The following is a 288358-nucleotide window of genomic DNA, read 5'->3' on the forward strand; positions in this document are numbered from 1 at the left end:
CGAATGCAGCAGAAAAAAAAATCGACCATCTGAAGAAGATCATTGATGAAGCTGCGAAAGACATGGAAAAGGATCCTTCTAAACCAACTGATGATCAACCCACAATTGACCCTCCAAATAACAACTTAGTATTCAAGGGGGAGGGTTCATCTGTATCTAATACAACCGAGGGGGAGACTCCAACTCCAGCCGAGGGGGAGACTCCAACTCTAAACGAGGGGGAGAATCCAACTCCGACCGAGGGGGAGGATCCTACTTACGATCGATCAGAATTTGAAGAAGAGGTAAATGCAGAGATGGATCCTACTTACGACCCGAGTTACCCACCTCTAACAAAATGGACTATGGATCATCCCAAAACACAAATTATTGGTGAATAATCTTAGCGGGTTCTCACACGCTATCAATTGAAAGCGAAACAAACTGCCTTATTCTCACACGTTGAATTCTACATGTTTAATTCGTTCGTATCCAAAATCGAACCAAAGAAGGTTAATGTGGCACTTAATCATGCTGATTGGGTACAAGCTATGCAAGATGAACTCCATGAGTTTGAACGTAATCGAGTTTAGAGAGTGATTCCCACTCCAAAGGATGCTTCTGTGGTCGGGTTAAAATGGGTCTTCAGGAACAAATTGGACAAAGAGGGAAACGTCATTCGCAATAAGGCTCAGCTAGTGGTGAAGGGATACTGTCAGGAAGAAGGAATAGATTATGAGGAAACCTTCGCTCCGGTGGCAAGGTTGGAATCGGTCATAATCTTTCTGGCATATGATGCACATAAAAACTTTGAAGTTTTCCAGATGGATATAAAATATGCTTTCTTAAATGGAGAACTAGAAGAAACTGTGTACGTTGAACAACCTCCAGGGTTCGTGAACGAAAAATTCCCTGATCACTACTATGTGTTGGATAAAGCTGTATATGGTCTGACGCAAGCACCGAGGGCCTGGTATGAAACATTAACTCGTTTTCTTAAAATATCGAAATTCAAGCAAGGTTCGGTTGACCCAACCTTCTTTCGAAAGAAAGAAGGCGAACATTTAATGATAGTTTAAATTTATGTCGATGATATCAACTTCGGCTCCACGAATCCTAGCTTAACAGCTGAATTCAAGAAGCTGATGGAGACTAAATTTGAAATAAGCGCAATGGGTCCAATTAATTTTTTCCTTGGATTGAATATAAGACAGGGACTAGAAGGCATTTTTATTAACCAGGAAGCTTACATGAAGAATTTGCTAGTGAAATTCAGTATGACGGGAGATTCGAAGGTGAAGGTTCCCTTGGCGTTTAGCACAAAGTTAACTTCATCTCTGGAGAAACCTGCTGTTGACGTAACACTCTATCGTCAAATGATAGGGTCTCTTATGTATCTAACGACTAGTAGACAAAAATTATGTTCTATGTTTGTTATTGTGCCAGGTTTCAAGCAAATCCAAGAGATCCTCACATGGTAGCAGTGAAAAACATTTTTTGTTATCTGAAGCGAACCTTGTCTCTCGGTCATTGGTACCCTGCTAGATCTGGATTCTCTATTCAAGCCTTCTCTGACGCTGATCTTGGAGGATGCGGTCTGGACCGAAAGAGCACAACTGGGGGATGCCAATTCCTTGATGGCAAACTCGTTAGTTGGCAGTCTAGGAAGCAAACTTGCGTGTCTCTTTAAACAGCCGAAGCTGAGTACATAGCTGCATCATCCTGTACCTCACAAGTAATCTGGATACATATCCAATTAAGTCACTACGGATTAAGTATGAAGAAAATACCTCTCTACTATGACTCTGAAAGTGCAATAAGAATATGTCACAATCCGGTGCAACATTCAAAGACAAGGCATATTGCACTAAGATACCATTTCATCAAGGACCATGTTGAAGATTGAAACGTGGAAGTTCATTTCGTTCGGTCCTCCGATCAACTTACTGACATATTCACTAAAGCCTTACCAGAAACAACCTTCAATAAAATTTTACAAGTTTTGGGGATGATGGAAGCAGAGTCGGTACTGAACCCTCAAACCTCTTTCTAAAAATTAGACAAGCGAAATAGAATGAACGCTCGGCTTATTTCGGCTTCGGAATTTTCAGGGACCGAAATGAACCAAACGCTCGTCTTATTTCGGGTCCAAAATTTTTAGGGACCGAAATGAACCGAACGCTCGACCTGTTTCGCTTCATCTCTTTAAAGGTTTGGTTTCGGTTGTATTCTTTATAAACTCTTTTATTTGATTTCTCTTCTCTTTTGTTTTTTTTAAGTCTCTAAAATTAAATTTATCTTTTATTTTTTTCTTTTTATTGTTTCTCAGAAAATTAAAATTACCAAAAATATTTTATCTTTTATTTGTCGTTTTTATATTTGTTTTGTTTGTATGTTGTTTGCTTGTCTTTGTTCATACCTTTACTAGGTACCAAGGATATTGATGCAACATGATTTGGAGCTAGGGAATGTATGACAAATCTAATTTGAACTAGTTAAGTGTCCCTAGAAGCATGTTGCTGCATGTAGACCAAAGTCTTAAAGACTATGAGTGAGGCCTTAATGATTCGATCTATACCTATCGTTTCTTCCCAATCAGGGTGTTGCATTCGCTCAAGTCATGAGCTGCCCTACTCTTCTCAAATGAGTTACGAGTTTTTTGCTTTGTCACTTTTGTATAGCAGGGGTACTTTTGGTTCTTTAACCACCTCCTCTACATTCTCCATCAAATTTTGTTTCGCCAATGTAACCCTCGAGACTCTCAGCTATTACCACTGAGGTTTATGGTTACACAAAATCTGTGTCTAGGATCTTAGATGCGTACACCACGTTCTAAGTGAGACCCAAAATCCAACACCTATAAGAATTGACAGTGAATTTTAAAATTCAAGATCTCACTTGTTACCTATCAAAATCTCCTTTTATTTTTGCTTGATCTTTATGACACTGCCTAACACCAAGGCATTTCTTCCTAAAAGATCCAGATTAGTTTTTGTTTTTGAGATTTCAATTACATACTCCATCAAATCAAATGATATCCAACCCACTTGTTCAACAGACCACATCGGTCTCACAAGTGCTTCACTCAACTTTCGGTCTTATATCAAGTATCGAAGTTCGGTTGAAGATAAGCCACCTCTTAAAACCAATATATAAAAAGAAGCATTTCGGTGTTTCTTAACAAACACTCGATCGTATTTTTCGGGGAACCATACAAGCACTTCAAATCTCTCTTGACTTTGAAGGAAGAGATTCTTGCCCGGAATCATCTGCTTTATGTCATACTTGACATCACTCACATCCGATACACATTTTGCTTTATTTCTTTATCTTTGGCACACTCTCGCACGAAAATTCTTTGTAATTTTCCAAAATTCTAGTTCATGTTACTAATGGCTTGTTGTGTTGTCAAATGGAGCGAAAGTGGTCACTTTGAAGCGAATGAATGAGTTATGTTTTGCTTGGGCCGCTAGTTAAAGATTGTTTTGAAGCAACAATATGTGGATAAGAATTTGCATCGAGTCATCATATATGTATTACATTTGCGCGCATGAATTTGAAACGGTTCCTATACCCACGCGTGATGACATCTATCTAGGGAATCGAAGCTGTCACATCGCGCTTTTTCAGGCGACATTTCAGCGATTGTATACTCATTGCAGACGAATTTTTCTCTCTCCTTGCAATCGGATAAAAGAGGATTCTCACACCTCTTGTACATCACTACCTTCTTAGATACAATAGGTGATAGTTACTGTTCATCTTCTTCTCAACATCAACAATGGCGGAATCATCATCTCTTCAAGATCAAACTGCTTCCTCGTCACTACTTGCAATCAAACCTAATCAGAACATGATCATTCACCTAAATCCATTCTTATATGATTCCTATATGTTACATGTCGTTGAATGTCTCAAGTACTCCCCATTGGTAATCGCTCTTACGCAGGTGGAATTAGTTCCGTTGTCCCTGCTGTCTCAAGTATATTCTACTACGACGTACGACAAGAACAAGGAGAGGGTCTACTTTCAAATTTTTAATCACAAGGCATCAATCTCAAAAGGCCGATTCTGCTCTCTATTAGGGCTTGCTGTAGATGCTTCAGTTATCTCTCCGGATTTCATCACCACGACTCAGTTGTTTACAATGTTCTATGAAATGGGTTATACTGAGGTTCTTACCACTTTCACAAAGTTCAAGAAATCATGTTTACCTCCACAATGGAATGGGTTACTTACTATTCTTCACAAAGGGTTATCTGAACGTGTCGATAGGTCTGATGGATCGAACAAGTGTTTCATGACTATTCTGTATGGTCTCTACAATGGACTCAACTTGGATTATGGTTCCTTGATCTGGTCTCAACTGGTGCAGAGTTTGACCTCCTCGACCAAACACTCTGAAATTTCTTGTGGTCATTTTTGGACCCTTGTCACTCACCGGGCAATTAACTCTCTCCAGATCCCTCTCATGAAGGATGTTGTGCTTTCTTCTATAGCAACCTTTCACACCAAGAAAATTATTGTTGCTGATCCAACAAAATTTCCTCACATTGGTTCAATTCCTGAAACAATGTATCGATGTGTTTCTATAGAAAGTAATGTGATGGCTGAGTACCGATTGCTTCCTCCTAAGAATCCACGACAATTGACTCCTGAAATTCAAGCTGCTCTGGATGATGTTGTGAAGCCAGCTAAGCGAGGAAAGAAAGAAGATTCCAAGACGGTGGAAACCGAAGGACCTTCTTCCAAGCCTGTTAAATCCAAGAAGCGCAAAGCTGAAAAAGCTGCTTCCTCTTGTTCTAAGAAAGTTAAGAAGATAACTCGGAGACCAAAGACTCTTTCACCTTCAAACTATGATAATGAAAAGGAGCAGTATGTTGATGAGGAAGAGAATGATCAACGTGAAGGTTCTCCTAGGGGTAATACACCACCTCGGTCTCCAACTCCAGAAGGCACTCTTAATGATTCTGTTCCCACTCTTCCTCCATCACCACCAAAGACTACTGTTCCAGTTTCAGTTGCCCCATTTCCTCCATCTCTTACAACTCAAACTACTACCAACGTTCCACCACCACCACCTGCCAGCTCAATAACCTTATCAACAACCCCATTACCACCTCCCATTATTTCCCAAACAACTATCACTACTACACCGATCATCACAACCACAACCGACTCTCCAGTACAAGTTAACACATCTGATGTGGGGGCGAACACTGAAGATAATCCTAAAGTTACAACCGAGCCTCTTTCCCCAACTCATTCCAGTGAGTCTGGTACTGTTCTTGGAGGAGATGATTTTGAGTTCGATTCCACCTACTACAGTGCATACCGTATTCCAAGTGATGATGATGAAGTTGCTCCGGTGACCAAACAACAGCTGAATAGGGTTCATGAAAAGCTAGATACGCTGATCGACTCCACAAAGAAGTATAATGATGTCGTTTTGAAAGCATTCATGGATACAACCCTGCAACAATATCATGAGTCCATCGATAAATCCACGGCTGTTGTGGATGACTCTACTTCTTTATGCAAAAGAGAAACATCCAATATAAAAGACCTTATTCATGATTCCAAAATCTTCTTAGCAACTCTCAAAGGTCATTCCGATACAAGTGCTGCCAAGGTGAATGCCTTAATTGATTCTCTTTCTCAGTCTCTACAAGGGGAGCAACTCAAGCTTGAGACGGTTCGTTCTGATATTCTAATCAATAATAAGTCTTTTCTGTCGATAGTTGATTCTTGGTTAAAGAAACTTCAAGCTGATTTGGCATTGGAATGCAAACTACGAGAAGATCTTGCTTAACAGACTACTAGCGTTGAAGTACAGAAGGTTCAACTTTCTAAAACAGAAGAGGAGAGTGCTTTGTTGAAAACCGAGTGTGCGGTTTTTCGAAGTTGTGCTGGTGATGTTCTCAATATGCTGAACAATGTGGTTCATGCTCATGATCCGATTCTTACTCTTACCATCAGGAACCACTTAACCTCCAAGCTCCTTCCAGCGATTGAACTTTTACGTTAGATGAAGGGTGTTTCGAAGAGGATTGTTCTTCCGCAACAAGGGGAGAAGGTAGGTCACAAGCTCCTCTTGTTCAATCTATTGTTAAACCGCAGGTGATTGTCAAAACCGAACCGGAGGATAATGTAGCTTCGGTTTCTGGTAATCAAGAGAAGAAGAAAGGTGTCACTAATGAAAATGATGGCAGTGATGAAGACAAAGAGAATATTGCTAATACCCTAAAATGCAAGAAAAGGGATAAGGAGATAAATGAAAATCTTCGGGTTGCAAGGGAAGAAGAAGAAAGGGAAAGAAAGAAGAAAGAAGAGCATGATACTCTTGTCTGCAAACAAGCTCTTTTCCCTCCTTAGACTAGGGAAACACTGATCAAAGAAGCAATAGAGTTTCCTAGCATGTACTGGCTGGAACCTGTTACTTCGTTTGATTGTGAGAATACGAGGGACTCACAGTTTGATATGCCTATAACATGAAAGGAATTTACTTTTCACTGCTTTGTTTCAACTATTGAAGTTCCTTTCCCACATCCTCAGGTTGATCGTGAACTCATTGATTTCTATCTCAAGTTTGGCTAGCCTCAGTATCTAACCTGGAGCGCATAGAAGATTACAATGGTTCAGGTGATGAAACCTAGGCCTGCAGGGAAATTTGTTAATGTTCATTTCAACATAACCCGAGGTTCAAACAACTCGGTTTCTGTGATTTCCCTGGCAGATCTTCCTAACTTAAATCCTCATGATTGGATTCTGTTGTTCAATATTTTGTTCACCAATGCGAAAGGAGTATGGGTCGATCCTAGAACATATAAAGAGGATGTTGGTGTGACATCCCCAAAATCTCGGCCAGAAAAAACCGATTTCATTTATGCTTTTTAAAATAGTTTCAGAGTAAATCCTTTTGATTTAAAAGAGTTGCGGAATTTGTTCCCAAAACAAAATATGATAAAATAAAATTTATCAAAGCATTTCATCAAGAGATGCATTTTCATTATATAATCAAAACTCGGGATGTCATGTTCCGATACAGACCATAAAGCATAAACGATAACATTACAAGTCATTCAGCAAATATATACATATACAGACTTGTAAACAAAACAACTCGATGATTCATCCATCTTATGCCCTTGCGCCACTTCCTGTAATACAAATAAAACTGAGTGGGTCAGGCTTGGGAGCCTGGTGAGCATATAGAGTTTTCAACCCACAATAAATAATTATATTTCATTTCACCAACCAACAATATCCCGATTACCCATTCCCATTATCCTCACTTTACGTCCCTAAAACAACATCTATCTCAAGGGACCTAATCTAGGATTTTCATCGGGACGGACATTACTGCTAAGGGGTTTCCTCAACAATAGATATCCTAAAGGCAACCATGAGGGAGATAGAGTATACCGGTGAACACATCGTTCACAACACCTACAGGTTATGAACCTGCTACTGTTCCACATGACTGTCTAGAAAGAGTCTGTGGTCGTTATCCATACTCCGCTGAATAACTAGATCAACAACAACAACATCGAGGCCTCTCATCTGTTTATCACACACCAACTATCTACCCAGGTTCTACCCAACATATTAGTAGATAAAAATATATATTTTTATACATAGTTTAAACCTTGTATAGCTTGTTCAATCAATACATATTCCACATAATAGATGAGGCACACCCACATAACACGTATTTCATAGAGAATAAATCAGATCTATGAGATAGAAGAAAGTGAATATACATTCACACACATAACAACAAAATTATACACATAACACGTTTTTCGTATATAATACTTCGGCTCGGGAATCGCACTTCTCGGGATCCTCGGGGCTTCGGGGCTCGGGATTGATACTGGGTCTTTGGGATACTTCTGGCACGCAAAACGATGCAAAATGGGAGAAAGAGGAGAGAATTTGGCAATTGGAGTCGGCTGCCCTCGCAACCCTTTTATAGGAGGCTGAGGCCTCGCAGTACGCGGGGCGTACTCCTCCGAAATCGTCATTGCATGCGTCATCCGAAGAACTCGAGTGCGAGGGTCGTCATGCTTCGTTGTACGCTGGGCGTACTTCGGATAAGTCCGGTGACTCCCCTCCGGATAATATCGGATTTAATATATATATATATATATATATATATATATATATATATATATATATATATATATATATATATATATATATATATATATATATATATATTAATTATTTAATAAACTTCAAAAATTCATATCTTCTTCATACGAACTCCATTTTCGACGTTCTTTATATCCACGCGTAGGTGAGACTACGCTCTACAACTTTCATTTAGACTCCGTCGGCTAGTTTTGATTTTATTTTTATTATTTATTTTTAGTAGGCCGGGACAGGAAAACCCCGTTATAAATTCATAACTTCTTCATCTGACGTCCGTTTTTGCCTATCTTTTTATCGCTTTACTACTATTAACGAGATCCTCGATTCTCGTTTAGATTGTTTAGATCAACAATCACTCGATCTCGAATCGAGTATTCGGGCTGCATACTGTTAAGTCAAAACTTCGAAAAATCATAACTTCCTCATACGAATTCAGATTTGGGCATTCTTTTTATGCACGCTCTCGGTTTAATGAACTCTACGACATTCGTTTAGATCACTAAGGCTAAATATTTCTCTAATGTAAATTTCACTTTTTTTACGTCATTCAGCATTGCCGGTTTTGTCGCGAAACTTCGACAGGTCATAACTTCTTCGTTATAACTCGGATTTCGGCATTCTCTATATATTCGAAAATCTCATTTCAACTACTAAAACATTTTCCATAGATATAAGCTTTATCTAACATTTTATTTTGATGCTTATTTTTATTCTTAATTACATTAAGACACACAATTAAGCACAAAACACATAATACTCAAATAATACACTTTTATTATTTCAAAACGGGTTACAAAGGTTAACCTAGACTATTATATCAACATTAATGACAAGCCCAGAAACACAGGTGTTACAATTCTCCCCACCTTAGAATGATTCCGTCCCTGGAATCACACATTAACAAACAAATGCGGATAGCGACCCATCATGTCACTCTCCGTCTCCCAGGTGAGATTCGGCCCATTCGTGTGTTTCCATCGGACAAGCACTAACTCGACCATCTTGCGTCGCAACTTTTTAGTCTTTCGGCCAACGATTGCCTCTGGTTCTTCAATCAACCTTTTTTTCTCATCGAATCTCAACTCCGAAAGTGGAATCATGTCGGGAACTTCTCCCGTGAACTTCCTCAAATAACACACATGAAAAGTGTTATGAATTCCATTCAGTTCTTCTGGTAGTTCGAGCTTGTAAGCTTGGTTCCCAATCCTCTGAAGAACTTTAAACGGTCTAATAAACCTTGGACTTAATTTTCCCCTTTTGCCATATCTTATAAGTCCCTTCCACTGCGAGACTTTAAGCAAAACCGAATCTCCAACCTCAAAAGTCATCGGTCTTCGCTTGTTGTCAGCATAACTCTTTTGACGATCCTGAGCTGCTAACATTCTTTCCCTAATTATTTTCAACTTTTCAGCAGTTAGGTGGACTATCTTCGGTCCCATAAACTGCCTTTCCCCAACCTCAAGCCAACAAGACGGCGTATGACACTTCTGTCCATACAAAGCTTGATAAGGTGCCATCTTTATGCTCGAGTGGAAACTATTATTGTAGGAAAATTCTACCAAAGGCAAATGTTCATCCCAGTTGCCTTGGAATTCCAGGGTACATGCTCTCAGCATATCTTCAAGTGTTTGTATCATTCGTTCGCTCTGACCATCAGTCTGCGGATGGTAAGTTGTACCTAAACACAACTTGGTACCCAATTCCTCTTGTAGACTTTTCCAAAATCATGAGGTGAAACGGCTATCACGATCCGACACAATCGTTAACGGAACACCGTGAAGCCTCACAATTTCCTTCACATAAGAATTCGCAATCTTTTCCATAGACCATTTCTCCTTGGCTGCTATGAAATGCGCACTCTTAGTGAATCGATCAACGACCACCCAAATCATGTCGTGACCACTTTTTGTTCTGGGTAGTTTAGTGACAAAATCCATAGCAATGTCTTCCCACTTACCCATAGGCACAGACAATGGTTCTAAACTCCCATATGGTTTCTGATGTTGTGTCTTGACTCTAGCACAAGTCACACACTCGGTGATATGTGCATATTTAGTTCATATTAAGTATAGATTTTTATTCATTTACTAGCTAAATTATTGCATTTTATGGACAAAAGGTACTTAAAAGTGTTTGAATTATATTTTTAGTCCAAAAATCAAGCTCGGAAGCAAAAGGAAGCAGGAGAAGCGGATGAGAGATCAAGAATGGAACAAAGAAGAAAAACACCAAAAATAACACCTACTCGACGAGTAGGGTCGACTACTCGGCGAGTCCAATCGAAGAATCGAGAAGATAATGACTCGGGATCCCAAAGACTTATCACAATACGGGGACTGAGAGATGGACTCGACGAGTCGCCACCTGACTCGATGAGTCGATTCGTATATATAAAGATAACTCCTCAGAACGATGGAGGGGAATTCTGGAACGATTCAGAAGAGTTTAGATGCGATTAAGAAGGCAGAAAAACCCTAGAAGACAACGAGAGAAGCTAGAATTCAATACCGAAGAAGAATTGATGCAAAATTTCATCATTCCACTTAATCTTTTATTTTATCATTATGGTTAAAAAATTTGACTCTGTTTGTTTGCTGTTATTTACTTCAATTATGAGCTAAAACCTTTAGACTTCTGTTTGGGGATACAAAGTTGACAATATGGTTTGATTGATTGGTAGGATTAATTCTAAGTTGGTGAATTTTTGTTATTTTAGCTTGCTAAAGAACCTTGTGTGTGAGTAATAATTAATTTTCTGTTAATAGGAAGATAATTGATTAGCATGAACATCTATTGATTATTAAACTCATATGATATGTGATCACTGTGCCATATGTCTAGGAATAATGAATATGAAACTAGAGTTAATAAGAGAATTGAGTAAATTCATGTGCAAGCTTGTGTGATGACCATCAACAAAAAGTTAATTAAAAGATTAAATTGGTTAACTATTGCAAGTCTAAATTAACCCGAATAATTGATCTAGTAAATCTAATTAAATCAGACAACTGGGCACTGTTTAAGTTAGTTTATTTGCTAAGGATTAGTGTAGTGAATACGAATCTAATCATTTGAATCGGTAACAAACAAAAGAATTAATCCATTGCACCATTACCTTAAAATCAACCATAGGATCAATTGAGTTGAACTAAACAAAAGTTCCTTCCTAATTATTGAATCTAGTTAAGTCTTTATTTTCTAGTTCTTAAATTAGTAATAGTTAGCAAGTTTCTAGTCTTGAAAAACTAGAGAAACCCTATTCTTATTAATTAATTTAGATAAAATTAGTTTTTAATTTTAATTTGTCGTTCCCTGTGTTCGATACCCTACTTATCCAACTATACCACAATTGATAGGTTCACTGGCTTTGTGTGTTGTTTTACAATTAAAAGTAGGTTTAAAACTAAGTGAGTTTGCACACATCAAGTTTTTGGCGACGTTGCCGGGGAACGGTTCTAAAAATTAACATTAAATTCTAATTTAATCGATCCTTTGTGTGGGATTTATCTCACACAAAGTTATTTAAAAGGCAATTCAGTAAGTAGAATTAGTTTTAATAAAATTCTGTTTTTAGAGTAACTAGAATTTTTTTTTTCTGTTTTTGCCTTGAACTCGCCGAGTGCACTCGTGCCGACTCGGCGAGTACATCGCTGTTTCAGTTTTAATTTTTTATTTTATTTTTGTTCTTTTTACGTGTTTTCTGTTTTGGTTATAGTTGTTTCATGACCCGAGGATCTGATACACCTCTGGTCCCCCCTCTTAAAGACCCGGAATCCGCACTAAGGAAGAGCAAAGGCAAAGCCGTTGGAGAATCCGCTTCTTTAAAGAACTCGCCACTCAAAAACCTCAAGTCCGTTTTCAGCAAGAAGAGGAGCAGCAAATCCGGAGCATCCAGTGCCTCTTTGACTATCGAAGACCCAATTCAAGAAGATACCGAATACGAGACCGAGGAAGAAGAAGAACCCACATTCGAGCATGACTCCGAGTTTGAAGACGATTTAGTCATCACTATGGCTAATATCGATGAAGTCCCCATGGGGGAATGGAAGAAGAGGATGCGCGATGACACCGGCCCAGGACTTGTGCAGCCTGCAATTCCCGTGACCGCCACTTTCGAACTAAAAGGCCATATTCTCTCTCAACTCAAGGAGATTCTTTTTTATGGGAAGGATCACGAAGACGCCTACAAGCACTTGGACGAAGTGAATGATGTGGCCAACTACTTCAATGTACCGAATGTCCCCCGCGAGACCCAGCTTCTTCGCATGCTCCCAGTCACGTTCAAAGGAGCTGCAAAGGATTGGCTAAAGTCACTTCCTCCCGGATCAGTCACCACATGGGCCAAGATGAAAGAGGAGTTCATAGATCACTTTTGTCCGCCCTCCAAGATAGCCAAGCTAAAGAAAGAAATTGCCAACTTCGAGCAATAGCCCGGAGAATCTCTTTATGAAGCATGGGAAAGGTACAAGAGTTTGCTTAGAAATTGCCCACATCACGACCTTAATAGCCAACAAGAGGTCTCCATTTTCTACGATCGAGTCAATGTCACCACAAGGCAATTGCTCGATTCTCAAGGTCCGCTCACGAAGAAGGTGCCCTCGGTAATCAAGGAGCTAATTGAAGAATTCTCTAAGCACTCTAGAGAATACCACAATCCAAGAAACGAAGTAAGTCGGGGAGTAGTGAATACGGCAAATGATAGCATGGCGGCGGTGATAGCTAAGCTTTATAGTCTTGATAGAAGAATGACAAAAATGGATCAAACAATCCATGCTATGAGGGTGGGATGTGAAAATTGTAGAGGGCCCCATCTCACAAAGGATTATGATTTGGATGAGAATGGAAATAAGAAAGCTCAAGTCTTCTATTCAAGTGGCGATCGATACGATGAAAATTGGCGAAAACCTAAGAAGGAATGGCTCCCATATGAAGAGTATAAGAAGGCTAAGGAGGAAAAATACAAGCAGAAGGAGAGGGGACTATATCAAAGGGAAGAACAGGTAGAAAAGAAAGCTGATTTGGAAGAAATGTTCACTAGATTCATAGCCGCGTCCGAAAAGAGACACAATGATCACGATGCTGCAATACATGAGACCAGAAACATGCTAAGGAATAAGCAGGCATCCATTCTCAACATTGAGAAACAGCTGGGACAGCTTGCGCATCAAGTGAATGATAGAAGACCGGGTCAACTTCCAAGAAAAGAAAAGATCGCATTTATCCATTTGGAGGATGAGATACTACAAAAAGAACTTGCACTTTTGCAAAAAGAAGATCCAAGCAAGTTTCTGCTACATTCTGGAGAGGATGGAGATGTTAACAAGGACTTGGAGGAGTTGGAAAAGCTACTGGAAGGAGCCGACTCAGAAAACACCCAAGAAATGATGGAATACGATCAGACTCGCCGAGTCACTTTACTGGACTCGACGAGTCCAGTCGAATTTGATAACAACTTGGACGATTTGGATCTGCTTGTTGCTAGTCCTCTGTATAATCAGGATTTGGATATTTTCATGATTCTTTAGAAGAACAAACAACAGGAGGAGAAATGGAAACGGAAGTTCAACACGCCTATATAACATGTCTTAATGCAATTCCGCTTGAAGATGGGGTGAGCACAGAAAAAGAGGAGGGGGCAAAAGAAAGGAGGGTGGAAGCTGATCAACCATTCATTACCAAACCTAGAGAACGCACCTTCACAAAATACGAAGTAATTCAGTTTGAAGGAAAAAAGGTGCAAAAGAAAGTGAAAACGAATGGGGTGAAGAAGAAAAAGAGGAGAATGGAAGCCCAAGCAGCTGAGAATGATGTTGTGAAAAAGAAGAGAGAGGAATCAAAACGGGCTTCCAAAAAGAAGATTCACGCTTACAAAACGAAGTACAAACCACAGAAAACTAGGCGTGCATTCCCGATGCTGGAAAATGACGAGACATAGACGGGAAGGAGTCCAGCTAACGACTCCTTAAAAAGAAGCGCTTGGCGGGAGGCAACCCGTTATTTAGAGTTTGCTTTCTTTTATTTTTTTTTTAAGTTTTGTTTAAATTTTATTCGTTCGTTTTTAGACTTTTAATTCTCCAATACATCGGATATGTCTCCTTGAGAGTGCGTATGGACTAAGTGTGGGGTGAAATAAATTTTCTTTTCTTAATAAATGACAAGAATTTTAAAAATTTTGAATTGTTTGCAAGAGACACGTCAAGTCTGATCGTGACTCGACGAGTCCATATAGATTTCAGAAAAAAATGGCATCGCGACCAGACTCGCCGAGTTTGACCCCGACTCGACGAGTCGGTATTCTTCACAGAAAAAAAATAATAAGAAGAATTACTTTTACAACTGGTAACTAGGGTTTTAACCCTAAAAGAATCAGTTTTTTTAACACCCACTCGCCGTGCGCCTCTCTCTCAATTCCCTCTCAAGCATTCATCTTCCTCTTCATTGTTCTTCAATTTTTTCAAGTTCCATCGCAAAAGGTAACGAATTTCTTCCTCTTTTCTGTTAAAAGCATGATTATAAGATTATGTATGATGGAAATTGCATAGAAAGAACCGATTTTGAAAAATACTAAATTTCTAGGGTTTCGATTTTTCATGAATTATGATGTTTTGCATGCTTATTCTTGCCTAATACCTTATATACATGTGCCTAGAAAAAACCCTTGAAGTAATTTTGAGATTTCCTGGTCCAATTTAGACCGACCCGCCGACTGACTCGTGCAGTTCTTGTGACTCGCCAAGTCGTACATGGACTCGACGAGTCGAGTCGGGAAACATGTGCATGACTTCTTTTAATTATAATCTATGTTTCTGGGTTTTGTATCTTTGTTTTGCAGAAATAATGTTCAACAGGAGGCAAAGTTCTAGTGGACACCAAGGGGACTTTCCTTGGTTGAATTTCCCACAAATTGAGTCCGCTTCAACGATGCGGAAGTGGAAGAAGAAGTTGGCCGACATAAGGAAGAAAGAAATTTACGTGCCCAATAGGATAGATTGGGATTGGTTGCAAGGTGTACGCTATGAAGAGGAGTTAGCTCCTTATCTTTTAAAGGAGTTTACCCACGAAGGACGATTTGTGAGGGGTGGAGCCGGGTCTTTCGAATTCAAGAGCTGGTGTATTTGGAGTTATGCCTAGATTTCTTCTCCACGGTATCTTTCACGGGGGGGGGGGGGTGGATTTTTATCACCCAGCAAGTTTTAGTTTCTGTCTTGGGGGTGAATTTCATCAATGTTCTATGCTCGACCTTGCCTGTCGATTGGGAATTTATGACCAGCCCTTGGTCTCAACAACTATCTTTCGGGCCTTTTTGGAGCAATCCCACATGGTGTTTCATGATGGAGTGACGAGCACGGGGTGGTGGAACACGATTGGCAACAAAGTTTATATTCTGAAATCGGCACAAGAGGGGAACATTCGATCGCCTACACACCGCCTTATTCATCGTCTCATTTCATCCACTATTAACCAAAGGAAGGATGATGACAAGGTTTCTAACCTTGATGTCTTCTACTTATGGAGCATTATCACACCCGTCATTTTTTGCAATATTCCATGGTGTTTAGCTTCATATCTATCGGAGGGTGCAGTTAAGGATCGCAAAACTTCTCGAATCAATGGTGGTATGTTTGTCACCCGGCTAGCCGACTCGTTTGGGTTGATGACCCATGGTGCATGGAACTTTATGACGATGATTCCTACACCTCCATTCAATCCAATTCTTTTCCGGTGACTATGGTGGTGGTCATTATGCTATTCCGCATGATGATCCGGTAGTTGGTCCCGAAGCACCGGGAAGGAGGGTCCGATCGAGGAGGGAGCAGGATGTGGAGGAAGAGCTGTCGGTGATTCCGGTTGATAATGAAAACGTACCAATGGATTGGTACAATGTGGAGATGAGGCGGTTACAAGAACAAATGGTGCGGGGCATCAATTTTAGCAATCAATCACATATCCGGCTTTTCGATCACTTCAACATACCGCATATCGATGGTGGTAACTTTCCGTATATTCCATCGTGGGAAGAGGTGATTAGTACAAGAAGGAGTGGTGCGGGAGGAAGTGGAACAGCATCGGATCATGAAGAGGAGGAGGATTAATTTCTTTGCGTTTTTATTAGACAATTTTCAATTTTTATTTTTTTTATGTGTTTTTTGGTTTGTTTGAATGTGTTAAGACTTTGTACTGTTTTGCTTAATGTGTGATTGCTTTGATTATTTTTCAGAATTGAATTAGGAATGCTTGCATAGGAGGGTTAAAGTTATAGAGTCAAAAGGGTTATAAGAGTGATAGAGAGTCAAGAAAAGGAAGCATTAGAGTCAAAGTATCGAGTCCGGTCCTTAGGGACATGAGCGAGTGAGTCCAGAAGTGAGGAGAAATTTTGAAGATTTATTAGAGGCTGGAACAAATGCAGAATGCCATTTTTTTCGTCCAGCGGTCTACTCGTCGAGTGCACTAAACTAACTCGATGAGTCGCCTAGTATTCTCACACATACGAAGATGTCCGCGCTTATACTCGACGAGTCACATATCTCGACGAGTCATTCATTTTTAAACAAAGGGGACTGCTGATCTGATGCTGATAAGAGTACCACTTGACCATTTATTCTTCCCATATTGATTCCTGAAGATCTTACACTGTTTTCCCGCGTATTTGGAGCGACCCACACAAGATTTTGACACCCAAGACATGGATGAATTGTTCCCATGTCTAAAGTCAATTGAAGTTGGAGCTAAAATGAAAGTGACCAACCTATCGAATGCTATCCCAGGGGAGTTTGTTCCAATTCACTCTTTATTCTCTTTTTATGTTTTTATCATGCATAATATGCAATGAGGGCATTGCATAAAATAAGTGTGGGGTAGGGGGTTGGTTACATATTAGAAAATTTAGAGTCTTAATTTAGACTAATTTTAAAAAATTGTTGCATACTAAAAATATTACTTAAGATTTAATTTAGAAAATTTTGGTAAAAGTAAAATTAGGATTCCATGTTAGAATTGTGTTGATAATTACATGAAGACCCAAATGTTTAGTTGAGTCTATATACATTCTAGTGCATTTGTGGCTTCCTTATTCCAGTAAAATCATGGGACAAAAACACGACCTTGCTCAGCCTGAGGGATGCAATATGTTTAGCAGCCTAAACCTGAAATGTATCCAAGAAGATTGTTATCGTTAGCCAATAAAGGTTGAGATTGAGCTCCCCTGCTTAAGCATGTAGGGATTTGAGTGAAAAAAGTGAGGTACATGAAAAAAAAGAAAAAGAGAGAATTACAAGAAAAGTTGTAAGAATTTTGGAGCAAATAAAGTGAAGATCAAAAGATCAAAATTCAAAGAAATTCAAAAAGTTGAAGATACCAAGAAATCAAATCAAATAAGGTGGTGAATTCAAAGAGATCAAAGATCAAATTATCAAAGAAAGTGAAGAATTCGAAAAAGCTCCATAGTGGTATCGAAAAGTGTAATTCTAGATTATGTATGCTTGGGTTGCTCAATTAAAAATACCTTGAGGGTAAGAGGTTTTCTGCGGATGGGTTCGGAGGGTTGCATAAAATGAGCATAGTTCGGGGTGAGTGGGCGAATGTTTATGAGGATTGTGAGTATTTGGAGTATGGGAGGTCCTTAGGAAAAATTTTAGACACAAATGCATGCGTTGCGGTCTTGGCATAATGGCTGGGTTGGATTGGAGTTGTCATATGTGATTCTAATGTTTTAAAATTTAGTTTTGCTTGGGGGCAAGCAAAAGTCAAGTGTGGGGTATTTTGATATGTGCATATTTAGTTCATTTTAAGTATAGATTTTTATTCATTTATTAGCTAAATTATTGCATTTTATGGACAAAAGGTACTTAAAAGTGTTTGAATTATATTTTCAGTCCAAAAATTGAAGCTCGGAAGCAGAAGGAAGCAGGAGAAGCGGTTGAGAGATAAAGAATGGAACAAAGAAGAAAAACACCAAAAATAACACCTACTCGGCGAGTAGGGTCGACTACTCGGCGAGTCCGATCGAAGAATCGAGAAGATAATGACTCGGGATCCCAGAGACTTATCACAATACGGGGACTGAGAGATGGACTCGACGAGTCGATTCGTATATATAAAGATAACTCCTCAGAACGATGGAGGGGAATTCTGGAACGATTCAGAAGAGTTTAGTTGCGATTAAGAAGGCAGAAAAACCCTAGAAGACGACGAGAGAAGCTAGAATTCAATCCCGAAGAAGAATTGAGGCAAAATTTCATCATTCCACTTAATCTTTTTTTTTTATCATTATGGTTAAACAATTTGACTCTGTTTGTTTGCTGTTATTTACTTCAATTATGAGCTAAAACCTTTAGACTTCTGTTTGGGGATACAAAGTTGACAATATGGTTTGATTGATTGGTAGGATTAATTCTAAGTTGGTGAATTTTTGTTATTTTAGCTTGCTAAAGAACCTTGTGTGTGAATAATAATTAATTTTCTGTTAATAGGAAGATAATTGATTAGCATGAACATCTATTGATTATTAACCTCATATGCTATGTGATCACTATGTCATATGTCTAGGATTAATGAATATGAAACTAGAGTTAATAAGATAATTGATTAAATTCATGTGCAAGCTTGTGTGATGACCATCAACAAGAAGTTAATTAAAAGATTAAATTGGTTAACTATTGCAAGTCTAAATTAACCCGAATAATTGATCTAGTAAATCTTATTAAATTAGACAACTGGCCACTATTTAAGTTTGTTTATTTGCTAAGGATTAGTGTAGTGAATACGAATCTAATCATTTGAATCGGTAACAAACAAAAGAATCAATCCATTGCACCATTACCTTAAAATCAACCATAGGATCAATTGAGTTGAACTAAACAGAAGTTCCTTCCTAATTATTGAATCTAGTTAAGTCTTTATTTTCTAGTTCTTAAATTAGTAATAGTTAGCAAGTTTCTAGTCTTGAAAAACTAGAGAACCCCTATTCTTATTAATTAATTTAGATAAAATTAGTTTTTAATTTTAATTTGCAGTTCCCTTTGTTCGATACCCTACTTATCCAACTATACCACAATTGATAGGTTCACTGCCTTTGTGTGTTGTTTTACAATTAAAAGTAGGTTTAAAACTATGTGAGTTTGCACACATCACTCGGCCACATACCTTGCAACATCAAGCTTCATCGTTGGCCACCAGTAGTAGGGTTTCAGGTCCCTATACATTTTAGTGCTATTGGGATGAATCGAGTACATGGTCTTGTGAGCTTCTTCCATCAGAAGATCTCTGACTCCTCTTGTCTTAGGTATCCAAATCCGATCTTGGAATACCTTCAGTCCATGACTGTTTATACCGAACACCAAGGTTTTGCCCAAACGTTCCTCCTTTCGGTCTTTCTTCTCAGAAGCTTCCTCTTGGGCTTTCTTTATACTCTCCACAATTATCGAGACAACTTCTATTCTCAATGCTCTTGGCCTCTTTCTTTCAAGATTGACTTTCCGACTGAGAGCATCAACGACAACATTTGCTTTACCGGGGTGGTAAAGTATCTCACAATCGTAGTCCTTAATTAATTCTAGCCAGCGTCGTTGTCTCATATTTAATTCTTTCTGATTAAAGAGATATTGGAGACTCTTATGATCAGTGAAAAGTTTGCACTTCGTGCCATAGATGTAATGCCTCCATATTTTCAGAGCGAAAACTACCGCTGCCAACTCCAAATCATGAGTCGGGCAGTTCTTTTCATGCTCTTTCAATTGTCGAGATGCATATGCGATCACCTTTTCTTATTGGGTCAAAACACAACCCAATCCAACCCCAGACATATCGTTATAAACAATGAAGTCTTCAACTCCATCGGGTAGAGAAAGTATCGGTGCCTCACATAGTTTCTTCTTTAGCTTCTCGAATGCTTCTTTATGCTTATCATTCCAAGCATAAGTAGCTCCTTTGTGGGTCAAAGCTGTCAATGGACTAGCGATCGAAGAAAAGCCTTGGATAAACCTTCGGTAATATCCGGCTAATCCTAAAAAGCTTCGGATCTCCGTGGAACTTTTTGGTTGTTCCCACATCATTACAACTTCAATCTTTGCTAGATCAACCATTATCCCTTCTTGGTTGACCACGTGACCCAAGAATTGGACTTCTCGAATCCAAAAATCACATTTGGAGAACTTAGCATACAACTTCTCCTTCTTCAAGACTTCCAACACTTCTCACAAGTGTCTGCCATGCTCCTCTTGGCTTTTCGAATAAATCAGAATGTCATCTATGAACTGTGACATCCCCAAAATCTCGTCCAGAAAAGACCGATTTTCATTTATGCTTTTAAAATATATTCAGAGTAAATCCTTTTGATTTGAAAGAGTTGCGGAATTTGTTCCCAAAAACAAGACATGATAAAACAACGTTTTCCAAAGCATTTCATAAAAGAAATGTATTTTCATTATAATCAAAACTCGGGGTGTCATGTTCCGATACAGACCAATAAGCATAAACGAATACATTACAAGTCATTCAACAAATATAAACATATGCAGACTTGTAAACAAAACAACTTGATGGTTCATCCATCTCATGCCCTTGCGCCACTTCCTGTAATACAATTAAAACTGAGTGGGTCAGGCTTGGGAGCCTGGTGAGCATATAGGGTTTTCAACCCACAATAAATAATCATATTTAATTTTCACCAACCAAAAATAACCCAATTACCCATTCCTGTTATTCTCACTTTATGTCCCTAAGACAACTGACATAAGGGACCTAGTCTAAGAATATTTCATCGGGGCAACAACACAAGCTTTGTGGGTACCTCAGCAATATAAGTCAAATAAGGCAACCATGAGGGGGATGGAGTGCAGCGAATGAACACCCAAGTTCATTAACACCTACAGGTGGCGAACCTGCTAATGTTTCCACAAGACTATCTAGAAAAGTATGTGGTCATCATCTAAACTCCGCTAGATGACTAGATCAAACAACAACGAGGCCTCTCATCTGTTTATTACACACCAACTATCTACCCATGTTCTACCCAACATATTAGTAAATAAAAATTATACAATTTGTATACATAGTTTAAAAACCTGTATAGCATGCTTTAATCAACACATATTTCACATAACAGATGAGACACACACACACACACATAACACGTATCTCATAGAGAATAAATCATATCTATGAGTTAGAAGAAAGTGAATACACATTCACATGTATAAACAACAATATACTTAATACACCCAAACCATACTTGTATTATTATCGTATTTATGAAAGGTAGTATACACTCACACATATAAACAACTTTATATTATACACATAACACGTATTTTATAGAAAATAGTTAATATTTATGTGTTAGGAGAAAGAAACTACACACTCACTTGATCAGAAGATGATCGGACAGTACTACGACTTGCAGAAGTAGAAATCCTCAGCAGATCTAGAAGATCTCTTCAAAAATCGAACTTCTCACGGGCAGAGCTTCGGCTCGGGAACCGCACTTCTCGGGATCTTCGGGATCTCGGGACTTGCCTCGAGGCTCGGGAACAATACCGGGGCTTCGGGATATTTCTGGCACGTAAAACGATGCAAAACGGGAGAGAGAAGAGAGGAAATTGGCAAATGGGTCGGCTGCCCTCGCATCCTATTTATAGGAGGCTGGAGCCTAGGAGTACGCGGGGCGTACTGCAGTACGCGGCGTGTACTGCTTCCGAAATCGTCATTGCATGCGTCATCCGAGCCACTCGCTGCGATTGTCGACACCTTCGGAGTACGCGGGGCGTACCTCGGATCAGACCGGTGACTCCTTCGGATAATGCTTCCGAATTTCCAATTAAATTTAATTACAAAATATTTAATAAACTTCAGAAATTCATATCTTCTTCATATGAACTCCGTTTTCGACGTTCTTTATATCTACGGAAAGGTGAGACTACGCTCTACAACTTTCGTTTAGACTTCGTCGGCTAATTTTGACTTTATTTTTATTATTTATTTTTAATAGGCCGTGACAGAAAAACTTCGTTATAAATTCATAACTTCTTCGTTTGACGTCCGTTCTCGCCTAACTTTTTATCGCTTCGATACCAACAATGAGATCTTCGATTCTCATTTAGATTGCTTCGGCTAAAAACCCCTCGATCTCAAATCGAGTAAAACAGGCTGCATACCGCTAAGCCGAAACTTCGATAAATCATAACTTCCTCATACGAAGTCAAATTTGGGCGTTCTATATATATTCGGAAACCTCGTTTCAACTACTACAACATAAATCAAAGATATTAAGTTTATTTTACACTTAAATTTTGACGCTTATTTTTTATTCTTAATTAATCAAACCACATAATTAAGCAATTAAGCACAAAACACATAATACTCAAATAATACAATCTTATTATTTCAAAACGGGTTACAAAGGTTAACCTAGACTATTACATTGCTAAAAGTGGCAAGCCCGGAAACACAGACGTTACAATTCTCTCCACCTTAGAATGATTCCGTCCCCGGAATCACACATCAACAAACAAATGCGGATAGCGACTCAACATGTCACTCTCCGTCTCCCAGGTGAGATTCGGCCCATTCGTGTGTTTCCATCGGACAAGCACTAACCCAACCATTTTGTGTCGCAACTTCTTAGTCTTTCGGTCAACAATTGCCTCTGGTTCTTCAATCAACCTTTTGTTCTCATCAATTCTCAATTCAGAAATTGGAATTATATCGGGAACTTCTCCCGTGAACTTCCTCGAATAACACACATGAAAACTGTTGTGAATTCCATTCAGTTCTTCGGGTAATTCGAGCTTGTAAGCTTGGTTCCCAATCCTCTGAAGAATTTTAAACGGTCCAATAAACCTTGGACTCAACTTTCCCCTTTTAGCAAATCTTATAAGTCCTTTCCACGACGAGACTTTAAGCAAAACCGAATCTCCAACCTCAAAAGTCATCGGTCTTCGCTTCTTGTCAGCATAGCTCTTTTGACGATCTTGAGCTGCTAACATTCTTTCCCTAATTATTTTCAACTTTTCAGCAGTTTGATGAACCATCTCTGGTCCCATAAACTGTTTTTCCCCAGCCTCAAGCCAACAAGACGGCGTACGACACTTCTGTCCATACAAAGCTTGGTAAGGTGCCATCTTAATGCTCGAGTGAAAACTATTATTATAAGAAAATTCTACCAATGGTAAATGTTCATCCCAATTACCTAGGAACTCGAAGGTACATGCCCTCAGCATATCTTTAAGTGTTTGTATCGTTCTTTCACTCTGACCATCAGTCTGCGGATGGTAAGCTGTACTTAAACATAACTTGGTACCCATTTCCTCTTGTAGACTTTTCCAAAACCTTGAGGTGAAATGGCTATCACGATCCGATACAATCGTTAACGGAACACCGTGAAGCCTCACAATTTCCTTCACGTAAGAATTTGCAAGCTTTTCCATAGACCATTTCTCCTTGGCTGCTATGAAATGCGCTCTCTTAGTGAATCGATCAACGACCACCCAAATCATGTCGTGACCATTCTTTGTTCTGGGCAGTTTAGTGACAAAATCCATAGCAATGTCTTCCCACTTACCCATAGGCACAGGCAATGGTTCTAAACTCCCGTAAGGTTTCTAATGTTGTGTCTTGACTCTCGCACAAGTCACACACTCGGCCACATACTTTGCAACATCAAGCTTCATCGTCGGCCACCAGTAGTAGGCTTTCAGGTCCCTATACATTTTAGTGCTACCCGGATGAATTGAGTACATGGTTTCGTGAGCTTCTTCCATCAGAAGATCCCTAATTCCTCCTGACTTAGGTACCCAAATACGATCTTGGAATACCTTCAGTCCATGACCGTTTGTACCAAACACCAACGTTTTACCCAAACGTTCCTCTTTTCGGTCATTTTTCTCAGAAGCTTCCTCTTGAGCTTTCTTTATACTTTCCACAATGGTCGAGACAACTTCAATTCTCAACGCTCTTGGCCTCCTCCTTTCAAGATTGACTTTCCGACTGAGAGCATCAGCAACAGCATTAGCTTTACCGGGGTGGTAAAGTATCTCGCAGTCGTAGTCCTTAAGCGATTCTAGCCAGCGTCGTTGCCTCATATTCAATTCTTTCTGATTAAAGAGATATTGGAGACTTTTATGATCAGTAAAAAGTTTGCACTTCGTGCCATAGAGGTAATGCCTCTATATTTTCAGAGCGAAAACTACCGCTGCCAACTCCAAATCATGAGTCGGATAATTCTTTTCATGCTCTTTCAGCTGTCGAGACGCATATGCTATCACCTTTTCTCTTTGGGTCAAAACACAACCCAATCCAACACCAGACGCATCGCTATAAACAGCGAAGTCTTCAACTCCATCGGGTAGAGAAAGTATCGGTGCCTCGCATAGCTTCTTCTTTAACTTCTCGAATGCTTCTTTATGCTTATCACTCCAAGCATAAGTAGCTCCTTTGTGGGTCAAAGCTGTTAATGGAGTAGCAATCGAAGAAAAGCATTGGATAAACCTGTGGTAATATCCGGCTAATCCCAAAAAGCTTCAAATCTCCGTGGGACTTTTCGGTTGTTCCCACTTCATCACAGCCTCAATCTTTGCTGGATCAACCATTATCCCTTCTTGGTTGACCACGTGACCCAAGAATTGGACTTCACGAATCCAAAAATCACATTTGGAGAACTTTGCATATAGATTCTCCTTCTTCAAAACTTCCAACACTTCTCGCAAGTGTCTTCCATGCTCCTCCTGGCTTTTCGAGTAAATCAGAATGTCGTCTATGAACACTATCACGGATTTATCAAGCAAATGATTACAAACCCTATTCATCAAATCCATGAACGCTGCCGGATCATTGGTTAGTCCAAACGACATAACCAAGAACTCGTAGTGTCCATATCTAGTTCTGAATGCAGTCTTCTCGATATCTTGCTCTCTTACTTTCAGTTGATAATATCCTGACCTAAGATCGATCTTCGAGAAATAGCTCGAACCTTGCAATTGATCAAATAGGTCATCAATCCTCGGCAACGGATATCTATTCTTTATTGTTGCCTTGTTCAGCTCTCTGTAATCGATGCACATTCTCATACTTCCATCTTTCTTCTTCACAAATAACACCGAAGCTCCCCAGGGCGATGAACTAGGTCTAATGAAACCTTTGTCCAATAACTCCTGCAGTTGCATCATCAGCTCCTTCATCTCCATCGGTGCTAATCGATAAGGTGCTTTTGCTATTGGCGTGGTTCCTGGTAACAAGTCAATATGGAATTCCACTTGTCGATCAGGCGGTAATCCAGGAAGATCCTCGGGAAATACTTTCGGATAATCACACACCACTGGAATGCTCTGCATCACCTTCTTTTCTTTCTTAGCATCAATCACAAATGCTAAATATGATGTACATCCCTTGGTCAAACACTTTCTGGCTTTCATTAGAGAAATGATTCCAGAATTCACTCGCCGTTTGTCCCCATACACCATAAACGAATCTTTTCCAGGCGGGTTTACTTTAACTATCTTCTTCTTGCATAAAATTTCGGCATCATTGGCGCTGAGCCAATCCATTCCAGAAACGATGTCGAAACCATTTAGATCGATGGGCAATAATTCCTCGTGAAACTTATTCCCATTAAGGTTGATTAAGATGTCTTTCATACGATGGCTAACAGGTACAAACTTGCCACTAGCTACTTCGACTAACAAAGCATTATCTAGTCTGTCAACAGGCAAGGCTAGCTTTCTACCAAACTCATGCGAAATAAAGGAGTAGTTGGCTCCAGAATCAAACAAAATTTGAGCAGGTAATTCGTTTACGAGAAAGGTACCTGAAGCGACATTAGCTTCATCTTTCGCAGCTTCAAGTGTCATCTGGAAGGCTCTCGCCTTCGGCTTTGGTGGAATGTTGGGCCTAGCTGCCTCCTTCTTCTTCGGACAGTCTTTCAAAATGTGCCCTTCTTCATTACACCCAAAACACATCCTTTTGATGTTCGGACAATCATTGGAAAAATGTCCGACCTTTCCACACTTGTAGCAGGTTACATCCTCGCTACATTTCCCAAAGTGCTTTTTCTTACACTTATCACACCACTTTGCTTCGCCTCCTTTTCCTCCAAACTTTTTTGAATCAGATTTCGAAAATTTTCCTTTCTTACCGGAACCAGATGATCCCTCAAACTTTCTTTTCTCACCAACATCAACCTTGTCGGTGGTTCTCCCCTTAATCATGTTCTCAATAGACTTGGCAGCCCAGATAGCTGCCTCTAGAGTAAGTGCCTGACGTACTGGCACCTCGTACTCCCATGGGAGTCCCTTCGCATAGCGGTCCACCTTTGTCAGCTCATCTGGAACGATACGCAAGGAAAACTCCATCTTATCGGTGAATTTATTGGTGTATTCATCAACTGACATGCTGCCTTTCGTCAATGTCAGAAACTTGTTTTCTAGTTCCAACAGATTTTGAGCCGAGCAGAACTTGCGCTTGAACTGCACCAAGAACTCTGCCCATGACAATTGCAGTGGCTCATTAGGGCTCAAAGTCTTCCCTAGAGTGTTCCACCAACGAACGGCTCCTCCTCGGAATTGACGCACGGCATAGATAGTCTGCAACTTGCCTCTGCAGCCACAAGTCATGAAGGCTAACTCCATTTCGTAGATCCAATCCATAACCCCAATCGGATCCTCCTTTCCATTAAAGGTTGATGGTTTGCAAGTTAAAAAGTCCTTGTACTTGCATCCCATTCCATCATTCCTTCCATCACGGTTGTCTTGCCTAACTATCGGTGGGTTGGCTGGACCAACAGACCCACTGAAGTTTCCACCTTCCGAGTGCCCTTCATTTAATTCAGGCTCTTCCACATGAATTGACAGTTCTTCACGATTCTGTTGAAGCAACCGTCTAGTTTCATCCATCTGACGATCCAACATCGTTTGAATCATCAATTGCACACCAACCATGGTTATTGGCTCAGGTGCTGCTGCTACGACAGGTATTTGTTCAATCACTGGTGATTGATTCCTGTTTTCGTCAGCATTTCCAACTCCACTTCTTGTTCTCACCATTTTGATCTACACACCGAAAAAGGTGAAATTAGATCCTCAATCACGATAGATATTCAAATCATCCTTATCACTCCGAAACGTTTACATGCTAGTTCTAATATCGTAGACGCACGTTTAGAATCCTACACACATAAGGTTTCTAGATCCGGTCGGCAACAGACCATAGTTCCGAACTAATAATATCATATATGGTAACATATAACATTTAGCACATAAAGCATTTTAGGCAACTTTCCTAAAATAAACTAGTGCTCGTGTCTAAAACACAACAGACACACATTTCAAAATTCCACTTAGCATTCTAAGTTTAAGTCTAGAAAACCTACAGATTCCTAGTTCGCTTAAACTAATGCTCGGATACCAACTGTGACATCCCCAAAATCTCGGCCAGAAAAGACCGATTTTCATTTATGCTTTTAAAATATATTCAGAGTAAATCCTTTTGATTTGAAAGAGTTGCGGAATTTGTTCCCAAAAACAAGACATGATAAAACAACGTTTTCCAAAGCATTTCATAAAAGAAATGTATTTTCATTATAATCAAAACTCGGGGTGTCATGTTCCGATACAGACCAATAAGCGTAAGCGAATACATTACAAGTCATTCAACAAATATAAACATATGCAGACTTGTAAACAAAACAACTTGATGGTTCATCCATCTCATGCCCTTGCGCCACTTCCTGTAATACAATTAAAACTGAGTGGGTCAGGCTTGGGAGCCTGGTGAGCATATAGGGTTTTCAACCCACAATAAATAATCATATTTAATTTTCACCAACCAACAATAACCCAATTACCCATTCCTGTTATTCTCACTTTATGTCCCTAAGACAACTGACATAAGGGACCTAGTCTAAGAATATTTCATCGGGGCAACAACACATGCTTTGTGGGTACCTCAGCAATATAAGTCAAATAAGGCAACCATGAGGGGGATGGAGTGCAGCGAATGAACACCCAAGTTCATTAACACCTACAGGTGGCGAACCTGCTAATGTTTCCACAAGACTATCTAGAAAAGTATGTGGTCGTCATCTAAACTCCGCTAGATGACTAGATCAAACAACAACGAGGCCTCTCATCTGTTTATTACACACCAACTATCTACCCATGTTCTACCCAACATATTAGTAAATAAAAATTATACAATTTGTATACATAGTTTAAAAACCTGTATAGCATGCTTTAATCAACACATATTTCACATAACAGATGAGACACACACACACACACACATAACACGTATCTCATAGAGAATAAATCATATCTATGAGTTAGAAGAAAGTGAATACACATTCACACGTATAAACAACAATATACTTAATACACCCAAACCATACTTGTATTATTATCGTGTTTATGAAAGGTAGTATACACTCACACATATAAACAACTTTATATTATACACATAACACGTATTTTATAGAAAATAGTTAATATTTATGTGTTAGGAGAAAGAAACTACACACTCACTTGATCAGAAGATGATCGGACAGCACTACGACTTGCAGAAGTAGAAATCCTCAGCAGATCTGGAAGATCTCTTCAAAAATCGAACTTCTCGCGGGCAGAGCTTCGGCTCGGGAACCGCACTTCTCGGGATCTTCGGGATCTCGGGACTTGCCTCGGGGCTCGGGAACAATACCGGGGCTTCGGGATATTTCTGGCACGTAAAACGATGCAAAACGGGAGAGAGAAAAGAGGAAATTGGCAAATGGGTCGGCTGCCCTCGCATCCTATTTATAGGAGGCTGGAGCCTCGGAGTACGCGGGGCGTACTGCAGTATGCAGCGTGTACTGCTTCCGAAATCGTCATTGCATGCGTCATCCGAGCCACTCGCTGCGATTGTCGACACCTTCGGAGTACGCGGGGCGTACCTCGGATCAGACCGGTGACTCCTTCGGATAATGCTTCCGAATTTCCAATTAAATTTAATTACAAAATATTTAATAAACTTCGGAAATTCATATCTTCTTCATATGAACTCCGTTTTCGACGTTCTTTATATCCACGGAAAGGTGAGACTACGCTCTACAACTTTCGTTTAGACTTCGTCGGCTAATTTTGACTTTATTTTTATTATTTATTTTTAATAGGCCGCGACAGAAAAACTTCGTTATAAATTCATAACTTCTTCGTTTGACGTCCGTTCTCGCCTAACTTTTTATCGCTTCGATACCAACAATGAGATCTTCGATTCTCATTTAGATTGCTTCGGCTAAAAACCCCTCGATCTCAAATCGAGTAAAACAGGCTGCATACCGCTAAGCCGAAACTTCGATAAATCATAACTTCCTCATACGAAGTCAGATTTGGGCGTTCTATATATATTCGGAAACCTTGTTTCAACTACTACAACATAAATCAAAGATATTAAGTTTATTTTACACTTAAATTTTGACGCTTATTTTTTATTCTTAATTAATCAAACCACATAATTAAGCAATTAAGCACAAAACACATAATACTCAAATAATACAATCTTATTATTTCAAAACGGGTTACAAAGGTTAACCTAGACTATTACATTGCTAAAAGTGGCAACCCCGGAAACACAAGCGTTACATGAACACTATCACAGATTTATCCAGGAATGGATTACAAACCCTGCTCATTAAATCCATGAATGTTGCTGGAGCATTGGTTAGTCCAAACGACATAACAAAAAAACTCGTAGTGTCCATATCATGTTCTGAATGCAGTCTTCTCTATATCCTGCTCTCTTACTTTCAGCTGATGATATCCTGACCTAAGATCGATCTTCGAGAAATAGTTAGAACCTTGAAGTTGATTGAACAGGTCATCAATCCTCGACAACGGATATCTATTCTTTATTGTTGCTTTACTCAGCTCTCTGTAATCAATGTACATCCTCATACTTCCATCTTTCTTCTTTACGAATGACACCGGAGCTCCCCAGGGTGACGAACTAGGTCTAATGAAACCTTTGTCCAATAACTCCTGAAGTTGCATCATCAGCTCCCTTATCTCCGTCGGTGCTAATCGGTAAGGTGCTTTTGCTATTGGCGCCGTCCCTGGTAACAAGTCTATTCTAAACTCCACTTGTCTATCAGGCGGTAATCCAGGAAGATCTTCGGGAAATACTTCCGGATAATCACATATGACAGGAATGCTCTGCATCACCTTTTTCTCCTTTTTAGCATCTATCACAAATGCTAGATACGACGTACATCCTTTGGCCAAACACTTTTTGGCTTTCATCAATGAAATGATTCCAGAATTTACTCTGCGTTTATCTCCATACACCATAAATGACTCTTTCCCAGGCGGGTTTACCTTTACAATCTTCTTCTTGCATAATATCTCGGCGTCATTGGCGCTAAGCCAATCCATTCCCAACACGATGTCGAAACCATTAAGTTCTATAGGCAATAATTCCTCGTGGAACTTATTCCCATTTAAGTCAATTAAGATGTTTTTCATACGATGGCTAACAGGTACAAACTTGCCACTAGCAACTTCGACTAATAAAGCATTATCTAGTCTATCGATATGTAATGCTAGTTTCTTACCAAATTCATGCGAAATAAAGGAGTAGTTCGCTCCAGAATCCAATAAAATTTGGGCAGGCAATGTGTTTACAAGAAAGGTACCTGAAGCGACATCAGCTTCATCTTTAGCAGCTTCCAGTGTCATCTGGAATGCTCTCGCCTTCGGCTTTGGCGGAATGTTTGGTCTAGCTACCTCCTTCTCTTCGGGCAGTCCCTCGACATGTGTCCCTCCTCGCCACAACCATAACAAACTTTCTTAGTGAGGGTGCATTCATTGGCAAAGTGCCCTGACTTTCCACATTTAAAACATGTGGCCACTACCTCACATTTTCCATGATGCTTCTTCTTACATTTTTCGCACCATTTCGCTTCGCCCCCTCCTCCTCTCAAACTAGACTTCGAGAACTTGTTTTTCTTGTTGGACCCTGAAGGTCCATCGAACTTCCTTTTCTCACCAACATCTATCCTTTCCAGACCCTTTTCCTTCTGCTGGGCCTCCACATTCTTAGCTGCTTGAACAGCTGTTTTCAGAGTGGTTGCCATCTTGACTGCCGGACCAAAGTCGGCAGGTAGTCCATTAGCAAACCTCTCAATCTTGGAGAGTTCCGTCGGCACTAAGTACAGGAATAACTTCATTTTCTCAGTAAATGCAGTAGCATAGTCGTCTATGCTCATCCTCCCCTTCTTCAAGTTTTGGAACTCATTGTTCTGATCAATCAGATCTATCTCTGAACAATACTGCACCCTTAATTGTTCCAAGAACTCCTCCCATGACATTTTTAGGGCATCTCCTCGTGGCATAGTATCTATCAACAACTTCCACCAACTCAAGACTCCAGTCTTCATTTGTCTAACTGCAAAGACAGTCTTCTGTTTGTTGCTACAATCGCAACTTTCAAATACCATCTCCATTTCAGATATCCAATCCATTATCTTAACAGACTTCGGGCTTCCAGAAAGACTTGGCGGCTTGGCGCCCAAGAAATTCTTGTATATTCGTCCATCCTTGCTGTTTCTCCTTTCCGGATCATTCCTTCGTTCTCCTTGAGTCCCAACTTGACTCACCATGCGACTATTGTTCCCTTCCTCCGATTGCTCGGGAATCAATTCGGGTTCCTCAATAGGTATGATAGGTTCGTCCCTATTATCATGCAACATCTGTCGCATCTCATCCCTTTGTTCGGCTAACATAGCCCGAATCATGGCTTGCACCCCAGCCATTGTTATTGGTTATGGTGTTGCTGCTACAACAGGTATTTGCTCAATCACTGGTGGTTGATTCCTGTTTTCATCCGTGTTTCCAACGCCACTCCTTGTTCTCACCATTTTTGATCCACACACCGAATAAGGTGAAATTTGATCCACTCCTTATTACTCCGAAACGTTTACATGTTAGTTCTAATACCGTAGACACACGCTTAGAATCCTACACACATAAGGTTTCCAGATCCGGTCGGCAACAGACCATAGATCCGAACAATTAATATCATATATGGCAACATATAACATTTAGCACATAAAAGCATTTTAGGCAACTTTCCTAAAATAAACTAGTGCCTGTGTCTCAAATTTAGCAGACACACATCTCACAACCTTCACTTAGCATTCTAAGTTTAAGTCTAGGACGGACATTACTGCTAAGGGGTTTCCTCAACAATAGATATCCTAAAGGCAACCATGAGGGAGATAGAGTATACCGGTGAACACATCGTTCAAAACACCTACAGGTTATGAACCTACTACCGTTCCACAGGACTGTCTAGAAAGAGTCTGTGGTCGTTATCCATACTCCGCTGAATAACTAGATCAACAACAACAACATCGAGGCCTCTCATCTGTTTATCACACACCAACTATCTACCCATGTTCTACCCAACATATTAGTAGATAAAAATATATATTTTTATACATAGTTTAAACCTTGTATAGCTTGTTCAATCAATACATATTCCACATAACAGATGAGGCACACCCACATAACACGTATTTCATAGAGAATAAATCAGATCTATGAGATACAAGAAAGTGAGTATACATTCACACACATAACAACAAAATTATACACATAACACGTTTTTCGTATATAATACTTCATAATTATGCGTTAGAAGAAAGTAACTACACACTCACTTGATCAGAAGATGATCGGACAGCACTACGACTTGTAGAAGTAGTATTCTTCAGTAGATCTGGAAGATCTTCACAAAAACCGGGCTCCTCGCGGGCAGAGCTTCGGCTCGGGAATCGCACTTCTCGGGATCCTCAGGGCTTCGGGACTTGCTTCGGGGCTCGGGATTGATACCGGGGCTTCGGGATACTTCTGGCATGCAAAACGATGCAAAACGGGAGAAAGAGGAGAGAATTTGGCAACTGGAGTCGGCCGCCCTCGCAACCCTTTTATAGGAGGCTGAGGCCTCGCAGTACGCTGGGCGTACTGCCTTACGCGGGGCGTACTCCTCCGAAATCGTCATTGCATGCATCATTCGAAGAACTTGAGTGCGAGGGTTGTCATGCTTCGCTGTATGCTGGGCGTACTTCGGATAAGTCCAGTGACTCCCCTTCGGATAATATCGGATTTAATAATTAAATATATATTAATTATTTAATAAAATTCAAAAATTCATATCTTCTTCATACGAACTCCGTTTTCGACGTTCTTTATATCCACACGTACGTGAGACTATGCTCTACAACTTTCGTTTTGACTCCGTCGGCTAGTTTTGATTTTATTTTTATTATTTATTTTTAGTAGGCCGGGACAGGAAAACTCCGTTATAAATTCATAACTTCTTCATCCGACGTCCGTTTTCGCCTATCTTTTTATCGCTTTACTACTATTAACGAGATCCTCGATTCTCGTTTAGATTGTTTTGATCAACAATCACTCGATCTCGAATCGAGTATTCGGGCTGCATACTGCTTAGTCGAAAATTCGAAAAATCATAACTTCCTCATACGAATTCAGATTTGGGCGTTCTTTTTATGCACGCTCTCGGTTTAATGAACTCTACGACATTTGTTTAGATCACTAAGGCTAAATATCTCTCTAACATAAATTTCACTTTTTTTATGTCATTCAGCGTTGTCGGTTCTGTCGCGAAACTTCGACAGGTCATAACTTCTTCGTTATAACTCGGATTTCGGCATTCTTTATATATTCGGAAACCTCATTTCAACTACTACAACATTTTCCATATATATCAGCTTTATCTAACATTTTATTTTGACGCTTATTTTTATTCTTAATTACATTAAGACACACAATTAAGCACAAAACACATAATACTCAAATAATACACTTTTATTATTTCAAAACGGGTCACAAAGGTTAACCTAGACTATTATATCAACATTAATGACAAGCCCAGAAACACAGGTGTCACAGTTGGCTTCCTATATCTATGAAGTTGCTAAGACGGATCAGGAAGTTGCCAATGTTTTAAGGAAGAAACCGACAATGAAGCCTACTGTAAAGCCAGGAGATGTCAACAAAATGAGTCTCGTCCAGATTGATTCCACTCAACTTACTATCATGTTCACAAGAGCCAAAGGTGAAAAGTTTCTCTTTGCTCTTGTTGAAAAGCACTTGTTCTATATCGATTTCTTGGAACACATTCTCAATCTTATTCATCGGCGTAAGGAGAACTCTGACTCAGACAAGAAGAATTTTACGGACATGATTCGGTGGTACATCACTTTTAGACAAACTCTTTTGGCCATTATACCGAGTGTGTTCAAGACTGTCAAGAAGTTTACTATAGCTCAACCAAACTGAGCTCTCGGCTCCATTGACGCAAAGGGGGAGATTGTTGGATATTTAGTGTTGCATCATGGGCTCGTTTTTGTATATCTGAATTGGGCCTGTCCATCAGTGATTATAGGTTAGGGTTACGGTATTTATAGTGCATGCATGTATGCCTTGGAGAGGTCAATTATTATCATCATTATTGCTTGTAACCCTAAACACCTCTACAGTCGAAGTTCTTAATCGAGCTCTTCTGAGGTGTTAAAGTTTAATCATTCGACATCAGTTAAACCACTCTTATGTTCCTTATTGTGTTATCCATTATGTTGTCATTTATTATTCTGCTTGAATCTATTGATCATTAAGGAATATCATTCCAACAGTTTTATTTTGAATATCTTTTGTTTAAAATATCATTTGTTTAAGTATCTTTTGTTATGGGAAAACAAAATTTGTTTTTCTAGATTGAACGGTATTGAACTTAAATTAGATTGTGTAATGAAATTATAATAGTTATGCTATCTAAATGAAAATTTTTAATTCACGTGATCCAGTTTCCATGACTCATGCACTATATAATTACATAAATTGCATACATAAGCTTGCATATATATATATATATATATATATATATATATATATATATATAGAGAGAGAGAGAGAGAGAGAGAGCTAGGTTCACGTATTTAAAGTAATTATTGTGTTATTGTATTCATAAATGTGGGTCAATCAAAATTTAAAATAAAAATAAATAATTAAATAAATAAGGGTAAATAGGTAATTTGGTAATTGGTTTCCATAAATAATATCCTATAATTATGGTAACCATTGATTTCAGCTAAGCTATCTAGGGTTTCTCCATCCATTGTCGACTTTTTAAATTTGATTTGAAGACCACATGAGAAATTGATCCTAACACCATTACTGCCGAGTTTGAAGGGGAACATCCGACATCCCCCATCCATCAGAGCATCACTATCACATCTCTGAAAAACCTCAATGCACAATCGAGTTAGCACCGTTGCCGCCTTCACGCATCTGTTCATTGCTAAGAGCCGCTCCAATCATATAAGTGATGCCACCACATTGTTGGCCTTGTAGTTCTTCTTCTTCCAGTCGTTTCTCTTGTATATTAAATTAGTTTTCTTCTTCTGTTGAAAAGTAATCGATGACGGATGAAGGATCGATAGACCTAGATTTGACAAGGCCATCGAATGAGGTGTCGATTAAGGGGAATCGGAAATAGTAAACAAGAACTCATATACACGTTGTCGTGGATTTATTCTCTCCCCAAATGATGGCTGACTAAAAATGTCGTGCAAATTCTTTAAGAGGTGAATCAATTTCTTGTTCTGTCGATCTTTTTCTGATATATTATGATCTACAAACCTTTATTTGATCCGAATCTTTGGCCTTTTACTTGGTTGCTTTCGGGGTAATTCTATTTACTTGTTGGATATAAATTCACGATAAGAGTTTTCTGATTTCTCTGCTAATGTGCATTTTTAAATAAGTATATTTTGAGATCGAAATTATGCTCTTTGATGAAAAGAAGCCAAAATTTGATAATTAGCTGTTGATATTTCAATAGGTTGTAGTTTCATAACTATTTACATCTAGAACTGCTGGCAGTAGACCAAATGTGTCCATGGATATTCCTTTGATTTTGGTTTTCTTTCCTTTGTTTTGACAAAAATTCAGTGGAGTGTTGATGGGTTTGATTGTTCGTAGAAATGGATAAATGGAATGGATTTCTACGGTTAATGTTTTACAGGGAATTGTTTGTTTTGCTTGACAGAATTCAATGTGATGTTTATTGCCTGAAATTGCCATTGAAAGAAGATTAGGCAATAACAATGAGTGGTTGTATTTCTCATTTGCAGGTATACATGAAATCAATAACAAGAATGTTCTTGTTTTCTTGGCTGGGAACGAAACGAGAGATATCAAAGCAAAACAGGGTACATATGAAACTTACAACATTCTACTGGAACGGAATCTTGAATTCCGATTCTGTCAGAATATATCAATTTGTTTCTATAGATGATTCAATGGATGATATTGGTGCGATTCCAATTCTTTTGGAATGGAATCACGAATTCCAATTTTGTTGGAATGGAATCATGAATTCTAATTTTTTTGGAATGGAGTATGGATATTTTCTCACTGAATTATGCATATTCTACAATTCTTGGTTATTGGTTTTTGTGCAATTTACAAGTCCACATATTTTTCCAAAGGAATTTAGTTTTTTATTTTTCAATTGCTAATGCATTATTGGAATCTAAACTATAATTTGGTTTTTGTTTTCACAGAAGTTAATGCTTGAAGAACGGACCACAAAATTGAAAGTGATTCTAAGCAACATTATTCATTTAGAATGTATTAATGTTGTCGTTAGGTTTTGATGTTTTCTTTCCCGTTTTGAAAGTTTTTTTTAGTTTTATTATTTAACACTAAATGTAATTCTTAACAATTGTTACCTGTATTCTATAAGAAATAATGTATTTTTTGTTTTTATTCTTCAATTGATTGTTCAAGAATTTGTTGTTCTACAAGAAATTTTTAAAGTCATGATCAAGAAATAGGTTCAAGAATATTTTTAAATTTATAGTTCAAGAATATTTTTATTTTTGAATATACTCATAAACATATTCTGTCAGAATCTCCGAATTAAAAGAATTATAATTCGTAAAATTGAGTTTTTAAAATTAATAGAATCTATGATCCCTTAAAATATGCGATTTTCCTTTATTAAATGTATATTAATCGACTAAAATACCATTGTAATTAAATTAGATGATATCTTTCAATTGTATTTAATTCAATAATATGTATTAATTACTTTCTTAAAATAAGTAAAATTGATTAACCCACATATATATATATATATATATATACATATATATATATATATATATATATATATATATATATATATATATATATATATATATATATATAGGTAAAGGTTCAAATGAGAACAAAAAAAAATTAAGAACTCTAAGAACCACTCTATTTTAACTTATATTAAGAGTATTTTTTTTGTCAATTTAAAATATTTGATTTATTTTAAGATTTAATAAATGGCTAAAATCAATAAGGGCATGATGGTCATTTTGATAATTTTAACATCACATTCCTAACATGAGACTAAAAAACAAGATCTGATCATTTTTTCTTACATTCAAACTCTCACACCCACCTTCAAGAACTCAAATACAAACCCTCTTACTATCATCACCAACTACCACCACCACCGCCACCTACCGTCGATGCCGCCATAGACCGCCGCCACCATATATCGTCATCACCGTCATAGATCGTCACCATCTCATTCTCTTCGATTTTTGGTGAAACAACACCAGATTTACATCAGATCTGATGTGTTTGACACATTTCAGGTCTAGATCTGCAACAGATCACCACACCAGATCTACCCCAACACCTCTTTTTCTTCTTACCGGCGAGGCTAGATCTACCTTCGCCTTTACCTGCTACTGTCGTTGCTACCAATGCCCAAGTTAATGGATTTCAAGCCTCTCCTCTATTGTTCCTACTATGTACTAATTTCACAAACGACTCCAAACAAACATTACCTATCCCAACGACATGTCGTCGCTATAGGTATGTTATTGGCTCCTGTTAAAACCCTATAGCGACGACTTGTCATCGTAATAGACAAATCCTGTGGCGACAACATGTCGTCGCTATAGGTAATTAATAAAACTTTATCTTTTATCCCTAAAAATATGATTGACAAGAACCTATCCCGATGACCTGTCATCGCTATAGGTGAAGCTATCGCGACGACATCTATACCGACGACACTATTGACCTATGCCGACACAACTATGCCGACGAATTGTCGTCGGCATAGGGTATGCCGACGACATGTCGTCGGGATAGAGTCCGAATTCGTCATCGCCATAAGGTGTTAATGTTGTAGTGTCCACACCTTCGGATTTGTGTTCGTCTCAAACCTATGACCTCGCCAAAACACCATAAAACATGTCATTCTCTGTTTTCTTTGGTGATGTAACATTGATGACAACTTTTTTTTCGATTAGGATCCACCACCTACCTCTAAATGTGCTTTCAGTTCCTCTAGATCTGCTTCCTATTCCTCCAGATTTGCATCCGTTTTCTCCAAATTTGTTTTGTTTCTGTCACACCCCAAAACCGGAACGGCGGAAACGTTCTGGGGTGGATGACGTCATGTCAAGTATCACAACACTTGCATTATAGTAATCAAAGTACAACAAAACATTGCATTAATAGTAATAGTTTTACATGGTTTACAATACATCAAAGAAATACAAGTAATGCAATAAATACAGCGTGGTACTAAACTATCTTCATCAACAGCTCCTGGGATGTACCTGTCTAATGCTAACCTGAGAATACAAGTTATTTGAAAAGCGAGTATCAGCATTTTTACAAATGCTGGTGAGTTCATAAGCATTTAGTGACGATTTTTATTCAAATAACTTTAATAAAAGTAGTAATTTTCAAGTATACAGTGAAATAGTGTCCTTTCCAGAAAATCCTATATTTTCTATTTTAAATGCAGTCTTCTACCAAGACTGGTAGAGTTATGTGGTAAAAAGTAGTTTTCCCTTAATCACTATCATTATCAAAATACAGAATTTGATTATTAAGGAAGCAGAAGAATTCAGGGAAATAACATATGCCTCAGCAGTGAGGACTGCTGACTAAGGCAAAGGAATCATAGACTCCAGGAGAGTATCGAATGAACGACACGCCTGGCTCAGTCTAACAGAAAGAGACATAGACCCCAAACGGTACCAAATGAAAGGTACAACTAGTAAGGTCTAATACAGTGAACACAGACCACAGACAGTATCAACTGAATGATACGTCTAGCAAGGTCAAAATAGAGAATACTGACCGCAGACAGTATCAAATGGAAGATACATCTTGCAAGGTCAAAACAATGTGACTCTGAAAATGAGTTACCAGCATACAGTGTAAATTGCCGGTGAAATACTGTTACCTTAAGGCCATGAATTATAAGGTAACCTAGGATACTCGTAACCATACTGACTAGAGTTCCAGACGCCCTACAAGCGTCTATAAAATATGACATTTGTCACCCCTTGGCTTGGTAGGCCGTGGACTGTAGCTAGCAGTCAGGGTGCAAGGGTGTCAATCCCGTATAGATCTATACACACAATGTACGCTCTCCCTACAGGAGACTCTGGTTACCAACTAGACGATGGAGAAGGCCGTGTACTGAAGATGCACCCCAAATAGTGGGTAGAGACTTCCAAATAGTGGGTAGTGTGTTTCTAATGTAAGTACTGAACTAGAGGTAGAGACTCATAACTGAACTGACTAAGTAAACCCATATGTCTATGCTTGTGTACATAATATATAACTAATGAATCAAACGACCTTCGGATGGACATCCGATCCCACCAGACCACATCTCAACGAAGAAAAGGAAATAGGGCGGACAAGCCTTCCTAAGTCCTTCAATCATTATTTATATGCATCTATACAAGCACATACATACATCTAACTACACTTGAGTGTGTATCAAGTGGAATCATATCGTGAAGTATAAGCATACAGTGTGGAATAACCGACTTGTGAAGTATAAGCGTACAGTGGAATAACCGAGTCGTGAAGTATAAGCGTACAGTGGAATAACCAACTTGTGAAGTATAAGCGTACAGTGGAATAACCGACTTGTGAAGTATAAGCGTACCGTGGAATAACCGAGTCGTGAAGTATAAGCGTACCGTGTGGGATAATCGAATCGTGATGTATAAGTGTAACATGAAGTGGAAGCGTTATCGAGTAGGAGTTTAAACTAGGTAAAAGCGAAGCAACGGTATCTAACAGGTAAAAGTAAAAGTGTATGACAAGAAAGAGAACTCTGATGAAAACCTTGGAAAAACCTTTATACTCAGGAAAAATCACATTTGGTATTCTCTGGTAAAATAAGTTTGAAAAACTTTATAAATCCTTGGAACCTTTATAAACCAGTTTAAAATGAATTTAGATAAAACAGTATAAGTAAGAGTTTTGAAACAAATGAAAACCTTTTTGAAACCATCATAGCATCTTACTCGGTAAAACAGTGTACAGTGTGGTAAAATCTTGTGCATGCGGTCAATCACATATAATTGATATGATAACTGGCATGTTTAACTTGTATTCCCCCTCCCTATAAAACATGTGAAAACAATTAAAAGGTTCATTCAGGGGTATGAACTCACCTGGTGTAAGTGGATCCGACGAATGCGTCGGTTGGGTGCTCGGTGTCAAGTAAGGACTTGGACACACTTAGAGACCTATTTAACATATGATAACATATGTTCACATAAAATTAGTATATTATATACTAATTAAACAAGTATACGCACTCTAAGGAGCGGAAAACACTTTGGTTAAGTGTTTGGGGTGTCCCGGGTAACATCTAAGGGTGTGAATGACTTAGGAATGGAGTTTACTCTTCAAGAGTAAACTCTTTACACTTAGTTTACGGCCCTAGGACAACTCCCCATGATTTTACGGCCGTAAACTCATGGTGAGGGGTTCTAGGATGTTTAAAGGCCTTATTTTGATCATGGAATTGTGCTAGGTCCAAATCTAAAATGTATGAATGTGTTTAAGGCACTTAAATGGACCAAATGGGAGTTTACGGCCCTAACCATGGGAGTTTACGGCCGTAAGCTCCCAATGACATCTTTCTTGGGTACTTTAAGGGCTTAAGTGATTGAGAATAATTCCTATGTATTTTTCCAAGCCAAATGGGGAGTTTAGGGCACCACTTGGGCACTAAATGAATGAAGTATGATGCCATTTGGGGGGATTAAAACCATCATTTGACATGGTTTGGAGGTGTTTATGGCCTAGGCATGTGCTTGGGCCGTATACTCCTTTTTACCCCTCAAATCTATGTGTTTAATTGAGTTTAAGGTCCCTAGCTTGTTGGTGGTCGATTCTAGAATTTAATCCAAGGTCATTGGTGTGTTTAAGGGCATTTTTAACACACAAATATGAGTTTAATCCCCATGAAGAGGAGTTTATGGCCCAAGCATGTTCTTGGGCAGTAAACTCATGTTTACTCTTCAAAATGCTAGTTCAAGGTGTTCTAAGTCCGAATATGCATGCCTAAAGATCATATCTAAGCCTTAGGGGCAATTTGGATGGGTTTTGGGGCTTAAAAACCCCATTAATTGGTGTTCACGGCCCAAGAGTGTTCTTGGGCCGTAAACTCATGATTTTGTCCCTATTTTATGTTTTAAACTCGAATTTGTATGCTAGATAAGTTATACAACGAGTTAGGATAGTTTACCTACTCGTTTGGGGCTCGAAACGGACGATTTTTGGCTCGGGAAAAAGTTGTAGAGAGAGGGAGTTTAGGGAGTGTAAAAAGTCTCCAATGGACTCCACTCACCCTTATATAGGGGTTGGAGTTGGGGGTCAGTGAGATTCTACCTGATACTGTCGTTATACGGGGCTTTTGGTCGCACCCGATTTAGTGGTCGTAATATTAAAGACTAACTTTTTCCAACTAAATGGAAATGTATATCCCGTGTTTTTATTTATCTGATTACGACTACAACGAAATAAGAATATAAATAAATAAAACATTTATTTATTTGGCGACCTCTAATTAACGAAACATTTATACAGTTGAATAATCCGTTAACGGAAACGGGGTAATGTAACAGAATAAACTCTGGATTGTCACAGTTTCCGACTATATCCAACAACCTTGTTCATCTCCGACCAATAAGGGCCTTTCATCTGTGACAACATATTCTTAGATCGATGCTTATCTCACTGTCTTCTTCGATGAACATGCTCTCATCCTCTCACATTCTCTTGATTTTAAATTATGTCATTTATGACAAGCATTCTATAGATCTAGTGGAGTTTCACTCAAATCGAGGTAGCATAACATCATATTTGCTTTTGTGCTTAAAGTGTTTGTGTTTTAATGCATATTTTGAACACATAATTATGATTTTGTTGTACCAATAGTTTTTTACATATGGCTTTAGCAAAATGATGGCTTTTTTGCCTTGGAGTTGTGTCGATGTGTTTGATTTTTATGAATTGGTTGTCCTTTCTTCAAATTTATGTGTTTATGATTGTATCTGTAACAATATATTGTCAATATATTTTTTTCTGTTGCATGGTTCATACAATAGGATGCACATAATGTGTTCGATGATTTGTTCAATGAAATACATAAGTTTTAACATGTTATTCTTTTTTTGGATATATTTTTTCATTAAACTTAAAAAAATATATAAATATATAATTTTTTGTGTTATACATACATTTTCTTAAACTATAAATAATGCATGAATGGTTGTATTAAACTTTGAGAATATACATTAAAATGTGAATACGAGTATCACAAGTTGTTTGATGAGCGTATACATTAAGCTGTGAATTATGATGTTTCAACTATTGTTTAATTTTGTTAATGTTAGTTTTAACTGTTATTAATAAGAAAATATAGGTTTTACATAGTGAATTCATGAGTTTTGTATGTTTTAAGTTGTGAATTAGTTATGAACAAGTCTATTAAGCTGAGAATATGGTTGCGAATGTATAGTTTTTATGTATTAAATTGTAAATTTCTTATACTAAGTTGTGAAATTTATGTATTTAATTGTGAATTGATTGTATTAAGCTGTGAATCGACTGTATTAAGTTATTAATTAACTTGTGAATTTTGTATATTAAACTATACATTTATTATATTAAGTTGTAAATATTGTGTATTAAGTTGTGAATTGATTGTATTAAGCTGCGGTTTTTTATTGACGTAGTATGAGATGAAAGAAACATTATAAACATATATGATTTTTTTCTAATTTTGAATAAAATATGTAAATTTTAAACTGTGAATTCGTGTAAATTAAACGTTGAAATATTAAATTAAGTTGTGAATTAATGTCTGCAATGATGAATTAAATTGTGAATCTAATTTTTTTCTATTAAAATCTGATTTTTGAGGGAAGGATGTTGGCGGTGTTGGCACCGATGGTTGATAGTCGAGATAGTTGATGGCAGTGTATGGTAGTTTGCGGTGTTGATGCTAGTGGTGGTGGTAAAGTAAGAATATGCTCTATATCTCACTTATCTTTATCTTCTTCGCTAATTTCAGATAAGTTATCATCTTTTATGATTCATACATATGTTTTGTTTTTATGTTTGCCTCCGAAATATGCAATAATTTATGTATGTATTAAATTGTGAATGAGCTATTTATACACTAAAATATGATATTATACTTATCATTGAGTTGTGAATGTGCTTAATTAAACTATGAATTTTGTGTATTAAGTTGTAAATTTTATTCACATCTTAATACAATAAATTTACAATTTAATACACAAAAATTCCTCCATATATGAACTTATAATTATGAGTTTTAAGTTGAGAATTTAGCTGGGAATATATAATTTTGTATATTAAATTGTTAATTTATTGTATTAAACTATGAATTTTGTGTTTTAAACTGTGAATGACCCTATTAAGCTATGTTTTTTTTATGAATATTGTGTTTACATCTGAAATATGTGGAGAAAGAAGCATTATATACATATATGATTTTCTCTAATTTTAAATAAATTATATAAAATTTAAATTGTGAATATTATGTAAATTAAACTTTGAAAGAAGCTTTATCCTCCGGATCTGAATGTATCAATATAAGTTTTAAGTTAAGAATATGACATTTCTATTTATTAAATTGTTAATTTATTATATTAAGTTGTAAATTTTATGTTTTAAACGGTAATTGACTATATTAAACTACGAATAGACTGCATTTTGTTGTGACTTTTTTTTATATATTTTTTGTCAAAATATGAATGATTTATTTATGAATTTTTGTATAAACGTTCTTGTGAATATATTTATTTTTGTGTTGTATACTTATATAAGAATGCATTAACTTTTGTAATTGTTTTGTATTAAATTCAAAATGAGTAAATTGATAGGTTTATTAAATTATGAATGTATTATTTAGCTTGTCATTGCATTACTTTATATGTAGATGTGATTTGTAAAGAAGAATGGTTGTCATGCTGATATAGGTGGTTGGTGACGGCATATGGTGGTAGAGTTTGGGTTTGACAATTCTTTGGGTTTGTGAATTAGTTTAAAATTATTGTATTAAGTTGTGAATTTTATGTATTAAACTGTAAATGAAATGTATAAATTTGTATTTCATATAATTTTTATGTTAAAATATGAATGAATATGTTAGAATAGATTTTTTTTACGATTTTACCCTTTTCTTACAAAAAAGACAAAAATTGGGATTTTAACATATTTAGACAAATTCACAAAAATATATTTACTTATAAAATAAGGGTTCTTAGGGTTCATAATCTTTTATGGTTCTCATTTGAACCACTCTATATATATATATATATATATATATATATATATATATATATATATATATATATATATATATATATATATATATATATATATATATATATATATATATATATATATATATATATATATATATATATATATATATATATATATATAAGTTAGTTCTTAATATGAAGACCTCATTTACCTTCATTTCTCCGTTAAGTCTTTTTTTTTTTTTAAAATTAAATTTTAATTTATCATCCATATATACCCTGATAAAGTTGTGATCCTCATTAAGTAAAAAAACAAAAGAATCAACTTGTTTCTTATACACAACTAGATCACATACCATTGAATGTGATCACATATATTTTTACTCACACGATCTGGTTTCCATGACTCAAGCATTTTATAAGTAGATGAATTGCATACATAAGCATATGTATAAATATTTATATGCTTAAAAAAGTTGGTTGATATTTTTTTCCGTCACTTCTATCTCAAATCATCAAAATATTAAATGAAATTCATATCGAAATTAGGTCTTATTTTATTCATACATTTAATTTTACACATGAAATCTAAAGTTAATCAAATAACCTACTATTTCAGATAATTCTTAGAGATTTATTTGACAGATGCATATATTATTTTATAATTTAAGTTTTCATTTCATATATATTCATGACTTATCTATAAAAGTTATATAATAAATAATAAATGTCGATAACCTAATCTCTCACAAATATAATGTTTGTGGTTGCACCACTATTCCAATCAAGTCTCTCACGACTTCAAGATTTTTTATTGTACATCATCTGTGCATATAATAGAAGCATAAATTTTTTTCATTAGATATCGATCTTAATTCAGCTTCGTTTTGCAGTAATTTAAGTTAAAATTAACTTAAAACAAAATCAATTCATCTGATTGATTAAATTTAAATAACATTGATTATCATATTTGAATCAAATCTATCATGAATTAATTTTCATTTAACTGTACAAATAGTATGTATCTTATAGATGCATAACTTATTTTTATCATTATCAATATCGATTCAAATAATCAATTAATTGTAATCAATTTAATGTTTTTGTTTCCTAATCTACCCTCAATTGAAATTAAAACATGTTCTTAAAAAGTTAAATATAATCTATTGAAATTTAATCTTAATTAAGATCGTAGCTATTAATAGGTTTGTTGCTTCGATCCCTTAAATGGTTCGTCATTGATTTCCCCCTTTTCTCTCTCTCTCTCTCTCTCTCTCTCTCTCTCTCTCTATATATATATATATATATATATATATATATATATATATAATTAAAGTCACTATTAGAATGTTTTCAACAAAATATTTCAATCTGGAATAGTTTTTAAATGGCAAATATATATATATATATATATATATATATATATATATATATATATATATATATATATATATATATATATATATATATAGAGGAATGAGTTCTATGGAAAACAAATAACTAGAGCAACATCTACCGGAAACAATAATTAAATAACACGTGTCCATTTTTTCTTCACAAGTAATATATTGTGGAAGTTATTGTAGAAGTGATGTGTTGTCGTGTTATCATTTGTTCAAATATGTGTTGCCCTAATCATTTATTTTCCATATAACTCTTCCCTATATATATATATATATATATATATATATATATATATATATATATATATATATATATATATATATATATATATATATTTGCCATTTAAAAACTATTCCAGATTGAAATATTTTGTTGAAAACATTCTAATACTGACTTTAATAATATCCATAGACATCTACTTTGGCCCAAAGGTACCGGCCTACTCATTGAACATTTAAAGCGTTAAACCCCACACGCTGACATAGATATTTTCCTTGTTTTGTATTATTAAATTTTTTGTCCGATACTTTTTTTTAAATGATTAATCTAATAAGTCGTCTATATTTAAATATTTTCATAAAAAAATCTAAAGAAAACGTGCATAAATGTTGGTGCATATATATGAGACATGTAAATGTATGTATTTACTATCTGATTACCCGCATATTGTGCAAAAACACTTATATAGTTGAAGTTTTTATAAATATATGTTTTTTTTAATATAACAATAACATTGTTGTTAAATTTGATATAATAATTCGTATACTAAATTGATATAATGTATTGATTATTTTAAATTATATGATAATATATATACATCTATTATAACAGTATAATCCCAATCGTTTGAATGACTTCTACCCGTGAGTTATAAATGAATAAAATTAAATATAATATATGATTTAATCTTATTTATAGTTGTTGTTATTGCTAATTAATTTTTTAAAATTTATTTTTGCTTAATGTTTTAATTTTTATCATTATAATTATTTAAAACATCAAACATTGTTTTTATTTTATTTTTAAGGTAACAATATAATCATTTATATAGAGTTATTTTTAACTATTGTCATTGTAAGTTATTTTAAACTACTTAGATTATAAAAATATCTTTATGAAATATTTTAGTTAAATTGATATTACAATTTAGTTTTTACATTTATCACTAAAATTTATCATTTTTAACAATTTACAAAATATTCTTTGGTTTTTTAAGTGAAACTGAAATTTATATTTAAGTTGACATTGTAATGTTATATTTAAAATAACAATTTAAGTATTTTGTCCAAACTGTTTAAAAGTGGTAAACTGATAATGGTTTACATACAACAACTTATTAAATATAATAAATTAAGTATAATATATTAAAAGTTAAAGACATAACTTTATAAGTAGAAGTAAAGATATTATTTTAAAATTGAAATTTAATATATTTATTATTACACTTTAGGTTTGATATTTATTTAACATTATTAACTAACATATAATCATTATTAGAAAAACACTACAATTAATCATTTTTAACTATTTACAAAATATACTTTGGGTTGTTTAAGTTAAACTAAAATTTATATTTAAGTTGACCTTGTAATGTTATATGCAAATTAATAATTTAAGTGTTTTATACAAATTGTTCCAAAATTGTATTTTTAAAATGATAATGGTTTACATCCAACAATATATTAAAACTAATAAATTAAGTATAATATGTTAAAAGTAAAATAAAAATCACTTAACAAGTAGAAGTAAAAATATTATTTTAATATTTAAATTTAGTTTATATGTGATTAAACTTTAGGTTTGATATTTATTTAACCGTATTAACTAAATTATAATCATTATTAGAAAGAAATTGAAAAGTTTTGGGAGTTTCAAATGAATGTGGTGAAAGGAAAAAAGACTTCCTTTATCATATAGTATGATGATGATATGATATGATGAGACATGGAAATGTATGTAATGATGAAATAAAAAGGCACATATTCACCGTCGTATACACAAGCTTTCTGTTTGGACATTTTATTTGAAAAAAATTATATAAGATAAACTTAATGAAGTAAGTCATTTTTTAAACAGTTATCGAACAAAAGAGCTAGAAAGATAAGAGGGATTAGTTGGAAATTATTGTTCGCAAAATATGAGTTGTGCGTGTTTGTGTGTGTTTGAGTATACTTTGTTATTTAATAAAATAAAGGCATAAAAACACTATTTTGATGTTAATAATTTTGTATATATGTGTAAATATTATAGTAAATTACAATTTGAATACTATCGTATGATTGTTTTTTATATATAAAGGAAACTTCCCTAAAGAGGGTTTCCGGGCCAGCTTTCGCGCACCGACAAATCCTCCGCTGCAAACATGAGACTTTGCCTCATGCTCTGGAGTCACTCAGGTGAACCTCCATGGCCACAAGGGTTGAGTGGTGCCAGGATTTGGCCAAATAATTATCATATGATTGTTCATATATTTATTATTGAATAATGACTTAAACCAACACATACACACATACACAAGCATACACACACACACACACACATATATATATATATATATATATATATATATATATATATATATATATATATATATATATATAGACAGTGTTCTAAAAGGCACGCCATGGCGCGCGCCAAGGCGCGCCATGGCGTGAGGCGTGGCTTCACCGTTACGAAAAGCTTCATGACGTTGCTGTTAGGCGTGGCGCGTGGCAAGGCGTGATATGGCGCGCCATGGCGTGTTATGGCGCGTGTTTTTTCGTTTGAAACACACTTTTTTGCTCTTTGTTATGTCTTTTCAAATCGGAGATACTAGTATTGTGGTTTTTGTTAACTTTTTGTTATTAGTTATTGATCTAACACTTCTAAAAAGTAGTTATATTTAATATAAATTTATATTTATGTGGTAATATAATTTTAAATTAATACAAAATCGCCGCCTTACATCACGCCTTGAAAAACGTCGTGGCTCGTTAAACTTGAGGCTTGGCCTTGCCGCTACGCCACGCCTCACGCCATTTAGAACCTTGTATATATATATATATATATATATATATATATATATATATATATATATATATATATATATATATATATATATATATATATATATATATATTAATGTTGTATGTTGTTAGCCTCTACATAATTGCCATATGGTAGCATTAAGGAAGGCCTAACCAATATGGTAAGCTGACTAACTAGGCCGACTCTCTTTAGCAATCTAGATCAATTACAACTAGCAACAAAATATCTTATATCAATAAATCATTCGTGCAAGTACTTAGGTAACATCCCGGGAAACACAGAAAATGAATTAATGTTATATTAAAGGGTACTATCATTCCAACCTATGGACCACATCATCACCTGAATAATAGCAATTACGAAGGTCTCATTGACCCTATAGAAATACCTTTACGAATGTTGGTTAGAGAACACACATTGAATAACAATTAAGCAACATTTAAACCGATATCTAACATAGGCATCAGAGAGAAATACCAGTGTCCATCCCTTGATAGTGCTTCCTAACCTATTGTTCACTTATTTTGTTGTGTAACTTCTTGTATCGCACCACCAACCGAACTCCTCAAGGCATAAACCCTTCGTTTAGGAAGTTACAACGCATCATTGGTGTCATCCGAAATCACCATGCAAGACAAGGATGTTGCTTCTGATGAGTTTATAAAAACTCTTTGATCGATTAGATCTTATAACAAGTAAATCGAGAATGCGAAAAACAGTAAGATAAAGCACAAGAATGAATCTGAATGTGTCGAATGATTCAATTGATTCAATCCTCAGCAGAGCTCGATGAAGAACTTCCGCTGTAGAGGATTCTAGGGTTACAAAAGATAAGAACAATGAGCTCTATTAAATTCTCTATGAAATCTTACGTTCTAGGATGCATGCAAGCAACTATAAATATTAAACCCTACAAAATAACTCACGGATGGACAGGCCCATACCGGAGACTAAACTGGACTAACTATCGAGCCCAAGACGCAACACCTTCTGGACCTAACAATTTCCCCCTTTACGTCAATTGGAGCGAGACTATCACTTCTTCTTGCTGGGTCCAGCTGCAGGAACCTTCTTAGTGGTGTCAAACAGACGAGGGATGAGAGCGAGGATTGTCTTTCTGAAGCGAATGTGCCACTGGATCATGTCATCGAAGTACTTCTTGTCGTCTGCTGAGTTTTGCTTGCAACGATGAATGATACCGAAAACATGTTCCAGGCATGCAGTGGTCTAGAGATGTTTGTCTGCCAAAGCGAACATGGATTTTTGGCCTTCGTTTCTGGTAAACATGACAGAATTTATCTTCAGGTCAATCTTCCCCATCTGCATCATGTTCAGATCACTTGCTGAGCCAACGGGAGAAATAGTGGGCTTTTTCTTGAAAATGCTAGCGATCTCCTGATCCATCTTGACAACTTCCATGATGTAGAAAACAAGCATCCTCTTGAAGTGATCAATTATCGGACCATACTCTGCTTCATTTGTGAGAAGGATGTTGTGCAAAATTATCCAATCATGTGGATTCAAGTTTGCAAGATCAGCAAGCGAAATGGTATGTTCTGTCTTAACAGAACCCCTCAGCACCTTGAACCGAACGTTCGTGAAGTTCCCTTCCCGATACGGCTTGAGGACCCGAACGTTGACAATCTTCTGAGCGCTCCAAGTTTGATACTGTGGTTGGGCAGCCCTCAGATAGAACTCGACCAGATCCCTGTCAACCTTTGGATGAGGATGAGGGATATCATCAACATTGTCAAAGGCATGGAAGATGAAGGCCTTTCGGGTCAGTGGCATGTCGAACTGAGAATCGACAAAATTGATACGATCCAGTGAAATGACCGGTTCGAGCCACAAGATGCTTGGGGTTTCAATTGCTTCCTTCAGAAGCTTCTCAAGAGTCCACGGAGGAAAAAGGGTATTCCTGCTCTCAAGAAGGTCGTGAGCCTCTTTCATCTTTCTTTCAGCTGCCTCAGCCTCTCTGGCAACCCGAGTGCTCACATCAGCATCCTTATCTCGACTTTGCTTCTTTAAGAGATCAAGAATTGTCTCTTTGTCGCCGTCACTGTCTTCAGCAATTTGTTTCCCTTTGTCTTTGACACCCGAACCTGAGGCTTGACCTGTTGAGGAAGGTTCGGTTGTTTTTGTTGCTGTAGAAGTGGGAGGCGGTTGAGATACATCCTCTCCCCTTGTTTGGGAATGGACATGAACTCAAGGAGCCCTTCAATTTTGCTCAGGAGAGAAAGGGCAGGAGCAAGCTTTTCCGCAAGAGTACGCCTCACTGAATAGTTTAATATTGGATCATGTGCCTTCAGGATGTTTGAAAGGGCTGCGTGGACATCCGAAACACATGATGAAATCACTTCTCTTTCAGATCGAAGAGATTCAATCTCCTTTTGAGAATTGGAGAGTTGAAGATTATTGACCTTGAGAGCAGTGGTCTTTTGAGCAAGAGCGTCCATGAGAGAGTTCTCAGCAGCTAGATCTTCATGGAGCTTAGTTAGTCGCTCCTTAATGGTCGCCTTAAACGATGAGTTGTCGTCGGTGAGAGTTTGACAAAGAGTGGCGAAGGACTGCAGTTCCGAGGCAACTGAGGAAGCCAGCTTGTTGACAATGTGGTCAAGCTTTGTTTTAGTGGCATCTGCAGTTTCCTGTAAAGACTGAAAAAGAGAGGAAGCATCAGTAAATAGTTTTTCGACTTTTTTGGTCGCAGCAGCACAAGCCTGGGTGGAGGCGTCAATTGCGGCAGTGGCTGAGCTGATGGAGGCTTCGTGAGCCTTAGTAAAAGCATCAACAATCCTCTAAATAGCAACCTCAGAGATGGTAGACTGTGATGAAGAAGAAGAGGAAGCAATGAGAGAGTCAATCTTCTTGTGAAGCTCCTTGAGATGCTTTTTGGTGACGGGAGCATCATCGTCATCGTCACTTTGCACCTGATACGGACTGTAGTAGATCGAATCAAATGTCATATTCTCCTAACCAAGAAATGGTTCTTCATTCTTTATGGACTGAGCAGGAGATGAGTGTCACACCCCCAAACCTGAACGGCGGAAACGTTTGGGGGCGGATGACTTCATGTGGTAACGTAACAAATGAATACATAGTAAAGAAAGCAATACAACCATCATATATATAATTGAAAGTTTACATTTGTCAAAAGTTACATGTTCAAAACCAATTACAATATGATGTCAAAATATGAGATTAAACTGGCGCCGCATCATCTCTTCTTCAAAAGCATATTAGTACCTGGAATTACTGAATCCCTGGGACATACAAGTAATTTTGAAAGAGTAGATCAGCATTTAAGCTGGTGAATTTCATAAGTATTTAAGTGACAATGTTTGAATGAAATGAAATGTTTTATCTTTGTTTGTTTGTATTTAGAAAATCTTATATTTTCTACTAGTATAAAAGTAGCCTTCACTCAAGACCAATGTTTGTTTCCAAAATGTATGTAAATGTAGAATAACCAATGAGTTTGAAAAACCTTGTAAATCAATGCATTTTTAATACCCCTTGTGAGTTTTATAACCATACTATTGACTCTGAATGCCTATACACAACGTCCTTCAGGCGTTGGAATGTTATGACGTGTGTCACCCCAAACGGTGGACTGCAGCTAACAGTCAGGGCGCGGGTTGTCAAGCCCGTATAGATCTATACACAAACACCATGCTCCCCCTCCAAGGGATTCTGGTATATAATACAGGACTTGAAATGTGTACTCGAACGTACATGAAGTTAGTGTCTCACAAATTCGTGGTATAAAAACAGATCTACTTGTTAAAATGTTACGTTTGTTCTTGTATACGAAAGTAAACTTCTTGAAGTATATGTTTCTAGTACATAAGAGTTAGAAATCTGTTCGTAAAACTATACCTATTATAGTTTCCAAAAAACGTGTCTTGTTTGTTTAGAAATATTGAGAAAAGGAATCACTTGTTTATGAAAGTATAGATTTTTGGTGTAGAGTCTAGGATAGACAAGAAAAATCTAAGAACAGTTTAGTTTATACATGCATTACAACAACATTATATTTTAAAAGGTAAAATGCTATTGTGACATATGTTATATATATATATATATATATATATATATATATATATATATATATATATATATAAAAGTTCCTTTAAATGTTTATAAATCGCATGTGATTTGAATATATAACAGTATATAAAAGAGTTTCTTTATGTAACACACGATAATACTCGTGTGTTTTACTTGTAATCCCCCCCCCCCTTGAAAGCATATAAAAGTATTTAGAATAATTAAAACGGTTGATTAAGGGGTATGAAACTCACTTGAAAGTTTTGGAGATAGCGAGATGGAAAACCGGGCAGAGTTTCGTCTCGGGAAACGGATTTTCCTCGGGATTCTCGGGAATCTCGGGAGTAAAATCGACCTTCGGGACTTGAGCCAAAAAGACCAGAGCTTCGGGTTTGAACGGACACGGAAAACGAGGCAAAGTTGAGAGAGAGAGAAGAGAAATGAACCCTTTCTTTGGAACCCCTTGCATCCTATTTATAGTAAGGCTGGTCTGCCTCGGTACGCGGGGCGTACGCTCGTACGCAGCGCGTACGCGTACTTCATGCATGACCGAAGCCTCGACTGCCTCGGTTCGGATGGGACGGGTTGCTGGGTACGCGGGTCGGATGGGACGGCGGGTCGGATGGGACGTCGGGTCGGACGGGTCGGGGCTTCGGACGGGTCGGACGGGTCGGTTTCCTTCGGATAGCGCGACGTGGACGATCAGAGGCCAATCCTCTCGGTTACGCGGGGCGTACAGGAGTACGCAGCGCATACCTCGGATGAGGACGCTGACTCCCCTTCGGATAATATCCGAATTTTGAATAAAATAAATAATTAATTTATTTAATAAACTTCAAAAATTCATATCTTCTTCATACGAACTCCGTTTTCGATGGTCTTTATATCCTCGTGTAGGTGAGACTACGCTCTACAACTTTCGTTTAGACTCCATCGGCAAATTCCAAAATTATTTTTTTATTATTTATTAAAAATCCATCGTGTTTAAGAAATTTCTTAGAAAATTCATAACTTCTTTATCTGATGTCGGTTTTTGCCAGACTTTTTACCGCTGGAATACCATTGTCGAGACCTTCGATTCTCGTTTAGGTCATTCCGGCCAAAAGTCGCTCGATCTCCGATTCGAGTTTTTAGTTGTCTGTTGCTAAGCCGAACTTGGAAAAATCATAACTTCGCTATATGAAGTCGGATGTGGGCGTTCTTTTTACGTACGATCATGGTTCAAAGACATTTAATCATAGAAGGAAATTAAGTGGAACTTATTTATACATTTTATTATGAAAGTAACTTTTTATTATTCAGAAGTGGTTACAATACTTGACCCATTTTGGTCGTTACAAAGAGTTGAAATATCGGGTTGTCACATCATCCCCCCGTTAGAGAGAATTTCGTCCCGAAATATAAAGTAGTAAAGATACTAGTGAACATGAAAGAGATGAGGGTACTTTTGTTTCATCTGATCTTCGCGTTCCCATGTGAATTCGGGTCCCCGCTTGGCGTTCCAGCGAACCTTCACGATGGGTATGTGACTTTGTTTTGTTTGTTTGACCTCTCGGTCCTTGATTTCTACTGGTTCTTCCATAAAGTTGAGGCTCTCGTTGATCTCGATCTCGTCGAGTGGAATAACAAGAGTCTCGTCGGACAGACACTTTTTCAAGTTTGAGACGTGGGAGGTTGGATGGATGTTACTAAGTTCGCGCGGTAGGTTAAGCTTGTAAGCCACAGGGCCAATTCTGGCAAGAATCTTGAAAGGCCCTATGTATCTTGGATTTAGTTTCCCACGCTTTCCAAATCGTATTAAACCCTTCCATGGTGAGACCTTTAACAAGACGTGGTCTCCTACCTGGAATTCCAAAGGTTTTCTCCTTTGGTCAGCGTAGCTTTTCTGTCGGTCTCTTGAGGCTTTCAATCGTTCACGAATTTGAACGATCTTCTTTGTTGTTTCACGTATGATCTCCGGACCTGTGAGAGTGCTTTCCGGAACTCTTCCTTTAGCTAACTGGGTATCGCCAACTTCAGTCCAGCACAGAGGGGATCTGCACTTTCGACCATAGAGGGCTTCAAACGGAGCAGCCTTTATGCTTGTATGATAACTATTGTTGTATGAAAATTCGACAAGGGGTAAATGAATATCCCATGCCTTTCCAAAGTCAATCACGCAGGCTCTCAGCATGTCTTCTAAAGTTTGTATTGTTCTCTCACTTTGTCCGTCTGTCTGTGGGTGGTAGGCTGTACTCATGTCTAGCCTAGTTCCCAGGGAACTTTGTAGTGACTGCCAGAATCTCGAAGTGAATCTACTATCTCGATCGGAGATAATGGATATCGGAACACCATGCAGTCGCACTACTTCCCTTAAGTAAGTTCTTGTAAGCTTCTCCATTTTGTCAGTCTCCTTGATGGGTAGGAAATGTGCGGATTTGGTCAATCTGTCAACAATGACCCATATGGTATCGAGTCCACCTGTCGTCTTGGGTAACTTGGTTATGAAGTCCATAGTAATCCGCTCCCATTTCCATTCCGGTATCTCTAGTTGTTGTAGTAGTCCTGACGGTTTCTGATACTCGACCTTAACCTTAGCGCAAGTAAGACATTTACTCACGAAGGTAGCAATTTCTGCTTTCATGTTAGGCCACCAGTATAGTTTCTTAAGATCCAGATACATTTTATCTGAACCCGGGTGAACGGAATATCTTGAATTGTGAGCCTCAGTCATGACTACGTTTCTGAAACCACCATGATTTGGGGTCCAGATTCGGTCCATGAGATAGTAGGCTCCGCCACCCTTGACTTCTAAATTCTTCTCCATTCCTCGCAGGGATTCACCCGCCACATTTTCAGGTTGCAAAGCTTCCATTTGTGCTTCCTTAATTTGTGTGGATAGGTGGGAATGGATAGTCATGGTCAGAGATTTGACCCTCCGACCAGTGTATTCCTTTCGACTGAGGGCGTCGGCTACTACGTTGGCCTTGCCAGGATGATAACGAATTTCGCATTCGTAGTCATTCAGTAACTCAACCCATCGTCGTTGTCGCATGTTGAGTTCCTTCTGATCGAAAATGTGTTGAAGGCTCTTGTGATCGGTGAAAATAGTACTCTTTGTTCCGTATAAGTAGTGCCTCCAGATCTTCAGAGCAAATACCACTGCTCCTAACTCGAGGTCGTGTGTCGTATAGTTCACTTCGTGTGTCTTAAGCTGTCGGGAGGCATAAGCGATAACCTTCCCTCTCTGCATAAGAACACAACCAAGTCCTTGATTTGAAGCATCGCAATACACTACGAAGTCTTCTATCCCTTTGGGGAGGGATAGTATCGGTGCGGTGCACAAGGCCTGTTTTAGTGTCTGGAATGCCTTCTCTTGTTTCGCTTCCCAGTCAAAGGCCACTCCTTTCTGGGTTAATGAAGTAAGAGGTTTCGCAATGCTCGAAAAGTTCTTTATGAATCTGCGATAGTAGCCAGCTAGACCTAGAAATTGACGAATTTCTGTTGGTGTCTTTGGTGCCGACCAGTTCTCAATAGCCTTAATTTTGGAGGGGTCCACGTGTATACCTTTCTTGCTAACAACGTGACCTAAAAATTCGACTCTTCGAATCCAAAATTCGCATTTAGAGAACTTCGCATAGAGTTTCTCCGTTCGTAGTGTTTCTAGGACTTTTCGTAGGTGTTGACTATGCTCTTCCTCACTTCGAGAGTAGATAAGTATATCATCGATAAAGACGATGACGAACTGATCCAAGTAAGGGCGGCATACCCTATTCATTAGGTCCATAAATACTGCTGGTGCATTGGTTAATCCGAACGGCATCACCACGAATTCGTAGTGTCCATAACGAGTTCGGAAGGCTGTCTTTGGAATGTCCCCCTCTAGAACTCGTAATTGGTGATATCCGGATCGCAGGTCTATTTTGGAGAAGTAGTTCGCCCCTTGAAGTTGATCGAATAGGTCGTCAATACGGGGTAGAGGATAGCGGTTCTTGACAGTAAGTTTGTTCAGCTCTCTATAGTCGATGCACATACGGAACGATCCGTCTTTCTTCTTTACAAACAAGACCGGTGTTCCCCAAGGTGAGAAACTTGGTCTTATGAATCCTTTGTGAAGGATTTCATTAAGTTGACTGGAAAGTTCCTGCATCTCTGCTGGTGCAAGACGATAAGGCGACTTCGCTACTGGGGTAGCTCCTGGAATTAAGTCGATTCTGAACTCGACTTGGCGTTGCGGTGGTAATCCTCGTAGTTCTTCTGGAAAGATATCGGGAAAGTCGCGTACTACCGAGATGCTCTTGATGTCCTTCAGTTCTTGACTTGTATCGACGATGTGCGCTAGGAATGCTCGACAATCCTTCCGCAAGCACTTTCGAGCTTGGATGCACGAAATGATGCGAAGGTTTGTACTAGATTTGTTGCCGTAGACAACTAATGTTTCGTTGTTAGGGAGGTTAAGATGGACTGCTTTCTCAAAGCACATGATGTCGGCGCGAAGAAGACTCAACCAATCCATGCCGACTATGACGTCGAAACTTTTAATTTGAACCGGCATGAGATTGATTGGGAAAGAATGGCCGTCTAATGTTAACGTACAGCCCATGTATATGTAATTTGTGTTTTCGGTTTTTCCATTGGCCATCTCTACAGTGAATGATTTTTCTAACTTGCTAGGTTTAGGTTTAAGTAAATGAATAAAGTTTTGACTCACGAAGCTTCTCTCCGCTCCACTATCGAATAATATGCATGCGTATGAATTATCGAGAAGGAACGTACCAGCAACTATAGTTGGGTCAGCTACAGCTTCGTCGTGGCCTATTGCCAAAACTCGTCCCACACCTCCGGTGCCTGCTGCCTTAGGACAGTTTCTCCTGTAGTGGCCCACCTCGCCACAACCGTAGCATGCCTGCCCTACACCCGCACCGGGAACTTGAGTGATCGGCTTTGCGGGTTCCTTGCAGAAACGGGCTGTGTGTCCTTTCCTGCTGCAGTTGGCGCACTACATATCTCGATAAGGTCCATGGTGGTGGTAATTGCATTTGGTGCATTTTGGGAGGTTACCTATATAAGGCTTTGTTGGGTAGGTATTTGTAGGGGCTGTAGCAGGTACAGTGGCAGCATTTACTGACACTAGTTGTTTCTTTGCGGATTCTTGGGAAGACCCACCCTTCCCTTTAATCCACGCTCTCTTCCTGCCATTGTTGTTGTAGTTGTTGTTGTTGTTGTTTCCTTTCTGTGGTGCTGGTGCAGAAGTGGTTGAGTTCTGATGACCTCCGTAGTCGATCAGAGAATGTGCCAGTTCCTTAGCACTTTCAAAGGTGTCAGGTTTAGAAGCTAACACGCTTGATCGCATTTGGGGCGTCGGTCCCCAGATGTACCTTTCTATCTTCTTGCTCTCGGGAGCAATCATATCTGGACAAAGGATTGCCAGTTCGCAAAATCTGTTGGTATAAGTAGCGATGTCGGTACCCACCATTCCGAGAGTCCATAGCTCGTGTTCAAGCTTTTGAATTTCTCCCCGTGGGCAGTATTCTCTCATCATCATGGCCTTCAAGCTCTCCCAACTTATGGAGTTTGCCACGATTAGGGTAAGTACTTTAACGTGGCCATTCCACCAAGTTAAAGCTTTATCGAGAAGGGTGAAAGTTGCAAATTTGACCTTGCTGTGCTCGGGGCAGGAGCATATTTCAAAGACTGCCTCCATCCTTTCAATCCACTGCCTCAGGGCCATCACACCACCAGTACCATGAAACATCCGGGGCTTGGCATTCGTGAAGTCCTTATAGGTGCATTCTCGAGGTGGTCCATGACTCTCGACATGGTTGGATGGGTGTGTGCCAGATCCCGAGCCATTAGTACTTGAGTTATTGATCTGTGACATGGCAGCTGTCACCGCTGCGGTGACTGCTGCTTGAAACATTACAGCATCAAATTGGGGTGGTGGAGGTGGTGGTGGTATAGGTGCTTCCTCACCGTTGTTTCTCCTTGGATTCCTACGCGGAGGCATCCTTCAACTATAGATTGAAAAGACAAGGATAAGAATTTCATAGAATGGAAAATGTATGTGTCTCATGAACTAAATCGCTATAATTCAACAACAGATGATAGTATGAGTCTTAAAATAGAAGAATGAAAGTTATTTGTAAGACTGAAGGTATGAAACAAGTATTTGGGTTCACAAAGACCATTCAAGGTTCGAACGAAATACTTAACATAGTAGTAATAGTGCCACTTATATTAATATAAAAGTTGTTACAACGATCATGAAAATTTGACCCCTATAAGGGTCTCCGATTACAAAGTTCGAGAAATTTAAAGACTTTTAGCCGAGGTCCTAAGCTATAACAAAATTTGAGTCATTGACAAGCACTACTTGCGTCGGAGGTTGCGCTTGGAGCTTGACTCCGCATCTGATTGCTTTGACTCCATTAGACGCCTATCGAAAGCGGCTTGTTGTTCCCTTAGTTCGGCGAGGGCTGCAATCATTTGCGCTTGAAATGCTTCGGTTTGGAATTGAGCGTTGTCTTGCATCTTGTCCAGCCTACGGATGTCAGAAGTGTGAACCTGGACTTCCACGTTGATATCCCAGAGTCGACTAGCTTGTACTCCAGACTGATAGGACTGATTGGCTAACTTACCCACCATTACCGGGAGTGCTCGATCAACCGAACCTCCGCCACGGACATCATAGAAGTCCCGGCACATGCCGTAGGGAGGGCGTAGGTTTTGCTATTGGCTCCAATGGTGGAGGTGACTTCCCCAGACGGGAGTCGGTCCTTGAAAGTTCCTTACGAAGACGGGAGGTTGAATGGGTGGTGGATCGATAACTTCCGGCTCTGAGTCGGTACCGGAGTCATCACCCACTTCTATGGGTTCCTCGTCCTCTTCGGGATCATCTTCGATCCATCCTCCGTTGCCTTGGTTGGGAAAGTAGGGGTCGCCAGGGTGGTGAAATCCAGCCATTTGACTGTACGAGAAATAGGGTTATAAGAATTGGGTAAAGTCGGAACATGTAAAACATGTAAGTTAAACTAGTTTAGATAGCAAATACTCCTATAGTATTTAAATTCTTGTGTTTGATTCTTGTAATGGTTTGGTAAGTTTTGACTTGTTGCTTACTACGATCTTTCCTCGATATACGTTGGTCCAATCTTGGGCAAATATAGTTGATCACGCTATATTTGTCCAAAATCTGATTACATATATCGAGTCTCAATCGTAGTGTCAACTTGTCTAAATACTTGTATAGTTGTATAACATGAAAATAGTTTGTGGTATGCATGTAATTGTACTTAAATGAACTATCAATATAAGTTGAACGAAATGCTGCTTAAGTGTAAAAAGAAAATTTGTTTCGTCAGAGAGTAGTAGTCCCTTAAGCATTTATAGTTTGTATATCTTATGTGGTTCGATATACTTAGTTCACTATAAACATTGCTCTGATACCAATCTGTCACACCCCCAAACCTGAACGGCGGAAACGTTCGGGGGCGGATGACTTCATGTGGTAACGTAACAAATGAATACATAGTAAAGAAAGCAATACAACCATCATATATATAATTGAAAGTTTACATTTGTCAAAAGTTACATGTTCAAAACCAATTACAATATGATGTCAAAATATGAGATTAAACTGGCGCCGCAGCATCTCTTCTTCAAAAGCATATTAGTACCTGGAATTACTAAATCCCTGGGACATACAAGTAATTTTGAAAGAGTAGATCAGCATTTAAGCTGGTGAATTTCATAAGTATTTAAGTGACAATGTTTGAATGAAATGAAATGTTTTATCTTTGTTTGTTTGTATTTAGAAAATCTTATATTTTCTACTAGTATAAAAGTAGCCTTCACTCAAGACCAATGTTTGTTTCCAAAATGTATGTAAATGTAGAATAACCAATGAGTTTGAAAAACCTTGTAAATCAATGCATTTTTAATACCCCTTGTGAGTTTTATAACCATACTATTGACTCTGAATGCCTATACACAACGTTCTTCAGGCGTTGGAATGTTATGACGTGTGTCACCCCAAACGGTGGACTGCAGCTAACAGTCAGGGCGCGGGTTGTCAAGCCCGTATAGATCTATACACAAACACCATGCTCCCCCTCCAAGGGATTCTGGTATATAATACAGGACTTGAAATGTGTACTCGAACGTACATGAAGTTAGTGTCTCACAAATCCGTGGTATAAAAACAGATCTACTTGTTAAAATGTTACGTTTGTTCTTGTATACGAAAGTAAACTTCTTGAAGTATATGTTTCTAGTACATAAGAGTTAGAAATCTGTTCGTAAAACTATACCTATTATAGTTTCCAAAAAGCGTGTCTTGTTTGTTTAGAAATATTGAGAAAAGGAATCACTTGTTTATGAAAGTATAGATTTTTGGTGTAGAGTCTAGGATAGACAAGAAAAATCTAAGAACAGTTTAGTTTATACATGCATTACAACAACATTATATTTTAAAAGGTAAAATGCTATTGTGACATATGTTATATATATATATATATATATATATATATATATATATATATATATATATATATATATATATATAAGTTCCTTTAAATGTTTATAAATTGCATGTGATTTGAATATATAACAGTATATAAAAGAGTTTCTTTATGTAACACACGATAATACTCGTGTGTTTTACTTGTAATCCCCCCCCCCCCCCCCTTGAAAGCATATAAAAGTATTTAGAATAATTAAAACGGTTGATTAAGAGGTATGAAACTCACTTGAAAGTTTTGGAGATAGCGAGATGGAAAACCGGGCAGAGTTTCGTCTCGGGAAACGGATTTTCCTCGGGATTCTCGGGAATCTCGGGAGTAAAATCGACCTTCGGGACTTGAGCCAAAAAGACCAGAGCTTCGGGTTTGAACGGACACGGAAAACGAGGCAAAGTTGAGAGAGAGAGAAGAGAAATGAACCCTTTCTTTGGAAACCCTCACATCCTATTTATAGTAAGGCTGGTCTGCCTCGGTACGCGGGGCGTACGCTCGTACGCAGCGCGTACACGTACGTCATGCATGACCGAAGCCTCGACTGCCTCGGTTCGGATGGGACGGGTTGCTGGGTACGCGGGTCGGATGGGACGTCGGGTCGGACGGGTCGGGGCTTCGGACGGGTCGGTTTCCTTCGGATAGCGCGACGTGGACGATCAGAGGCCAATCCTCTCGGTTACGTGGGACGTACAGGAGTACGCAGCGCGTACCTCGGATGAGGACGCTGACTCCCCTTCGGATAATATCCGAATTTTGAATAAAATAAATAATTAATTTATTTAATAAACTTCAAAAATTCATATCTTCTTCATACGAACTCCGTTTTCGATGGTCTTTATATCCTCGCGTAGGTGAGACTGATGGGTTTTAGCCATAAGAACTTTCCTATGTGCGCATGCAAAACCCTAATGCTTGGATCTAGGCTTTCTAATAAACATGCTTTGAATCCAAGACTTCTAATTACTAATTAGGTTAAACAAGAACATTAAAACAGATCTAGAATCATACCTTTGAGTTCCTCGTTGATCTTGAGGTCTTGGAGCTTCTAGAGTCACAAATGTCACTCCTCTAATGGCTTACAAACACCAAAGCAAGGAGGATGATTTGGGAGAGAGGAGAGGGAAGGAATTTCGACCAGAGGTTCCTTACTTTTGGTCAAGTGTCGAATTCCATCAGCCATGGGGTCTACTTATACTTGTAGACTCCTTAAGGATTACAGATAAGTCCCTATCAGATAATCTTCTCTTAAGGCTATCCAAATCCATTCCTAGATAACTCTAATGGACGATTTTAGCTATCCTAATCCTCTTAGAATCCGTCCATAGCTCATCCAAATGGATTTACAGTCTAAAGCTTAACTATCAAACAATTGACAGTTTATACCCCTTTATTTAATTAATCTCTTTAAATCACCAAATTAATTCTAATTAATTCTATGACTTATATTAATCAAATAACAAATATATTATTCATTATATTATTCCCATAATATATTAATAATATTTATTCTCTCTTAATAAATCATCCTATCAAGTTGCTATGGTGAAGGCAACCCAAAAGGACCATGCACAACCGAATATAGTTACAGCCTTAGACACTATTCCAACAGTCTCCCACTTGGATAAGTCTAGTAACTATACAAGTACAATTTGGTTTGCAATCGTAGCTCTCAAAGACGCTGTCAACTCTGATCTAATCAATCTTGTCCTTTAGATAAGGGAACGTACAGTCCTCTGTTAGATATCATGCTGACAATCCTATGGAATGGTTAGTCAAGCATTTAGGTTTCTCGATCTCTGATTTATTTGACATAGAACTTAATCGAACACATCAATTCAGTTCTGACCGGGCCCGGCACATAAGTCAAATCAAATCATCGAGCGGCCGAGATATCGCTTTTACCTTCTTAGATAAAAGTTACAGATAAACTTCGACTTATATGCATTTACTTATTCATTTACCAACTATACACAACAATACGTTTTATAACACCAAGTTACTGATGCGTTTTCGTATTATCAATGTACAATCAATTAACAAATAATAAACCATATATCTAGGTTTTAAGACTATATGATATTATCGTCTTGCGATCACCTTTTATATCTTATTCCATAAGGTGATTCCAGCAAGCGCGGGTTTATTCCAATGCTCAAAACTAGTTCATAAGCACTCATGAACGTTGCAGCAATCCTTTGCTATGTCTAACGTCATTTAGACATTCTACACACCAATTCACGACAATCTTCTTTCATATCTACTTCCAACATATGAACGATTGTGGATCATTTGAATAATTCGATTATTCCTAATAACCTCAATTATTCTGGAAGTCAAAACATGCAAAGTGAAACAATAGCTTAAACAATTAACATAAGATAGTAACATTACTCATAAATAAAACTCCTTTATTTAATCATCAAATGTCAATTACATTTATCTATTACACGTTTCTAATACTATCTAATCTATGCTAATATCATCCTTCAGCCCAATACTCCTAGCATGCTGCAAGTGCTTAACCTTACTCAGTCCCTTCGTAAGCGGATCTGCTGGGTTATCTTCTGATGATATCCTCTTAACTACGAGTTGTCCTTCTTCTACACGATGTCTAATGAAGTGATACTTTCTGTCGATATGTCTTGATCTACCATGATCCCTCGGTTCCTTGGTTAAGGCAACCGCACCTTCGTTATCACAGAAAATCTCCATTGGCTCCTTTATGGCAGGTACGACTCCAAGATCACCGATGAAGTTCTTTAGCCATATTGCCTCCTTCGACGCTTCGCTCGCTGCAATGTACTCTGATTCGCACGTTGAATCAGCTACGGTTTCCTGCTTGGAACTTTTCCATGTCACTGCTCCTCCATTTAGGGTAAAGACCCAGCCCGACTGCGAACGGTAGTTGTCCCTGTCGGTTTGAAAACTGGCGTCACTATACCCTCGCACCTTCAAGTCATCACTTCCTCCGAGGACTAAGAACCATTCCTTCGTCCTCCGAAGGTACTTAAGGATGTTCTTCACCGCTATCCAATGGGCTTTGCCAGGATTCCCTTGATATCTGCTAACCATGCTCAAAGCGAAGGCTACATCAGGGCGAGTACAAGTCATAGCGTACATGATTGAGCCAACTGCGGAAGCATATGGTACTTGGCTCATTTCTGCTATCTCAGCTTCGGTACTCGGACTTTGAGTCTTACTCAATTTGGCATTACTTTGTATCGGTAGTTCTCCCTTCTTTGAGTTTTCCATACTAAAACGTTTTAGTACCTTCTCTAAGTAAGTATTCTGACTAAGTCCAATTAGTCTCTTACTTCTTTCTCTCATTATCCTTATTCCCAAAATGTAAGAGGCCTCTCCGAGGTCCTTCATAGCGAAACACTTCCCGAGCCAGGACTTTACCTCCTGCAGAGTCGGGATGTCGTTTCCTATGAGTAATATGTCATCGACATATAGAACGAGGAAGCTTACTATACTCCCACTGGCTTTGACATATACACAAGATTCGTCTTCGCTTCGTACAAATCCAAACTCTTTGACTTTCTCATCGAAACAAAGATTCCATCTGCGAGATGCTTGCTTAAGTCCATAAATGGACTTCTCAAGCTTACACACTCTATCCGGATGCTTCGGATCCACAAACCCCTCTGGCTGAGCCATGTAAACATCCTCAGCCAACTTTCCGTTAAGGAAAGCGGTCTTGACATCCATTTGCCAAATCTCATAATCATGAAATGCGGCAATTGCTAACATCACTCTAATAGATTTAATCTTCGCAACTGGTGAGAAGGTCTCATCATAGTCAACTCCGGGAGTTTGAGTAAAGCCCTTCGCGACCAATCGCGCTTTATATGTGTGTACGTTCCCATCCACGTCGGTCTTCTTCTTGAAGATCCATTTGCACCCAATGGTCTTACGTCCGGGCACGTAATCAACCAAATTCCAAACTTGGTTATCATACATGGATTGGATCTCGCTATCCATTGCCTCTTTCCACTTTACAGACTCCGGGCCTACCATGGCTTCCTTGTAGCTATTAGGTTCATCAAGATTTACTAGTGTACCATCACTAATATACGTGTCCCCTTCGGTAGTAATATGAAAGCCATAGAACTGGGGATGAACTCTAACTCTATCGGAACGTCTAAGAGGTAAGGATTCGTCAATTGGTTCAACCGGAGTTTCCTCCTCGGGTTGAGTGCCAGCGGTAGAGGTTCCTTCATCCATCGACTCTTGAATCTCTTCAAGTTCGATTTGCCTCCCACTGTCTCCTTGGCTTATGAGTTCTCGCTCTCGGAAAACTCCTCTCCTCGCAACGAAGACAACATTGTCCTTCGGTCTATAGAAGAGATATCCAAAGGATGTCTGTGGGTAGCCGATGAAAATACATCGCTCACTTCGAGGTTCAAGCTTGTCGTGAGTATCTCGTCTTACGAAAGCCTCGCAACCCCAAACCTTGATATGTGCCAACGAGGGAGCTTTCCCTGTCCACATCTCGTGAGGTGTTTTGGCAACCTTCTTAGTAGGGACTCGGTTAAGGATATGGGCGGCAGTCTCTAAGGCATACCCCCAAAAAGAGATTGGTAGTGAAGCACGACTCATCATAGAGCGAACCATATCCAATAAGGTTCGATTACGCCTTTCTGCCACACCATTCAACTGCGGTGTCCTAGGAGGCGTCAATTGCGAAACTATTCCACACTCCTTGAGATAATCGTGGAATTCAAGACTTAGGTACTCTCCTCCTCGATCGGATCGAAGCATCTTGATTTTCCTGCCCAGTTGATTCTCCACTTCATTCTTGAACTCTTTGAACCTTTCAAAGGTGTCTGACTTTTGCTTGATTAAGTAGATATACCCATATCTACTATAGTCATCGGTAAAAGTCACATAGAAGCGGTTCCCATCCTTCGTGGTTGATCTAAATGGTCCACATACATCGGTATGTATTAGGTCCAATAGACCCTCGCCCCTTTCACAAGTACTTGTGAAGGGCGACTTAGTCATCTTTCCAAGCAAACAAGATTCGCATGTGTCATCTTCCCTAAGGTCGAATGACTCCAACACTCCATCCTTTTGGAGTTGGGCTATGCGTTTCTTGTTGACATGTCCAAGACGACAATGCCACAAGGAAGCTTTATCCATACTAGTGGAAGAATCAATATTCAAAACATCATTTCCAAAGTCATCGACAATCATAACAGTTTCATATATTCCATTACATGGTATAGCTTCAAAGTAAAAGACACCATTTAGATAAGCCAAAATAGAACCATTCTCATTATTAAAAGAAAATCTAAATCCTTGTCTAAATAAACCATGAAATGAAATGATGTTTCTTGCCATTTCTGGCGAATAGCAACAATTGTTCAAATCTAAAACTAAACTATTCCTAAGCATTAAGGAATACACTCCAATCTTGGTTACAGGCGACGATCTTCTGTTCCCCATGATTAGATTGATCCTTCCTTGCTCCACATCCCTACTTCTTCTTAGTCCCTGCACATTAGAACAAATGTGATAACCACAACCGGTATCAAGAACCCAAGAAATAGCATGATTAGAATCGTTAGATTTGATTGTATATATACCTGCGAAAGATGGCTTGATCTTTCCTTCTTTGATTGCTTGCAGGTAATCTGGGCAGCTTCTCTTCCAATGTCCTATCTTGTGGCAGTGGTGACACTCTGCCTCCTTCGGGTTAGGGCAGGGCTTGGCGGGATCAACTTTGGTCCCACTAGAAGAGGCACCATCTCGGGCTTTCACCTTGCGATAGTTCTTCGATGAAGCTTTCCTCTTCTTTCCCTTCCCTTGTCCAATAGCCAAGACAGGAGCAGCGGGCGGATTGGGAGTAGGTGCAACAGACTTGTCTTTAAAGTTGCTCTCAGCAACCCTTAAGAGACCTTGGAGCTTGCTTAGGGTGACCTCTTCTTTGTTCATGTGGTAGGTCATCCTAAATTGATTGTACATCGGAGGCAAAGAGTGAAGCACCATGTCGATCGCCAAATCCTCACCGAAGTCAACATTTAACTTGCGAAGGCGGTCGACATACCTTTGCATCTTTTGCAAGTGCACGGTAAGAGATTCTCCATGACCCATCTTCGCGGAAATCATGTTAGTGAAAATCTCGTACCTCTCTTGTCTCGCGTTTTGGTGGTACCTTTCCAATAAGTCTTGGTGCATCTCGTACGGGTACATGTCCTCGTAGGACTTTTGGAATTCGGAGTTCATGGTGGCGATCATGATGCAATGTACCTTCGTTGCATCTCGCTCATGAGTTTCAAAGGCGGTGATTTCGGCTGGAGTAGCGATTTCGGTGTTGATTTTCTCGAGCTTCTCATCAAGGACATACTCTTTGTCCTCATAGCGAGCAATGGTGCGAATGTATCTTATCCATTCGCTAAAGTTCGTTCCATCGAAGGTGACCTTTTGGCAAAGGCTCATCAATGTGAAAGAACTAGCAGCAGCGTTGTTTGCGTTCGACATCTACAATTAGAAAAGGACAAAGATAGATTAGAATAAGAATCCCTAATTATCACCCAATAAGAAAATTAGGGCTAGGATCCAACAATAACATTTACATACTAGAAAAGGGATGCCGTAATCTAACATGCAAATAAATTGAAGGTAAGTGAATGACGATTCACTAATTCTCCATCACGAAACTTAAACTATTAGTCCTAAGTGTTTTTGAGAATTCCTAGGTTCGGATGAGATTCATTGAAACTATTCAATGGCATGTTTAAATCTCGATATGCCCCTCTTGTTTGTGACTGGGATGCCGAGGATCACAAAGCGGGTGTGAATTACCATGCAAATTCACATGGCGCCTTCATTGTAACAATCACCTATTCAATGTGCCGGTAAACCACACACGCTCCATTGAACTATGATAAACAACGAATCACCCTTTGCCACCTTCGCTTAGAACCAATTAGTGTGCCGGTAAACCACACACGCTCCACCAACATCTTAGCAAGGTGCAAAGTGTAATTTCATGGGATTGCATCAATTCACTTTTCCTAAAGTAACTAGGATTGGGAAATTTTGAAATATGTGTAGTTACTTGTATTTCTTATTATACTTTTAATGAGAGGATGAGGTTGCCCTATCCTACCCGTTCGGCTAACGACCCTTCACCAATCAAGCAAGCGGTGGGTGTGAGTGTACACCCATTAAGCGCCATTTTATAGGCCGCAACCTTATACCCACCTTATAGATCGGCTTCGTGAATGAGGCCTACTAACGGTAAGACTAGCATTTAGTTATACATATATATATTATTCTAGTAATATCATATTAGTATAGGGTTGTATTTTAAAACTTTTAAAATCTAGGGTTTGAAATTTAAGTTGTCTAAATTAAAACTTTTAATCACAAAAGTAAATTTCAAAACATGGGGTAGGTTTTAAACATTTAAAAACATGGAGGATCAAATAACAAATAATTCCAATTAACAATTAATATCCTAATTATCTATATTTGATTTATTCAAGATTTCTTTTTATGATAATTACCAAAATAATCAAAATAATTAATTAATTATCATATAAGGAAATTAAATATTTAATTAGTTGATAATTAACTTTAATTAGATCAAGATAATAGTTATATTTATCAGAAAAATGAATTAATGTTGATCTAATTAGTTTATGGTAAGTTAAGATAAGATAAACACAAAGAAATCCCGAATCTGGCCATTCCTGACGCCTGGACTCGCCGAGTGCACAAATGGACTCGCCGAGTCAAGCCTACTCGCCGAGTCCACTTTGAGACTCGCCGAGTCCATGACTCAGAAACCAAAAATTCGAATTTTGCAGGTTTGTTTCAGTTAATCAAGCAACAATTTACAGAAAACCAAGCTAGGCTCTGATACCACTGATGGGTTTTAGCCATAAGAACTTTCCTATGTGCGCATGCAAAACCCTAATGCTTGGATCTAGGCTTTCTAATAAACATGCTTTGAATCCAAGACTTCTAATTACTAATTAGGTTAAACAAGAACATTAAAACAGATCTAGAATCATACCTTTGAGTTCCTCGTTGATCTTGAGGTCTTGGAGCTTCTAGAGTCACAAATGTCACTCCTCTAATGGCTTACAAACACCAAAGCAAGGAGGATGATTTGGGAGAGAGGAGAGGGAAGGAATTTCGACCAGAGGTTCCTTACTTTTGGTCAAGTGTCGAATTCCATCAGCCATGGGGTCTATTTATACTTGTAGACTCCTTAAGGATTACAGATAAGTCCCTATCAGATAATCTTCTCTTAAGGCTATCCAAATCCATTCCTAGATAACTCTAATGGACGATTTTAGCTATCCTAATCCTCTTAGAATCCGTCCATAGCTCATCCAAATGGATTTACAGTCTAAAGTTTAACTATCAAACAATTGACAGTTTATACCCCTTTATTTAATTAATCTCTTTAAATCACCAAATTAATTCTAATTAATTCTATGACTTATATTAATCAAATAACAAATATATTATTCATTATATTATTCCCATAATATATTAATAATATTTATTCTCTCTTAATAAATCATCCTATCAAGTTGCTATGGTGAAGGCAACCCAAAAGGACCATGCACAACCGAATATAGTTACAGCCTTAGACACTATTCCAACAGTCTCCCACTTGGATAAGTCTAGTAACTATACAAGTACAATTTGGTTTGCAATCGTAGCTCTCAAAGACGCTGTCAACTCTGATCTAATCAATCTTGTCCTTTAGATAAGGGAACGTACAGTCCTCTGTTAGATATCATGCTGACAATCCTATGGAATGGTTAGTCAAGCATTTAGGTTTCTCGATCTCTGATTTATTTGACATAGAACTTAATCGAACACATCAATTCAGTTCTGACCGGGCCCGGCATATAAGTCAAATCAAATCATCGAGCGGCCGAGATATCGCTTTTACCTTCTTAGATAAAAGTTACAGATAAACTTCGACTTATATGCATTTACTTATTCATTTACCAACTATACACAACAATACGTTTTATAACACCAAGTTACTGATGCGTTTTCGTATTATCAATGTACAATCAATTAACAAATAATAAACCATATATCTAGGTTTTAAGACTATATGATATTATCGTCTTGCGATCACCTTTTATATCTTATTCCATAAGGTGATTCCAGCAAGCGCGGGTTTATTCCAATGCTCAAAACTAGTTCATAAGCACTCATGAACGTTGCAGCAATCCTTTGCTATGTCTAACGTCATTTAGACATTCTACACACCAATTCACGACAATCTTCTTTCATATCTACTTCCAACATATGAACGATTGTGGATCATTTGAATAATTCGATTATTCCTAATAACCTCAATTATTCTGGAAGTCAAAACATGCAAAGTGAAACAATAGCTTAAACAATTAACATAAGATAGTAACATTACTCATAAATAAAACTCCTTTATTTAATCATCAAATGTCAATTACATTTATCTATTACACGTTTCTAATACTATCTAATCTATGCTAATATCATCCTTCAGCCCAATACTCCTAGCATGCTGCAAGTGCTTAACCTTACTCAGTCCCTTCGTAAGCGGATCTGCTGGGTTATCTTCTGATGATATCCTCTTAACTACGAGTTGTCCTTCTTCTACACGATGTCTAATGAAGTGATACTTTCTGTCGATATGTCTTGATCTACCATGATCCCTCGGTTCCTTGGTTAAGGCAACCGCACCTTCGTTATCACAGAAAATCTCCATTGGCTCCTTTATGGCAGGTACGACTCCAAGATCACCGATGAAGTTCTTTAGCCATATTGCCTCCTTCGACGCTTCGCTCGCTGCAATGTACTCTGATTCGCACGTTGAATCAGCTACGGTTTCCTGCTTGGAACTTTTCCATGTCACTGCTCCTCCATTTAGGGTAAAGACCCAGCCCGACTGCGAACGGTAGTTGTCCCTGTCGGTTTGAAAATTGGCGTCACTATACCCTCGCACCTTCAAGTCATCACTTCCTCCGAGGACTAAGAACCATTCCTTCGTCCTCCGAAGGTACTTAAGGATGTTCTTCACCGCTATCCAATGGGCTTTGCCAGGATTCCCTTGATATCTGCTAACCATGCTCAAAGCGAAGGCTACATCAGGGCGAGTACAAGTCATAGCGTACATGATTGAGCCAACTGCGGAAGCATATGGTACTTGGCTCATTTCTGCTATCTCAGCTTCGGTACTCGGACTTTGAGTCTTACTCAATTTGGCATTACTTTGTATCGGTAGTTCTCCCTTCTTTGAGTTTTCCATACTAAAACGTTTTAGTACCTTCTCTAAGTAAGTATTCTGACTAAGTCCAATTAGTCTCTTACTTCTTTCTCTCATTATCCTTATTCCCAAAATGTAAGAGGCCTCTCCGAGGTCCTTCATAGCGAAACACTTCCCGAGCCAGGACTTTACCTCCTGCAGAGTCGGGATGTCGTTTCCTATGAGTAATATGTCATCGACATATAGAACGAGGAAGCTTACTATACTCCCACTGGCTTTGACATATACACAAGATTCGTCTTCGCTTCGTACAAATCCAAACTCTTTGACTTTCTCATCGAAACAAAGATTCCATCTGCGAGATGCTTGCTTAAGTCCATAAATGGACTTCTCAAGCTTACACACTCTATCCGGATGCTTCGGATCCACAAACCCCTCTGGCTGAGCCATGTAAACATCCTCAGCCAACTTTCCGTTAAGGAAAGCGGTCTTGACATCCATTTGCCAAATCTCATAATCATGAAATGCGGCAATTGCTAACATCACTCTAATAGATTTAATCTTCGCAACTGGTGAGAAGGTCTCATCATAGTCAACTCCGGGAGTTTGAGTAAAGCCCTTCGCGACCAATCGCGCTTTATATGTGTGTACGTTCCCATCCACGTCGGTCTTCTTCTTTAAGATCCATTTGCACCCAATGGTCTTAAGTCCGGGCACGTAATCAACCAAATTCCAAACTTGGTTATCATACATGGATTGGATCTCGCTATCCATTGCCTCTTTCCACTTTACAGACTCCGGGCCTGCCATGGCTTCCTTGTAGCTATTAGGTTCATCAAGATTTACTAGTGTACCATCACTAATATACGTGTCCCCTTCGGTAGTAATATGAAAGCCATAGAACTGGGGATGAACTCTAACTCTATCGGAACGTCTAAGAGGTAAGGATTCGTCAATTGGTTCAACCGGAGTTTCCTCCTCGGGTTGAGTGCCAGCGGTAGAGGTTCCTTCATCCATCGACTCTTGAATCTCTTCAAGTTCGATTTGCCTCCCACTGTCTCCTTGGCTTATGAGTTCTCGCTCTCGGAAAACTCCTCTCCTCGCAACGAAGACAACATTGTCCTTCGGTCTATAGAAGAGATATCCAAAGGATGTCTGTGGGTAGCCGATGAAAATACATCGCTCACTTCGAGGTTCAAGCTTGTCGTGAGTATCTCGTCTTACGAAAGCCTCGCAACCCCAAACCTTGATATGTGCCAACGAGGGAGCTTTCCCTGTCCACATCTCGTGAGGTGTTTTGGCAACCTTCTTAGTAGGGACTCGGTTAAGGATATGGGCGGCAGTCTCTAAGGCATACCCCCAAAAAGAGATTGGTAGTGAAGCACGACTCATCATAGAGCGAACCATATCCAATAAGGTTCGATTACGCCTTTCTGCCACACCATTCAACTGCGGTGTCCTAGGAGGCGTCAATTGCGAAACTATTCCACACTCCTTGAGATAATCGTGGAATTCAAGACTTAGGTACTCTCCTCCTCGATCGGATCGAAGCATCTTGATTTTCCTGCCCAGTTGATTCTCCACTTCATTCTTGAACTCTTTGAACCTTTCAAAGGTGTCTGACTTTTGCTTGATTAAGTAGATATACCCATATCTACTATAGTCATCGGTAAAAGTCACATAGAAGCGGTTCCCATCCTTCGTGGTTGATCTAAATGGTCCACATACATCGGTATGTATTAGGTCCAATAGACCCTCGCCCCTTTCACAAGTACTTGTGAAGGGCGACTTAGTCATCTTTCCAAGCAAACAAGATTCGCATGTGTCATCTTCCCTAAGGTCGAATGACTCCAACACTCCATCCTTTTGGAGTTGGGCTATGCGTTTCTTGTTGACATGTCCAAGACGACAATGCCACAAGGAAGCTTTATCCATACTAGTGGAAGAATCAATATTCAAAACATCATTTCCAAAGTCATCGACAATCATAACAGTTTCATATATTCCATTACATGGTATAGCTTCAAAGTAAAAGACACCATTTAGATAAGCCAAAATAGAACCATTCTCATTATTAAAAGAAAATCTAAATCCTTGTCTAAATAAACCATGAAATGAAATGATGTTTCTTGCCATTTCTGGCGAATAGCAACAATTGTTCAAATCTAAAACTAAACTATTCCTAAGCATTAAGGAATACACTCCAATCTTGGTTACAGGCGACGATCTTCTGTTCCCCATGATTAGATTGATCCTTCCTTGCTCCACATCCCTACTTCTTCTTAGTCCCTGCACATTAGAACAAATGTGATAACCACAACCGGTATCAAGAACCCAAGAAATAGCATGATTAGAATCGTTAGATTTGATTGTATATATACCTGCGAAAGATGGCTTGATCTTTCCTTCTTTGATTGCTTGCAGGTAATCTGGGCAGCTTCTCTTCCAATGTCCTATCTTGTGGCAGTGGTGACACTCTGCCTCCTTCGGGTTAGGGCAGGGCTTGGCGGGATCAACTTTGGTCCCACTAGAAGAGGCACCATCTCGGGCTTTCACCTTGCGATAGTTCTTCGATGAAGCTTTCCTCTTCTTTCCCTTCCCTTGTCCAATAGCCAAGACAGGAGCAGCGGGCGGATTGGGAGTAGGTGCAACAGACTTGTCTTTAAAGTTGCTCTCAGCAACCCTTAAGAGACCTTGGAGCTTGCTTAGGGTGACCTCTTCTTTGTTCATGTGGTAGGTCATCCTAAATTGATTGTACATCGGAGGCAAAGAGTGAAGCACCATGTCGATCGCCAAATCCTCACCGAAGTCAACATTTAACTTGCGAAGGCGGTCGACATACCTTTGCATCTTTTGCAAGTGCACGGTAAGAGATTCTCCATGACCCATCTTCGCGGAAATCATGTTAGTGAAAATCTCGTACCTCTCTTGTCTCGCGTTTTGGTGGTACCTTTCCAATAAGTCTTGGTGCATCTCGTACGGGTACATGTCCTCGTAGGACTTTTGGAATTCGGAGTTCATGGTGGCGATCATGATGCAATGTACCTTCGTTGCATCTCGCTCATGAGTTTCAAAGGCGGTGATTTCGGCTGGAGTAGCGATTTCGGTGTTGATTTTCTCGAGCTTCTCATCAAGGACATACTCTTTGTCCTCATAGCGAGCAATGGTGCGAATGTATCTTATCCATTCGCTAAAGTTCGTTCCATCGAAGGTGACCTTTTGGCAAAGGCTCATCAATGTGAAAGAACTAGCAGCAGCGTTGTTTGCGTTCGACATCTACAATTAGAAAAGGACAAAGATAGATTAGAATAAGAATCCCTAATTATCACCCAATAAGAAAATTAGGGCTAGGATCCAACAATAACATTTACATACTAGAAAAGGGATGCCGTAATCTAACATGCAAATAAATTGAAGGTAAGTGAATGACGATTCACTAATTCTCCATCACGAAACTTAAACTATTAGTCCTAAGTGTTTTTGAGAATTCCTAGGTTCGGATGAGATTCATTGAAACTATTCAATGGCATGTTTAAATCTCGATATGCCCCTCTTGTTTGTGACTGGGATGCCGAGGATCACAAAGCGGGTGTGAATTACCATGCAAATTCACATGGCGCCTTCATTGTAACAATCACCTATTCAATGTGCCGGTAAACCACACACGCTCCATTGAACTATGATAAACAACGAATCACCCTTTGCCACCTTCGCTTAGAACCAATTAGTGTGCCGGTAAACCACACACGCTCCACCAACATCTTAGCAAGGTGCAAAGTGTAATTTCATGGGATTGCATCAATTCACTTTTCCTAAAGTAACTAGGATTGGGAAATTTTGAAATATGTGTAGTTACTTGTATTTCTTATTATACTTTTAATGAGAGGATGAGGTTGCCCTATCCTACCCGTTCGGCTAACGACCCTTCACCAATCAAGCAAGCGGTGGGTGTGAGTGTACACCCATTAAGCGCCATTTTATAGGCCGCAACCTTATACCCACCTTATAGATCGGCTTCGTGAATGAGGCCTACTAACGGTAAGACTAGCATTTAGTTATACATATATATATTATTCTAGTAATATCATATTAGTATAGGGTTGTATTTTAAAACTTTTAAAATCTAGGGTTTGAAATTTAAGTTGTCTAAATTAAAACTTTTAATCACAAAAGTAAATTTCAAAACATGGGGTAGGTTTTAAACATTTAAAAACATGGAGGATCAAATAACAAATAATTCCAATTAACAATTAATATCCTAATTATCTATATTTGATTTATTCAAGATTTCTTTTTATGATAATTACCAAAATAATCAAAATAATTAATTAATTATCATATAAGGAAATTAAATATTTAATTAGTTGATAATTAACTTTAATTAGATCAAGATAATAGTTATATTTATCAGAAAAATGAATTAATGTTGATCTAATTAGTTTATGGTAAGTTAAGATAAGATAAACACAAAGAAATCCCGAATCTGGCCATTCCTGACGCCTGGACTCGCCGAGTGCACAAATGGACTCGCCGAGTCAGGCCTACTCGCCGAGTCCACTTTGAGACTCGCCGAGTCCATGACTCAGAAACCAAAAATTCGAATTTTGCAGGTTTGTTTCAGTTAATCAAGCAACAATTTACAGAAAACCAAGCTAGGCTCTGATACCACTGATGGGTTTTAGCCATAAGAACTTTCCTATGTGCGCATGCAAAACCCTAATGCTTGGATCTAGGCTTTCTAATAAACATGCTTTGAATCCAAGACTTCTAATTACTAATTAGGTTAAACAAGAACATTAAAACAGATCTAGAGTCATACCTTTGAGTTCCTCGTTGATCTTGAGGTCTTGGAGCTTCTAGAGTCACAAATGTCACTCCTCTAATGGCTTACAAACACCAAAGCAAGGAGGATGATTTGGGAGAGAGGAGAGGGAAGGAATTTCGACCAGAGGTTCCTTACTTTTGGTCAAGTGTCGAATTCCATCAGCCATGGGGTCTATTTATACTTGTAGACTCCTTAAGGATTACAGATAAGTCCCTATCAGATAATCTTCTCTTAAGGCTATCCAAATCCATTCCTAGATAACTCTAATGGACGATTTTAGCTATCCTAATCCTCTTAGAATCCGTCCATAGCTCATCCAAATGGATTTACAGTCTAAAGTTTAACTATCAAACAATTGACAGTTTATACCCCTTTATTTAATTAATCTCTTTAAATCACCAAATTAATTCTAATTAATTCTATGACTTATATTAATCAAATAACAAATATATTATTCATTATATTATTCCCATAATATATTAATAATATTTATTCTCTCTTAATAAATCATCCTATCAAGTTGCTATGGTGAAGGCAACCCAAAAGGACCATGCACAACCGAATATAGTTACAGCCTTAGACACTATTCCAACAGAGACTACGCTCTACAACTTTCGTTTAGACTCCGTCGGCAAATTCCAAAATTATTTTTTTATTATTTATTAAAAATCCATCGTGTTTAAGAAATTTCTTAGAAAATTCATAACTTCTTTATCTGATGTCGGTTTTTGCCAGACTTTTTACCGCTGGAATACCATTGTTGAGACCTTCGATTCTCGTTTAGGTCATTCCGGCCAAAAGTCGCTCGATCTCCGATTCGAGTTTTTAGTTGTCTGTTGCTAAGCCGAACTTGGAAAAATCATAACTTCGCTATATGAAGTCGGATGTGGGCGTTCTTTTTACATACGATCATGGTTCAAAGACATTTAATCATAGAAGGAAATTAAGTGGAACTTATTTATACATTTTATTATGAAAGTAACTTTTTATTATTCAGAAGTGGTTACAATACTTGACCCATTTTGGTCGTTACAAAGAGTTGAAATATCGGGTTGTCACAATGAGGGTGGAGGCTCGGTAGTGGAAGTAGGTTCAGGAGCTGATGTATGTTCGGTAGTGGGAGTGGGTTCGGGTGCGTCAGTAGGAGCCCCCGTATCAGATACGTTGGTTCTTACTTCAGCGGTTGTTGTAGTAGCTTCAGTAAAGATGGGAGGGGGTACTGGGATAGAAGTGGGTGGTATTTGAGTGGTGGAGGTTATGGGGGGAATGGAAGTAAAAATGGAGATTAGTGGAGAAGGGACAGGTGAACTAGAAACATGTAACTCTGGGGTAGGCGATCGTGGAGGAGTGTTACCACGAAGGGACTTGTCGGAGTCAGAACTTTCTTCTTCAGATTCGCTTGAGGAGGAAGCGAGTATCAGCTTTCGCCTGGGTTGGGTTTTTCTCTTCTTCGGTGGAGGGGATTGAGCAGCCTTACTGGGTTTGCGTTTCTTCGGAGAAGGGCCTTTTGCTCCCTTGGCAACCTTCTTTTCTTTCCCCTTTTCATTTTTCTTTCCCCTCGGAGCGGGCCTATCAGCGTCGTGGATGGATTTGATCATATCCGGAGTGAGCTCTCTAGGGCCAGAGCGACGAAACTCCTTGTAGGTTCGGATGATACGGCTGTCGCTTGGGACATCTCCATACATCGACTCAGTGATTGAGCCAAAAAACTGGAACTTTGATGCATCAGAAACAATAATCATCATGGTATGAAAAGTACCTATCGAAGAGAGTGGAGAACTAGCAACGATGGAAACGTGATACTTATCCATCACCCACTTGGTGATCAATGTCTAGAATTGAGCGTAGGAGATCTCGGAGTGTCGAGACGTGGATGCAACGCTCTAGATCAGTTGCTGCCATAACACCGACCCATAGTCGAGGTTGATACAATGATATACCCCATATAGAATCGTTATGAAGAGACGACTCGCTCCATCAGAACCGGCACTGCGTTCCGGTAACCCCTTGAATAACACGGTGAAGAACCCGTTCCACTGAGGGGGCAAGCAGGATTTTTTGAACTTGGTGACCGTCATCAGCACCTCAGTGTATCCCATGTTGTAAAACATAGAAAACAGCTGACCCACTAGAATGGAGTCAGGGTTAACCCTAGATGAATTGGGTTCAAACCCTAGAAGCGAACATAATCGCTGCTTGGAGATTGATGCCTTGTGATCAAGAATGTCGAAGAAGATCTTATTGACAGACTTATCGTAATGAGCAGTGGCGAAGATTTGGGATAAACATTCCATAGGAATAGCTTCAGCTTTGCTGAGAGCGGGAGCAAGCGACGAAAATCTGAGGCATTGGATGATCGGGAACATGAAGGCATTGTAAACGTGTGGAGTAAGATCGTTGATCAGACTCTGTTGAGGACGAATCGGCAGGATGTGGGAAGTGGCATTAACAGAAGATGAGTCCGCCATTGAAGTGAAGAGGTTGGGAGAGATGATGAACAGTAGAATACTCAAAGCTTTTCTTGCTTCTAAATTTTGGGGCAGTAAAGAGGTAAATAATGGTCAAGGTTACCTTTTATACCGTGGGAGAAGAGAGAGAAAAATCGGTTCCCAAATCTTCTAGGGAAATATGAAGGGTTTTCGGAGATGATTGATGTGTGACAGTTGGTAGCCCCGATGATTCTGCAGGAGAGAGAAGAATTGTCCCGATTCACACGCCTTCCCATCAGGCGCCGTTTAAGAAAAAAACGGTTCCACTTCGCACGCCTGTCCTTCAAGTGCCGTTTGAAAATCAAAGCGATTGGACTCCCGGTTGAGTCAGCGTCTTATCCCTTTAGAGTGAACGTCATCTTAAACCAAAATGACCACGTGTAACAATATGAGCCACAATTCTTTTATAACTTCAAATTCCATCACAAAAAAATGGCTTGTAAGTAATGAAACCAGAATTTTTGGAAAATCAAAAAGATTTTCGTGCTTAGTGTGTAAAAGAAAAAGAAATAAAGCAACACATATGTGGGAATTTGTGATGTCAGTAAAGACACGAAACAATGGATCCCAGGCACGAATCTCTTCCTTCAAAGTCACGACAGACCTTAAAGTGTTTGTTTGGTTTCCCGTTGAATTACGATCAGACACTTATTGAGAAGTGTTGAAAGGCATCTTTTTAATCAGGCTAATATGGGTGGCTTTCGCTTCAGTTCAGAATTTCTGATTTTGACATAAGACAGAAATCGACTGAAGTGCTTGTGAGACCAATGTAGTCTGTTGAACAAGCAGGATTGAAATAATTTAAGTGGCAGTGTAAAATACTTTATGTGAAATCTCAAAGAAAAATAAAATTGGATTCCAAAGGAAGAAATGTTATGGGATTTAACAATTTCGTAGGAATCGCAGAAAAAGAAATTAGAGATTTCATGTTACATCCCCATGGATAAGTTCGTCAATTCGTTAGTGAAAGCTAGAGCAAAGTTGATTATTCACCGTCAATTCATAAAAGGTATTGAAGTGTGGGTTTCACTTAGCACATAGTGGCACGAAGTTAAGATCATGAACACAGAAATTGTGTAACCATAAACGCTCGGGTTCGGTTCTAATTTTTTTTTTGTGTCTCATTGTTTTTAAAAGTAACCCTTAAGACTCTTATAAGAGAGATGAAATTGAGAAAAGAATACAAAAGATTTACAACCAAAGAAACTACCTTTGAGTGAGAAGAAAAGATCAGATAATAGGACCGAACCCGAGCGTTCGGTTCATTTCGGCACACACGTGAACTGAACCCGAACATTCGGTTCATTTCGCTTCCAACTTTTAGTTTTGAGAAGTAGTTTTTGGTACTGACTCCGATTCCATCATTCGTAGCCCTTGTAAAATTTTATTGAAACTCGCTTCAGGAAGAGCTTTGGTGAAGATATCGGCCAGTTGATCAGTGGTTCAAACAAAGTGAATTTCGACGTTTCCATCTTCCACATGATCCTTTATAAAGTGATACCTCAGTGCTATATGCTTGGTCTTGGAGTGTTGCACTAGGTTATGACAGATCCTAATTGCACTTTCTGAATCGCAATATAGTGGGATCTTTATCATATTGAGTCCATAATCACAGAGCTGGCTTTGGATCCAAATCACTTGAGATGTACAGGAGGCAGCTGCAATGTACTCTGCTTCGGCTATAGACAGAGAAACACATGTCTGTTTCTTTGATTGCCAGCTAACCAACTTCCCGTCTAGGAATTGGCAGCCTCCAGGGGTGCTTTTCCTGTCTAAACCACATCCTCCAAGGTTTGCATCTGAGTAGGCTTGAACGAAGAAACCAGAGTTTGATGGGTACCATAGACCGAGGGAGGTGGCTCGTTTCAGATACCAGAGTATGTTTTTCACTGCTAGCATATGTGGTTCACGAGGATTCGCCTAAAACCTAGCACAATAACATACATAAAACATTATATCGGGCCCGCTAGCTGTGAGATACATCAAGGAACCAATCATCTGGCGGTATAACGTTATATCGACTGCCGGTTTTTCCATGGATGGTGTGAGCTTGGTGCCGAACGCCATTGGAACTTTGACCTTTGAGTCTCCCATCATGCCGAATTTAGCAAGAAGAGTCTTGGTGTATGCTTCCTGGTTGATAAAGATGCCTTCGGGTCCCTGTCTAATATTTAAACCAAGGAAAAAGTTAATCGGACCCATTGAGCTCATTTCAAATTTAGTCTCCATCAGCTTTTTGAATTCAGCTGTTAAGCTAGGATTCGTTGAGACAAAGATGATATCATCGACATAGATTTGAACAATCATAAGGTGGTTACCTTCCTTCTTACGAAAGAAGGTTGGGTCAACCGAACCTTGTTTGAATTTTGACATCTTTAAGAACTTAGTTAGCGTTTCATACCATACCCTAGACGCTTGTTTCAGATCGTAAACTGCCTTGTCCAGAATATAACAGTGATTGGGGTGTTTTTCATTCACAAATACCAGAGGTTGCTCCACGTAAACTGTTTCTTCAAGTTCTCCATTCAGAAAGGCGCATTTTACATCCATTTGGTAGACCTCGAAGTTCTTGTGTGTAGTGTAGGCAAGAAATATTCGAACAGATTCCAGCCTCGCTACCGGAGCAAAAGTTTCCTCGTAATCAATTCCTTCTTCCTGGCAGTATCCTTTCACCACGAGACGAGCTTTATTTCGAATTACATTACCTTCCTTGTCCATTTTGTTTCTGAATACCCATTTGAGACCAACGACTGAGACATCTTTAGGAGTTGGAATAAGGCGCCAAACCTTGTTTCTTTCGAAATCATTGAGTTCATCTTGCATAGCTTGAACCCAGTCAGAATGATCAAGAGCAATATGTACTATCTTCGGTTCAACTTTTGATACGAAAGAATTATACATGCAGAACTCAACTTTGGAGAATAGAGATGATTGCTTTGCCTTCAGTTGAGATCAGGTCAGGACCTTTTTAGAGACATTACCCACTATCTGAGATACAAGATGATCTGTGGTCCATTTAATAAGAGGAGGGTAATTTGGATCATAAGATGGATCCAATTCAGCGTTCACCATTTCTTCCAATTCAGATTGACTATCGTCATAATAGAACATATCGGAATTCTCCCCCTCGACTGATGAGTCTTTTTGATTTTCAGGTTGGTTTGAACCTTCGGGTGCAACAGAGCTTGCAGGTGTAACTGGACTTTCTGGTGCTACAGGACTTTCGGGTGTAGCAGAGCTTTCGGGTGCTACAGGAATTTCGGGTGTAGCAGAGCTTTCAGGTGCTACAGGACTTTCGGGTGTAGCAGAGCTTTCAGGTGTCATAGGAATAGAATTCTCCCCCTGAAATTGTGAGTTAGGTTGACTTAAATAAAATTGATTCTCCCCCTCAACTGAAGCGCCTTGCTGAGGAGGTTCGTTTGGAACTTGATCTCCTTCACCCATTCGTTTGGTTGCATCTTCGACAATTTGCTTCAGATGATCGATTTTGTTGTCTGCTGCCTTGGCTACCGAGAGAGTAGCTTTCTCAGGTTCATCGAATAATTCCACAAACTGATCGAACAAATTAGCAATCATGGCTGTGACCTGACCTGTTTGAGAGAAAATTTCTCCAATTGCTTCTTCAGTAGTCTTTAGCTTCTTGACGTAGCTGTCATCGAAAGTCACATAATATGTTTCTTCAATCTTTCTAGAACGCTTATTTAAAACCCGGTATGCTTTTGAAGTAAGAGAGTATCCCAGAAAAATTCTTTCATCAGCTTTAACGTCAAACTTGTTACGATGTTCTTTGGAGTTGAAGATGAAACATCGTGAACCGAACACATGGAAGAATTTTACATTCGGCTTCCTGTTATTGATGATCTCATAGGGAGTAAGAGAGAAGTGTTTGTTGAGATAAGACCTGTTCTGCTTAAAACATGCTGCAGCAATAGCATCAGCCCAGAAATATAAAGGAAGAGAAGCGAAACTTAACATGGTTCGGGCCGCCTCACACAAGGATCGGTTTCGCCTTTCGACAATCCCGTTCTGTTGAGGCGTGTAGGGGGCTGAGAAGTTGTGACTGGTTCCTTTTTCTGCCAAAAAGTCTTCAAATTCTTTGTTCTTGAACTCCAGTCCATTATCGCTTCTAATGTTGCAAACGACTTTTCTCAGTTGCACTTCAACCTACTTGATAAACATCTTTAGCTTAAGAGTAGCCTCAGATTTGTGCTTCAGAAAGAACACCCATGTAAAACGTGAGAAATCAACAACAATAACAAGAATATACTTGCTACCGCCAATGCTTTCGATTGATGATGGACCACACAAGTCAATGTGAAGCGACTCAAGTGGTTCAACAACTTTTGTGTTTATAATGGATGGGTGACTTTGACGACTTTGTTTCCCCATTTCACATGCAGCACACAAGTGTTCTCGATCAAACTTGAGCAATGGAAGACCCCGAACATGACCTCCAGTAACAAGCTTGTTGATGTCTTTGAAGTTAAGATGTGAGAGCCTTCGGTGCCACAACCAGCTTTCATCAGAATGAGCTTTGGACAAAAGACATATAGCTGAATTTCCTTTGATTGGTTTGAGATTGAGAGGAAACATTTCGCCTTTGCTGTCTGATTTGAGAATAACCCTTTTTGATTTCTTCTCTATGATTTCTAAACCTTCATCGTCAAATGAGACTTTGAGACCGGTACCTCCTACCAGTTGAGAAACACTGATGAGATTATGCTGCAACCCTTCAACGTACGCCACCTTTGTTATTGTGAAGTCTCCATTGGTTATCATCCCATAACCCTTTATCATTCCATAGGAGTTGTTACCAAATTTGACATTACCACCATTTTGAAGAGATCGAAACTCCCTTAGCTCTTACTTCCTTCCTGTCATGTGACGTGAGCAGCCACTGTCAATGTACCATTCTTCGTCGAACTGCTCGTCACTAATAACCTACAAAAATTAAGCAGATTTAGGAACCCAAAGTTTCTTGGGTCCACGTGAGCCTTTCACAAGAACAGGAATAGTAAGAGTAACATCAACAAGATATGTTCTTTTTATTAATGTTGTTTCGTCTTTCCTCTTAATAGTGAACACTTTGATTTTGTTAGGATTAGCTACAGTTGGTTTGGTTTCAGGTTTTGGTGTTTGGGCATTAGACTGCTTTCGGTCATCCTTGACTGAAGAAATCTTCGATTTTCCTTTCAAGTTCGTTGATGATTTTGAATTTCGTGCAGGAACAGAATTAGGTTTAGAAAAGGATTGAGAATGAGAAGAATCATAACGAGAGAATTTAGACTGGGAGTCTTTACTGACTTGAGGTTCTAAATGACCCTTTTGTTTATGTTCATTAGAGGGACCAAACCTGGATTTTCGGTAGCTATTGCTTTCGGGACCGAACCTATCCTTTCGGTTGCTGTTGCTCTCGAGACCGAACCTGTCCTTTCGATTACTATTTCTTTCAGGACCGAACCTATCCTTTTGGTTCTGTTCCTCATGAGGCCCGAAAGTCTTTTTCTCAGACTTTGAATTTTTATTAGGATAAGAGAAATGAGTGTCTTGAGAGCGCCAAAACTGCTTTCGCTCTGAGAGATTCTTTTTGTATCTTAGGTTTCTCTGCTGCTTTTGATTTTTCACCTGTTTCGGCTGTCTGTGGATGTTAGCTGTTTGTTTCAGCTTCTTGGCAGCCGGTTCACTCTTCATAGATGAGGTTTCGCTTCTGGAGGTGACTTCTTCTACGGGTATTTCTTTTGTGCCACTTGTACTCGGCTCGTCAAAGTTGTTTGGCTTATTCAGCGGCTCTGGTACATATCTTCCTTTTGTTTTCCAGGACGTTCGCTCTGACAGACCAACAGTTTCGTTGGCATTATCTATAGGAGCTGACCAGAAGAATTCATCACAACCATCTGCGTTATCTTTGTTCACTATGGCAATGAGTTCGGCTGTTTGATGCTCGATTACTCCTGTGACCTTATACACTTGATTTGGTGTTGTTCTCACCTTTTGGTACACTACAACCTTTTCTTCAAGAGCTGGGGACTTATTTTTGGACAAACGAGCGAATTCCACAGAATTTTCAGAAATCAGATTTTTGTGGTTTTCGGGTTCGCTCTTGGCAAACTCAGAACAGTCGACTTCATCCTCTACAGAAATTTCACTCATGTCACCGTCCTCATTAAGTTCAGATGCATTTTCAACATCAATTTTATTTTCTGAACTTAAATTGGCATTCAATGAGTCGAATTTTTGTATGGTTTCGGTCCTGAGTTTCAGCTTATCGTTTTCATCCAAAAGATTTTTCAGCATGTCCTTATGGTCTTTGGACTTTATAAAAGATTCTATTTTGTCCAGACCATACATATAAGTGGCATTCACATCATCGGAAGATACAACACTTTCACAGTTGTACGCTTCAGCATCGATTTCATCTTCCTTAGACTCAAGGAAGGGTAAAATCATGCGATGTATCTTCTACCCTATTTCACAATTTAGATGCAGTTGAGTAATGTTAGCATAAAGTCTTTTAGCAATCAAACAAAAAACATTCCTTTGTTTTAACAATTTCAAATTGTCTCTTTGCAAATAAATGTTTTCATCCTTAGACTTAATTAGCTCCGACTCCTTCAGCTCTATCCACATCCTTCGCTCCTCACTCTTGTATGACACCCTGCTTATTTGGTCAGTTAGGTTAGAATTTGTGACCCGTGTTTGAGTTAAACAACTATCCAGATTTGAGATTCTTGAATTTAAGTTATTTAATTCCTTTTCATATGATTTCTATGGAATTTTGAACGAAATAAAAAGAGATTGTACCTTCTTGATCAGTTCATCAAGTTCACTGATCTGCACACTGAGAGGTTTTGCTGTGAAGCATAAGTCCTCTCGCTCCTTGGTGTCCTCATTTCCACCATCAGTATTGTATCCCCTAATGTGAGATACGTCATTCACCATCAGACACTTTCCACTGCTTTCACCACCTCTTGCGACATACGCCTTTCCATGAGACGGATTTCTCACCTCATCATCTTCTGAGTCGGTCGACCACACCTGTACGCCACCGAATTCGTCATCCTCTGCCGAACCCTGTATAATAAGATCATTCATAGAGGGATTAGCAGCAGCTTTCTTTCTCTTAATCTCCTCCAACTTTTTCATAAGGATTGCCTCTTCGTCTTTCTCGTCATCTTTCTCTGCCATTTTATTCAAAACACAATCTTTGGCATAATGATTCTTTCCTCCACAGTAATAACAGCTGACACCAGAATCTCCTTCAACCTTCGCCTCTTTCTTTGGTTCCTTAGTCTTCGGCTCCTCCCTTACCTTTTCTAAACTGTAGCTTCCCTGCCAATTTCTATTTTTATTGGTAGGAAACTTCTTCTTGATAAACCTTTTGGGATTGGACAACATCATAGCATAATCTTCTGAAGTTAGATCATAGTCCTCCAGGTTTAGATCTTCGTCTTCTATTGCATTCTTGATTTTAGACAGGAGGGCCAGGGACCCCAAGTTTGAGACCACACTCTTCTCTTGCATCACTATCTTTTCTTGGGATTTCAGAATTCCCACCAGTTTCGCTAGCGAATATGACTTGAACTGCTCGTGCGCTTTAACTGTAGACACAACAGCTCTCCATTTGGATCTTAAGCCATTCAGAAAGGCGACCTTCTATTCAATCAGCTTCCTTTCGATATCATGTTTGATCATCTTGCTGAGAAGATGATTGAAGTGATCAAACGTCTGTGTGACAGACTCATAAGAATTTTGCTTGAACTCTCCAAACTCATACAAAAGCAAGGTCTAAATTGAGTGCTCCAAATCTTCATCTGTGGAATATAGCTCTCGCAGCCGATCCCAAATTTCTTTAGCTGTACTGCAGGAACTCACCAACCTAAACGTGTCAGACTGAAGAGCGAATCAGATCAGTCTTAATGCTTTGATGTTGCACTGAAACTTCTCCTTTTTGTCTTGAGAAACGTCTTTCACATCTTTTAACAGATCATTGTACTCTTTCTGAGTTTTAATAATTCTGGATGTTCCTGAATGAGCAAATGGTCCAGACACAATAGCTTCCCATATAAGATACCCATTATCTTCAGATCCGATGACATAGTCTTCGAAATGATGCGCCCAAACCTCGTAATCTTGAGTGTAAATAATTGGAATCTTTGTTGTAGATCCAATACTATTTGAGATGTTGATAGGATTAGATTGAGAATCGTCCATGCTTGATCGTTTAACCTGTTGCAAGATCAGACTTGTAATATGTAATATTAGGGCAAAACGAATAAATAATGAGATACGTCAATTATGGAGTGACGGCTCAATAAATATCAGTTAATGCGGAATAAACCCTAATCACTTCTTTCACAGAAGAGATGTGTATGAATTACACAGCCTCCTGCTCTGATACCAATTGATGAGTTTATAAAAACTCTTTGATCGATTAGATCTTATAACAGGTAAATCGAGAATGCGAAAAACAGTAAGATAAAGCACAAGAATGAATCTGAATGTGTCGAATGATTCAATTGATTCAATCCTCAGTAGAGCTCGATGAAGAACTTCCGTTGTAGAGGATTCTAGGGTTACAAAAGATAAGAACAATGAACGCTATTAAATTCTCTATGAAATCTTACGTTCTAGGATGCATGCAAGCAACTATAAATATTAAACCCTACAAAATAACTCACGGATGGACATGCGCATACCGGAGACTAAACTGGACTAACTATCGAGCCCAAGACGCAACACCTTCTGGATCTAACAGCTTCACATCCCATATTAGATTCATCTACAAGTTATATTACTATCCAATTGTGGCTGATAATATAACGATTGAACAGGGATAGTTATTCAATAAATATAATGTATTAAATTGTGACAGTAAATATAAAAAATATGCTAAAGAAGGAGTTTTTGATATGCGAAAAGAATCACATAAAAGGAGACCAAAGAGTGGAATTATTACTCATATGTTTTTGACTTGAAAAAAAAAGTCATGTAAATGATAAGATGCTGAACACAATGTACTCGATGTTGGTAAAAAAACAAAAATCAAGAGCAAAAAATGAAATGACTCGCAAATGCAAAGTTTAGGTTTGATAAAGCAACCATGAATATGTTTTGTACGAGTTTGAGAAAAAACATAATCACAAATTGTTTATTTCAAGTAACAAGTACCTATCAATAAATAAGCGCAAATTGGACTACACAGATGAAAATTTCATTCATGATGTAAGTGCACGTAACATTGGTCCTACAAAAGCTTATTCCATGATGAAGACCTTAAAGGGAGGATATGCTAAGGTTCATGGAACCAAATCGATTTAAAAAATTATCTAGGGATACTAGGTCATATATTGGTGTTAGTACTGCAAAAATGGCTATGAATAGAATGATTAAAAGGAACGAAAACATACAAAACTTTTTGTTTGATTATCTAGTTTCTGGAGATGATGAGTTAAATGGGTTATTTTGGGCTGATGAAATAGTAAAAACACATTATAAAGAATTTTAGGTCATGGTTTTGTTCTGTCACAACTAGAAATTTTTGTGCCTTGTAACTACAACACTTATGCCAATTATGAATCAAAGACATGAAAACATGTATGATGCTTACTCTATGACAACAAAATTTCAATCAAACACTTCATACAAGCATTTCAAATAGTCAACAAGCAATTGGAAACCTTAGAAATCCTTATTTAAGTCCATTATGGATTAGGATTTCCTTATTGGTCCCGATTTACCAATAAGCTTCCAATTGGACTATCTTGGGCTTAGAACTCTTGAATGGGCTCTTATTGGACCCACTTCTATTTGTTTCAATATTTTGGGCCATATTGGGCCTAGAATGAAATAAATTAATTTAATGAACCATATTGGGCCATAATTAACCTAATTTAGCCTTCATGGGTCATAAAAATCACATTTATAATTATTTGGACCAAAAATCACTCAACATAACCATGAAAATTGGGCTTAAGCAATTAAGGCTCAATCCCTTCCTTTTTCTTCACCATTCTCGGCCTAAGCCCAAAGCAAAAGAGGAAGTTGACTTCTTGCATGACACATCACTTTTATATGGAGGATATCCATGTTTTACACTTCAAACATCCATGCAATCTCATCTTTCCATGCAAGCACTTCTCTTCTTCTTCTTCTCTCTCTCTCTCTCTCATTCTCGGCCGAAACCAAACAAACACACACATCCCAACTAGATTTCTCTCTAAACCACTCAAAGATCATCTCTTCTTCTTCATCCAAAATCTCGAAAATTTGGCTTGAAGTCTAAGGATCTTCATCAAGTAATTCGTCATCTAAGGTAAGTTAATGGCTAACTTATGATCTAAATCCCTTCATTTCATCAAAATCTCTTCTAAATCCATTCAATCTTGTGATCTTGCACCTTAGAAGCTCTTTAAATTCGAGGTCTTCCAAGAAAGGTTGCTAGGATCGAATTCTTCTCATCTTTTCCTTCCGAAACCGAAACCACACCCAAGGTGAGTTTCATACCCCCTTCTTTTCGGTTTTTATGAGTTTTATGGGGGGAGAATACAAGTAAATGTGTAGATCTATGTGTAAATGTATGCTATGTATGATTTGATGCATGTATGTGTGTGATATTATGTGTTTGTGATGAATATGTTATTCAACAAGTGTGTAAAACCGAGAGCTAAAACATGGGGAAGGAAATAAACATAACCTAAACTATTTTATACTAATCAAGTCAAGAAAAATAGTTTATATGGTTAGGATGAACATACTTGAACATAAAACTCATTTTTGGGCTTAAATTGTCAAAAATACAAAACTTGGGGTCCAAACCGACAAAGTATAATTTCTGGAGGGTCAAAAGGGTCCAAACAGTTTCTATGATAATTTTTCTGAACATCAACATTTTTGGAGGGGCTTAAACGTAAATTTTGAATTTAATGGGCTAAATTTGGGCTTTTCGGCCCAATAAGTTTCAAAAATGCGAAATTTCCAAATTTGAGGGGTTGAAAATGCAACTTTCTGTAAAACAGGGGATTTGAAGTGAAATAAAACAATTCCAATGGTCAAAAATGCTTTTCAAATTCAAAAAGGATCAAAAAGGTAAAATTTTTCTATTTTGGGCCAAAACTGTCAAAGTTGCAAAATTGAGGGTTTTAACCGAGAAAACTTTATTCTAGAAGGACTAAAGCTGTTACAAAACAAAATTTGGGGTAAAAATGTCTTTTCTACAAGCTTATGACACAAAAGTGTCAAAATAATGTTTTAAGGACTAAAATGAAATTCTTTTATATAAAGGACTAAAGATGCTATTATTATAAAAGAAAGGTTGTGAAAAAGTAAAAATCTTACTTTTAAACGAATTAATTCATTAAGACAAAATACAAGACCCACGACTACCGACGAAGCATAAGAACAAATACACACTCAACACCCAATATCGTTACAGAACGAATTGATTCTGTCTCGAATCAATAACAAAACAAAAATCAATATATCATAGGATTTCAATAAACACGCGATAACCACGATGAGTCAACATTCAATCTTTGGGCTTGAAAGTTTCAAATCGTGCTTGTTGGGCCTTGCTAGCCCAATAACATGATCTTTGGGCCCGAAGGGAACACGCTTACATGTTAATGAGCCTTCTATGACCTAGTTTCATGTAAAAGGACTTTCAATAGCTCTACTGTGCTATTGGGCCCTAATGGCCCGTTAGTACTGCTAGTGAGGTCGAGAATTCAAATGCGATTCGGGCCAAGTGCTTTTCGCATTCCCGATAGCCTTCAATAACCTATGGAAATAAAGGGGGCTTCGTACCCTCCTTTCTCCTCGGTTGACCGACTTATGAGAATTCGAGTAATCAGATTTGTGGCGTTAATCAATAGAAGTCAGGGTGGTTGGATTATGTGAGTAGTACGGACGACGCCTTAAGGATCGTTCGTAATTTGTAGTTATATACTAGTCATTTTCATTAATGCGTGATTGTAACAACTCACAAACTTTAATCCAATGTCACCTAGGTAATCAAAAACAATCGTCGTATCGGTATAACAATAAACAAGTCATGTGATTTACGTATTGGGAAAACATCAGGTTTTCCCGGGAAGTTCAACATTTTAACCTATGTGATGTATACAAAGTTCAACAATTATACATGTTTTCAAAAATCGACAAGCATATTTACGGATCTTCACACTTTTTTTAACAAATACTCTTTTCAGAAAATATCGGATTTTCTGGGTTTGCAATCTTCACAAAAATAATTTTTCCATAACATTGCTTATGAACTCACCAACATTTCATATGTTGACGGTTTTCAAAATAACTTGTATTCTCAGGTAACAGGTAAACCGAAGAATATGTATCAAGTTATGTCATGGTGTTTTGCTTAGATTTCCTATCGAACAGTTTATGTTATGAAATTGTAATGACTAAAACAATGTAATAGATGTAAACAATATCAGTTGTAATATCTCAATGCATGGTGATGAATGATGTTATGATTCATGTATAATCATTGTGATGGTATTCAATTTAAGTCACAAGAGCCCTCGGACGTTTCCGCCGTTCGGTTCGGGGGTGTGACAGGTTGGTATCAAAGCTCTGTTTATAGTGAACTAGCATATCTAACCACACATTGATATGCAACTATAAACCAAAAAGAGGGACTAACACAACTCTGAACAAAACAAGTAAAACATAACACTAAAAACATCCTTGCTTGTATTAGGAAAAAGAACATAATACCGAACCAAACAAGATAATGCTAGTATCTCGGTTAAGCCAGGACTGTTCTTAGTCATATCAAGGATTGGATGTAGCCTGATCAACTACATTCCCTCCAAGGTACAACTATCACATGTTTTGAGGAAATCGTGATAGCTAGGGAACCTAAAAACATACCCCTTTATCACCAAGAAGAGAACATTCGTTCAGTCTATACAATAGTTGTAGCGCCTTAGTATTTATGCACCCTCGCAGACAGCATGGCTGGTTTCCATCACCCCAGAGATCCTTACTTCCCTAACCAGGGAAATAACGGATGGTTGGACGAAGAGCCTGAGGAAGACCCCGAGGAGGAATATGACGGGGAACCAGAGGCAGAAGTCGAGGGCAAACCTTCCGAACCAGTAGAAGAACAGGAGGAGGAAGAAGATGAAGGAAGCTTCGAGGAGGAACCCAGTGATAACGAAGAGGGTGTTTCGGACGCGGAGTCCGAAGTCATCAACCCCCATTACCCAATTAGGGTGCCCGCTTACCGGGTGGGCCCCACTGGTCCTACACCCCCCTGGGGTATTGATCTTTGGAGGTGGAGCAGACAGCAGGGACAGCGACCCCCGTTCGGCATGTCACGCGAGTTCTTTGACCTGAGGGACGGAGGACCGGCCGATCGAGCCCTTCCGGTCATGGTGAAACGATTACGAAACACCGGCGACCTAGCTCAGAGCACCGGCGACCTAGCTCAGAGCACCACCGACCAGGTACGCCAGATGTGGGCTAGGGTCGAGCGTGCAGAGCAGGAGACACGAGACGTTCTTCGAGAGTTCCACATGAGGCAGGTAAGGTGGGAGTCCCGACTCCGAGACGCAGAACGACAGGTGGCTCGCCTTCAGGGAGCATCCACTTCCTCAGCACCACCCCCGGGCACATCTCACCGCGACTTGGGATAGCAGTATCAGTTTTTAGTACCAGGTCATTAGGATCTATGTTATGTACCCCGACTCTATGTTTAAGTGACTACACTACTCATAGAGCCGTTATGCTGTCAAACTAGTACCGCTTATGTATGCTCTTTTGAGCAAAATTTTCATGTATCAAAGTGCGGGTAATAGTAATGAAAGATTTTACATGTTTTATTGTGACGTTATAATCTGCTATGTGTTACGTATCCATGATTGTATGCTAAATTGTAGAAGTACTTAAGTTATGCCACGCACCTAGTCTATAGGATCATAACCTCACCAAAAACCACAAACACTCAACATCTTTCTGTTCCATGACAGAAAGATGGCTCAACGACCCACTCGCAGAAACCCTAGACCAACCCCACCCGAAGTCGACTCAATGCGTTCCAGGCAGCTGTATCTGCTGCGGTCACCGCGACAATGGCACAAATTCACCAAGGGAACAATGGAGGAGTCAACGGACAAGGGGCCGGAAGTTCGAACAACGGGATGAATCAAGGACCCACCAAATCATGTTCCTATAAAGACTTCACCAACGCCAAACCACGAACCTTTAACGGCACTGGAGGGATGATCACCCTGAAACGATGGATCGAGAAGGTGGAATCGGTATTTGAGATATGCGATTGTCCTGAGGAGATGAAGGTGAAGTTTGCCGCATGCATTTTCGTTGACCAAGCGCTTACTTAGTGGAACGGACACGTGGAAGCCATGACACTCCCCATAGCCAATTCCATGCAATGGGCAGAAATGAAAGAAATGCTGATGGCCGAATACTGCCCTCATGGTGAAATTCAGAAAATGGAACAAGAGTTGTGGAATCTCACTGTCCGGAACACTGATATAGATGCCTACATATCAAGGTTTAGCGAACTGTCTCTGTTGTGCCCTGGGATGATTACCTTAGAGGGTAAGAAGATCGAACGATTCATCAGGGGACTAACCTCCCCGATCCAAGGAAACGTGATAGCTGGAAATCCCGAAACTTTCGACAGTGCTAAAAGATTGGCCAAGAAGTTGTATGACCACAACAACAAAAAGGGTGAGAAGCCAGTGGAGACCGAAGTTAGGAAGGAAAATGATAGCAAGAAGGGGAAGAACAACAAGAGGAAGGGACGCCAAGGCTCCGAATCATCCAAGAAGCAGCAAACAGTGGCAATTAATGTTGTACCGCTCAAGTTCCATCCACACCACATGCTCCAGCCTCAACTGCTCCAAGTGCTCCTAGACCTTATTCCGGTAATCTTCCCAAGTGCAACAAGTGCGGCCTCCATCACAATGGAGAATGCAGAGAGATGCAGTGCACCAGTTGAAATCGGAAGGGGCACACGGCAAAGTACTACAGGACTTACCCTCCTCATAACCAACAACAGGGAAACAACAACAATAACCGCAACAACAACATCACCAACACTGGCGACAACAATGCAGGACCTAGCCACACCTGCTATGGATGTGGAAGGACTGGGGATTTCCGTCGAAATTGTTGGATATAGTATCTAAGTCCATAAATATATTTGGTATGTACTTGACCAGACCCGACATGGTCCATTTGGGTTTCACTTCACCCGAACAATTTATGGATAATCTTTTGAGAATAGTACAAGTTATGATTTATTAATATATTATAAGTTCTAATATATTAATATAAGATCATATTATTTAATTAGTATTGATATATAATTAATCTAGGATTAATTTAGAGATCAAAGATATTACTAATTAAATATGGGCTTCTATATTTATATAATGTGGGCTAATGCTTATTTGGAATGGGCTAAGCTTGCATGGAAAGTCCATGGATACTCCATGGAGCTTTAACCCATGGATCTCATGGAAATGAAGAGACATGGGTATTAGGGTTTACATGGATGTAACCCTAATCCACCACACTATATAAAGGAGGCTTTGGTTCTTAAAATCACACTAGTTGAGGTGAGTAAATAAAGACGGCCGATTTCAAGATAGTAGTGACTATTCTCTCAAAGTTCCAAGTTTGTGGTGATTTGTGATTTCCATTTGAGGCATCCACACTATTGGTGCTAGGCTCTAAAACTCCAAGCAATCAACTACTACTACAAGGTAAGTATTTCTACTAGCTTTATTTGATTCATGTTCCCCATGCCATGCTAGTTAGGATATGAACCTTGGAAAATAATTATTTGCATGTATCTTAGCCAAACATAGATCCAAGGTTTATTAGGGTTGCATGTACACTTAGGAAGTGTTAGAATGCTCATAACCCATCAGTGGTATCTGAGCCTAGGCTTGTTTGTTTGATACTTGATGCAAAATAGTTGAAAAAGTCGAAAAACTTGCTGTCTGCCTGATGAACTCGTCGAGTCCATGGGGGGACTCGCCGAGTTCATGTGTATCTTTAACCTACTCGCCGAGTAGGTTCATGCACTCGGCGAGTAGAAGCCACAGAGTGCAGATTTTCGACTTTAGTTGCTGGAAATGGACTAGAAACATTACCCTAAACTGTTTTGGTACTTGAAAACTTGTTTTAGATGGTGTAACTTCTTTGCTAATCCATTTACAACAACTTTTTATCAAAATTACAAAGTTTTATGTGTAATTTTTGATTCATGAAAGTGTTCATATTCATGTTCTTGATCTTATGATGTTTAGATGATCATAGGAATTATTTGTAACCTATGTGGTAGTTTAATTCTTGATCATAATGTGTTTTAATGGAGTCCATAACTTGTCCTCAAGTTATGGAAAACCAAGAGTCACACTTGAATTAAAACCATTAAAAGAACACAAGAGTTAGAAAAATGAAGAGTCTTCATTTTTATTACTCTATTTAACTCATAAGTTACAAGAAATGAAAAGTTCTGAAAGTTTACAAAACTTGCCCTCAAGTTTTGGAACAAGTAAAGTCATATTAAAAACTTTAGTTCCAACCCTTGAATTTTAAAAGTTAAAATTCTGCCCTTATACTTATAATATTATAAGTTAATAATAGTAATATATATATATATATATATATATATATATATATATATATATATATATATATATATAAGATTAAAGTCGTCTTACCGCTAGTACGCCTCATTCACGAAGTCGGTCTATAAGGTGGGTATAAGGTTGTTGCCTATAAAATGGCAACTTAATGGGTGTCCACCCTCACCCACCGCTTGCTTGACTGGTGGAGGGTCGTTAGCCGAACGGGTAAGACAAGGACTTATAAATTCTCATTAAAAGTATGATGAATATTATAAAGTAACTAAATGTTTTATTAAATTCCCAATCTTAGTTACTTTAGGAAAAATGTGAATAAGGTGCTAATCCATGAAATTACACTTTACACTTTGTCTAAGTCGTTAGTGGAGCGTGTGTGGTTAACCGACACACTAACGTGGACTTAACAAGGTAGGTAAAGGGTGACTTAATATTTATCATAGTATCGATGGAGCGTGTGTGGTTAACCGGCACATCGATTGAGGGGTAATTTATTAAGGGTACCAAGTAATTTGCATGGTTACTTCACACCTCGTTTTGTGATCCTCGGCATCCCAGTCACAAAACTTGGAGGGCACATTCGAGATTGAAACATGCCTTTGAAAAGTTCATTGAATCTCAAAACAATCTAGGAGTTTCGTAGAACCAAATTAAATATTTTAATATTTCGACTTTGGTGGAAATTGGTGAATCGTCATTCACCTACCTTTCAAATATGCTATTACTTAGATTACGGCATACCTCTTCTAAGTATAATATATTGTGATTGGGTCTTAGCCTTAATACAACATTTGGGTGTTTTATTAAGGACTATCTCAGTATCTAAACTAATCCTTCTTTCTTCTCTTATCAGATGTCTGCAAACAACGCTGCTTCTGGCTCTAACCCTAGTGGCTCCTTTTCTCTTATGAACTTTTTTGGGAAAGTCACTTTTGATGGATCCAACTTTAATGAATGGATCAGAAACATCAGAATGATTACTCGCTACGAGGACAAGGAATATGTCCTCGATAAGGATCTTAAGGAGATTGATGAGACAGTTGCTACTCCTCAAGAGATCGCTGAGTTTAGGGCACATGAAAGGGATGCCACCAAAGTGGCATGCATCATGATGGCCACTATGACCATGGATCTCCAAAAATCCTATGAAGATTTCTACCCCTATGAGATGCACCAAGATTTGATGGAAAGATACCATCAAAGTGCTCGTCAAGAGAGGTATGAAATCATCTCCTCCATGATAACAACTCGCATGAAGGATGGTGAACCCATCACGGGCCACATGCAGAAAATGCAAAGATTTGTGGACCGTTTGCTGAAGCTAAATGTGAACTTCCCTGAGGAGCTTGCAATAGATATCATTTTGCACTCCTTACCTTCATGTTATGATCAATTCCGCATGACATGCCACATGAACAAGGAAGAGGTCACACTCAGCAAACTTCAAGGACTCTTAAAGACCGCAGAAAGTGGTCTTAAGGGTAAGGCGATTGTTACTCCTACTCCTACCAACACCGCCCCTGTCTTGGCAATCGGGAAAGGACGAGGGAAGAAGAGAAAGAGTTCTTCGAAGGGTACCAAGGTTAGGACCCTTGATGGCTCTTCTTCAAGTGGAACCAAGAAAGGTTTCATCGCTCCTTCTTCTGACCCAAAAGAGGCTGAATGCTTCTATTGCCATGAAAAGGCACATTGGAGGCGGAACTGCCCAAAGTACCAACAAGATGTGAAGGATAGGAAAGTTAAACCCAACCATGCAGGTATTTACACTATCATTTCTAATAACTCACCCAATTCTAACTCTTGGGTCCTTGATACCGGTTGTGGTATTCATATTTGTTGTGACTTGCAGGGACTAAGAAGAAGTGAGAATGTGGAGCAAGGAAGGATAAACTTAATCATGGGGAATAGGAAAGTTACACCTGTCACCAAGATTGGAGTTTATACTTTGTCGCTAAGTAGTGGGTTAAATTTAGAATTGAATAAATGTTGTTACTCACCAGAAATGGCAAGAAATATTATTTCCTTTCATGCATTGTACAAACAAGGGTTTACCTTTTCATTTAATAATGAAGTTGGTTCTATTGATGCTTTCTTTAATAATGTCCTTTATTTTAAAGCATTACCTTGTGATGGTGTGTATGAAGTTGTGTTTGTTGTAGATAACTTAGGAAATAATGTGATGTGTATTGATTCTATTAATAATAATAACTTGGATAAAGCATTATTATGGCATTGTCGTCTTGGACATATAAGCAAGAAACGCATAGGCCAACTCCAAAAGGATGGAGTCTTGGAGTCGTTTGACCTAAAGTCAGATGATAGTTGCGAATCATGCTTACTTGGAAAAATGACAAAGTCACCCTTCATAGGCTCTTGTGAGAGGGTTGATGTTTTGTTGGACCTTGTACACACGGATGTGTGTGGACCATTCAAACATGCCACAAGGGATGCTAATTGTTATTATTTGACTTTTACTGATGATTACAAGAGATATGGATATGTCTACTTAATCAAGCATAAGTCAGAGACTTTCGAAATGTTTAAGGAATTTAAACAGGAAGTCGAGAATCAATTGGGCAGGAACATTAAGATGCTTTGATCCGATCGAGGTGGTGAGTATCTTAGTTCAGAGTTCCTCGACTATCTTAGGGAATGTGGGATTGTCTCACAATTGACACCTCCTAGGAAACCATAGTTGAATGGTGTAGCTGAGAGGCGTAATCGAACCTTGTTGGATATGGTTCGTTCCATGATGAGTCGAGCTTCGCTACCAATCTCATTTTGGGGGTATGCCTTAGAGACTGCCGCCCATATTCTTAATCTAGTCCCTACAAAGAAAGTTGCCAAAACTCATCACGAGATGTGGACTGGTAAAGTACCTAAACTAGACCACATCAAGATTTGCGGTTGCGAGGCTTTTGTGAGGCGCGAGACTCATGACAAGCTAGAACCCCAAAGCGAGAGGTGTATTTTCATCGGCTACCCACAAAGATCCTTTGGTTACCTCTTCTAAAGACCTAGTGATAGTGTGCTCTTTGTAGCAAGAAGAGGAGTCTTTCGAGAGAGAGAGTTTATAAGCCAAGGAGACAGTGGGAGGCAAATTGATCTTGAAGAAATTCAAGATTCAAGTGGTGAAGGAACTTCAAACCCTAGCCCTCAACTTGAGGAGGAAACTCCTGTTGAGCCAATTGATGAGTCTGTACCTCTGAGACGTTCCACGAGAGTTAGGAATGCACATGAGCATTACTATAGTTTCCATATTATTGCGGAAGGTGAGACACTAGTAGGTCTGGATGAACCTAACAGCTACACGGAAGCCATGGAAGGCCCTGAGTCTGCTAAATGGAAAGATGCTATGGATAGCGAGATACAGTCCATGTATGACAATCAAGTTTGGAACTTGGTTGACAATGTACCTGATCGTAAGGTAGTTGGGTGCAAATGGATCTTCAAGAAGAAGACCGACATGGATGGTAATGTACACACTTATAAGGCACTACTGGTTGCAAAGGGTTATTCTCAAACTCCAGGAGTTGATTATGATGAAACCTTTTCACCAGTGGCCAAGATAAAGTCTATTAGGGTTCTGTTAGCCATTGTTGCATTTCATGACTATGAAATATGGCAAATGGATGTCAAAACCGCTTTCCTTAATGGAAAGTTGGCTGAAGATGTTTACATGGTTCAGCCAGAGGGTTTTGTCAGTATAGAGTACCCCAATAGAGTGTGTAAACTCGAGAAATCCATTTATGGATTGAAACAGGCACCTCGCAGATGGAATCTTTGCTTTGATGAGAAAGTCAAGGAATTTGGCTTTTCAAGGAGTGAATATGAATCTTGTGTCTATATCAAGGCTAGTGGGAGCATAGTCAGCTTTCTGGTACTGTATGTGGATGACATACTACTCATAGGAAATGACATCCCAACCCTGTAGGAAGTAAAGTCCTGGTTTGGGAAGTGTTTCGCTATAAAGGACCTTGGTGAAGCTGCCTATATCCTAGGGATAAGGATTTTGAGAAACAGGAGTAAAAGACTAATTGGACTTAGTCAAAGCACCTATGTGGACAAAGTGTTGAAAAGATTCAACATGCATAACTCCAAGAAAGGTGAGTTACCCATTCAGAGTAACGCCAGATTGAGTAAGACACAAAGCCCTAGTACTGAGGCTGAGATAACATAAATGAGTCGACTACCTTATGCTTCAGCTGTAGGATCGATCATGTATGCTATGACGTGTACTCGACCTAATGTAGCTTTTGCTTTGAGCATGGTGAGCAGGTATCAGGGGAACCCTGGCAAGGCACACTGGACTGCGTTAAATAATATCCTTAAGTACCTGCGAAGGACTAAGGACTGGATCCTTACCCTTGGTGGGAGTGATAGCTTGAGAGTTGTAGGGTATAGTGATGCTAGCTTTGAGACTGACAGGGATAATTTCCGCTCTCAGTCGGGCTGGGTCTTTACCCTAAACGGAGGTGCAATTACTTGGAAAAGTTCCAAGCAGGAGACAATGGCTGATTCCACTTGTGAATCAGAGTATATAGCAGCAAGCGAGGCAGCAAAGGTGGCTATATGGCTAAAGAACTTCATCGGAGACCTTGGAGTTGTACCAGCTATAAAGGAGCCAATGGAGATTTTCTGTGATAGCAATAGTGCGGTTGCCTTAGCCAAGGAACCAAGAGATCATGGGAGATCCAGACACATTGACAGAAAATATCACTTCATCAGACATCGAATAGAAGAAGGAATCCTCGTGGCAAAGAGGGTATCATCGGATGAGAACCCATCAGATCCCCTCACGAAGGGACTGAGTAGGGTTAAGCATCTCCAGCATGCTCGGAGCATAGGGCTGAAGGATGATATAAGTTTTAGTAGTTAGATAAATTATGAAATTTGTAAAGTGTAATTGACATTAGATGATGAATAAAAGGTGTTTTATTTATGAGTAAAGTGTTGCTATCTCTTGTCGATCGTTTACTATATTTCTTTTGCATGTTTTGACTTCCAGAATAATTATGTTTGGTATATCATATTATTCAAACCTCCACAGTCGGTCATATGTCGGAAGTAGGTATGAATCAAGACTGTCATGATTGGTTGCAGAGGTCTAAGGTGTTGGACATGGCTACAACAATCATGAGTGCTCATAAGTTCTGAGCATTGGACTCAACCCCCGCTCACTGGAATCACTTAATGGAATTTTATCTTGAGTGATCGTGAGACGGTAATATCATATAAGTCTTCAAACCTAGAGATATGATTTGTTACTTACGAGTTGATTATGCATTGATTGTACGAAAACGCATTGGTAACTCGATGTTATAAAACGTGCTTTTGTGTATAATTCAATGAGTGGTAGAACAAACATATGAGTCGAAGTTTATCTGTTCCTTCTAGGATTAGAAGAGATATCTGGGCCCCTCGATGATTTTGTTTGGAACTGTGTACCGGGCCCGGTCAGAACTAAATTGATGTGTTCAGTTAAGTTCTATGTCAAAAAAATTGGAAATCGGGAAACAAATGTTGGACAATAAGTAAGACCATGCTCCATGTATTTGTTCGGCTGATATCTAGAACAGAGGATTATATGATCACTTATCTAAAATGGCGCATTCTAGTTCAACAAAGTTTAAAGAGCTACGATTGCTGATCGGTTCCTGAAGTCATACTTGCAACTATAGTTATTAGACTTATCCAAGTGGGAGACTGTTGGATATAGTGTCTAAGTCCATAACTATATTTGGTATGTACTTGACCCGACTCGGCATGGTCCATTTGGGTTGCACTTCATCCGAACAATTTATGGATAATCTTTTGAGAATAGTACAAGTTATGATTTATTAATATATTATAAGTTCTAATATATTAATATAAGATCATATTATTTAATTAGTATTGATCTATAATTAATATACGATTAATTTAGAGATCAAAGATATTACTAATTAAATATAGGCTTCTATATTTATATAGTGCGGGCTAATGCTTATTTGGAATGGGCTAAGCTTGCATGGCAAGTCCATGGATACTCCATGGAGCTTTAACCCATGGATCTCATGGAAATGAATAGACATGGGTATTAGGGTTTACATGGATGTAACCCTAATCCACCACACTATATAAAGGAGGCTTTGGTTCTTGAAATCACACTAGTTGAGGTGAGTAAAGCAAGACAGCCGATTTCAAGATAGTAGTGACTATTCTCTCAAAGTTCCAAGTTTGTGGTGATTTGTGATTTCCATTTGAGGCATCCACACTATTGGTGCTAGGCTCTAAAACTCCAAGCAATCAACTAATACTACAAGGTAAGTATTTCTACTAGCTTTATTTGATTCATGTTCCCCATGCCATGCTAGTTAGGATATGAACCTTGGAAAATAATTATTTGCATGTATCTTAGCCAAACATAGATCCAAGGTTTATTAGGGTTGCATGTACACTTAGGAAGTGTTAGAATGCTCATAACCCATCAGAAATTGCCCCAACAACAACAATCCCGGAAATGGAGGAACAGGAAGGGTGCTGACCATGGGTCAGGGAGAAGCGATTCAGGATCCCACTGTTGTTACCGGTATGGTTCTCCTAAACCACACTTATGCATGCATCCTATTTGACACCGGAGCAGAACGAAGTTTTGTGAGCAATAAGTTTAAAATTTTGTTAAAACAACAACCCCAGAAGCTCAATGAAACCTTTACGGTGGAAATGGCCAACGGGAAAACCGAATCCACTGGGGAAATCTACATCGGATGTACCCTAACTCTAAATCAACACGTCTTTCGAATAGACTTAATGCCTGTTTCCATTAGGAGTTTCGATGTGATTATTGGCATGGACTGGTTAAGCCCCCACCATGCTGAAATTATGTGTCACGAGAAGGCCGTTCGCCTTCACCTTCCCAATGACGAAACCCTAGTTATCTACGGAGACAAACCTAGCACGAACCTTCGCCTCATCTCGTGCATCCAGGCACAGAAGCATCTGCGAAAGAACAATTTGACGTTCCTGGCTCATATGGTGGATAAAACCAAGGAAGAGGTTAGCATTCAAGACATTCCAGTAGCACGTGAATTCCCAGACATATTTCCTAAAGATCTTCCTGGAGTACCCCCAGAGAGACAAGTTGAATTCCAAATTGATCTTGTTCCAGGAGCAACTCCCCTCGCTAAATCGCCTTACTGACTAGCTCCTGCTGAGATGCAGGAATTGTCCAGCCAACTCAGCGAACTCCTGGGCAAAGGATTCATCCGACCCAGCTACTCGCCATGGGGAGCTCCGGTCCTCTTTGTCAAAAAGAAGGACGGATCTTTTAGGATGTGCATCGATTACAGGGAGCTAGACAAGCTCACTGTCAAAAATCGCTATCCACTCCCACGAATTGACGATCTATTTGACCAGCTCCAAGGAGCTAGTTACTTCTCTAAGATAGATCTACGATCCGGGTATCATCAACTCAAGGTCCGGGAAGAGGATATTCTCAAAACCGCTTTCCGAACTCGTTACGGACATTATGAATTCGTCGTAATGCCCTTCGGTCTAACGAATGCCCCTGCCGCATTCATGGACCTAATGAACTGAATCTGTCGACCATTCCTCGACAACTTTGTTATCGTTTTCATTGACGACATTCTAGTCTATTCCCGAAGCGAAGAAGAGCATGGACAACATCTCTGACAAATCCTAGAAACCCTGCGAACGGAGCAGCTATACGCAAAACTCTCCAAGTGTGAGTTTTGGCTCCGTAGCGTGAACTTTTTGGGTCATGTTGTTAGTCAAGAAGGAATACATGTGGATCCTTCTAAGATCAAGGCCGTTGAAGGATGGGCAGTTCCGACAACACCCACAGAAATTCGCCAATTCTTAGGCCTAGCAGGCTACTATAGGAGGTTCATTCATAACTTCTCTAAGATCGCCAAGCCACTTACCTCGCTTACACAAAAGGACGTACCATTCAAATGGACGGACAAACAAGAAGTTGCATTCCGAACTCTGAAGCAAGCACTCTGCAGTGCCCCGGTACTATCTCTACCAGAGGGAATGGAAGATTTCGTGGTCTACTGTGACGCATCAAATCAAGGTTTAGGTTGCGTTCTCATTCAACGTGGAAGAGTGATAGCTAACGCATCCCGCCAACTAAAGACACACGAAGTGAATTATACAACCCATGATTTGGAATTGGGAGCAGTGGTCTTTGCTCTAAAGATTTAGAGGCATTACCTCTATGGTACGAAGTGCACCATCTTCACGGACCACAAGAGTCTCCAACACATCTTGAATCAGAAAGAGATGAATATGAGTTAACGAAGATGGGTTGAACTATTAAACGATTACGAGTGTGAAATCAAGTACCACCTAGGCAAGACCAACATGGTAGCTGATGCCTTGAGCCGAAAGGAGTACTCTAATCGTCGTGTGAAAACTCTCTCAATAACCATCCAATCTCACCTAACCACTCAGATCAGGGCAGCCCAGTCAGATGCCATGAAGGCAGAAAATAGAGCAAGCGAAGCATTACGCGGAATGGAAAAGAATCTCGAGGCGAAAGAGGATGGAGTATACTATTTCGTGGATCGTATTTGGGTCCCTAAACTTGGGGGATTTAGGGACGTTGTCATGAACGAAGCTCACAAGACGCGATACTCCATCCATCCAGGTTCGGACAAAATGTACTTAGATATTAAACAATATTATTGGTGGCCTAACATGAAGGCAGAAATTGCCACCTATGTCAGCAAATGCCTTACTTGCGCCAAAGTAAAGGTGGAATACCAGAAGCCCTCGGGGTTATTACAGCAACCAATAATCCCCGAGTGGAAATGGGAAGGGATTTCTATGAACTTTGTGACCAAGCTTCCCAAGACGTCAGATGGATTAGACACTATATGGGTAATAGTTGACCGACTGACGAAATCCGCCCATTTCCTGCCAATAAAAGAATCCTACAAGATGGAGAGACTGACAAGAATATACATTCGAGAAATCGTGAGGCTTCACGGAGTGCCAGTGTCTGTCATCTCAGATAGAGACAGTAGGTTCACTTCACGTTTTTGGCAATCACTGCAGAAAGCACTTGGAACCCATCTCGACATGAGCACCGCTTATCACCCACAAACGGACAGTCAAAGCGAACGAACCATCCAGACTCTTGAAGAAATGCTTCGTGCATGTGTGATAGACTTTGGGAAGTCCTGGGATACCCACTTACCCTTAGTTGAATTCTCGTATAACAACAATTACCATTCGAGCATCAAAGTCGCTCCTTTTGAAGCGCTATATGGACGTAAGTGTAGATCACCGTTGTGTTGGGCTGAGGTAGGCGACACCCAGCTAGCAAAGGAACTAACATCAGACAAAACATTAACAGGACCGGAGATCATACGTGAAACCATGGAAAAGATAGTTTAAATCAGAGCTTGACTACAAGCATCGCGCGACCGACAAAAGAGCTACGCTAATAAACGGCGAAATCCCTTAGAGTTTTAGGTCGGGGATCGAGTGCTGTTAAAAGTTTCTCCCTGGAAAGGGTCATTCGTTTTGGAAAATGGGGAAAAATGAATCCACGATACATTGGACCTTTCGAGATCCTTGCCCGAATAGGTCCAGTGGTGTACAGACTGCATCTACCCGCTGAGCTCAACAGTATACACCCTGTGTTCCATGTTTCCAATCTGAAGAAGTGCCTATCGGATGAAACTCTTTTCATTCCCCTTGATGAAATTGAAATCAATGAGAATCTCCTGTTCGTAAAAGAACCAGTCGAAATCATGGACAGAGAGGTGAAGCGTACTAAACAAAGTCGCATCCCGATCGTGAAAGTACGGTGGAACGCGAAGCGTGGGCCAGAATTCACGTGGGAACGCGAAGACCAAATGAAGCAAAAGTACCCTCACCTATTCTAGCATTCTCAAAACCTAGCTTTCAAAAGAATTTCGAGACGAAATTCCCTCTAACGGGGGGATGATGTCACAACTAGAAATTTTTGTGCCTTGTAACTACAACACTTATGCCAATTATGAATCAAAGACATGAAAGCATGTATGATTGTTACTCTATGACAACAAAATTTCAATCAAACACTTCATACAAGCATTGCAAATAGTCAACAAGCAATTGAAAACCTTAGAAATCCTTATTTAAGTCCATTATGGATTAGGATTTCCTTATTGGGCCCAATGGACCAATAAGCTTCCAATTGGACTATCTTGGGCTTAGAACTCTTAAATGGGCTCTAATTGGACCCACTTCCATTTTTTTCAATATTTTGGGCCATATTGGGCCTAGAATGAAATAAATTAATTTAATGAACCATATTGGGCCATAATTAACCTAATTTAGCCTTCATGGGTCATAAAAATCACATTTATAATTATTTGGACCAAAAATCACTCAACATAACCATGAAAATTGGGCTTAAGCAATTAAGGCTCAATCCCTTCCTTTTTCTTCACCATTCTCGGCCCAAGCCCAAAGCAAAAGAGGAAGTTGACTTCTTGCATGACACATCACTTTTATATGGAGGATATCCATGTTTTACACTTCAAACATCCATGCAATCTCATCTTTCCATGCAAGCACTTCTCTTCTTCTTCTCTCTCTCTCTCTCTCATTCTCGGCCGAAACCAAACAAACACACACATCCCAACTAGATTTCTCTCTAAACCACTCAAAGATCATCTCTTCTTCTTCATCCAAAATCTCGAAAATTTGGCTTGAAGTCTAAGGATCTTCATCAAGTAATTCATCATCTAAGGTAAGTTAATGGCTAACTTATGATCTAAATCCCTTCATTTCATCAAAATCTCTTCTAAATCCATTCAATCTTGTGATCTTGCACCTTAGAAGCTCTTTAAATTCGAGGTCTTCCAAGAAAGGTTGCTAGGATCGAATTCTTCTCCTCTTTTCCTTCCGAAACCGAAACCACACCCAAGGTGAGTTTCATACCCCCTTCTTTTCGGTTTTTATGAGTTTTATGGGGGGAGAATACAAGTAAATGTGTAGATCTATGTGTAAATGTATGCTATGTATGATTTGATGCATGTATGTGTGTGATATTATGTGTTTGTGATGAATATGTTATTCAACAAGTGTGTAAAACCGAGAGCTAAAACATGGGGAAGGAAATAAACATAACCTAAACTATTTTATTCTAATCAAGTCAAGAAAAATAGTTTATATGGTTAGGATTAACATACTTAAACATAAAACTCATTTTTAGACTTAAATTGTCAAAAATACAAAACTTGGGGTCCAAACCGACAAATTATAATTTCTGGAGGGTCAAAAGGGTCCAAACAGTTTCTATGATAATTTTTCTGAACATCAACATTTTTGGAGGGGCTTAAACGTAAATTTTGATTTTAATGGGCTAAATTTCGGCTTTTCGGCCCAATAAGCTTCAAAAATGCGAAATTTCCAAAATTGAGGGGCTGAAAATGCAACTTTCTGTAAAACAGGGGATTTGAAGTGAAATAAAACAATTCCAATGGTCAAAAATGCTTTTCAAATTCAAAACGGATCAAAAATGTAAAAATCTTCTATTTTGGGCCAAAACTGTCAAAGTTACGAAATTGAGGGTTTTAACCGAGAAAACTTTATTCTGGAAGGACTAAAGCTGTTACAAAACAAAATTTGGGGTAAAAATGTCTTTTTTACAAGTTTATGACACAAAAGTGTCAAAATAATGTTTTAAGGACTAAAATGAAATTATTTTATATAAAGGACTAAAAGTGCTATTCTTATAAAAGAAAGGTTGTGAAAAAGTAAAAATATTACTTTTAAACGAATTAATTCATTAAGACGAAATACAAGACCCACGACTACCGACGAAGCATAAGAACAAATACACACTCAACACCCAATATCGTTATAGAACGAATTGATTCGGTCTCGAATCAATAACAAAACAAAAATCAATAAATCATAGGATTTCAATAAACACACGATAACCACGATGAGTCAACATTCAATCTTTGGGCTTGAAAGTTTCAAATTGTGCTTGTTGGGCCTTGCTAGCCCAATAACATGATCTTTGGGCCCGAAGGGAACACGCTTACATGTTAATGAGCCTTCTATGACCTAGTTTCATGTAAAAGGACTTTCAATAGCTCTATTGTGCTATTGGGCCCTAATGGCCCGTTAGTACTGCTAGTGAGGTCGAGAATTCAAATGCGATTCGGGCCAAGTGCTTTTCGCATTCCCGATAGCCTTCAATAACCTATGGAAATAAAGGGGGCTTCGTACTCTCCTTTCTCCTCGGTTGACCGACTTATGAGAATTCGAGTAATTAGATTTATGGCGTTAATCAATAGAAGTCAGGGTGGTTGGATTATATGAGTAGTACGGACGACGCCTTAAGGATCGTTCGTAATTTGTAGTTATAAACTAGTCATTTTCATTAATGCGTGATTGTAACAACTCACAAACCTTAATCCAATGTCACCTGGGTAATCAAAAACAATCGTCGTATCAGTATAACAATAAATAATTCATGTGATTTACGTATTGGGAAAACATTGGGTTTTCCCGGGAAGTTCAACATTATAACCTATGTGATGTATACAAAGTTCAACAATTATAAATGTTTTCAAAAATCAACCAGCATATTTACGGATCTTCAAATTTTTTTTAACAAATACTCTTTTTAGAAAATATCGGATTTTCTGGGTTTGCAATCTTCACAAAAATCATTTTTCTATAACATTACTTATGAACTCACCAACATTTCATATGTTGATGGTTTTCAAAATAACTTGTATTCTCAGGTAACAGGTAAACCGAAGAATATGTATCAAGTTATGTCATGGTGTTTTGCTTAGATTTCCTATCTAACAGTTTATGTTATGAAATTGTAATGACTAAAACAATGTAATAGATGTAAACAATATCAGTTGTAATATTTCAATGCATGGTGATGAATGATGTTATGATTCATGTATAATCATTGTGATGGTTTTCAATTTAAGTAACAAGAGCCCTCGGACGTTTCCGCCGTTCGGTTCGGGGGTGTGACACGTTCGATGCAACCTATATGACAAACATGTAAGTTTTTCAACATATAGTATGATTTGTACTTATAGCAATTATATATGCTTGTAGAAATAAACACAAATTCATATATTAACGAAGTGCAGGTATGGATATAGTTCATATATGAGAGAATTAGTTTTTTCCAACCTATATATATATGAGAGAATTAGTTTTTTTTTATATATATATGAGAGAATTATTTTTTTCCAACCTATATTTTATTTATATCATGTAGAGCATGGTATTTGTACCATTCACATGAATAGATAATTAAAAACATTCTATTACATTTGGTGTCGGCTTAATTAATAATGAGATAGTTGATTCTTATACGTGGTTATTGAGTCATGTTTTTGGTTGTGTTCGGTAAAGAACCAAATATTGTTGTAACCGATCTAGATGCCACAATGAGAAAGGTAGTTACGATAGGTTTTAAGAGTGCGTGACATAGACTACGTATGTGGCATATTGGAGGAAAGCTAAATGACAAGGTATTTGAAAGTAATATATAGTTTTTTACTATTATTTTTTAATTTAAAAAATATATTGATATCTTAAGATTTTAATGTATAAAACGCATGTCTTACTTATAGTTATCTCCACACATTTTAGCCACTGATTTCAGGTAGCGAATTCTGTCTCTAATTTGGAATAATAAAATAAATCACGATCAGTTTGATAGTATGTGACAAGAACTAATTAATGATTTTAAACATCACGAAAACAAATGGTTAAGAGAAATGTTTTCGATAAGGTATATATGGATACGATCATATTTTAAAGATATACCACTAGCAGGACTTATTCGGATGACCTCAAGGTCAAAAAGTGAAAATTCATTTTTTGGTGGATACTTGAACAAACACTTGAATCTTATTGGTTTCACATATTCATTTGAGACAACGATGGAATCACAAAAACATACACAGGTTGTAAATAACTATAACCCATAATGAACCACTCATGTGTTACAAACTCATCTATTAATAGATAAACATTCGAGTATGGTCTACACATCCGAAATATTAAGAATTTTGGAAAAAAAATTTGTTTATTGTGTTACGTTATGTTCACATCACTTGGTTATTGAAGAGGGTGAGCTGGAGGTCTTTAAAGTTAAAAATGAACATAACAATTCGTTTAGGAAAGATCACAAAGGTTGTGATTATACACATGAAGATGGTCGTAATTGAGAAACAACTATGAATGTTGCATCAGCATACGTGGTAATTTATTACCATTTTTTTTGCAGGTTGTGATAAACAATGAGTAAACGATAACTTGCTCATGTAATTTCTACTTACATCAAGGTGTATTTTTCTAGCACATATTTTGTTTTTTGAAGCTTAAGAATATTGACAAAATTCCAGAGAAATACATATTAAAACATTGGGAGAAAGGAATTATATCTTCTGAGCAGTTGTAAAAAACATATAGATATGTATATAATAATGGTACATTTAGTAAAATGGTAGAAGATACGAATAATAAGTCTCAAGCATGTATTGAAATGAAATTAGAAGATATAGATGCAATAAACAAGTTTACCAAGCAGCTTAAGGAAATTAAAGATAAAATGAAAGCAAATCGATAGAACCAAGTAACAAATAACAAAAAGGAACGTAATGAAAGTCTTAATGGTGTGTTGAAACCCGATGTGGTTAGAATACATAATATGAAACATATATAGACAAAGGGTATTGGTATGGCAAAAGGATTAAAGAATTAAAAGATAAAGCGAAAAAGAAGCATATATAATGTTATTATTGTTTGCAATATGCACCTCACGATTACAAAAATTGTCCAACAAGCATAGAATGTGAGAGGTTAGCACAAGAAAAAGAAACAATATAATTTCATTTCTTTGGTTTTTCGTGAAATTTAGAACCACTACCTTTTTTGGAATAAGATGTTTATATTGGGAACAATATGTTTTCATGTTATGTTTGTTTTTAAATTATGTGCGGTACTGAACAGATGTTTGTATTACTACATTTTTTAGAATACGTTGTTTTTAGTTGAAACATTTTTTCACTTATGAATGTACTTGTACTTAACATATGTTCATATAGGAACATTTGTTCACATATAAATGTATGTTCATATATGAATTTATGTTCACATAGTTGTATGAGTGAAATTTGTTATGTTTGGTCTTTAAATTTGTATGTAGTACTTTACTTGTTCATTTGTACTTGTATGGTACATGTATGTTCATTTATAAATGTGTGTTCAGATATCAATGTATATTCAGATATGAACATATGGTCATTTATGAATGTATATCAATTGGGATTGGATGTTAACTTGTGAACATATGCCTTCATCCCTTAATATTGTTAACAAAACTCATAAAATTAGTTCTAATTATAATTGTCCAACAAAGGTTGAACAAAATGACATTCTAAATGAAACCAATAAAAAGTTTGTTCAATACTAAACAGATAGATAATTTTTCAAAAAGTATCAAGTACTTTACAAAAACACACATAAATAAGATATTTAACAATAATTGTTTATTTATAAATATAATGTGTTTATAATATAACAAAGGAAATAAGGGCAATTTAGTAAATAGCCCACATGTGCATTTTTGAAAAGTTAATTGTATGCAGTTTTGTATTAGGTTAATATACTTCTAGTAAAAACTTCTTAAATTTGTTCACTACCAAATCTTGTTTAGAAGTATCAAGCACTAAACATAATTTAAACAGTTTTTTACTTGAAGTAAATTACTCTAATACAAAAACTGCATACAAATAATTTTCCAAAAATGTCCTTACGGGCTATTTACCAAATTAGCCCTATTTGCTGAAATTTTTTATTGTAAATACATACAGTCATAAATGAACAAACTATCAGTAAATATATGATTTATGTTTCTTTAATAAAAGGTTAATGTCTTGGATGCCTCTAATGTGTTGTACTACTAAAAATAAGGAAAACTTATTGTATAAAGAAACATGGGATAGACAACATACTAGCCAACTAATGGATTGACAAAATGATGCCTTATTATTGGAAATAAAATCACTAAAGTTTTGTTCACAGATAAATAAAACCACTACTTATGCCTTATCAAACAGTTAACAAAATAAAAAAGTTAAAAAATCATTAAATCTTTAAAAAAAAATTACTTTAGTACTTATCAACATCAACTCTTTTATGCCTATTTTTCTTTCCTTCATTCATAATCGTCTTCACTATCTCTTTTAGTAATTTAGAAAATTCTTCATATTCCTTCAGCACTGCCTCCTTTAATAAATTTGTATCTGACGCCAACATCTTTGTTGCGTACCTCCGTAAAATGTTGATTTGTTTCTTTTGATCTTCTGATTCGTTGAGAAACCCAAAATTCCATTTTTCGTCAATTGTTTCATCAAATGATTCCATATGACACATCAACAAAATTCCACAATCGTGTACATTCTTTGTTGTTTTTCTTGCGAAAATTAAGAGGAATAAGTCTGTATTTTTTTCATTTATGTTATCATTTTGTGTTTTTGGGCTCAAGATATCAAACAAAAAACATTTTTTTGTTAGTTTTGTGTGTGTGTGTGTGTGTATATATATATATATATATATATATATATATATATATATATATATATATATATATATAGTAACATCCTGTTTCCTGCTATTTCTGGGGCGTGGGCTGGAAAGTCGATTGTGTAAGGTTTTGGGCCTTAAGGAGGCAAATTTTAGTCCTTGTAGAAAGATGTAATCATAGTTAAGAGATTTAATCTTTGAATTGTGTTTTGGACCAACGGGTCGAAAGGGAAAAGTCATAGGCCGGGTTCTTACATGAAATATTGATTTTTTTCGAGAAGTTTTTAGTCCAAAATATTTAGATAGTATTTTGGGGCGCTTCAACACCTTTCCATAGATATAAAGATCGTTGAATATGATGCTAGAGGTAGTAGTACGTTGGGTGTACTAGCTGATCAAGACACGTATTCAAGAGCGTATGCGATTAGATGTCAAACCCTAATTTGAGGGTTTTGAGCCCTATTTAAGCTCCTTAACTCCCCCAAACCCTTTCTATTTTCAACCTCCACCCCCTTCGACATCCTCCCTTGAAACCCTAACCATAGTTTGAACCTTGTGAGTAAACAAAAAGGTGTTTTTAAGTGCTTTCGATTGTTCTTGGTGCATCTAGGAGAGGAAGGAGCTCATTGGAGAAGTGTTGGTTGTATTGGAGCTTGTAGATCCAGAGCCTGCTCACTTTGATATTTCTTTTGGAGGTATAACGTTTGAATCTTGATGATGCATTTGTTACATCTAGCTAGTTTTGGGTGTTATGAGTTTTTGGTCACTTTAGTGCATAAATTTTAGATCTTGAAACTTTGTGAACTTTTTATGGATAAAGTTGGAAACTTTATCCATATAAATATCATTTTGATTCAGATCTAAAGATTGGAAACTTGGAATTAATGGATTAAGTAAGAAAGATGCACTTTTGGTCCCTTTGGAACTTAAAAAACTAGATCTTGGTTGCTTGGACCATTCTAATGGATAAAGTTGGAAATTTTATCCATTATGAAGCTACTAGGAACCATAAAAATGTAATCTTAGTCATTAGTTCCCTTCCATGCATGAGCTAGGATGTCTTAATGAGTTTAGAAGTTAGGATTTTTGGTATTGAGCACTTAATAGCCATGCAAGAGCATAAAGTTGGAAACTTTATGGTTAAGGACATCATTTAAGGACTAGATCTGAATTTTTGACGAAAGAGCTTAAGGAATTAAGCTCTTAATAGAAAGAGAAGGTGGTAGCCACGTACGTTGGGTGTACCTAGGGTACGATGCTCGAACATGGTCAAACGACGTGTTTTTGGTCAAGACCTTTATACACTAAATGTACAAGTTGTGTACGTTGGGTGTACTCAGCTGAGTTGACTTGGTTGACTTTTTGACTTTGACCAGGATTTGACCAAGTTTGACCCAAGGGTATTTTGGAGTGGTAATTGAGATTTGTTGCTATTGATGCATATATGACTGGTAGAGCTGATATTCAGAGCAGTGTCCTGTTCAACGATCTTTTCAGACTAAGAGGTGAGTTTTCTTCACTGTATTGTGGGTCGAAGGCACCAATGCCAACATACTTAGTTATGTATCCTAGTATATAGGATTTTGTTATGATTTAGTGATCTGTTAGATCTATATCCTGGTATATCTTATGTTGCTATGCGATAGTGATATGTAGATCTGTCTGTTTGTCTGTTGACTGGTTATATGTTTATCTGATGCATATGTGGACCTAGTGTGGTTGGATTAAGATTGTACAGCTTTGTGTTGCTAGGCAACAAACCCGGGGCAATCCAATCAGGAGCTTGTGGGCTAGGGTAATCCAACCGGGAGGTTGTGAACCCAGTATGCGATATATATGGCAATCCAATCGGGAGGTTATGGGCCAGGGTAATCCAACCAAGAGGTTATGGACCCAATATGCGAAATATATGGCAATCCAACCATGAGATTGTGGGCCACGGTAATCCAACCGAGAGCTTGTGGACCAACATGCATGATTGTATATGTTATTTGTCTTTGTGGTGGTACTTTGGTGGAACTCATTATGATTTGTGCTTACAGTTTCAGTTTTATGTTTCAGGTACTTCAGATGACCGGGACAATGCGAAGACGTGATCGTGCACATCCTCTTGGTTTGATGATACTGATTTGGGAACACTCTGATATATGATTTCTAATTTTGAGAACAATGTTTTGTAAATGAATGGTTTTGATTTGGATGGTATCTGAAAACACTGATTTTACTTGATTTAAAAATTAAAAATTTTGCTGTGATTTTTGAGATGTTACATATATATAGTATAATTATTGATATATCAAAATAAATAAAAATGAAATATATCAAAATACTATTCAATGGGTTTTTTCCAAATTAATTGGAAGCATGCAGTAAAATTGAGTTGAATTGCTCCTCCTTGACGAGTTGTCAATTAAAATGAATGCAATCTTTCTCAAATAAAAACATAACAAGTACTAATGCTTACAATAACGAATCGGGAAGAAAGCCTGTAAAAACAATAATTCGTTCGTTTATAGAATATTTTTGATATATATGTTATTCATCATTCATTATTGTGTGTACTGTTCATTTATAAACATTGACATATTCATAAATGAACCTGGACACAAATTTAAAAATTGAACATTATTCATTTGTTAAATAACAAGCAATACAGCAAAGGGTTTCTAGCCCAACGGTATCAGGTGCTGTTCTTCCTCATTGAGATCGAGGGTTTAAGTCTCGTTTAGGACATAGCTGATATTAGATTTAGCTTAGTAGGGGTAGGTTAGATTTTCCATTCCTAAAAAATTAAGATATATATATATATATATATATATATATATATATATATATATATATATATATATATATATATATATATATATATATATATATATATATCATGAGAGAGAGGTTATATTAAAAACACGAGAATGATCATGTACCGATCCTTAGTTAAAGGCGTAATAGAAAATTTACAATACAATTTAATATGAATAAGTTATATGTAATTAACGGATTCGAATGTAACTTCTAGTTTACAAAATTATAGATAACATTTATAAAATAAATATTCTATTTAACTAAAAAATATAATTATCATTTAAGATTATTATTTAAAAAAACATTTTTTTCTACTTTTAGTTTTATAAATTAAAGATATTGAAAAAAAAAATATTTTCTTTGGAATATTTTTAATCATGTATATTAATAAAACACATTTTCAATCATATATAATTACATTTGTAATACTAAATGAATAAAACACAATTTAGATATAAAAACTTCAATAAATATAATCATAAATAAATAAAACTCATTACATAAATAATTATATTGGACCACGATTCATAAATAAATTACACTAAATTTAGAAATAAAAAATTATATACAATTATAAACATAAATGAATAAAACACATTGCCTTATTAATTAGATTATACTTTCATTCATAACTGAAAAATAATAAACTACTATTCATACATGAATATACCAACTTTGTAGAAGATCAACAAATTAGTAATGAATCTTCAATAGAATGAGTTAATATTATACAATTATAATTACAAATTAATACGCCAAAAATAGTTTCATACATGGATTCGTACACTTATACAGTTATATTCACAAATAAATATGCCAAGAATAGATTCACACAATTATCCATGAATATATTTGATAATAATCAAATCACTTAATAGGATAAAAGTTGCAAGATCCATTAATATGTCAGCTATTTTATTGAATTGATTGCATCCCCTTTCTTCCTTTCGAACCAAATCGCATCCACAAATAATTTGTAATTGGTTACCACCTCTAAAAAAATATTAAAGAACAATAAATGTTGTGTAATTTGCGAGCTTGTTTTACGACCAACTATAATGTCTACATAAATCCACCATTTACTTTCTTTGATCAATCTCTACAAAATGGCAATAACAAAATGTTAAAAGGAATTATTAGTAGCAAAAATCTGTTGTTATATAAATCATTTATGATGCCCATAATTATAATTAGAAACGATTATAATTGTGTTCTATTTATGTGTGCAACCATATTTATAACCAGAAATGATTATCACCATAATGATTATAACTAAAATTATATGTGCAACCATAATTATAACCACAAACGATTATAACAAACAAATTTGTTTCTTGGACCATACCGTAAAGGAAAAGTCAATGGGCACTTGAAAAAATCGAGCCAATCACTAATAGATTTTGATAAGAAAATTTAACCAATTATACAATTAAAAGTTTTATAAAACTTAGAAAAGCAAACGATCCACATTAGACATATCCTATTTTAATATTTACATTGAAACATTACAAACAGATAAAGATATTGAACTTTTTTATGTTTTCCTTACACGCATTCATTCTACAGCCATTATAGGTAGGGATGACAAATCGTGTTATCGTTTCGTGTTTCTGTCTGACACGGCACGACACGACAAGGTTTTATGTAATACAAACACGACACGACACGATGTCGTGTTTTTTTAACAAACATGAAAACGAACGAAATTAAAAACGACAAACACGACACGACACGAAAAATATAACATATACTAAAAACCAGTTTCTTTAATGAATACTTTATCAAATATAACACGACAAACATGAAAAACACGATAAAGAACTAATAAATCGTGTAATTTCGTGTCAAATTTTGAACATGAACACGGCATCGTGTTTTTTACAGTTAACACGAACACGACACAAACTCAAACACGAATTCAAATTTCTGTTTCGTCCCAATTTTGTTTCGTGTCGTGTATTTTTGTCATGTCGTGTCATAAATTGTTACCCCTAATTAGAGGGGGTGTTATATAATTAAATTAAATTTACCTATAAACATTTTCAAGTTAAATTGGTTTAACAAAATCAACCATATTCCTTGAGCAACTCAATTTATATTTACATGTATGCATTTTTTTTGAACGGCGAGCAAAAAAATAACATTAGAAAACAAAAAGACTTAAACAAGAAGCTCAAACAATACATATATAGATTAATCGTCACAATATTAACATGTACTATTGATGTCCTGATAGTAAAAGATTATGGACATACATTTATTATAAACTTCAATGATTAGTCAATCACTAAGAGAACATATTGCACTTCTAAGGTTCCAATAAACTTTTAACATACAAACATAAGAATAAAAAATTATTATTAAATATAACTATATTATACAAAGGTGAACCTTAGGATGATGGGAAGCCTACTCAGCCGAGCCAAATCCAACATGAATGGACGAGACATTTCTTTTTTTCATATCGCCAAATGCCGAGACAACCAAGTAATAATAATAAAGACATCAATACCTTCGAATTGTTTCATCAACCTTCTTGTTTCCCTAGGATAAATACCCACAAAGATCAAAGACACCTTCTTTGATTTGGGTTTTCAAAGAACTTTGATTTAATCTCAATGGCTGCGTGTTAGTGGTGTTTAGGCTAAATATCCTTCTATATTTTATTTCCTCTTATATTTTATTTATATTATTTTCTTATCATATCAAATGTTGATATGTGTCACATTTAATGACACATTTAATAAATTTAAAAATAATTTAATCCACTTGTCATCATTTAATATGGTAGAAAAAAGAGTAGAAATAAAATATCGAATAATATTTAATTTCTCGAATTATAAATATATAAAGAGATCCGTAACCAACAAGATGGATTAAATTCTCATCCAAATATAATTGTTCTGATTTTAAGGAAACAAATATTAAAATTACTTTCATATCCTTGACACCCATTTAAAATTTACAAACTCATTACATTACTTTCATATTTTACATAAATGACACATTGATCACGTTGATATAAGGCTTATATTTTAAATTTTAGACGATTTAGATATGTTCTCGCATTTTCAACCTTTAGGTGTTCTTAGAATATATATATATATATATATATATATATATATATATATATATATATATATATATATATATATATATATATATAGTGTTCTAAAAGGCGCGCCATGGCATGAGGCGCGGCGTCGCCGTTACGAAAAGCTTCATAACGTTGCTATTAGGCGTGGCGCGTGGCAAGGCGTGATATGGCGTGCCATGACGCGTTATGGCATGTGTTTTTTCGTTTGAGACACGTTTTTTTGCTCTTTTTTATACATTTTCTAATCGGACATACAAGTATTGTGTTTTTTATTAACTTTCTGTTATTAGTTGTTGATATAACACTTCTAAAAACTAGGTATATTTGATATAAATTTATATTTATGCGATAATATAATTATAAATTAATACAAAATCGCCGCCTTACATCACGCCTTGAAAACGCCATGGCTCGCCATAACTCGTTAAGCTTGAGGCTTGACCTTGCCGCCACGCCTCACGCCTTTTAGAACCTTGTATATATATATATATATATATATATATATATATATATATATATATATATATATATATATATATATATATATAGAGAGAGAGAGAGAGAGAGAGAGAGGACAGTTCAAATAAAAACAGTAAATAGTGTGAGAACGTCAAAACATTTTTTTATGTTATTATTCTGTAATGAATTTTGTATCGACAACTTTATGTTATTATTCAGTAAAGAATAAATGAATAGTCAAAGGTTAAACTTAAAATTAGAATTTACTACAAAAATGCACATACGTAAGTTTATAATAGAATAATAACATTGTAATGAATATATGACTAATCGAAAGTTAATATTTATATTAGAATTACTTCAACAATACACATATATAAAATCATTACAGAATAATAACATAAACATAGTGTTTTTACGTTCTCACACTATTTACTGTTTTTATTTGAACTTACTTATATATATATATATATATATATATATATATATATATATATATATATATATATATATATATATAGGTGTGTGTGTGTGTGTACTTAGGTTATTTTGTTCTAACTATCTATTGTGTGCATGTAGGATTGATTCTAGATCAATCATTTTAGTTATTTTAAGAAAGGAATTAATGCATATTACATGTTGAAGATATAATGAGTATTAATTAAATATTCAGCATTTAAGGAGACAAACTGCTATTCGAGGTCTTATGATTGATGGAGTGTAGGTGGATAACCCGACCACTGTCAAGAAGGGATTCTATTATTATTATCACTCCTTATTTCTGGAGTGTCCGTCTTGGCGTCCTGTGACAAATCCGTATGTTTTTAGTACTTTAACCCCTACACGGGTTGAGTTTTTACCGACTCCTTTTTCTTCGGAGGAAATAAAAAGGATAGTTTGGGATTCCGGTTCCATAAAAGCTCCGGTCCCATATGGTTTTAGTTTTGGGTTTTTCAAACGTTATTGGGATCTTGTAGCAGAAGATGTTGGGGGCATTTGTTAATCATTTCTTTATACATTCTTCTATTCCAAAGGGGTGCAATGCTTCTTTTTTCACTATTATTCCAAAAGTTAAAGACCCAAAAAACTGCAAAAGATTATAGACACATTAGCCTTATCGGTTGCCAATATAAAATTATTGGTAAACTCTTAGCTAATCGTCTAGTGGAGGTTATTCATAGTGTTTTTAGCCTTGAGCAATCCGCGTTTATTAAAGGTAGACAAATTTTGGATGGTCCTTTTCTCTTGAATGAAGAATCTCTTCTTGTTCCTCCTTAACTCCTCTGCTGACTGTTATGATGGAGTGGTTACATCTATCTAGGTTTGTCTTGCGAGAATGGGAGTGTCTAAAGTATCTATGAGATTTAGTAAAACATTATGGGGTGATCCTTATCGGGTCCTCCTATAATTGCGTAGTGTATACAAGTTGTATATAATTTAAGATTAAATAAACCTTCGAATAAGTGACCATTCTCTAAAACCACAACTAAACAAGGAACAGGAAGTAGAGCATAGATCACCAATTCTAAGTCTACAAAATCTCAATTATATAAAACCTTGGGAGTATACACTCTGAAATTATAGACCTACCAATAAGGGTCTTTTAATTTACACGTAAGTAATTTATAGTGCCTAAAATACTCCTATAGTATTTTAATGGTATGAACTTGGTAAGTTTTAAACTTATTGTTATCTTATAGTATCATAAAATACTCATATAGTATTTTAACTCTATGTTTTGTTCTAAAAATCCTTTGTATATAGAGTTAGGTAAGTTTTAAGTCTGTTGCAACACCACCTCACTCCCAAACACATGTTGGTCATATATCAAATAAATATAGCTGATCAGGCTATATTGATCCCAAATATGATTACATAACTATCCATGTTTGACCGTAGTGTCCAACCTTTAAATACTTTTGTTTCATTCTTCTTGTGATACTTGTTCTAGTGTGTGTGTATATATATATATATATATATATATATATATATATATATATATATATATATATGCAGGTATGTATACTTTTATAAAAGTATTGTTATATTTCAAAAATATACTTTTAGTTAGAGCACTTCGGCCCCATTGTATTTATAGTTGTATATCTTTTATAGGTTGATATACTTAGTTCACTATAAACAATACTTTGATACCAATCTGTCACACCCCTAAACCGGGATGGCGGAAACGTTCGGGGGCAGAGGACGTCATGCTCAGTATCACAATAAATGTAGAATAATAAAACAAGCAACCACAACCATTATACAAATATTAAAGTGTTTACATTGTATTTGATTCAATAAAGATTGACTTCAAAAGTAATTAACAAAACAAAGATATGAAGCTACTATGCTCCATCTTCTGAATCCCTGTGCGTGTACCTGTCTACTAGTTTCCTGAGAGTACAAGTGATTTTGAAAGATAGTATCAACATTTAAGTTGGTGATTTCATAAGTATTTTCGTTATAAAAAGTATACTCTTAGTTCTTTGGAGAAGTTCGCCTATTCCTCCAGAAAATCCTATATTTTCTGATGTGATGAATGATAAGTAAAAATGACTCTTACAATTCCTTCTATGAGTACTTAATGAATACAAGTTATATATAATCCAGATCAAACAGAGAATCGATTGTGTGAATCTGCCCTAAGCCCACAACCAAACAAGGAACATGAAATGAGGCGGAAGTCACACATCCCATTGTTTGTTAGATCCTCATTGTATATAGCCCTGATGTATTCACTAGGTGCTTACGGAGTTAACTTTAATAGTTCTTTGAAATATGATGAAAATATTCTTTTAATAAAATCATATATTTTCTTTAGTAAAATGATAACCACAATAGTTCCATCTACAATCCTTAGTTTATACTAGTTATATATAACCCAATATTGAACGGACAGTTAAATGTGTGAATCTGACCTAAGCCTACAACCAAACAAGGAACATGAAGTAAGGCGGAAGTCACACACTCCATTGCCTATCGTATATTTATTTATATATAACTTTGATGTATAAACTAAGGAATTATAGAATTAACCACTAATGGTCCTTTATGTTATACTAGTTTGTTAACAAGTGTTGAACCCTTTTGTAAAAAGGTTCTTAATTCCATTTACTCTAATGTAAAACGTTGTTATCAAAAAGTTCCATCGAAAATTGTTTATCTTTGAAATAACGATGTTTACCATAGAAAATCCTATATTTTCTATAAAATCGATTTGTAGTCTTACTCGTTCCAAGACCGAAAAGCACAAGTACAAATACTATACTTACTGTAATAATATCTAGTTTTGTTGATTAGTTAGACTGGTTGAATACTTGGTTGTTCTGGAAACCTAATGCGGCGATACTACCCTCTTATGATTACTTAATACATACGAGTTGTATATAACCGAGATCGAACAGACAGTTGAAAGGGTGAATCTGCCCTAAGCCCATAACCAAACAAGGAACAAGAAATAAGGCGGAAGTCACACATTCCACTGTCTACCGGACTTCAGTTTTATCTAACCCTATAGTATATATTGGGTAATCACATAGTTAATATCCCTTGAGATTGTTCATGAAAAGTATATTACTACGTAAATATATCGTTGTTATCTATTGTGAGTTTTATGAACATACTAATTGGATCGGTTAAACACGACGTTCTGTAAGAGGCGAAAAAGAAAATAACATTTGTCACCCGTAGACCTGTCGGTTCTATTGTAGCTAACAACAAGGTGCGAGATTGTTAGTCTCATATAGACCTATACACAAATTCACGCTCTTCCTCCAGGAAACTCTGGTCATAAGGGTAGACTTCCACTAGTACTTATGTAAGTACTCGAAGACGTGTCTTACAAACTAGATTAACGACTTTACAAGTAATAATGTGAAAAAACTCTTTGATAAATAACAGATAAGTTTATAAAAAAGATCCTTTTGTTCCATAAGCTATACTTATTATAGTTTATAAGATTATTTCAATGTTCTAAAAAGTTTCATGTTTTAAATACAGTTAAATGGTAAGAAAGACATAATAAGCAATTTATATTTTAAAACACAACATTCTTTGTGTTTTACATGTATCCCCCCTGTAAAACATTAAAAAGTTTGGAGAAATATAGGGGTATGAACTCACCTTATGTGAGTGATTCGATTGAAAACTGGAATAAGGATGTTATACTCACGAACGAAGTCCCCGGAGCACAAACAAATCCTAAATAGCATATTGTGACATATATGTGTATACATTTAATGAACTTAACCAAAAATATAGCAAGGAAACGGATCGAATTGCAAGCTAAACTTACAAAAGTGGGTGTTAGAAGCAAGAATGTAAGGTTGAATGGAGTTCATGGCCCAAGAACACTTAGTGTTCTTGAGTTCACGACCCAACAAGCTTGAAGGATGATGAAGATGCAAGTGTTTTCGGCCTAGAAATCCCTAGAATGATGATGAAATGATGAACACCTTGAAGATCCAAGCAATATTCTAAGAAAATTTAAAGGCTTGAAGTTGATACTTGAGAGAGAATTATGGGAGTTCACGACCAGACGTGAAGAAATGAAGAATAAAATCGATCAAAACATAAATAGGGAGGAGTTCACGGCCGAGTGTTCACTGCCGAGGGTTCACGGCCGAAGGTTCATGGCCGAGGGTTCACGACTCCGAAATGGTTCACGGTCCGAAGGTTCATGGCTCGGATGTACAAGGATGATAGGTGGTTTACAGTTCGGACAAAGCTCTGGTTTTTCATGCATTTCACTCCAAATTCATGCAACACTTCTAATTTAAAGGATTTTGAACCCATTTAGAAGTTAGATCTCCTTAATTAAGATGGATCAAAATAATAAGTTTGACTTTTGTTGACCGGAAACAACGGGTTGTCACACATAAAAACAAATTGCATATAAACTATAGAAATGAAATGAGGATCCAACTCTTGAAACCTAAATCTTTATTCACATCAAATTCAGGGACATCGATAAAATCCTCTATCGCCATCACTATTGCAACTTTGAATCCAGAAAGATGTTGATATTCTGGTGAAGTTCTAAAGAGAATCGGTACCATCATTCACATAGATAGGAACAAACAGAAATGATATTGGGAACACCCACCGCCACCATCATCTGGTAAAACCCACCACCACCATCCATTTCTAGATATCCTTGTTCAATGACTGATCTAAAACATGACAATGGTGGCAAAAAAAGGATATGGTTGTAGTTTAGAAAGGAGATTAGTGAGTAGAGGAGAGACTGTGATATTTTAATAGACTCCGACGAGCACTGGGTACAACGAGAGATTTTCGATTTCCGACGAAAATTTAGAGCTCGGTAAGAGTTTCAATACCATTGACTGAGGTGTGTGTGTGTGAGAGAGAGAGAGTGTGTGTGTGTGTGTGTGTGTGTGAGGCATATAAGAGACAAAGAAAGAGCATCATACTTTTATATAGGTGGTGGCGATAGATTAGGTGGTCCCAGATGGAAAAGAGCCGAAGGAAGCCTCCCATTAAGGTTGATGTCGGAGAACTTTGAACTCCTATTAAGGTTAGGTTGCTGTGGTGGTTTTCGGAATTAAAATCGATCGTGGGTATGTTGGTTTGATTTTTAAACGGTGTAGATTGATTTGGATAGTGGACACGTCTTGAAGGAGAATGACGAATTACCATTTGATTTTTCAAGTGCAGATGTACAATGAGGAGTCGCTGGAGTAGATGCATTTAAAAAGATTTCGATGTGATGTGGCTAGAGAAAGATAGAAAAAAGGACTAGAGAAAGAGAGGAAACGTTACTTGATTAAGATGACAGGACAAGGGTTAAGGGAATTTAGGTGTGGGTAGAGGTGGGACCATATGTACAATTTTGTTTTAATCTTTTTTCCTATAAAGATAATCATAATAAAATATTAGAAAGGGTATAAATATCATTTCAAGTATGTTGGGAATAAGTACGAAACAAAATCAAAATATAGGGATGATCCGAGTTAAAAAAATTTAATGACCAACCACGCAAATTACATGAAACTATAATTCTACGCCGTTTATGTAGCATATATACATTGTAATCGTCCAATGATCGTAAAGTTCAACACTTAACTTGATTTACTTAAATATTTTTAGAAAATTCACTATTATTTCCATCTTACAGTTGCAAATGAAAATTATATAAGAGGAATATAAATGTGAAATTTCTAAACATCATGGAAGTAAATCAAGTTAGGAGTTGAATTTTAAAAAATCTAGACGATTACATAGCATATATGATACAAAAACAATGCCGTATGATGGTTTTGGTTACATAAGCTTATATACCTTGTAGGTAGAGCTGACAATGAGTCGATCTAGGTTGGGTTCTTGTTCAACCCATTTATTAATTAGGTTGAAAATTTCAACCCATCCCAACCTATATATTTAAATGGGTTGATATTTCAAACCCAACCCAACATTTCAGATAAATGGGTTATCATCGGGTTGACCCGTTTATATAGTTCTCAATCCAACCTATTAAATAAATTGGTTAAACTTGGGTTGACTCATTTAAAATAAAAATAAATAAATAAATTAACTAAAGATTACACCATTTAAATTAGTCATAGACTTATATAAATTTTCAAAGTATGACAAAAGCACAATCTTAATTCACATATACAAATAAATTGTTCAAATAACATTAATTATATATAATATCTAAGAGATTTTTTAGAGTGACTAGTGTTTCGGTGCCAAGAAAAAAAATATATGAAATACGATTCATTTTTTTTTAAAACATAAATAATAATATGAACATTTTGATTTATAAACTAATACTTAGATTAATACATTATAACATCTAAATAATTATTAAATTAAATATAAATAAAAGTAAAATGGGTTGGTAGGTTAAAAATGAGTTGATAATTTTTACCTAACCCAACCTATTTAATTAAATAGGTTAGACAAGTTGACCTATTTAACTTAAATGCGTTGAAAATCTCAACCCAACCTGCTAATTTTGGTTTGGGGTTGGGGTCAGGTTCGGTTGGTATGTTGGATCGATTTTTACCAGCTCTACTTGTAGAGTATATATATATATATATATATATATATATATATATATATATATATATATATATATATATGTGTGTGTGTGTGTGTGTGTGTGTGTGTGTGTGTGTGAGCGCCCGCACCTGATTCTTTTGTTTCTAAAGTAAAAAATTAGATATCTTAGAGTATTTATTTGTATATATTTCTATTGATTTTCAATAGTTTTTAAGGTTTATAGATTTCATGCATTTTCCATTGAATGCTCTATAAAAATGACACTTGTCATTTTCTCTTCATTTTTATTTTTTAAAAAGTATTGATGTAGAGAATAAGTTAGAAAATTATTTATTTGATCCCTGAATTTTAGAAAAAATTTAAATTCGTATTGAATAAGTTTTGGTTCTGATTGTCGATAATTAACTATATTTCTATATTGAAAATCCTACAAAATCAATGTTTAATTAATAGTTTATTGAAATAATTGATTAATAATTATGAGTTTTACTATAAAAATTTAATTATTATTGTAAGACCATGGCTATAACCTAGTATTTATATATATATATATATATATATATATATATATATATATATATATATATATATGCTTAGGTTATTTTGTTTTTACTAACTATTGTGTGCCAGAATGCATAGATTTGGACCACCGAATGAATAAAATCAATGATTATGATCTGAGGGTCTATGATATTACAATAGAGTAGCATCTACCATACAATCACACAAATTTCAGCAAAAGAGTATTTTGGTCAATTAACCTATTTTAAAAAAGGTAATTTTCGGATTTTAAGGGATCATTAACACTTCTAATTTTAAAATCTGAATTTTTTAAATTAATTCTAATTAATTCTAAACATAATTTGTAAACATAACCGATTTTATTCCGTCAAAATGGATTTTTGTTTGAATGATGTTCGTTCAGAGTTTTATTCTAGTAGAATATTAATGAAGAATAATAGAATTCTTGAACTCCGAGTTGAAGAATAACAACATTTTAATATTTTCATATACAAATGCAACAAAAACTAATAATGGTTAAAAACATGTTGCTTGCAATTCCTATTAATTTATACATTCTGGGAGAATACATATAATTCATTCCGGTAGAATATACAGAACACAATCTTGCATAATACATAGAATACAATGTCACAGAATACATAGAATAAAATCTGCTAGTTATAACTTTACATGCCACTATAAAGAATTAAAAGCATGTGATTTTCCATTTGCAATCGTATTTCTCTATATATCAACATTCTAAAGCATAGAATGTATAAATGCATTCTGTTAGAATTACTAGAATGTTACTTGCAATTCCTAGCACTTTATATATTCTGGAAGAATACATAAAATATGATAGAATACATATAATACATTCTGACAGAGTACATAAAATTTGCTACTAAATCAAGATTATAAAATTGTGAACAGTAGAACATGTTAACTTTAATATTTTTCAAATATTAGAAGGTTAGATTTTTGATATTTTCCACATATTGTTTATTTAATCAGGTGATTACAAATGCTTTTGAGAAGAATTTTCTCATTCATACAATGTTTAATTTCTAAATGTCTCAAATTTGTGAAAATCTTTTATAAACCCTTAATCAAATCTTTACCCTGAATTGATTAAAAAAATCAAACACCAATAGCAAAGATTGATGCTACTTAGGTAATTAACAAATAAGGAGTTAATAACAACAACAAAAAAAAAACATATCAAAAGGTTTAATGAAGAAAATAAAAGAAATACTCTTTGAGGCATTTCTACAAACACCTGGCGTGCAACATAGAAATCAAATTTTCTTTCAGGCCATTTCTACAACAAAGCTGCAAAATTCTCTTTTAGGCATTTCTACAAACATCCATCGATTCTTAATCAAACGAACACCTATATAGTTCTGCCAAATCAAACAAGAACAAAAAGAAAAGAAGGAGCCTTTACCTATTGATTGAATCATTGTTGCCCAACTTCCTCCATCACCGATTCCACCCACCTGGTGGATAATAGGCCGACAAACATGCAGCTGTGGAAGAAGAGCAGTTGAATAGAGGATCTAGAAGTTGCTGTCATGATGGTGGATAATAGGCAGATGGTGGTGCTCGGATGTAAGGATCGATTTCTGGTGGAAAGGAGGAATTGAGGTATTGATGATTTAAGGAAGCCGTCGTACTCTTTAAGGTTAGGGATGTGGGCTTTGTAGGGTTAAACTAATTAAGGAGATATTAATTGAATTAATTTTTACCATAATTAGATATAGAAAGTTTACCATTATACCCTTTTTTAATTTATTTAATGATTTATTAATCTTGAATTCTCATTGGTGCATTTAGTCACATATTATTTGCTAAAAACATTTGAACCTACTATATATATATATATATATATATATATATATATATATATATATATATATATATATATAGGCATCTCTAGAATTCTGTATGCTTTCCTTTCTTCTCCTAATTTACACATGTGATTGCTGAAAACCATTTTGCTAATAGTTTTTTGAGTTAAACGTGTTTAAAGAATATGATTAAAAAGAAGGAACCTAATGTCGAATATAATAACTTGGTTACTGTTTCCGACTTTAATGTCGAATATAATAACTTCATATTAAACCATTTCTAGGAATGTACGTGTAAAGTACATTGTTATAACAATATTTTTAACAATAACATGTTGTATTTTTTTCGTGTTGTAAATGTCTTTTAATTTATTTTTTGTTCACTATTAAGGTGATGAATTTTATAAACAATTTAATCCAGAAATGGGTTAAACTATAATTATTCTAATTTATATATGTCTCTGTATAGTAAATACAATTTTTCAAAGATTGTTTTCTATGACTATGAAAATTATGTTTCTATTTTTGAAATCTCATAAAACATCGCATAATGTTTTTCTGGCTTAACATATTACATCATTAAGTCAAAAAAACAACAATGTATAACTTTTCATATTAAATGCTTAACCTAATAGCTTGTACTCGATCATCAACAACCTCTATAAACTACAATAATTGTTATTTTTTTACAAATTATAGCAACATACTTACCATGAAAAAAGAACTTTTAATTTAAACTACAACATAGTTTTTTATTGCTAACAACAATATACAACACTTAATATCAACATTCTTGCCTACATATTAATACATGAACTATATCAAAAGTAGGATAAGACGTTAGCATCTAAATTAAAAATGATCTTATTTCCTTAAATATAAGATTTACGGTATTATAGACAAAATTTTTATTTGATTCTTAAATTTTCTATGTGACCGTTTTTATATGTTAGAATCAAATTGCATAACTACAATTGATTTTTTTTTTATTAAACTTTGTATGTAGGTATGAAACAACAATAAATATATTTTTGAAGAAACATTGTTCAAAATAATTTGCATAATTTAAATACATGTTAATTTAGTTCATTTCATATAGTTTCCTATAACATTGGATTTTTTGTCATGTTGCATTCAAAAGATAGGTTATTAGAACATACACCTTAGATGTTTGACGAAATATGTCAAAGAATCTGACACAAGTTCTCTACGCTCACCTCACAACTAGGTATAATTTTTTTTGTTTTTTTTTTTCTCTAAATTTTTAGCATCACGTGTTTTTGATGTTTGCAACTTTGTAGTGTTTCCTGTTTTTTTTGTCTCGTCCTTAGGGTTTTCTATATCTGATAGGGCTTCATTTTATTATTATTATTATTATTATTATTATTATTATTATTATTATTATTATTATTATTATAAACTATTGATTCAATTTATTGCACTTTGTTATAACTTTATCAGCGTGATAAGATTCTAATAAATTTTCAATTTCTTGATCTTTTAGAAAAAGATGTTCTAACTGGCTTACCATCTACTACTGTGGTATTCTATTTTCTTGATTAAGCGATCTATGATTTGGCTATGATGGTTTTTACAGATTATGTTTGAACTGATAATTGTTCCTGTCATCAAAAAAATACATCCAACAAAAAATGAAAGACGATTTTTTAAATTAACACCCTCATCTAACTTTAAAGGATCTTTTTTCATCTTTGATGGCATGTAACATAGTTTTGGCTAAAATTTTCAATTTTGTCGGCATATAACAGGTTATGACTTAAATAATGATATTATATATTAGGGCAATTAAGTTTTCTTTGGTTCTTAAATTATTTTGCAGAAAGTTATCCAATTTGGTATTATTGATCTCACAAAAAGCAAGTCTCATGTATCTTTTAGCATATCCATTGAGTTTAATAGTAACTTAATAGTTTCTTGTCTATGTTTTTTTTAAATGTTAAATATTGATTTAATGAATCCAAGTAAGAAGAAAGTAAAGGTGCAAGGTATTAAATATGGGACGATCATGGCTATGTCAAGCCAAAATAAAATTCTAAAGTAACAAATATTAAATTTAATAGATAAGCACTTCTAATGCAGAATACATATTAAATTTCCGAAATAAATAACCAAAAACTAACCTCATTCCCAAATAAATTACATTTTAACTAACATCAATAAATTATGATTATGGTGTCATGATTTTTAATTATACATTATAGATAGTCGGTTAATATATAGTTAGTATTTTTATATTCATATCGTTTTTGAACTACAAAAACTATATTAAAAAATTATTACGATGGTAATAATGCAAAAATAACCTTCAAATTTGGTCCGATACAAAAAAGTAGTCTAAAGCTTATTTCTAAAAGCAACAAGAAATAACAACGATTTCAAAAAGAAATGAGAAATTGCAACGAACTTTTCAAAACTATCAAGAATGTATAATATATGATGATAATAATGCTAGAAAAACATTGAGTTTGGTCTCATGCGAAAAAAAAGTAATTTTATATGAAAGTAGGATTGTAGTAATACTAAAAGAACCTATATGTTTTTTATCTGATACAAAAATGATCGAAATATACTTCTAAATTGGTAAGAAGTAGCAATGAACTTTTAATTCATCTTGTATAACCATTTAATAGCTATATGTAAAAGATATAAATACTCAACAGTTAAGACCATCGAACTTACTCAAACGTTCGCATACGTCTTGAAGTAAGCTTTATTTTTTCATTATTTTATCATTATCATAAAATAAAAAAAGATATCATCACGAGTTTAAATTGTTTAATTCGTCTCATAATAACAAGTAAGTTGTGTGCCAATTATGTACTCTGACATTTTCAATAAGTCACGAACAATATCTAAATCGAGCAAACATAACTGTTTTTATATTTATTTGTTAGAGTTTTTTTAATTTAATATTGTGGGGGGCTTATGTGGTTTCTTTTGAATAAACATAAATAAGTTGTTATTTTTTGAAATATACAATTCTATTTTGCAATATAACCATGGAATTACAATGTATTTTGAAAGTACATTGTCAGTGTTAGATTATACTTGCGTAGACCCATTTTTGCGCATGGTTAGCTATATATAGTTGTTTCCTATGTCACAGGTAAAAAAGGTTTGAAGGTACTTTGTGATGAGCAATGTCGTTCAACTAATAAAACAAAAAATATTGTCTATGAAGAGGTCTTTCAACGACTATATATATATATATATATATATATATATATATATATATATATATATATATATATATATATATATATATATATATATATATATATATATACCAACTTTAGTATATTTTCTACACATTTCAATTATACCAATAACCATGATTTTCTTATAATTATTTTGCAATATCTATATACAATTATATTTTCTTTATGTGTTCCCCGCGTTTAACGCGGGTCGTAATCTAGTATGATTAAAAAGAAGGAACCTAAAATCGTTAAGGATGGAAATAAAGGAAACAATAATAATCCTAAATATCTAAGATTAAAAATAGGAGATTGTAATATATTTAAAATTAAAATTAAAGATTTGTAATTAAACCACGTAACTTTAAGTCTATATGATATAGTATTGGTAGTTCTATATCTAAGCTTACATACAACACAGCCACATGTTCCTTTTGCCATATATATATATATATATATATATATATATATATATATATATATATATATATATATATATATATATATATATATATATATATATATATATATATAGGGTTAGGTTCATGTGAGACGGTCTAATTTTGTGGGACCGTGAGACACATTTTTTATTTTATTTTATTTTATTTATTTATTTATTTATTTTAGTTAATTCAAGTTCCGTAAATAATATTTAAAAAATGAAATTTTTGGATTTTTCCATTTATTTTGCATTTTAAAATTATTTTTAAGAATATATAAAGTGTAATATTCTATTAGAATATTTCATGTACTTTTTAAAAAAACGAGATTTTATTTATTTATTTTTATTTTTTTTACTTAATCAAGTTTAGAAAATAATATTTAAAAAAAGAATTTTTATATTTTTCTATTTATTTTGTATTTTAAAATTATTTTTTTAAAATATGTACAGTGTAATATTTTATTAGAATGTTACACGTATTTTTCAAAAAAAAAAACGGGATTTTTATTTTATTTTTTTTATTTATTTTTATTTTCTTTAGTTAACTCAAGTTCCGAAAATAATATTTAAAATAATAATTTTTGGATTTTTCCATTTATTTTGCATTTTAAAATTATTTTTAGATTTTGTTTCACGGTATCACAAAATTAAAATGGTATTAAATGAATATATATATATATATATATATATATATATATATATATATATATATATATATATATATATATATATATATATGTATAGACAAAAGTTATTTTGAAAAACAAAAGATTTATGAGAACTTGAGAACTTGTAATCCGCTCATTATTTTTCAAAACCAAACAACAAAATTAACGAAATGCAGCGTCTAACCATATCTATGTTGAAAAAAAAAGATTTTATGAGTTTTTTTGAAAAATATTTTGAGAAATATGCATGCATGTATATTTATTAATCAACAGTAAAATAGTTTACCGACGCAAATATGATTGTTGATTCAAATATATGCATGCATGCATATATATGAATGTTCCGTCATATGAACTCTAGACGAAAGATTATCTGTAATTATATGATTACGAACGCGTAGTTTTTAACTGTGGATTTTGAGTTCGCAGGTTTTCATAAACCTTTAGGTTCGTACAATTACTCAGCCATATATATATATATATATATATATATATATATATATATATATATATATATATATATATATATATATATATATATATATATATATATATATATATATATATATATATATATATATATAGGTTCAATGGAAAATGATTAATTAGGGCAACATATGCTGGAACCAATGATCAAGTGACACGTGTCCATTTCTTTATTCATAAGCAATGTACTATAGAATCAATGATCTAGGTTGTTATGCTTATTATTTTTTTTATAGATGTTATATTTCTTAAATCATGTTTCCGTTCACAACTTTTCGCTGTTTTACATGGTCCTTCACAACTCAAATATTGTACTTTTTATAAAACAAAATGACTATTACCAATTTTGGGTATATGCATGTGGAAAAGTTACTTAATAACTCGACGCCAAAATTTGTAGTTAGTGGGTAATTGATAGCGTTTTGTTAAACGCTACGTAAGATAGTTTTTAAATTTTGAGTGTTTTATTTAAACTAAACGTTAAAAGTTTTTAGTGTGAAACGATGTTATTTGCTTAAAACGGAGAGTTTTATCAAACGTTAGAAAGTAGAAGCTCCCAACCACTTCGTACCAAACACGCCTTAAAAATTATGACAAATGAATTCTATTTTTCATAAAATTTAAAATCATTGTTTTTATAAACACATCAAATACCAATTCAGGGAAAGTCTATCCTGTTAATTGCTGAATCTGGAAAGTGTGAAATGAAAATAATGCTTGTAGCATGTGCATATAAATAAGAGGCATTAAAACATGGGTCACTACTTAATTGAGGCCTACATTTGAAGGAATCAAGATTCTTCAGATAAGTTGTTTTGTTTTGTTTGCTTCTTTTTTTTTTTTTTTTTTTTTTTTTTTTTTTTTTTTCTATACTCCAAATTCACTATGAAACAATATTTTTAATGGAAACTTTTGTGCCTAATCTGTGCAGAAGCAATTTAGCGATGGATTAATGAAGTTACAAATATGGAAAAATTTGTGGTAGATAATTTTTAGCGATAGATTCTTCCAATTCCTGTGTTAGCCATAATCGTTGTGGGTAGTGATGAGTTTTAATTTACATAGCTGTGCTAATATGTCGCCAATCTAATCTTCTTCTTGTTCTTTTCTTTCTTTCTTTTTTTTTTTTTTTTTTTTTTTTAAATTTATTTTATAAAATTAATAAAAATATTCATTTTTCTAAACTACGGAAAAATTATAACAAAAACACATTTGAGAAGTAGTCACACCAATAAACATATCAATTTTTTTTTTAATTTTATTTTATAAAATTAATAAAAATATTCATTTTTCTAAACTAGGGAAAAACTATAACAAAAAAAAAAACCTATTTGAGAATTAGTCACACCAATAAACATAAACATATGGCTATATTAAACATAAATCTAGTAAAATCTAATACAAAAATTAGAAACATAAAACTATAAAGATGGGTTTTTGTAGGATAATGGTGTTTAGGATTAGCCCACACATAGAAACAAAACAACAACACTAAGAAATGTTTAATCAACATGGTATGCCCATAGCTTGCCAGACCGGTTCCCTCTAGCGGCTCACGTCAACTGAGCAGTCGACAAAACAATATGCAAAAACATCACCCGTGCAAATCCTTATGCAACATATCAAGAAAAACGGAAAAAACATTATTGAAAGGTACTACCATCACAACCTATGGATAAAGGCATAACCTAGTCAATGAAGCAAGAAACTGGACTCTTTCATTTGTATATAAAGGCCACGACACACACCAGCAAAGGCACATTTTCCTTTCTTAAAAAGCAATTTTATAACACTCACTTGACATCTAACTTAGGCATCAGTGAGTAACATTGGGGTCCATCACTCGGTATCGCTTTCTAACCTATCATTTGTCTACTTTTGCAGCGTGTCTTCCTATTTGTACATTAGAAGACCCAAAACCCATATTACTATCTGGCATCAAGGAGGCCACGTAGCAACATTGCCTCCATCTATAATAACTAGGCATGACAATCAACAAACCTTGCCGCATTTGTCCGACTCACCTTTCAGTCTGATTAGCTTAATCCTAATGTTCACCCGAAGCGCAATAGCAACACCAAGCACCACACCACCGATGATGACTACATCTCAACTAATAGCACAAATCATTTTAAGACAAATGTGCATACATAAGAAGGGTCGAACATACAATCACCCGTAAAAGGAAGAATAACAAGACAAGTAATGTCTGTTACAGTAAACACAAAAAGCAGTTCCAGCACGGGAGGACCAAACACATCAAAAGGCCATCCAAACCATCCCTTAGGAACAAAACATTAATCATGCATGTCTTACCACCTTGTTACAACAACATTTAGCAGCAACAACAATGACACAACAAAAATGTACAGTCGTATATACTAATGTCACCACCATTTCCATATGAACTATATCAAGCATTTTGGGAACCAAAATCCTAACCAACATATATGCCTCAGACCATTTTCCGAAACCAAATGCTACCAGAGATCCAATGTACGTCACAAAAAAATAATGAAGCATATTTGGAAATAAATAGAAATGTTTGCCATTGTCGCGTCCTACGGTCTAATAACCCACCTCTCATAAGAAGCATACGAGAATACCAGTTGCAAGCAACAACAAACCCACCCGACATGTCGAAATATGATGGTTCAAGCGACTTGGACGATCACATTGAAAATTAAAACTGGACAATGGATGCCTACTATTTAGATGAAATGTATTGGTATATCTTTTTCCTAACAACCTTGTCTAGGCCATTGAGATTTTGGTAGAAAAGCTTGCCGGTGGAAACTATACATGATTTTTACCAATTGCGGGAAGAAGTCGCAGGCCACTTCATGCAACAAAGAAAGTACATATCGAATGCCCAAGCCATCGTAGAATGTAGGAAGTGAGAAGATGAATCATTATATGCTTTCATGTATCAATTCAATAAAGCAAATCTCAATGGACCAGAATGGGCAGACAACATGGTCATTAATACCTTCACTTATGGATTACATCAAGAGTTTTGTTCAAAAAAACTAGTCAGTAATCCACCCAAGTCAAGAAAAGATATGATGGAAAGATTCCATTGTTTTATGAAGCAAGGAGAGGAAACATACGAGAATATTAAAAGTGATTACGGAGAAAAGATTTACATTAACAAAGACAAACGTATAAATTACATCAAGACTAAAATTAAAGATAATCATAGACATGGAAATACTAGAACACAACGACATACCCGTTTTGTGCAGCAAGGCCAAAGCTACTTACCAGCAAGAAACAGGGGAAGAAATAAGGTGGCAACAATATGTGATGGAAAGAGGAATATTGGGACAAAATTAGGAGACATGTCAAGCGGTGGGAAGCATAGAAAACATGGCGAGTTCCATGATGATGGGTTATGAGCACTACATCAATCCTATGGTGTACATGCAAACCCTAAAGCTTTGGATCTAGTTTGTCTAATGAACATGCAATAATCATCCAAAGCACCCTAGATCTAGCATATAATAATCGAATTAACATATGAATTATGGTTTAGATCTTACCTTGATTGTTATGTAGCAATAACAATCTCAATCCCTTTAGATCTTGACCTTAGAAAGCTTAGTGCCTCAAATGTTGCACCTCTAATGGAGTCACAAACACCATGAGCAACAAGATGACCCAGGAGAAGGAGGAGGAGCACCAAAAACGTCCAAGAACCCTTAGGGATTACTTCCACACGTTTTTGGGGCCTTAGGTGTTCCTTATATAGTTATGCTATTAGGGTTTTCAACTAGAAAACCCCAATTTGACTGCTTAGACGCTAAGCAGCCCATGGACTCCCTCCTTAGAGGCCTTGGACAAATTCTTATGGGTTTCCCCATAGATTTCGTCCACTCCAACTTCTATGAAGTCCATTATCCCATTTATGCAACTATCTTATAATTACACAATCAATCCCCTTTATTTAATTAATCTCTTTTAGCCACAAAATTAATTCTTATTAATTCTTGACTAATATTAATTAAAAAATATGATTTCTCTTTTAATATATTATTCATATAATATATTAATAAATCATAATTAATACTCGTTCTCCTTAGTTCATCTTATCAGTTGTTATGGTGAAGGCAACCCAAAAGGACCATGCTCACAATCGGGTCAAGTAGATACCAAAATAGTTATAGGCACCTAATCCAACAGTCTCCCACTTGGATAAGTCTAATAACTATATTGCGTATGACTTCGGAACCTGATCAGCAATCGTAGCTTTCAAAAGTCGTTGTCGAACTCTGATCATATCAGAAACATGTCCTTTAAGGGATCATATATTCCTCCATTCTAGATATCATATAGACATGAGACATGGATTATAATCATTCTCTCAGTCTATGTGTTGTTTCCCGATCTCCGATTTATGATGACTGACAACAGACTACAATTGAACACATCAAATTAGTCTCGGCATGGCCAATCACTTAGGGTGTCATAACTAAATCATCAAGGGACCCACATATATCGCTTTTATCCCACTTTGGGTAAAAGGAACGGATAAAATTTGACTCAATGCTCGCTTGTACCTACTCATCAAATCACACACAAGAATATGCTTTATAACACCAAGTTACTGGTGCTTTTACATATTATCAATGTGCAACCAACTTGCAGAATGCAAATCACACGTCGTGATTTCAAGAATATAAGATATTATCGTCTCACTAATCACCCGTGATAAAATCCATGAAGTGATTCAAGTGAGTGTGGGTTTAATCCAGTGCTCAAATCATATTCATAAGCACTCATGAACGTTGCAGCAAACCTTTGCTATGTCTAATACACTTTAGACAATCTACAAGCCAATTCATGACAATCTTCTTTCATACCTACTCCCAAAGTATGAGCGACTATGGAACGTTCGAATAATCTTATTATTCAGGAAGTCAAACACATGCAAAGTGAAACACAAGAATAATCGAATCCAATATGGTCCCAAACTTTTAAGTATAAATAAAACCCCTTTTATTTAGTCACAATATTGATTATACATCATTTATTGTATAATGTTTCGGACAATCAACTTATTACTTGAATTATAACAGCAGTTGTCCCATATACCAAGCATGCACACACTGTTTACCTATGGTCCATACTTTGTGAAATTGATCAATTGAAAAAATTTCCAATGATACTCATTTCATAATCCCTAATCCTTATCGTTAGTGTAAGAACACAAAATTCTCGCCACTACTAGAATATGTTAGATTTTAACATTTTATGCAATGATCCTTTTGTAATCTTATTTCACAAAAGTCACCAAGACTTTCCCAATGAAATTACAAATTACTCTATTGGAAATTGCTACAAGGCAATTCCATAGACATGAAGTCTCACATTCAAAGTACATTCCTTTGAACATCCTTTTTCCATAAAAGTTTCTAATCTAGACATAAATTCTTAACATCCAACTCCTAATATGGAAACATTTCCATATTTGTCATATGACAACTTATTGTGAATAGAGTGTTATCTATTCATAATGATGTCGATATGGTCAATTCATTACTATACTTCCAATTGCTCACAAACAATCAATCCTTAGCAAACGTTAGATTGTTGTTGACAGTTGTTCAATTATTTTAGTCAAACCGGTTCTAGTCCCTTTTCCCTCTTAATACCTTAGGCATTTGGAAAATTTTAGAACGGTCGAATATTACAGCATATGCAATCGATCCTATACCCGAAGTGTATGGGACACGATTCATAATGAAAAATGTGATACTTTACCAGTTCCTTGCTATAATATTGCCAGATATGGAATCCTTTTATGTTGAATCTTTTCAACATAACATCCATATATGTCCTTTGACTAAATTCAATTAAAATTTCTCGATCTAAGCCTTTAGATTTGAAATGAAGTATAATATTCTCTCCCTTAATTATAGCAACATAACTATTCAACCTTTGCAAATTGAGACTTTGTTTTCTATAATTAATATTGCTAACTTGCAATAATTAAAATAATAATCATGCTCCCACTAACATGATAATTATATCCATACCAGCATAACACTTATGCTCCCACTAGCTTTGACACGTATTCAGAAAACAGTTGGACTTCTAGAAATTAATACTTATTGACTTCCAAAGTTCATATTTCTAATACGAGATGCTTCGATAAACCTTTATCAAAGTTCTCAACCGCATACACCTTTCCTTAGAAAGCTCATATGTGTGTTTAAACCATTTTAGAACTTATATGAATAAGTCTTAAATGTTCAAACTAATTGCCAAATCTCACAATTCGAACTATGAAGAGGGATGCCGTAATCATAATCGAATTTGAGAATGCAATTTACACAATTGCTATCTCCTTAAAATCTCTCTTAGTGAAAGCGTTTCCTCACAATCATTTTCATAAAGGAGAGAAACCTTATGACACTTAGATTTTATGGTGTATGTGTTCCTATCCATGTGAATATGTCATAACCATAATCATAAGATAATGTTTGTGTAAAATCCAAATTCTTATAGATAGAACTTGTTCATTCTTAATATCTTGCCATCAAGGGTCCCACCATTGCTTCCAAGTTATTTAGCAGCTCACCTATACCAGTCAACGTATTTTCATTAAACAAGGTGATTGCCCTTATGCAGTCAATTGAGAACTCGTAAAACTCATATGCATAAGTAACTTTATTGGAATGTCATAGAAATAAAATTTTGTCAACACGATAGGTTACAAACCTCAAGTCATGCACTAGTGTTTGATAATAGGTTTACTCTTGATTAGTTCTTGAACCTTTTCAAGATCATTTAGACTCCCACTGACCTCTTGACATATAAGATTCTCTTGTCAAGAAACATTTCATGACAAACAAATATTCAAGAGTTAGTGCGGATTCTTATCAAGACAAACCACTACACATAATTGGTCTTAGTTGGTCTTTGTCTTATCCAAGACATCACAACTTACCAATATCAAACGTGCAAGAGTAAGAAAAACAATTTCTACTCTACATTTGATGAGTGTGTTAAAACTTCTTAAGATGTGTCACTTAAGTCATAATCTTGGAGTATGAATCTATGACTTGATTTTGGAACGAAGTATGATTCACCTATTGATTAACCATTTCAACAATTTCCGATTCCTCTTCTTATCCATACCAGTGCACTAAGGTTAACCTAGATGATCAATTGTGATATGGTTTCATATTCAATAAGACGATCATAAAACATGATACAAAAGTACTCTCCCTTATTTCCATATTGGAGCAACTTTTATCTTTCTGCCTATTTGATTGTTCTTATTCGTTCTTCTATTATTGACACTTTTCAATAATTCATAATTATACTTAATCTTGTAAGCATAACCATATTTACTAAACTTTTAGTAAATCATGACGAATAGTCTTATTGTCCTTTGTGGTGGACTTGACTACTGTACAACATTGTGTTCTAGTCCTTTAGTCCTTAACTTGACTCACATACTTGTGTGATCAAGGAACTATTCTTAATTTCCTAAGTACCAAGATTTCCATACATCACATGATTCAAATCATATGATTCCAAGCTTCTGTTCAATTGAGACTTAGGCGATGGGAATCTTTCCTTACTTAGAAAATTATGACACTACCATAAATAACATAACTAAGAATCACATCCATTTCAATATTGCTAAAATAGAAATAAACATCAATTTTCATACATGTCATTGTAAGGAAAAATAAATAAGACAAAAAAACGAAAAAAAAATTATTTATAAAAGGTGCGGAAAAACTTGTCCTTACAATGCAATTCAGATGAAAACTATGCTATTACATATTCCTAAGCAATCTATCATAACTCTAAGAAGCAGTTCAAAAATCCGATCATCGAATTATGCTATCGAAATCCATATCTTCACGATCAGACTCAGCATGCTTCATCCTTTAAGCTTCCTTTCTTTTCTTCAATCCTACAATACACCAAATGTAATCTTATCACATCATGTATTTAGAATCTCCAAATAAGAACTTAATAGAGTTAGATAGTGGATTTTACCTGAATTAGAGCCATACATCTTGACTCTCCCATCTCTTAGATCTCTCAGGTAGTCAGAGCATCTTCACAACCAATGCTCCCTCTTTTGGCAGTAGAAACATATGGATTCTTCTGCAATGGTACACACGACTATCTCAGACTCAACCTTTCTCTTGCGTAGAGAAAACTTTTCTGGACTTCCAATGTTTCCATTGCCCATAGAAGGTTGGGACATTGATTTACCAGACAAATTTTCTCTACCATTGCACCATATCATTTCTAATTCAGTAACAATAAGCAAATAAGTCAAATCAATGAGGTTCACGTCGTGTTCCATCATATAGTACTCTCTAACGAACTTACTATATGAATCGGGAAGTCAGTGAAGAACCAAGTCAACACCCAACTTCTCCGAGACATCGACTCCCAACATTCCCTGTCTATTAATATGCAACTTCATATCCAAGACATGAGCGCATACCGACTTTCCATCTTCGTGACTTTTTGCCAATAGGGCTTGAGTGACCTTGAACTTTTCAAGTCTTCGAACACGTAGGTTAGGGAGAGTTATTGGAGGATGTCACACCCCCAAACCAAGGATGGTGGAAACGTCTGGGGGTGGAGGACTTCATGTATAACATCACAACAACGAGTATAATAGTGCTTAAAGTAAATACAACCATCATAAATATAATTGAAAAAGTTACATCATAGTAAGTTACATGTTTCAAAATCAATTACATTATGATGACAAAATGAACTATTTGACGATTTATCGTCCCATCCTCAAAATGAAGTTGGTTTTCCTGTTTCACTGATTCCATGAGAATACAAGTAGTTTTGAAAAAGTGTCAACAAGTAAGTTGGTGAGTTCATAAGAGTTTTGTTGAGAAAGAAACCATTTTCTTTGTAAAAGTGACAAAGTATGTTTCCAGAAAACCCAATATTTTCTTTGTTAAGTGTGAAATGAATGCTTCAATGTTATGTGATAATGAACCCTAGAAAGACCCGTAGATTCCTTCTGTAATCACCCAGTGTATATAAGTTATATAAAATTTAAATTAAATAAACCGTCAAATATAATGGGTCTGCCCTAGGTCCACAACCCAACAAGGAACAGGAAGAAAGACGGTCCCACCAATTCTAAGTCAATTATGAATAGATTCTTATATAACTCTAACATATACACTTAGCAATTATAGCTGAAGCCTAACAATTCTAGATGAATGTAGTTTTAACAGAAATACGTTTCCAAAGAAAATCCAATAATTTTCTTATAAGAGTTAGGTAGTCCTAAATCCTAGGACCGAAAGTAAACAAGTATTTCCATACTTAAAGATATAAAAGTGATTTTAAATCAGCATAAAACCCTTTTTGATATGAAAGTGTACATGTATTTTTCCTTACTTAAAGTAATTCTTGTGAGTTAAATCGACATACCTCGCTAATTTAAAAGTAGAACCCATAAATCTTATAATTTGTTAATACCACATGTGAGTTATTATAACCATGCAAAGACTCAGACGGCCTCGTAATACAACGTTCTTCAGGCGTCGCACCTTAAATGACACTTGTCACCTCAGACCTGCCGGTCTAGCTGTTGCAAGCAGCTCAAGTGCGGGCTTGCCATAGATCTATACACAACTATCACGTTCTCCCTACAAGAGACTCTGGTTACAATTTACAGGACTTTTGACTTTGTTACCATGAAGGTAACACGAAGGGAATTTCTCACAAATTTATTTATTAACAAATTTACGTGAACTAAACTGAAAACCTTTGGTAAATAAGTTTGAAAAGTAAATTATACATAAACTATACCTATTATAGTTTATCCAAAACGTTTGTAATGTAAAAGAACTCTTTTATGAAAATATATTAGTGCTATGAATCCATAAACTATGCTTATTATAGCTTAATATATGTGTTCTAAATGAATGAAGAATCTTATCACGAATGACTAAATTCAGCTTATGATGATAAACTAACAAGAAAACACATCCAATATTTAGAACTTATTGTTATACACTTTGCTCAACATAATACAAAGTGTTATGAAAGTTATAAGCTGTTAACTAGTTTTTAACCTTTCTGCACTATTTTAGAAAAATCATACAAAAATCATACGAAGTCAAAAACTGAATCCGTAAATTCTGAGAGTTCATAAAATTTGTCTAGTTTATCCATAATTTTTATTATGATTTTTGGAAGTCTTTAACTTGGGTTAAAATGTCCATATTTACAGACTGGTCTGGATTTGTTCTTGAAATGATAGGCTGTTTTGTAAAAATCACCATAAATTTTAGAAAAATCGTATGGAGATGTTCAAGTAGTCATTTTAAAGGTATAAACCTGATCTATTTGCATCTAATACAGTTTTGAAAACTAAGATGTTTATGTTGATCAAAATAGTCCGTGAATGGAGTTAAACTTTCTTGATGAAAGTTGTTGGAAAAGCTTAGTTGTGTTCTTGGTGTTTTAACTTCTATTCCCCCCTTAAAACTTAAGAAAACATGAAAAGATACGGGTATGAACTCACCTTGTGTGATTTCAGTAGATGGATGATGAAGATAAGAAGTGTTCAACTCAAGAACACTTGGGAGATGCTTGAAGATTTGAAGATCTAACAAAAATTATGGCGATATTTGCATAAGGAACTCTTGATTTGAGTGAAGAAGTGTATGGAAATTAATTGTGGGAAGAGATTTGCTTACCAAGGTATGTGAAGAGCTCAAGATCAGCTTTGAATCTCGAATTCTTGGTGAGAGGGAGTGAGAGAGAATGTGTTTGCGCTCCTTGAGAAAGGGTTAATAAGGTGGGAGGAGAGATAAGGATCTCTCTAGCTTTTGTTCAAGATTATGGCTGAAAAAAAGTGTAAAAAGGACAATGATTGACTAGGCATGGGTGAATAGTGACTGGGGGTTGTACTATTAAGGTAGGGGAGGTTGCTTGTGTCCTTGTCCAAAGGATAAGTCAACACTCCACCTAAATATCTCACCAAATAGATTTTATTCTTAAGCAATAATTTTCCTCAAAATGTGATTAAAATATGAATATTTAGGGTTTATTATGTTAAAATACGAGTTTGGGTGAAAATCCCGCGTTAAAATCTCGAAAAACGAGCTTAAAATGAAGTTTGGGTCAAAAACCGGCAATATGGAGTATGGACCGAACTTGCGAGGTTCGGGTCTACGGGAGTGAGAACCGAGAGGAGGGAAGGAAGGAACCGAGAGTAAGGAAGGGGACCGAAGGTGCGAGGGGGAGGGACCGAAGGTCCGAGGTTCGGTTCGGTCTGCTGAGCTTCGGTCCGAGATGGTGTAGTTCGCTTCTAACACCTTCGCTTCTGACACCTTTACTTCCTTATAGTGTTCGACTCCTTAAGAGGGTTCGGCTCTTTAAGAGGGGTTTCGGGTACTTAAGTCTATTTTACCCGTTTTAAGCGGTTTTTGGACCTGGTTAAGGGTCGGGTTGGCCCGATAGACTATAAAAAGTTAAAGGAACTTTTGAGAGAGATTTGGGAGAGATTTCTCATACTTGGAGAGATGTCTCATACTTAGAGAGATTTGGGAGAGATTTCACATACTTGGTGAAATTTCTCATACTTAGAGAGATTTGGGAGAGAGTTCACATAATTAGAGAGATTTGGGAGAGATTTCACATACTTGGAGAGATTTCTCATACTTAGAGAGATTTGGGAGAGATTTCACATACTTAGAGAGATTTGGGAGAGATTTTATATAGAGAGAGATAGAGTGAAAGAGATTGGGAGAGGCTTCTTTTGTGACCTTTTTGAGTGCTTGGCTCCGCAACACAAGGTCCGTAAGCCCCGTTAAGCCATGTTTAAGGATCTTACACACTCCCGATGAGTATGCAACATTGTTTTATCGGTTTGATTCATTACTTACCATAGTTTTAGGTTAAGGAAATCTAGTTATACAAACTTTTCAATTTATGATTTTTCATTAGAATAGCGAGTTGTATAGTAATTACCTAACATAAGCCCTAGCATACAAGGGTTAATTAAGTCGATCGGTTTGACTTGTTGACTTTAGTTGACTTTGACTTGATCGGAAATTGACGATTGTCATATCATCCCCCCATTAGAGGGAATTTCGTACCAAAATTTTCATTTTGATTGGGGATTCAAGAGTTCGGGAAGAGATGTAGGTACTTTTTGGGTTGTATAAGAAATTGGTGTCGCGGGGACCAATCTGCCTGATGTTAAATGACGACCTTGGAATTTCTTATTGTAACTTGAGCTAAGTCGATTTAAAGGAGTTATTGTTTTGAAATGATAGTGTATTCTACTGATGTGCACAAAAGTACCCACTAATTTTAATATTTATAACCTAACAAACTTAGACTATCTATGCACTTATAGGCAGTGTACCTAGTCAGATTACAGTATAGATTAGGTAAGTCGGGTGTCGATCACAGGGAACGGTGGATTAATTTAATATATTTGATTATAGGTTACAGGTTACACGAAAATAATAAATAAAATGGTTTAATAAATCTCAAACTAGCAATTCTCGATAAACTAACAGGAAAGCGCATCTCTTCAGGTACTTTGGTTTAGATAAATTACACTTTAAAAACATAGACAATTGCATACACAAATTCATTTATTCAATGTTCACCGATTCCTAAAATGATTAGATTCATGTTCACTATAACTAATCCTTTAGCAAACAAGTCAATTCAAACAGTGATCAGTTGATTAAACTAACATGCTTCCTAGTATTCAGTTCGTATCAAGCAAGACTTGTAAATATAGTTAATTAATGTAAACATTTAATTAACCTCTTGTTGATGGTCATCAAACAAGGCTCACACATTAACTTACTTATTCTCAAATTAATCCTAGTTTCACATTCGTTATTTCTAGTCTTATAATCTCGATGGTCATCAAAAATCATAAGAGACAAGCAAATCAAGCAGATGTTCAAGCAACTCAATTCACTTAACAATTAACAGAAAATAATCATCATTAACACATGAGGATCTTTTAACAAGCTTGGCAAGATAAATTAAACACAAATAAACTATTTAATATAGCAATTAGTCTAATAATCAAAGCTTCATTCAATTGTAAACACAAAGTAAAAGGTTTTTACACCTAAATCAGAAACTAAATACAGAAAAGTACCACCATGGAATGCCAAACATGGTCACGTCAGCAAACCATATGATAATCAACATGTATCCGCTCTCCAATCCTTCCGATCTCTGCTCCCGTTAGCTTAACGGCCTTCCGGCCGCCTTCTAGACCCTCAAAACGGCTTAACAGAAGTTAATTGTCGACTAAATTAGGTTAGAAGTCGAATCCCCCTTCTGGTTAGCTAAAAATCGACATTTATAGTTTTGTGGCCGACCTAAGTACGCTGGGCGTACTTAAGATTACGCAGCGCGTACTCAAGATAATCACGCGATCAAGTTTATCCGGTGCAAGCAGGTACGCGGCGCGTACTATTACCTTACGCGGGGCGTAAGTTGCTTTGGTCATTACGCTGGGCGTAATCACTCTGGACGCGGGGCGTAAGTCACTCCTTCAGCATTTTTGATTTCTTTAAGCTTCTATGCCCGGTTTCTGCTTCGGTATTTTCTTTTGTGGTTCATCGGCGACGAATAGCTGCAAAACATAATTCAAAGTATTATGAGTACTTTTTAGTTCTAAAATAGAATAAATAAGGCCAAAATATTAAGATAAAGTGTATAAAAATATATATAAAAATACACATATCAAAATACCCCACACTTAGCCTTTGCTTGCCCCCAAGCAAATTTACTTTTATTTTACCAATATCGCACTAAACAATCCATTTAAAACTCAGCCATTATGCCAAGACCTCAACGCATACAGTTGTGTCTAAAATTTTCCTAAAGTACCCCCCCATATTTTAAATACTCACAATCTTCATAAACACTCGCCCACTTTTTCCGAACAATGCTCATTTTATGCAACCCTCCGAATCCATCCACAGAAAACCTCCTAACCTCAAGGTATTTTTAGTTGAGCAACCTAAGCATACATAATCTAGAATTACAATTTATGATACCACTATGGAGCTTTATTTGAATTCTTCATTTCTTTGGTTTTTGATCTTTGATTTCTTTGAATTCAACACCTTATTTGAATTGATTTCTGGTATCTTCAACTTTTTGGATTTCTTCAGAATTTTCATCTTTTGATCTTCACTTTATTTGCTCCAAAATTCTTCAAACTTTTTTTCCGTAATTCTTTTTTTTTTTTTTTTTTTTTTTTTTTTTTTTTTTTTACACTCAAAACCTACATGCTTAAGCAGAGGCGCTCAACCTCAACCTTTATTGGTTAATGATAATAATTTTCCTGGATACATTTCAGGTTTAGGCTGCTAAACATATTGCATCCCTCAAACCAAGCAGGGTTATGTTTTTGTTCCATGATTTCACTAAAATAAGGGAAGCCACAAATGCACTATAACGTATATTGGCTCAACTAAACATTTGAGTTCTCATCGGATCATTTCATACAATATTAGCAAAATTTAAATTATCACTAGATTTTTCTAAATTAAACTATTATTTCAAGTTTTTTAAAATTTTTAAATTTTAAATTTTCCAAATTCTAGCAATTTCATTTTTTCTTAATTTTAATTTACTTTTACCGATCCCCTACCCCACACTTATTTCATACAATGCCCTCATTGTATGCTAAAACAAATTAAGAACATAAAAAGGAGAAAAAGGAACAGACTCCCCTGGGTAGTTGTGGTGAGATCGAATGGGGCTGCTACAAGTTGCTTCAAATATCGCCGAAAGACTGAAAACTGGAACTGCTGATGGGTTTTAGCCATAAGAACTTTCCTATGTGCGCATGCAAAACCCTAATGCTTGGATCTAGGCTTTCTAATAAACATGCTTTGAATCCAAGACTTCTAATTACTAATTAGGTTAAACAAGAACATTAAAACAGATCTAGAATCATACCTTTGAGTTCCTCGTTGATCTTGAGGTCTTGGAGCTTCTAGAGTCACAAATGTCACTCCTCTAATGGCTTACAAACACCAAAGCAAGGAGGATGATTTGGGAGAGAGGAGAGGGAAGGAATTTCGACCAGAGGTTCCTTACTTTTGGTCAAGTGTCGAATTCCATCAGCCATGGGGTCTATTTATACTTGTAGACTCCTTAAGGATTACAGATAAGTCCCTATCAGATAATCTTCTCTTAAGGCTATCCAAATCCATTCCTAGATAACTCTAATGGACGATTTTAGCTATCCTAATCCTCTTAGAATCCGTCCATAGCTCATCCAAATGGATTTACAGTCTAAAGTTTAACTATCAAACAATTGACAGTTTATACCCCTTTATTTAATTAATCTCTTTAAATCACCAAATTAATTCTAATTAATTCTATGACTTATATTAATCAAATAACAAATATATTATTCATTATATTATTCCCATAATATATTAATAATATTTATTCTCTCTTAATAAATCATCCTATCAAGTTGCTATGGTGAAGGCAACCCAAAAGGACCATGCACAACCGAATATAGTTACAGCCTTAGACACTATTCCAACAGTCTCCCACTTGGATAAGTCTAGTAACTATACAAGTACAATTTGGTTTGCAATCGTAGCTCTCAAAGACGCTGTCAACTCTGATCTAATCAATCTTGTCCTTTAGATAAGGGAACGTACAGTCCTCTGTTAGATATCATGCTGACAATCCTATGGAATGGTTAGTCAAGCATTTAGGTTTCTCGATCTCTAATTTATTTGACATAGAACTTAATCGAACACATCAATTCAGTTCTGACCGGGCCCGGCACATAAGTCAAATCAAATCATCGAGCGGCCGAGATATCGCTTTTACCTTCTTAGATAAAAGTTACAGATAAACTTCGACTTATATGCATTTACTTATTCATTTACCAACTATACACAACAATACGTTTTATAACACCAAGTTACTGATGCGTTTTCGTATTATCAATGTACAATCAATTAACAAATAATAAACCATATATCTAGGTTTTAAGACTATATGATATTATCGTCTTGCGATCACCTTTTATATCTTATTCCATAAGGTGATTCCAGCAAGCGCGGGTTTATTCCAATGCTCAAAACTAGTTCATAAGCACTCATGAACGTTGCAGCAATCCTTTGCTATGTCTAACGTCATTTAGACATTCTACACACCAATTCACGACAATCTTCTTTCATATCTACTTCCAACATATGAACGATTGTGGATCATTTGAATAATTCGATTATTCCTAATAACCTCAATTATTCTAGAAGTCAAAACATGCAAAGTGAAACAATAGCTTAAACAATTAACATAAGATAGTAACATTACTCATAAATAAAACTCCTTTATTTAATCATCAAATGTCAATTACATTTATCTATTACACGTTTCTAATACTATCTAATCTATGCTAATATCATCCTTCAGCCCAATACTCCTAGCATGCTGCAAGTGCTTAACCTTACTCAGTCCCTTCGTAAGCGGATCTGCTGGGTTATCTTCTGATGATATCCTCTTAACTACGAGTTGTCCTTCTTCTACACGATGTCTAATGAAGTGATACTTTCTGTCGATATGTCTTGATCTACCATGATCCCTCGGTTCCTTGGTTAAGGCAACCGCACCTTCGTTATCACAGAAAATCTCCATTGGCTCCTTTATGGCAGGTACGACTCCAAGATCACCGATGAAGTTCTTTAGCCATATTGCCTCCTTCGACGCTTCGCTCGCTGCAATGTACTCTGATTCGCACGTTGAATCAGCTACGGTTTCCTGCTTGGAACTTTTCCATGTCACTGCTCCTCCATTTAGGGTAAAGACCCAGCCCGACTGCAAACGGTAGTTGTCCCTGTCGGTTTGAAAACTGGCGTCACTATACCCTCGCACCTTCAAGTCATCACTTCCTCCGAGGACTAAGAACCATTCCTTCGTCCTCCGAAGGTACTTAAGGATGTTCTTCACCGCTATCCAATGGGCTTTTCCAGGATTCCCTTGATATCTGCTAACCATGCTCAAAGCGAAGGCTACATCAGGGCGAGTACAAGTCATAGCGTACATGATTGAGCCAACTGCGGAAGCATATGGTACTTGGCTCATTTCTGCTATCTCAGCTTCGGTACTCGGACTTTGAGTCTTACTCAATTTGGCATTACTTTGTATCGGTAGTTCTCCCTTCTTTGATTTTTCCATACTAAAACATTTTAGTACCTTCTCTAAGTAAGTATTCTGACTAAGTCCAATTAGTCTCTTACTTCTTTCTCTCATTATCCTTATTCCCAAAATGTAAGAGGCCTCTCCGAGGTCCTTCATAGCGAAACACTTCCCGAGCCAGGACTTTACCTCCTGCAGAGTCGGGATGTCGTTTCCTATGAGTAATATGTCATCGACATATAGAACGAGGAAGCTTACTATACTCCCACTGGCTTTGACATATACACAAGATTCGTCTTCGCTTCGTACAAATCCAAACTCTTTGACTTTCTCATCGAAACAAAGATTCCATCTGCGAGATGCTTGCTTAAGTCCATAAATGGACTTCTCAAGCTTACACACTCTATCCGGATGCTTCGGATCCACAAACCCCTCTGGCTGAGCCATGTAAACATCCTCAGCCAACTTTCCGTTAAGGAAAGCGGTCTTGACATCCATTTGCCAAATCTCATAATCATGAAATGCGGCAATTGCTAACATCACTCTAATAGATTTAATCTTCGCAACTGGTGAGAAGGTCTCATCATAGTCAACTCCGGGAGTTTGAGTAAAGCCCTTCGCGACCAATCGCGCTTTATATGTGTGTACGTTCCCATCCACGTCGGTCTTCTTCTTGAAGATCCATTTGCACCCAATGGTCTTACGTCCGGGCACGTAATCAACCAAATTCCAAACTTGGTTATCATACATGGATTGGATCTCGCTATCCATTGCCTCTTTCCACTTTACAGACTCTGGGCCTGCCATGGCTTCCTTGTAGCTATTAGGTTCATCAAGATTTACTAGTGTACCATCACTAATATACGTGTCCCCTTCGGTAGTAATATGAAAGCCATAGAACTGGGGATGAACTCTAACTCTATCGGAACGTCTAAGAGGTAAGGATTCGTCAATTGGTTCAACCGGAGTTTCCTCCTCGGGTTGAGTGCCAGCGGTAGAGGTTCCTTCATCCATCGACTCTTGAATCTCTTCAAGTTCGATTTGCCTCCCACTGTCTCCTTGGCTTATGAGTTCTCGCTCTCGGAAAACTCCTCTCCTCGCAACGAAGACAACATTGTCCTTCGGTCTATAGAAGAGATATCCAAAGGATGTCTGTGGGTAGCCGATGAAAATACATCGCTCACTTCGAGGTTCAAGCTTATCGTGAGTATCTCGTCTTACGAAAGCCTCGCAACCCCAAACCTTGATATGTGCCAACGAGGGAGCTTTCCCTGTCCACATCTCGTGAGGTGTTTTGGCAACCTTCTTAGTAGGGACTCGGTTAAGGATATGGGCGGCAGTCTCTAAGGCATACCCCCAAAAAGAGATTGGTAGTGAAGCACGACTCATCATAGAGCGAACCATATCCAATAAGGTTCGATTACGCCTTTCTGCCACACCATTCAACTGCGGTGTCCTAGGAGGCGTCAATTGCGAAACTATTCCACACTCCTTGAGATAATCGTGGAATTCAAGACTTAGGTACTCTCCTCCTCGATCGGATCGAAGCATCTTGATTTTCCTGCCCAGTTGATTCTCCACTTCATTCTTGAACTCTTTGAACCTTTCAAAGGTGTCTGACTTTTGCTTGATTAAGTAGATATACCCATATCTACTATAGTCATCGGTAAAAGTCACATAGAAGCGGTTCCCATCCTTCGTGGTTGATCTAAATGGTCCACATACATCGGTATGTATTAGGTCCAATAGACCCTCGCCCCTTTCACAAGTACTTGTGAAGGGCGACTTAGTCATCTTTCCAAGCAAACAAGATTCGCATGTGTCATCTTCCCTAAGGTCGAATGACTCCAACACTCCATCCTTTTGGAGTTGGGCTATGCGTTTCTTGTTGACATGTCCAAGACGACAATGCCACAAGGAAGCTTTATCCATACTAGTGGAAGAATCAATATTCAAAACATCATTTCCAAAGTCATCGACAATCATAACAGTTTCATATATTCCATTACATGGTATAGCTTCAAAGTAAAAGACACCATTTAGATAAGCCAAAATAGAACCATTCTCATTATTAAAAGAAAATCTAAATCCTTGTCTAAATAAACCATGAAATGAAATGATGTTTCTTGCCATTTCTGGCGAATAGCAACAATTGTTCAAATCTAAAACTAAACTATTCCTAAGCATTAAGGAATACACTCCAATCTTGGTTACAGGCGACGATCTTCTGTTCCCCATGATTAGATTGATCCTTCCTTGCTCCACATCCCTACTTCTTCTTAGTCCCTGCACATTAGAACAAATGTGATAACCACAACCGGTATCAAGAACCCAAGAAATAGCATGATTAGAATCGTTAGATTTGATTGTATATATACCTGCGAAAGATGGCTTGATCTTTCCTTCTTTGATTGCTTGCAGGTAATCTGGGCAGCTTCTCTTCCAATGTCCTATCTTGTGGCAGTGGTGACACTCTGCCTCCTTCGGGTTAGGGCAGGGCTTGGCGGGATCAACTTTGGTCCCACTAGAAGAGGCACCATCTCGGGCTTTCACCTTGCGATAGTTCTTCGATGAAGCTTTCCTCTTCTTTCCCTTCCCTTGTCCAATAGCCAAGACAGGAGCAGCGGGCGGATTGGGAGTAGGTGCAACAGACTTGTCTTTAAAGTTGCTCTCAGCAACCCTTAAGAGACCTTGGAGCTTGCTTAGGGTGACCTCTTCTTTGTTCATGTGGTAGGTCATCCTAAATTGATTGTACATCGGAGGCAAAGAGTGAAGCACCATGTCGATCGCCAAATCCTCACCGAAGTCAACATTTAACTTGCGAAGGCGGTCGACATACCTTTGCATCTTTTGCAAGTGCACGGTAAGAGATTCTCCATGACCCATCTTCGCGGAAATCATGTTAGTGAAAATCTCGTACCTCTCTTGTCTCGCGTTTTGGTGGTACCTTTCCAATAATTCTTGGTGCATCTCGTACGGGTACATGTCCTCGTAGGACTTTTGGAATTCGGAGTTCATGGTGGCGATCATGATGCAATGTACCTTCGTTGCATCTCGCTCATGAGTTTCAAAGGCGGTGATTTCGGCTGGAGTAGCGATTTCGGTGTTGATTTTCTCGAGCTTCTCATCAAGGACATACTCTTTGTCCTCATAGCGAGCAATGGTGCGAATGTATCTTATCCATTTGCTAAAGTTCGTTCCATCGAAGGTGACCTTTTGGCAAAGGCTCATCAATGTGAAAGAACTAGCAGCAGCGTTGTTTGCGTTCGACATCTACAATTAGAAAAGGACAAAGATAGATTAGAATAAGAATCCCTAATTATCACCCAATAAGAAAATTAGGGCTAGGATCCAACAATAACATTTACATACTAGAAAAGGGATGCCGTAATCTAACATGCAAATAAATTGAAGGTAAGTGAATGACGATTCACTAATTCTCCATCACGAAACTTAAACTATTAGTCCTAAGTGTTTTTGAGAATTCCTAGGTTCGGATGAGATTCATTGAAACTATTCAATGGCATGTTTAAATCTCGATATGCCCCTCTTGTTTGTGACTGGGATGCCGAGGATCACAAAGCGGGTGTGAATTACCATGCAAATTCACATGGCGCCTTCATTGTAACAATCACCTATTCAATGTGCCGGTAAACCACACACGCTCCATTGAACTATGATAAACAACGAATCACCCTTTGCCACCTTCGCTTAGAACCAATTAGTGTGCCGGTAAACCACACACGCTCCACCAACATCTTAGCAAGGTGCAAAGTGTAATTTCATGGGATTGCATCAATTCACTTTTCCTAAAGTAACTAGGATTGGGAAATTTTGAAATATGTGTAGTTACTTGTATTTCTTATTATACTTTTAATGAGAGGATGAGGTTGCCCTATCCTACCCGTTCGGCTAACGACCCTTCACCAATCAAGCAAGCGGTGGGTGTGAGTGTACACCCATTAAGCGCCATTTTATAGGCCGCAACCTTATACCCACCTTATAGATCGGCTTCGTGAATGAGGCCTACTAACGGTAAGACTAGCATTTAGTTATACATATATATATTATTCTAGTAATATCATATTAGTATAGGGTTGTATTTTAAAACTTTTAAAATCTAGGGTTTGAAATTTAAGTTGTCTAAATTAAAACTTTTAATCACAAAAGTAAATTTCAAAACATGGGGTAGGTTTTAAACATTTAAAAACATGGAGGATCAAATAACAAATAATTCCAATTAACAATTAATATCCTAATTATCTATATTTGATTTATTCAAGATTTCTTTTTATGATAATTACCAAAATAATCAAAATAATTAATTAATTATCATATAAGGAAATTAAATATTTAATTAGTTGATAATTACCTTTAATTAGATCAAGATAATAGTTATATTTATCAGAAAAACGAATTAATGTTGATCTAATTAGTTTATGGTAAGTTAAGATAAGATAAACACAAAGAAATCCCGAATCTGGCCATTCCTGACGCCTGGACTCGCCGAGTGCACAAATGGACTCGCCGAGTCAGGCCTACTCGCGGAGTCCACTTTGAGACTCGCCGAGTCCATGACTCAGAAACCAAAAATTCGAATTTTGCAGGTTTGTTTCAGTTAATCAAGCAACAATTTACAGAAAACCAAGCTAGGCTCTGATACCACTGATGGGTTTTAGCCATAAGAACTTTCCTATGTGCGCATGCAAAACCCTAATGCTTGGATCTAGGCTTTCTAATAAACATGCTTTGAATCCAAGACTTCTAATTACTAATTAGGTTAAACAAGAACATTAAAACAGATCTAGAATCATACCTTTGAGTTCCTCGTTGATCTTGAGGTCTTGGAGCTTCTAGAGTCACAAATGTCACTCCTCTAATGGCTTACAAACACCAAAGCAAGGAGGATGATTTGGGAGAGAGGAGAGGGAAGGAATTTCGACCAGAGGTTCCTTACTTTTGGTCAAGTGTCGAATTCCATCAGCCATGGGGTTTATTTATACTTGTAGACTCCTTAAGGATTACAGATAAGTCCCTATCAGATAATCTTCTCTTAAGGCTATCCAAATCCATTCCTAGATAAATCTAATGGACGATTTTAGCTATCCTAATCCTCTTAGAATCCGTCCATAGCTCATCCAAATGGATTTACAGTCTAAAGTTTAACTATCAAACAATTGACAGTTTATACCCCTTTATTTAATTAATCTCTTTAAATCACCAAATTAATTCTAATTAATTCTATGACTTATATTAATCAAATAACAAATATATTATTCATTATATTATTCCCATAATATATTAATAATATTTATTCTCTCTTAATAAATCATCCTATCAAGTTGCTATGGTGAAGGCAACCCAAAAGGACCATGCACAACCGAATATAGTTACAGCCTTAGACACTATTCCAACAACTGCTGCCTCTGAATTTGCCGAAAAATAAAATCAAGACCGCCATCTTCAAAAATGTGGTGCAAATAAATGCAAAGCATAGTAACCATGACGTGGGAAAGTGTCGACCACGTCGTCTCGTCGAGAATGACATCCTCTACTCGCGATGAAAAATCCCCCATAACATAGGAAAGTGTCAACCATGTTGTGGCAGCCGGGACGATACGTCTTCCTTGCGTCGAAATAAAACTCTATGGTATGGGAACTGCTCATCCATAGCATAAGAGTCAAAACATCGTAACAATGCCAATCTTCAAAACCATCGCTCACGAAATAAATATGCACCCCACACTTATGACAAATCGTGGGTCTCGACTATAATCTTCAACTCTCATATCCCTCTCTCTAGCAACAGTCGGACCTAGCTGCGGAACTTACTGCCAGCTTCCTAAGGGCGAAAATTCTGCAGAAATCTAAACAACCAAAGATCATCAACATGGAAAACAAACTAAATCAAACTAAATCAAAGTTTAATTACATACCAAATACTAAAAACTAAACTAAACTAAAAATAACACAAAACAAATAAAACAAAATAAAAAGGATCACTCGTCATCTCCATCATCATGTGGCTGTGTCCCAGAAGTACCGGCCCCATCAGATCGTGACTGGAATGGTGGTGGAAAGGGAACCGAATACTGAAACCCCTGGTGAGCAAAGAATGCATTCAATGCATTCCCTTGCCACCGCTGTTGCGCGTCCACATGTGCAACATACTCGCTAAGGTTCTGGACCCTCATGTCAAGCCGGTCAATGCCCTGAGCCAAGTAGCGCATATCGATCTTCGGCTCAGGTCCCTGCTGCGCTCCCCGAGGAGCAGGTCTACGTCGCTGGACCCGTCTCGGCTGTGGCTCGGCAGCACCCTCCTCATCTGCCACATCATCTGCTCGAACCCTCAAAACACCATCACCACCCCGCTCTAATACACGCATCGACTCCAATAGCTGAAGACTCATCGGCCTCATGTCGTGAAACACCATCGATCTCGTGATCTCACGTGTCATCAACTGGTATGATCGAGCTAACCGTGTGATAAAATGCCCTCCGCATATCGGGCTATCTCCCCTGAGTCCCCTGGCCCTCCGTCCCAAGTATGCAGCTAAAGTAACTGGAAGGTTCAGGTGCCTCCCTGGAGTAACTAGTGCCCATAGGAAATACAGGTCTGTCGAAGGCACTCTCTCACTATTCTTGTGATGCGTGAGAGACATAGAAATCAACCGGTGCAACATTCGGTATGTAGTGGACCGAATCATCCCCCCTCGAGCGGTAGATGGTGTATAAACTCCTCCTGTAATCTCGGCCCAAAATGTGTTCTCATTATAGTCCGCTGGCCGTTCCGTGAGACAGTCAGCAAGGAATGTCGGGAAATGGACACTCCTCGTCTCGTTGGCTGTGTAAATACCCACCCGAGTAGCAAGCTCTATCACACTGCATTCCCGGCTCACTCCTCCCAGTCTGAAAGCAAAGGCTGTCCTGTCATCGAGTGGCTTCCTAGGATCATAGGAAACTGTAGCATAGAACTCCAGCAAAAACTCCCGATACACAGGCTCCTGGATCCTGAACAAACGCGCCCATCCCTGACACACAAACAATTCCACACCACTCGCGTCCGAGTGTGTGTATTGCAAAAATTCCTGGATCAATGCATCAAGCCCAGTCCTGGTAGCCAACTCCCAGTCGAATGAGGGTGCAATATCAATCTCCTTTGTGAGAAGCAAGCTCAAGTTGGTGACATAACGCGCCCGGGTAGCATCGTTCAGCGTCTGCGGAAATTGTAAAAAACGATGATCAGTCACATCCTCGGGAGGGTTGGTTCTTTGTGCCCTTCGAGCCATAATCTGCACTTATTAACACAAAACACAAAACCAAACCAAATATCACAGCGTTAATAGATTTTTAAACCAAAAAAATGGAGCTGGACATTGAACTTACGCGGGGCGTACATCCAGCGTACGCAGGGCGTAAGTCTGAGTTCACGAATCTGCCCTTTTTTTTTCTAAAATTAATACCCATCTCAAAAAAAAACTGTCAATTTAAGCTCATACACAGGTTGTCTAACAAGTCAAACACATGGGGCATACATGTTAGCAAACGGAACCAACCGTGTGGTCCAAGGCAGTAGGATAAAAATCGGGACCTCCCTAAAAAATATGAATCATTCCCTTAAAAACATTTAACAGGAAACATGTATAGCGGTCAATAATCGAAGCCAGAGTCAAGAACTCGAAGTTACAGGGGTACGCTAGGCGTACGACCCCAAGCTCAAATCGATGGTGTGGGACGGAATTAAGACGAAATTAGGTTCGAGGGTTTAGTATATTAACCGAAATCGGTCCATTCAAGCCCTAATCAACACATACAATTGCGAAATCGGCCCTAATTCGAGAAATATATAAACCCTAGATTTCAAGCAAAAGCTAAATGCAGCTTATTCCACCGATTGAAACACGAATATATGATATTGAGTAATCGAAAATCTTACTTGTGTGTTGAATTTGACAAGAAAAGAAGCAAAATCGAGATTATTGGATGAAATCGCCGTCACAGTCCGTGTTTGAGAGAAGAGTTGTGAACAGAATAAAGAAGAAGTTAACGGGTCAAGAGATATACCTGGTCGCTGTGTTACGCGGGGCGTAACTCAAGGGTACGCGGGGCGTAACCCCAACACCCTGAGATGTTCATCCGCGATTCGGGTCTTGAATTACGCTTGGCGTAATGTAACTTACGCGGGGCGTAATGTTTATATGAAAATTTCTTTTTTTCTTTTAATTGAATTTCCTTTTCTTTTTAAACATTTAATCTAGGGACTTAAAACTTATTTATTTATTTTTATTTATTTATTTATTTTTTAAGCTAATGACGACTTCACGATGAGTGATAAAAAAAAATTGAGATGTCATAATCACTTATCTTTGTCAAGATCAAACAACAATGGTTGATCAAAAACCTTTGCATGCAAGAATTGGTTTGCGAAAACACTCACTTTCGGGACCCGTTAGAATATTTCCTTTGTTTTCCTTGCACCTTTAACTAAAAGCGGAACAAGAAGTGACCTAACTAGTCAAGAATAGCAAGAGCTCGGTCTTCCACTTAACCACCACAATACGCCTTGCTATACTACGCCTCATGGATTGAGTTGGACAAATCAACAAAGTAGTAGGCTAAGCAGGTCAAGAATTCCCTAGTCGCTTTCATTCCCGAAACCCATGCAAAAATTAAAGTCAAGCAGTGTGTACAATCCCAAATTCCTGCAAAATAAAAACAAGAACCTTCCCGACAAGTGAAATGATATCATCGAAAATCAAACTAAAAATAAAAACTAAAAATAAAAACTAACTAAAAACAAATAACGAATAATCAAATAAAATAAATTAATGACAAGCCGTTCCCCGGCAACGGCGCCAAAAACTTGATGTGCACAAAAGTACCCACTAATTTTAATATTTATAACCTAACAAACTTAGACTATCTATGCACTTATAGGCAGTGTACCTACTCAGATTACAGTATAACTTAGGTAAGTCGGGTGTCGATCACAGGGAACGGTGGATTAATTTAATATATTTGATTATAGGTTACAGGTTACACGAAAATAATAAATAAAATGGTTTAATAAATCTCAAACTAGCAATTCTCGATAAACTAACAGGAAAGCGCATCTCTTCAGGTACTTTGGTTTAGATAAATTACACTTTAAAAACATAGACAATTGCATACACAAATTCATTTATTCAATGTTCACCGATTCCTAAAATGATTAGATTCATGTTCACTATAACTAATCCTTTAGCAAACAAGTCAATTCAAACAGTGATCAGTTGATTAAACTAACATGCTTCCTAGTATTCAGTTCGTATCAAGCAAGACTTGTAAATATAGTTAATTAATGTAAACATTTAATTAACCTCTTGTTGATGGTCATCAAACAAGGCTCACACATTAACTTACTTATTCTCAAATTAATCCTAGTTTCACATTCGTTATTTCTAGTCTTATAATCTCGATGGTCATCAAAAATCATAAGAGACAAGCAAATCAAGCAGATGTTCAAGCAACTCAATTCACTTAACAATTAACAGAAAATAATCATCATTAACACATGAGGATCTTTTAACAAGCTTGGCAAGATAAATTAAACACAAATAAACTATTTAATATAGCAATTAGTCTAATAATCAAAGCTTCATTCAATTGTAAACACAAAGTAAAAGGTTTTTACACCTAAATCAGAAACTAAATACAGAAAAGTACCACCATGGAATGCCAAACATGGTCACGTCAGCAAACCATATAATAATCAACATGTATCCGCTCTCCAATCCTTCCGATCTCTGCTCCCGTTAGCTTAACGGCCTTCCGGCCGCCTTCTAGACCCTCAAAACGGCTTAACAGAAGTTAATTGTCGACTAAATTAGGTTAGAAGTCGAATCCCCCCTTCTGGTTAGCTAAAAATCGACATTTATAGTTTTGTGGCCGACCTAAGTACGCTGGGCGTACTTAAGATTACGCAGCGCGTACTCAAGATAATCACGCGATCAAGTTTATCCGGTGCAAGCAGGTACGCGGCGCGTACTATTACCTTACGCGGGGCGTAAGTTGCTTTGGTCATTACGCTGGGCGTAATCACTCTGGACGCGGGGCGTAAGTCACTCCTTCAGCATTTTTGATTTCTTTAAGCTTCTAAGCCCGGTTTCTGCTTCAGTCTTTTCTTTTGTGGTTCATCGGCGACGAATAGCTGCAAAACATAATTCAAAGTATTATGAGTACTTTTTAGTTCTAAAATAGAATAAATAAGGCCAAAATATTAAGATAAAGTGTATAAAAATATATATAAAAATACACATATCATCTACGCATGCCTTTATACTCTCCATTTTATTCTTGATATTAACACTATGAATATTCTGATGGGTTTTAGCCATAAGAACTTTCCTATGTGCGCATGCAAAACCCTAATGCTTGGATCTAGGCTTTCTAATAAACATGCTTTGAATCCAAGACTTCTAATTACTAATTAGGTTAAACAAGAACATTAAAACAGATCTAGAATCATACCTTTGAGTTCCTCGTTGATCTTGAGGTCTTGGAGCTTCTAGAGTCACAAATGTCACTCCTCTAATGGCTTACAAACACCAAAGCAAGGAGGATGATTTGGGAGACAGGAGAGGGAAGGAATTTCGACCAGAGGTTCCTTACTTTTGGTCAAGTGTCGAATTCCATCAGCCATGGGGTCTACTTATACTTGTAGACTCCTTAAGGATTACAGATAAGTCCCTATCAGATAATCTTCTCTTAAGGCTATCCAAATCCATTCCTAGATAACTCTAATGGACGATTTTAGCTATCCTAATCCTCTTAGAATCCGTCCATAGCTCATCCAAATGGATTTACAGTCTAAAGCTTAACTATCAAACAATTGACAGTTTATACCCCTTTATTTAATTAATCTCTTTAAATCACCAAATTAATTCTAATTAATTCTATGACTTATATTAATCAAATAACAAATATATTATTCATTATATTATTCCCATAATATATTAATAATATTTATTCTCTCTTAATAAATCATCCTATCAAGTTGCTATGGTGAAGGCAACCCAAAAGGACCATGCACAACCGAATATAGTTACAGCCTTAGACACTATTCCAACAGTCTCCCACTTGGATAAGTCTAGTAACTATACAAGTACAATTTGGTTTGCAATCGTAGCTCTCAAAGACGCTGTCAACTCTGATCTAATCAATCTTGTCCTTTAGATAAGGGAACGTACAGTCCTCTGTTAGATATCATGCTGACAATCCTATGGAATGGTTAGTCAAGCATTTAGGTTTCTCGATCTCTGATTTATTTGACATAGAACTTAATCGAACACATCAATTCAGTTCTGACCGGGCCCGGCACATAAGTCAAATCAAATCATCGAGCGGCCGAGATATCGCTTTTACCTTCTTAGATAAAAGTTACAGATAAACTTCGACTTATATGCATTTACTTATTCATTTACCAACTATACACAACAATACGTTTTATAACACCAAGTTACTGATGCGTTTTCGTATTATCAATGTACAATCAATTAACAAATAATAAACCATATATCTAGGTTTTAAGACTATATGATATTATCGTCTTGCGATCACCTTTTATATCTTATTCCATAAGGTGATTCCAGCAAGCGCGGGTTTATTCCAATGCTCAAAACTAGTTCATAAGCACTCATGAACGTTGCAGCAATCCTTTGCTATGTCTAACGTCATTTAGACATTCTACACACCAATTCACGACAATCTTCTTTCATATCTACTTCCAACATATGAACGATTGTGGATCATTTGAATAATTCGATTATTCCTAATAACCTCAATTATTCTGGAAGTCAAAACATGCAAAGTGAAACAATAGCTTAAACAATTAACATAAGATAGTAACATTACTCATAAATAAAACTCCTTTATTTAATCATCAAATGTCAATTACATTTATCTATTACACGTTTCTAATACTATCTAATCTATGCTAATATCATCCTTCAGCCCAATACTCCTAGCATGCTGCAAGTGCTTAACCTTACTCAGTCCCTTCGTAAGCGGATCTGCTGGGTTATCTTCTGATGATATCCTCTTAACTACGAGTTGTCCTTCTTCTACACGATGTCTAATGAAGTGATACTTTCTGTCGATATGTCTTGATCTACCATGATCCCTCGGTTCCTTGGTTAAGGCAACCGCACCTTCGTTATCACAGAAAATCTCCATTGGCTCCTTTATGACAAGTACGACTCCAAGATCACCGATGAAGTTCTTTAGCCATATTGCCTCCTTCGACGCTTCGCTCGCTGCAATGTACTCTGATTCGCACGTTGAATCAGCTACGGTTTCCTGCTTGGAACTTTTCCATGTCACTGCTCCTCCATTTAGGGTAAAGACCCAGCCCGACTGCGAACGGTAGTTGTCCCTGTCGGTTTGAAAACTGGCGTCACTATACCCTCGCACCTTCAAGTCATCACTTCCTCCGAGGACTAAGAACCATTCCTTCGTCCTCCGAAGGTACTTAAGGATGTTCTTCACCGCTATCCAATGGGCTTTGCCAGGATTCCCTTGATATCTGCTAACCATGCTCAAAGCGAAGGCTACATCAGGGCGAGTACAAGTCATAGCGTACATGATTGAGCCAACTGCGGAAGCATATGGTACTTGGCTCATTTCTGCTATCTCAGCTTCGGTACTCGGACTTTGAGTCTTACTCAATTTGGCATTACTTTGTATCGGTAGTTCTCCCTTCTTTGAGTTTTCCATACTAAAACATTTTAGTACCTTCTCTAAGTAAGTATTCTGACTAAGTCCAATTAGTCTCTTACTTCTTTCTCTCATTATCCTTATTCTCAAAATGTAAGAGGCCTCTCCGAGGTCCTTCATAGCGAAACACTTCCCGAGCCAGGACTTTACCTCCTGCAGAGTCGGGATGTCGTTTCCTATGAGTAATATGTCATCGACATATAGAACGAGGAAGCTTACTATACTCCCACTGGCTTTGACATATACACAAGATTCGTCTTCGCTTCGTACAAATCCAAACTCTTTGACTTTCTCATCGAAACAAAGATTCCATCTGCGAGATGCTTGCTTAAGTCCATAAATGGACTTCTCAAGCTTACACACTCTATCCGGATGCTTCGGATCCACAAACCCCTCTGGCTGAGCCATGTAAACATCCTCAGCCAACTTTCCGTTAAGGAAAGCGGTCTTGACATCCATTTGCCAAATCTCATAATCATGAAATGCGGCAATTGCTAACATCACTCTAATAGATTTAATCTTCGCAACTGGTGAGAAGGTCTCATCATAGTCAACTCCGGGAGTTTGAGTAAAGCCCTTCGCGACCAATCGCGCTTTATATGTGTGTACGTTCCCATCCACGTCGGTCTTCTTCTTGAAGATCCATTTGCACCCAATGGTCTTACGTCCGGGCACGTAATCAACCAAATTCCAAACTTGGTTATCATACATGGATTGGATCTCGCTATCCATTGCCTCTTTCCACTTTACAGACTCCGGGCCTGCCATGGCTTCCTTGTAGCTATTAGGTTCATCAAGATTTACTAGTGTACCATCACTAATATACGTGTCCCCTTCGGTAGTAATATGAAAGCCATAGAACTGGGGATGAACTCTAACTCTATCGGAACGTCTAAGAGGTAAGGATTCGTCAATTGGTTCAACCGGAGTTTCCTCCTCGGGTTGAGTGCCAGCGGTAGAGGTTCCTTCATCCATCGACTCTTGAATCTCTTCAAGTTCGATTTGCCTCCCACTGTCTCCTTGGCTTATGAGTTCTCGCTCTCGGAAAACTCCTCTCCTCGCAACGAAGACAACATTGTCCTTCGGTCTATAGAAGAGATATCCAAAGGATGTCTGTGGGTAGCCGATGAAAATACATCGCTCACTTCGAGGTTCAAGCTTGTCGTGAGTATCTCGTCTTACGAAAGCCTCGCAACCCCAAACCTTGATATGTGCCAACGAGGGAGCTTTCCCTGTCCACATCTCGTGAGGTGTTTTGGCAACCTTCTTAGTAGGGACTCGGTTAAGGATATGGGCGGCAGTCTCTAAGGCATACCCCCAAAAAGAGATTGGTAGTGAAGCACGACTCATCATAGAGCGAACCATATCCAATAAGGTTCGATTACGCCTTTCTGCCACACCATTCAACTGCGGTGTCCTAGGAGGCGTCAATTGCGAAACTATTCCACACTCCTTGAGATAATCGTGGAATTCAAGACTTAGGTACTCTCCTCCTCGATCGGATCGAAGCATCTTGATTTTCCTGCCCAGTTGATTCTCCACTTCATTCTTGAACTCTTTGAACCTTTCAAAGGTGTCTGACTTTTGCTTGATTAAGTAGATATACCCATATCTACTATAGTCATCGGTAAAAGTCACATAGAAGCGGTTCCCATCCTTCGTGGTTGATCTAAATGGTCCACATACATCGGTATGTATTAGGTCCAATAGACCCTCGCCCCTTTCACAAGTACTTGTGAAGGGCGACTTAGTCATCTTTCCAAGCAAACAAGATTCGCATGTGTCATCTTCCCTAAGGTCGAATGACTCCAACACTCCATCCTTTTGGAGTTGGGCTATGCGTTTCTTGTTGACATGTCCAAGACGACAATGCCACAAGGAAGCTTTATCCATACTAGTGGAAGAATCAATATTCAAAACATCATTTCCAAAGTCATCGACAATCATAACAGTTTCATATATTCCATTACATGGTATAGCTTCAAAGTAAAAGACACCATTTAGATAAGCCAAAATAGAACCATTCTCATTATTAAAAGAAAATCTAAATCCTTGTCTAAATAAACCATGAAATGAAATGATGTTTCTTGCCATTTCTGGCGAATAGCAACAATTGTTCAAATCTAAAACTAAACTATTCCTAAGCATTAAGGAATACACTCCAATCTTGGTTACAGGCGACGATCTTCTGTTCCCCATGATTAGATTGATCCTTCCTTGCTCCACATCCCTACTTCTTCTTAGTCCCTGCACATTAGAACAAATGTGATAACCACAACCGGTATCAAGAACCCAAGAAATAGCATGATTAGAATCGTTAGATTTGATTGTATATATACCTGCGAAAGATGGCTTGATCTTTCCTTCTTTGATTGCTTGCAGGTAATCTGGGCAACTTCTCTTCCAATGTCCTATCTTGTGGCAGTGGTGACACTCTGCCTCCTTCGGGTTAGGGTAGGGCTTGGCGGGATCAACTTTGGTCCCACTAGAAGAGGCACCATCTCGGGCTTTCACCTTGCGATAGTTCTTCGATGAAGCTTTCCTCTTCTTTCCCTTCCCTTGTCCAATAGCCAAGACAGGAGCAGCGGGCGGATTGGGAGTAGGTGCAACAGACTTGTCTTTAAAGTTGCTCTCAGCAACCCTTAAGAGACCTTGGAGCTTGCTTAGGGTGACCTCTTCTTTGTTCATGTGGTAGGTCATCCTAAATTGATTGTACATCGGAGGCAAAGAGTGAAGCACCATGTCGATCGCCAAATCCTCACCGAAGTCAACATTTAACTTGCGAAGGCGGTCGACATACCTTTGCATCTTTTGCAAGTGCACGGTAAGAGATTCTCCATGACCCATCTTCGCGGAAATCATGTTAGTGAAAATCTCGTACCTCTCTTGTCTCGCGTTTTGGTGGTACCTTTCCAATAAGTCTTGGTGCATCTCGTACGGGTACATGTCCTCGTAGGACTTTTGGAATTCGGAGTTCATGGTGGCGATCATGATGCAATGTACCTTCTTTGCATCTCGCTCATGAGTTTCAAAGGCGGTGATTTCGGCTGGAGTAGCGATTTCGGTGTTGATTTTCTCGAGCTTCTCATCAAGGACATACTCTTTGTCCTCATAGCGAGCAATGGTGCGAATGTATCTTATCCATTCGCTAAAGTTCGTTCCATCGAAGGTGACCTTTTGGCAAAGGCTCATCAATGTGAAAGAACTAGCAGCAGCGTTGTTTGCGTTCGACATCTACAATTAGAAAAGGACAAAGATAGATTAGAATAAGAATCCCTAATTATCACCCAATAAGAAAATTAGGGCTAGGATCCAACAATAACATTTACATACTAGAAAAGGGATGCCGTAATCTAACATGCAAATAAATTGAAGGTAAGTGAATGACGATTCACTAATTCTCCATCACGAAACTTAAACTATTAGTCCTAAGTGTTTTTGAGAATTCCTAGGTTCGGATGAGATTCATTGAAACTATTCAATGGCATGTTTAAATCTCGATATGCCCCTCTTGTTTGTGACTGGGATGCCGAGGATCACAAAGCGGGTGTGAATTACCATGCAAATTCACATGGCGCCTTCATTGTAACAATCACCTATTCAATGTGCCGGTAAACCACACACGCTCCATTGAACTATGATAAACAACGAATCACCCTTTGCCACCTTCGCTTAGAACCAATTAGTGTGCCGGTAAACCACACACGCTCCACCAACATCTTAGCAAGGTGCAAAGTGTAATTTCATGGGATTGCATCAATTCACTTTTCCTAAAGTAACTAGGATTGGGAAATTTTGAAATATGTGTAGTTACTTGTATTTCTTATTATACTTTTAATGAGAGGATGAGGTTGCCCTATCCTACCCGTTCGGCTAACGACCCTTCACCAATCAAGCAAGCGGTGGGTGTGAGTGTACACCCATTAAGCGCCATTTTATAGGCCGCAACCTTATACCCACCTTATAGATCGGCTTCGTGAATGAGGCCTACTAACGGTAAGACTAGCATTTAGTTATACATATATATATTATTCTAGTAATATCATATTAGTATAGGGTTGTATTTTAAAACTTTTAAAATCTAGGGTTTGAAATTTAAGTTGTCTAAATTAAAACTTTTAATCACAAAAGTAAATTTCAAAACATGGGGTAGGTTTTAAACATTTAAAAACATGGAGGATCAAATAACAAATAATTCCAATTAACAATTAATATCCTAATTATCTATATTTGATTTATTCAAGATTTCTTTTTATGATAATTACCAAAATAATCAAAATAATTAATTAATTATCATATAAGGAAATTAAATATTTAATTAGTTGATAATTACCTTTAATTAGATCAAGATAATAGTTATATTTATCAGAAAAACGAATTAATGTTGATCTAATTAGTTTATGGTAAGTTAAGATAAGATAAACACAAAGAAATCCCGAATCTGGCCATTCCTGACGCCTGGACTCGCCGAGTGCACAAATGGACTCGCCGAGTCAGGCCTACTCGCCGAGTCCACTTTGAGACTCGCCGAGTCCATGACTCAGAAACCAAAAATTCGAATTTTGCAGGTTTGTTTCAGTTAATCAAGCAACAATTTACAGAAAACCAAGCTAGGCTCTGATACCACTGATGGGTTTTAGCCATAAGAACTTTCCTATGTGCGCATGCAAAACCCTAATGCTTGGATCTAGGCTTTCTAATAAACATGCTTTGAATCCAAGACTTCTAATTACTAATTAGGTTAAACAAGAACATTAAAACAGATCTAGAATCATACCTTTGAGTTCCTCGTTGATCTTGAGGTCTTGGAGCTTCTAGAGTCACAAATGTCACTCCTCTAATGGCTTACAAACACCAAAGCAAGGAGGATGATTTGGGAGAGAGGAGAGGGAAGGAATTTCGACCAGAGGTTCCTTACTTTTGGTCAAGTGTCGAATTCCATCAGCCATGGGGTCTATTTATACTTGTAGACTCCTTAAGGATTACAGATAAGTCCCTATCAGATAATCTTCTCTTAAGGCTATCCAAATCCATTCCTAGATAACTCTAATGGACGATTTTAGCTATCCTAATCCTCTTAGAATCCGTCCATAGCTCATCCAAATGGATTTACAGTCTAAAGCTTAACTATCAAACAATTGACAGTTTATACCCCTTTATTTAATTAATCTCTTTAAATCACCAAATTAATTCTAATTAATTCTATGACTTATATTAATCAAATAACAAATATATTATTCATTATATTATTCCCATAATATATTAATAATATTTATTCTCTCTTAATAAATCATCCTATCAAGTTGCTATGGTGAAGGCAACCCAAAAGGACCATGCACAACCGAATATAGTTACAGCCTTAGACACTATTCCAACATATTCCAGGTTGTGGTTAGTGAGTATTAGCTCAAAAAGGTTTTCGACAATTAATGTGACAAAGTTGGTAGTATAAGCCCTACCAGTTCCTTTATAATCGCTTAGTGTAAACTAGTCGTATATCATTAAGGTTGCAAGGGCAGTCGAATGAGTGACTCCACCTTAAACCCACAACCAAATAAGGAACAAGAAATAAGGTAGAATTATACATTTTAAGTCCTTAGAATCTTAATGATATATGGCTATAATGTTTACACTAGCCATCATAGATCCGTTAGTAAAAACCCTGTGTTTTTATATACGTGATAAGACTTACTTGGATTTGTCATGTTCTCTAGATCTATGATTGATAATCCCTAAGTTGACACTGGTCTTAGCAAGGATTTAAAACCTACATGTGGCGGTTAGAAGCACGTACCGCTATTCATGGGTGGTTCCGGGGGAGTTTTTCCTGCAGTGATCATAAGCACCCTTCCACCGTCACCAGCATTCCTTGTCTTTGGACAGTCTCTCTTAAAGTGTCCTGCTTCACCGCACTCATAACAAGTTGGGCTGGATCCAATGTCGGGGACCTGGTTGATGGGTTGTGCCGGTGCCCTACAGAAACGGATAGTGTGCCCCTTCCTGTTGCAATTTTTGCAATGCATCCCCCTGCAAACCCCAGTGTGATGGAAGTTACACTTGTGACATTTCGGAAGGGTTCCAACATATCGATTTATGGGTGCTGGAGTGGCAAGAGTTGTGGCAGCATGAACAGAAACAGTCTGTTGCTTCTTGGTGGAGTCCTAGGCTGGTTGGTCCTTCTTGTTATTCCAGAACTTCCTTTTGTTGTTTCTCCCTCCATCTTGCTCTAGGGTGGTGGTTACAGTGTCATGGATGGCCCTATGGTCAATGAGTTGTTGTGCCAACTCCTTGGCACTGTCAAAGGTAATTGGTCTTCAGGCTAACACGCTGTTTTAAATTTGGGGAGACAATCCCCAAAGGTATCGTTCCACTTTCTTCTCCTCAGGAGTGACCATCGCGGGACAAAGGAGTGCTAGATCATAGAATCGGTTGGTGTAAGTTGCAAGGTCAAAGCCTGTCATCTTGAGACTCCATAGTTCTTGCTCTAGTTTTTGCACTTCACCCCTTGGGCAGTACTCTTTCAGCATCATCGTCTTTAAGTCTTCCCAGCTTAATGAGTTAGCCAATGCAAGCGTTCGTGACTTAACGTGGCTGTTCCACCAAGTAAGGGATCGACCAGAGAAAGTGCAAGTTGCAAATTTGACCTTGCTTGCTTCGGGGCATACACAATTTTCAAAGACCAATTCGGTCTTCTCGAACCATTTCATCAGTGTGATGACTCCCCCGCTTCCATTGAAAGAATCGGGTTTGCCATTGGTGAAGTCCTTAAAGGAACAGTCTCTCGAGCGCCCTTGGCTTTCTCCTTGAGTGGAGTTATTAATACCACTCCTTGTCCTTCTGGTACCGTCGGTGTTGATTTGGGACATAGCAGCTGCCACCGCGGCTGTGACCGCAACTTGGAACATGACATGATTATATTGGGGAGGCAGCGGTGGCGGATTTGTTTGCGTTCTGCCAGTGCGTCTAGCTGACCTACGAGGCGGCATCTTTCTGTTATAGAATTTCAAAGACGAATTGGGTATAAGTCTTTTAGTAATGGTAATTAGTCGGGCATCATAAAACTAGGTTATTAGTTTTTAAGTATAGCATTTCCCTGTTGTTCGAAAGTGGCAACCAATTCATAGTAGAGGTCTACATAAATAAACTTATGAATTTAGTAGTAATGACTCGAATAAAATCTTGCAATTTGTTCAATGCCTGATCCACTCCTAAGATCACCCGATGTATACCTGTTGTGTATAATTAAGATCCAATAGGCCGTTGAAATTAATGTGTCTACCCTAGGCCCACAACCAAACAAGGAACAGGACCCAAGGCGGACTCACCATTTCTAAGTCGATCGTCTCTTAATTATACCTAACCTGGGGGTATACATTAAGCAATCTTAGAGGCACCATAAGCAAATCATCTGTAATACCAGGTTATGACATATTTGGTAAACTCCCAATGAAATAAAATGTATGCTAATTTCATTTATATAGTTTAATACATAAAGTTTTGGAAAGTTTGACCTTATATAAGGTCCACATTACACTATGGTACGGAAAAATTTTGACACCGACACGACTCTCTTGAACGGTGTACTCTCTAAATTTGTAGGGTCGAATTCATGCATGTGAGGGGTAGTGTTTAAACGCATTCTAGTAGTTTGAGTCTTTATCGATTCGTCAGTAGTGTACACACTACTCGCGGTGGGTGAGGTTTCGTGGGCCATTGAATGAAGGCATGAAAATCTGCATTGGCCTAATTCTTGCCCTAGTTTCTGTCATTTGGTGTTCTGCCTTTACCACACATTCTCTCCAACGCTGTTGACGTTCCCCATACACTCTAGTCTCGGCTCAGGTTGCGATCCCTTTCCTCCGGAAGGTTTGACGTGGGTTCCGATCTCGTTCATGTCCTCTATCTAGATGACGAAGGCGAATTGCGGTGATCTTGGTGGTAGCGTCGATCTCCATTATTCAGCTTACTGATGCTCGTGTTGGTACTCTCTTGTGAGTGATGTGGCATGCTATGACAAGGAGAATCCTGTCTGCTACTCTTCCCCCGTTGAGGTTGTAAAAACCCCATCCATGCCATAGGTTGGGTGTTGACCTAGTTCCTAACTCAATCTCTGTAAATCTACGGCTCATTAAGGTGTCGGATCATGGAAGTCTCGTCGGGGTCTTCCTCTATTATTTCTTCAGTATCCTCTTCGAAGTTCTCTCCGTTTCTAACCACCATTTTCTTGGTTAAGAAGAATAGGGCCTCCTGGTAGTTATCTCCCGCCATGTTGTTTGTGCAAGAATAGGGGTAAAAGGGATAATTAATAGACATCTAGTCCTATAATTACTTATAGGGGTGATCCTTATCAGTCACGCCTATAATCGGGTAGTGCATACCAGTTATACATAATCTGAGATAGAATAGACCTTCGAATAAATGACTCTACTCTAAATCCACAACCAAACAAGGAATAGGAAGTAGAGCAATAGTCATAGATTCTGAGTCTATAATATCTTTAATTATGTATAACCTTTGCGTATGCACTTAGTCATTATAGACCTACTAATAGGGTTTTTAGTTTTCACATAAGTTAGTTATAGTATCACAAAATACTCGTATAGTATTTTCATGTTTGTCTTATGTTTTTCAATGTTTCTTTGTAGAGAGAATTGGTAAGTTTTTAGACTTGTTGCAACGCCACAACCATTCCGGGGCATATGCTAATCACTTCTGGGTCAGACATAGTTGATCAGGCTATGTCATTCCCAGACCTGACTATACATCCCCAAGCCTACTTGTGCCATTCAACAATCATGACTATTGTTTTGTTCTAGAATTATGTTGACCTTAGTATGTATGCATGCATGTATACTTTTAGCAAGAAACTATTTATTTCTAAAAGTATAGTCATTTGAAAATGTTAAATCAAAGACCTTAGTCCCAATGCATTTATAGTTTGTATATCTTATGTGGTTTGATATACTTAGTTCACTATCAACAATGCTCTGATACCAATCTGTCACACCTCCAAACCAAGGATGGCGGAAACGTCCGGGGGTGGAGGACTTCATGTATAGTATCACAACAACGAGTATAATAGTGCTCAAAGTAAATACAACCATCATAAATATAATTGAAAAAGTTACATCATAGTAAGTTACATGTATCAAAATCAATTACATTATGATGACAAAATGAACTATTTGACGATTTGTCGTCCTATCCTTAAAATGATGTTGGTTTTCCTGTTTCACTGATTCCCTGAGAATACAAGTAGTTTTGAAAAGTGTCAACAATTAAGGTGGTGAGTTCATAAGAGTTTTGTTGAGAAAGAAACCATTTTCTTTGTAAAAGCGACAAAGTATGTTTCCAAAAAACCCACTATTTTCTTTGTTAAGTGTGAAATGAATGCTTCTATGTTATGCGATAATGAACCCTAGAAAGACCCGTAAATTCCTTCTATAATCACCCAGTGTATATAAGTTATATAAAATTTAAATTAAATAAACCGTCAAATATAATGGGTCTGCCCTAGGTCCACAACCAAACAAGGAATAGGAAGAAAGGTGGGCCCACCAATTCTAAGTCGATTATGAATAGATTCTTATATAACTCTAACATATACAATTAGCAGTTATAGCCGAAGCCTAACAATTCTAGATGAATGTAGTTTTAACAGAAATATGTTTCCAAAGAAAATCCAATATTTTCCTTATAAGAGTTAGGTACTCCTAAATCCTAGGACCGAAAGTAAACAAGTGTTTTCCATACTTAAAGATATAAAAGTGATTTTAAATCGGCATAAAACCCTTTTTGATATTTTTTCCTTACTTAAAGTAATTCTTGTGAGTTAAATCGACATAACTCGCTAATTTAAAAGTAGAAGCCGTAAATCTTATGATTTGTTAATACCACATGTGAGTTATTATAACCATGCTAAGACTCAGACGGCCTCGTAATACGACGTTCTTCAGGCGTCGCACGATAAATGACACTTATCACCTCAGACCTGCCGGTCTAGCTGTTGAAAGCAGCTCAGGTGTGGGCTTGTCAGACCCAATATAGATCTATACACAACTTTCACGCTCTCCCTACAAGAGACTTTGGTTACAATTTACAGGACTTTTGACTTTGTTACCATGAAGGTAACACGAAGGGAATGTCTCACAAATTTATTCATTAACAAATTTACGTGAACTAAACTGAAAACCTTTGGTAAATAAGTTTGAAAAGTAAATGATACATAAACTACACATATTATAATTTATCCAAAACGTTTGTAATGTAAAAGAACTCTTTTATGAAAATACATTATTGCTATGAATCCATAAACTATGCTTATTATAGCTTAATATATGTGTTCTAAATGAATGAAGAATCTTATCATGAATGACTAAATTCAGTTTATGATTATAAACTAACAAGAAAACACATCCAATATTTAGAAATTATTGTTATACACTTTGCTCAACATAATACAAAGTGTTATGAAAATTATAAGCTGTTAACTAGTTTTTAACCTTTCTGCACTGTTTTAGAAAAATCATACAAAAATCATACGAAGTCAAAAACTGAATCCGTAAATTCTGAGAGTTTATAAAATGTGTCTAGTTTGTCCATAATTTTTATTTTTATTTTTGGAAGTCTTTAACTTGGCTTAAAATGTCCATATTCAAAGACTGGTCCGGATTTTTTTCTTGAAATGATAGGCTGTTTTGTAAAAATCACCATAAATTGTCGAAAAAATCGTATGGAGATGTGCAAGTAGTCATTTTAAAGGTATAAATTTGAAATATTTGAATCTAATACATTTTTGAAAACTAAAATGTTTAAGTCGACCAAAACAGTCCGTGAATGGAGTTAAACTTTCTTGATGAAAGTTGTTGGAAAAGTTTAGTTGTGTTCTTGGTGTTTTAACTTGTATTCCCCCCCCCCCCCCCCCTTAAAACTTAGGAAAACATGAAAAGATAGGGGTATGAACTCACCTTGTGTGATTTCAGTAGATGGATGATGAAGATAAGAAGTGTTCAACTCAAGAACACTTGGGAGATGCTTGAAGATTCGAAGATCTAACAACAATTATGGCGATATTTGTGTAAGGAACTCATGATTTGAGTGAAGAAGTGTAAGGAAATCAAGTGTGGGAAGAGATTTACTTACCAAGGTGTGTGAAGAGCTCAAGATTATCCTTGAATCTCAAATTCTTGGTGAGAGGGAGTGAGAGAGAATGTGTTTGTTCTCCTTAAGAAAGGGTGAATAAGGTGGGAGGAGAGATAAGGATCTCTCTAGCTTTTGTTCAAGATTATGGCTGAAAAAGAGTGTAAAAAGGACAATGATTGACTAGGCATGGGTGAATAGTGATTGGGGGTTGTACTATGAAGGTATGGGGAGGTTGCTTGTGTCCTCGTCCAAAGGATAAGTCAACACTCCACCTAAATATCTCACCAAATAGATTTTATTCTTAGGCAATAATTTTCCTCAAAATGTGATTAAAATATGAATATTTAGGGTTTATTATGTTAAAATACGAGTTTGGGTGAAAATCCCGTGTTAAAATCTCGAAAAACGAGCTTTAAACGAGGTTTGGGTTAAAAACCGGCAATATGGAGTATGGACCGAACCTGCGAGGTTCGACTCTAAGGGAGTGAGAACCGAGAGGAGGGAAGGAAGGAACCGAGAGTAGGGAAGGGGACCGAAGGTGCGAGGGGGAGGGACCGAAGGTCCGAGGTTCGGTTCGGTCTGCTGAGCTTCGGTCCAAGACGGTGTAGTTCGCTTCTAGCACCTTCACTTCTGACACCTTCGCTTCCTAAGAGTGTTCGACTCTTTAAGAGGGGTTTCGGGTCCTTAAGTCTATTTTACCCATTTTATCCCGTTTTAAGCGGTTTTTGGACCTGCTTAAGGGTCGGGATGGCCCGAAAGACTATAAAAACTTAAAGGAACTTTTGAGAGAGATTTGGGAGAGATTTATCATACTTGGATAGATTTCTCATACTTAGAGAGATTTAGGAGAGATTTCACACAATTGGAGAGATTTATCATACTTAGAGAGATTTGTGAGAGATTTCACATAATTAGAGAGATTTGGGAGAGATTTCACATACTTGGAGAGATTTCTCATACTTAGAGAGATTTGGGAGAGATTTCACATACTTAGAGAGATTTGGGAGAGATTTCACATACTTAGAGAGATTTGGTAGAGATTTTATATAGAGAGATAGAGATAGAGTGAAAGAGATTGGGAGAGGCTTCTTTTGTGACCTTTTTGAGTGCTTGGCTCCATAACACAAGGTCCGTAAGCCCCGTTAAGCCATGTTTAAGGATCTTACACACTCTCGATGAGTATGCAACATTGTTTTATCAGTTTGGTTCATTACTTACCACAGTTTTAGGTTAAGGACATCTAGATATACAAACTTTTCAATTCATGATTTCTCATTAGAATAGTGAGTTGTATAGTAATTACCTAACGTAGGCCCTAGTACACAAGGGTTAATTGATTCGACCAGTTTGACTTTAGTTGACTTTGACTTGACCGGAAATTAATGATTGTCACAGAGGAGGTGGAGGAAGTGAAGTATGATTTTCATTTCCATAATCAAATCATGGAAGATCATCTTTATGTGGAAAACTTTTTCCAACGGATCCAGGAAGACCATAGTTGTCAGACCTTGACATCTACAAAACGGGAGAAAATTCAAGTTAGTTGATTCAGTCCTTAATAAAACACCCAAATGAGATATTAAGGCTAGGACCCAACACAATATTCTACAATTTTGAAGAGGGATGACGTAATTGAAATTTCAGAACATTTGAAGGTAGGTAAATGACGATTTACCAATTTCCACCATGAAAAACGATAATTGAAAATTAAGTTTTAAATGAATTGAAAATCCTAGATCTTTTGAGATTCATTGAACTTTTCAATGACATGTTTAAATCTCGAGTGTACCCTATGTTTGTGACTGGGATGCCGTGGATCACAAACAAGTTGTAGATAAACATGCAAATATACATGATGCCCCTAATGTTACAATCACCCGATCGACGTGCTGGTTAACCACACACGCTCCATCGATCTATGACAAACATCGAGTCACCCTTTGCCACCTTTGCTTAGAGCCCAATTAGTGTGCCGGTTAAGCACACACGCTCCACTAACATCTTAGCAAGGGTACAAAGTGTAATTTCATGGAATAGCACCAACTCCACATTTTTTTAAAGTAACTAGGATTTAGGAATTTATAAAACAATTAGTTACTTTGTATTTCATTATACTTATAATGAAAGGTTGCGTCTGATCCTACCCGTTCGGTTAACGACCCTCCACTAATCAAGAGTGCGGTGGGTAAGAGTTGATACCCATTTAATTGCCATTTTATAGGCAATTTCCTTAAACACCCTTAAAGACCAGCTTCGTGAATGAGGCCTACTGACGGTAAGAATGTCTCTTTACTTATACATATATAATATTAGACTTTTAATTTTATATATAGTATAAGGGTGTATTTTACACTTTTAAAATACTAGGTGGTTTAATTTAATAAATTATACTTTTAATTTAATTAAATATAAACGATATCATTATGGATTTATTAACTCTCTTTTAATTATACATTTAATTAACTTAATAAAACCATAAGGGTGTAATTTGAACTTTTCAAAACTAGGGTTTTAGAATTTAATATTTCAAAATCAAACTTTTAATCAAAATTTTAAATTCCAAAACTTGAGGGCAAGTTTTGAACTTTTCAAAACATTAGGGTTTAGAATTTAAATATTTCAAAATTAAAATTTTAATCAAAAATTTAAATTCTAAAACATGAGGGCAACTTTTGAAACTTTTCAAAACTATCTAAATCAAATTACAAACAATTCAATTAATCAAAGAATTGGTGACTATCTAAATATGACCTAATTCAATTTCTTGCAAGATAATCCATCAAATAATTCAAATAAGTCAAGTTTATCACATAAGGTAATGATTATCTAATTAATTTGACAATAACCTTCTATTTTGGTAAGGATAATCACTCCAAATTAATAAAATTCGGATTTTATCAATAAAAAACGTTTATGGTAATTATCCACAACCAAAACAGGTCAAAATCCCGCAATATCAGCAATCAGTCCTACAAACTCGTCCAGTTAGGGATAGACTCGTCAAGTTCCCAGTGAACTCGGCGAGTTCAGGCTCCAGAATGCAGATTTTAACGATTTTTAGCTTGAACGATTATGTAAAGCATCAAATACATCAAACAAACAGCCTAGGCTCTGATACCACTAATGGGTTATGAGCACTACATCAATCCTATGGTGTACATGCAAACCCTAAAGCTTTGGATCTAGTTTGTTTAATGAACATGCAATAATCATCCAAAGCTCATAAACCCTAGATCTAGCATACAATAATCGAATTAACATATGAATTAGGGTTTAGATCTTACCTTGATTGTTAAGTAGCAATAATAATCTCAATTCCTTTAGATCTTGACCTTTGAAAGCTTAGTGCCTCAAATGTTGCACCTTTAATGGAGTCACAAACACCATGAGCAACAAGATGACCTAGGAGAAGGAGGAGGAGCACAAAAAACGTCCAAGAACCCTTAGGGATTACTTCCACACGTTTTTGGGGCCTTAAGGGTTCCTTATATAGTTAGGCTATTAGGGTTTTCAACTAGGAAACCCTAATATGACTGCTTAGGCGCTAAGCAACCCATTGACTCCCTCCTTAGAGGCCTTGGACGAATTCTTATGGGTTTCCCCATCGATTTCATCCACTCCAACTTCTATGGAGTCCATTATCCCATTTATGCAACTATCTTATAATTACACAATCAGTCCCCTTTATTTTATTCATCTTTTTTAGTCACAAAATTAATTCTTCTAAATTCTTGACTAATATTAATTAAACAATATGATTTCTCTTTTAATATATAATTCATATATTATATTAATAAATCCTAATTAATCCTTTTTCTCCTTAGTTCATCCTATCAGTTGTTATGGTGAAGGCAACCTAAAAGGACCATGCTCACAATCGAGTCAAATACATACCAAAATAGTTACGGGCTTAGATACCTAGTCCAACACATAACTCCACTCGCATGATACTATTGAATTTAACATGCTCAGGAGAGAATTGGAAAGCAAAATGCAAGTCGTGCAGTTAAGCAACTTGATAAGAGGACTTCAGTCCAAGCAACTAGAAAGCATCGCCCCTATAGTCCTCACAGTCAGGAACTCTAGAAGTAAAATTTTCATGTTCCGACAACCAGAACATTTAGAAGCCAACCATGATTGGGATGAAGAAAGTTCAAATTTAACGAATGGGACTACCATAACATCAATCATCGTGGAGATGAACCACTGGTCACCGGGGGGGGGGGGGGACTTATACAAAAGAAGTATGTAAATGACATATATATGGATAGTGGTACTTCTACAACTAGTTGCTAAGTTAAGTGCAAAGGAAAATGGAGCCACTAGAGACTCACATGATAAGTTTTGCAGGTCATAACATATGACCAAGGGGCACAACCACTTTGCCACTAACCCTAGTAGACTACAAAAATGAAAGAAATGTTACTCAGGTAATAAAGTATGTAATCATCAAGGCATCATCACCATAAGATGTCATACTTGGAATGTCGGCAATGCACAAGTTCAGGGTCACATCGTCTATGATACATGGAGTAGTCAAATTTCACACCATGTCAAGAGTAGGCACATAGTGTTCCTCATTTATCCATTCACAACCTTTCCTTTTTCTAAACTCAATACATATTGAATGAACCTGGTTCACTTCATAAAAAGATGAATCACCAAAGTCCTTGTCAACCACCTTACTAATGCCTTCAGATAATACCTAGTTAACATCCTCTTCTAACTTCTGCACTTGTCCTGTCAAGTCGGTGCTTGAAAATCAATGTTCTTCAGTACAGATGCCCTGAGATCACCTCTCAACTTTCGAACACCCAAATCTAACATAACAATTTTTTCCACATAACCAATTTTATCCGATTTTAGTGAAGCCAATTTGCCATGCAAAAGCGTAATTTCCTCCTACAAACAATTATTAAGAGCTCATTTACTTTCCAAAATTACATTTTCCTCTAAAAACAACCTCACCTCACCCTTCACACTTTCCAACTCTAATTCAGGAACCATATAGACACTAGTACTTGGTCCTTCCAATTCAACAATGTTTTTTAACATCTCTAAAATTCTATCTCGAAACAATTGGAGATTACGTGATAGATCCATAGAAGGAGTAATGAAAGGCTTCACAATCTCAAATACCTTTTTGAACTCATGTAGCAAATCATGATTTTCTTATTACAGTTCAACATTCTCTTCACACTAGGTCATTACCTCACTTTCCAAGGCCAAGTTATCTACAAGCTTGATCTAGAACGTAACTCGAACATATTCTTGCTGATTTTTCCCTTAACTAAGTTAGGTCCAAGATAGGCAAAGAATGACATGGTAGGTTTGGGATCCAATAAGCTTTGATCCAGTCAATACTCCCAATTAGGAGCATAGACGTGCCTAATAGTATGAGGAACACCCATATTTCGACGATGGATCATAGTATTCAATTAATTAATGCGTTCATAGGCAAACTAAGACTGCATGTGGAAGATTGAAAGGAAGTAGGATCAAAAGAGTGGGATCACTATATCTCACGTCCATTAATACTACCTTTTCCACCAAATAGGGCAGCTACAAAAGTAGCCAAAGCTGTTGACCCTACCCCTTTTCTGGAAAATGAAACTAGTATCTAAATCCTCATCCTTAAGATCTCCCTCATCAATGAAAAACCAAGAAACACCACAAAGCAGAGTTTGATTATAGTCGCCAATATCTAAATCATACAAGTCAAAAATGTGAATGGATAACTGAGAATATTTTCCATCCTCTTCATCACCCTACTCATTTCTACCTCCCTCTCCATCGTTACTCATATTATCTTCTATTAGGGGAAACTTAAAATCATCAGAACCAATGTCCTTAGCATAATCCTTGCCTTCAATAAAATCATGCAAAAGCAAAAGGAACCGACTACCATCCATACAAAATCATGAATAAGAGGCAAGTAGATGATTTGTTCGCAAAGAAAAAAAGCACTCAAGCCAAACAGAAAAAAACGAAGAAGAAAACCCGTTCCTCAATCATATAAGGCAGGAAAACACCCATGTGAGTCTAATGAGGACTCATACCTACTTGCCCAAAAACCTCCTTAGGAAATTTTTTCATAGCCACGTCCAACAAAGATATTTTAGATATATCTTGACCAAGATTAAAGGTACGGTCAGGTTTTTGGTCTTCAATGGTACCAAGAAGATGAAAAACATTGGGATAATTAAAGCACAAACCATTTAGCTAGAAGAACTCATTTTCGATCTCTTAATAGAGTCAAGAAGACCATCTATAAAACTCATCCCTCATGAGTGAAAGTAGAACCAAGCACCACCACTACTACATATATATATATATATATATATATATATATATATATATATATATATATATATATATATATATATATATATATATATATACTAGAACAAATCCACGGTTGGTACAACGAGACACACATGACATAGAAGTTTAAAATAAATAGTCTTAGAAATAGATAAAGGTTTTAGTTGATACATACAGATTTTATAAGCCCTAATAACTTAACCAAATAATGGTGACAGAGGAACCCTTAAACCTGCTTCAAAATAATAAAGGTAAAATCCTATCTTTCTAGGAGATGATTATCGACAGAAGCCCTTGCACCAGAAATTATGGCATCATCCTCCTTGATTAGATGATAGTTATTAGAAACATGGACTAGCCGATCACGAAACATTGTAGAACATAAGACGACCATGAAAAAACAATAAACTGTCTTCAACAAAGAAAAACATTAATGGAAAAATAGAAATAAACTGTGAGAAATGTTTTCATGATATGTTTTCTTTTGAGACTTGTAATGACTCAAAAACATAATATTGTGTGTTGCAATATGTATTTGGTATAAATATGATTTAGGGTGAACTCAAAATAGTGAAATGATGATACTTTGGTGATGTAACACATATATTAATATATTTATAATGTTTATTGCAAAATGAGTAGGTTAAGCTAGGTAATGGTGAAAGAAAATGATATTTCACTCTAAGATGATTATGTGGATATAAAGTTTGTCAAAAATAGAGTTCGTATGAGAAAGTTATGGTCGTTAGAAGTTAAGATAAAAGTACATTACTATTTCAAGAAAGTCAACAAAAGTCAAAGTCAAACGTTCAATTATCAGGTTACCATGGTGCGGAAGTGAATGGATTCCTTGGATATGTAGCAAAATTGGAGTTCTCCTCATCATCACAATGCGACGTGTAATAGTATAAATAACTTGCATTTGTGTCATTTTAAGGGTTTTGGCACATTCGGTCACAGGAGCGGATTGAGAGGTGTTTTTGGAGGCTTAGAACTGAATATTTGTACTAGTGTACGGGGGATACAGGTTGAGTTATGGGATTAGCTGAGCTATCTTTTATCCTGTTATTACATAATTACGTTTATTTGATATTTCGTAGAGGGTTGTTACATTAGAGTATGTGTTATGGGATTTCATGATATGGTGCTATTTTGAACCTGATGATTTGTGAAATTTAATCCCGTCATTATAGGTTAAATACCCTAATTTACCAAGATTTGTTGATTGTGTAACGACTTGCAGGGTTATGTCCTTAGGTGATTGTATTAAGAACTTGACTTGTTTGGTGACAAATGGTTACCGAGTCTGGTTATTGATTAGATAATTGATCACTGTAGTTGATATAGTGAGAAGAGCAGACAAGTTCTAATGAACTTGATATATTGTCTAAATAGATTGGAACAAGTGGTGAGTTGAAATGACATGTAGAGATGGAGGCCATAATTTTTTGATTAAGGTATTTAAGGTCATAAATAAATTGGTATAATATTGATGAATAAAAGTAAATTCCTTTTTAGGTTGCCCTCATAACCAGGAAATAGCTTAGACCGATCAAAGGAGAGAGATAAATGATTTATTAATATATTAATTAGTAATAGTAATTATTAATAAATAATTAATAAAATTTAATTTAGAATTAATTTTGGGTTAATTAGAATTATTTAAAGGCACCAGGTCTGAGCTGCAATTGTTCAATAGTTAAAAAAAAGAGGATCTAGAATCCTACAATTGTTTAATCTTTTTATTGCTTGAGCGAAGTACGGTTCAAGCTTGGAGAGATTTGATTGATGCCATTGTATGCATCTTTTAGGGTAATTTTTATAAATATTTTGCATCATATTTTACGTATTTGCATATGCTTTAGTTTAAATATTGTTCACCTCATGTATTTCGTCAGAATTCTCGTAGTGCTCATGTTTTTATGTCATTTTCAGATAATTTGAGTGGAGCGGTAATGTAAGAGCAGCTTTGGATGCATATTTGGAGCTTAATGAGCTGAAACGCCTAAGAGGGCTGGAAGCTAGGTCAGATTTGCTGAAGCTGGAGAGTTCGCGTTTGAAACACGTATTTTTTAGAAAACACGGTCGACTTTTTCACCATATGATCATTCTTTTTATCGTGTTTTACTTTCAAAACTTCTCCAAGATAGAAATCAATTTTGAAGACCTCTAAGCATTAACACGATCGTGTTGTGCCCATAAACGCGATCGTTCTTTTGAGAAAACTATTAGAAATAGCAATGTACTTCATTAAACGATATTTCAGACATTATAGGCAAAAACATAAGCATGTTTTTACCCTAAAAATGATCGTGTTTTTATGATTTCTACTCCAAAAATTGTTGGCTTGCATACAAATTCGACCCGTCTGATCAGTTTGAAACCTAGGCGCTCCCAGACGATGATAAAGACTTTTGAAGGCGGTTTTCTACAGTTTTCATCACTTTCTGAAGACCTAAAGGCCGTGGATCATCTCAATCAGTTAGATTAGTAGGATTTAGTAGTTTAATATCTCTTTTCATAGTTTTGATCGGATTTTAGCCATGTCTAGCTAAACCCTAGATTTCAATTCTACATAGATTAGTACCTTTCATGTAATCAATCATTAGACATGGTTTTTTATTTGTGATTATATCTAGTAATTTGAATTTTGATCTTATTGAAAGTTTGATTTTTATTGTTTTTAGCTTGATCACCTAATTTAGGATTAAATCAATCTAGTTAATCAGTTAATGGAATCCGTCAATGTTCTAGTTAATTGGTAATACGTAACTAGTATTAGATTGGTTACGTGTTGGGATTTAACTTTGATATAAATGAAAATTTCATATTTTTATTCTTCCAAGCTTGTGAGAAATATTGAATATTGCTGAGAAGTTAACATAGAACATAATACTACTTTTTTGATTTGATTAAGAGCTTGTTTAATTAAATTAGTAAACAGTTAGGATTAACTGAAGAGGTTGATTTGGTTAACTAATTAGGTAAAAGAGAATGTACTAGAGCTTATTAGTTGTTCTCAATATTAGCTTAGATAGAACACATTTCAAATAACCAAGTTTGTGTTGATTGCATGATTAGGAAAGTCGCAGTAAAATTGAATTTGTTGTTGTTACTGAATTTTATTTAGAAATTTTCACTGCTATTTAGTTTTTAACTAATAATATAAAACCTCCTTTTTATATTTATCTATTTTTGACTAGCATGTGCCTTACGCAAGGAGGCATTGACCATTAGGCTATGCCCCTAAGGATTCTACCTTGCTTCCTTGTGTTATCCTTTAGTGTATTCGAGCAGTGAAATATTATTTGCTTAGGACATCCACAACAACATTTTAACACAGATTGAAATTGGTAAAATGATTTACCTACCTAAAATAAATTCTCAATTAGATTATGGAATCCCTCTTTATAATTTTGAATTGTATTTATCGATCCTAGCCTTAAATATTAATTTGGGTTAAAATACTATGGAAGTGAATCAACTAACTAAAATATTATCTCTTGTTTTAGATGTCTGGAAATGGTGATCTTCCTCCTCCCCCCTCCAACCACTCACAACTTAACTCTCTTAACTATCCTCTCAAAAGGCAAGCTCACATGTGCCAACTACATAGATTGGTTATGCAATTTAAAGATGACATTGAGACATGAGAACAAAGAGTATGTTCTTGATACTCCAGTCCCATGAATTGACAAAGAATACGCTACTCCTAAAGAAATGGTTGAATATAACTAGCATGTTGATGACGCTACAAAATTTGCTTGCATTATGAGTGCAACCATGGAACATGAGCTCCGAAAGACATATGAGGACAACTGGCCTTATGAAATAAACTAGGATCTTTCTCAAATTTTTCTTAATAACACTAGGCAAGAGCATTATGGAGCCATCAAGGACCTTATGTCATGTGAACTGAAAGATGGGGAATGTATGTGTGCTCATGTGCAGAAAACATAGAGACACATGGAGAGATTGCAAAAAGCTCATTGTGAACTTTGACAGGGATCTTTCCAGTGAAAGGGTACTCAACTTGTTACCAAGTAGTTATGATCAGTTCATTCCAACTTATCATTTGAACAATATCAAGACCACACTGATTGAGCTTCACAATCTTGCAAACAGCTAAAGTAGGAATGAATACATCTCACACCAAAAATGTTGCAACTCCCTAAGTCATGGTTATGCAACAAGGAAAGGGTAAGAAAAGAAAGACTCATTCCTAACCTAAGTGGAAAGGGAAAGCCCACATCGAAGAGTCCAATGGGTCAAAAGGAAACCCCAACTTCGATACTTCTCCTGTTGCGGACCTTAAAGAAGACATACATTTTCAGTGTGGCCAGAACGGCCATTAGAGAAGAAGACGCCCCAAGTACCTACAAGAAGTAAGAGAGGCTAAGGGTATGGTGTCTGGCTCTTCATCTGGTATGTAATTTATCCAAATCAATAACACTTGTATTTCAAATTCTTGGGTCCTTGATATGGGATGTGGTTTCCATTTTGTTCTGGTATATAGGGACTAAAGGTAAATTAAGAGGTCGAGCATAAGAAGTTGGACCCGATCATGGGGAATAGGTGAAAGTCTGTGGTTACCAAGATTTGAACATATGAGCTTATGTTTGATAGTGTTAGGGTTGATTTAAACAATTGTTTTTATTCGTTAGAAATAACTAGGAACATAATTTTATTTCATGCATTATTTACACAAGGATATCATTATGGTTTTGATAATAATGATTGTCCAATTTCAGTTTATCGTAATGGATCATTTATTTTCAAATCTTATCCTTGTGATGGTGTGTATGAAACTATTGTTTGTGTGAATGAACTTGGAAATAATGTTTAAAGTATTGATTCTTCTAATGCTTTAGACAAGGCATGCTTATTGCATATTCGTCTTGGGAACATCAACAAGAAACTCATCGCCCAACTCCAAAAGGATTGTGTTTTGGAATCATTTGAACTAAAATCAGACGATAAATGCAAATCTTGTTTGTTAGGAAAGATGACTAAGCCACCTTTCACAGGAACTTGTGAAGGAGGTGAATATTTGTTAAACCTCATCCATACTGATATATGTGGTCCTTTCAAATACACCACAAGGGATGCTAATCGCTACTACCTGACATTTATCGATGATTATAGTAGATTTTGGTATATCTACTTACTCTAGCATAAATCAGAAACTTTTGAAAAGTTCAAAGAGTTTAAGCACGAGGTAGAGAATCAATTGGCCAATCAGATAAAGAAGCTCTAATCTGATAGAGTTGGAGCATATCTTAGTATCGAGTTCAATGACTATCTAAAGGAATGTGAATTTGTTTCACAATTTACGCCTCCTAAGAAACCACAAATTAATGGTGTGGTTGAGAGGCATAATCGAACTTTAGTGGACATGGTTAGTTGCATGATGAGTCGAATTTCACTCCCTATATCATTATGGGGATATTTTTTAGAAACAACCCATATTCTGAATCTCGTTCTTACCAAGAAAGTTTCCAAATACCTCATGAGATGTGGACAGGGAAACCTCCCTCGCTCGTACATATAAAGGTCTAGGATTGTGAGGTTCTCATTAGGTGTGAGACCCAAGATAAACTAGAATCCAAAGCCAAGGTATGTATTTTCATTGGCTACCTACAAAATTCCTTTGGATAATTGTTCTATAAACCTAGTGAGAACGTGGTATTCATAACTTGAAGGGGAGTCTTTCATGAGAGAGAGCTCATTTCCAAAAAGAACAGTGGGAGTGCGATTAATCTTGATGAAATTTAAGAGTCATCCAATGAAAGAACCTTCAATGACACTAGATCTCAACCTCTGGCTGAATCTGTTAAGCACATTTACAATTCGTTACCTCTTTGTTGATCCAATAGCGCTTGTACAACACCTAGGTTTTATAGTTTCCATATAAAGGCAGATAACGATATGTTTATTAGTGATAAAAAACTGGTAAATTTAGGTGTTCTAATTAACTACAAGGAAGTGAATGTAGGCCCTAAGGCTGCTAAATGGAAAGAGGTAATGCAAAGCAAGATCCAATCCATGAATGATAACCAAGTACGGACCTTTGTTAATCAAGCACCTGGTCGGAAGACTATAGGTTGCTAGTGGATCTTCAAGAAAAAGACCAACATGGATGGTAATGTACAAACTTTCAAGTCAATGTTTGTTGCAAAAGGCTTTACTCAAACCTAAGTGATTGACTATGATGAGACCTTTACACCAGTTGCTAAGATTAAGTCAATTAGCGTTATGCTTGCCATAGCTGCTCATCATGACTACGAAGTATGACAAATTGATTTTAAAATTGTTTTCCTTAACGAACAACTGGTCGAGGATAATTACATTGCTTAACCGTAAGGATTTGAACATGCCAAATTCCCTAATAAGGTATGGATGACATACTCCTAATGGGGAACAATGTTCCAATTTTGCAAGAAGTTAAGTCTTGGTTTGGTAAATGTTTCGCTATAAAGGATCTGAGAGAAACTACTTATATTATTGGAATAAGGATTTATAGAAACAAGCATAAATGATTACTAGGACTTATCCAGAGTAGATACTTGGATAAAATACTAAAACATTTTAGTATGGAGAATTCCAAGAAAGTGGACTTACCGATGCATCATATTGTTAAGTTGAACAACGCTCAGTGTCCTAGTAGTGATAAGGAAATAGATATGATGAGTCGAGTCGAATATGCTTCTGCTATATGCTCAATCATATATATATGTTATGACATGTAGTCAAATTGATGTGGCATATTTTTTTAGCATGGTTAACAAATATCAAGGAAATCCTGGTTTAGCATATTGGACTGTTTGTTGATAATTTTTAATTAATTCAAAGGTATTTGAAAAGGTAGGTTCATTCATAATTGATTCAAATTTATCAAAATTTTTTTGATAATGATCTTAAATGATTTAACTCATTTCATAAGGTATTTGATATCTATCAAGTTTTCTTACTCTTGTATGAGAAGAAGTCTATTTTTTTAAGATTCTTTTGATATCATATGCGTCTTTAACATGTTCATTCCTTTAATTAACGAGGACCTGATTTAGAAAGTGTTGATTTTGGAAATTATGGTCATTAATTAAAGGTTATATACTTTGTTACACTACTAGAAAAATAGCCTTTTACGACGCGCAAATTACGACACTCATTAATATATGTTACGCAAACGAGAGTGACATTAAAAAAGTGTCATCTCTTCAGAAAATTTAAGGATTTAGGTCACGCATTATTGCGTGCCTTTAAATTAGTGTCAAAAGAAAAAAAAAATTAAAAACACGGAGGGCGCTGTACCTTAAATGCGCGCCCTCTATATGTGTCGCTTTATAATTTTAATGAACGCGTGTTCCTTAGTTACAAGCGGGAAAAGAAAAGCCAAAAAATTAGAAAAGCCCGCTACCCTCCCTACCCTAAGCATTTTCACGCATCTTTCATTCTCCTCACACTGTTGTGCAACTTCTCAATCAAAGATCGAAGGTTACGATTTCATCTCCATCTCTCGAATTTATCATCTCAATCAAGAAAAAGGGCTTCTGATTTCCATTCATCTACTTCATCGTTGCTGTAATTTCACCTTCTTCATCTCTATGCTATTATTGAGAATACTCGCCAATAGTTTTCTTGCACTATTCCTTGACATGCTTCTTTGAACACAAAAATCTTCTCCGGTCTTCCTCCGCCTCCCTACATCTAGTGTTGCTTGCTTCTTTCTCTTTCACTCCAACTGTCGCCAGCGATTCTTCCCCATTCATTGACATCGATCAAGGCTCATTTACTTCTACCCACTGGAACCACTATATCTCCCACTCGATGTTGAAATTTTCAGAAAAAGCCCTAATTCAGTATTATACTCTCAAGTCTCAATATTAGAATGCAAATATTGATTCTCGTTTGTTTCTTATTCCCCACAGATAAATCGAAAAAGGGGAATTAGAATGACGAAGGTAGTGGGAGTTTTGGTCCGGTGGTCGTGGTTCATCTATCGAGAAAGGAAGATGGGAACGCAAGCAGCCATGGTGGCTCGATGATGGAAATCAATCGAGAAAGGGGAAGCACCTCTGGTGCGGGATCGATTTGACAAAAGGAGAAGGGAGAAGCAGCGACGCTTCTCTTGTCTGCCACAGCTTGGGGGGGAGGTGCTCCGGCGGTCTCCTTGGCTGTTCTTTCTTGAACCTCATAGGTCGTATTCTTTCTTAGATTTAATGCTTTCCATGAATCTTTTTTGGTGATTGAAGGTAAACGGATGAGATCGATTGATCTATATTATCAACACCGAATTGACACTCGTGTGCCCATTGAAATCACGGTATGTTTGATTTCAAATTATTCATTTCATGTTTCTATTTCCTACTTAGCATCTGAGATTGGTTAATTTCTTTGCTTGAAAGATGGGAGAAATGAAGAAATTAACTGGTGGAAGAAGGGAAGATAAAATACATAGGATTATCAGAAGCTTCGGCTTCAACCATTAGAAGAGCCCATGCTGTGCACCCGATAACTGTTGTTCAACTAGAGTGGTCTTTATGGTCCAGGGATGTGGAAGATGAAATTGTTCCTACTTGCAGGTTATCATTATTCGACTTTTTTTTTTTTAGTTTAAAGGCTAAATAATATAATATTTCAAACACTATATATAATCATTTTGATCATGAATTGATAAACTAATAAAAGGATTCAAATTTGTATCCCTGCTTTTTATCAGAGAACTTGGCATTGGAATTGTGGCATACAGTCCTTTAGGACGTGGATTTCTTTCATTGGGTCTGAAGATGGCTGAGAATTTGGCAGAGGGCGATTTTCGTCAGGTCTGCATAAAACAAATTGAATCAGATTCTTTATCAATTATAATATAAAATCATTAAACTGAGTTTGAGCTTGTGTTTATATATATACTTGCTCTTTTTGTAGAATCTACCAAGGTTCCTACCTGAGAATCTTGAGAATAATAAAATGTTTTACGAACGAGTTAGTGCGATTGCAGTAAAGAAAGGGTGCACTCCATCACAACTAGCATTGGCTTGGGTTCACCACCAGGGGAAAGATGTTGTCCCCATACCAGGATCCACTAAAATTGAAAACCTTCAGCAAAACATTGGAGCTTTATCTGTGAAACTAACACCACAAGACATGGCTGAACTTGAATCTTCACTGGGTAATTTCTTGTCCTTCCCAACTCCCAAGTCTTTGTTATGAACATGCTTATGGATGTTTGTTTGGAGATTTTCATTTTCTTATCAACCACAAGTGATAACTTTGCACATACAATGGAATGGATCTATGTCCCTTCTGAAACTATACAGTTGATTACTTTTATCTTCAATGATTAACAAAAAGATTGTGCTCTATGATTTCCTAGGGATTGTTCATCCCGTCCATAGAAGGACAAGGCACTGAGGAACAAAAACAGAAATGGTTGCCATTGGCCCAAAAGATGCAAATTATTGGTTTTTATGCACAAACATAACTTGGTCATTGATCCAATGTTCAAGGTCTTGAAACAACTGCAACATTTGATCCCCAAACGGACGAGTTTGTCCTTGACAGTCCTACTTTAACTTCAAGCAAAGCAAGTAACATGAAATGGATTGTTCTTATATAAAGATCCCCCCTTTTCTCTTTGTTTTTCCACTTTTTGATATTTTTTCGTATTTTCTAATTCAACTTTGTTTCCACTCTCTTAATCTTTTCTTTCGTGGTGGCCTGGTGGATTGGGGAAAGTGTCAAGATCTCATCTACAACACCACTAATAATATTCAAAGGCTGACTATCCAATAATATTTTGGCCCTGGTGATAAGTTTCTTGTTCCATCTTTAGCTGCAGCAAGGGCAGGGAAATCAAAGGTAATCTGAAATTCGATTATATAAGTTTTTAATGAGTCTCTATTTAATTGAAACTGATTTTAATTTTTACATTCTTTGGTTGATTTTTGGATTACCAGTTTATTATAGGGGATGGAACAAACATGTATGATTTCACATATGTTGAGAATGTTGCACATGCTCATGTATGTGCTGAAAGAGCTCTAGCTTCAGATGGATCTGCCTCAAAGAGAGCTGCAGGAGAGGTAATTTAAATAAACCTTTTCAATTTTACTTGAGACAATATAATATATGGAGTTTTTATTATTTTTTAAATTTCCAGGCTTACTTTATAACGAATATGGAACCAATAAAATTTTGGGAGTTCATGTCACTTATTCTTGTTGGGCTTGGGTTTGAATGGTATATTCTTGATTTTTGGTTTGTTTTCAAGGTAAGATTAAAGCTCCACTTTGTCTTTATTTCTGATTTTATGTAGTTTGCAGGCCAAGAATCAAGATTCCTGCATCTATTGCAATAATGTTTATTTTTATTTTTTTAATGTGTTTGGAATTGGATTAGTTATGATGCTTTGACCTAACTCTAACTTATATATTGTTTTGGTAAGCTCTAGATTCCAAAAATGAAAGCTGTCAGTGACACTAAAGACCTTAAAGAGGACCTTAATTATCAAGAAACGTAGGATGATATGACAATCAATGTATGTGTTATAATTCATATAGATAGCGATTTTACTTTTCATGTCATTGTTATTTATTTCTTTTTTTGTTTGCAGTTTCTTGCAAAAACTTTGGATGTTGTTCAAGACATTGATTGGGTCATTTCTCTTGGAAATGCTTTTGCAAAGCAGTATGAGCTTTATACATATGATGATGAGCATTCTGCACTACTTCACAGGTATGAACTCATTATCATTATCATTACATTTTTTTAATTAAATTATCTTATTGAGAGTATTCTTCTCCTACAAATGTCTTGGTATACTTCTTCAGAAAGTTGATAACATGACTTATGTTCGTGATAAAATCGTCTGGATGTACAAACAAGCAAATAATCTAGATTTCAAGTATTCCAGCACCTTGATAATTATTACATTGCTATGTTTCACATTTAACCCTGTTTTCTAATATTGTTTTGGTTGAACATGTTATTCCTCAAATTTTAACAGATTCTTGAATTGTGACTCACCCCTGCAGCTTTCTGAATGCAGGCTTATTTTGGTGCTGGATTAAGTGGAGTTCTGGCTTGGTGTGTGCGAGTGGGAAGGAACCAACCCAATGCCCCCGGAGTTCTGACACCTTCCATCTTTACTTCCTATGTATCCAGGTTAATCTAATCGTATTAATTCATGTCTCAAAGTGTGTATTCCAATATCAGGTATCATGATTTGTGTATTTATAAAATTTTGAAATAGGGTCTTGTTCAATTATTTAGCTGTGTTTGCTCTAAGGGAGATCAACTTATCAAAAGTAAGTTACTTTTTCACCCTTTTATTTAATATTTTTGTGATTGAATGAAAGTCTTAATGAAAGTAATTGGCAACCCTTTCTCTGTAAATGATGTTGTGATTGTGGGAGAGGTGTTGTGTTTTTCTCTGTTGCTAGGTAACCTTCTCAACAACAACATTCTACTTAAGCAGGTGAGTAATCAAGATTAAGGGAGACTTGTAATCATGTTTGACATTCCTTTCCAGTAACAAACATAGTTGTATGATTATTTGTTAGTTTTATAGGAATGTATAACCCATGTTTGCAATGTATTATTTTTGTTTAACATTTGAATGATTCTTTGTATGACATTATAATTTGTGCAATTTATTTGATTTTTTTGAGTATGAAATTTTATTTTATACTATGCAATGGATTGTATTTTTTGTATATGGTATTTTATTTCTATTATGAGAAATTAAATGCAAATTTAATTTAAAAATTAATAAATATATAATTTTTTTTAAACATTTAAATTTACGATACGCAAAAATGTGTGTCGTCTTCATTTATGACATGGCCTTTCTTGACATGGGCTTTCTTGATACGCATTGCGTGTCATTAACACGCGCGTCGTAAGGTTACAACACGTGAATGCGTGTCGTCTTCCTTTATGACAGGGCCTTCCTTGATACGCATTGCGTGTTGTAAACGCGCGTCGTAATTGTGCGTCGTAAATGAGCGTCGTCTCTTTTTATGACAGGGCATTCCTTGACACGCATTTGCGCGTCGTCTGAGCCTTTTACGACGCGCAATGAGCGTCGTAAAAGGCTGTTTTTCTAGTAGTGTTATCAAATTGTTTGAAAAGATTATCATGTATTTATTTTAGTTGGACTTTCTTTTCATGGTATGTTTTAATATCAAGACATAAATAATCAAATACTTTTATATTTCCTTTATTAAGCTTAAATCAAGCAACTTCAATTGTGTTGGAGTTACTACCACTAGAAACCTCATATCTATATATATATATATATATATATATATATATATATATATATATATATATATATATATATATATATATATATATATATATATATATATATATATATAACACAATAATCACTTCTTTTTCAACTCATCGTCAGATGATTCTGCTTCAGCTACCCATTGATCATATTCACTTATTAACACCTTAAAACTCAAATTTTGTTTCTTGAGGGAAGAAACGAATCTCTTATATTTCACTTCAGACAAATCCTTATTAGCTCTCTTTTTTTTACAGTCTCTAAAAAGTATGCAAGTTCTCCACATCTTTGACATTTGTCACCACGCGGAACCTTGAATGTAGGTTTCTCAGCAGCCAATGTTGGGTCCGATAAGAGACCTTTAGGTCTAGCTTTGAAATTCTTCCCAAAGTTTTTGAAACTATTATATTTCCAAAAAATAAGAGCTTCTTGTAAATCTGCACTACATGTTAAACTTCATATGATAGGGCATTCTTAATGGCTGTACTTACACTTACATCGAGATAGGCCAACTTCTTATCCTCTTTAGTCTATTAAGCCCGAGGAGCATAAAAAATTCTTCGAGGTTCATTACCTTTACTCATGGTTAACATGGGTATTTGTGGAAAATCAACTAGAATGTCCATCATATGAGAATCCATGGTTTCAAATACCATTGTAACATCCCTAATTTCAAACAAAATTTTTTGTTTAAAGCCAGATTAGTTATTCAAAACTTGTTTTTAAAAACAAAACATGATATTCATTAGTTTCAAAGTTTTGATTTAAAATAAGTTAAATTACAAAAACCAGTAGAAGTTAAATAACAATATAAATTTGATGCAAATGTACAGTAACACCATGCCCTTCCCTCGAGTAACCTAGAAAACATTTAAGTTAATAACGTAAGAACAAAGCTTAGTAGGTTCCTTGTTATACCACGCATTCCACCATACATACAATGCTTACAAACAAAGGCTCTCTATTATAACCTCTCCACCAACATAACATACCAAAAAGCATATTAACCATAGGCATCATGCCATCATACATCTACTGGATCTCAACCATCACGTACCAACTATTATACAATCCCCAACTCTCATCGTCCTACAATTATACCAAGATTATTACTAATATTGAGAGGTCACCTTATGAGTGCATAATCATACATACCTAATAAATAAGATGGACAGTCGAAAGGATGATCCTACTTGAGAGCAGAAAATCAAACATGAAACATGCAATAAGGCGAAAAATGAAGTTCTTAGGATATCCAATTTAAACTATGTACAATCCATACGACATCACTTAGCGATCAATTAATACTACCAATATCGATCCCCTATAATAGTCGAAAGGATGATCCTAATAGTACTTATATCCAATAATACAAAGGATCTACGATCTCATACACAATATAGTGAGGAAACTCACCTGAATCTAGAATATCCACCATAATCCTTGTGTATGAGTCATCACTAGTAAATCTTATAGCACGGAACGCCTAATCTCAACCATTAGAAGACAAAATAGTGGTGAATTAGGACCAGGGCTTTCGTCATGAGAACGTAATGGCCACATCACACATTTTGGAGAATTAGCTAACTTTTCATAAGGTATTAATCCTTAACGCCTCGTTCCCGAGTTTAACAAAAGAAAAGAAGACAAGAGAAAAGAAAGTCATAAGAGAAAGAAGAGAAAGGAAAGGAAAACAAAATTTTCTTTCGTGTTCCTGAGTTGGAGAGAAGTGGAAGGAAAATGAATCATTTTGTTCTTTCTTTCCAAATCCTCCCAAATTGGAAGGAAAGTTAGGAGGGAAAGTGATCCTCCCATTTCCCTCCACTTCCTTCCGTTTCTCTCCTTTAATGAAACTCGGGAACACCAATTTCTTTTATTTTCTTCTCATTTCCACTCATTTCCTTTCATTTCTCTCGTTAAGTTAAACTCGGGAACGGGGTGTAATGTCCAGAGAAAAGCTTAGATCTGATGCTTCTGACGGTTTGCATGGATAAAGTTTCCAACTTTCTCCATTCCAAACACTCAATCCATCTCCATGGGACCAAAATGACCCTATCTCTTGCATTGGGGGGGGGGGGGGGGGGGGGCTAATGTACGAAAATCCCATCTTTCTAGCAATACCAAGGTCCATAAGTCGTAAAATAAACGTAATAGTTTCTAGAGTTTCCCCAAACTCCATGAATACCATAAAAGGGACCGAAAGATGCTTACTTCGAACCACAAAGTATATTTGAAGAGAAATGATCAACAAAGAACTTTATACTCATAAAGGTCCAGATATAGAAATTTGCTAAGAGTGTTGGATTTAAGCTATAATAGTACTTCCTTGAACTAAGATGGACTTTCTTCACATAGTTAAGAATGAAGGCTAGGGTTTGCTAAGGGAATGATATTAGGGAGAGGAGACTAATAGAATAGGGGAAAACCCAGAGTTAGATTCTTTATATGGGGCTCAAGGCTCGGAATTAGGGTTTAGGCTTTTTGCGGCTTTGCGTCACTACATGCGACATAGCTCGTGGAGCTACACTGCCACACTAGCGTCATGACTGCTGGTTTTTCCCAAAAAAAACCTATGATTTAAAATCCTTAAATTGACAAGTTTAAAAACATTGGAAATAGGAGTTACAACAATCATTTTCCACATGGTAAAATTGTTTTCATCATCGGAGAGCTTTTTTACTATGTGAGAGCTAAATATTATAGAGGATCGGTTTGAATAACAAGAGGACGCGATTGACTAAATCACGAACATTTCAATTTATAAATTTGTTGGTCTCCGGTAAAGTGAATCAATAAATATAAACAAGTAAAATAATAAAGGTTTACAAAGATAAATATAATGAATAAGAAACTATTCCGATTCAGATAATTTTTATTACATTTCTCACGTAGATAAACAACTACAATGTTTGCTCCAAGAAGACTTCCAAAATATGAACCCTAGCACAAGTTATTATAGGTTTAGTTAATCAAAACGTAATCCTTATAAATGATGGAGTATTTCTATAGATAAGGAAAGCAACCCTTATTTAAAATAGAGTGAATCCCAATCAATAAGATATTGGTATTGACTTAGCGAACATAACTTTTTCTTACTTCATCTTTATTCAGGATGATGCCATCATCTAGACATACACGTTGCTCCAATCCAATTGTAGAAGCACAAAATCATAGTAGAACCCCAAATCAAAATCCTAGATGTATATTACAATAAATTTGTGGAATCCTTAGCTTAAGATTGATATAAAACATCTCATAATCTTTGAAAACATATATTTTATGAAAATGAAAGCCAAAATCAAAAACCACAATTTATACCCATTTAAGTTTCCTAAATCCATTCTAAACTCATCTTATATTTTAACAATAATAATTCCCACAAATACTTTTATAATAACTATTAAAACAAAGGTTAAGAACAATTCTTGCTTTAATATATTTGAAATTCCTTAATACCAATTTATTTTTTAGGAATAGTATTATATCGAAAAAGTTATTTGACATATATATATATATATATATATATATATATATATATATATATATATATATATATATATATTGGTGTGGTACAAAAGAGTACCCATCAACTTTTAAATTTATAAACCTAACTACTTATGTACTAATGCACCTATAGGCATTGTACCTAGTAAGTTTTTAGTATAATAAAGTAAGTTGGATATCGAAAACATGGATTATGATTTATATAATAATATAATTACTACAAATTAATCTAAAATCGGTAACTAAAAAGGGTTTTTTTAATCTGAAATTGCAAGTTCGGATTAAATTAACAAAAAACTAAGCAAACAACATAACTAGAAACGATTGTAATCAAGATTATGAGAACACTTCCATTTAAATTTGAATCTCCCTTTTACCTATGGATAGTTTGTAAAGATGAATTTATTTATTTGGTTACCAATATTAATGTAATTAGAAGTACTGATCTGATCTCCTAATAGTTTCACCAATTCATGAACTACTCTGTAATGATTATACACAAACAAACACAAAACTGATTATTAAAGATATTTGGGCTATGTAAGATATATCTAAGATAATTATCTATAATCAATACAACTAATCAAACACAATTATGATCAAAATATGTTCTCTAACACATGTATAATTGTTATCTTTACTACTTAATCTAAGATTTGATTAATCCTAGCTCTATCAATTTAATGATCATAAACTACTAAAAAGAAAGTAAACGAAAAACTGAAAAATACTGAACTCACATCGTGAGAAGTGTTCCTCACATTATGAGAACTTTATAATATTTTTTTTGTAGAAAAATAACTTTTTGCGATATTTACCCCACAAAAATGATCCATTAACCTAAAACAATTAAATTAAAACTGAAATAGCCATTACCTAACAATGGCGACGAAAACTTGATGTGGTGCAAAAGAGAACCTATCAACTTGTAAATTTATAAAACTAACTACTTATTAACTAATGCACCTATAGGCAATGTACCTAGTCAGTTTTTAGTATAGTAAAGTAAGTTGGGTTTCGAACACAGGAAACAAGATTTAGGTAATAATATAATTACTAAAAATTAATCTAAAATCAATAAATAAAAAGGGGTTTTATCTGATTTTGCAAGTACGTATTTACTTAACTAATTACTTAATTAAAAACTAAGCGAACAACTTAACTAGAAACGATTGTAATCAAGATTATATAAACACTTCCGTTGAGAATTTGAATCCCCATTTTTCCTATGGATAGTTTGTAAATATGGATTTATTTAGCTGGTTACCAATATTAATGTAATTAGCAGTCTTGATATGATCTTCTAAGAAATGCAAAAGTTTAGTTGGTTACCAAAATATATATATATATATATATATATATATATATATATATATATATATATATATATATATATATATATATATATATATATATATATATATATATATATATATATATATATATATATATCAGTGTGTGTGTATGTCTAAGAAATGCAAAATTTTAAGGATATGTTTTTATATCTTAAGGCCTGCAAGTATGTGATATTAGAATTGGATCTACAGGAATGTTCGACAATAAGTTTTAAGTCTTGATCATCTACTTGAGCTTATATTTAAGTCTAAGACCTAATTTAAATACTTAGTTCTCTTAAACTAATGTTTTAATTAAATCATTTTTTTAGTTTATCAATCCAATTGAGCAAAAGTTGTTAAGCATTATTGGATTTGTTTTTATATCGCTATTGTGATTCTCTAACATGTTTGATTCTAGGGAAACTATAATTTCTATTCGTGTTCAACATTTTGAAAAGTTACCAATTTTAAATCTAGATAATTGTATTGTATCCTTCTCAAAACATTTAAGTCCTCTTACCATTTTAGATAATTTACATGCTAGGTCTAGTATAATAATTAAACATTCATAAACCTAATATGAACACATAAAATCTCTATTTTAAACTAATGTTAACCACCATTACCTCTTAAATACACCTAACGTATTTATAATTTAAGTCTAAGCACTGATACTAACACTTAGTTCACTTACACTTAAACTCTGATACCAAACAAAAACACCCTAACTTTAAATATTTTTAAAGTTTAAATGTGAAATTTGGTCTTGAACATTCATTAAAAAATGAAATCCAAAAGTTAAGTAACTCAAATATGATGGTGCTTACAATCCAAGTAAGTTAGCTCGATGATTCATCTTCATCTACAAGTACATGTTAAAATAGTAGGTTAGGTTCAGGAAGCCTAGTGGGTAATACTAGAATCCAACTATAGAATAAGATTTGGTAATGGAAATAACCAAACCCCAAAGTCCTTTATTCACATAAATATTTTAAAAAACCTTAATTTGCTAAATATTGAACCATTTTTTAAGAATACTAAAATATGATGAATTTAATAGTAAGTAAAATCATAATCAATGATAAAATGCATATGCAACTAACCTAACCCAATCCACTACTCTTAAAGAAGCCTTATTCTTGCTGTAGGACCAATGGCCTGACTAATTCCAGATAAGCTACCCACTTACGATTGTTGTCGAGGCTAACTAACTCCTGGAGGCACCTACCTTTCGTACTTATTATAAACATATGGTTATTAAACATATTTTCATGTAATGGGTTTGCAAAGCCCCTATCAAAGCATTATGCTCAGTGATACACCCATCCTATAGTCTTGATCATTAAAACCATGCAATTTCACATATATCCGATTGATTATGTCATGATGACTCTCAAAAACCCATGCTATATGCAATACATAATTAAGGATACTTTAAACCAAGTTTTGTAATGTCCTAAATTTAGAAACAAAATTTTCATTCTAAAAATAAGATTAAAACATCCAAAACCCATCTTTTGATTAAATAACATACCATCCATTTGATTCAAAATCATAAAACATAATATCAAATCTGAGTCAAATCATAAAAAATTAAAAACTAGTGCAAGTCTCAAAACAATATCATAACATCGATTTGAGTGTATAACCATGTCGCTCACTTCTTTTTCTCACTTGAGCAATCTGAAAAAAAATATATTTAACTTCAAAACATAAGCACAAGGCTTACCGAGTTCCCTAATATACAAATATAATGCATACTACCTGATGGCTTACGACTATTCGTTCTCTACCAGACTCATGACCTATCACTGTTCTGTTATCACCTATAGACTTACGATATATCGTCGATCCTTCATCACCTACTAGCTTATGACCTATTATCGATCCATCATCGCATGTTGTGACAAGCCTTTATTTTCTACCTTGTAAAAGTCAAACATGCCAAATAAAAGTCAAAGTTATTGTTTTGTTAATTTAATTAAGTTAAATTAATAATATTAGTGATCATAAACCCTTTTGTAAAAGTCTTACAAAAATTAGGAGTGAAATGCCTCAAGCCGAAAACCCTAGCAATACTTTTCTTTCTTTGGACCGCAAATTGGAGGACATCAAACCGTTTACACTCGAGAACCCTCGGACGCAAACGTGCGAGGCAGCAGTAAACCTCAGATCTTATCCTCTTCGAACGTCAAACTTGCATGTGCAAGGAACGAAATCTCTCGGTCTTATCTCTTGGCTCGCATTTTAAGAGGATGTGATAGATTTCCTAATGCAAGTATCAAATCAAATGTCCCTTACTATAAATACATATGGCCAGAAACATAAGCTTATTCTTACATCTTTCAATTGAAATCATCTCAAATCCTCTTAAGATCTTCAAACCGTAAACTCCTCTCTCCTCTCAAGAACATGCAAAAGCTCTCATTTCTCATGAATTCCATGTGAAAATCCTTTGTATCTTCTTTGAATCTTGCAAAGTATCATTTTTTGTTCTTGATATCACCCAAAAATACCTTCTAATCTCCTTACATTGGGCCGAAAACACTCACATCTTCTTGGTTTCACCAAGAACACCACTTGAATCATCAAGTGGCCGAAAACTCAAAGCTGACCGAAAAATCCAAACAACCTCACGAATTACTTTTAACACTCCTTTTGTAAGTGATTCTTACATCTAAGACTATTCCATAACATATTTGTCACTATTTTCATTAATTATGTACACATATATTACATGATATGCTATTAGGACTTGGTTTTATACGGGATCTTACATGTGGAATTAACACTACCATTTTGGATGCTCACTAGAATACTCACATAAGGTGAGTTCATACCCCTGCGTTTTTACTATTTTTCAATGTTTTAGGGGGGGGGGGGGGGGGAATACAAGTCTAACACAAGAATATTGTGTTTTCAAATAAATGATTTCTAGATATTTCTAAAATGACTTTAATTTACTGAAAACTCTTTTAAATATCGTTAAACTCCTTTAAATGTTATATAAAGTCTTTTTAACTTATATTTTACCAAAAATCATATATATATATATATATATATATATATATATATATATATATATATATATATATATATATATAAGATTTACAGGGTCTAAGACTAATAATGCTTTTTATTTCCTTTTCCTTCTTTAGATATGGGCTTAGGGTAGAGCTATTTGTCCAAATGTCGTTTCAATTTTAATTATATATATATATATATATATATATATATATATATATATATATATATATATATATATATATATATGAATATAAAAGTTACTTCAATCATGTTCGTTATCTTTTGTAATATGTCGAGCAAACGGGGTATTTTCACGAATAATTCATATTAAACAGAAAACATATATAAATTATAATAGGTATAATTTATTAAACTTTCATTCTATTTTCACTAGTTAGTTATACAAAGTTTAACATCATACTCTCGTACAAATACTTAACATTCAAGTACTCTAAAAAGGATCATACTATCATTTCATTTATTTGAGGATGACTTTTCATCATTATTATACACATAACCATCAATATGGTTTTTGTGAGACAAAGTTCACTCGCTTAATTATTTAAGCAATATTATTAAAGACCTGATAATTATAACCAGAATCTCCCGATAGAGAGCGAGACAAATGTATATAGATCTATATGGGATTGACAATCCCGCACTCAGACTGTTCGATATAGTTAGGCTGTTATTCCTGTGAGTGACAAATGTCGTTATAGTTCTAACGCCCGTAAAGCATTGTATCAAGCTTACTAGTCTTAGTATGGTTATAATAACTCACAAAAAGATATGAACAATACGATTAGTGTATGAACAATTAAGCCAAAGAGTACAAATACAACGTACTGGTTTTACAACAAGACGATTTAAAGTATAATACTACGACTTACGATCACAGCCGGTAGAACCAGGCACACTCATAATTACAAAATTTTCAAAGAATATAATTACAGCATACTAGTTACAACAAAGAGAAACATAAACAATACAAAAAACATTCTTTTTATAGTTTTATTGTGAACTAAAACTATGTTACACTATTTTATAGTACAAAACAATTACATAGAACAGTTTTATGGTTTTAAAACTACTTTTCAGTTATATTTGAAAATATTGGATTTTCTAGAACAATAAACATGATTACTATTTCAAGAAACAAATAGCAACCTTCTAAACATAAATACTTATGAACTCACAAACTTAAATGTTGATACTATCTTTTTCAAAATACTTGTATTCTCAGGGAACTAGTAGGCATGTACCTTCTCATGAATTTTGAGAAGACGAAGCAGTATAAAGTCATGTCATCTATCTTTTGCTATATAACTTTTGATGTCATATATATATATATATATATATATATATATATATATATATAGAGAGAGAGAGAGAGAGAGATAGAGAGAGAATGACTTGAACACTATGTAAAACTTATACATTATTAATGAAATGGTTGTTGTACTTTAATTACTATGATGCATAGTCATCCACCCCGGATGTTTCCGTCGCTCCGGTTTGGGGGTGTGACACATGTGGACTTATAATCTATCACAGGTTTGCCCTCACTTATGGACTCGCCACCTTCCATCGAATCGCGGTTATTCCATACTAATCATAAGAACAAACCATAGGACCTAACATTGAGCATACAAAATACTATTCTAGTCTAATCAGACACTTGTACTATAATATTACTCCTACAACCTACCATACAAAGGATATCTAATGTCACACATATTATAGGAAAAAAAACTCACCTGAATCAAGAAGTCACAACTTCATAATAGTCTCCACCAATTAAACAACTTCCATGAACAACCTAATACCAAAACAGAGGCAAGTCCTCAATCTATTACCCCAAATATATCAAAGTTTGACCAGAAGTCAAGTAGGTACAAAATTTTAATAGTCAATGGCCAGATGCATTATGTTAGCACCTAGACACATCACGTCCACTACACGAAAAATAGTTTGTAATCCTCTATGCTATGTGTTGCATGCAAGGGAGCTACACATGTCGCGTATCACTGTTCACTTGAACTCTTTGTTAAGTACTTAATCTTTTAAGTTCGAGGCTATAAAAAATTTTAGAAACCATCTATGGAGATTTTTAATGGATAAAGTTTCCAACTTTATCCACATGTAAGTCTCTAGCATACCAAACACTAATCCTAGATCCAAGTCAAGTAAAAAAAATATAGAAATCTTCTTGCATGGCTTAAATTGATAAAACATGCATTCCATTTCCACAATGGGTCCAAAAAAACTACCATAACATCCTAACAAGCTGCAGTTTTCCAAACTCCAAGTGTATCATACCAAAACGGAACCAAATAATATTATAACCTAGATCTAGAAGTATTTAACCATAAAGACAAAAATCACTTCTTCTTCAAGCTTCGCCAAAAATACACCAAAATTAGAAACAGTGGATGAGAGGGGTTAGAGTTTTGAGTATCATAGTTTCTAGAGGTTGGACGTGGATAAGAAAGGAAAATTGGGAGTTCGTGCCATTAAACAAGGCCTAAGGCCTAAGATTAGGATTTGGACAAATTGTGGCGAATTGTTGCACCTAACATGCACCTGATGCCTCATGCCCAACTCGTCACGACAATCAAAACATGCACCATATCCTATAATTATACCACTACTTCTTAAAACATTAGTAATTAACATGGCAATAAAACCTACTCAAAAAAACAAACATTACAAGTTTCCAAACAATGCAACATGTTTAATACGTTTAATACTTTGGAAAATCATGCCATTAGGCTACATTTCAAATAAGAAACATAAATAACGACGATTTATATCAAATCAATTTCTAATACGGCTGTATGGGACATGTACTCTAGGTAGGTCTTAACCTTAATATCTTATGACATTATTTGTCATTTCTTGAATGATCAAACAAACTCTTAATAACTACCTAATGATGTATACAAAAGGTTACTAATATGAGAAAAATACTCTTAAGTAAGTTACTCAATTTCTTAGTCTTATATAAAATGTTTTAACCTTAACAATTAGAGGTCCAATGCTTATGAGCTATGCTTTAAAAATCATTTTGTAACTTAAAAAGTCGTTATGTCTCCTTCACGTTTAGAATTTCAAACTATTATTTTAGTGTTTCCCATGCAAATTTTGATGTTTGTTTCTTTGTCGTTCTTGACACTAGCAATATTCTTAGGGGTTTTGGGATTCCATGGCTTTCCATACATATTAAGTTTGCATAAATATTTTTTATATGGATGGACCAAATGACATAATTGCTTTCGGACAACATTAGGTAATGGAATGAGAATGATTCGACTTTTTGGCATTCCATGCAAGGGCTGTGCCCTTTCCTGAACATGGCTATTTGTTATTTCTCTTATACCAAGTGTAAACTGCAACTTTTGCTTATGCATTTGAGCATAAGGAATTCAAGACAAAGGGACAAAAAAGAAGTAGAAACATAGGAAGAAGAATTGTGGACACATGTAAAATTAATCAAATTTTCTCTCTAAGTTATGATAAAAAAAAAAAACAAAAGTCTTTATGAAAATTATCAGAGGGTTTACTCCTATTGATAGCAAAGAAAATCGAAACCTACTCTAATTCCGTTACAAATGAACATATAAAGATTAATTCTAAAATAAAGAAAGTTTCCTAAAATGGTTATTGGCATAAAACCTTACGAAGTTTCACTTCTGTACTTAATTGATCGCTTACCTTTTTTTTGACCCTTTTAGATTATTTACTTAGATAATAAAGTTTTATTAGGGGATTCTATTAAATTCGAACTTTTTGAACGTTATCCAGCTGATGTGCAGGTTTTCCCCACTAATTCATTCCACCTCATTAAATCAACATGGATTAATCAATTGAATTAGAAGATAGGTAGGGTTTTTCTACCGCATCCCCACTTATTTTTTCTCTCCCGTTTTGTATAATCTCGCTTACTTCTTCTGTAACATCTTATTAAACTGATTCATAGTAGTAATACATAGTTTATAAGCACTTCCATTACACATTCATAGTCAATTCGTCATAGGAAAGTTCAGGTTTCTTCATTTTTGTGTCGAAAAAATGGCATCAACCAACTCTTTCGATGTTTTTCGTGATGATGATAACGATGAACCTATTCCACTTCTAGCTAACCTTCTGGTTGCAGTTTTAACCACCAAAAAATCTTCAGTTGGTGGTGTACCTACTAAGCCGACAGCCAAGCTTCCTTCCCAATTGTTTATGTAAATTATATAGGTGTATATGTGTGTTATGATGTAAAAATGCATGCATTTGACCTTTTTATTTTGACTATTTGATTGTCAAATTAGCTCTAGGTTTCGATATATGGGATACCGTATAGGGTTAATCAACGTGTGTGTATATTCAATCATCTCAAAATCCCTTGATAATCTAATTTATGTTAGTGAGCCAATGGAACCACTCAACAATCCAGTTCTTTCTAATGAAGGCGAAGATGAGTTTAATAGCAATGTTTATAAACACAACGCCAGGAGACAGTTTTTTGTTCTCAACAGTAAACAAGATTTGTGTTTGACAACACTTCATCTTCAATTCTACGAGCAAAATGGGTTTGAACTACGTTACATCAATTCTCTACTAATTCTTGAAAAAATGGATGTCCTTTTATGCTAAGAACCCCCTCGGAGCTTGTTTGAGTTCCATCAAATGTAGCAAGGAGAAATCCTCATGAGAATTGTTAGCTTAAAGAAAGAGGTTTTTTTTTGTCAAGGAGAGATGCACATCAACATTATTAGTCTAAATGGAGCCCACATCAACTTATTAGATAGACACAACATTTGAAATTTAATAGAATAACTTAATAAAAATATATAAAATCTAAGTTAAATGGTTTTAGAGGGTCAAGAAAAATTTAGTGACCAATTAAGTACAAAAGTGAAATGTCATAGGGTTTTCATTCAAAAAACCCGTCCTAAAATTGTCTATTTTCTGAATTACTCCAACACATTAAAGATAAAATATTATTGTTATTAGTTTATTATTCTTAAGAGTATTTTCCATGTACCTTTTGCTACTTTAATTTAATCTATATACACTAAAAAAATGAGAGATAACGGCAACATTTATCACTACTAATACTGCAGAATATCATCGGTAAAAGGTAATAGTGGCGACAATTTGCCGCTAAAAGGTCGTTGTTAACGCTCTGTCGCTATTGACGAAAAAGTCGGTGCTAATTAGACTCGTTGTTAATGCTCCCATCGCTGCTAAAGGTGTCACCACTAATAAGTTTTGTTTGTATTTTTTTAAGAAAAAACTGCACCTTCCACACATAAAAACTACCACAAATATTAAAAACAGATATGATACATTAATTGCAGAAAACGGATACAAAGATTACAAAGTTAACAATAGGACATAAATTGATCCAAATATTAAGTATAAAATGTGTTATAATTCAGTGGAAATATTAAATAAAACCTAAAACTAGTTAGACATGTTATCATCACTCTCTTATTCCCTTCGAAATCATGCTTCAGGTACCGCATTACACGGTCTGGTCGGTAAGCATTGCTTGAAAATTATCCAACTACAGAATAATTATTAATATAAACTTACAAGTCAAAGTAACATATCATTTAGCACTTTCTAAGACATGAAATCAATAACAACTTTTCATTAATCATATTAAAAATATATTAATCACTTTCAAAGCATATTACAATCTAATTAAGTCAACACAATTAAATCATTAAAAAAACATTTCTAGACTTTCCTAATTAAGTAATTAAGTATTTAACAAATCATTAATCACTTTCACATACATTTACATATATAATACACATATATTCAAGTTTGCATACAAATACAAATACACATATATCTATATTATATACAGATACATAAATTCAATGTTTAAATACATGTGACTGCCTTCTTTAAGATGTTATGCAGGTGGTGTTGCATAGGGGTGAACAGAGACATAGGTGGTGGTGGTGGTGATTAGATGAAGAAAAAAAGAAGTTAGATAAATGGGATTAAAGGAGGGGGTTATAATTAGAGACAATTACCCTAAGGTGGAACTACGGTAATGGTGGTGCACGGTGATGAACGAGGAAGGAGCAAGTGGTGGCTGAAATCCTCACATGTGGAGAAGAGAAAGAGTGAAATCCTTGTCTATGTAGAAGAGAAAGAGAACGAGAATGAGAAATATAGAGAGAAATGAGGTGTGGGGGTGGCTAGTGGCACCTTTAATTGGAGAAATGATCGGAGCTATCATTGTCTCTTCGTTATCGTTAAATGGCGAAAAGAAGGCAGATTGGTGATCTTAATTGTAAACAAGTCTAAACAAGTCTGCCAGCGACACACAAGCATTAGCGGTGAAACCTGAAGTAAATAGGGGGAAATGTTTGCGGCCTTTTTTAGGGTATTAGCAACCACACCCGTCGCCGTTATTGCATTTTTGAAATAATCAATTGATTTCCAACCATTAGATCAACGACATTAACTAACGGATGGGGTTCGTCCAAAAACACTCACATGGATTGTGGTTATCAGACATTACCGATGACACATTTATCGGCGATGCAAACAATATCGGTGACACTTCCATTTGCCACTGGTAATGCCTTTATTCATTGCATGTAGTGAAATTTGCTATTCAAAACAATGATATACGTTTTTCAAAGAAATTCTCTCGAGTCCCAAAGAAAAAAGCAACAATTTCAATCTAGATTTAGTCATTTTATAATCAACGTTAAAACTAAAAATTATCAATATAAAACAAATTGTATTTATTTTGAGTATATATAGCCATTAATGAGAGGCACTTCTCACAGTTCAAAAATAACCCGATCCTCTAAAAAGTTATAACAATTGGGCCCGTTTATATTCAATATATATGCATTACTTTTAGAGTTGCATGCAGTTGTTAAAAAACATAATTTTTTGGCGAAATGAAACAAACTAACAGTAATAGACTGATAGCGTTAAAAGAACCATTTGATAAAATAGGGGTCAACACTCTTCTTATGAAAGAAGCATGTGAATTCTTCTTATGAAAGAAGGATGTGAAAATTATTGACGATGAGAGTTAGATTCGTTTGGGGTCATTCAATCAGTCAAAGATGCATGATAAGTTGTCATTCTCTCATCATCTATAAGGCTAATTAATTGTCTTTGAATGGTCTATAAATAATTGTACTCTTTTTACCTCCATTAGACTTGGCCACATCTCTACACCTATCGACTTAATGTCCTCTTTAATCCCTCCCACTATACACCTATTAATACAAGCACATGAAGTATAACTACGTTGCTTTGCTAAATCCATCCGTTTTAACCCCCCTCCCCCCAATCACGATCATGCAATTAAACTCCATCTTCCTTCATTTCTATGTGAGAAACTATAACTGCAATCTCTCTCTCTCTCTCTCTCTCTCTCTCTCTCTCTCTCTCTCTCTCTCTCTCTCTCTCTCTCTCTCTCTCTCTCACTTTGAGTATGGATTACCTATTTCCTTCTAGCAACAACGACACTGTATTGAGCTCTTCAAACAAGGAAGCAAATAATGAAAATCTTGATTCAAACCACGACCAAGAGGCTGCGTTGTTTGGGCAGTTTCCGTTGCCTTTCCTTGATGAGATATCTACCAGCCCAATAATCCAAAACCACCAACTGCATCACCTTAGCACCGATAGATCAAAAACATCCACAAGCAGCACTGCAAACGAGCCTCCGCCACCACCATCACCTGGTAAAACAAAGCGTGTAAGGAAGAAAAGAAGTGCTGGGAAAAAAGACAGACATAGCAAGATTCATACAGCTCAGGGCCTTAGAGATAGAAGAATGCGATTGTCTCTCCATATTGCTCGCAAGTTTTTTGGTCTTCAAGATATGTTAGGGTTTGACAAAGCAAGTAAAACTATTGAGTGGCTCTTTTCCAAGTCTAAGAAGGCAATAGAAGAAGTCACCGAAGGGTTTCAGTCACAAAACACAACTCAAAGCGTAAGCAACGAGAATAACGAGAGATGCCAATCCCCTGTGTCCGATTGCATAGTGGATTCGGACATTGACTATAACAATCCTTTTTCCAACAAAGGTAAACAACTGAGGCTCCAAGATGATATGGACAGTTGGAACTCAAGAAAGCCAACAGAAAGTGATGTTTTGGCAAGGGAGTCGAGGGACAAAGCAAGGGCAAGAGCAAGGGAAAGAACTCGAGAGAGAATGATGATCAACAATCTTGAGAAATCGAAGCAGATGTTTGGATCAAACTGTAATGATGATTTTGACCAACTGCAGTTAGGGTTTTCAGTAAACCCTAATAATCACTACATCAAAGAATCATCAAACTCTCCTCTTGAACATTCAGGTACACATCATTTTTATGAGCAGGCACAGATGGATGGTATTACAGAGAAAACCGAGGACTATTTGAGGGCTACTGCTGCAAGCTCATCATCATATTTTTCCGGATATGGTTACAACAAAAGTTTTGCGAACCCACCTGCTGGGTGGTTAAATTCTAGCAACACATTTTTGGGTTTTTTTGGAGGTTGGGATTCAGAGAACATCAGAGTGGAATCTGACAACTACGGGATTTTACCAAATACTGCTTCATCAACAGGTGATATTCATGAACAAAGTCTTAGCTCCCTTATTTATCCTCACACCAATCTTTTGCATTTCCAACCCCAAAACGAAAGAGATTAACAGTGTTTTACTGGAAGAGTTGTTGTGTGTTTGTCTACCTAAATTACAATTATTGTTTTTCAGTCACCTTTCCATCTTTTTGTTTGAGGGTTCAGTATAATGGATGACGAGAATAATGGGAGCTAGCATCTGTGTCCAAAATATGCCATTTTGTTTCTTTATTTGGTATACAAAATATATAGCTACTTCCAAAAACACTATTTATTTGATGTAATAACATGTTATTTGAAGATACTGAAGAACATAATTGTCTTAATTATATCAAGCAGTAAAGGTGGCAAAAAAATCTACTCCCTTTTACTCTTAAGCATGGACTTCTTGCTGGAATGTATTCGAGCAATATGATAGTTATCAAGCTGTATGGATTAGATTTTTTTCTTGTGGCAAATGTCATTAAAAGTTATAATGTCCATCAAAGAAAAACAGACGCATTAAAACTGCTCATATGCAGTTTCACTTATTGATTACTAGCATTCGGGATTAATCGAACTTCTCTTGCTAGAAACAGATTAAAGTTATAGGTAGATTTTGGTAATTAGATTGGCTTCAAAGGTGCATTATCAATGAATGTTGCACAAACAAATTAAATATTAAAGATTAACTTGGTACTTGAACAGTACATGGTTATATCAAAGATACACCAGCTGTATCCAAATTAATCTGGAAAGACTAGTTTTCCTAATGAAAGCAAATAAACCCATTGATTAATGTCATTGAATCTTGTAACAGTTATGATGCACGTTTAGTGTTCTTGATTGATAAATATTGGTTGGGGGTGTTTCTGTACTCTCATGGTTGGTAGTGTATGTATTTATGTTCTTTTTTATGTTGTTAGTAGACCAATATTCAAGATATACAGTTGTTTTACAGTGAAAACTTTAGCGACGACGTAACCAATAGCTAAGACACTTTCGAGCGTCGCCGCTAAAGGTGTCGTCGGTAACGCTTGGTAACCACGATCCGTGTGAGTGTTTTTGGACGAATCTCAACCGTTGATTAATACCATCCATCTTGCTTGTTTCCTAAAAAAATTTCAAAACCCTAAGTTTTCTTCTTTTCCAAGAACAAAAAGGCATGAAAAATTTCACCTTGATTATTTACATTGATTAATACATAGTATGATTGATAAGATTCCTGCAACAATTTCATATACTCTTACAATTTTATTAAAAGTAATTATCCTTGATCTTTTAGAAAGATAAGAGATCTATTATTTAAGAACCTTTATATTGAAAATTAGATTTTTGAGCTTTTATTTTTACTGGAATATTCAAACTATTGCAAAAGTGTTGCTTTAAAAGCTATTTACAAAAAAAAAAAAAAAAAAAAAAAAAAAAACTAATAAGCCGATTTTCGCACCGAGATTTACAAAATTGTGCCGTGAAACCGAAAGAATTTTTAAAAACAAAAATTAATTTTTATAATTTTATAAGACTAGTTTTATTCAATTTGAAAATTTCTTGGCACAAATTGTTGAAGTTCAATAGCATTCTTTGGATGAAAAAGAAATTCTTTAACTCTAGGTTATCAAACATTGAAAAAAGGAATATTCTAATTCCAAAATCACTAGATTGGGGTATACTAGTTTCTATTGGAGTATATCTTGATTTAAATATGCATCTTATAAAGAGTATTAGGGTGGAAGAGTATGATATGCCTATGATATCAATAACATGAAATAATATCTTCAAGATTAATGAAGTGATGTATGAAGAACTAGTACAAGAATTCTATGCTATAATTGTTTTCAAATCTGAAATCACAAACTACAAAAAAAATGAGCAAGTACTTTAAGGTAGTATTTTAGAGCTATCATGGAGATGCGGTATAATAACAAAAAAGGAAGCTTTGACATTGCAACTACTATATATCTAAATTGCAAAGAAAGATACCAAAAGAGTTTGATCATGAGAAGACTTGGAAAGAATAAGGCTATGGAGAATTTTGTTTTAGTGCACCATCTACAAGGATCAAAAGTATTACACATGGGATCATGCATCAAGTGATAGCAAACACTATTGCTCGTCATGAGAATAGTGATTTAGTTTGTGGCAATGATCTTATTCTTTTGGAAAACCTTTCATAGGAGGGCATTTTATTATAAGGATTCCTAGGTCATTTGATATTTTATCAAATAAAGTAACAACAAGCATGAAAGGATATGCACCATAAATTATTAATGTGAATTTCTAAGATCAATTTATGCTTTTAAAGAGATTGATGGCTTTACTAGATTGAAGTTAGTGAAGTAGGAAAGTGAAGAAGATATAGTATATTAAAATAATGGTGAAACTTCTAAGAAAAGAGGTAGTAGAAAACGAGGAAAAGAAAACATGCATGAGGAAAAAGTTATGTTTGATGAAGAGTTGAAAAAGTCAATTATTTGGGGAGCTAATAAGGAAGAGGAGATAAGAGGATAATGTTAACAGTTTCTCATGTGAGAAATCATGTGGATACAATTCATAAGATGTTAGATTGGGCAATAATATAGATACTAAAGAAAAAGTTTGATACTGATAAACCTTTACCAAAACCTACATATGAGGATGAAGAAACCGATAAGGATGACAACAAGGATGAGGAAATGGAGAGTGAATATGAACCTGAAGGAAATCCTGGTAAATATAAAGAATAAGAAGATGACCAAATGGATATCTAGAATGTTACCGATAATGAAGATTAAAAAGGGGCAACAACTTGGGGATTCTTAGTTAATTTTGGTTAAATTAGTTAATTTCGTTATCTATGTTTTATGTTTCGATGTATGAGTTTCAACTTTTTATGTGTATTTTTAATTTTTTGTTATTTACTAATGAAATAATGCAACCAAGATGTATTTTGTTTTCTATAATTTTTTTTTGCAAACTAGGACCCGATTACAAATGTTTTAACATACTTATCAAAGAAATTTACATCAAAACTACGTGAGGGGTTAGAATACTATAAAAGAAGTTGCATATGCTTACAAGAAAAAGGGAGTTAGTACCTAATAAACACAAACCTCTCTACTACTATTTAAAGATTTAAGAGCTTCACGGAATGAAAATAACTCCGAAAAATAAGTGATAGCACCGAGAAAATTTGCAATATATCAGTACGATGTTACAGTCAACAAATCACCCCAATATCTTGAATTCATGCCGAAATGTTTTGCTGAAAGGAGAGAATCAAGATTTTGAAGAAATATTCAATGATTTCATAATAAAAGAGCAACCATGACCTTATGAAGATTTCTTGCCACTACAAGGGTAGTATTGTTCTTAACTTTACGTTACTTTTTACATTTATATATAACAAGGTCGTTGTATAGTTTAAGTGTGGTATAAAAGTAGCAATTAATATGAGTTGAGAATTAACAAGAGATGTGAATTGTTATACGATTATTTGAAATCTAATTTTTTTTAATAAAAAAATAAATTACTAAGAGAAATTAAAAATTTATCAACTTAAGATAGATAATGTGAAACAAATTAGAAAGATATATTTGATGGATATGTTATAGTAAATTTGTGGCTTTCAAAATTTAGTGAAATTGATGAAAAAAATATGAACTTGTCTGGTATGAGGAATATTATAAATATTGCATTTTTTCTAAAATATATGCACATATAAAGACAATATTCAATTAATAAGGGTTGAGGACATGTCCAAAAAGGATTAGAATGGAAGGAAAGAAAAGATCCAAATATGAAATATGGAAACTATGGAAAAAAAATAAAAAATAAAAAATTCTAGTTGAGCTCAAGAGGAGAACTCAATATGTGACCTATGGAATGGATAAAATAAAATCTACCTACAATATTCCATAGAAAGTCTTGGACTTCTTTTAATGACCTTTGGAAGGAACAATAAGTCAAATCAAAAAATCTATCATAAAAAATCATGAGCTAAAGCTATTAATCTTGGTATTACACCCAAAAATGTATCATGAAAATTATATACCAATGGAATATGGAAGGTAGTATTCCAAAAACAAATAGAAATTGGGATGAAATCAATATATGTTAGCTTGACAGAAATATGTTGAGGTTGAATGTCCTTTTTTAAAGAGGTATACTTGAAGGGGTGTAGAAGTATATATTGTTCATACTAAGGAGTAAGCATTTATTAAGATTATGATTACTTAAACTTGTGAAAGTTATTTAGGATTAGACACAATACGCGTAATATATCTTGAAGATTTAAATTAGAGTTATCTTGAAATTTTAGTTGATTTAATAATATTTTTCTTGGGGAATAGCAAAAAATAAGTGTGGAGTACTTTGATATGTAATGAATTATGCATATTTTTAGAGTCACATTTAATATTTTTTATATGTTTTTACATATATTTGGTACTTAAAATATATAAATCTATATTTTGCAGATTATAAGGACTAAAAGAAAAAAAAGATATTTAGAGCATTTTCTGGAAAGAATATGTAGCTTCAAGATTTAGCAAAATTTAAATTTAAGATATTACCAAAACTGCAGAAGATTTCGAAGATTTTAAAGATTTTATAATTTCGTTCCGTGAATAACTTGTCATGTCGCGACTTAAGGCGACATAAAAATGTTATAAATTAAAGTTAATTTTCATAAAATTAAGAGGTTGGCAGAGAATATAAGAGCAGAAGAGCAGAAAAGAAGGCTCAGCGAGCAAGGGAATGTCCAAAACCCTAGAAGAAGAAAAAGGATTGAAGATTTATGCATTGGGAATCTTCCTTTTTATATCCATTTATGCATTTGAATTTCTAAAGAATTTTGGTGTGCATTATGTTTAATTTATTTCTTCTTTCTAGTTATTTAGCTATGATTATGGGCTAATATCCTAAAATTTTTATTAGATGTAGATGATCCAGGAATTATTATGTTTTAATTCAGTTAAGGAGTTTGATAGTATTCAATTTATTATGTTAATGCTTAACTAAAGATCCATGAGTATTGATAATGATTTTGTTATGTTTATGTAACTGAGTGCATGATTTATGATTAGGTTCACGTTATATATCTTGAATCACATTGTTTTTTAAGTTGTCCAAGCTGAAAAATTAAGTCAAGAGCCTAGGCAATTTTGACTAGTGGAGTGATGCCCTAGTTTAAACAAAAATAGAATTGATATTAATATTTGTGGTTTCCAATAACTAGGACAATTTGAGAAGTCGCGACTAACCATTAGACTAGACTGGTCATACCTGTTAAGTCATCAGATAATATGTGCAAATAGATTGAGTCTAGGAAAGCTATCTTTGCTGGTAGATAACTTAGAATCATAGGATTAATGATATTAACAATGAGTTAATCACTTTAGGAATTAGTGAATGTCAATTAAATTCCATTGCACTTAAATGAATTAAACACAATCATGAAGAAATTCGAATTCTAAACGTAAGTTCTTTTATTTATTTGTTTGATATGTTTAGTACTTTGCTTATTTAAGAATTAATTTGGTTAATTTACTTTTAATTAGTACACTTCAATTTTCCCATAGAGTTCGATACCTTTAGGTACTTTAACTGTAACTATAATTTGATCAGGTACACTCCCTGGTACTAATAGTCAAGTTTAGTTTGTTAGGAATTATAAATATAAAACTAAAGCTTTTTAGTTAGAATTAATTTTAATTGATTAGACTATTTTTCGCATATCATGCGCATATAAAGATCACTTAAGATTGTTTTAGAATAAAGAAGTTACGATTCTTTGATGTTGGAATGGAATCTATGAAACCCATTACCACGACATGGTGAGAAGGTCACCACGACATGGTGAGTTGTGCAATGTAAACCCATAAAATTAGTTTTTCCCTCATATTTAAAGGCTCTACCTCCATGTTGTAGATCATGTTGCAGCCTCCATCACATCTAGAGATAATGAGGAGAAACTATATCCTCCCTTTTCATAGATTGAGCTCCTTTCTTTCTTCTCATCCATATTCTTGCGATTTTATGGCTGAAGAGTGTTGTGTTCCTAGTAGACATGGTTTTGAAGCTTTGGAACTGAAGAAATAAGCCCTTATTCCACTTCTGGACATTTGTAAGTCATAAAGTTCCAAGCTTTCTTGTGTTTCGTTGTTTGATATTTGAGTATTTGGTGTTATAGTCCATTTTAGCGAGTTTCGGTTCTTTTGACACTTGTTCCATAGAATTTGAAAATTATTGAGTTTTTTGATCGATTTTTGGGTTTACTTCTGGTTATCTATGGAGTAGAGGGTGCATGCAAGAGCCCTTTTTACTCCATGCATGAAGAAAATTTAGTTTTGGACATATTATTGTCTAAGGCATTAAATCTTGCTTGTTTTGGGCTTCTTAATGGATAAATGTAACGTCCCAAAAATATTGAGTAAAATTTTCATTTTTAGTAAGCCAAAATCTTTCTATCATTATCAAAAAAGACAATCAGAGTAAATATATCCTCAAAACATCAAATTATAATCATAAACAATTAATGTGGAATAATTCTCCAAAGGATGCAATGTGATCAAGTCGGGCTCATCCTTTTGAAACCACATGTACCTGAAACATTATAAACATAAACCGTAAGCAAAAAGCTTAGTGAGTTCCCCAAAATACCACATACCATACATACAACTGGCCCTACACGATACATATCTATCAGTAATATGTGATGGGCCCGACCAAACACATTCATCAGGCCTGGCCTGGCATCGGGCATCGCCCGGTATACATACAAACACATACAATACATGCAAGAGTCACACAGATAACTAGCATCCTATAAAAATAAATCAATGGGTCAACATTGGTACCTACGACTCGCAAATATTGTGAGGAGACTCACCCATGAATAGATCTCACACACGAGCTGTCAATACTGAAGTCCTTCCCACTAACATAACCACAACCAAACCATGAGTAACAAATAAGGTAAATACTCCAACTTAGGTAGATAATCGATCGTCTTTCATTTGGATAGTGAGTTGTTTTCATAATAAGTCAAGTCAAGAATCATAATCGAACTGGTGGAGCTTGCCAGGATAGTTTGGTAAGCAAGCAAATGGTTAGTTCCAAATACTAAGATAAATCACCATTTAGGCAAAAGACCACTTTACCCTTCTAAGTCCTCAACCCTTCATAGTTGACCAAAAGTCAACCGGCCAAAAAGTCAATGTCCACTTTTGTTGACCTATGCGCTGCGTACTCTAGCTTTACGAATGGCGCAAAGCCTTAATCCATAATATGGGTTCAACTAGGCTACACTTTGTGTAACCTTAAGTATGCCCATCATATGCCTCTTGATCCAAAATTTCATTTTAAGCACTTAATACATTAAGACCTTTCACTCAAAGCTCGGATTTGACTCCTACTAGCTCCATAATGGATAAAATTTCCAACATTATCCATTAGGATAGTCCAAAAAACCAATATCTAGTCTTTAAGTCTCAAAGGGACCAAAAATGCATCTTTCTGAACTTAATCCAATAATTCCAAGTCTCCAACCTTCAGATCTGAATCAATATGATGTTTAGATGGATATAGTTTCCAACTTTATCCTTAACAAGGTGACTAAGTTTCAAGATCTAAAATTTAAGCACTAAATTGACCAAAAAGTGGCAAATTTAAAAAAATAACAAGTTCTATGAAATCCATGAGTAAGTTAGAAGCTTTTTACTCACAATGGTCCAGGAATGATGTGATCTTGTTGGATATATACTTGAACTCTTCTTCTATACTCTTTGCCACCACCTTGCTCTTCAAGCTTCAAACTACCAATGGAGAAATAAGCTCATAAATGATGCCAAGGCTCAAAAACAAGAGAGAAGAGGCTATCGTTTCTCAAGGAATGATCTAAGGTGATGGAGGCTGGTAATGAGAGAGTTCACCATAAGTTAGAGCCCTTAAATAGGGCTTAAAACCGAAGATTTAGGGTTTTGATATGCCCAGATTACACGCTGCGTAAATTAAATTACGCCCATTGTAATTCATTAAAACCCATTACGCCCAACATAACCCAAAAGTTATTGATTACCACTTCAACTTCAAACAGTCATAACTTTTTCATTTCAACTCTATTTTTGTCATTCTTTAAATGCATTGAAAGGTACTGAAGAGCTCCACAATCCTATCTAATTACTTTTGACTTAAAACTTATCGAACTAAAATTCTTATTTCATGAAAGAAGTCTGAAACATCACCTTTCCCATTTACCCCTTTGACTCCATAACACAACCTAGGGCTTGGATCACATAGTCAATATTATCAACATCCAATAGGGTCGAAAACCTATTCCCTTGAAGCCTAAGGCTTTTACTTGATTAATTTATTTTCTATAATCCCGAAATAAGAAGCTTATCGAAACAGAATGTTACAATAAAGTTGGAAACTTTATCTATTTATCATGGTTGTAGAATCGGGATTAGTCGACGATTAAACGTGGATTAATCGTTTGGCGTTCTCCAACCGTCGAGGATTAGGGCATTAATCGGAAATTTAGGATTAATCGGGTTTGGCGGGATTAATCGGTCAACAAAAGTCAACAAAAGTAAAAAAAAGTCAAAAAAGTCGAAAAAAGTCAAAAAAATAAGTCAAAAAAATTTTAAAAATTTCATAAAATCAAATTTCTTTTTTTACTCCAAAATTTTCAAATTTTCAAAATTTCAAATCTTATACCAAAATGCTCATATTTTCGTATTTCCAAATTTCTAAATTACAATTTCTCTTACTTTCTAATTTTGAAGTACTTGTTTTTCTTAAGATATATTAATATTTAATTAATTTTAATATTTTATTAATAATCTATGGTCCCCGATTAATCCTCGATTAATCCCCGCCAAGACCGATTAATCCCTTAACCCCAGTGGACCGTCGAGCTACCGTCAAACGATTTTTGCAACCTTGCTATTTATACATTATAATGAATCATATCTGAAAGTTGGAAGCTTGGACATAATGGATTAAGTCATCTTGGAGTTGCTAGAGTCGGGTAACCATGATGTGGTTGTCCATGGGTCATGGTGCGGTTTCTATTTTTTTCATTTAGTGATAATACCCAACTACTTTGTCATCTAGTTGTCACGTCGTGACTATGGAGTTGGTCACAATGCAGTAGGTCAATCGTTGACTTTGATCGTTGACGATTGACCAGTTTAACTTTTGGTCAAACTTGGGAAGTTCAAACCAATAGTATGAGGTTTATCTTGTGACTGATTTAGACTGTTCGTGTAGATGATTCTTTAGGGCTTTGAGTTTTCACATTATATTATAATGGGAAACAAGGTGTCATTATATGCTTGTTGTCTTTGTGACTCTTGATAGTGTGTTTATATGCTTGTTGGGTGGGGCTCATTATTCAGGACTTGGTCCAATACTCAAGGCAAAGCCCATTATTCAGGACAAGGCCCATTATTCAGGACAAGGTCTAAAACTTAGGGTGGGAACCACCTTTCCAAACAGGGCTTATTATTAAGGGTGGGGCTCATTATTTGTGTTGTATATGGTATCTTGGGAAACTCGTTAAGTTTTGTGCTAATAGTTTTAATTTTAAATTTTGTAGGTCGTTTTTACTGTATATGGAAGAGCACGACGTGATTGCATCGCATCTGCTATAATGGTTTTTGAGATGTCCCACACTTTTGGTGTTTGTTAATAACTGATTTTGATAATCATAGTAAATTGACAAATTATGACTAGGAAGTCGAAATTACATGCGTGCTTCAAAATCTTAGTCCAAGTTGCTGTTATACGAAGCAAATATTAGGTGTGTGATTAGGCGTTGATTTTGTACTTATTGAAGCATTGATTATCGAAGAATCTTTTAATTAAAGATTAAATTTCGATTATTGATGTGGCTTATTTGCACTATTTTTTTTATTTATAAAGTCCTATCTAATCTCAGCTAGTCTTAAACACAACTAGGCAGTGTACCTAGTCGTAAAGTAATGTAGTTTAAGGTACGAAAGGGTGTCGAACACACGGAACGTGATAGTTAGATCAAATAATTCAAATTTTAATTAAATTAAAAATACTAAAGTAAAGGGTGGTTTTTGGGTAAACTAAATTAAACTAATTTTAATGCTCGATTAATCAACGAAACTAAATAACTAAATGGAAACAATAGATAAGAAGTACTTCTACTATAAGACGAATCCCCCAAGTTTTTATGTTTGATTTATTAGAAGTGCAATGGATTAATGAATTGATTACCGAATTGTAAATGACTAGTTATCTTGATCAGATTTCCTAGTACTAATATTTAAAGAACAACTAACACAATGATCATGCAATTAGTGAACACCTAACTAATTAAATATATTCGAACTATGGACGATATGATCTAGTGATTTCTTGTCAATGATCATGACAATCAATCTAAGCATAGGATGGATATCTAATTGTAACTCTTTGCTCATTGTGCATTTCGGTTTAGACCCTTTCGGGGTGTATTATTGCATAATTGGTCCCTAGGGGGGGGGGGGCTGAATTGCCAATTTTGGGAAAATTGGAGTATGTTGGGTGTACTAAGGTAGTTTGATCGCGGAGGTTATCCACATACGTTGGGCGTATGTAGAGTACGCTTAGCGTACGTGAGCAGTCTTGGAACCATAATTTTAGGGGTTTTACCCTATATAAACCATAAGGTAGCCTCTTTTTTCCTTGTTTAACCAACCTCCATACCCTAGAAAACCGTAATTCGTTCCTTGGCCTTTGTGTGATGCTTTTGAGCTCTTGTGAAGCTTTTATGGGGGATTTTGTGCATCCTGAAGGAGCAGAAGAAGCTTGATGAATCATTCGTTGGAGGAGGGCCTTGAGATCTAGACACATTGAGGGTTTCAAAGCTTGTCATTCCATTTCATAAAACTACTCCTTGACCTTTTTTTGGTCATTTTGGTCCCTTTGGTTGGTGATTGTGCGTTAAGGTCGTTTTTGGAGCCTATCCTTGTAGATCTGGACACATTGAGGGTTTCTTGAGCATAAAGTTGCAAACGTTTTGGTGGTTTGGCCGCATGCATGTGCTAAGTCATTTATTAAGCTCTTTTGAACTCTAAATCCCCATTAAGCCATGCAGGCACATAAATTTGGCAACTTTATGTGATAAGTCGTCCATAGGAATCAAATCTGACAGTTTGAGCAAAGGCTTAATTGATTAAGTGCTTAATGAGGTAGGATGGTAATTTGGGGAGTATGTGTTGGATAAGTTGTCTAAGTCCATAACTATATTTGAGATGTACTTGACCCGACCCGACATGGTCCATTTTGGTTGCACTTCACCTGAACACTTTATATGGATAATCTTTAGAGAATAGTATACGTTATGATTTATTAATATATTATAAGTTCTAATATATTAATATGAAATCATATTATTAAATTAGTCTTGATCTAAAATTAATTTAGAATTAATTTAGTGATCAAAAGTGTGACTAATTAAATATGGACTCTTGTATTTATATAGTGTGGGCTTAATGCTTATTTAGAATAGGCTAGGCTTGCACGATAAGTCCACGGATAGTCCATGGAGCTTTAACCCATGGATCTCATGGAAATGAAAGGTCATGGGTATTAGGGTTTATATGGATGTAACCATAATCCACCACACTATATAAAGGAGTCCTTGGCACTTGAAATTGACTAGTTTTTGTTTGAGAACAAGGGTAGGCCGATTTCAAGAAGTTTTCTACTATTCTCTCAAGTTTCCAAGGTTTGTGGTGATTTGTGACTTCCATTTGAGCCATCCACGTTATTGGTACTAAGCTCTCAAACTCCAAGCAATCAACCACTACTAAAAGGTATGTAACTCTACTAGCTTTTTATGTTTCAAAGTTCCCCATGTCATGCTAGTTAGGTTAAGAACCTTGGAAAAGAAAATTTGCATGTATCTTAGTAAAACATAGATCCAAGGTTTCTAGGGTTGCATGTACACCTTAGGAGTGTTAGAATGCTCAAAACCCATCAGTGGTATCAGAGCCTAGGCTTGTTTTCTTGATACTTGATGCAAACTTGTCGGAAAAATCGATAAAACTGCTTTCTGCAAGGTGAACTTGCCGAGTCCATGTGATAATTCATCATACTCGTCGAGTAGGTTCTAGCACTCGATGAGTAGGAGCCCCTGAATGCAGTTTTTCGATTTTTGCTGCTGGAAATGGACTAGAAACATTACCCTAAACTGTTTTGGTCTTATAAAACTTGTTTTAGATGGTGTAATGGTTATGCTAATCCATTTTCAATAGTTATTATCAAAATTTCAACTCTTTTATGTGTTTCTTATGATTCTTGAAATTGTTGATATGAATGTTCATACACTTATGAGTTTAGAACATCATAAGAATTATTTTCAACTTGCTCGGTAGTTTAATTCTTGATCTTGATGTGTTTTAATGGAATCCATAATTTGTTCTCAAGTTATGGATTACCAAAAGTCTTTCATTTAAAGTCCATTAATAAACGCATAGGTTACATAAAATGAAAAGTCTCTCATTTTAATAAACCATTAACTTATAAGTTATGAAAGATGAAATGTTTTGAAAGTTACAAAACTTGCCCTCAAGTTTTGGAACATGTAAAGTCTCACACACTTTGATAAAACTTTTGTTCTAATCCCTAGAATTTTAAAAGTTAAAATTCAACCCTTATACTTTATAATATTATAAGTTTAATAATATTTATATATGTATAAGAACAAGTCGTTTTACCGTTAGTAGGCCTCATTCACGAAGTCGGTCTATAAGGGGGTATAAGGTTATTGCCTATAAAATGGCAGCTTAATGGGTGTCCACTCTCACCCACCGCTTCCTTGGCTGGTGGAGGGTCGTTAGCCGAACGGGTAGGAGAATGACTTTAAATCATCATTAAAAGTATGATGATTAGAAAGTAATAAAATGTTTTTATAAATTCCCAATCTTAGTTACTTTAGGAAAATGTGAATAAGGTGCTAACCCATGAAATTACACTTTGCACTTTGATTAAGTCATTAGTGGAGCGTGTGTGGTTAACCGGCACACTAACCTGCACTTAACAATGTAGGCAAAGGATGGCTTAAGGTTTATCATAGATCGGTCGAGCGCGTGTGGTTAATCGGCACATCGGTTAGGTGATAAACATTAAGAGTACCAAGTAATTTGCGTGGTTACTTCACACCTTGTTTTGTGATCCTCGGCATCCCAGTAACAAAACTTGAAGGGAACACTCGAGATTGAAACATGCCATTGAAGAATTCAATGAATCTCAAAAGAATCTAGGAGTTTCAAAAACCAAGTAAAACCTAATAATTTATTTCGTTTTTATGGTGGAAATTGGTGAATCGTCATTCACATACCTTCAAATATTTATAGCTTGGATTACGGCATCCCTCTTCTAAGTTATAAAATATTGTGTTGGGTCCTAGCCTTAATATTACATTTGGGTGTCTTATTAAGGACTATCTTTATATCTAATCTAAACTTGTCCTTCTTTATTTTCAGATGTCTTCCAACAATGATGTTTTTGGCTCAAACCCTACCAGCTCCTTCTCTCTCATGAACTTGTGTAGGAGAGTCATCTCCGATGGTTCAAACTTTATGGATTGGATCTGGAACATCAGGATGGTCACTTGTTATGAGGACAAGGAATATGTCCTCGACAAGGAGCTTAAGGAAATTGATGAGTCGTCTGCTACTCCTGAGGAGATCGTTGACTTAAGGGCACATGAGAGAGATGCTACCAAAGTGGCATGTATCATGTTGGCCACAATGACAGCCGAGCTCCAAAAGTCCTATGAGGACTTCTATCCTTTTGAGATGCACCAGGATTTGATGGAAAGATACCATCCGAGTGCTCATCAAGAGGGATATGAAATCATCTCCTCCATGATAACAACCTGAATGTAGGATGGTGAACCCATCATAGGCCACATGCAGAAAATGCAAAGGTATGTGGACCGGTTGTTGAAACTGAATGTGAACTTTCCCGATAAGTTGGCAATTGATATCATTTTGCACTCCTTAGCTTCTTGTTATGATCAATTCCGAATGACATACCACATGAACAAGGAGGAAGTCACACTCAACAAACTTCAAGGACTCTTGAAGACCGCCAAAAGTGGTCTTAAGGGTAAATCGGCTGTTAGCACTACCACTCCTACCACGGCTCCTGTCTTGGCAATCGGACAAGGTAAAGGGAAGAATAGGAAGAGCCCTTCGAAGGGTACAAAGGGAAAGTCCCTTAATGTCTCCTCTTCAAGTGGAACCAAAAGAGGTTTTGTCACTCCTTCTTCCAACCCTAAAGAGGCTGAATGCTTCTATTGCCATAAAAAGTCGCATTGGAAGCGAAACTGCCCAAAGTACATGCAAGATATTAAGGATAGGAAAGTAAAACCCAACCATGCAGGTATTTACACTATATTGTCTAATAACTCTCCCCATTCTAATTCTTGGGTCCTTGACACTGGTTGTGGTATTCACATATGTTCTGATTTGCAAGAACTAAGAAGAAGTGAGAATGTGGAGCATGGGAAGATAAACTTGATCATGGGGAATAGGAAAGCTTCACCTGTCACCAAGATTGGAGTTTATTCTTTGTTGATAAGTAGTGGGTTAGTGTTCTTTGTTGATAAGTAGTGGGTTAGTGTTAGATTTGAATAAGTGTTGTTACTCGTCTGAAATGGCGAGAAATATTATTTCCTTTCATGGTTTGTACAAACAAGGTTTTACCTTTTCATTTGATAATGAATGTGGTGGTATTAATGCTTTCTTTAATAATGTTCTTTAGTTTAAAGAATTAACTTGTGATGGTGTGTATGAAACTATGTCGGTTGTTGATAACCTAGGAAACAATGTATAGTGTATCGGTTATTCCACTAGCTTGGATAAAGCATCATTATGGAATTGTCGTCTTGGACATGTAAGCAAGAAACGCATAAGCCAACTCCAAAAGGATGGAGTCGTAGAGTCATTTGACCTAATGTCGGATGATAATTGCGTGGGAAAATGACAAAGTCACCCTTCACTGGTACTTGTGTTAGGGGTGAGGGTTTGTTGGATCTCCTACATACTGATGTGTGTGGACCCTTTAGAACTGCCACAAGGGATGCTAACTGCTTCTATGTGGCTTTTACTGATGATTTTAGTAGATATAGATATGTCTACTTAATCAAGCATAAGTCAGAAATCTTTGAAAAGTTCAAGGAGTTTAAATAGGAAGTGGAGAATCAGTTGGGCAGGAACATTAAGATGCTTCGATCCGATCGAGGTGGTAAGTATCTTAGTACAGAGTTCCTTGACTATCTTAAGGAATGTAGGGTTGTCTCACAATTGACACCTCCTAGGACACCACAGTTTAATGGTGTAGCTGAGAGGTGTAATCGAACCTTGTTGGATATGGTTCGTTCCATGATGATTCGAGCTTCGCTACAAATCTCATTTTGGGGGTATGCCTTAGAGACACCCGCTTATATTCTTAATCTAGTCCCTACCAAAAAGGTTGCCAAAACACCTCACGAGATGTGAACTGGAAAAGTTCCCAATCTGGACTACATCAAGATCTAGGGTTGTGAGGCTTTCTTGAGGCATGAGACTCATGATAAGCTCAAACCTCGAAGTGAGAGGTGTATTTTCATCGGCTACCTACAAAGATCTGTTGGTTACCTCTTCTACAAACCCAGTGATAATGTGGTCTTTGTAGCAAGGAGAAGAGTCTTTCGTGAGAGAGAGTTCATGAGTCAAGGTAATAGTGGGATGCAAATTGACCTTGAAGAAATTCAAGAACCAAGTGGTGAAGGAACCTAAAACCCTAGCAATCAACCTGAGGAGGAAACTCATGTTGATCCAACAGAAGAGTTTGTACCTCTGAGGCATTGCACGAGAGTTAGGAATGCACCTGAGCATTACTATGGTTTCCATATTACTGCGAAAGGTGATACACTTATCAGTGATAGCACACTGGTAAGTCTGGATAAACCTAACAGCTACACAAAAGCCATGGCAGGCCCTGAGGCTGCTAAATGGAAAGAGGCTATGGACATCGAGATACAGTCTATGTATGACAATCAAGTTTGGAACTTGGTTAACAATGTACCAGGACGTAAGACAGTCAGGTGCAAATGGATCTTCAAGAAGAAGACCGACACGGATGGTAATGTACGCACTTATAAGGTGTGACTAGTTACAAAGGGATTTTCTTAAACTTCGGGAGTTGATTATGATGAGACCTTTTCACCAGTAGCAAAGATTAAGTATATTAGGGTTATGATAGCCATTGCTGCATTTCATGACTTTGAAATATGGCAAATGGATGTCAAAACCACTTTCCTTAATGGAAAGTTGGCTAAGGATGTTTACATGAGTCAGCCAGAGGGTTTTGTCAGTGCAGAGTACCCTAATAAAGTGTGTAAGCTTTATAAATCCATCTATGGATTGAAACAAGCACATCGTAGATGGAATCTTTGTTTCGATGAGAAAGTCAAAGAGTTTCGCTTTTCGAGGAGCGAAGATGAATCTTGTGTGTATGTCAAGGCTAGTGGGAGTATAGTTAGCTTTTTGGTACGGTATGTGGATGACATACTGCTCATAGGAAATGACATCCCAACTCTGCAGGAAGTGAAGTCCTTACTTGGGAAGTGTTGCGCCTTGAAGGACCTTGGAGAAGCTGCCTATATCCTAGGGATAAGAATTTTGAGAGAAATGAGAAAGAGACTAATTGGACTTAGTTAGAGCACCTATGTGGATAAAGTGTTTAAAAGGTTTAACATGCAGAACTCTAATAAAGGTGAGTTACCGATCCAGAATAACGCCAGACTGAGTAAGACTCAGAGCCCGAGTACAGAGGCTGAGTTGGCAGAGATGATTCGAGTTCAGTATGCTTCTGATGTAAGCTCGATCATGTATGTTATTACTTGTACTCGTCTTGATGTAGCCTTTTTGTAAGTCCCTAATCTGCCTGTGTATCAATCAAATCCGTTTGATGGTGCGGAATCCCAATCAAACGGATGATGTCAGATTAAATAAGAAGAGAAGTAGAAGAAGAATAATATGAATCTTTGTATATATTGATATGAATTATGATCCGAATACAAAAGATTCACACACACATAAAAGCTCCTGTTTCTCTCTGACCGTAATCTCTCTAGTGTTCATCAATCTCTACTCCTCACCCTAACATCTCTATTTATACTTGAATATGGGTCGGACAAAACAAATGGGCCGTAAATGAGTTTACGGCCATAAAGTGTTTACGGCCGTAAACTCAGCCGTACACTAGGCCATAAATTCATAAATATTACAGAAAAATATAATTGCCCAGAAAAGTAAAGTATAAACCATATTTTGACCCAACAATCTCCCCCTTGGTTTATAACTTTCTTTTCTTAATGACCCAACAAGCTCCCCCTAAAAGGTAGCTGGCTCTTCTAGTCAATCTTCAATGAGAGCTTGGCTTCAACATTAATCTTCAAATTCTTCACGACTTCAGGATGAACTTGATGAAACTTCAATGAATGACTTCATCTTGAGCAGTTAGGCTTTTCTTCAAGATTTGACTCTGAACTCACATTGGGTGAGGAGGCTTGACGTACTGATTCTTGATAGATAGCGCTTTCAGCTTGAGAATCTTCAGAGAGAACATCAGAGAGAACAAATCTTCTGGATCACTTCAGCAGGTACAACGATAGCAACAGACTGATTGAGAAGGCTTCAATGCAATCCGTCACATAATCTTCAATTTTAGCTTCACCTTGCTTCTGGGGTTGAAAGATTGAATTTGAAAGAATAATCTTCATTTGTTGCTCCTTCGAATGAGAATTCTTCGATGCTCACGGACGAAACCTTTGGCTCAGAAATCTTCAACACAAACTTCATGAGTCTTATCTATACCTGAAATCACTTTTCAAGACAAAACAAAAGTAAAAGAAAACTTAGCATACAAATTAAAACAGAAACAAAAATATTTTTTTTTTGATTTTTCTGAACAAGAAATAAAACAGAAATAACACTATTTTTGGATTTTTTTAATTTTTCTGATTTTTTTTTCATTATTTTTAATTTTTAATTTTTAATTCTCCCCTAATATTTAAATTAAAAGAAACTATAATAAATTTAACAAAAATAAAAATGATATCTAACTTTAAGAGTGATTTGGGATCAAAGTTTTTTAGACAGCCTTTATCCACTTGTCGTTACCTTCCATATTCACATCTTTGTCTGGTCGATCATCGGTATTGTTGTCCACTTAAACACGAAAAATTGTGACAAATTTAGGACATACTATTTGATACAAGACAAGGTGAACTTAAGTTCCTAAAAATTATATCTGATCCTAATTCCTTAGATACTATATCTTAAGGACCATTCATCTGATGACGACCAAGGATATTGTTGTCCACCTAAATTGAGCAGCGAGATCTATAGACAATCTGTATGTGTTCAATTTTAATTGTACTGGAACGTGTTTCCCGCTTCCTGATATGCCCCAGCCATCAAGAACTTCCAGAGTACTCCTTACACCGGGTGAGCAGACAACCATTCAGAGAGAGAAGAGATTCAGAATTCTATTGCTAACCATTCCTGATATTGTAAGTCCCTAATCTGCCTGTGTATCAGTCAGATCCGTTTGATGGTGCGGAATCCCAATCAAACGGATGATGTCAGATAAAGAAAGAAGAAAAGGAGAAGAAGAATATTATGAATCTTGTATGTATTGATATGAATTATAATCCGGATACAAAAGATTCACACATACGATTTCACACACACACACACACACACACACACACACACACATATATATATATATATATATATATATATATATATATATATATATATATATATATCCTGCAGAGAAATAGAGTTGCATATGTTGTGTACCAGGTCGGATTGGAAGTCACGCAAAGGAGACAACATATGACTAACAGACAGAAAGAAAGAAAATGATATTCTATAGACCTAATTTATCGGAATTTACCAGTCGCCCCATCCAACCGGAATTAAGGACAGAATGCGCACATTGAGGAAAAGTTAAACCACGGTTCCAAGTACGGGTTCAATTAATGTGACGAGTAGATTCCCATATATATCTCCCTGCTCAACCTATCCGAGCGTCGTATTGTCAGGCTGAATGGATCTAACTAGGTCAAGATTTGTCAAGTCTATAAATTTCCTAAGTTCAATTCTCTCTAGTCAAGTCCGTTTAAAATTTTTCGTGCCTACCGACGCATCAAGTCAGAGCATAGACCCTTCAACTTCGGGTACGTTACGCCGAATCAGGTTGCCTGTTATCACTTGATAATATCACTTCCCAAAACATCTCCCTCAAGCACACTTCATAACCAACATATTTTTGATATTCTGATTTTTTTTTTATGTTTTTGGATTTTTTAAAATTTTCTAATTTTTGTTTTGTTTTTATTTCTCCCCCTAAATTTGTGCATAGGAGAGAAACGAAAGTAAATGCGCAAATTTAAACTATCCTAAAACAAAAATTAGTCTTTAAAGCGAATCAGGTTAAGAAAAACTTAGGAGTATAGAGAAGAAAACGCAAACCGTAATTCACCGATTGAATCTGCATCCAGAAGGTCTGAGAACAGCACACGTAATCTCATAATAGATCTAAAAATTCTTCATATCATTAAGCACTAACCCTATGTGATCCTTTCCTTTCTTCCTTTCCCGCAAGGACACATACTCTCAAACAAAGGTCTGAATGTTGTACAGTTGAGACATGTCCCCAATCATATGCCAAGAGCAGCCATTACCAACAAACCGAAGTCTGATGATATGCCTCCATAGCTGCTCCGACACAGAGTGGGATCAGTTGGTCTTTGGAACCCAGTCCATTTTGAAACTGGGTCGACCTTTGTCATCATCGCATGATACTCTCTCCCATTACATATCCTACTTATCACAAACAGAAGATGTAGAAACGTTAGAAGTGTTAGGAATTTTGGGAGTTTGAGCCTTCGGAACCCATTTGTAGTTGGGTTTAACCCATTTCTTTTTCGATCCGATGGGTGCCTCGGCACTTGCTTTGGAACTTGAAGCCGATTGCTGAGATGACTTTGACCTAACCGGTCTTGGTTTTGTTGGGGCATCTTTTGGATTGGACTTCTTGGTCGGCATTCCCTTCTTACCCTTGGGATTCAAATTCTTTGCATTGTGGGTTGGATGCTTGGCCTTGGGAGTTGAATTCTTGGCCTTCTTGGCATTCCAGTCGTCAATGTCTGATCGTGATCTCGAGGGGTATCTTTTGGAGTGTCTCCCTCTTGACGCGTTCAGCCAGCCTTGCGCGTAGTAGGGAACATACGCGCGATTAGGACAATTTCTGGCAATGTGTCCAGGTGTTCAACAGTGAAAACATGTCCTTTTCTTCACTGGGGAGTTGTCTCTTCCTGCCCCTGGTGGTGTATCCTTGCCTTGTTTCTTGTTGTTCCCGTATGCACACATACAATAGGAACTTTGTTGCGCTGGAATTGCAGGCCTATATTTCTCAACGGCAGGTTTGTTAGAAGCAGCCGAGTTCGAAGCAACAGATTTAGAGTTCAAGGAGTCATTGGTTTGTTCAGAAAAACTCTCCTTGTTCTCATCCTCTGCTACTTTACCTGTACATGTAACAGAAACATCAATATTTTCAACATTAATAACTCCTCCTGACACAATTCCAGCTGGTTTTCCATATTTAAGATGTGCCTCCCTGTCAATTTCTTCTTCTTTCATAGGGATGGATGTGTAGTTATGATTGTAAGAAGGAGGTACACTATCATACCCTAGACCCTTGTTTTGATTCCTTTTAAACTGCATGCTTTGGTCTATCATATTTGCAACCACCTCACTTGAGAAATCATATTTTCTAACATCAAGTTTGGCGGTTTCAAACTTTCCTTTCAAAGATTCAACTTCAGCCACTAGCTCAGCATTTTGTTTGACTACATAATCATAGTTTTCACATTTGTTACTGTAGTCTTCCTGAAGTTTCCTAAAGTCCTTGGTTTTTGCTTCCAACTCAGCCTTTAGGGGTTTCTGTCCTTTCCTGAGTTGATATCTTTCATATCTCAGGTCTTCAACTTCTCTTTTAAATATATCAATTTGTTCCCGAAGAAATTTAATCGTGGCTTCACAAGCTGGAGTACATGTAACTTCAGTGACCGGAATGTTTTCAGAACTCATTGTTTCTCTACACTTCAAAGCATCAAGGTCTTGAATAACATCAGCAAGACTAAGATGATTGAGATCTTTTGTCTTCTTGATGATGGCCACGTTCATATCCCATGATTTCGGAAGTGAATTTAGCAGCTTTTTGTTTATCTCGGACTTAGTCAAGAAGATCCCGACTATATTCATCTCAGTAGTGAGTGTAGTAAATCGCTGCAACTGAGTTTCGAGCGTTTCTCCAGGGACATAATCGAAAAAGTTGAAATTTTGTCTTAACATATCCTGACGACTTTCTTTCATGTTTTCAAGTTCCCTCGTAGACCTTAAAATCAATTAAAAAAAAATACAACTAGAAGCTAAAATAAAAACTTAAAAGTCAAATTTAAAATGCCTTTTTTTTATGTCAACCTTAAAAGTCAAATTTTAAAAATTAAACTCAAAAGTCAAACTTAAAAGTCAAACCGAAAAGTTAAATTTGAAATTTTAAAGGTTAAACGAAAAAGTCAAGGTTTAAAATCAAAGGTCAAATTTGAAAGACAAAATTAAAATTAAAAATAGAAAAAAACAAAATAAAAAAATAAAAAAATTCAAAATCAAAAATAAAAGTTTAAAAATAATTTTAATTTTTTTTTAATTATATTATTATTATTATTAATTTTAATTTTGGATGAAAAAAAAAGTTTTGAATTAAAAAAAAATTGAGTTTTGGGGTAAAAAGTATCAAAATTCGAAATTAGGAAGCGTAGGGAGTGTTTAAGTTCAAATTTTCGAAGGGAAATCACAAGGATTCGGTTGGTCGGGTTGGCAAGGAGCGCTGACTGAAAACTTTGAGGTGGTGTTCAATTCTTAGCACCCTCAACTTGCGTCCCTATTTTTATTTGAAGAGCTGAAGAGACTAGTCGCTGAGCCGAGCCGAGCCGTTCGATCTGCAAGCCGCCGAGTCGCAAGCCGCTGCCGAGCCGAGATCTCCGGAAACCCTAGCCGTAAACACTAACTCCGCCGCCGGCCGTGAACTGTTTTCGGCAGTAAGCTCCGGCCGTAAACCCTTCAACAATTACATGAAAAACAACGATTTTTCAACTTTGAAGCTCCAAAACTCGATCAAAAACTCTTTTTTATGAAAAACACAAAGAACAAACCCCCCTTAATTTTGCGAGATCTATCCAAAAACGCAAAAATATTTCAAAAATAAGATCAAATAATGCTCCAAAATAGAGTTTACGGCCCAAGAACTCGGTGTTTATGGCCGTAAGCTTGGACCGTAAACACCAATTATTCAGATTCCAAACGAAACAATAAAACCTTTTGACTGATACAACTTGGCTCTGATACCAATTGTAAGTCCCTAATCTGTCTGTGTATCAATCAGATCCGTTTGATGGTGTGGAATCCCAATCAAACGGATGATGTCATATTAAATAAGAAGAGAAGTAGAAGAAGAATAATATGAATCTTTGTATATATTGATATGAATTATGATCCGAATACAAAAGATTCACACACACATAAAAGCTCATGTTTCTCTCTGGCCGTAATCTCTCTAGTGTTCATCAATCTCTACTCCTCACCCTAACACCTCTATTTATACTTGAATATGGGTCGGACAAAACAAATGGGCCGTAAATGAGTTCACGGTCGTAAAGTGTTTACGGCCGTAAACTAGGCCATAAATTCATAAATATTACAGAAAAATATAATTGCCCAGAAAAGTAAAGTATAAACCATATTTTGACCCAACACTTTTCATTGAGAATGGTAAGTAGATATCAGGGGAACCATGGCAAGGCTCACTGGACTTCGGTAAAGAACATTCTCAAGTACTTGCGGAGGACTAAGTACTGGGTCCTTACCCTCGGTTGGAGTGATGACTTGAGAGTAGTAGGGTATAGTGATGCTAGCTTCCAGACTGATAGGGATAATTTCTGCTCTCAGTTAGGCTGGTTCTTTACCTTAAATAGAGGAGCAGTTACTTGGAAAAGTTCCAAGCAAGATACAATGGCTAGTTCAACTTGCGAATCAGAGTATATAGCAGCAAGCGAGGCAGAAAAGGAGGTGATATGGCTGAAGAACTTCATCGGATACCTTGGAGTTGTACCAGCTATAAAGGATCCTATGGAGATTTTATGTGACAGCAATAGTGCGGTTGCCTTAGCCAAGGAACCGAGAGATCATGGCAGATCCAGACACATTGACAGAAAATACCACTTCATCAGACACCAAATAGAAGAAGGACACCTCATGGCAAATAGGGTATCATCGGATGAGAACCCAGCAGATCCCCTCACGAAGGGACTGGGTAGGGCTAAGCATCTTCAGCATGCAAGGCGAATAGGGCTAAAGGATGATATTAGTTTTGGAAATTCGATAGCTTTGAAATATGTAAAGTGTAATTGACATTTGATGATAAATAAAAGTTGTTTATTTATAAATAAAGTGTTGCTATCTTTTGTCAATCGTTTACTATCATTTCAATTTGCATGTTTTGACTTCCAAAATAATTATGTTATGGTATTGTTGGGTTTGAGCATTCTAACACTCCTATGGTGTACATGCAACCCTATAAACCTTGGATCTATGTTTTCTATATTATACATGCAAATATTAACTATTCCAAGGTTTCATCCTAACTAGGATATTATGACGCACCTATACTACAAAGTTCTAGTTAGACAACATACCTTTTGATGTAGCTTGATGTCTTCAAGCTTTAAGAGTTTAGCCCCAATAGTGTGGAAGCCTCAAATGGAATCACAAATCACCAAAACACCTTGGAAGACTTTGAGAATAAGAATACTTTGGTTCTCTCTAGTGAAATCGGCTAGCCCTCTTAGTGTACCCACACTAGTGCCAATTTCACCAACCAAGGACATCTTTATATAGTGTGGAGACTAGGGTTAAACCCATGACCTTTCATTTCATATGATCCATGGGTTAAACACTCCATGGACTATCCATGAAAGCTTAGCCCAACCTAAATGAACTTGGCCCATTCCATATATATAAGAGTCCATATTTAATTAGTTCATTTTGATCACTTAATTAATTCTAAATTAAGTCTTGATCAATACTAATTAAATAATATGATTCCATATTAATATATTAATATAAATCATAAATATATTATTCTCAAAAGACTATCCATATATATTGTGTCGGTGAAGTGCGACCCAAATGGACCATGCCGGGTTAGGTCAAGTACATACCAAATATAGTTATGGACTTAGACATTAATCCAACAGTCTCCCACTTGGATAAGTCTAAAACTATTATTGAGTATGACTTAAAAACCTAACTGGCAATCGTAGCTCTTAAAGCCGCTGTCGAACTCTGACCTTTGTCAATCACTTGTCCATTAGATAAGAGATCATATATTCCTCCATTCTAGATATCATATGGACTGAGACATGGAATATAATCATTCCCTTTGTCCATTTTTTGTTTCCTGATTTTCGATTTATGATGACTGACTGATTGAACAAATCAAATCAGTCCTGGCTTCACCAAGAACTCACATGTGTCATCGTTAAATCATCGAGGGGCCCACAAATATCGCTTTTATCCCGAAGGTAAAAGGAATGGATAAACTTCGACTCATATGGATTGTTCTGTTACTTGTTGAATCATACACAAGTGCACATTTTATAACATCGAGTTACCAATGCGTTTTCGTGCAATCAATGTACTATCAACTCATAGTAACAACTCATATCTCTAAGTTTGAAGAATATAAGATATTATCGTCTCATGATCACTCATTATAAAATCCATGAAGTGATTCAAATGAGCATGGGTTGAATCCAATACTCAGAACTTATGAGCACTCATGAGTATTGTAGCACTACTTTGCCCACCAACTTGGACCTCTACAAACCAACCCATGACAGTCTTGATTCATATCTACTTCCAACATATGACCGACTGTGGATGGTTTGAATAACTTAATCATTCAGGAAGAGCGACTTAGTTATTCAGGAAGTCATAACATGCAAAGTGAAACACAAGAATAAATGAATCTAATATGGTATCAAAACCTATGAATATAAATAAAACACTTTCTATTTATCACCATACTGATTACTCATTATTCATTGTTTCGGTTTTATCAACTTTATACTTGAATTAAAACACTAGGTGTCCCATGCTCCAAGCATGTACACTATGTTTTTTCTAAACACTAGTCATGCTATACACCAAGTATGCACACTATGTTTGTCTATGATCTTTACTTTGTGAAATAGATCGATTGAACATATATCCAATGATTCTCATTTCACAGTCCAAAATCCCTACCGCAAATGCAAGAATTCCAAATTCATGCCATTTACCGAAATCTGTTAGATTCTAAACTTATATGCATTGATCCTCTTGTAATGATTATGCACAAAGTCACAAAGACTTGACAACAAACATTACAGAGCATTCCAATGGAGATCAACTCCATGGAAATGTCCTTCTTGCATTAAGTTTCCTAATCTTACACAGATTTATTGAACAACTTCCTCCTTCCCATATTCCCATTTTGACTATCACCTTTGAACAAGAGTTGCCTCTTTTCAAAATATGTCAATATGGTCCTTCCAAAAATTAACACTATACTTCTAATTGTCCATGAGCAACAAATCTTTGGTAAACCTTAGATTGTCCTCGATTGCTTAATCATTTTAGTCATATCTAATTCTAGACCTTTTCCTCTTTAATGCCCCAAGGCATTTGGAAAATTCAGAAAGGATAAATATTATAGCACATGTAATTGATCTTGTACCCAAAGTAAATGGGACATGATTCATGATGTCTCACATAAAGACATGATTCTAGACCAATCTTTTGCTACAATATTTTTAATTCTCCATGTCCTCAAGATTTGACTATGAAGAGGGATGCCGTAATCAAAATCGAATTTTGAGAACGCAATATATAGAATTTCCTTATGTTGAACCAATCCAACATGAAATTCATATATATATATATATATATATATATATATATATATTCTTGACTAAAGATGATTAAAATCTCAATCTAAGCTTAAAATCTCACTCTAAGCCTTTTAGAATTGACATGAAGTATAATTTTCTCTCCCTTAATTATAGCAAAACTCCTTTTTCAATGAATTGAAACTTTTGTTATCTATAATTAACATTGCTAACTTGCAATACTTATCATAATTATCATGCTCCCACTAACATGATGATTATTATGCTCCCACTAGCTTTGACATGTACTCAGAAATCAGCTGGACTTCTAGAAATCAATACTTTATTGACTTTCTTACCAAAGTTCAGATTTCTAATACTAGATTTCTTTGATAATACTTTATCAAAATCACACACCTTTTCCTAGATAGCTCACAGGTGTGTCTAAACAATTTCAAAACTATGAAAAGGGATGTCGTAATCATAGTCTCCATTGTTTAGACCTTTGCTATTTCTCATAAGTCCATGTTAGTGTGCTCTACTAACGACTTTGAGAATGAAAAGATCGCTATCTACTTAAAATCTACTTAGTGAAAGTGTTTCCTTACCATCATTTTCATGAATCGAAGAGAAACCTTATGACACTTGAATGGATTTCCTACCGATATGATTTTGTTTAGACCTTCTGGTGTATGATTTCCTACCCATATGAATTTGTCAAAACCATAATCACAGGACAAGGTTACTGACAAATCCACACTTATATGGATTAAACTTGTGAAATCTTAAATTCTTGCAATTTGGCAGCTCAAGGGCCTGCCATTGCTTCCAAGTAGTTGTGCAACCAATTGAGAACTCTCAGAACTCCTATGCAAAGCCAACTTGAATAGGCACAGACATGTCAACATGATAGGTTATAAACCTCAATTCGTATGCTAGTGAAGAACTTTAGGTTTTACTCTTGATTAGTTCTTGAGACTTTCAAGACATTTAATACTCCCACTGTCCTCTTGACATATAATACTTTCTTTTCAGATATTCAAGAGATAGTGTGGATTCTAATCAAGATAAACACTTCACACACTTGGCCTAAGTTGGTCTTTGTTTTATCCAAAACATCACAACTTTCCAATTTCAATTGTACCAGAGTAGAAAACCTTTTACTCTTACATTTGACTAGTGTTAACAAACCTTCTTTAAAATGTCTCACTCAAATTACAATCTTCGAGTATGATTTTAAGAATTGTTTTTGGAACAAAGCATGACCCATCTTCTTGATTTAATCATTTCAACAATTCAAGATTCCTCTTCTTAGTCATAAGAATACACTATGATGACTTTAGAGGACTAATTTTGACATGATTTTTAAATCATTAAGATGATCACAAAACATGATGCTAAAGTACTCTCCCATCCTTTCAGATTTGAGAACCTTTTATCTTTCTGCCTAAGTTGATTCTTCTTATTCGCTCTGCCATACATTGGAACTTTTTCCAATGTCTCAGAATTACACTTAAGCTTGTAAGTATAACCATATTTACTGAGCTTTAGTAAATTATGACGAATAGTCTTATGTATCTTTTGTGGTGGACTTCACCAGTGCACAAGAATGTGTACTCGATCCCTTAGTCCTTTCACTTGACTCACACATCCATGTGAACAAGTAGTTAGTCTTAATTTTCCAATGCTCGAAACTTCTCATTCATCATACTATACAACTTGCATGATTCCATGTTTCGGTCCAATTGAAACTTGGGTGATGAGAATCTTTCCATATTTTGTAAATTTAGACACTACCAAAAATGAAAGAATCAAATTCATATTTCCAATATTGCTATCAATGGAATCATATAAGCAACATTTTTTTTCCACAAATGCCATTGTAAGGATATTTTAAAATAAATAAAATTAACAACTTTTCTTTTATTTAATTTAAAACTTTACGGAAAAACTAATCCTTACAATGCAAATGTATATGAAAACTTGTTGTCATCTATTCCTAAGCAATCTATCATAACTCGTAAGCACCTGCTCAAACTTCTGATCACCGAACCATGCGATCGAAATCCATCTTCGCGATCAGAATCAGCATATACTTCCTTCTCTACTTTTTCTTTGATTCTTAAAACATCAATATGTGACCCAGTCACATCATGTAATAAGAATCTCATAGTAGAAACTTAACAAAGTTAGATAGTGGAATTTACCTGAAGCAGAGTCAAACTTATTGACTTTAACATCCTTAGGTAAATTTAGCAGCTTTGCAATCAATGCACCTTCCTTTGGCAATTTAACATATGGACTCTTTGATAATGGTACATGGGACTATCACAGACTTAGCATTTTTCTTTACCATTTGGTCAACTGAATTGACTATGGCTGATCCCTTTCCATTGGGAAGAGAATGCTTTTTCTGGATTTCCAGTGTCATCATTGTCAATGTCCATAAAGTGTTTTTTTGGAAGTTGATCTTAGCAAATAGATAAGATCATTAAGGGTCTTGTCATATTCTGTTTCATAGAAGTCCCAAAGGAACTCACTATGTGACTTAGAAAGTGATTGGACACCCATCTTTCTCAAGACTTTGAAATCCAACTCTCCTGGCTTGTCAACATGTGACTTCATCTCCAAGATGTGTGCACACATAGACCTTGCTTACCAATAGGGCTAGAGTGACCTTGAACCTGTGGGATAGGGAGAATAATTGGAGGAGGTGGAGGAAGTGAAGTTTCAAGAGATTCGGGAAGATCATAGATGTCTGAACTAGACATCTTTTGGGAGATATTCAAGTAAAGTTGATTTAAGTCCTTAATATAACACCCAATATGAAATATTGAGGCTAGGACCCAACGGACTATTTTATAACTTGGAAGAGGGATGTCGTAATCCAAGCTATAAAATATTTGAAGGTAGGTGAATGACGATTCACCAATTTCCACCAAGAAAAACGAAATGTATTATTAGGTTTTAATTGGTTTTTAAAATCCTAGTTCTTTTGAGATTCGTTGAACTTTTCATTGGCATGTTTCAATCTCGAGTGTGCCCTTCAGGTTTTGTGACTGGGATGCCGAGGATCACAAAACAAGGTGTGAAGTAACCATGCAAATTACTTGGTACCCTTAAGTGTTTACCCTTCAACTGATGTGCCAATTAACCACACACGCTTCGTCGATACTATGATAAACATTAAGTTACCCTTTGCCTACCTTGTTAAATACGAGTTCGTGTGTTGGTTAACCACACACGCTCCACTAACCGACTTAAACAAAGTGCAAAGTGTAGTTTCATGGATTAGCACCTTATTCACAATTTCCTAAGTAACTAAGATTGGGTATTTATAAAAGGTTTAGTTACTTAGTATTTATCATTAATACTTTTAATGAAGGGAGAATTTTTAGTCTTTGTCCTACCCGTTCGGCTAACGACCCTCCACCGGTCAAGGAAGCGGTGGGCGAGAGTGAACACCCATTAAACTGTCATTTTATAGGCAGTAACCTTATACCCCCTTTATAGACCGGCTTCGTGAATGAGGCCTACTAACGGTAAGACTGACTTGCTCTTATACACACACACACACACACACACATATATATATATATATATATATATATATATATATATATATATATATAATTAACTTATAATATTATAAAGTATAAGGGTTGAATTTGAACTTTTAAAATTCTAAGGGCTAAACTTGGAATTAAAGTATTCATAAGAGAAAGCTTTTCAAATTTCAAAACTTGAGGGCAAGTTTTGATAATATTCAAAACTAATTAATTCCATAACTTATGTGTTTAAAGTAGTTTTAATTAAAAACTCTTCAAGTTCCATAACTTGAGGACAAGTTATGGAAGACTTTAAACTATTAAAGAATGTAACTCTTCTTCTTTGTAACTTATGGAACTAATTAAGGTTACACATTTTAATCATTTAATGAAGTGACTCTTGAACCTCCATAACTTGAGGACAAGTTATGGAGTCATAAAACCATTTAATGAGGACAAGACTTTTCATTTTATAACCATTGCCAACTTTTATGAGTTTTAAGAAACTTTAATGTGACTTGTCATGTAACTTGAGGACAAGTTAGACAAACACATTTTAGAATCAACTTTTATATTAAAATGGATCAAAGACACATAATCCATCAACCTTTTCTATTAATCTAAGCAACTCATATGAACAAGATAAATGGAATCAAACTTTTTCATGTAATTAGCATAACACTTAAACTAATACAAAAGATGAATCTATTGACAATTATCTTTGAAATTGGATTAGTATGAACATTACCACATCAAAAATAAGTTTATAAGTCCAAAAACAGCTTAGGGTAATGTTCCTAGTCCAATTCCAGCCAAAACAATCGAATATATGTTGTCTAGGGGTCCCACTCGTCGAGTGCATAAACAAACTCGACGAGTTGGATGCTTTTTGCCTTGGACTCGGCGAGTCCATCAGTGGACTCGGCGAGTCTGTTGTGCAGACATCACCAAAATTCTTTTTTTAAGCAGTTTAAGCAAGTATAACAGGAAAACAAGCCTATGCTCTGATACCACTGTTGGGTTTTGAGCATTCTAACACTCCTATGGTGTACATGCAACCCTATAAACCTTGGATCTATGTTTTCTCTATTATACATGCAAATATTAACTATTCCAAGGTTTCATCCTAACTAGCATATTATGAAGCACCTATACTACAAAGTTCTAGTTAGATAACATACCTTTTGATGTAGCTTGATGTCTTCATGCTTTAAGAGCATAGCCCCAATAGTGTGGAAGCCTCAAATGGAATCAAAAATCACCAAAACACCTTGGAAGACTTTGAGAATAAGAATACTTTGGTTCTCTCTAGTGAAATCGGCTAGCCCTCTTAGTGTACCCACATTAGTGCCAATTTCCAACCAAGGACATCTTTATATAGTGTGGAGACTAGGGTTAAACCCATGACCTTTCAATTCATATGATCCATGGGTTAAACACTCCAGGGACTATCCATGAAAGCTTATCCCAACCTAAATGAACTTGGCTCATTCCATATATATAAGAGTCCATATTTAATTAGTTCATTTTGATCACTTAATTAATTCTAAATTAAGTCTTGATCAATACTAATTAAATAATATGATTCCAAATTAATATATTAAAACATATAATATATTAATATAAATCATAAATATACTATTCTCAAAAGACTATCCATATAAATTGTGTCGGTGAAGTGCAACCCAAATGGACCATGCCGGGTCGGGTCAAGTACATACCAAATATAGTTATAGACTTAGACATTAATCCAACAGGTATATCATATTATTCAAATTCTCAAAAGTCGGTCATATCTTGGAAGTAGATATGAATCAAGACTGTCATGAAGTTGGCTTGTAGATGTCCAATGTACTGGACATAGCAAGAGTTGTTACAACACTCATGACAACTCATAAGTTCTGAGTATTTGATTCAACCCACGCTCGCTTATATCACTTCATGGAATTTATCTTGACTGATCGTGAGAGAGTAATATCATATAAGTCTTCAAACCTATAGATAAGAGTTGTTGACTATGATTTGGTTATACATTGATTGTACGAAAATACACTGGTAACTCGATGTTATAAAACGTGCATTTGTGTATCATTCAACAAGTAGTATAACAAGCATATGAGTCGAAGTTTATATGTTCCTTCTTGGATTAGAAGTGATATTTAGGCCCCTCGATGATTTTGTGTTCACCCTTGTACCGGGCCCGGTCGTAACTAAATTGATGTGTTCAATTAAGTTCTATGTCAAACAAATCGGAAATCGGGAAACAAACTATTGGACAATAAGTAAGACATTATTCCATGTATTTGTCCAGCTGATATCTAGAACAGAGGATTATATGATCCCTTATCTAAAATGGCACTTCATAGTTCAATAGAGTTTTAAGAGCTACGTTTGGCAGTCGGTTCCTGAAGTCGTAATTGCAACTATAGTTATTACACTTATCCAAGTGGGAGACTGTTGGATAAGGTGTCTAAGTCCATAAAAATATTTGAGATGTACTTGACCCGACCCGAAATGGTCCATTTGGGTTACACTACTCCCGAAAAATTTATATGGATAATCTTTTGAGAATAGTATAAGTTATGATTTATTTATATGTTATAAGTTCTAATATATTAATATGAAATCATATTATTTAAGTAGTCTTGATCTAAAATTAATTTAGAATTAATTTAGTGATCAAAAGTGTGACTAATTAAATATGGACTCTTGTATTTATGTAGTTTCGGCTTAATGCTTATTTAGAATGGGCTAGGCTTGCATGGTAAGTCCATGGATAGTCCATGGAGCTTTAACCCATGGATCTCATGGAAATGAAAGGTCATGGGTATTAGGGTTTACATGGATGTAACCCTAATCCACCACACTATATAAAGGAGTTTTTGGCACTTGAAATTGACTAGTTTTTGTGTGAGAACAAAGGTGGGCCGATTTCAAGAAGTGTTCTACTATTCTCTCAAGATTCCAACGTTTGTGGTGATTTGTGACTTCCATTTGAGGCATCCACATTATTGGTGCTAGGCTCTGAAACTCCAAGCAATCAACCACTACTAAAAGGTAAGTAACTCTACTAGGTTTTTATGTTTCAAAGTTCCCCATGCCATGCTAGTTAGGTTAAGAACCTTGGAAAAGCAAATTTGTATGTATCTTAGTAAAACATAGATACAAGGTTTCTAGGGTTTCAAGTACACCTTAGGAGTGTTAGAATGCTCAAATCTCATTAGTACGTTGGGTGTACCCATCTGGTACATTGCATGTATTAGCCCCGCAAGGAGTACGCTAACCAAACGAGCTAAGTACGACACACTTACTCAGCAGAGTGGGTTTTAGTCGTTTTGGTCCATTTTGGTCTATGGTTGTCTTGGGAGTTGTTGGGCCATCTGAATTCTATTATTGGGCTACTGAGATTTTGTTGGGCATTCTTGGGTGAAGGCCCATGAAAGAGGTTGGGCCTAATTTGGAAAATTTGGCCATATTTAGGATGTGGGTGACTATTTTGCAAATTGGGCTTTCAGAAAATTGGATTGGGCATTGGCCTTGGGCCAAGTTCGAGAAAGGGTAAAAAGGTCTTTTACTTTAATTTCGACTCCTAGTGCGATTCGAGATCCAATTATTGATTGGATGTTATTTTGTGATTCATGGCACGAGGATTTTAGAGGATCTGCAGTCATAGATTTATTCGTGGTTTTCAGCTATCTGAGGTGAGTCTCCTCCCTGTATCTATTGGTTGAAGCCACCAATGTCGGCCTATTATTCGGTTATGTAGAATGCTAGCTATTGTGTGATATGTATATTTGTGCGTGTATGATCAAGTTGAAAAATACCCCATGGCGGGGCACATTATGGCATGGCGGGGCACATTATGGCATGGTGGGGCACATTATGGCATGGCGGATTGAAATATACCCCAGGGCGGGGCCCACTATCGTATGATCCAGTTGAAATATACCCCAAGGTGGGGCCCATACTTGCTTATTGGGTTGGAATATACCTCAGGGCTAGGCCTAGTTGTATGTTTGGTATGTGTTATTTTGGGGAACTCACTAAGCTTTATGCTTACAGTTTTCAGTTTATGTTTCAGGTACTTTTGTTTTCAAAGGGAAGAGCCCGGGATGATTGCAGAGCACACACCACTCAATTCTGCATTATGTGACTCACTCTGATTATTACGATGTATTGATAAGATTTGATTACCTTGGTTTTATGACAACGATGTGGTTTACTGTTTTATAAACTTAAAAGTGAAAACATTTTGGGTCTTATTTTAGGACGTTACAAGTTGGTATCAGAGCCTTGGTTTGAGGGATTTGGGCACACTCTCAAGTGTGAATGAACGTAAACTAAGGATCTGGTAAGTTTCTTTTAAGCTCTAAATCCCAATTAAGCCATGCATGCACATAAAGTTGGAAACTTTACGTGATAAGTCGTCTATAGGAATCAAATCTGAAAGTTTGGAGCAAGGGCTTAACTGATAAGTACTTAATGGGGTAGGATGGTGATTTGGGGTGTACGTTGGGCGTACCTATCTGGTATGCTGCACGTACTGGTTCCGAAGGTGGTACGCTAAGCGTACGAGCTGAGTTCGCCCTGCATACTCAAGAGAGTGGGTTTCGGTCGTTTTGGGCTCTCTATTTTGGGCCATGTTGGTCTATATTTGTCTCGGGCCTTGTTGGTCCATCTGAATTCTATTATTGGGCTACTAAGATTTTATTGGACCTTCTTGGATAAAAGCTTGTGAAAGAGGTTGGTCCCAATTTGGAAAATCGGGACATATTTGTGCTTTGGGTGATTATTTTGAAAATTGGGCTTTTGGACAATGGGATTGGGCCTTGGCTTGGGCCAAGTTTGGGAAAGGGTAAAAAGGTCTTTTAGCTTAATTTGGACACCTAGTGCGAGTCGGGATCCAAATATTGATTGGATGTTATTTTGTGATTGAAAGCACGGGGATTTTAGCAGATCTGCAGTCGGAGATTTATCTGTGGGTTTCAGCTATCTCAGGTGAGTCTCCTCCCTGTATCCATGGGTCGAAGGCACCAATGACGGCCTGTTATTCAGTTATATAGAATGCTAGTTTTTGTCTGATATGTATATTTGTGCTTGTATGATCGAGTTGAAAAATACCCCAGGGTGGGGCCCATTATCGCATGTCAGGTTGAAAATAACCCAAGGTTGGGGCCCACTATCGTATGATCGGGTTGAAACATACCCCTGGGCGGGGCCCACTATCGTATGATCGGGTTGAAATATACTCCAGGGCAAGGCTCCAGGGTGGGGCCCATAGTTTCTTATTGGGTTGGAATATACCCCAGGGCTACGCCCAGTTGTATGTTTCGTTTGTGGTATTTTTGGGAACTCACTGAACTTTATGCTTACAGTTTTCAGTTTATGTTTCAGGTACTTCTGTTTTCAAAGGGAAGAGTCTGGGAGGACTGCAGAGCTTACACCACTCGATTCAGCATTATGTGATTCACTCTGATTATTACAATGTATTGATAAAATTTGATTACCGTGGTTTTATGACAAAGATATGGTTTACAGTTTTATAAACTTAAAAATGAAAAAAAAAATTGGTTCTTATTTTGGGATGTTACACTTATTCTCTCTAACACAATCACTGTCACTGATTAATATTGTCTAATCTTAGGCTTACGAATAAATTCCTAGTCATACAAACCTGATGATCATAGACTCATATGAATCAAGTACATCAAGATATAATAATCATCTAATCCTAGCAATATTCGGTAATAAACAATAAAAATCACAACTTTAACATGAAAGGTAAAGAAATCAATCGAACACAAGTAAAAATAAATTTCAGTTAATCATACTAACGAAATCAAAGCATATCAACAAGGGTTCATTAACATCTAGTGAAAGTAAAGGTTTTTACACCATATTCAGTAAACTAAAAAAAAGAAAAATATCACCAAACGAATGTGAGAAACAATCATCAAGCAAACCCGAAGTGAAATATCACTTGAATCTTCAAATCCTTGCTCCAATTAGATCTCTAGCTTCGAATCCGACCCCAAAGAGTTCTTGGAAGGGGTTTTCTTCACCAATAATTGCATCCCTAAGGCCTCTACCTTCAAGAATCGACATAATGTCCAGAATATATATACTGGCCAAATTTTGACCACCACATCATTGTCATCGTTTTTATCCCATATTCTCCAAGTTAGCATCAAGAATTGCGAAGATTTCATTCACCGTGTCATGGTCATTGGGAATCAGCATTTTCTCAAAACAAGAAAGTTGTTTAAAATTTTGTCTAGTTTTCATATCATTTTAAATCTTGTCAATTGGTATTACGAGTCATAAGATATGGCCAAAACATTGACAAGGGGTCAAGCTACAAGAAACATCTTTTTTGGTCCTTTTTAGCTCTGTTCTCCTCCTTTTGCATCCCAGCTCCCATTTTAAATGTAATTCAACATTTTCAATTATATTAAGTATCATATATCTAAAACCATAACATTTTAATCAAATATATTAAGATAATGGCCTAAAATATATAGCTAAATATGGTCATATCAAAATACCTCACAATTATCTTTTCTTTGCCCTCAAGTAAAACTATTTTTATTATTATCACATCAAAACCCTAGTTACCAACATCGCACAAGACATTCCATTTTAACCCTCTCCATTACATCAGGACCATAATGCATGTATTTGTGTCTATATTTTCCTAAGAACTTCCCCAGTCCTAAATACTCACAATCTTCATAAACACTTCCCAACCTCTTTTGAACAACATTCATTATATGTATCCCTCCGAATATATACTTAGAAACCTTTCTTAACCTCAAGATAATTTTTGGTTAAGCCCCCAAACATACATATGGAAAAATAACCTAGAAAGAAAAATTATAATAAATAATAATAACATGGCAAATTACCTTATTCTTGAGTCTTTAATTAAATTTTGAACTTTTCTTCATATTTCTTGATCTTCATAGCTTTGTAGACTCTCTTTCTTTCAACTTTTGCAACTTTTTTTTCTTTTTCTGTTATTTTCCTTTTTCTCACTTTTTTTCACTCAAAATTAAAATTCCTATAAAAACATATGTTTAATCAAGGAAACTTAACTTCAACCCTTATTGGTTAGAGGTATTAGTCTAAATGCAATGAGTACATAAGCTCTCCTAGATACATTTATGGTACACGGTATTAAACATATTATGGCCCTCAAAGTATGCAAAGTTTTTTTTTGTTCCATGATTTCACTAAGAAAGGGAAGCCACAAATATAATATAGCATCTATTGGCTCAAATAAACATTGAAACTCGCATCGGATCGTCCCACACAACACTAGCAACCTAGATTTCTACATAACAATATTTTAACTTGATTCAATTTTTAGATTATTATTTCACATCTTTCTAATAATTTTTTAAAATCCTAGACTTTTTTTTTCAATTTTTATCAGTAAGCTTGCATTCCTATATTCAATCCCCTATCCACGCTTAAATGATGCAATATCCCCATTGCATGTTTAAATAATAAAAGAACATAAATTTAAAGAGTGAGGAAAGGAACAAACTCGCCTTGGTTATGTAGTCGCGAGATCGGATAACTGTCGTGGGTTAGTTGTTGATACTAGCTTAAATTTGTATGCTGGAACACTCCTGGAACTAAACATCCTTGCTGAAATTGGTGGACTTTTGGCATAAAGTTAGGCGGACAACTAATCTTCATAGCTCGAAAATTTGATTGGGTCATTGCCACGTCGTGGAAAGTTGTTTGCCACGACATGGTCCCTGTAACTCCAATCGTGATCAAAAACGTTTTCCACGTCATGGCAAATAAAGGGCCACAGCGTGTTCTTTGTAAAAATCTGGAACGTCAACTGCAACAAAATATTTTCCACGAAGCGTAGTGTGTAACGACCCAAAAATCAAGGGTAAAATTTTCATTTTTATTATAAATTTATAATCAAAACACAAATATCTTTTAAATCCAAGCATTTCAAAAACATTGTTTAATTAAAACATTTATCAGAGTTACATCCCAAAATCACATAATGCGGAAAACACGGGTGTGTGCGCTGTGATCATGTCGGCTCCTTTCTTTTTGAAAAAAAAAGTACCTTAAACCAAAACTAAAAACCGTAAGCATGAAGCTTAGTGATTTCCCCAGAGCATACCTTACATAATCCACATAATCACATAAACCGTATCAATAACATAAGTCATGCATATAAACATATAAGGAAGTCGTGGGCTCCCCCAGGATCATACTCCAGGATGTCGTGGGCTCCCCCAGGGTCTTACACCTATGTGTCATGGGCTTCCCCCATGATCTTTACCTGGAAAGCCATGGGCTCCCCCCACATGGTCTGATATCCAAGTGGCATGGGCTCCCCCATGGTCTTTACCTGGAATGTCATGGGCTCCCCCACATGGTCTTATATCCAAGTGCCATGGGCTCCCCCCATGTTCTTTACCTGTAATGTCATGGGCTCCCCTACATGGTCTTATATCCATGTGACATGGGCTCCCCCTATGATCTTTCATGCAAGTATCATAGAGATAACTAACATACCATATAGCACATAACCAACTAGTATACCACATATCACAAAATCAACTAGTGTACCACATATCAAAAAATCAACTTGTGTACCACATATCACAAAATGGGCCGACCTTGGCACCTTCGACCCATTGGTATGGTTAGGAGACTCACCTCGCACTGCTGAAGTCTCGCAAATAAATCTCTGGATACTGGCTGACCGATCCCCGAACTGTTAATCATCAAGACAAAACCCAATTAACCATTTCGGTTTCAATGCATACCTTACATCCACACTTGGGGTAAATGGACCATTGTACCCCTAACCTAACTTGGTTCAAAACCATGGCTCAACTCACACTCTGAATGCCCAAAAGCCAAATAATCAACCAATGGCCCAATTTTTCAAATTGGGCTCATACCTCTACATGGGTCTTGCCATGAGGCCCAATCCTTTTTTTCAGTCTACCAAATTTTATATTCTGATGTCCCAATAATAATCCAAACACTGAAGCCCAAAGTGCTAAAAACCACTCGTGGCCCAATCCATGGCTCAATTTTCTAAATTGGGCCCAAATCCTTCCGGGACCTTTTCAATGTCACTAAAAGCCAAAAACCCAATGGCCCAATAGGGCCCAAGACAAACAAGCCCAACATCTGGCCAATACTAAAACCCAATACTCATAACTCCATCTGACTGAGTACGCAACTCAGTTGTACACTAAGCGTACAAGGTGTTTGGCTTTTATGCTACGCGTACAGACTTGTACGCCCAGCATACTACTCCTTTATGCCATAGTCTCATTAAGCTCTTAATGCTCGGTCCAATAAATCCAAATCACAAATCTATCTCTAAATAAACGACTAGAACCAGAAAGTCACTGACTTAGTGACTTTGCATGCCTCAACAAGACCAAATAGCATTCTATATTCATGAAAATGGCTTAAACTCCAACATAGATGGTCTTATACTCTAAAGGTACCAACTTTATGGGCCTTGAACCTCAGAAACACTAAGAGGGGCAACTCAAAGCTCCTGGAATGAAATCAAGACAACTAGATCTCATACTTGGGACCAAAGTGAACAAAAACCCATACATGGTAGATCTAAGACACTAATGATCAAGTTCAAAGCTTTATACCTTCATCAAGCTAGAAATGAGTTACAAACATCATATCCATAAGCTTCTTCTTGATTCCCATCTTTGCATCAAATTCCACCTTCTTGGAAATTAACCAAACACTCCAAAAATGGACTCCATAAGCTTAAAATGCCACCATGAGTGATCAGGGACAATTTCTAGGGTTTTAAAGTGTAGGGGTTGTCTTATGATGAAGAAGGAGGCTTAACATTATGCTTACATAGGGTACAACTCTAAGATTAGGGTTTTTAATCTAACTCTCGTATGCTTAGCGTACCTTCTCGTACGCCCCACATACGAGGCCATGCACCCCGATCCAATCCTCGCATATATGTTGTGCGTTCCTCCAGCTACGCCTTGCATAGTTCCTTCTCTTCGGTGTGCCCTGCATACCACTTTGGTATGCCCCGCGTACTAGGGCTTTTCCCCAAAACCCTAATTCTTCCCAAGGATATAAGTTACTCGATACAACTCCGATTCAAACAATTCATATATCCATAGAAAGGTATCAAGACGCTCAACACTATTATTAATTCATGCCTGCCATAAAATATCCCGAACAAAAATCCACTTGCCATAAAAGTTCGAGTTGACAAATTACTGAAATACCCTTTTACCCAAAAACTCAATTGAATACCCGAGTAGCCAAGATACATTATCTAACTCCAACTAGGTCCAAAACTCAACTCCTCAGGTATTCGTAGCTTGATAGCACTTAATCCTTTGATAATCAATTCAAAATAGGGAACAATTCGAAACAACTAGGTCCAAAACTCAACCCCTCAGGTATCCATAGCTTGATGGCACTTAATCCTTTGATCATCAATTCAAAATGGGGAACAATTCGAAACAGGGTGTTACAACTCTCCCCTGCTTGAATTAAATTTCGTCCTCGAAATCCATCCTTACTATCCCCAACACATCCAACAATCAGGTCAATACCTCCACATCCCGGTAACAAAACAGCCTTCCTGAGGCCTCCGAAACTAACCTTAGAAGGACTTATCAAACCTGAAATGGAACGAACCTTAGACCCTTGCAGAAAGTCACCTCTACCTTTTCCAAATTCTGAAATCTCAAATTGCTCTGACTTTCCGATAGACCACCCGCACTGAACCGCTATCGAACTATATCTATAAGAAAACCAGCCTAAATAAAACACTTTCCGATGGGTTTTGAGCATTCTAACACTTCCTAAGTGTACATGCAACCCTAATAAACCTTGGATCTATGTTTGTCTAAGATACATGCAAATAATTATTTTCCAAGGTTCATATCCTAACTAGCATGGCATGGGGAACATGAATCAAATAAAGCTAGTAGAAATACTTACCTTGTAGTAGTAGTTGATTGCTTGGAGTTTTAGAGCCTAGCACCAATAGTGTGGATGCCTCAAATGGAAATCACAAATCACCACAAACTTGGAACTTTGATAGAATAGTCACTACTATCTTGAAATCGGCCCTCTTGCTTTACTCACCTCAACTAGTGTGATTTCAAGAACCAAAGCCTCCTTTATATAGTGTGGTGGATTAGGGTTACATCCATGTAAACCCTAATACCCATGTCTCTTCATTTCCATGAGATCCATGGGTTAAAGCTCCATGGAGTATCCATGGACTTTCCATGTAAGCCTAGCCCATTCCAAATAAGCATTAGCCCACACTATATAAATATAGAAGTCCATATTTAATTAGTAATATCTTTGACCTCTAAATTAATCGTAGATTAATTATAGATCAGTACTAATTAAATAATATGATCTTATATTAATATATTAGAACTTATAATATATTAATAAATCATAACCTGTACTATTCTCAAAAGGTTATCCATAAATTGTTCGGGTGAAGTGCAACCCAAATGGACCATGTCGGGTCGGGTCAAGTACATACCAAATATAGTTATGGACTTAGACACTATATCCAACACTTTCCACCCATAATACCTTTAGGCTTCCAAGAGAACGCAATCTATGATCAAATGCGACTGCAGAACGCTCAACTTGATAGGAGGCTCAAATAATCCTTCGAGTAGGAGACTCACCCCTGCAACGGTTAGACTCAGACGAGAGTTGCGCAACAGGGTCTAATCAGCCACTCTGAGATTATTTAATCCAACTGCAAACAACTAAGCATATACCTCGAAATCAAGCAACTCCATACATGAATCCCAATCACTAAACACACTTCGACTCTTCCTGCCACTACCTGCTGCTTTTCAGAAGTATCCGAGACCTCCCTGGTCCAAACTTGTTTGCCCACTACCCGAAACATCGGACACCTGCCCGATTGCTGGGACAAAAGAGAAAAAACACACAGCAGTCCCACACGACCTCCGAAGGATACCTCGTCTAACATTAACTGCCCTATCTATACCGCCACTCATGGCTCCTTCAATCCTTTTGATCCATCCGATCATGATAGGCTGACAACCTGTCGTTACTGAATCCGACGCAAAAAGGTGAATGCTACAAGAATAACTATAGTCATAAATCATGCCTAGTCTACTTTGACCTACCGATTCCCGATTCCAATTATGTTGTGACCTACTCACAACCTTGAGAACTGGCCCACCCTCGCCTAAGTCATCTGAACGAATCTGTTAATGTCACAACTACCCTGCAGTCTTTCTATACTTTCCACACTATTCGGACTCTTGTGAATGTTACGACTCCCCCGCAGTCTTACAACACTTTCCACACTATCTGACTGCTTGTGAATCTTACGGGTTCCCCATCAGTCTTACAACACTTTCCACACTATCTGACCGCTTGTGAATGCTACGGCTACCCCGCAGTCTTACAACACTTCCCACACTACCTAACTACTAGCAAGTGAATGTTATGGCTCCCTCGTAGTCTTACAACACTTTCACCCTAACTAACCATTAGTGAATGCTACGGCTCACCCGCAGTATTACAACACTTTCTCCCCAACAAACCAGTAGTGAATGCTACGGCTCCCCTGTAGTCTTACAAAGTTTTCGCCCCAACGGACCAGTAGTGAATGATACGGGTCCCCCGCAGTCTTACAACACGTTCGCCCCAAACACAACCGCAACCCAATGCCTTACCCCTAATCTATCAATTCGAATCGCACACAGAGTCGAGCATGCACATGACCGAACACCCAAACTTAACTCAATTCATGATCGAAACCCCAAACTGATTCCCCAAATTCTGCTATCAAGCACCAAGAAGACACGATTCACGTGCTGGCCAGTTTTACCGAACTCCCAACTCACACAACCCTCAAACCAAATAGCCGCTTAGGCCGCCTTCCTCCCTGACGGGGATGTGATACTCATCCTAGTTTCATAACCGCTCCTTCTTCGGAATATCTGAATGATTCTCCCTCACTTCGATTCGACAAGTACTCATGGCACACAAGAATTGAAGGATTTCCCCAATCCTTCTTACCCCCTAACGGTCAGTTGAACACTTCCAGAAGCCCAACAACACTATTAATCCCAAATAATTTAGATGATACTACACCCTACACTTGCAACCCTCAGAGTTGATGCTCAAACTAAAACCTCATCAATGGACCACCTCCCTAGTCTCCCCTAAACACCAATCAGCATGTCTAGAAAGACTACCGAATCCTAACGATACGGAAGAGTTAACCTGCTGAAACCTGACCATAATCCTCCACAAAACACCCCTGAACCGATCTTGACTACCACCCATCATGCAATTGAACACTTGGAGCTCGCTATACAAGAAATGACCCTTCAATAACCCACTAATGAATCACGACATGCAAAAGACGTAAGATACTCCTAGAAGATACAGTCCAAGGATGACATAATCACAAACCAAAGACAACGCAAACCCACCATACTATAAGATTCCAAGCAACAAGAAACCGATAGCCACCGAAAGTATCGTAAATGATAACACACCCGACAAACCACCTGCTGGAGCACTGGCTTCCCTTGCCTTCATAGGGAATAATCTCTACTGACATGATCAACCTGGTACGCTCTTAGTAACCCATACTTCTGGATTGGAAAGCTCCATTGTGCCTTTCTCGCACGCTCTACACCGACCCCGACCCTGCTGGCCTCTCCAACCCTGTTTAGAAATCTTAGGTCTCTTCCCGAGACCCTCCACTAAATGCACCTGACCATATCCTCTCTCCCCGAGGTACCCCAAATCGATCTCCCACCCTCGGACTTTGGGTTTCATATCATTCAGGGTCTGGCACCTTGACACCCTCACCAGCTCAATCGTCCATGGCTGAACTACAATAGCTGAAGCAACCTCTGCCCTAAACCGGGCTACAACTACTCCCAATATATAGTCTCCAATCCCGAAAGCACAATAGATCACACAGTCAATCATTGTCGCCTGATAAAAAAGATCCAAGGTGTATCGAACCTTAGCTCCTAAGGGTAGGGAATAGTGCGGAAAACACTTTCCATCTCCTTAGTCCAACGCAAACCCAAATCCCTAAGCATTTCTTCCACTAAATGGCTCACCACCAGAGCCGGGGCCAAACCCTGGTCCTTCCCCATGCGTGCTCATCCTCATCTTGTGAAGCAGCTATTCCTACGGTCCAAGCATAACCAAGACTTCTCCTTCCTATAAGCTTCTTAGATTCACCAATACTCCCATTGATTCGAGTATGGATCATGTGCTTTCAGTAGTACGGGCCCAATACTACCTTCCATACCTCTCCATACTTTTTTCAGCAATCCTCCTGAATCCTCTAAGTCACCTAGTCCACTGATGAGCCAAATATCCGCTAAATGGTAGTATGATACCCACCGAAGCAACTCCTAGGCTCCCAACCTCACCGAACCACCCCACAAACTCACTGGAGCATATCCTAGGCTTTGCTAGGTTCCTAACCTCAACTTGCCATCAACTGCTGAAGAACTCCCCATGATGCCAACCATCCACCTCCTGGTTATCGTCATGTCCACTTAGTAGCTAACTCCCATTATTCAAGAGTTCCACAAAGCACAAAGCAAGCAGCATTCGTGCAGTAACTCTCCAACCCATGAAACTATGATTGAACATTCAGCCCACCTACCACAACTCATGCTATCCACATCCATCCTCACTGCCGATTGCCTTATGCAAGCAAATTATACACAAAATAGGATCCAATAGACTGTCAAATAATAGACTCTACCCTAGGACCACAACCAGACAAGGAACAGGAAATAAGGCCAAATCAGTTATTCTCATTCTAGCATAGCATCCAGTATCCCCAAGGCTACAAGCATCACATATCAGGCCAATCTATCATTGACTGCTCAGCACTAGCATGCAAGTCTAGCAGCTCATACAACATATAAAGGCATCTTTCCTAGCCCTAACTAGCATGTGATTCATAATTAAATTCATAAATCGAGTCATAACAAATAACATATATGGGTATTCTATGGAGACATAGTTGAGCTCGGTTGATTGCATGCACCACACCCTTTCTTGTCTTAGAAAACTCTTTCCTTGAAAATATTTTTCTTTTGAAACTTTATAGATCCTCAGTTTGAGTTCAGACACACCCGGAAGTATGACTGAATCCCTAAAACCAAGGCTTTTATACCAACTTGTAACGACCCAAAAATCAAGGGTAAATATTTCATTTTTATTATAATCAAAACACATATATCTTTTAAATCCAAGCATTTCAAAAACATTTCTTAATTAAAACATTTATCAGAGTTACATTCAAAATAAAATAATGCAGAAAACACGGGTGTGTGTGTTACGATCATGCTGGCTCCTTTCCTTTTGAAAAATAAGTACCTGAAACCAAAACTAAACACCATAAGCATGAAGCTTAGTGAGTTCCCCAAAGCATACCCCACATAATCCACATAATCACATAAATTGAATCAATCACATAAGTCATGCATATAAAAATATAAGGAAGTTGTGGGCTCCCCCCAGGGTCTTACTCCAGGATGTCGTGGGCTCCCCGTAGGGTCTTACACCTATGTGTCATGGGCTCCGCCATGGTATTTACCTGGAAAGCCATGGGCTCCCCCACATGGTCTGATATCCAAGTGCCATGGGCTTCCCCTCCCCCCCTTGGTCTTTACCCGTAATGCCTGGGCTCCCCCACATGGTCTTATATCCAAGTTTCATGGGCTCTCCCCATGGTCTTTACCTGAAATGCCATGGGCTCCCCCTCATGGTCTTATATCTAAGTGTCATGGGCTCCCTCATGGTCTTCCATGCAAATATCATAGAGACAACTAGCATACCACATAGCATATAACCAACTAGTATACCACATATCACTAAATCAACTAGTGTACCACATATCACAAAATCAACTAGTGTACCACATATCACAAAATGGGCCGGCCTTGGTACCTTCAAACCATTGGTATAGTTAGGAGACTCACCTCGCACTGTTAAAGTCCCGCGAATAAATCTCTGGCTACTGGCTGACTGATCCCCAAACTGTTAATCATCAAGACAAAACCCAATTAACCATTTGGGTTTCAGTGCATACCTTAAATCCAAACTTGGGATAAATGGACCATTTTACCCCTAACCTAACTTGGTTCAAAACCAAGGCCCAACTCACACTCTGAATGCCCAAAAGCCAAATAATCAACCAATGACCATATTTTCCAAATTAGGCCCATCCCTTTACATGGATCTTGCCACGTGGCCCAATCCTTCTTTTTAGTCCATCACACTTGTATTCTAATGTCTTCATAATAATCCAAACACTTAAGGCCAAAGTGCTAAAAACCACTTGTGGCCCAATCCATAGCCCAATTTTCCAAATTGGGCCCAAATCCTTTCTGGACCTTTTCAACATCACTAATAGCCCAAAACCTGATGGCCCAATAGGGTCCAAGACAAACAAGCCCAACATAAAAAAACAACAAAATGAAGTGAGTTTTTTTCCGAAAAAAAATCGTTTTGTATATATATCAATATAAATGTCTATGGGAAAACCGATAAAAAAATTATAAGGAATTGTGCCATAGAGTGCAACATATTTGGATCATAAGTATTTTAAATCATATATGTTTGGATTATATCATTTCTAATATAATTTTCGATCATAACATTTTTCCAAAACTTTTTTACACTCATTTCTGTTTTTATGAACTCGTTTACGGTCAATAGATTATAGGTACATACCATTTTGGATCATCCGGTTATGAATCGTGATATTTTGGATCAAAACTTAAGTCATGAACATTTTAAATCAAAAGATTTTGGATTATAATGTTATGATTCAAAAAAGTACCGTAAAGTTTTGGATTATGATTATGGCCTATGAAAAAGATAATCCAAATAATATAACCCATAAAACTTATATTAGAATGACACCAAATAAAAATTACATAAACCTTAACAAAAAAAGCACTGCGTATTCACAATTGAACAAATCAAAGTATAATTTTTTACTAGATTATATTCAAGACATACCTCATAATCTAATTTACGTTTCATAATCCCAAAGTTATTGCACAAGTTAAAAAAAACATCAACTCAAACGAATTATGAAAATATAATTTTAGATGAGGTTTAAAAAAACACTGATAATCGTGTAAACATTGCAATAATGTAAACCTAACTAAAATGAAGAAACACAAAAACAAATTCTATAAAATTCTTCGTGCTAAACAAAAAAAATAAAAAATAAAAAATAAAAAATTGATAAATATCATTATAATACTTGATAAAAAATAATTGTGACAAAGCAATATCTACTGTAATTTAAGGAGGCTATATCTTTTTCTGTTTAAAATTGTCTATAGTTATCAACATATTCAGATTCTTTTATCAGCATCGGAAATCAAATGAAAAAAAGAATAATAGAAAGTTAGCATGTGAGATTATGTCTTCATCAGCCACAAACCAGAAAAGAGACACAAGGTCCAACACCGCTTTGGTGGTTGACAATTCGACGAGGATAAAGTAAAAAAATAGTACAACTGCTTATTGACCAATCGAGGGTCGACTAACCTTCCCAACAATAAGCCAGCGATTGTAGTGTGAGACGAATGAGATGGAGAAATCTAGGGAAAAATTAGACAAAAGATTTAAGAAATTGAACTAAAAATGTAAGGCAAAATCAATTGTCTAAGTAATTGATTAGATAAACCATACATGTGTTAATAACAAAATTTTACCTGATTGATTGATTGAATTTTGTCAATAACATAAACATTGACTGTGCTTTTTGATTGAAACACTATTTTATACTAGGAACAAACAAATTTACACCGTTGAAACAAGAAATTTAAAGAAATATGAGACACTATAGATAAATTAGAAAAGAAACAGGAGCATAGTTCCTAGACACAAAAATTGTGTATAATACCCTTGGATACTAGGCCTTTTGAGGAAAAGCAGCAAAAGTTGATGGTAATTTCAAAAATTCCACCACTCATTTAAAAAATAATGAATAATCTCTGTGAAAGATTTAACCAAATGAATGAAAGATTTGTCCACGTAGACCTTAAAGATTTTTAAGTGCTCACCGCATCTTTTATATATATATATATATATATATATATATATATATATATATATATATATATATATATATATATATATATATATATATATATATATATATATATATATATATATATATATATATGGTTAGGTTATTTTGTTTTCACTATCTATTGTGTGCCCGTATGACTGATTCTGGACCAATCGTTTTAGTTATTTTAAGAAAGTAATTAATGCATATTACATGATGAAGATATAATAGGTATTAATTACATCTTCAGCATTTAATATGCATTAATTACTTTCTTAAAATAACTAAAATGATTGGTCCAGAATCAATGTTACGGACACACAATAGATAGTGAAAACATTTGAACCTAACTCTCTCTCTCTCTCTCTCTTTCTCTCTCTCTCTCTCTCTCTCTCTCTATATATATATATATATATATATATATATATATATATATATATATATATATATATATATATATATATATGTTTAGGTTATTCTATTCAAAGTAATTATTGTGTTATTGTATGCATAAATATGGGCCAATCAAATTTACTTATTTTAAGAAAATGATTAATATATATTATTGAATTAAATATAATTGAAAAATATCATCTTAATTAATTATAAGGGTAATTTAGTCAATTAATATAGATTTAATAAAGGGAAAATTGCATTTTTTAAGGGATCATATATTCTATTAATTTTAAAAATCCAATTTTACAAATTATAATTCTTTTATTTCAGACATTTTGACAGAATATGTTTATGAATATATTCAAAAATAAAAATATTTTTGAACCATAAATAATTCTTCAACCTATTTCTTGATCATAATTTTAAAAGCTTATTGTAGAATAACAAATTCTTGAAAAATCAATTGAAGAATAAAAACAAAAAATACATTATTTTTTATAGAATACGGATAACAATTGTTAAGAATTACATTTATTGTTATAGAATAAAACTAAAAAAAACTTTCAAAACGGGAAAGAAAACATCGAAATCTAACAACGACACTAATACGTTCTAAAATAATAATATTGCTTAGAATCACTTTCAATTTTGTGGTCCGTTCTTCAAACAACAACTTTGATAGCTTATTTTATTTCCTTATTTTTATTAGTTTATTTTAGATTTTTAGATCTTTTTATCATTAATGCATTGTAATTTATTTTTTTTTTTTTTAGTATGGATCGTACCGGGTGAATTTTATGTTGCATGAGATATTTTGTAGGTTTTTTGGTGCTTGTTGCGGTTGCGAGTTGATTGGAGACGGGCTTAGTGGGATCCCGAGGCATTATTGGGCTTGGCGGAATCAAGGAAGAAGAATTGGGCTTTTAAAGTTGATGGCTTGGGTTATGTGGGCTTTTGAAGATGGATCATAAAATTCTAATTTTGGGCTTGGAGCATCCATTTGGTGGCGAAATGATGATTGGTGCATTTCAAATTACATGGACAAGGGGGGGGGGGGGGACCAAAGGAATCTTTGGTAGTAGAAGGGTGGAGTGGTGGAAGGAAGGACCAATAACATTACTGCAACATTTACGCGGGTGGAATTTTCGTCGCGTGGGTACCCACGCAACTACCCAGTTTGGGCATTTTGGTCATTTGGCTTGCCATAACCTTCGGGGATCAGATCTAGAGGCTCATTCATGATTTTCCACCATTGGAGACCTGCAAGAGGCGATTTTGGGAGCTAGAAATCATTTCCTTTCATCTTTCCAAATCTTAGGTAGTTTCTTTATGCAATTAGATTATTGTTCTTTTTACTTTGTTTCCATGAGTGGCTAATACTCTTATTTGGTTGACTTTGGCTGAAAACCAATGAATGTTTGTGGGTTTTGAAGGATTTATGTTGATTATCAATTTATTCCATGTTTATGATTCTAGTTCACAATTCTTATGCTTATTAGATGCTTTGATCATGAGCTTAGTATTTAATTGAGCAATGGTTGATTTGTTTCATTGATTTTGCATTGGATCATTGAATTTATCTAGAACAAAGGCTTTATGATGGTAGAAATCATCTCTAGCTTATGAATCATAACTCCTTTATGGATGTGTAAGCATTTGACATCCTCTAGGAATTGGGGATTCCTTCATTCTTAAGGCTAATTGATTTCTTGGGATTAATTGCTTCAATTGACCCTTGATCTTAATTAAGAAGGTGTGTTGTGGGCTTCCCCAACCTCCATACTACCTATGAGGAATCTTGGCATATCATGCTTCATGATTGCTATAACCAATTTGGGATGAAGGATAAGCTTTGTATTAGATCCTAATGATAAACACACAAATATTCATTGTGTTGAATTGCCTTAGTTAACCAATTATTCCCAATCTTTGAGCATCTCATCAACTTGCTTAATTGCAAGGTTTTTAGTTATTCAAGTATTTTTTATTTTCAAGTAATCAAACACCTACATTCCCCACCCAGGAGCTACTTTACCATATTCCGAATTCAATAGTTTTAATAAATCCCCTAAAATTGTAGTTAGTTAGTTTAATTTCACTAGTTCTATTGAATTGCATTGGTGATTGAATACAACCATTTCCCCTAGGATCGATACCCCTTTTTACCATTATATTATGTTTATTTAGCAATCAAAGGGTGTAATTTGCTTGGTGGGCTTGACATCCCATCAAACTTATGTGATTCCAACAGAATTAGAATTCGTGATTCCATTCCAACAGAATTGGAATTCGTTATTTCATTCCAATAGAATTGGAATCTCACTAATATCATCCATTGAATCATCTACATAAAAAATTGATTTTTATCATATAAGAAGAAGTAAAATTGATATGAAAATAGTGACAAACTACCTTCACTTTCAACATCACTATCCACCTTAGTCCCTTCATGTGTCGATGACCAAACCCAAATCCAAACACCCAATTGATATCAATCAAAACCAAGAGGAGAATAAGAACTTATGTTGTTCTTCTCCTTCAATTTCCGTTAAAAATCAAACAAAAGAAAGAGAAACCTTTACCTGTTGCTTCCCGTTTATTTTTCTATTGAAGAAGAATCAGCCAAACACCCATTTAATTCGTCATTGTTGTTGTTAGCATCTCCCTTCCCTCTTTTCGTTTGGCTGCCGGACAGAAGAGGGGAAAGCCAAGAACTGATCGGAGTAGAAACCCCCATTTGTTACCTGCAATCGTCGGAGGGTCGAAATCCTTTTCCCTTTTCTCATATGTTACTGACTTCGATCAAACACCACAGAACAAATCTCTTACTATCCTCTGTCAATCGATTCTTCTCCCCCTTGATTCGTGATCACTGGTGACGAAGCAGATGGACCAAGGAGGAGTCCTCCAGAGATTGATTGCTCATCCCTCTCTACTTGCAATCTCTTAGCTAAGACCCATGCTTCTCTGCCCACTCCTTGCGACAGATCGACAAACGGACCAAAAGAAATCCATGCCTTCATGCCTCCTTGTTGTCTGTCGACCGCCACTGTCACTGTTGCTTTTGCGGCTCCCAACGATTTGGAGAAGGATCACAAAGAGTCACCGAGCCAAACACCCCTTTAATTCGTCATTGTGGTTTTAAAAAGCAGACAGATGGATGGAGAAAACCTAGGTAGCTGAAGTCAATGGTTACCATAATTATAGGATATTATTTGTGGAAACTAATTATCAAATTACCTATTTACCCCTATTTATTTATTTTTATTTTAAATTTTGATTAGCCCACATTTATGCATACAATAACACAATAATTACTTTAAACACCTGAACATATATATATATATATATATATATATATATATATATATATATATATATATATATATATATATATATATATAAGGTGAGGTTCAATAGAAAACGATTATTAACAATGGAATGAATATACACTTGTACATTAATTGGGTGTATATATACATGATTATACCATAAACTCACCTTTATACTGAAAAATCCACCTCTTTTTTTTTGTTTAAATTTTTTTAAACAATGTTTTTTATCGAAAAAAACTGAATATACCGTTATTTATGATTTTTCGTTCTTTTTCCATAGAGATCTATATTGATATATTTAAGTTTATTTTTATCCAAAAAAACTAATTATACCAAAAATCTCAATTTTTTGTCCTTTATTAACAAGCCTCAACTTCGATTAAAAAAAAATCGATCAGTTTAGATTCACAATGTAAATCTGACTTACTATTTTAACTTACTATTTCAACTCTTTGATCATTCACAAATTAAATGAACTTTATATATGAATCGAAATATATTTTCATTTACTTCTATAATATTTGACACTTTGATTACTCGTAAATTAGTTTTGAAAAATCAACAAATAGATTTATTCACATTGTGAATATGAACTGTATATAATTTAGTTTTCAAAATTCATAATGTCAATCTGACTTACTATTATTCACACTATGTATCTGAACTAAAATTTCGATTTTTTTTAACATCAATATGAATCTATCTTTCTTTGAAACACAAGTTTACTTTTTATATATCAATAAAGATCTTTATGGAAATAAGATGAAAATTTATAGAAAACGGTATATTCAGTTTTTTTTGATAAAAAACATGTCATAGAAAAATTTAAACTAAAAAAATGGATTTTGGTATAATTAGATGCATGTGCTTCCATTGTTGTTTGAAAACATTATAAAGCTTCATAACATATTTGAATTCATTTAAAAAAAGTCATGCCAAATCTTCTCATTTTGTGTTTAAATTCTAACGTTTAGAAAGCAACTTTTCATTTATTAGTGTACAATATCAAGAATCCAAATAAGATAACCAATCTTTTAAAGCTACAAGTAGATCATAAATCCGTCCCTTACAGTAACATTTAAATGATAAGTGTGGTTTGCATTTTAAATTTAGAGCAAACAGTTTTCATGGTTTATTTTGTTGTAGATAAGGTCTCTTCACCTAATGATGTTCGGAAAGCATCCGTGAGGAAAATTAAACATGAATTGCACAGGTTTGCATCATATTTGTAGTGTTTCCATTAGATTTGTGTTAGAAAAAGTAAATATGAACCGCACAAGTTTGCATCATATTTGCATCAGTTCTTAGCTTTAAAATTAGGATTTAAAGAATTAATTTATAGTTACTCAGGTTAGGTTTTGGTTTATGTCGGTTGTTCCACTCAATTACATTAACAATGAAAATTTTAGTTAGTAAAATTAAAAGTAAACTTACAAAATGGTAATCACGTGTTGATATATAAAAGTGAAAATGCATATTTAACTAAATAAGTTTTACCTATCATATTTATGTTTAGTAATAGAATCAACAAGTGATTTTTGTTTGGTGTTATTTTTATAAACTATATAGTGCAAAAATCCAAAATCTAAACAGCAAGCACCATAAGTGTATGATTTGCAAAGTTTTGCGAATTAGGACCAAAAGTGTAAGATTTGCAAAGTTTTGTGGCAAATGTGGGAAGGACATAAAAGTAATATTCCTACCAAATAAAGTAAAATTGTTTTATTTTGTTTACATCAACATTTCAAGTAGGTATTTTTATTTGACATCATGTAATGCATCATCAATTATATATATACAATTATTTTTTGGTGCAAAATTAAAAATATAGGGTTATTTTGGTCCTTTTCTAGAAATCATATCCTTTTCAACATGGACAGTGTCGATTCCAATATTTTCTTTTGTTGGGAGCACTTTCGACTTTTTCAAAAACATAAAGGGAATTATTGATTTTTTCCAAAAATTTAAAGAGCCTTCTACATAAAAATAATTCACTCATTAGGGGAATGCGCCTCCAATTTTATACATTTGCATCCGCCACGAACATAGACTCTTATATTATTTGAAACAATATACAATATTTTAGAATATACAATATTTTAGTTTATGTAATACAAATAAGAACACCTAAATAGAGAAATAAGAAAATTAAGCAAATTATATTTAGATAATAAGAAAATTACCATAACACAATATCATTATCATTATTTATTGTGTTTTTTTTACTCTATTTAAATTTATATTGTATTGTATCAAATCATAATTTTATCAAATGTCTATACATACAAAACGTAGATCGGTATTCACAACAATATATATATATATATATATATATATATATATATATATATATATATATATATATATATATATATATATATATATATATATATATATATATATATATATATATGGAACAGTTCAATAGAGAACCATAATTATGGGTTCTTTAAGGAACCAAATTTTTTTTTTTTCAATTTCTAGAGCTTATTCTTTATCGAAAAAAATCTAAAAATATCTAAATTCATATATTAACATTGTGAATGTGAAAAAAAAATTTCGGATTCACCGTGTGAATCCGGATTCACGTTGTGAATTTTCGAAGATTCACATTGTGAATTTGACGAAAAAAAAATCGAATTTTATATCATTGGGAAAAGGATAAAAAGTTATGAATTTCAGTATTTTTTTTTTTTTGATAAAAAGTAAGTTCTAAAAGTTGAAAAAAAGATTGGTTCCTTGGTTAATTATGGTTCAATATAAATAAATAAATAAATAAATAAATATATATATATATATATATATATATATATATATATATATATATATATATTAATTTTAACTAATCATTATAAACTTATAGATAAAACTTCTATCTTAGTAATTTAATATTTTTTTATAAAATTTTTATTTTTTATTATCTTTTTAAATTATCAATAGTGTGTTTCTTTTTTTATTCGTGGTTTCCACGAGTTTTAACCTACGATATATATATATATATATATATATATATATATATATATATATATATATATATATATATATATATATATATATATATATATATATATATATGGGATGGTTTACTTGACATTAAAAAAATGTAGATATTGTGATTCAACATCAGCTACATATTTCTTATTTACCACTCAAACGCTCCAGCGTACCTAAATACATGATCGTGGTGCGTTCGCACGCGACCTACGTCTGTAGTAATTAATTAATGCAAACTAGAGGATTTAATTACATGCGACAAACGTCTATGGAATGTCATTTAGGTGAGTTTTATTATTTATTTTAATTTTTTATTTTTTCCGTTTTCTTTTCCATTTTGACCCTCCAACCATAAAACATTCATCGGAAATTGCCAAAATCTCATAAATAATTATCAAAATATCATATAATCTCGCGAGATTTTAACGATAAATGAAATTAAATCTTATAGACTTATGTTTTCAATCGTAAGGCTAAAAATTGTCCTTTGAGTTCTCACCAATTTTTGAGTCAAAGAACAATTTAGTTTTCTACAAAATTAGCACAATCATGAAAATTTGAAAAAAAAAAGACCCAGAAAAAAAAATCTCCAAAACTAAGTAAATATTTAAGGATACTTCTACTAAATATACTAGTGACTTTGTAAACACAATTTTTCAAAAATAAGTTTTTGAAGTATTTAATATTATTTTTAAGAAATCTTAGTTTTCAAATAAATACTGAACATAATATGATTCAAAATATTTATGATTAAAAAAAATTGATTCAACTTGTTAATGATCCTTAACTCGTTATTATCTTGAAATATTTTGTAACACCCAAGATTTTGAAAGCCAAGAAAGTAAAGGAAACCCTAAATTTAGGAGGGACTCGGCGAGTCCAAGGAAGGACTCGGCGAGTCCAAGGAAGGACTCGGCGAGTCGGAGCGGGATCCGGGTCGGGGAGTAAGTGACCAACTCGGCGAGTCGGCCAAGTGGACTCGGCGAGTCTGGTCTGTGCGAGGAAAACCCTAAATCCGGGGTTTGGAGCCTTTTTAAACGTCTCAATCTTCTTCCTAAGGCTCCTTTACTGTTTCTCACACCCAGAACGCCGCACCCTAAGCCTCCATTGTGATGATTTATGCTTTTGGCCATTTTTGAGTGATTTAGAAGAGGAAGAAGAAGTGGGAATCCTTGAAGCATCAAGGGGTGGTTGTGGATCTGAAGTTTGGGGAGCATTTCAGAGCATTGGAAGGTATCAATTCGGTTCCCTCCTTTAGATCTTCTTTGGTTATGAGTTTTGGGGCTTTTAAGCCATGTTTAAGATCAATCTCGAGTTTGAAGTCCAGATCTGAGGTTGCTACCTCAGATCCATGCTTGTTTTGGTTTAGAATCCCGTAAAGTATCAGTCATTGAGTGGGTTATGGAGCCTCTTGGTCCTAAACCCTAGCTATGGGTGTATTTTGCCTAGATCTCCCTCTCTACACGTAAAGTTTGCAACTTTACGTGGGGAATAGGCTTAGGAAGGGTAGATCTACAGTTTAGAGTTCATGCATGACTCGGAAGTCCTCTGCATGTAAGTGGATCTTATTGGACTCGGCGAGTAGCTTGAAGATGAGGAGGAACTCGACGAGTGGGATGAATAGCTCGTCGAGTCGGATGAAGATAGGCATGAACTCGGCGAGTTGGATGAACAACTCGGGGAGTTGGATGAAGATTGTCGTTTGCTCGGCGAGTCTGTTCTTAGACTCGGCGAGTCAGGTCACGTGGTCCCAAACCCTTCGAGTTAAGTCTCGAATCAGCGAGTCGAGCCAGGACTCAGTGAGTTGGACAGGATAGGAATCGGGAATCAGTAGAATCGGCGAGTCAGGGGCTGACTCGGCGAGTAGAGTCGCGAGTGGAAGGACTCTGGACTTATGAACTCGGCGAGTCAGTAGGGTGACTCGACGAGTAGGGTTGACCTGGAAGGTTGACTTTGACCAGGACGTTGACTTTGACCAGAGTTGACTTGGTTGACCTTTGAAGGTCAGTTGGACTAAGTGTTATGTTGATATTAGTAGCTCGGGGAGCTAGCGGAGCAGCAGTTCGGAGTCAGTGGTCAGGTAGCGCTCAAAGGGGTTAGCAGCAGCAGTTCAGCAGTATCAGGTGAGTTTCCCTTTGTATGAATGGGTCTACGGCCACAATGCCGGCCCATGTAGTTATGAGTAGAAGACCCGGGGGTTAGCCCTAGGCACAATATGCTAGTATGATATTCGGACGAGGTCCAATGATAGAGGGCGGGTGCCTAAGGAGCGGTTTATGTGATAGTTTATACTTGTTGTCTGTGTGATACTTGTATGTGCCTGGTAGGGAGGTGAGTGTAGGCGAGGTCCCGTATCTCACCAATAGTAGAGTGTGGATGGTGTTCCACATCTCAGTAGCAGAAGAGCGGGGGCGAGGCCCAAGTCAGGAAAGGAGTGAGGGTGGGCTGGGCCCGTATCTCACTATCAGCAGGAGTATGGACGAGGTTCCATGACTCATCAGTAGCAGGACACGGGCGGGGCCCAGAGATAGGTGAGGCCTTAGAGCAAGAGCTGTTGGTATATGTTTAGCTTATGTGATGTTATGTGATATGTTTATGTGCTATTATATGCTAGTGGGCGAGGCCCTGTGACAGGCGAGGCCTAAGTGAAACAGATCTGTATCCGAGCGGGGCTCGAAGCCAGGCGGGGCCTGGAGCGGCGGGGCCGTTGTAGCGGGCGAAGCCCAGGATAGCGGGTGTGGCCCAGTATGTGAAGTATATGGTTTTGCATGGTATGTGGTAAGGTGGGGAACTCACTAAGCTTCGTGCTTACGGTTTTCAGTTTTGTTTTCAGGTACTTCCGGTAGCGGAGGGAGGAGCTCGGGGTGATCGCATGGCAGACACCATAGATTAGTCAGCCTGTGAATGTTTACTCTGATAATAAACATGCGTTTTGAAAACTTATACTCAGATTATGTATTGGAACGATGTCTTTGCTTAAAGTAATGTTTTATTAAAAAGAAATTTTTGGTCTTAAATTTTGGGATGTTACAAGTTGGTATCAGAGCCTTGGTTTGAGGGATTCGGGCATACTCTCGGGTGTGCCTGAACTCAAACTGAGGGGTCGGATAAAAAGTTTTCAAAAGTGAAAAGACAGTTTTGTAAAAAGAATTTTGAGAACGAAAAACAGTTTTAGAAAAGCAAAAAGAATTCAGAAAGAAAGGAACTTTGAAAAGAGAAAAGAGGTGTGGTGCATGCAATCAACCGAGCTCAAGTAAGTACCCCAAATTACCCATACAAGTTTATGTTATGATTATCAGTTGATGGAACAGCATGCTAGAATAGGACTAAGGATCTAGGGATGATGCCTTATGTGCCTGTTATTTGTGCTTTTGAGCAGCATGATAGTGCTGATTAGACAGTAGTAGGATAGCCTGTTTAGGTTATGCCTGAGTTTATGAGTTTGCGTTGCATGCTAGTTCAGATTCTTGCTATGTGGATATGATTGTTTGAGTATGTTGTGGTTAGATTTTTCCCCTTGTCCGAATGCTGCTTGCTTTGTGTATTGTGGGATTTTGAGTGATGGGAGTTAGCCATTAGATGAATACGTTACGTCACATGTGATCAGGGTTGAATAATCTCAGAGTACTGGAATTGGCCCTATTGCACAGCTCTCGTTTGAGTCTAACCGTTGTAGGGACGAGTCTTTTACTTGAAGGATTATCTGAGCCTCGTCGCATGTGATGGTACCAAGGTGATGGCTAATTGGCATCACAAGGAGACCTTCAGCAGCTGAGGTCTGGTTTGAGTTGAGTCATAGGTTTCCCTAGGGTAAGCCTAGGATGAGATAGTGATGGGAGCAGTAGTAGTGGATAAGGGACCTGGTGGAGTCAAAGCAATTCCTGAGGAAAGTACGGATAGATGTGGAAGGTAGTATGGGCCCGTACTACTGAAAGCAGAGGATCCGTACTCGATTCGGGAAAGGCCGAGACAAGACCGGGAACCTGGCAGGGTATGTTTGGTCTCGCATCAGTGATGAGTATTCTGATAGTGGTTGTGGTATATTTTCAGCATGGTGACATTGCGAGAGAGACCAGCGGGCGGATCAGGCGCCGGAGAGGGATCAGGCTCGGGTTCAAGGGCCGAGCAGCTCGAGGAGCGAATGAGAGAATTGATATCAGCTGAGGTTACGCGCAGTATTCTAGCTCAGACTCCTGTGATCTTTGGCACGGTCAAGGAGGGTATACTGGAGATCTTGGATGAGAGGTTGGGAGCCTTCCGTACTGAGATGATGGCATTGATGGGAGCGCGTACCTTGACGTTTCGAGAGTTCAGAGCCTGCGGGGCACCAGATTATCATGGGGCTAGGGACCCCATTGCTAGCAGCAGATGGTTGGCTGATGTTGCCAACGCTTTTCGTACGAGCAAGTGTCCCGAGGGGGACAAGGTTAGACTCGCCTCGTGTCTTCTGAAGGACAGAGCGAGGGATTGGTGGGAAGAGATTGGCCATGCTCTGGGAGATGATGCTGCGTTGGACGCGATGACTTGGAGCGATTTCTCGGCCAGGTTCAGGGCGAAGTTTTCGCCAATGATCGAGGTGCAGCAGCTGGCACGAGAGTTTCAGAATTTGACGCAGACTACTGAGACTGTGGCGGAGATCACCGCCAAGTTCAGGGAGAGGGCTCTTCTCGTACCGCAGTATGTCGCGGATGGGGAGATGAAGAAGGCTCGGTACCATGAGATGTTGAGGGATGACATCAGGGAGTTCGTGAGCAGATCCAGCTGTAAGACGCTGGAAGATATGATTTCTCGGGCTAGAGAGAGGGAAATTGATTTGGAGCAGATCCGGAAGAGGAAGCCGGATGAGGTTCAGGTAGCTACGAGTTCGGGCAAAAGGCCCAAGGGATCGGATTCAAGATCGAGGGATCATCAGGACCGCAGTCGGTGCGGAAAGTGTGGCAGGGCGCACGGGGGCGCGTGCAGGAGTGGTAGCGGTGGTGAGTCTGGATGCTTCAAGTGCAGTCGGACTGGTCATTTTAGCAGGGATTGTACTGTTACCGCCGTGCAGGGATCAGACTTGATATGTTTTCATTGCAATCAGCGGGGCCACAAGAAGGCTCAGTGCCCTAGTTTGTCTTCGGCAGGACGGGTGATGGCACCCGCCCCTGCGACCTTGAGGATCACGGATGGACGTCAGGGCCGGGTAGAGGCACCTGCGGCAGGGAGCAGGGCTTTTCAGATGACGACCTTGGAGACGCGAGCAACGCCGGACGTTGTAGGTATACAATTTCCATTCTCAGTTCTTTTATATTGTGCATGATTTCATTGTTATGGTTCTGCATCATTATCGGTATGAGTATTTTATTTTGATTGGTTGATTGTGATCGAGTTATATGCCATCTGCATACCTTGGATATTCGTATGGTAGTTAGGGGATGTGCCCTATTGAAGAAGGTTTCGAAGGATGCAGTAACTGTAGCATGCTTGGGATGGATTTGGTACGTTTCGCCAGTTCGGAGTGGTGCAGTGATTGTGATGGATTGGCTAAATCCCTAGCTATAGCGGGCTTGGGTTCCTCAGTAGATGGGTTATGGAATGGTAGCAAAGACCGGGATCTCTTTGAGTATTGAGCAGCCAAGGGTAAGCAGGATCGAAGTGGGGGAGAATCCTCCGGGTGTGCCCAGAGGGGAGCATGCAGACCCAGAATGAGTATGTGACCTCCGAGAGGGAAGAGAGGTAGTTCAGCGTTTGATGGAGTGAGGATTTCAGGGTTGGGAGTTTGAGAAACTCCACATCAGCTAGTGCGTGTGATGGTAATGGTTAGTTATGGTTGAGAATTCAGGTTGTGGATCGCCCGAAGGACTCGCGGGAGTCGGAATAAGGATCTTGAGAAGCTGATGGCACGTGGGTGCCTTCGTATTAGCAGTCAGTATTGGAAGTGTTGTAAGACTACAGGGCAGCTGCAACATTCACTAGAGGTCAGCAATGGATGGTGATGTAAGCCTATGGGTAAGCCGTAGCATTCCTTAGTAGTTCCGTCAGTGGAGTCGGGGCGAGGACCTTATCTCCTAGTGATCAAGTAGGGATCAAGATTGAGTAGTGGATGAGAATGATAGGGAGTTGCCTGTATAGCTCTAGAGAGGTGAGACCTTGGGAGAGGCCGCTCCAGGATATAGTTGGGTGAGACCCGTGGGCGAGGCCCGTATGAGATTAGCAGTGTAGATGAGACCTGGGAGCAGGGTTGCTCAGTAGTATGGTTGGGTGAGACCCATGGGTGAGGCCCGAGCGAGAGTGACTAGACTAGTGAGACTAGAAGGATAAAGGCGGGTGGGACCCGTGGGCGAGGCCCGTGAGTTTTAGCAGCGTAGGTGGGACCTGGTAGGGACCTTAGTGTCAAGTTAGGGGATCGGGGATCCCAGGTTTCTAGTGCCTGGATGGCAGGATTGATTGAGCAGTTATAGGTGGTCGAGGTTTCTTTGGAAGTCGCTGAGAGCGACCAGTGATGGTGTTGGGACTAGCTACCGGTAGGAGCCGATAATCCAGTCATTGATAGGTTGGTAGGGACCAGGGCGGTCCCAGTTTATCAGGGAGTCAGACGAGGAATAGCAGAATTGCCAGTCGGTGGTAGTGCGAGTATGCAGTCTATGGTTGAATTCAGATAGTTGGTCGAGGGGTGCTAGGCACCAAGTTCTGTCAGAGAGCAGTGTCAGTGGTGACAGACGGTGATGACCCGCTCTGGGAATAGCGGGGGTGATGGAGTTAGTGAAGGATAGGACCTTCACAGTGTCAAAGGAAAAGTCGGTTATGAGGCTTTGCCTTGGGGAGGCAAGGAAATTGTGCTAGGAAAGAAGTGGAGAACCTCTGCGGGTTCCGTGCAGTACCCGGAAAGTACCAGAATGATTGTCGGTGGAGTAAGATGTGTTTCCAGAATGTTCAGGGTTAGGGTTGACCCGAGATGATTATCCGCAAGGATTGATGCTAGTAACTAGGAGGAAGACCAGCAAAGGTAGGCAGCTGGTGTTGGATTAATTAGTGGGGGTATTGGAGGCAGATCGCAGGCGGTGGGCTATGGTAAACTTCGAGGACGGAGTTTAGTTTAAGTAGGGGAGAGTTGTAACACCCAAGATTTTGAAAGCCAAGAAAGTAAAGGAAACCCTAAATTTAGGAGGGACTCGGCGAGTCCAAGGAAGGACTCGGCGAGTCGGAGCGGGATCCGGGTCGAGGAGTTAGTGACCAACTCAGCGAGTCGGCCAAGTGGACTTGGCGAGTCTGGTCTGTGCGAGGAAAACCCTAAATCTGGGGTTTGGAGCCTATTTAAACGTCTCAATCTTCTTCCTAGGGCTCCTTTACTGCCTCTCACACCCAGAACGCCGCACCCTAAGCCTCCATTGTGATGATTTATGCTTTTGGCCATTTTTGAGTGATTTAGAAGAGGAAGAAGAAGTGGGAATCCTTGAAGCATCAAGGGGTGGCTGTGGATCTGAAGTTTGGGGAGCATTTCAGAGCATTGGAAGGTATCAATTCGGTTCCCTCCTTTAGATCTTCTTTGGTTATGAGTTTTGGGGCTTTTAAGCCATGTTTAAGATCAATCTCGAGTTTGAAGTCCAGATCTGAGGTTGCTACCTCAGATCCATGCTTGTTTTGGTTTAGAATCCCGTAAAGTATCAGTCATTGAGTGGGTTATGGAGCCTCTTGGTCCTAAACCCTAGCTATGGGTGTATTTTGCCTAGATCTCCCTCTCTACACGTAAAGTTTGCAACTTTACGTGGGGAATAGGCTTGGGAAGGGTAGATCTACAGTTTGGAGTTCATGCATGACTCGGAAGTCCTCTGCATGTAAGTGGATCTTATTGGACTCGGCGAGTCCTTCGAGTGGACTCGGCGAGTAGCTTGAAGATGAGGAGGAACTCGACGAGTGGGATGAACAACTCGTCGAGTCGGATGAAGATAAGCATGAACTCGGCGAGTGTGATGAACAACTCGGCGAGCTGGATGAAGATTGTCGTGTGCTCGGCGAGTCTGTTCTTAGACTCGGCGAGTCAGGTCACGTGGTCCCAAACCCTTCGAGTTAAGTCTCGAATCAGCGAGTCGAGCCAGGACTCAGTGAGTTGGACAGGATAGGAATCGGGAATTAGTAGACTCGGCGAGTCAGGGGCTGACTCGGCGAGTAGAGTCGCGAGTGGAAGGACTCTGGACTTATGAACTCGGCGAGTCAGTAGGGTGACTCGACGAGTAGGGTTGACCTGGAAGGTTGACTTTGACCAGGACGTTGACTTTGACCAGAGTTGACTTGGTTGACCTTTGAAGGTCAGTTAGACTAAGTGTTATGTTGATATTGGTAGCTCGGGGAGCTAGCGGAGCAGCAGTTCGGAGTCAGTGGTCAGGTAGCGGTCAAAGGGGTTAGCAACAGCAGTTCAGCAGTATCAGGTGAGTTTCCCTTTGTATGAATGGGTCTACGGCTACAATGTCGGCCCATGTAGTTATGAGTAGAAGACCCGGGGGTTATCCCTAGGCACAGTATGCTAGTATGATATTCGGACGAGGTCCAATGATAGAGGGCGGGTGCCCAAGGAGCGGTTTATATGATAGTTTATACTTGTTGTCTGTGTGATACTTGTATGTGCCTGGTAGGGAGGTGAGTGTGGGCGAGGTCACGTATCTCACCAATAGCAGAGTGTGGATGGTGTTCCACATCTCAGTAGCAGAAGAGCGGAGGCGAGGCCCAAGTTAGGAAAGGAGTGAGGGTGGGCTGGGCCCGTATCTCACTATCAGCAGGAGTATGGACGAGGTTCCATGACTCATCAGTAGCAGGACACGGGCGGGGCCCAGAGATAGGCGAGGCCTTAGAGCAAGAGCTGTTGGTATATGTTTAGCTTATGTGATGTTATGTGATATGTTTATGTGCTATTATATGCTAGTGGGCGAGGCCCTGTGACAGGCGAGGCCTAAGTGAAACAGATCTGTATCCGAGCGGGGCTCGAAGTCAGGCGAGGCCTGGAGCGGCGGAGCCGTTGTAGCGGGCGAGGCCCAGGATAGCGGGCGTGGCCCAGTATGTGAAGTATATGGTTTTGCATGGTATGTGGTAAGGTGGGGAACTCACTAAGCTTCGTGCATACGGTTTTCAGTTTTGTTTTCAGGTACTTCCGGTAGCGGAGGGAGGAGCTCGGGGTGATCGCATGGCACACACCATAGATTAGTCAGCCTGGGAATGTTTACTCTGATAATAAACATGTGTTTTGAAAACTTATACTCAGATTATGTATTGGAAAGATGTCTTTGCTTAAAGTAATGTTTTATTAAAAAGAAATTTTTGGTCTTAAATTTTGGGATGTTACATATTTAGACTCAAATATTTTATGTTCTTAATTATGTCTTTTATTATTCAAAATTAAGTGATTCATAGTATATAATGATCCATAATTTTTTTTAACAAAAACTATATTTAATTGAATATATTATTGATCCAAAATCATATTATTCAAAAATTATTTGATTTAAAATACTACGATTCAAAATAATTTGATTCAAAATTTTATGATCCAAAAATAATATGTATATATATATATATATATATATATATATATATATATATATATATATATGAACGAAAAATATTATGATCCTTAATATTCTTCTTATTTAAAACTTTATAATTTTTAAACATTAAAAACTCAAATCAATATTTAGTTTTAAAAAAATCAAAAAAATAAAAACAAAAATAAAGAAAAACACAAGTATCTTCAAGTATGCTGTAAAGATATTAAAAAAACTAAAACAATAATGAAAAAAACTATTTAAAAAAACAAAAAAAAAAGTAAAAACGTTAAAAGCGGGAATATATTTATTTTTATTTTTTTTAATTTTCTCAACGAAAAATATAAAAAAAATCAAAATAAATAATAAAACTCACTTAAATGATATTCCATAAACGTTTGTTGCACGTAATTAAATCCTCTAGTCTGTATTAATTAATTACCACGGACGTAGGTCGCATCCAAACGCACCACGAGCATGTATTTAGGTACGATGGAGCGTTTGAGCTGAAAATAAGAAATATGTAGCTGATGTTGAATCACAATATTTTTATTTTTTTAATCTTAAGTAAACCGTCTCATATATATATATATATATATATATATATATATATATATATATATATATATATATATACACACACACACACACACACACACTAGATGTGTGCCTGTGCAAAACGGCGTCGATAAATAGCTCTTTTGCCGAATTATTTTCTTATGGGGAAATAATTATTAGATTTTATTATTAGTTATTATGTAATTAAAAAATTACCACTTATAAATAAAATATTTATGTTTCAAACTTATATTTAAAGTGCATGTTTATTAATTAATGTAAATTAATTATTATCGGTGTCTAGTTTAAGAAATATAAATTAATTTATATATATGAATTTAACATTTTAAAAATTATCATTTATATCAACATTAAATTTTTTACTAACATTTCTTAATTTAAGTCTTCAAATTTTTGATAAGTAACTGATTTGTACAAAAAGTTTTGTGTCTTATACTTCTGAAAATTCAAAATATAACTAATATGATATATATATATATATATATATATATATATATATATATATATATATATATATATATATATATATATATATATAGGGTTAAGTTCAAATGAGAATACTATTTAATACGAAAACGTAAGAACACTATTTTATGTTATTATTCTACTTGGAACGTCCCAAAAATACGAGCCAAAAATTTCATTTTCTTAAAACATATACTTAGCAAACATTAGAAGTAAAACGTTCACCGTAAAGTTTTGAAAACAAGAATGCATAACAAATGACCAAAATAACTCTTTGATTAATTGGAAAATCACTCAAAACCAATGTTTTTACAATCTGTTCTCATAATCATAAACTCAATTATGAACATGTATATATAGACTAACAAACCAACTTGTATTAGACTAGGAAACTTATGACCAACTTGTCATAAACTAAACTTTTCATAAATTAGATTGCTTGGTCTCCAAGTCCTCATCCACTTAGGATTCCAACAATCACCCCCGAATCTCTAAGTCCTTCTAGAGAATTCTTCAACCCCGATCAACATCCTATTATCTCTTTGCACCACCCGACCTCTTTAATAAACTTTTTCTGAGAGCAACGTTCCACCTAACAACAAGACTAGGTCACGACCACACTTATCGTCTTCCGTCACCCGCAAAACAAGCCGAATCATAGTTACCCACTTTGATGTCTTCCCGTCCGTTTATTCGGCGCTTCCGGTTAGCCACTCTACCTTAGAACAAGATCGATCAAGAAAAATTGAGGCTGTTGTTGAGATGCTTCAACTTGCACTAAAAAACAATCCACACCCCTTAAACAAAACTCAGTTCCCGTTGTGTCTGCCCCACAGCGAAAGGTTACGGTATTCTTGAAACCGACTCTCAAACCGGCACCGTCTTCACCTCGCTCTGATACCAATTAAAGTTTTGAAAACAAGAATGCAAAACAAATAACCAAAACAACTCTTTGATTAATTGGAAAATCACTCAAAACCAATGTTTTTACAATCTGTTCTCATAATCATAAACTCAATTATGAACATGTATATATAGACTAACAAACCAACTTGTATTAGACTAGGAAACTTATGACCAACTTGCCATAAACTAAACTTTCCATAAATTAGATTGCTTGGTCTCCAAGTCCTCATCCACTTAGGATTCCAACACACCGATCATATCATTTCATAAAAGTTATCGCATGTCTTGAAAAACATTTTATAAAACATAATAATGTCATAGTACAAATTCCCAGGATGATCTCATAGTGTGGAATACAAGGAATGTGTGTGATGGGCCGCTACCACGTCAGCTCCTTCCCCTTCGAAGAAGAGGTACCTGAAACCAAAACTGAAAACTGTAAGCACGAAGTTTAGTGAGTTCCCCCAACATACCACATACCATACAATCACATAACATACATATTTTGTCATGCATATCTGGGTGCCCGACCTACCCCTTCGGTCCTCTCGACCGGATACTGTCTAGTATATCTGGGAGCTTACCTCCCCTTCGGTCCTCTCGACCGGATATTGACCAGTATATCTGGGAGCTTGCCTCCCCTTCGGTCCTCTTGACCGGATACTGACTAGCATATCTGGGAGCTGGCCTCCCCTTCGTTCCTCTCGACCGGATACTGGGCACTATTTCACCCCTTACTACTACCACATAACACATATATCACATAATCTATCTAGCATGGCTGGGAATGACCGCCCCTTCAGCCCTATCGACCGGTATTCTGGGGAACTATCTCCCCCTACTGTCACTAGCACATAGCATCATATCATACTAGCACAATAACATATCACAGGTAGTAGCAACCCTAGATGAATATCACAGAGACAAACATCTATCATACAATTCCTACTGGTGGGCCGACATTGTGGCCGTAGACCCACCGCTACTGGAAGGTAACTCACCTCAAAGTAGTTGCTGATCTGCGTGGGAACTGGCTGTCTTCTGCTGCTGTTGCCCCGGAAATCCTCCGGCTCAAGGAAATCACTGAAATAACACCAAGATGTCTGGCCTCCTTCTTCTCTTCTTGATCTACTCTTCTTTCCTCTCAAAATCAGGAACCAGGTGCTACACTACTATAGTATTCTACTATGAATCTTTTGTATACAACGATATGACATTATTCATCAACAAATATACGAACAATCACACATTAAAATTTTGGATGTACAACTTTATGAAATTATTATTCACCGAATATATGAACAATCACATTTTTAACATTCACATTAGAATTTACTAAATTACTATATATATATATATATATATATATATATATATATAGAGAGAGAGAGAGAGAGAGAGAGCTAGGTTCAAATGTTTTTAACAAGTATTGTGTGCCTAAATGCACCAATGAGAATTCAAGAAATAATTAAATCATTAATAAATAACAAAAGGGTATAAGAGTAATATACACTATAATTATTTATGGAAAAAGAAAACAAAATCAATCAATATCCCACTAATTTAGGTTATCAGTTTCATATAACACCACCAACGATTCCTCCTAATTTTCTAAAAATCATCGTTCTCTCTTCACAGACCCATAAACCCTTATCCTCTCCTTAGTTCGACATATATAAACACAACTCCAAACCCCATTTCTATTCAGCATCGCTTCCAACAATTAGCACACAAACAAACTCAAGGTGTTGTTGCAATGGCTGCAGAATTCTTCGCATTCCTCCGTCCCTGAGCACCAATGACCTGGTAAATATCATCACAACATCTTCAATCTGTCTATTTATCTCATACCTTCTTACAAGTCATATTGTTTGAGGTTTTGGTTGATTAATATTTTGATATATAATACGACTTGATTGTTTATCTATTTAATTGTGTACGTTCAGGTTTATTTCAGTCTTTACTGTTCGAAGCCTTTGGCCGGACGGTGAATCCAGTGAACAGAGCAATCGGATTGTTGTGGACAGGAAATCGGACGTCTGTGAATCAGGTGTAGAGACGGTGCTCCGAGACGGAAGCATACATCCCATGCATGAGCTATTTTCATTTGGATCTACTCAAGTGAGATATCCGATACAGGTACCAACGATTATACTTTAACCCTTTTTTCTTAAACCCTAATTGATGAAGCAACCTATTTTAATGGATGCTAAGTTTTGCTGAGTTGTACACTCCCTTAAATTCACATCAGAAGAACAATGAGGATATTTGTTTTTTTATACTTTAAGCTTTTGATTCTCTATTATTTATATATGTGTGCACAAAAGGTGTTTGTGGAAATGCCTGAAAGAGAATCTGGTCATGTAGTATGTATTCTGTCTAAACTCTAAGAAAGTTTATTATTCTGTGACAATTTGATTTCAATCTTCTTATTTGTCAAGATAGGGAAAGTAAAAAACCATTATTAGATAGGAAAATTAAAAAACATTCTGGTAGAATATGTTATCATTTTCTATCATATCATTTCCGATAGAATATGTTACAAATTCTTTAAGAATATTCAAAATCATTCTGCAAGAATAGTTTATTATGTAAGAATATTTATTGTTGTATTCTATTATAATGCATTGAATTGTTTAATTTTTGAGAACTGATTATCTTTTCTTTGTGGATTTAGGTTTTGAAGAGGCTAATATTGATGTGGAGAAGGAAGAAAACATATAGAACGAGAGTGTATTATATCAGAATGTGTTATGCTACAATGTATAAAGTGTTGCTTAAAAATAATATTCTTTCAGAATAGATTAGTGTTTTTCTTAGATTTTGATGTTTTTTTTTTCTTTCAGAATGTTGTTATTATTCAATGAATCACAATCATACAATGTAATTATTTGTTATATTATTAGTTCAAGAATTGATTTGTGTATTCTTTCAGAATGTATTTACTAGTTTATGGTTGGTATTCTGCCATTCTGACAGAATAAAATCGAAAAATATATTTACTAGTTTATGGTTGGCATTCTATCATTCTGACAGAATAAAATCGGATTTTTAAATTTGAATTAATTTAAAATATTCAGATTTTTAAAAAATAAAGAAATTAATCATCCCTAAAAATCCGAAAATTTCCTTTTTTAATATAGGTTAATTGACTAAAATGCCCTTATGTTGAAATTTGTGTGATTATATGGTACATGTTATCATATTCTACTATCATAGACCCTCAGATCATGACCTTTGATTATATTACATCCGATGGTCCAGATCTGTGCATTCTGGCACACAGTAGTTATTAAAAACAAAATAACCTAACCCTATATATATATATATATATATATATATATATATATATATATATATATATATATATATATATATATATATATATATATATATATATATAAAAAAGAAGGAGAATAAACAAATAAATCAAGGTATATAATCAAGGATTATATAATTCGGGGTTTGACAATCCATATAAAAAGGGTTTACATTCCTTGATTTCAAAGGAACTTTATGGGAAGAGGTGTCCTTGCCTTCCCTTATTCCCTCTCTCGCTCTCTTTAATTAAATTACAATCCCTTATTTTTGTAATTGTGATATAAAATTTAATTAGAGAAGTTATTGTTTATAATTGTAACAAACAGTTATTTTAATTTATATGATTAGTTTAAGTTTGTTATGTTTTTTGACGTACAAGTTCTTTTTGTTCAAGATGTGAAAAACAATTTCTTAAAAGACAAATTTTATATAAAAAAGCATAAAAAGCAAATAGGAAACCATATGAATAGTATCTATAACATTTTTCCATATCTCATGTACTTGATCCAGGAAATTCAAGCTGTCAACCTTCAAAAACTCTCAAACAACTAAACCCTGCCTATATTTCCTCATCTTGCTTTCTCTCTTTTGCTCCATGTTTGATCTTCAAACCCTCCTCCACCACCACGACCACCACCATGGCCGTGAAAATATCCATCCTTCTCCACCTCATTTTCTGGCTCTCCCTCATCTTCCTCATCATCTTCCATGTCAAGTCGAAATCCATCACTGTTGCTACCACCTCTCCTATCCATGATCACCATGCTTTAACTAACCGGAAAACCCTAGCCTCTAACTTTGACTTCACCCCATTTCTAAAACACCATCGCCACCATAACAATTCATCGGAGCTAGCTGGAACATCCAATATTGATCCACGTTATGGCGTTGAGAAACGACTCGTGCCAACTGGTCCCAACCCACTGCACCACTAGACGAGGTGAGGTTATTTGTGCAGCTACTATCAAGCTAGCTAGTTCATACGTATACTTTGTGTGCATGATTGATTTCTTATGTTCATCGGTGTGTTAATTTTGTGTTTGTATAAAATTTACTGAATTATTGTAGATTCTTATTATCACACATAATATTTTGTTTCTTTGGTAGATTCATTATTGAGTGAATATCAAAATTTATTTTAATTTCTCAAATGTGATTATTTCATTGATGATTTTTATGAAGAAAAAAACAAAGAGTAGCTGTAACGGCACGGCACTAAGGTCAAATGTTGTTAACTTCTTATAGGAACCATAATGATGGTAAATTAAGAAGGTTGGTTAGTGTATAAGTTCCGCCAGTGTGCTGTGCACGTGATATATATATATTATATATATAATATACCATCTCTTTATCTGTAACCTTTATTTTATGAGTTCTAAATATTAGATCGAAAAGCTGGTTGATTCGTTCTTATTACGGACTTGTATTTTAGCTTTTCGATCGATAATCTTTCTGTTTGGATAAAATCGGTGTTTTATCTATATTCCCACTAAACTAAAAGAACTGAAAATTGATTAATAAGCTCTGAAAATGAAGCATCAAATTGATAATCGATAGAGATGTTTGAAGTATTTAATGGCTTATGTTATGACCACTTCGATTACAATGAACAGTAGATAGCGACAAATCTAATAAAGAACAATCAATTATGATAGAAAATTCATCAGTTTGTTAATATTTTAATAGCAAAATATATAAATAATATATGATGAGGAGCAAAAAGTTGTTGGAAAATGAAGAATAGAATTACTATCGATAAACTTCCTGAAGAACTTGATGTGTTAGAAAAGAATATTTCATTTGTTTCTTAAGCTTCTAAAGTTTGTAAAATTTAACAAAAAAAAAAAAAAACAAATCAAATTCGTTCTTTTTTCTCAGGATTAACGATTTTCTTATCATAAATAGTATACAGTTTATCATCGTTATCATCATCAACCAAAACACTAAATTCTACTAAAAATCAAAAATCGTCACAATTGTAATATATAGCTTTAATTCTGTTAAAAACGGTATAAAAGTGAAAAAAAAAAATCAGATTAGATACATACCTTTTCATTACATTTGACATCTAAAATCGAAGAGAAGCGGATGGAATTTTCTTTTAGTTTTTTGTTCGTAGAGACGATGGTAGAAGGGGAAATTTATGTGGAGGCGACAATGAGTAGGGCAAATTGGGAATTCTCGTTTTTGTCCCATGTTTGTCCTAGTCCTACAATGTTGGAGAGGGGAGTGAATCAGCAATATCTCATGTACCGAGTCCAACAATTTAGAAGTCAAATTAGACATGTTAATTGGATATTTTTGGACCCAATCCACCTTTGGACCCAATTAAAAGCTATATCAAACACACCCTAAGTAAAAATAGGAATACCTCTTCTTGATAAATTAAGACTTGTGGGAACTCTTTTAATTAACGTACACTAAATAAAATAATTAATATCCATTTGTTCCAAAAGGTGGCACTGATGGCTTGAGGGGTAAACATGATCTTTAATAATTTTCTATGATACATTCCTTATCCAAGGGTTGATACTTCTTGTTCCATATCGCTGACAACAGAAGAGTTTATGGGATTATTAATGTAATCTTTTCCTTAATAGGTAAGAAGTGTTTTCTAAAGCTAAGGGTAAGGGTTGCATCAATGGTATCAGAACAACCTCTTGTCCGTCTCGTTCTGGTAGATAACTATATGGACAACCATTTGGGGATGATTGGTCTCCAAAAGGGGAGTATTCACAAATAGAAGAGATTTTAGGTTTATTAATGCTATATATGCATTAATTGGTAGGATGTATTTTGTAAAGTCGTGAGGGTTAACCCCAAAGCTAACATTATCTATTCACTTAGGTTAGTTAATTTTGCATCATATTCAACATGCGAGTTGGCGAGTTCAATTTGGATCCTCCAATTCCAATCCCAAAGCCTAGGCAAACTATTTTATTATAGCATCTTGTAACTATAGTTCACTCCTTAGATTGTTCTCAAGTAAAGAGTCTATCGAAGCGAAGGCTAAGTGGTATGTTTTTAATATAATCAAAACCTAGGCAAACTATTTTATGATAGCATTTTTTAGCTATAGTTAACTCCTTAGATTTTTTCTTCCTTATGTAAAGAGTGAACGGAAGTGAAGGCTAGGAAGTGTGTTTTTAATCTAAAAGTAATGCAAACAATGGATTTTAGTATCATTGCTAACTTTCCACGAGAAAAAGTTTTCTATTGTGATGCCCATTTTTCAATTTCATCCCTTGTCTTGGTTGATTGTATGTTCACACCCCTACTCGATTTGGATTAATCAAAAAGTCTTCCATTCAATTTGAAGATTCGTGGATAAAAAATATTAGCAATTTTTCCAAATTAGTGTTGTGGTAAGATTAGAATCAAGTTCCTTTTCAAATAAGTAAACCAGAGTAAACTGGCGTGAATAGATCCCAAAGGGATATGTTGGACTATATATATATATATATATATATATATATATATATATATATATATATATATATATATATATATATATATATATATATATATATATATATATATATATATATATATATATATATATATACACACACACACGTATTACAACTCATAAAATAAGTATTGATCCTAAATATTTGGATCTAATTTATACATTTGAATTGATGCTAATCTACTATCTCTTATGTACCCGTTTTAAGCTTCAGATTGTATCTGAGATGCTCTAACATGTTTCATGTTGAAGGCTTAGTAAAAGCATATGCTATTTGATCTCCAGAAGATATAAAACGAACATTGAGTGCACTTATTGCTACTTTCTCACGAACAAAATGGAAATCTACTTTTATATGTTTTGTAAGAGCATGAAACAGAGTATTAGAACTTAGATAAGTGGCTCCGAGATTATCACACCATAACACCGGTGGTCGAGACTGATGAACACCCAGTTCTTTGAGCAAGGATAGCACCCAAGTTGCTTGTGTAGTACCATTAGCAAGCGCCTTGTATTCAGCTTCTGTACTTGAGCTGGACATCGTAGGTTGTTTTCGAGAGCTCCAAGAAACCAAATTAGGCCCTAAGAATAGAACAAATCCTCCAGTTGATCTACGGTAATCTAGACAACCAACCCACTTTATATCCGTGAATATACTAAGAAGTGTAGAATTAGACCGCCGAATATAGAGCCCTGTCGAAACCTTGCCCTTAACATATCTTATAATTCACTTGACCGCCTGTAACACCAGTTAAAATAGGTCAAAAACAATCACATGTGATTATGCCAATCATGTAATGTGATTTTGTTAAACTAGTAATGTGATAAACTTACTATGTAATTCATGTTAAATTATGAACTTTCATACATAATTTATGATACAACTCAAAGTATACGTCCATATGATTACAAAGTTATAGAGAACGTCTAAATCTGACTTCGCGTGAAGAAGTTATGATAAACCCTAACACTATAAATCTCTATAAATAAGAGGAATTTAAAATATACTTAGAATTAGCTATTAGAGTCTAAAAGAAAGTTGTAGTACTCGGAAATACCTACGCGTGGATATAAAGAACGTCAAAAACGGAGCTCGTATGCAAAAGTTATGACCTTCCGAAGATGCAGATGTCTAAGAGCATGACACGTGGTAGAAACCCTAGTCGCCTTAAGTCACGACGTGAACATGAAGTTCACGACGTGACACGTGTCTGGGACACTAATCGGGGCTAGAAAACACGCATTAAAGCTACGGGGTGACTCATGGATGTTCATGACGTGACCCTAGGTATGTCACGACGTGAAATGGCCCAGATCAGCCTATAAATAGCAAGCCCGGCCTCCTCTCTCCTTACACCATTTCTTTTCTTTCTCTCTCATTTTTGAAGGTCGTTTCCCTTCCCGAGTCTGATAATGACGAGCCACTGACCGTTTTCAGTTAGATTCTATCGAAGCACGATATTAAGGTGAGTTTCACGGCCCCACTTTCTAATATTTTCGGTGGAAAACGCATGCTAAATATTGTATATACGTTACTAGTATATTAGTATCAACGTAGATAGTTATAATAACCGGGATATAGTTGTTCTAAATATAATATTTTGATTATATACAACTATTATCAACTTGTTAGCATGTTCTTGTACTAATGTAGATCTTAAGTTATACTTAAGATTCTATATATATTTAATGTGCGATATAGTTCTAGAGTTGTACTCGGAAGTTCTATATGTTAATTGATAGGTACGTTGTTATTGTTGGTTTTATGTCAAGATAAAAATAGGAACGTTATATGTTGTTATTATTGGTTTTATGTTAAGATAAAACATGGTTTTAATTCTAATTATAACTGTTGTACTGCCTAAGTATTATAAATATTAGGAGTAATGCTTAAAACATAGTCTAATAACTTAGGGTTTTAGACACGAATATGTTTTTACTACTAGAACTAACGGAACTCGACAAGTCTACATGAGTTATTATAATCATCAACTAAGATTCGAAATCTTAGGGAAAATCCTCTGACCTGTAACCGCTAATCCCGTGTGAGCAAGGAAGTCGTGTATGAATAAGATACGAGTTGACAACCCCACTCGTGGTTGCTAGCTACAACACAACGGTTTGCAAGTGACGAACTGTCCTTTTATTTGTTTATTGTTCTGACGTTGATGAAGCGTGTGGAACTTATCTTAAGATGTGAAACTTGTAGCATCAATCAGAGGTTTGAAACTAGTCATACAGCCGTGGTTACGGACTCATGGTAGCACAACTTTAGAAGCATTATACTTTGTCGACATATAAGTATGAATGTGAAATATAAGTTTCCCAAAGACTATACTTTAAGTACAAGGAACTTGTAGGTATACTACTTGCTTATTAAGTAGAAAATTATACCTAGCACACTTACTCGTATAGAATTGAAATAGATTTATACGTAGCGGTATTACTCGTATAGAATTGAAATAGATTTATACATAGCGGTTTTACTCATATAGAATTGAAATAAGATTTATACATAGCAAATTAGTTTGTATGGAATTACAAACATTTATATTTATAATATATAAGACTTATAGGTATTTACTTATTTGGTAAGTAAACCATTATACCTAGGATATATACACTAAATGTTTGAGAGTCAAAATGATACTTTCAAAACTAAACTTTTGAACTCAGAAAAGTATTATTTTTATATGGAGTCATAACCTGTGAACTCACCAACTTTATGTTGACGTGTTTTTTAAATGCATGTGTTTTCAGGAAGTTGATAACTATGATACGAGAAATGACATTACACTGCCCGGTGTTTCCGTCGTCGGCCGGGGTGTGACACCGCCTCACAATGAATATTAGTGGGTTTAAAAAGATACTGACAAACTTTGTATTTGATTAAGGTGTCTAAGCCAATAACTAAATTGGTATATTCTTGTAGTTAAAAGCAAAACCCTCTTTGGGTTAATCTCATTACTAGAACTCAGTTAGAATTATATTTAGAGAGAGAAAGGATATACATCTATTAGTTTATTATATGATTAATAAATTTTAATAAATGATTTGTTAATATATTATGACTATTATATTTATTGTAAATGGACAATCGATTTATTAATTTATAAGGTTAATAAATTAATAAGAAATTAATTATAATTGATTAATTATTAATAAGAATTAATCTGGAATTAATTTAGGATTAATTGAAATTAATTAAAGGTGCAATGGATGAATTGTAATTGTTAATAGCTAAGCAAGAAAAGGAAATTCTAGAACCTACCATCAAGGTGGACAGTTTTGGGAGCCTTTGTAGGGTTTCCAGAAGCATAATAAAGAAATAATTTGAAACGGGATTAAATATATGATTTAATCATTCAAATCTTGTGTTCTCCCTAAGTTTCCTAAACTATAAATAGGAACTCTTAGGACCTCAAATTCGTACATACTCTTCCTTAAAGTTTACCCTGGCCGAAAATATCCTTTGTTCTCTATCCTTTTGTCTTCTAGTTTTAGGGTTTTGGTGTGAGTCATTAGATGCATCATCCTTTTAGTGCTAAGTTTTCTAAGACCTACACTACAAGGAGATTGACTTGATTTGTTTACTGCAAAAAATAAAAAGGTATGTAACTCTATACTTGGTAATTTCGAATTACACTAAGGGTCATGTTAGGTTTAGTTGTTCATTGTACGTTGCTATCAAGGTGTATGACATAGATCTTTTATAGGATGCATGTACTCTATTAATTATTAATTATTTTCTACATTGTAAAATTTTGTTTCGTATAAAACCCACCAGTGGTATCAGATCTTAGGCTTGTCAAACATTGATTGCACAAGAGTTGAATCGATCTAAACCTAATTTTCGCTAAACACTGATCTCACAACGTGAAAATGACTCTGTCACGACATGAGATAAGATTTTTCTAGATTTTTGGTAAATATCTTCCTAATCTGATTACACTGTTATTTTTTATAATTATCTAGTATGAATTCTATTAGATTCTGAATTTTGAATACCTTATGTGATAATCCATAAAACCCTAAATATTATCCTTATTTGATAATTTTTAATTAGCTATATTAAATCGAATTATCCATTATGAATTTAATAATTAATATAATTGTAATGTAATTAAAAGATAATTATAAATTCATTATATGTTTAAATTGATTCATTAATTATATGATAATTTCGATAATTAATATTTAAACATCGTATTTTGAAAAGATTTAAAATACATCTTATACTATATATGATTAATATTTTAATTTATTATATGTATAAGACAAGTCAGTCAAATCAATAATAGGCCTCTTTCATGAAACCATACTTTAAGGGGGAGGGGGTATAAGGAAACGGTCTATAAAATGACCATCATTGGGTGTCCACTCTTACCCACCGCTCCGTTATATTATGAAGGGTCATTAGCCGAACGGGTTTGATAGGACATAACCTCTAAATGTATGATATTATAAAGTAACTAAACCTTTCATAAATCTCACTCTAGTTACTTTAGGAAAAATATGAATTTTTTACTAATCCATGAAAAACGCACATCATTATTTATATGTCGTTAGTGGAGCGTGTGTGGCTAACCGGCACACTAATTTGGGGCTATAAAGTTGGCATGATGGATAAATCAAAAATTATCATTATTGATGCAGCGTGTGTGGTTAATCGGCACATCAATTCGAGGTGATAAATGACCTCGAGGTTGTCAAGCGGATTTTCATGGTTATTTATATCTTAATTGTGATCATTGGCATCACAGTCACAATTGGTATGAGCATAATCGAGATTAAACATCTCATTCATAAGATTCAATGAATCTCAAAGATCTAGAAGTATCATGTGACTGAAATTGGTGAGATGACTCTACCTACCTAAAATAGATTCAAATTTGATTACGACATCCCTCTTCCAAGGTCGAATCGAAAATATGGATCGTAGCCTTAATTTAAATTATTGGTTTATAATTAAGGATTAAAATAAACTAACTTGAATTCTTTCTTCTCCAAAAAATTCAGATATCAAATCAAGACAATGATGGTCTTCCTCATTCTTCTGGAAATGTTTTTCCTCATTCTTTTAGAGATCGCCTCCCACATTCGAGTTAGGGTTTTCCCTTCTTTGGTTAATGGTGGAAGTGGACATCATCTTTCTTCAACTTTTCCTCATCCTCGTCCTCCTGTGACTCTCGCATCATCACGTTTTCCTCAAGTTAAAAGATATGAAACTACTTAAGCCCTATTGGCATGTAAACATGAAGATGGAAATTTGTGTGCACGCACATTCTAAAAATGAAGTTGTACATTGATAAGTTGGAAAGGATGGGTGTCATATTCCCAAAGGAGCAAGCTATTGATTTGGTTCTTCTTTCGCTACCTAAATCATATGGTTAGTTTGTTGAGAAAGTTCATATGAGGAATCTTGACATGACTCTAATTGATTTGACCGAGATGTTGATAGTTGCAAAAGCATAAATTCTTAAGATCACATCTAAAGTATAGTTGCTTAAAGGGTTTAATTCCTAGAGTTCCATGAACGTTGACAATGGTAACATTGGTGATCCAGAAAAGATTTATCTTCCCTATCGAAAGGAGCTATCCAAGATCAAACCCTTTGATCGTATGGTAAAGAGAAAGTTCAATTATGGGATCATTCCATGTGTAAACCTAAACAGTCAATTTGTTTCTACTACCAATTGAATGGACATTGGTTGCGAAGCTACCCAAAATACTTGGAGGATCTTAAAGATTAGGAAGTTAATTCGTGTGACTCTACTTCAGGTATATCAATTATCTAATTCCTTAAGTTCCTATTATGTATACTCTTCTTACATAATGTGATGATCACATTTGATGGTATTGCGGGATCTAACAGAAAGAATGAAGATTAAGTAAAGTGAGCTAACTCTGATCGTGAAAGATGGACTTTGATCGCATGGTTCGATGGTCAGAATTTGGAGCTAATTTTAGGGAGTTAGGATAATTTAATAGATTTTTCTTACTCTTTGGAGATGTATAGAAACATAATTTTTCATTTTATACAATGTAAGGACAAGTTCTAATTTTTTCATTTATTTCAATAAAAGTGAAGTTTTGGTTTACTTAGTTGCCTTATATTATTTCCTTGCAATGACATTAATGAAAATGTTAGTTATTTTTCTAATAATAGTAATTTTAATAGTAGATATTGATTATTCAAGAACATTTTTGTGGTACTATTATAATTGACTAATTGAAAAGAAATATCATCACCAACTGGACATATACTTGGTGTTTTACAAGTCATACTATATAATACATGAGAATCTTGTTCATAGGAAAATTATGACTTAACTCATTGTTCACATGCTTATGTGAGGCAAGTGAATGACTAATTGATCTAATGCATG

General features: G+C 36.3%; 1 protein-coding gene, 1 non-coding gene and 1 pseudogene across 2 annotated transcripts; 2 read left to right on the forward strand and 1 right to left on the reverse strand.

Annotated features, from left to right (window-relative positions):
- Window positions 1–12530: 12530 nt before the first annotated feature.
- On the reverse strand, window positions 12531–12637 carry LOC111894508 (small nucleolar RNA R71). Its single transcript, XR_002851260.1, has one exon. It is a non-coding gene; the product is annotated as a small nucleolar RNA R71 (small nucleolar RNA).
- Window positions 12638–36160: 23523 nt separating this feature from the next.
- Window positions 36161–189701, forward strand: LOC111896434 (probable aldo-keto reductase 2; annotated as a pseudogene).
- An 18325-nt stretch (window positions 189702–208026) lies between these two features.
- On the forward strand, window positions 208027–209709 carry LOC111896497 (transcription factor TCP12). The gene has a single exon (XM_023892484.3). It carries the CDS (start codon window positions 208126–208128, stop codon window positions 209335–209337), a length of 1212 nt encoding a protein of 403 aa, XP_023748252.1. The 5' UTR covers window positions 208027–208125; the 3' UTR covers window positions 209338–209709.
- Window positions 209710–288358: the final 78649 nt, after the last annotated feature.

This window comes from Lactuca sativa, chromosome 4 (genome assembly GCF_002870075.4).
Source record: "Lactuca sativa cultivar Salinas chromosome 4, Lsat_Salinas_v11, whole genome shotgun sequence".
NCBI classification, from domain to species: domain Eukaryota; kingdom Viridiplantae; phylum Streptophyta; class Magnoliopsida; order Asterales; family Asteraceae; genus Lactuca; species Lactuca sativa.

Coding starts and splice junctions, on each gene's coding strand:
- LOC111896497 (XM_023892484.3), top strand. CDS start 208,126: ATGGATTACCTATTTCCTTCTAGCAACAACGACACTGTATTGAGCTCT.